Here is a 288,358-nt window from a genome sequence, read left to right as displayed (position 1 = left end):
CACTTTATATTTGTTTTTCATTAAATCGTGCACAGCTGTAATTTCTATTTCATATTCTGACGCGAGATGAACCACAGTTTCTCTTTTTCCAAACCATTCAATTACTTGTACTATATGTACTTTTTTTTCGTAGCACAACAGTTTTCTTTTGACACCTGTAGAAGACATTTTGCATAGAAGTTAGACAGTACGGCCTCTTTAAGAGTAGACCATACTGTATAAGGGTAAAGGTTTGTAAAGAAAACACTCTGTAGAAAAAAATTCGTACTAATGTAATATACGGTACTTCATATTTTTTTCTACATAAAAAAAGAGCGAGAGAGAAAGACAGTCGGTTAATCCACCAATCGGTTAATAGAGTGACGGAAAATCGGGATTCTACTGTAGGACAAGAGAAACACAGTGAGGAAAAGGGAGACACAAGGAGGGCAAGGAGAACAAAGTAAATACACGGAGAAGAAGGAATTCAAGAAGAAGAGGAACCCAAGGAGAACAATGGAGGGGATTATATTTTTATGTGATGGTCAATTTCCAAGTTACCCCCATCCATATCTAGTGAGGAGGAATGTAGGTGTACGTCCAAAGTGAGAGACGTTAAGTTAGAATGTGTTTATTGCTACAAAAACAAGGAACATGGCTACACGGAAACGTAGATAGTTTAGAAGGTTGCGGGCGGCGCCACGGGTAGATGCGCGCCCTCGGGGCGGAAGCCGTACTCGTCGGCCACGTAGGTGAGCTTGATGGGGTTGCCCTCAGGGCTGGTGAAGGAGAAGGAGCCCTGCTTGACCAGCACGTGGTCGCTGCCGTCAGCCGTGGGCTTCAGCGCGCCCTGCTCGCTGAACGTCGTGCCGTCCCCGGACAGGTAGCTGCGAACATCCACTTATGGGGTTACCTGACATTCGCTTTACAATTGGAGACAACTTCAAAAAATATCTAAACCAAGTAATCAATAGAAGCGGGATTCAAACCAATGAATTTCGGTGCAAGAGTCCCGATCGCTAATCCCCGACCAGGGAATAGTTCCTCGCAGAAAACTCGTTTATTGAACAATTATAACAGTAGAAAAGACAAATTTTTGTGTTTTATTTCTCAATCATGGCGACTCCAATGAGGGGAAAATATGCTTATGGCATCAGTTACAGTTGCTAGACATTGGAACTCGCTTTCCAGTGATGTAAGGGATCGTTGGACAATAACTTCAATTAGGTTAAAATTACATAAATTATTGCTTAACAGATTCATTACTGATTAATATTTGTTACTTATATTGAAACTAACATCTGTCCATTCTTATTGTTACCATTAATTTCTCTAAATAGAATACAAAATCTCTAATGGTAAAATTTCGTTACATTAATATTCTCATTATATCAATATATTTCAGATTTATATTTTGGTCCCTATAACATAGTTCTAGTAAACTTATGTTAAGGGGAGGCAGAGGTGAAATTTTCGAACAAAACTGAAGAAAAAATGAAAATTTGGTTTTTTCCATTTTTATTATCTTTATTTTGATATTCCGATGTTAGGTTTTGATTTTGTGCCCTTAAAAGTATGAAATTAAAACCAAGATAACTGTATTACTATATTATTCCCATAATAAACTAATACATATCATTATTTATATACCTTCTCCGAACATATAAATAAAAAGAAATATTGAACATTTCTTGCAATATGGTGCATGGAGCATTTTATATCAAACGATATATAGTTTTATAAAATTATTAATATTTACAGAACTATTGTACTTAGAAAGTTGAAACTTGGTATGTCCATTACTAATAACATACTTAGTATCCATGATCAGTTTCAAACAAATCGGATAAATTTTGTGGATTTTGAAATATTCACCTCTGCCTCCCCTTAAATTAATTCTCATCATTTTAACCAACTAGCTATCTCAACTTATTTATAATTCTTTACATATTGCATATAGATTGAATTGAATTACATTAGCTCATAAATAATTAAGTTATTACTTTTTCTTATAGTTTTATTTCAATTAAAAAAAAAAAGAATCATGTACTAGTCGTTAAAACTTAACTCAAGAATATTGCTGGAGAATTTTTAAGTGTATTTTAAATATTCATAATTTAAATATGTATGTAACTATTGTATTGATAAAGGCTGGTTGAGTGGAAGAGAAGGCTTTATGGCCTTAACTCTGCCAGCGAAAATAAAACATTCTCTTCTGAAACATTCTATCATCAATGTAAAACAGCAAAGATGTTTTATGCAACTCTCAAACACTGTCAAGTTATTGGCACCGGAAGTTGCAGTCGTCCACCTTTTTAATTAAGACGTTGAGATACTCGAATTTCTAAAATCCACAATTTTTTAGCTAAAGAGTTTAAATTTTTTCTGAATATGAGTATCAATATCATAATCACACATTTTTAAATTTCAATCTTTTTTCATAAACACGTTAAAAAAATTAAGCATATTTTAGTGAAAATCCTATTTATAAAAATAAATATTTTAATTTAATTGTTTATGGAATGGATCATTAGTAATGCCCTAGGTACTCTAATTTGTTCATTTGTAAAAAAATATATATAATTTCGTCCATGTTCAAACATTAATTTAAAAACGATAATAGACCCCTACTGTTTTACATATAGTTCTCAAACGCTCCATTTCACAACAGAGACTTCAATGAATAAGTATGCCAAGATTCATCACTGCAGCTTTAACCACTAAGAAATAAAATGAATTCTTGTCGTTGAAAACGTAGAAATATATTTGGATAATTAAATTTAAAGTTTTGCTTACACGTAACTCGTGAATTAACACAACTTCTACCAAATTCATTTTTAGATTTAATACACTGATATTATGTTATAAAATTTTCACGAAAATACTCCTCATGAAACCGTACTTTTTAGCGGGAAAATAAAAAAATGATTAAATGTTCAAAATACGACTATTTTCAGTAGTACATCGCTTGAAGGCAAATGCAAACAAGACGAAAACAATGGTTATCGGAAGGAAAATAAAGAAAGTAAACGTGTGAGTTCGAAATGAGGCAGTAGAACAAATGGACATCTTCAAATACTTGGGGTGTACTACAAGCAGTAACATGAGCTGCTGCCGGGAAGTCAGAAGGAGAATAGCAATGGTAAAGGAAGATTTTATTAGAAAAAAGGAGCATCTTCTGCGGATCTCTGGAAAATGGTGTGTTAAAAATTATAGCTCTCTATTAGAAACATCGCCAAGGAAAGCTTTTAGTGTGTGATGAGAAGAGAATTGTACTAAACGTGTTTTATAAGTTCACCAAGAAATACCTGAAGCCATCATTGACGGTATTACGGGAATTATAGGTGAATTTACTGGTGTTTCCATTCCGTTTGTTTGCACCGTTATGCATTTTGTACTGTACGAAGCATTTAATAAACAACGGTAAGGGTCAATTTCACCATGTTGCTAAAGTTCCTTGAACCAAAGATAATTTAAGTTGAGAGAGAAGTTAAAGTCTATTAAGTTTGTGTGCATTTCTCCATTGTAAAACTAAATTACCTAAATTTTCTGTAAGATTTTACAATCTTCTTGTTCCATAATAATATATATTTCAGAAGGCCATGATGTTTGTTTAAGAACTGATCTTCATTTGTCATCAAGTTTTGCCAAGTCATTACTGCATTTATAGCCTTGTAATGGATAGCATTTAAATTGGCTAAAATACGTTAACCATTAAATAATTTACAAGCTAAGATTTCAGTATAGAGTGAAAACTTGTTTTTAAAAGGAAACCAGTTCTTTATGAGTAGTGTTATAACCTATAAAAGCAAACTGCAAGCTTTATCAGATTAAAAATGTATCGTTTACAAAATTAGATTTGCTACCAGATTGTGAGGTAAAATGATTTTTTGTCTAGACCTTTAAACATAATATATAAAATAAAAGTGTTTCTCACTTAATATATCAATTAGTGTCACACTTACTTATCAGATGGAAATTTCAAATCATCTTCAGTTTTTAGTAACATATCGAGTGCTAATTTTTTTTTTTAATAATCTAAATCTAATTAGGAAATCTTTGTCATCCATTGCGTCGAAAAATTCTGTTCTGTCTGGAACTATTGTCCGATGTCTTGGAATTAAATCATCACACTCTTTAAAAATAATGTTCAACAGTCTTTCTGTCGTATTGAGTTCCTAATCTTAAAACAGCTTTAAAAATTTAAATGACAAACTATTAATCAATTAAGATAAATATAGCTTAAAGAGTTAAAGAACAAATGATGTCGGTGAAATGCTTTGACTCTTTATCTAGTAGGTACTTGAAGTATAGTGAATACATTTTATCTTTCCACCCTCGCGGATGTAGAGAGGACGCGGTAGTACACAGCGAAGCTGCATATATGTGGGCGTGGATAGATAAAATGTATGCATTGTACTTTTAAAGTATTTTTTAAGGTAAATGAGTTTGGTGAAATCGGACCTAAGTCCTTTAAAAGACTCAAATATCAATGTCATTCAAGTGTTCTGCTACGATTCTGTGATACGAAATACAGAATAGTCCTCGAATGTAGCGGCCAATAGAAAGTGGCAACTTATACAGCTACATTAGATATCACGCGATTTTGTTTACCTGTACTTTTTAATAAGAGCGGCAGAAGAATACATTTTTCAGGAAATCGCGGCAACTCAGCGCTTAAACGAAAGGCTGGTAATAAAGAGGTTTCGAGTTACAAATTCGTTTATTTTTCATCCTAAACCTTTTAAGCTTATAACGCTGTGTAATTATGATGATGATGATGATAATAATAGTAATAATAATAATAATAATAATACTAATAATAATAATAATAATTCACTTAACATTAAGATCCATGCATTGGATTTTTTGGTCCTCATGAACCATCTCAGCTACCGGGACTGCAACGTGTCACAGTTCAAGCAATATAAGAGAATGGGCCCACGTTCAGTCTCTGTAGTAGAAAAATAAATCTCCATATCCATGCCGGGAGTCGAACCCGGGCTTACTGAAATTGTACCACTTGCGGCACAGTGCAATATTGCCAGAGTTTTGACAAAATTACTTTTAGATTTGTGTACCTGCTGGTGCCATCATCAAACCAGTCACAATGAAAGCAAAAAATTTCATAAAACTAATATTTATGGCGTGTTACCATAACAACCAATCTGCAAAATTGTACCTAAGGGGAGGGAATAGTGAAATTTTTTGGTAATTTATACATAATTTTCTTTTATTGTAAATACGATTTCTGCAACAACTTAAACTCGAGATTAGTTTTTCTTTTATAAATATTGGGGCCCAAATATAAGAAAACTAAGATAGATATATTTCAGTCATTTTTTTAAATAATTTCAAAATTTCTCGAATATTTTACTCCTAAAAGCACGTTATTTAAAATTTCTGGGACACAAGTTTGATGTTGGCTTTCAAACTTTTAAGATAAACAATTATTACATTTTAAGCATTAAATTTTAGAAGCGCTTTTATAGAACTATGGAGGCATATTTTTAAAAAATGTAACAAAATGACGAATTTCTATTACAGAGGAGAGTTTCGTAAAAGCCTACCAAATATCATGCTCATAACAGTAATAGTTCTCAAGATAGTAGGCCTATATAACCATTTGTATGAAATAAAGCAAATCATTAAAGTTACTGGAAATTTTAATCAAACTTCAGTATTATTTTAAAATCCTGTGCAGCAGGAATTTAAAAATGGCGTCACAGCATCTGACAAGAACATAAACACGCTTTGATTTTATGTAATGTATTTTTCGCATATCAAAGATTATTTTAAACTTTTTTTTTATTAACTAGTTTTTCGCCATATTTAACTACCTCCTCCCCTTAATGGAGAAGTGATATTTAATTCTGTGTTGTAGAACTAACATCTTAGCATTCCTTTTAACAAAAAAATATTTTTGCATGCCGTTTGTATGTTCAGCTCGCATATCTAGCCTGGAGCTCAAACTATAGGCATCCATCCATCTTGGAGACGGAGCGAGTTTGCAGAATCTGTCTGCGTATTTCACCCGTTGACCATAATCAAGGTGACACCGCGATCCGACCGATTTGTTATGCATCTCAAACAGCCGGGGGCGCCGTAATCTGGCGGCGGCGGCGGATTGAGGAGTTCCCGCCCCTCCCCAAGGATAGCAGCGATTATGATAATGAGTGACATCAGAATTTGCAGCAGAACATTTACCTCCGTGATGTAGAGCACGGTGGACGGACCCGCAGGGACGAAGAGTTCAATTCAGACAGACAGTAATTTATGGCTTCTTATCATATCTGCATTGTTAATTACAACCGCTCTTCAGAGTCAGTCTTGTTATGTGGAGTTAACACAATCTATGTTAACTGTACGCGGCTGCTAGCATACGAAATTGTGATAACTGATATAAGGAAATCGCTTTTAAGTTCATTTTATGTGCATTATTAATTACAATTGAACCTTAGAGTCGGTCTTATTATGTGGTGTTAACACACTCTATGTTAACTATATGCGGTTACTAGGATACGAAATTATGATAATACTAAAACTGACATAAGAAAATCACTATTAAGTTCATTTTATGTGCATTATGAATTACAATTGAACCTTAGAGTCGGTCTTATTATGTGGCGTTAACATATGCGGTTGCTAGGATACGAAATTGTGATAATACTAAAACTGACATAAGGAAATCACTATTAAGTTCATTTTATGTGCATTATTAATTACAATTGAACCTTAGAGTCGGTCTTATTATGTGGCGTTAACACACTCTATGTTAACTATATGCGGTTGCTAGGATACAAAATTGTGATAATACTAAAACTGACATAAGAAAATCACTATTAAGTTCATTTTATGTGCATTATTAATTACAATTGAACCTTAGAGTCAGTCTTGTTATGTGGCTTTATATTTTAAATACATGCGGTTGCTAGGATACGAAATTGTGATAATACTAAAATTGACATAAGAAAATCGCTGTTAAGTTCATTTTATGTGCGTAACCTTAGAGTCAGTCTTGTTATGTGACTGGGATGTAAATAGTAAAAATTTTGGTAGGCTTATATTTTCTGTACAAAATGCACCCTTTCTCAATTTCTACCAGTCAGAAATATTTCAGACTTTCAGAGAACAATCATTATAATTAGTCCAATGTATGATTTAACATAGACATATTATAAAATTTAAATTAAAAAAAGGAGTTAACCTTAAAAGTGAAGCAAAAATAATATTCAAAATTTCATTATATGAAAAAGTCCATAACTTGGAGACCAAATTATATGTTCGTTTTTTAAATCCTGTTAAATTGACGCTAGAAGTGTCAGGAAAAATTTCATCACTGTACTCCCAATAGTTTTCTGAGAAAAGGTGCATTAAAAGCCATTAGTTCAAAAAAGGTTAAGATAAGAAGGTCCGGGTTCCCTTATAGTTAGCACAATCTTTGTTAATTATGTACTCGTATATGTGGTTGCTAGGCTACGAAATTGTGATAATACTAAAAGTGACGAAATGAAATGATTGTTAAGTTCATTTTACGTACTATCACAATCTAATATATGCTGTCATGAAGCTTGAGTTGTGAGGGTGCTAGGAACAATAGACTGTGCCGGTACTATTTCGTATTGACTGTAATGAGGCGATATTAGTGTTCCTAGTGGTTAGCAACTATCTATGGATGCATATTTACTACGTATTGGGCTTAGTGACTGTATAAACTAGACTGTGCCTTAGAATCAAATGTTTTGTGGTGGTGTACTATCCAGATTCCGGTGGTGTTTTATGCGTTAAAAACGAATTTCGGCGTCAGATGTCTGAAGTCTAAGGATATTAACGACTAGACGGCATTACGTGCAATCTAATTTGTTTTGTTTGTTTGTTGTCCAAAGTAATTAAATTTTACAGCCCCGGTAGAGAGGCGAATGTTGTAATATTTGCAATTTTATACTGCCACAATTTGAATAAGTTAGAATAACTAAACGCGGCAATGAAATCCAAGCTTCAAAATTGTTTGATGTTCCCACAAGAGGCAGCCAAGTTCCTCAAGGCACAAGTCATAAAACATGCAAATCAATAAGAGATTGCGATCTCTGGTATGTTGATAATTTGCCTGTCCACTCGTTTAAATTAAATTGCTCATCATATTGAATTGCAAAGTGCGGAGGGATCCATGAGGAAAACTCGTTGGAGCGAAAGACCTCGCAGCCCTCTATTTTGTTGTGGGCGACGATAAATCTGAAGGGTCATGCTAGCGGTGGTGGTGGTGCACCCGTGTTACCTGAGAGAGAACTGTCCCACGTCGTCCCTGACCTCTGTGCGCTGTAGTACTGGGATCACACCCTGTCGCACTTCCTGTGGGAACGGCGACGCCACTGCAACGGCCACGAGCATAAGGAGGGCTGCAACCTGCAACATAAGTATGAAATGGCATACCATGAAATACTCCAAATGCGATTGGAGTTAAGAGAATTACTGAAAATATCTCAGACATGATCACAAGAGATGGTTTGGACAGTTGAAGCCTGAACAAATTTTACAGTAGAGTTCAATGCTAGCAGAAAAAGAAGAAAAATAAAAAAAAGATGATTGTGATAGTGGTGATTATGATGACTAGAACCCGGATGTTTAGGCATTTATAACGGTTAAAATAGGCAGGCAAAAAAAAAAAGACTATAAAAACGTAAAAAAAAAGACACAATAATCTTTGAAAAAAACATTATAAATTTTAAAAAGGCATAACATATTTCAGCAATCAATTTAAATTATATCACATAACTCACATATTTACTTCGTAAGTGACACATGTTGACTTATAAAATATTTTCTTTTTCGTGATTAACTGTCTTTTCACAAATCTTACATAACAAAACTCTTCCATCGGTTGAAAACACATGGGCACCAAATTCACTAAAGTAAGCATGAAGTTTACTTCGCAATGGTTTACTGAATTTAGGCATTCTAGCTAACCGATCTTACACCTTCTGTCACACGACAATAACTGACTGTTCCTCACTCAAATTTCTTTCTGCTACAATAATAAACACGTGTAGCACAAAATTGTAACAGTAAGATTTGAAAATATGAAAGCAAACAATAATTGGAAATGCTACGTAAGAACTTATATGAGAACGGGCTTAATATTTAAAATTATAAAGCCGATTGTTGGTATCGTGAAGACGTAACAATATTATATTTGTAATTATGGATTGTCGATCATTATGAATATTACACCAATAGTATTAAAGCACGATTATTAGCAGATGAAGTACCGAAATAAATTATTTTTATTTACTATTGTTAGTAAAGTCCTAGATCATATATACCCAGATTGCTCGGCGTTATAGACTTTGACGGTAACAACATTTGTCAGGTTTACTATACTGCCATCTAGTTGTTACATAAGGAGTCACGTCGTAACTCACATTTGAATTGCATTAGCGACTGTACTGCCATCTCGTGTTCGTTTACGGCGGACGGGTGGCGATCCTGGCGGTTGTTCTCTTCAAAGTGTAACCGAGTTTAACATAGGAATGAGCAATCTATATGTGAGCTGGGGTAAAGTCAATCATTGTGTCAAATATTTAAATTTCATTATATATTACGATAGTTAATTAGAAAATTGCAAATAAACAAGAAATATTGCTTTAAAATGACAAAAAAAACATTAAATAAATTTTGTTAGTAAGAAACACCTTAAAAAGGCAAAATAAAAATTGGCCCTATCACTTTTACTCCAAATCACATTTATATCTATGCAAGTAATGATTTACTTCCACCCAGTAAAAAAGGCATTTTGCCAAACACCCGGGCTCTAATGTTGATGATGACTGTGATGATGATAATGATGAATACCAAACTTCAAATTCGTCGGTGGTTGCAGATTTAAAAACTAGACAATAGCCTGATACTCACTGTCTGCATGGTTGTCCTGGATGTGCCAGCGAAGGAATGTCAGTCTGTAAGTATTCACCCCTTATATATATTGCGCACAAGGGGGAAATATTTTGACCTCGAGCGAAGTTGTGGCAAACAGTTGCAACACAAACCAAGTGGGTAGAAAGTTTCACTACACGTTTGCTTTGCATGATCATTTAACAACTGTTTACCAATTTGTACATTTTTAACCCCTGCGTCCTGAGAGCTAAATTATCGTTAGAGATCAATTTTAGACTATGTCACTTTCCTCTTAATAATTAATATTAAACCACAAATGCTAATTTTATTACGGTTATTTACGAAATAAATCAGAGAAAATATTATTGTATCTCATTGTGGAGGGACACAACTTTCAGGGTGATAGTTTCAAACGCAGTAAAAGTGAAAATATTAAGAAATATTTAGAAATAGAAAAAGCTGAGAACTTTATTTAGATAACAGAACAAACCATAATTAAAAACAGGCCTAAATCCTTAAATTGCAATGTATAAATAAACACTATAAGAAAAAGTAATAATACGCACACACATTAAAAATAAAACCATAAAACCAAATTATTTTAACTCCTGCTATACTGATACAATAATAATAATAATAATAATAATAATAATAATAATAATAATAATAATAATAATAATAATAATAACAACAATACTTACTTACTTACTTACAAATGGCTTTTAAGGAACCCGAAGGTTCATTGCCGCCCTCACATAAGCCCGCCAGCGGTCCCTATCCTGTGCTAGATTAATCCAGTCTCTATCATCATACCCCACCTCCCTCAAATCCATTTTAATATTATCCTCCCATCTACGTCTCGGCCTCCCTAAAGGTCTTTTTCCCTCCGGTCTCCCAACTAACACTCTATATGCATTTCTGGATTCGCCCATACGTGCTACATGCCCTGCCCATCTCAAACGTCTGGATTTAATGTTCCTAATTATGTCAGGTGAAGAATACAATGCGTGCAGTTCTGTGTTGTGGAACTTTCTCCATTCTCCTGTAACTTCATCCCGCTTAGCCCCAAATATTTTCCTTAGCACCTTATTCTCAAACACCCTGAACCTATGAATAATAATAATAATAATAATAATTTATTTTAGCTGGCAGAGTTAAGGCCGTAAGGCCTTCTCTTCCACTCAGCCAGCAGAAAGTGTATATACATATGTATGAACTTACAAAGAATTCAACAATTTGATTTAGATGAGAGTTACATGTATACAAGAGTTATTTACGAATTAAACAACAAAATACTATGAACTATTAATTAAACACTGAAATAAACTGTGTAGCAGAATGAAGCTAAAATACATAGAATGTTAATATATTTCAAATAATATTAGATAATAGAAATAGATTATTATGAGACACTTTTGAAAATACAGCACTATCAGGATGATGTCTAAAGAAAGAAGTAACAATGTAGTCAGTGATAGTTTAAATCAGTATGATTGGAGTGAAATGCTAATAAGGTTATCTTTTAAGCTGTTTTTAAAGGTGTTTGTTGTCTTGCAGCCCTTAATACTTTGTGACAAGGAATTCCATTGACGCGAGGTGGATACTGTAAAAGATGATGAATAACAAGATGTTCTATGAAGAGGTATACTTAGCGTGCCACAGATAAGTGATCTGGTATTTACGTCGTGGTTAGAGTATAGATAAGAGAAACGAGACGAAAGGTAATGGAAACGATTAGAGCTTAACTTGGCGATTCCTACGTGTGGGTTGCCGTTGACAAGACAATCGATGACAGCAGAAAATTTGGAAAAATATTGAATTTTTAATTGCGCCTCCAAACAATAATTAAATGAGGTTGAATCACATGAGTACCTGTAATTTTTTTATCACTGTGCAAAAATACATTTAATAAAGCTTAGATTTTAAGTTACATATTTTTTTATTTCCTACATATTTTTTATTTCATATTACATAAAATCCGGTGTCTAATTTTATTATTACTTAAGAATTTACATGTAATATGGGTCTGTCTTGTTGCTCAGCTTCTCTTTTTTTATTTCTAGATTATTCCTTAAGAATTCATTTGTTATGTGATTCTGTCGTTTTACTCAGCTGCAATAATTCTTAATATGGTTCTGTCTTGATACTCGGCTACAATTTTCAGCTTCTCTTTTTTTCCTAGATTATTTCTTAGGACTTCATATATAATATGGATCTGTCACGTTATTCAATTATGATTCTCAGGTCATCTTTATTCCTAGATTATTCATTAAGGCAGTGGTTCCCAACCTTTTTTGACTGACGACACACTTACTGAACGCCCACGATATCGCGACACACTTATTTGTTTTTGTTAATAATATTATAATAACAACAACCAATGCTTTTCTTCTGGAGAAAAATGTGGTGGAACTCTGTGTAGAATATTTTACAGCGGACGGGGAGATGTTTACTGTTCATTGTACGAGAATTTTGTCGTTTTTAACCTTCCTTTCGTCTAAGACTTACAAGGTCTAAGCGGAATTCAAAGAAAATTTATATTAAAAACATAGTTAACCACACATATTTCGGTTTCATGATGAAAATGCAAGAAAAAGGTGCTGAAACGCCGTTCAACACTGGTAACAACTTCTTTGTATAGTCAGACATCCAATGTTGTAGATAGGTTGATGTTGACACGCAATCGAAAATTCTAAATATATACAGGGTGTTTAAAAAATACGGGGCATAATTTCAGGTATGTATTTCCCACATGTAGACAATCAAAATAGTTCATTACAACATGTGTCCGGAAATGCTTCATTTCCGAGTTATGGCCTTCACAACAATGAAATACACTGGAAAGTTTTTCTTTCCGCAGGTCGTTGCCGTCAAAGGAGACATTAAGAGGGCACTCTGACAGTTCATTCCGAGGCGAAGGTTACAGTCAGTGTTGTGTAGGCGTTAGACTGTGCGACATGTATTCAAATCAAGAGCTGGCAGAAATACACTTCACGTACGGTAAGGCGGACGGCAATGCTGCGTTGGCTCGTCGTTTGTACCAGGAGAGGTACCCACAGCGACAATGTCCAGATCGGAAGACATTTGTACGTCTCCATTACCGTCTGTACGAGTATGGAAAATTTGACTCTCCTGGTTTGGGAAGGGGACGAACAAGATCTACAACTCCAGAATTACAGGAGGAGATTCTGGAGGCTGTGAACATGACTCCTTCTATCAGCACACGAAGGGTAGCGTTGCAAGTCAATTTCTACTTGTGGGGCCATTTAAAATCATTGGTTTATTCGTCTCCGGTGCCTGATTTGGTATCCCTTCGGAATCGAATTGTGGCATGTTCTGAGGACATACGCAATACTCCTGGAGTTTGGGATCGTGTTCGCAGGTCAATGAGACATCGATGTGAGGTCTGTATTCAAGCAGGAGGTGGATATTTTGAACATCTTCTGTAATGACAACGACCTGCGGAAAGAAAAACGTTCCGGTGAATTTCAATGTTGTGAAGGCCATAACTCGGAAATGAAGCATTTCCGGACACATGTTGTAATGAACTATTTTGATTGTCTACATGTGGGAAATACGTACCTGAAATTATGCCCCGTATTTTTGAAACACCCTGTATATATATGTCGTTTTTAACCTTCCTTTCGTCTAAGATTTACAAGGTCTAAGCGGAATTCAAAGAAAATTTATATTAAAAACATAGTTAACCACACATATTTCGGTTTCATGATGAAAATGCAAGAAAAAGGTTCTGAAACGCCGTTCAACACTGGTAACAACTTCTTTGTATAGTCAGACATCCAATGTTGTAGATAGGTTGATGTTGACACGCAATAAGCAGCAACTTGAGTGGCATTAGAAAAAACCAAAGGTATGTGTCAAAAACCCCAACCTATCTATGCTGGATGTTCAATAAAAGCTTTTTATTGTCGTTTTTGAAACCGCACCTATTTAAATTTAAGTGAAGTCTGCGCTTGGTGGGTTGCACAGAGTTTCTCTATATGTGGCCTTATGGTTGACAGACGAACACATAAATCATCTTCAAGATGCAGTAGTCTGTTTCTTTGTTTAGATTTCACTATTTTCATGTTAGAAAATGCAGATTCACACAATTGTGACGTTGAGAACGACAGTTATAAACACTTTTTTTAATTTATTCGGCACCATCGACTGATTTCACAAAACATTCCGCATATAAGGCACTCGGGATTTTGTTTATATTTATCGCCACGCCACGTAAAACCATATTGCAAGTATTCATCACTATATTTACGAATCGCAGTAATTTTTTGTGAACCCTGAAGGGAAGTTTCACTCACATTATTTGAATTATAGTCGCGACGCTGTTATTCCCGGCGTGACTCCTCCTCTTTGCTTACGTCTTAGGAAGTGAAGGCTCTATAAAGTCTAGGTAGGTAGTATCGTTCGCCATTTTTGTTCTTTCATTGCCGAGCTACCAGACGAGGAATCTATTTGCCACACCGTTAAACATTATCATGTCGTAGCTCCTATGATAATAAATCAAACGCACTGTAATTCAGCAAATAACGTCTTCGTGTGCTTTCTGCGAACGCCAACGAAAGAGCCAAAATGGCGGGCGATTATACTGAGTATTTATCGAGCCTTAAGAAATGAATAACGTCTTCCTTAGCGAATCACAAGACGCACACGTTTAAATGTAGCCGACCTGTAACGCGATTGGCTGCCGGAAATTAGAGCGACGGGACTATAGCATTGCTGTCATTTAACAGAATTTGATTCAGATTGTCTTTTTCGAATTAAAAATTTGCCCACGATAAAATATAAATAAAGCACTTTTGATAAAATAGTCGCACTGTCACCTGCTCACACGTAGGCCTAAGTTATTGAAATTGACCAATATGTTCTGACGATCCTAAATTCTGTTTATTACTAAGTGGGAAGAGTAAACGAATTACTACGCATTGTTGCAGGTGTTCAAATTTCATTGGTAAAGTCTGTCTCGAAATAAAATGTACCAAATCAAAGACTTCTTTGTAAATTAAAAAATACGTTGCAAAGAGACTTTCTAGATAGCGTAAAATGTATTTTTCAAATTCAACATTTCACGACACACTCCATGGGGCTCCGCGACACACCGGTTGCGAACCACTGCATTAAGGTTTCATTTGTAATGTGGTGCTAGATTTTTGCTCCGTTTGGGTAAGTGAAGGTATTAACGCCATGCAGGTTTTAACGTCATCTAATATTTTATAATTATGGACTAGAAATGATTTGGGACAAGTTATCAATCAGCGATATGGAAAGAATCGAAAACGTCAAGGCCAGATTTTTGAAGAGAGCACTTGGAGCAGGAAAATTAGCACCGAACAGATAAGTTATATGTACTTACTTGCTAGAGAAACCTTAGGATCTAGGGATGAAAATGGCCTTACCATCCAACGAATCCTACAACGAAGTTATCGCACGAAGGACGACAAAGCAGAGAGGGGTTGATAGTAATTTCTTCTGCACAGATGCCATGATATACAGGGATTGGACCAAACCGAACCAACCGCAAAGATATGCCATCGTTGGACTCGCAATACACGGATACCACCACAAAATGTGTCAAAACTCAAGATTCCACTAACCTGATGAGAAATGCGTGTGTAAATTCTGTGTAAAAAAGTGTGAATTCTATCACTTCTCAGAGTGCAGAAATAGAATAGGATCGCTGACTGACCTCATCAAAGACGAAATATAAACAGTGCAGTGTGCCAAACTTTAATGCTCCTTCGAGCGCATCTTTCTCTTATTATTATTATTATTATTATTATTATTATTATTATTATTATTATTATTATTATTATTACATTTTATAATTAATTACCGTACGTGAAAATCTGCGTTGGCAGCCATAGACAGAGAAGTGTGGTGTTTAGATGAACCTTTCTTAGACATCTGTATCAACAATGAAACGGATTTCTGTCTTTAGTGCGAGTTCAACAACCTCTAAGTGAAGAAGTTCGCGCTTGAGCTGATCTTCGAGTGACGTGAATATTGTATTCTGCATAAAGTAAATACAGATAATTGAGTTTAAAATATAATAAATGATAAAATACTATGAGAAATTCGTTTATTTGCGTTCTTAAGTTTAGTAGAGTGTTACTGTCTAAAAATGTATAATATTATATTATAGTAATTATCCATTTAAAATAGAATTTACTACTGCAGGTAATAACGCCATCTTGCTGCGAGAATAAACTTCGATTCAGTATGTAATAATAGCAGTTAGTTTAATAATTTTAGGTGCAGTACAAAAGAATTCATTTCAGAATGTCAGCGTAATGAACTGGGCATTTTAAACTTTCGACTGACACCATAAATCAATCAAACAAACAAATCAGCATCAAACAACAAACAAACCAATGAAACTGAGAACCAGGCAATCTCAAAAGCAGTTAAGAAACAAATCAATCAAGAAAGAGATACTCAATCAAATAGAAAAAAAACGCTCAGCTTAAATCATTTCGCGTCATTTGATCGATGGGCCAGCTTGCTGTGAAGAAGAATAAGACTATGCAAATCCGCTTCTCCTGGCGAGGTCAGGCCTCAGTTTCAGCAGCTAGTGCATGCCTTGGTATATCAGTACGTCATTAAGCTAACAAGAAAACACTCTCGTGGGAGAAGATAAAAATTTAATTTTTTTCTTCCAGAATGTTAATAATGTTAAAACAAGTGCTTATACAAATTTTGGCCACTTGAGCGCAATTACGAGGGCCGTAAAAATAAGTTTCCCTGCGCCGTTTACAGAAAGAAAACACAATTTCATTGGAAAAATTTATTGGAACAGATACAGCAATTGTTGAGTTCGTTTTCAACATATTCCCCACCGGAATTGAGACATTTGTCATACCGTTGGATCAACAGAGAGGTGCAGACGGCTGTCACACACTGGTTTTGATCCCAGGCGGCTGACTTTTACGACACAAGGACAAATGTCTCATTCCCGGTGGGGAATAGGTTGAAAAATAGCTCAATAATTGTTGTATCTCTTTTGATAAATCTTTCCGTAAAATTGTGTTTTTTCTGTAAACGGCCCCAGGGAAACGTATTTCTCCGGCCCTTGTAATTGCGCTCGAGTGGCCAAAATTTGTATATTCACTTGTTTTGAGATTATTAACATGGTGGGAGAAAAAAAATTTCTATCTGCCTCCATGAGAATATATTTTGCTTATGAGTTATGTAAATTATATTTTTCACAGTCTGTTCTAATATGCAATCAGTACAGTAAAGTAAGTATACGGTTGACATTCGGTTGTTCACACGAATTTGGACCATTCACATCAAGATGCTGATAGATAAAAAATCAACCTAAGAAGGCACAAAGACGGTTTTCTGGAAATTTCCAATATTGTCGTGTGAAGTTATACATATATGTGAAGTTTTAATATGAAGGCATTTCCATATAGTGTTCTGTTGTGTTCTTTGACCCTGCTGACCCTCTATAGAGCTTTAATTTAATTTGTATTATTTTGTCACTGTTGTATTTTTTGTATTTCTATGTACTATTTGATAGGATGGAAGAGAAAAAATTATGGCCTTAATCCTGTCATATTAAATAAATAAATATAGCAATTCGTCTGCAGCTGGAAATGCAGCCCAAATCTAAAGTTCTAAATTTTACAAACTTGTTCAGACTTATATTTACAATGGTTGCCACGGCGTAGCTCAGGCTGCAGGCTCATTTTCCTGTCATTCTGGAGTCCCTCTCTGCAGTGAGTCTCATTTTCGTTCGGACTTATTACTGTTTGTTTTTTCCGAGGTTTTTCCTTCTATTTCCCTTGTTCTTCTTCAGTTACTCTTATTATCCTTGCTTATACTCGTTCCCCTTATCTCTTATCGTTTTCTATGTATTCTCCTCGTTTTCCTTGTATTGTCCTGTTCTTCATGTATTCCTCTTGTTCTCCTTGTGTTCCACTTATTCTCCTTGTATTCCCCCTATTCTCCTTGCCTTCCATTCGTACTCCTTGTATTACCCTTATTCTCCTTGTCTTCCATTTGTTTTCCCTTGTTTTCCCCTTATTCTCCTTGACTTCCATTTGTTCTCCTTGTATTCCCCTTATTCTCCTTGTATACCATTCGTACTCTTGGTATTCCCCTTATTCTCCTTGTCTTCCATTTGTTCTCCTTGTATTCCCCTTATTCTCCTTGTATACCATTCGTACTCTTGGTATTCCCCTTATTCTCCTTGTCTTCCATTTGTTCTCCTTGTATTCCCCTTATTCTCCTTGTATACCATTCGTACTCTTGGTATTCCCCTTATTCTCCTTGTCTTCCATTTGTTCTCATTGTATTCCCCTTATTCTCCTTGTATACCATTCGTACTCTTGGTATTCCCCTTATTCTCCTTGTCTTCCATTTGTTCTCCTTGTATTCCCCTTATTCTCCTTGTCTACCATTCGTTCTATTGGTATTCCCCTTATTCTCCTTGTCTTCCATTTGTTCTCCTTATATTCCCCTTATTCTCCTTGTCTACCACTCGTTCTCTTGGTATTCCCTTTGTTCTCCTTATGTTCAACTTGTTCTCCTGGTATCCTCTTTATTCTATTAGTCTTTCCATGTTCTTCTTATTCCCCTTATTTCGCTTCTCTTCCCATTTTTCTCTTTGTATTTCCCTAGTTCTAATTATCTTTCCCTTGTTGTTTTTGTATTCCCCTTGTTCTCCTTGTATTTCCTTTGTAGCGATGAGAGGATATTGCATTTCTTGGTGACGGTCAATTCTCAAGGAGAAAGACGTACCTAGTTCTTTGTCAAAAAAATTAAATGAAACAAAATCAAATAAAACATCTGAAGTGCAACAATTGAGACAACCAGCGGGGGCTATACAATGTATGCTGACCAGCGAAACCAATATATGGGCAGAGCAACCAACTAAACATCTAAGATGTGACTGACTATAACCAGTGTTCCAAATCGATTATTTCACTCCACAAGACCTAAACATTCGCAAAGGTGATGTGTATGTTGTCAAAACTTTGGATTCTATTTCTTGTGCTGCCGGATACTTTCTCTTTCTCTTGATGATGAAACAATAAAGAATTTCCAACCCGGTGCAATGTGCGATCGCAATCGACCTTCACTCCGACGTGAACCAACACTAATTTGCGCTTTAAGTTTAAAATCCGGTACATGCGTCCTTACAACAGGTGACGTCATGCCATGAGGGAAGATCCGACGTTTTTGTGACGTTAGTAGCAAGGTCGTTGGCAGTCTGTTACTAGATCAGGAATATTTTCACCAGTAGCATAATAATACTTACTTATTTACCTACTTACTTACTAACTTACTTATTGCTTTTAAGGAACCCGGAGGTTCATTGCCGCTCTCACATAAGCCCGCCATCGATCCCTATCCTGTGCAAGATTAATCCAGTCTCTATCATCATATCCCACCTCCCTCAAATCCCTTTTAATATTATCTTCCCATCTACGTCTCGGCCTCCCTAAAGGTCTTTTTCCCTCCGGTCTCCCAACTAACACTCTATTTGCATTTCTGGATTCCCCTTACGTGCTACATGCCCTGCCCATCTCAAACGTCTGGGTTTAATGTTCCTAATTATGTCCTAAGAATACAATGCGTGCAGTTCTGCGTTATATAACTTTCTCCATTCTCCTGTAACTTCATCCCTCTTAGCCCCAAATATTTTCCTAAGCACCTTATTCTCAAACATCCGTAACCTACATACCTCTCTCAAAGTGAGAGTCAAAGTTTCACAACCATAAAGAACAACCGGTAATATAACTGTTTTAATTCTAACTTTCAGATTTTTTGACAGCATACTGGATGATAAAACCTTCTCAACCGAATAATAACAGGCATTTCCCATATTTATTGTATGTTTAATTTCCTCCCGAGTATCATTTATATTTGTTACTGTTACTCCCAGGTATTCGAATTTTTCCACCTCTTCAAAGGATAAATTTCCAATTTTTATATTTCCATTTCGTACAATATTGTGGTCACGAGACATAATCATATACTTTGTCTTTTCGGGATTTACTTCCTTCAAGTAAAATTCCCGTGTTTTCCCTAATCGTTTGTGGATTTTCTCCTAACATATTCACGTCATCCTCATAGACAAGCAGCTGATGTAACCCGTTCAATTCCAAACCCTCTCTGTTATCCAGGACTTTCCTAATGGCATACTCTAGAGCAAAGTTAAAAAGTAAAGGTGATAGTGCATCTCCCTGCTTTAGCCCACAGTGAATTGGAAACGCATCTGACAGAAACTGACCTATACGGACTTTGCTGTACGTTTCACTGAGACACATTTTAATTAATCGAACTAGTTTCTTGGGAATAGCAAATTCAATAAGCTAAAGTTTTTCTGTATATTTTATATTTTATGTTGCAATTATTAGCAAAATAATAAATAAATAAATAAATAAATAAGAATATCATATAAAACTTCTCTCTTTACCGAATATGACTGCTACAGCTTCATAAACTCGCAGCTGTTAGGCTATATGTTAAAAGTAGGGCATTCTTATTGGAAGACCTTTTAGATTCCTGAAGTAGAAATCAGAGAAGGGAGGGAATTCGGGCAGTGGGAACGTTGGGATTACGATAAATAAGAATCTCTAAGAATACATTCCTGGATAATTTGACAAACCTTTTCTTAGTATAGTGTTTATAATAATTGCTGCGTAACACGCATAAGGAGAGAGTGTGCGCCGTTTAATGACAACCATTTCTTCCTCCAGTCACGATACGAACACAACATCGTGAAATGTGGAGGACTGAAGATGATAGGAAAAGCTCCCTGAAATTAAGACGGGTTCATTACCGAGCCAAACTCCAGGATTGATACGGAAGTGATTCAGTCTCGGGATGGGAGACCAAGGCCCTCTACCGTTAAGAGCACGCTGATTTCATGGACGCGCTGTTTGTCAGGAATGTGAAAGCCACCGCTTCTTTACAAGCAATGTGCACCCCCGGGTTATTTCTGACGCCTGCCTTGCACTTTCACAGACAATACCGGACCGAAAATAATTAAGAGTTCACAAATACACGCACCGAGACGGTTGTTATCGCGATCAACTCATGGTACTCGGTCCTGCAGTGGTTAGAATGACCGCCATTGTATCCGAGGATCGCGGATTTAAGCCTAACCGAGGGCGAAAGTTCATGCCTTTCTATTTTCCCGCATCACAGTATTATAATCAACACTACTATCGTTGTAATCGATAGCATCGTACAACCATAGCCGTCCATCACTGTGGAGTAACGGTTAGCATAAATGATCGTGAAATGAGCGGTTCCGGGTTGAAATCCTGGTTGGGACATGTTACCTGGTTGATGTTTTTCCGGGGTTTTCCCTGAACTCGTTAACAGCAAATGCTGGGTAACTTTCGGCGCTAGACCCTGGACTCATTTCGCTGCCATTATCACCTTCACCTCATTCAGACTGTAGATAACCATAGCAGTTGATAAAACGTCGTAAAATAGCCAATCAAAAAACCACCACAGCTTCCACAACAAACACCTGTTATTGCAATACTGTCATTATCTGCATTGCAATTGTTTTAATTCTCTTTGTAGGTTCGATTTTCAGACATTGCTATAGCCTAAACTTGGTCTGGCTGTCATTACACACTCCCTTATACGGAAATGTTATAAATTGAAGAAAGCTTAATTAAGTTTGAAAATATTGTCATAATCTGCTTACAAAAAAGAAATAAAAAAGGAGTTATTTATGGAAATTAAGTATGCGGTAGGCCTAACTGTTGGCTAAAATCTGTGTCAGTATAGCATGACCAGATTCACATCGATTAAAAAAAGAGGAAACAAAGCTTAAAAAACGAGGATATTGTTCGAAAAAAAGAGGACAGAAAATATGTACTTAGATTTAGGCTTAGGCCTGTATTATACTTTAAATTACGTCAATATCTATTTTATTAAAAATTATTTACAGTACAGATTTAGGCTTATATCATATTAAAAGTATCTTCATATCTATTTCATTACAAAATAATTATGAAAAAAAAAATAATGGTTTTACAGTTAACTACATATTATGAAAGTCATGGGAACTATAATGAAATTATTAAAGAGAACAGAAAATATCTATTTAGATTTACCGCAGTCTAGTATATACAGTCGCGAAGCTCAATACGTAATAAATATGCAAACATTAAATAGTTCCTCACCACTAGGATCGCTAATATCGCCTCATTACAGGCAATGCAAAATAGTACCGTCACAGTCTATTGTTTCTAGCACCCTCAAAACTCAAGCTTCGTGACTGTATATAGTAGACTTCGATATACTTGCTACCTCTGAGCAACGACCCTAACAAGGAGGGGCAAAGGGAGTTGTGTTCGTTGGCAAAGAGTATATTCCGTCGATGCTGCTGCCACCTACAGGCAAATTACTTGAAAAGGCGTCAAAGCGGATAATTTCAAAAATCAGGCATACAAGTTACGAAAAGGAGGACATTTCTTGATTTTTTTTAATCCTCCCGGATCCCGGACAAAGGCCTAAAAAGGAGGACATGTCCGGACAAAATAGGACGTCTGGTCACCCTATGTCAGTAAAGAGAATCAACGTATGGTTATAAAAACTGACGAAATTTTATTCTGAGTCTGATAACAGTACAAATCAATTTCAGTTTACAAATTTAAAGCACTCCACTGTTCCCCACTGGCTTTACTTTTGTCCTGAGATTGATCAAATTAATTATTGCACGAATAATAATAATAATAATAATAATAATAATAATAATAATAATAATAATAATAATAGTAATAATAATATCAGTTTACAAATTTAAAGCGCTCCACTGTTCCCCACTGGCTTTACTTTTGTCCTAAGATTGATCAAATTAATTATTGCACGAATAATAATAATAATAATAATAATAATAATAATAATAATAATAATAATAATAATATCAGTTTACAAATTTAAAGCGCTCCACTGTTCCCCACTGGCTTTACTTTTGTCCTGAGATTGATCAAATTAATTATTGCACGAATAATAATAATAATAATAATAATAATAATAATAATAATAATAATAATAATAATAAATACTACTACCAGTTCTTTATTTACAAATATATAAGGTTTTAGCCTTTCATTGTACTACTGTTGCAATAAATTCTAAATCTCAACCCAAAGTTTCTGGACTTATACATTCCAAAGTCTTTTACTACTACACCAGGCTTGAAATTTTTCATAATGGGTTAATCAGATTAACACACAAATTATTTGTAACACGTTTAGAAGCACAATGTTTCAATTTTAATGTGGGTCTATACTTCCACCCATCAATAATAAAATTCTCAATTATACTAACCTATATTCCAAGATTATCACTTATGGACTCATTTGTATTATGTTACTGTTTTGTTACTCGCCTACAATAATTCTCAGCCAATTCTGTTCATTGTTCGACATAGCTGTATTAGAGATTGAAAAAATAGACAAATATCTTTCAACTTAATACTAATATTTATTACGTTCCCACACTCCATATGGTTTTCTTATTTAGGGTAATAATTGATGACTTCATGGTACTCACATAGCTGCAATAGGGAATTTACTATTGCATAGAAATTCCTGTCTTCATACTTGGATGTATATATCTCTGCCATTAATTTGTTTTCCACTTTCAGATAGTTATGACTTTACATTAATATTTAAACGGCTGCAATACCGATCTAAGTGTTGCAAAAGTATTTTCCAATTTTACACTAAAATTTAATACTTTCCCATGCTTCTTGTGGTCTTGTTGTATTCATGAATGATATGTGACTGCATACTGATACATAAGCAACAGCAATAGCGAATGTAATGTTTGGAAATTGATAGCTGAATTTAAGCAAATACAAAGCTGCAATACCGATTTAACTGTGAGAAAAATATTTTTCTAATTCACACTAAAAAACATTAATTTCCAATGCTTATTGTGGTCTTGTTGTCTTCAACAATGATAGGTGACTGCATACCGATACATAAACAACTGAAACAGGGACCATAAGGTATAGAAATTGCTAATTGAATTTAAGCAAATACACAGCTGTAATACCTACCTAACTGTGGGAAAAATATTTTTCAAATTTGCACTAAAATGTATTACTTTCCATGCTTGTTGTGGTCTTGTTGTCTTTAACAAAGATAGGTGACTGTATACTGATACATAAACAACTGCAACAAGGTCTGTAATGTATACAAATTGCTACCTGAATTTAAGCAAATACACAGCTGCAATACCGACCTAACTGGGGGAAAAATATTTTTCAAATTTACACTAAAATATATTACTTTCCCATGCTTGTTGTGGTCTTGTTGCCTTCAACAAAGATAGGTAACTGTATACTGATACATAAACAACTGAAACAGGGACTGTAATGTATAGAAATTGCTACCTGAATTTAAGCAAATACAGAGCTGTAATACCGACCTAACTGTGGGAAAAATATTTTTCTAATTTACATTAAAATGTATTACTTACCAATGCTTGTTGTGGTCTTGTTGCCTTCAACAAAGATAGGTGACTGTATACTGATACATAAACAACTGAAACAGGGACTGTAATGTATAGAAATTGCTACCTGAATTTAAGCAAATACACAGCTGTAATACCGACCAAACTGTGGGAAAAATATTTTTCTAATTTACATTAAAATGTATTACTTACCAATGCTTGTCGTGGTCTTGTTGTCTTCAACAAAGATAGGTGACTGTATACTGATAATTAAACAACTGTAACAGGGACTGTAATGTATAGAAATTGCTACCTGAACTTAACCAATACACAGCTGTAATACCGACCAAACTGTGGGAAAAATATTTTTCTAATTTACACTAAAATGTATTACTTTCCCATGCTTGTTGTGGTCTTGTTGTCTTCAACAAAGATAGGTGACTGTATACTGATACATAAACAACTGAAACAGAGAATGTAATGTACAGAAATTGCTACCTGAATTTAAGCAAATACACAGCTGTAATACCGACCAAACTGTGGGAAAAATATTTTTCTAATTTACACTAAAATGTATTACTTTCCATGCTTGTTGTGGTCTTGTTGTCTTTAACAAAGATAGGTGACTGTATACTGATACATAAACAACTGAAACAGAGACTGTAATGTATAGAAATTTCTACCTGAATTTAAGCAAATACACAGCTGTTATACCGACCAAACTGTGGGAAAAATATTTTTCTAATTTACATTAAAATGTATTACTTACCAATGCTTGTTGTGGTCTTGTTGTCTTCAACAAAGATAGGTGACTGTATACTGATAATTAAACAACTGTAACAGGGACTGTAATGTATAGAAATTGCTACCTGAACTTAACCAATACACGGCTGTAATACCGACCAAACTGTGGGAAAAATATTTTTCTAATTTGCACTAAAATGTATTACTTACCAATGCTTGTTGTGGTCTTGTTGTCTTCAACAAAGATAGTTGACTGTATACTGATACATAAAAAACTGCAACAGGGACTTTAATGTATAGAAATTGCTACCTGAATTTAAGCAAATACACAGCTGCAATACCGACCTAACTGTGGTTAAATATTTTTCAAATTTACACCAAAAATTTATAACATTCTCATCCTTCTTGTGGTCTTATTGTCTTCAACAAGGGCAGGTGACTATATAATGCAACATAAACAAATGCAATACAGACTGTAGTGTATAGAAATTGCTAACTGAATTTAAGCAAATACACACCTCACTATTGGGAAAATATCTTTCAAATATAGACTGAAATTTATTACTTTCCCATGCTTCTAGTGGTCTTGCTATCTTCAGTAATGATGGACGACTGCATACACATACATACACAACTGCAATAGGGACTTTAATGTAAAGAAATTGCTACCTGAGTTTAAGCAAATACACAGCTGAAATACCGACAAAAGTGGTGGAAATATATTCCTCAAAATTTTACTAAAATTTATTACTTTCTCATGATTGTTGTGGTCTTGTTGTCTTCAACAATGATAGGTGAATGCATGCTGACACATAAACAACTGCAATAGTTACTGTAGTATACAGAAATTGCTACCTGAATTTAAGCACATACATAGCTGCAATACCGACCTAACTCCTGGAAATTTTTTTCAAATTTACACTAAAATTTGTAACTTTCACATGACTCTTTCGGTCTTGTTGTCTTCAACAAGAAGAGGTGAGTACATAATGCTACATAAACAACTGCAATAGAGACTGTAATGTATAGAAATTGCTAACTGAATTAAAGCAAATACACAGCTGCAATACCGACCTAACCCTTGGAAATTTTTTTTTCATATTTACACTAAATTTATTACTTTCTCATGCTTCTTGTGTTCTTGTTGTCTTCAACACGGGCAGATGACTACATAATGTTACATGGACAACTGCAATAGGGACTGTAATTTATAGAAATTGCTAACTGAATTAAAGCAAATACACAGCTGCAATACCGACCTAACCCTTGGAAATTTTTTTTTTCATATTTACACTAAATTTATTACTTTCTCATGCTTCTTGTGTTCTTGTTGTCTTCAACACGGGCAGATGACTACATAATGCTACATGGACAACTGCAATAGGGACTGTAATTTATAGACATTGCTAACTGAATTTAAGCAAATACACACCCAAATGTTGGAAAAATATTTTTCAAATTAGCACTAAAATTTATTACTTTCTCATGATTCTTGTGGTCTTGTTGTCTTCAACAACGAAAGTTGACACCATACTTATACATAAACAACTATAATAGGGACTGGAATGAGTAGAAATTGCTAACTGAATTTAAGTAAATACACAGCTGCTTTACCGACCTACTGTTGGAAAAATATTTTTCAAATTTACATTAAAGTTCATTACTCTCTAATGCTTCTAGTGATCTTGTTGTCTTCAACAAGGGCAGGTGACTACATAATGCTACATAAACAACTGCAATACAGACTTTAGTGTATAGAAATTGTTAACTTAATTTAAGCTAATACACGCCTAACTGTTGGTAAAATATTTTTCAAATTTACACTAAAATTTATTACTTTCTCATTCTTCTTGTGGTCTTGTTGTATTCAACAATGAAAGCCGGCACCATCCTTATAAATAAACAACTGTAACAGGGACTGTAATGTACATAAATTGCTGAGTTTAAGCAAATACAGAACTGCAATACCGACCGAACTCTTGAAATTTTTTTTTCAAATTTTCACAAAAATTTATAACTTTCTCATTCTTCTTGTGGTCTTGGTGTCTTCAACAATGATAGATGACTGCACACTGACACATAAACAACTACAATAGGAACTGGAATATATAGAAATTTCTAACTGAATTTAAGCAAATACACACCTAACTCTTGGGAAAATATTTTTCAAATTTACACTAAAATTTATAATTTCCTCATTCTTCTTGTGATCTTGTTGTCTTCAACAATGAAAGCTGGCATCATACTTATACATAAACAACTCTAATAGGGACTGTAAAGTATATAAATTGCTAACTGATTTTAAGCAAATACACAGCTGCAATACCGACCTAACTCTTGAATTTTTTTTTTTTTTTTTTTTTTCAAATTTTCACTAAAATTTATAACTTTCTCATTCTTCTTGTGGTCTTGTTGTCTTCAACAATGATAGATGACTGCACACTGACACGTAAACAACTGCAATACGAACTGGAATATATAGAAATTGCTAACTTAATTTAGTCAAATACATACCTAAATGTTGGGAAAATATTTTCAAATTTACTCTAAAATTTATTACTTTCTCATTCTTCTTGTGGTCTTGTTGTCTTCAACAATGAAAGCCGGCACCATACTTATACATAAACAACTCTAATAGGGACTGTAATGTATATAAATTGCTAACTGAGTTTAAGCAAATACAGAGCTGCAATACCGACCGAACTCTTCAAAATTTCTTTTTTCAAATTTTCACTAAAATTTATAACTTTCTCATTCTTCTTGTGGTCTTGTTGTCTACAACATTGATAGATGACTGCACACTGACACATAAACAACTGCAATAGGAACTGGAATATATAGAAATTACTAACTGAATTTAAGCAAATACATACCTAACTCTTGGGAAAATATTTTTCAAATTTACACTAAAATTTATTACTTTCTCATTCTTGTGGTCTTGTTGTCTTCAACAATTATAGGTGACTGCACACTGACACATAAATAACTGCAATAGGCACTCTAATATATAGAAATTGCTAACTGAATCTAAGCACATATATAGCTGCAATACCGACCTAACTCTTGAATTTTTTTTTTTTTTTTACATTAAAATTAATCACCTTCTCATGCTTCTTGTGGTCTTGTTGTCTTAAACTAGGGTAGATGACTACACAATGCTACATAAACAACTGCAATAGGGACTGTAATGTATAGAAATTGCTGACTGAATTTAAGCAAATACACATCTAAATGTTGGAGAAATATTTTTCAAATTAACACTAAAATTTATTATTTTCTCATGCTTCTTGTGGTCTTGTTGTCTTCAACAAGGGCAGATGACTACATAATGCTACATAAACAACTGCAATAGGGACTGTAATGTATAGAAATTGCTAACTGAATTAAGGAAATACACACCTAACTGTTGGAAAAATATTTTTCAAATTAACACTAAAATTTATTACTTTCTCATGCTTCTTGTGGTCTTGTTGTCTTCAGTAATGATGGACGACTGCATACACATATATAAACAACTGCAATAGGGACTTTAATGTATAGAAATTGGTAACTGAATTTAAGCAAATACACAGCTGCAATACCGACCAGTGTTGGAAAAATATTTTTCAAATTAACAATGAAATTTATTACCTTCCTATGCTTCTTGTGGTGTTGTTTTCTTCAATAATGATAGGTGACTTCATAGTGATACTTATAAATTGCAATAGGGACTGTACTGTATAGAACTTGCTAACTGAACTTAAGCATATACACAGCTTCAATACCGACCATGTTGTTGGTAAAATATTTTTAAAATTTGTACTAAAATTTAATACTTTCCCATGCTTTCTGTGGTCTTGTTGTCTTCAATAATGGCAGGCGACTTCATTCTGATACTTAAAGAACTGCAATATTGACTGTAATATATAGAAATTGATAACCGAATTTAAACATTTGCACAGCTGCAATACCGACCAAGTTATTGGAAAAATATTCTTCAGATTTGCACTAAAATTTATTACTTCCCCATACTTCTTGTGGTTTTGTTGGCTTCAATAATGATAGGCAACATCATACTGATACTTAACTGCAATATTGACTGTAATATGTAGAAATTGCTAACTGAATTTAAGCAAATAGACTGCTGCAATACTGATCAAAATGTTTGGAAAAAGGTTCTCAAATTTACACTAAAATTTATTACTTTCCAATGCTTCATGTGGTCTTGTTGTCTTCATTTGTGATATGCGACTTCATACTAATACTTAATCAACTGCAGTATGGTTGTATTGATGTTTGTAAATTGCTAACTGAATATAAACATATACACCACTGTAATTCCAACTGTTCTGTTGGATAATTATTTGCCCAATTTGTACGAAGATATATTACTTTCCCATGTTTCTTGTAGTATTCTTGTGTCAGATAATATTTGACGACTACATAGTTATACCTAGACTGGTGCATCATTGGCTCTAGTGTTTTATAGAGATAGCCTAATTAATGGCAGGTTTTATACATCTGCTGCAGTGCTCTTGTTTTCTGCTTTAGCATATTAATTGATTGCAGACTAATAGTGATGAGTCTATACATCTGCAATACAGATTGGTCTGTTGGAAAAGTATTTTTCAAATTCATCCTAAGATAGATTGAAGAGTGTGATCACAAAAGTTGGTCTGTCCATTTGGCTATTTGTATGACTTCTACACATTTATTAATTTTCTTTAAAGACCTCTATCATATTTTAAGCTTATTTTCTCTTAATTGTTCTTTACACGTTTTTAACACTAATACAAGTCTGATTAACTTTACAACTTCTATACTTCAGGAAATTACCTGGCTGTTTCCTTAAACAATAACAGCTCTTGTCTAAAAGTTTGTGTTATTGTGCATGTCCGTTGAAAATTCCCTCAGTCCCTAGACCTGTGCATAAAAAAACTAGCAGAGTCATTTCATAAGAACGGACTGAACATGTTTTGGTGATCCCACTCTTCAGTTACATTCGTATCCTTCATGTGTGCTACTGTTGAATACTATTTGACGACTTCATAGTGTTTGTTATTAATAGACAGTTGCTGTAGGAAGTGTAGTGTTGCATAGAGATTTCTAACTTAGTTTTAAGACTTATACATGTCTCACAATAGTCTTGTTTTTTACTTTTAAATGTTTATTGACTTTAAACTATTATTTATACAGCTACATTACGGACATAAGTGTTACAAAAATATTTTTCAAATTCGTAACTTTGTTTTCTACATTCCTATTCTTCTTGTGGTCTTCTTGCTATGAATAATAACTTAAGACTTCATAGTAATCTTTGGATGGTTGCAATAGAGAAGGGATTCTTGCACTGAATTTGGGAACTTCATGCCAGGACTTGTACAATTTAGACAGTGGTTTTTCGTTGAGCTTTTACTCAATAATTGACTTTACACCACCGGAGGAGTAATAGTAGGAGGAAGAAGAATAAATTACATAATTTCAATTCAATTTATTTGGCCATTAGACATACAGTTTTATGCTTCGTCAGAATACATTGAAAAAACATATAAATACATTTTAAAAAACACTAATAATAGAAACAGTAAATTTAAGTAATACAATGAAAACATGAAATAATTTGAAACTTTTAAATTGAAGAAAACTAACTAAATTGCAATTAAACTTATTTATTAAAATATAATTTCATACAAATTTGTGTTGAAAAACTCAGCAACAGAATAATAATTGTAACTAATCTAAATAACTTTATTTATTAAAAAACAATTTCGTGTGAATTTATGTTAGCAGATATGGCGTTGTTAGCAGAAGAGGAAATGATACTAAAGGATATGCTACTGGAGCTAAATGACAGCTGTAAGAAGTATAAGATGAAGATAAATGCAAATAAGACGAAGAGCATGGTCATAGGAAGAAAAATATAGAAGATAAACTTGCGAATTATAAATGAGGCAGTAGAGCAAGTGGACAGCTTCAAATACTTGGGGTGTACTATAAGCAGTAACATGAGCTGTTGCCAGGAAGTCAAAAGGAGGATAGCAATGGCAAAGGAAGCTTTTAGTAGAAAAAAGGAAACCTTCTGTGAACCTCAAAAAAAGAAGTAAGGAAGAGACTAGTGAAGTACTTTGTATGGAGTGTGACATTATATGGGGCAGAAACATGGACATTATGGTGAAGCGAAGAGAAGCGAATAGACGCATTTGAAATGTGGATATGGAGAAGAATGGAACGTGTGAAGTGGACAGACAGAATAAGAGAGTGGGTGAAGAAAAAATTATGCTGAAACTGATCAGGAAGATAAAAAGGAATTGGCTACTGCCTACAGATGGATGCACTGGAATGAATGGTGAATGGGGGAAGAGTTCAGGGCAGAAGACATTAGATGATAGACAACATTAAGATATATGGATCATGAGGAAGGCAGAAAATAGGAAAGATTAGAGAAAGCTGGGTTTGCAGTGAAAGACCTGTCCTTGGGCAGAACAGTAAATGAAAAATGAAACGTAGTAACGCTGTACGTCTAGTAAACAATTATCCTAATAAAATAGCTATTCGTATTGTTCAATTTTTTTTGTCACCAAAGTATCATAGTACAAGTGAACTTCGAGACAAAATTAATATTCTTAACCAGCATGTGGCTTTATTAGGAAAGTCTATTGATTTTATTCCTTCCCGGAATACAGAGTTTGAACCATCTGTATCTAATAGTGAGGTTAATGGACTTCATAGTACGAATGTAAACACATGTGCTTCAGTTAGTCTGACCAGTGTCGCCAATCCAACAGTTTTCCCGCTAAGTTTGTCTTTTTTCTTTATTAGTTTAACGGACAAAATTTATGAAATTTATATTGTTGATATAGTTTTACCGGGTATTTTTAGCACTTTCAGTGGCAAAATAATTTCGTTTTACATTGACAATACTGTCGTTTAGCGGTTTCTAGACTCTGTCATAGCGGATTTTTAGAAATCTGGTTGGCAGCACTGCTCAAACTGTTCCACAACATGTGTATACACGAATTCCAGGAACGAAAACTGAGAATTTAATTAATTTTTTTTGAAACCTAGTTTTTCCTTGGTTTCTATTGAGAAATTATCATCTAGACATCGCACACCCTATTCGTCGCTCAAAGTTGATTTGTACGCAGAACATGTGGAAGCAGCTGTGGTCTAAGAACGTCTAGGTTACTTAGGCGTTTTTTCCATGCACCTGTTCGGCAAGAAATCTCAAGAATGTCAGTGTAACAGGTAATACTTTTAATATCTTAAGTTCAAATGTTCAGTCGCTATGTAATAAACTGGTAATTTGCTAGGAAACGTCGTTACATATAGACCACTTTTACACTAAACCTAAAATTTGTTTTTTGCAAGATATACTAAAAACCTAAACTAACCTAACCTAACCGTTTCCTTAATCTGTGACAGATTACGTTAGGTTAGGTTAGTGTTTTAGTGTACGTTGTATACACTAAGGTAAGGTTTAGTGTAAAAGTGGTCTAAATGCAACGACGTCTCCTAGCAAATTACCAATAAACTTAATGAACTATAGGTCATTCTTCATGATAAACTATGTAGCATTTTGTGTAGGTAACATAGCATCACATTGGTTAACTGACATCAACTATGTTCGTTGCATAATGTCTGAACAGGCAACGTAAATATTACCAGCAGAGTAGGAGAGAAGTATAATTGCTATTCAAACAATGACAATTATCTCTCTCTCTCTCTCTCTCTCTCTCTCTGTGTAGGCAATGTTTACATCACCTGTCAGGCATTTTGGAACACAGAATAGTGGAAATTGGATGGTTACGTGTGCCTTCCATTTAGTGTAGAATTGCAAAATTGAGATAAATAATATGAAATAAAATAAACAAAAAATAAAACTTCAAGAAAAATGATGTAAATAAAATGGAAATGAAAAAATAAGTCCAAATAACATTAAAAATAAAATGAAATATAAATAATATGAAAAGTAAAATAACAAATATAACTGAAATAAAATAAAATTTAAAAATTGAAATAAATGAAAAATAGAATAATAACATAAAATGAAAATAAAAAATTAATAATAAAAATAGAGTTAAAAATATAAGTAGTATATAAAATAAGAAATGAAGTAGGCCTAAAAATGAAATGAAAATGAGATAAAATTACAAAAAATTGAAATAACGTAAAAATAAAAAATAATGTGTGAAATAATATAAAATAAAAATAAATTCATATTGAGATAAAATGAAAGAAAATAAAAATGAAATAAAATAAATTAAAATGAAATAAAGCAAAAAATATATTTAAATGTCATGTAACAAATGCAGTATAAAATAGAATATAAAATAAAAGAAAGATACAATGAAATTAATATAAAATAAAATTAATTAAAATAAAAAGAAAAGAAAATTAACTAAAATATACTATAAAATTGCAAATAATAATTCAATTGAAATTAATTTAAAAAAATAAAATAAGTGAAAACTGAAGAATATAAGTAAAAGGAAATGAAATAAAATAAGATGAAATAAGAATAGAATTAAAACTAAAATAAAAATGCAATAAAAATAACACGAAAAGTATATAAAAAATTAGAAATAGAATAAAAATGAAATGCAATGAAAATGAAATAGAAATTAAATAAAATGTAAATTAAAACAGATAGAAATAAAATAAATTAAGAACAAAATGAAATAAATTAATTTAATTAAAATGAAATATAAATGATGTAAAATAAGAATAAAACACAATAAAATAGATATAAAATAAGATAAATTGAATAAAAATAAAATAAATATAATAGAATATAATCCAAATTATAATAAAATTAAACTAATATGAAATAATGAATGAGATAAAATGAATTAAAATCAAGAAATTGAAATATAATATAGCCTAATTAATATAACTAAAAATGAAATAACAATAAAATATTGTAAACGTAAACTAAAACGGAATGAAAAAATAATATGAAAAAAAGAAATAAAATAGAGATAATAGAAAAATGATAATTGAACCAATGAAATAAAATAATGTAAAAAAATTAATAAAATAAATGATAACGGAAAGAAATAAAAATGACTAAGGAAATATTATAAAATAATAATAAATTACAATTAAAATAAAATAAAAATTTAAAAAATAAAATTAAAAAAAAAAGTGAAAATGAAATAAAAGAAAAAGGTAAAATGAAATAAGTGAAAATAAAATGGAATAGAAATCGTATAAAATTGAAATAAAATTAATACTAAAATTGAGAAAAGGTAAAAATAAAAATAAATGAAATAAATATAAGTGAATAAATTGAAACGAAAATGAATAAAAAATATAATATTGTAAAATAAAAATAAATAAATTGAAATAGAATAGAAATAAAATGAAAATAAAAATGAATAAAATAAAAGAAAACAAAACAGATGAAAGTGGAATATAAATATAGCATGTCGTTAGGTGTATCATCAGGAAAAGATAGGCTATAACTTCTTTGACAGCACTTGTAATTACTTTACCTAGATTTTTAAAGAAACTATTAGGAAGCTGATCAAGTGGAGCGCATTGCAAAGGATAGATGAGCCCATAGTCATTCACAACCTTAAATTTGTTATCAGGCTTCAGTAATGGAGTTTGTTAAGATCACGTGTTAAATTTTGTCGCGAAAATCAACTTCCAGATATCTACAGGAATTGTTTCAGATTTATCATCAGTACTGTGTATAGTTCATCCATGAAGTGAAATGAGACCTACAAGTCGCGCTCAAACCTCCCCAGGTGTGTCGGCGATAGCTAATTGCGGCAGTGCTGCGTTGCAACATCGGGCACACAGACTCGCCGATTAGAGTCTCAAGATCAAATAACAAGTGCGCTCGGAAAATTGGTATATTGTAGGGACCCTGAATGTATATATGATGAATGTTTAATGTTTTCTGAACACACAGAAAGAAAAATCACATTTCTACCCCCAGTGGTTCCAATTTTATGGGTTAATACAGTAAAACTCCGACAAGACGCTGTTCAAGGGACCGTTTGTAAACCGCGTATTAACCGGGACCGCATATTAGGCGAGTATACTAATTTTGAATTATATACAATATATATATATTAGCACTTTTCTTTATTGAAATACATGATTCATGAAAGGTAATACCGTATTACTCTATAATGTAATTAATGTACTGTACGTCAAAGATATATTTTCAATATGTTCTATACTTAATACTCATTTATAGTTGTTTGCCGTGTGTGTGTTCTCCAAGACCTCATGTTTAGCACACTTCGCTTTCCTGCGCTTACATCCTCCTGACGTCGCAGCTGCAGTGATTGGGTCGCGATTTTTTATTATCGTCCTTAATGTCGATGATGGGATTTATAATGAAACAGACAGTTGTTTCTGATTAAGAGTATAGTTTTCATCGTGCTTTGGTAAGATTTCCAAGGCGCTTTTCGTATAACACTCATTGTAATCACGCTCACAGGTACTTCAATGCATTAAAAGACAACAAACTGACCGGAAAAAATGGCCAAAATGTTTCATTGCTGTTACAGTACATTGCTGAAAATTATATCGAAAATATTCCACAAAAAACAGCGTATTATGCGGGACTTGAGCGCATCAAACGGGGTGTTTTATAAAGGAGTTATGTATGAAATGTGCAGGCATATAATAGCCGTTATTGTTGCAAGAATCTGCTTTGACAACATGGACATAATACTATTTACAGCCATGTGACTTCATTTGTACAGAAAATTAGTATTTCAAATTAAGCCTATCATTCAATTAATTTTATCACACTGCGCCTTTGTGTTATTCGACAACTTTATTAACCCCAATAAAAGTGAAACTATTACAAAACTTATATAAACTCAGCGAGCATGATTATTTACGTCTGACTCAACAAATTTTTCTATATTTTATGACTTTTAATTTTATTCGCTGTAATCTGATCATAATATTTATACTTATTACTATTATTATTATTATTATTATTATTATTATTATTATTATTATTATTATTATTAAGAAGCCTTCTGCATCTCCCTATCAAACCAATTTCGGTTAAAGGGTCGCGCTCCACAGTTTTAAAACTACTGCCCCTGAGAGACAGAGACGGAGAATGTACTTGTGTACTGTAGTTCATCTAATTTACTTTCAGCCAAATCAGTGAGAGCTCTTGCTGACTTTTAATTTTTTCCAACGAGAGCCAAATCATCAGCAAATGCGAAAGCAGTTAGGCTTTGAAGATCGTTGGAAAGTGTAAAACCATATTGTTTCCTAATTTCATGATCTGTTAAATTTTCTATAATGCAATTCAGTGTCAAATTGAAAGTTATTATTATTATTATTATTATTATTATTATTATTATTATTGTAGACAATTGAGCAACGCCTCGTTTTACGCTTATTGGTTTTTATGTGGTTAGTTTCTATTTGAATTGTATTATTAATATCAAGCTTCTAACATGGGTTCGCCTGAAGGAACGAAGAATTTTCTGGATACATTGATAATAATTGTACCCATATTTAAACTCTTGCATACCTCTACTCCTACTTAAACACGTAGCAACACGTTTTCAGTTTCTCATAACAGCATGGAATCAGAATCAAGCATTTCTTTTTATCCTTCATCACAGAACGTCATTATATTCATCCTCCTATACAGTATAATTACTTCGTCTTTGGAATTTTCTACCCAGTGACATTAGGGACTGCCGGACGGTACCGAAATTCAAAATGAAGTTAGGAACTCACTTTTTGTCTAACGAAATTTATTGTTAATAAATTACTAGATGTGTTGATTACAACCTTTGTATAATTACTTATTATTGTATTTCTCGTTTAGTTATTTAGATTAATAATATTAATATAGACCTTAAGCTTTGTTTAATAATATACAGATTTAAAATTTTTAATGTTTCTGCGTTATATTTTTTTTTTGTATTGTGTTACTGTCGTTGTAAACATTGTTTTGTTTGAACGTTTGTTTTTTTTTTTCGCTGTATGTGTACATATTTCAGGCGGCGTAGAAGAGAAGGCCTGATGACCTTAACACCACTAGAATAAATACATTTATTATTATTATTATTATTATTATGCTATTAATTTTACCGAGCAAGTAAAGAATAGAATACTGTTCTAAATAGGCTGTTCTTCAAATATCGTGTTGTAACAGCGTTTGGCTTTTTAAGTGCCTTGTGCCGATACGCTTCACTGGCTCCCACCTCTTTCCACTGGCTAAAACGTCAGTGAACGAACAGTACGATCTTTATGCTAGGTAAGCAACTCTGACAGTGGGCGTAACTTGAATCTGACCAGCTGTTCAACGATAAATCTATCGGGTCGCTACGTCACGCAGTTTTCATAGGAGCTGAATTAAATATTAATGACAACCAAAGACAATGCTTGATGGAATTATGGAATTTCTTTACTTCCTAAATTTCGTGTACTCAACAAAAATGAAATGAGGCGTCTAATATGCGCAGTATTCGAAATAAAAGCTGCTACACACTTTAGGTACCGGAATATAGTAAATCTCTGATGTAATGTTTAATTTAATTTATTTAACTACCTAGTGAGTACAAATTAAAATTAGAAAACAAAAATGTTTCTAGCCACTACCGTAAGAGCCAGGCTCGTGTACGGTGTGGTCTTAGCCAATAATAATAACATAAAACTTACAAGGACAGTCTACTAAATACAGTAAGTAACTTAATTAAAACCAATAAATAACATACAAGAGCAGAAGAAAAAGAAGAAAGAAAAAAAAAGAGAGAAAAACACATTTAATATAAATTGACAATCAGGCAGAAGCCAGTGATATTCAATTAAAAACATGAATATAGTTGACAGAAATAAAAGGTAAAAAAATACATTTGTTTATGACGTTTAGGCTCAGTTAATGGGAAAGTAGACTTCTGTCTTCGAGTACGATATTCATGTCGATTAGATTTATGTTTTATTTGATTTCTGTGGTAGTAAGTTAGTAAACTATATAAATTTCTTCAATAGTTAATACTTTAAAATCTGTGTTAGTTAAATACATATGAACTTTAGTCTCGTTTTCGATATTAAAATGTTTGAAGTATACGTCTGCATTTACGTTATTGAAATACAATTTCTCGTCCTGGTATAAATAGTGAGGTTCACTATTAATTCTTTTGAAAATATTAGCAGATTTTTTAAAATTAGATGCTGTACACGAAATGTCTTATCTGGGCCTATATGTATAGGAATAATTACTTTCCCTTACAGTTTACTACCAAAATAATGAATGACACTCTTCACAATACAATATTAGTTGGGCATTGAAACACATTTTATACACAATTACAACATGAGATTATTGAACAGAAAGTCTCCTCAAAGAACGACAAGTAGTATCGGAAATAAAGTAAAACCAACAAGTGCATAATATAGAAATTATACAAAATTCATATTTATATGCATACGCACTAGTAAATGCTGCAAATGTGAACATGGGGGAAAATGACGCTAAAATCCCGAATTGAATTTATGAACAGCTAGAGGAAGTCTGATTTAATTCATTATCGAGAAGGTTAAACGGGAATTTTTGCGAAGATAGCATCAAATCTTAACGGAAGTACCTTGGAGAGATCGCTTCGGATCCCTTTTTTGAGTACAGGTGCCATTTTTGTTGTTTCGCGCTTCTAACAACATTTATGTCGTGGTCGGTTCCAGTTATATTATGATCCCATTTCGGAAAACTATTTGTGTTGTGCAAAGTTCAGTTGTTTTACTTTCACTTATATCGGATGGTCCACACCTGTGGAGTAACGGCTAGCGCGTCTGGCCGCGAAACCAGGTGGCCCGGGTTCGATTCCCGGTCGGGGCAAGTTACCTCGTTGAGGTTTTTTCCGGGGTTTTCCCTCAACTCAATATGAGCAAATGCTGGGTAACTTTCGGTGCTGGACCCCGGACTCATTTCACCGGCATTATCACCTTCATCTCATTCAGACGCTAAATAACCAAAGATGTTGATAAAGCGTCGTAAAATAACCTACTAAAATAAAAATATATATCGGATGGGTCGTAGAACGGTTGGCTACTGCGTTCGACTCCCACCAGTGACCATACTCTAACTTATAACGATTTCTGTCACTGTCGTAACGATGTATAATGACTAACTTCACTTTGTTTCTTTTATCTTAATATTTTACTTGTTTAGCTTATTCCACTCAGCATACTAACATAGCTGCTAGTTTGCTTATTTTGCTAGTTTTACTCTTACTTGTCTTACTTATTAGTAGTGCTATTAAGGATGCATAGGAAAACTTCTTAATTTCAGATAATTTAAGATTGATGACTAGCTATTTATTTTAAGTTAATTAGAAACCAAAGTGTACCTGATTTATTGAATTTGCAAATATGATAGATTACTTACATAAAATAGATGTTACTTTCGTTCCTGTGTCCGCCAACTTTTTAGAAATAGGCCTATCTTCTTCAATCCGTCTCTGGTTTTAGTTGACGAAGGAAGGGAAAGCTTAATACTGGTCTTAATCATGCAATAATGACGGTGAACTTGAAACAGTTTTTTTTCTTTTATGTATTCTCAACAAACGCAACTCACCTTCAGGCGGCAAAATATTCTTGAGAAGTTTATGCCTTAAGAAAACCCTTAGTGTCATCATAATTAAGACGGAATTCAAATTAGCAAATCGAAATATGTTTAACAACAATAACGTCATAAGTGAAATAGTAATGTTAACAGTCAGGCATTAACAGCCAATTAGAATTAAACACGACCATACGCGTCCATCTTACTTTGTTGTGGAATGAATGAATTAATTCATTTATTGAAGAACATTATATATGCCCAAGTTGGCGTCAACGTCTGGTGGTGTCTGATAAGAATCCATAGCTGTATCAGTTGTAACATATTATTCATAACTGGCATTGCAATACATAACAGTGACTTTGTCTGAATTGTCTGTTGTGAAACATTGTCACCTTAGAACTATTTTATAAGCGGAAGAAGATATTTGCAATGGCACTGAAGTAATGGTTGCATATTTAAATCCAGCAACATTTGCTATGATATATTTTTTTTAGGGAAAAGTACATCCTCCCCATTCATCAATTCGTACAGCCAGCTCAAATGCTCAGCAAAAGGAGTCTTTTTTAAAGAATTTCTTCATTCAACAACCGAACTACGTATTAAAAAAAAAAAACTCACCGCACATTATTCAAAACTTTCCTTTTCACTACTACACGAAAACATTAAAAACACATAATTCACAAAATAGAAATATGCATTTTTGCTGTCTAAAACCTTAAAATGGGTCATAATGGGCAAAACAGACATTTGCGGCACAGTAAAGCCCCTTCCAAAGGTACATATTTTATATAAAACGTGAAGATGTTTTAACTAGTTTTCAGTTTATCCATATAGAGGGGAAAAAATAGGTATTTAGCTTAAAATCCGAGGTTTAATAACAATAGGCTTACTTGCTTACTTATAAATTGCTTTTAAGGAACCCAGAGGTTCATTGCCACCTTCACATAAGCCCGCCATCAGTCCCTATCCTGAGTAAGATTAATCCAGTCCCTACCATTTTATCCCACTTCGCGTAAGTCGATTTTAATATTTTCCTGCCATCTACGTCTCGCCTTCCCCAAAGGTCTTTTTCCCTCCGGCCTCCCAACTAACACTATATGCATTTCTGGATTCGTGCTACATGCCCTGCCCATCTCACACATCTGGATTTAATATTCCTAATTATGTCAGGTGAAGTATACAATGCGTGCAGTTCTACGTTGTGTAAATTTCTCTATTCTCCTGTAACTTCATCCCTCTTAGTCCGAAATATTTTTCTAAGCACCATATTCTCAAACACCCATAGCCTCTGTCCCTCTCTCAAAAGAGTCCAAGTTTGACAACCATACAGAACAACCGGTAATATAACTGTTTCATAAATTCTATCTTTCAGTTTTTTTGAGAGCAGGCTGGATGACAAAATCCTCTTAACCGGATAATAACACGCATTTCCCAAATTTTCTCTGCGTTTAATTTCCTCCCGAATGTCATTTATATTTGTTATTGTTGCTCCAAATATTTGAATTTTTCAATCTTTTCAAACAATAAATTTCCAATGTTCTCGTCACGAGACATAATCATATACTTTGTCTTTTCGGGATTTACTTCCAAACCTATCGCTTTACTTGCTTCAAGTAAAATTGCCGTGTTTTCCCTAATCGTTTGTGGATTTTCTCCTAACATATTCACGTCATCCGCATAGACAAGCAGCTGATGTAACCCGTTCAATTCCAAACCCTCTCTGTTATCCTGGACTTTCCTAATGGCATATACTAGAGCAAAGTTAAAAAGTAAAGGTGATAGTGCATCTCCTTGCTTTAGCCCGCAGTGAATTGGAAAAGCATCAGACAGAAGCTGGCCTATATGGAATAACAATAGGCTAGGCTACAAGCGATATTTCATATGGTGTCCTACGAGACCATATGAAATGTTCACTTCCTTTTTCGAATTAAATTATGAATAATAATTACTCTGGGGATTTATTCCATAATCCTTCTTAACTGACTTACGTAATACCTTCATATTAACTGGTGTCAATGTGCATTTTAATTTAGTGCACTTGGGATATAATGTTGTTTAAAAAACTGCATCAGAAATATGTTTTTTTTTTATTTTATCGGTGCTTGGAATAGAGTTGATATTTACATCATATATGGTCCAGTAATTTTTTATTTCAACATGTAAGGAAAATCAGCAGAACACAAACAAGCTGCATTCCGAACAATGATACACTACTCAACATACCAATGAACCAACATGATTACAAAGAAGAGCTAAACACAATTAAATACAGTACATAGCACAAGAAAACGGATACAACCCCAACATAATAGACAACATAATACGAAAGACAAAACATAAAAATACAACACAAACACAAGGACACAAAAAATACATCACACTAACATACGAAAACAAAAACACACATAAGATTGCAACCTCATTCAAGAAATTAAATTACAACATCGCATACAGAACAAATAATACTCTACAAAAACATCTCAACACACAAACAAAGAAATACAATCACACAGGTGTATACAAACTCAAATGTAACACTTGCAACAACTTCTACATAGGACAGACAGGCAGATCATTTCAAACACGTTACAAAGAACACATCACAGCCATAACAACACATCCACATATGCAGAACACGTCACAAATGCTAACCACACCTACAGAGACATCAACAAAGACATGGAAATTCTACACATCCAACCAGAAAGCCAGAAACTAAACACACTACAACAATACGAAATATACAGACACACAAAAACACATCCAAATGAAATTCTCAACACACAACTCAATTTCAAAACACACACACTCTTTGACTCCACATTACACTACACAAACACACTCCCACAGGAAACACAAACAAAAGGCGCCAAGACCAGCAACATCCAGTTTTGAAGAAGACCCATAACAGGCGAAACATGTTAACCAGGTACGATAGAATTTAACACGAGAAAGTCATAGGGGAGAGTTGCCTTATTTGTACCATTTTACACATTTTATTTTTTCTAATTTTAACTGACAAATTTTGAATCATTTCAATAGCGACATCTTAATTCCTGGTATGTTGGGACGATTTTCCTAAAAAGAAAAGTTTACTTCAAGTTAACATAAAGTCATTACGTTCAGTTCTCTAAATATCTGCAATGAGTACAAATTAGGCAACTGGTTTCCTAAATTGTTCCACATACATCAGGGCATCAACGTTCTTGCTGTGGTTGGTGTGTCCATGAAGCAACAGCAATACTGGGCTTTCTTTGGTAAGATGGACGGAGGAAATGAAATGTTGCATCCATTTGACGAACAATTCAGAGTTGATGTAGCCAGTTTCTGAAACTGTAATATAATGAACGGTGAGCAGCAACAGACAGATCATAATCATGGTAGGAACATATTGACCAGATGCACTGGCACATCGTTGTATTCACTCCTTTTTCTCCGCTCGATATCACACCCACTTCTTTATTGCCTTTCCTTGCTACGATTTTCTGTGTCTTCTTCTGTACTGTGGGAAGCCACTTTCGTCCACATTGAACATTCTCGTGGATTCCAATTTGTAACTTTCACTAATGTTTTCCAGAAGATCGAAGAATTCATAGACACGTTCCTTGTTGAACCCTTTCGCTCGAGCCATGGATGTTTCCTCTGTCTGCCTATACAATTTGGGATGCCTCTTCAGATAGGCTGTGCATAATACCATTTCTTCAATGCTTGGTCCTTTTCACGATTGGAATTAAGTGGCAGTCCATTTCTCTGAGCTATATCAAAAGCAAGTTTCCTAACATCTGTTGGAATTAATCCAAACATCATTTATTCAAACTTTAGAATGTGATTTTCAAGTTCATTTTCAATTTCTGCCGAAAATACTGTGGTTCTTCCAAACGATTTCACATCTCCATTAGCAATTACGTTTTTGTTTTTCGCATGTTCTAGTACTGTAGGCTTAGGCACATTGTACATTCGGGCACATTCATTTATTCCATGATCGCCATTCATATATGCAGCAACAGCAAGATTTTTGCCATTCTGGAATTAATGTAAAATGCAATTATAATTTGTTACAAAGGAAGAAACTTAAAAAACGCCAGAATATGAAATGTGAAAATTATTCGATTAAATTCTAAATGCATAATTTATTGTGTTTATGCTATTTTTTCACAGTAATTTTTATTATTTGTAATGAACGCCTGACATGGCTATTTAAATTCAGAACTGAATGTGTTTTATTTCCTAAAAATAAAAATTACAGTATTATATTCATATTGAAATGATTAGAAGTTAATAAATTATAATTGCTGATTTAAATTATGTATGTTTTTCTTCATACGTCACTATAATTTCAAACATATATAATGAAAGTTCCCTATATGGTACCGGAAACTGAAGCCGGTACAAAATATGCAACCTCGCCATGTTTTCTTTGTTAAATTCTTGCTGCTTAACGGTTTCTAACAGAAATCTGTAACTTAATGACAATTACAATATATAAATGTAGTTTTAAATAATATATAGCATTGTGGACTTCCACTTACCTTTCGGAAGTAATTGTTGCAGCCAGGTAGCGCAAAAACTAGATTGAAACTACCTGAAACAAGTTTTTTCACTTCACGTCTGCACAACACAACCCACAGGCTTCGTCTCTCATAAAATGGTATATTTGTAGATGTAGTTCACAATGTTTGACGTAGAAGACAACACTTATCAAGGAACTAATTTTCAAGACTGTGGTACCATTTAGGCAACGGTACAAATTACGCAACCGTCCCCTATAATACATATTCCGAAAATTGTTTTGATTAACTGGATATGTAACCTGATAACGTAAATAATTTGCAACACATTAAGGTCAAATTTCCATTCTGTGCAACTGGAAATATGAACAGTACTTAAAGAGTGCATTTCAGGTTACTCATTTGCACACGAGAAAAATGTACGATCTTTATGCTATGTAGCACGTCGTACTCTATTAGTAGAGTACGCCGTGTACGTAGGCAACTCTGACAGCAACTTGAATCTGACCAGCTGTTCAGCGCCAGCGGTAACGTCTGTCGAGTCGCTACGTTTGGAGGTTTCCATACGAGCTCAACTAAATAGTAATGACGATCAAATACTATGTTTAGTTGAATATCTTACATTCTAAGTCGACCTGGTTGGCGAGTTGGTATAGCGCTGGCCTTATATGCCCAAGGTTGCGGGTTCGATCCCGGGCCAGGTCGATGGCATTTAAGTGTGCTTAAATGCGACAGGCTCATGTCAGTAGATTTACTGGCATGTAAAAGAACTCCTGCGGGACAAAATTCCGGCACATCCGGCGACGCTGATATAACCTCTGCAGTTGCGAGCGTCGTTAAATAAAACATTAACATTACATTCTAAATTTTATGTATTCAACAAAATTGAAACGAGACTTGTAATATGCGCACTATTGGAAATTGTATCTGCTACACACTTTATATAGTTCATCTGTGATGTAATATTAGTTAAATATGAACTTTAGTCTCGTTTTCACTATAAAAAATGTTAGAAGTAAACGTCTGCATTTATATTATTGAAATACGACTTCTCGACCTAGTGTAAAAAGTCTTTTTTTATTTTTATTAAAATATTAGCAGAACTTTTATTAATGCGTTACTTTAAGTTTAAACGAAATCAGTTAACATTTGAACAGTATACGAATAATCATTTGCTCTGAAATGATTTATTTTACAATTTATTACGCCAAAATTAATCATACTCTTCACAATATTATATTAATTAGACACTGGAAAATACTTTATACACAATTATCACAACACAAGATTATTGAACAGAAAGTAGGCCTATTCTGAAAGAAAGACGAGTATCGGAAATAATGTAAGATCAACAGGTGCATAATGTACAAATTCTACAAGATAAATATTTACAGGAATGTATGGGGGAAAATAACTCTAAAAATCCGAAATTGAATTTAGGAACACCTAGAGAAAATCTCGCCTAATTCATTAACCCTTAAATTCACAAAGTATCCTATAGCATACAACAGATTAATAGGCTATATGCTATAGTTTTAATAGTATAATAGAAAAAAATTGGTAGGAAAATTAAAATTTCACAGTACTATAATATTGTATGGCATAATATAAAATATGCACATTGCGATAGTTGTTTTCTTCACAGTCCGACACGGTTTAATAAACTAGTATGAGAAATGAAGTTTTGCCAAGTTAAGGGTTAACTGGAAGATTAAACGGGCGTGTCTGTGAGAATATACAGAGTGATTTATATAGAACTGACACATTTCTTTCATTAATTGTTTCAAAACGAATTGTGCTAGCGACAACTTATTATACTTAAAATGTAGAGGAATTTTGGGAGATTATTTACCTCTATAGCAAATGTTGAAAATGTCCTCCATCCTGCATAAGGCACAACTCAACACGTCATTCCATGTTACTGGCCACTCGTTGGAGGACTCTGTTGTCAATAGCTTGAATCTCCTGTGTGATGTTGTGCTTCAGCTCGTCCAATGTCTGGGGACGTGTGGCGTAAACCCTGTCTTTTAAGTAACCCCATAGAAAGAAGTCCGGCGTTGTCAAATCCGGAGATCTCGGTGGCCACAGGTTCCTGGAAATTATTCGGTCGTCAAAGAAACTTGGCTTTAGGCCTGCACTTTTCGCAGCTCTCTGACACATTGAGTAGGTGTACCCTGTCTCCTGCGACAAACGTCTTAATGATTTTTTGGGTGACTACTCCAGTCGTGCTCTTACGTCAACAACAACCGTGGGAAGCCTAGATAAACGATGCTTGGCCTTTTCACTCACCAGAGATCCAGTTGTTTCCAATTTGTTTACCAGTCCCAGTATTGTGTTTCTTTTGGGAGGATTGCGAACACCAAATTCTCTCTGGTATGCCCTTTGAGTAGCTGTAATTGAATTCATAATCCAGTATTGCTTCACAAGGAAGAGTCGTTGATTTAATGTGTACTGCATTTTCACGTTGACACAAAATGTCGAAAACAGCAGCCAACAATAGGAATAAAACATGAACATCTGCGCATCTAGTGCTGCCAGCAATAGGAATAAAACATAAACATCTGCGCATCTAGTGCTGCCAGCAGTAGGAATAAAACATAAACATCTGCGCATCTAATGATAAGGAATCGAAACTCCAGAACATTCTGCTTAATTTGGTGCTAAAATTGGGTCAGTGGTGCCAACAATAGGAATAAAACATAAACATCTGCGCATCTAGTGACAAGGAATCGAAACTCCAATACATTCTGGTTAATTTGGTGCTAAAATTGGGTCATTGAATGAATTTCCAACGAAATAATTAAAGAAAGAAATGTGTCAGTTCTATATAAATCACTCTGTATAATAGCATCAAATCTTAACGGGAGTACGTTGGAAAGATCACTTCGAATGCCTTTTGTGAGAACCATTTTTGTTGTGTCGCACTTGTGACACCGTTTTTTTCGTGACCGTGTGTAGGGAACAGCAGTTAGGCCTATGTTATGACCCCATTTCTGAAAAAACCATTTGTGTTGTGCACAAGTTGAGTTAAGTTTTAGTTTAACTTACTGTTTGTCGTATGGGTTGTAGAACGGTTGGATACTGCGTTCGAATCCCACCAATGACCATACTCAAACTTATCAGGAGGATTTCTGACACGATCCTTATAATGACTAATAATGAGAACGATTGACTTTACTTTGTTTCACATCTTAAAATGTCACTTGTTTGGTTAATTTCACTCATCACACTAATTTAGCTATTATTTGTTTTACTTATTTTGCTAGTTTTACTCATATTTGTCACATTACTAGACCTCGGATTTTTAGTCACTAAACTAACTTTTAGGCATCTAAAAAGGCACTGAATTTATCAAAATAGGCATATTATTTAGGCGCCTAAAATACAATTGCAAGCAGCTAGAAATACTATTTCTTCTTCTTCTTCTTCTTCTTCCATCCCTTATGCCGTCAAGCGTCGGGGTAACCTCGGTCTATCCATCTCTGCCACTCCTGTCTATTACTACTCAGTCTCTTCATTTCTCCCACTTTCTTCCCACGTTTGTGTTCAATTCTCTTAATTCTATCCTCCCATGTTATACGTGGTCTTCCTCTTCCATATCTTCCTTCTACTCGCATTTCAAAAACCTGTTTTGCTTCCCTTTCCTCTCCCATTCTTTTAACATGGCCATACCACTTCAATTGGCGTTCCTCCACTACCATGCTCATAGCTTTTCTCTGTCCAGCCTCTTCTCCCATTCTTTCATTTCTGATTCTATCTCTTCTGGTTTTTCCTACTACTCTCCTTACAAATTTCATTTCCGTAGCAGTAATCTTACTCATGTGTTTGTCTTGTAATGCAAGGGTCTGAATACCATATAACGTAATCGGAGGCATTATCAAGTTGTAAATCTGCATTTTTGTTTTGTTGCTGATCTCTGACTTTCCTATGATAGTGTTATTCATTTGGTAGTAGGCTGAAACTGCTTTCAGAAATACTATTTTATGCAACTAAAATGTAATTTGTATCCACACAAACTACAGTAACTATAAAAATGCAATCAATTAGTGAGTACGCCTATTAAACATTACGGTATACAGTGACAAAAACCGTAAAAAAAAATATTGCTGTTAGAAACTTCATTTATGTTAAGTCTTAAATTATCAATATCTGGTTTTTAATGAATTCATCGGCCTCATTGCTATAAGACTGCTAATACATAAGTGCTCATATTTCAAATAAATAAATTTATTTATTGATTTAACAATTAATTTATAATTACCACATTATTCGTAATTGACATTGCAATACCTAACGTTTTTCTCTAATTTTATATTGTGAAACTTTACTTTTTCTTAGGCAGAATCATTTTCTAAGCGAAACAATTTATTCCCAATGATACCGAAGCAACTGATGCATATTTAAATATAGCAATATTTGCCATGCTGATTTCTTTAGTGAGAACTACATCCTGCAGATTCATCACATTCCTACTGTCTGCTCAACAAAACCAGGCACCTTCCAGGAATTTTGTTTATTCCTATAACCAAACTATTATAGGATATTTGAACCATATCTACCCCATGACATTCAAAACTTTCTCTTTCACTGCTACTCGAAAATTGAAAAATATATATGTAACTAATAGAAATAAGCAATTTTAGACTGTCAAACCTTAAAAATATGTTGCAGTGGGCAAAATAGACATTTTTAGACATCATAAAACCGCCTTCAAACTTTCATATTTTATATAAAAAGTGAAGATACTTAACTAGTTTGAGTTTATCCCTACAGAAAAAAATAGGCATTTAACCCAAATTTCGAGGTACTCTTCAGGATGGGAAGGAAATGTACTTAGTTTGTTGATTTCAGGAAATGTAACTTTGAAGACTATTAAAATTAATCTCAAAGAAAACTACACTTGATTTATTGAATTTACAAAATATGATAGAATATGGAATACATATATTTCAATTTTAGCGCACATTTCAATAGTTTTTACTGCATAAAATTCCGTGGTCTATTCATGAGCGCAAGGATCAGAACTGGATTTGAATTGAAGCGATTCCTGTTTCTTTTGATTGAAATTAGTGCGGAGAAACTCTGTCCACACAAATACGTTCACGGGAATGGTAGGTGTGAAATGGCAGCATCACTGTGAAGAAATCCAAAAGTCACAGATTGACATGTTTTCGAATTTTATTTTCACTGAACTGTCAATGTAAATTTTCAGCAAGATTTCTTTTAAATTTAAGTTAAGTTCAGGCGAATTTAAGGTCACTGTGTAAAAAGGTAAAGGAGCATCTTCTGCGGACCTCTGGAAAAAGAACTAAGGAAGAGACTAGCGAAGTGCTTTGTATGGAGTGTGGCATTGTATGGGCAGAAACATGGACATTACGACGAAGTGAATAGAAGCGAATAAAAGCATTTGAAATGTGGATATGGAGAAGAATGGAACGTGTGAAGTGGAAAGACAGAATAAGAAATGAAGCTGTGTTGGAAAGAGTGGGTGAAGAAAGAATAATGCTGAAACTGATCAGGAAGAGGGAAAGGAATTGGTTGGATCATTGGCTGAGAAGAAACTGCCTACTGAAGGATGCACTGGAAGGAATGGTGAACGAGAGAAGAGTTCGGGGTAGAAGAAGTTATCAGATGATAGACGACATTAAGGGGTTAGGTACAGCTTATAGCAGTAAATATTATGGAAATATTCAACATTTTTTTCCTCCATTACTGTATCTTGTACAATAATGAAAATTGGTATGTGTAAAACACTGTCCTTCTGCTATATGAAAAAAATATTTTTACGAAAAAAAAAAATGTAATATGTATATTTTTTCAAAATAAAAAAACGGTGGCAATTCACTGTGCAGTGATGAAGCTTTTCCCTCGTAACTCATAAACTTGTTAACTTTTTCATGTTCTCTCTTTTATTTTGTAGCTGAAACTCATTTTTACAATACCATGCTCTTTCAACTACATTCCTTAATAAATAATTTTTTTTGTGTTGAAAGAAAATACTGATATTTGACCATTTTTTAAATTAATTAATTTTTTATCAGACAGTCTATCAAAGGTAGAGAAGTGATCTTGCATCATATTGTAGATATGGCATGCATAAATACACACAAAAAATTTCATCACAGAATGTTGGATAGTTTTTGAGTTATGAGGGAGAGGCTTCATCACTGGACAGTGAACTGCCACCAGTTTTTAAATGTGAAAAAAGTAAAAATAGTTTTTATGCTATTATTATTATTATTATTATTTTTATTATTTTATTTAACCCTGTTTTATGCTGATGTGTGACTTCGCCCTAGCTGACGTGAAAAGGTAATAAATTGTAAAGTCTCGTGCTTGTATTGAAAAGTAGTATCACCGTCTACACATTTGAAATGTTCTGTTTCCACCACAGTGACAGCACACTTCAAATCCAGAGCTGTGAACCAGAGTGGCGTGGCAGAAGGACTGGTGTTGGTCTGCGAGGCACAGGGTGACTTACCACTGCACATGGCATGATCGGCGTCTCACCGATTCCTCAACCACAGCTAGACGCAGATCATGGAGAGACAGACACCGCACCTTGAGTCTTTAACACGTGGGGACGCTGGACCCTACCGCTGCTCAGCATCCAACGACTTCGGGCAGGACGAGATGATCGTCTACCTCTCAGCGAAAAGTGAGTCTCATGCGTGATTTACCATTGTCTACCGAAAATAACTGCTGTTCTTGATGTAGGAGTAGGCTGAACAGATGCAAATATTACAGTTAATCATGACAAGTTGTCGGCTCTATCGTTTTTGTTAGATGGGTGGAAGGAAGCAGTTCCACTAACAGCTGCAGTATTTCAGTTTTAAAGTTTAATCATTGTTATGTAATAAATGAATACAAATAGAAATCCTCTATATTGTTATGCAACAGAAAGATGTCAGTGCATCAAATAGGTTAGATTAGATTGGATTAGATCAGATCAGATTAGATTAGATTTTATTAAAGTCGTGAGTATTTTACAAATACTATGGCCATAGTCGTAATAAAACAAAACAGAATAAGATGATATTAGAAAAATAAGTTATTAACAGAGGACTCAAAGTATTCATTAATACTATAAAAGGGATTATTAATAATCCAGCGTTTTAAAACATTCTTAAATGTGTTATAGTTAACAGTGTGTGCAGATTTATGTAATCTATTAAACATAGATACTGCCATGGACATAAATTGTTTTTTAGTTGTTTCCAGCCTAACATTAGATTCAGTCAAGTGAAAATTGTGTCTTGTATTATAATTATGATGATCAGATCTGTGATAATAATTTGCTAAATTTTTCTTTACCTTCAGCAAAGAGGTGAAGATGTAAAGCTTAATAACAGTCAGAATAGCCACATTTATGAATAATGGCTTACAGTGCGCATCATAAGCAGAACCAGTTAAAATACGTAAGGATTTTTTTTTGTAAAAGGAGAACATTAGATACACTAGAACTATTTCCCCACACATAAATACCATAGGTTATTATACTATTGAAGAAGGCAAAATAAGCACTTCTTACATATGTTTTAGGCACCAGTGATTTCAGTTTTCTTGATTAATAGATAGATAGATAGATAGATGGATGGATGGATGGATGGATGGATGGATGGATGGATGGATGGATGGATGGATGGATGGATGGATGGATGGATGGATGGATGGACGGACGGACGGACGGACGGACGGACGGACGGATGGACGGACGGACAGACAGATGAGAGTTTAGTACAAACATAATCAATATGTGGGGCCCAAAATAATTTGGGATCCAGTTCAATTCCTTAAAGTTTAGCAGATGGCTGAGAGTTGTAAATTGTGGAATAATAATAATAATAATAATAATAATAATATCATTATCTTTATAGATAATATTGGTTTTATTATAATATGCAAAATAGTAATGACTTTGAAACTGCATGAGTATCTGGTTTAAAAGAAATAAACTGCCATTCAGCATACACTGCCCCTCAGAAGTTTTCGGACTGATTACTTCTAATTTATATTAAAATACAGAGCAAAGAAATAGGAAAGAAATGTGAAATGCTTCTGGTGATTATATAGACGAACCCTGTTGTAATCCAAAGCTTTCAACGTTGTAAGGTATCATCCATCCTCGACCGTAGTTCTCTCCAGTCCATGTCAGTGGTTGAAAGCTAACCTTTCAAGAGTGAACAAGGCATCCATAAGGCGTCCATATAGCTACAAGTTTTTTTCACTAACTCCCATTATTCACAGATTGTAAATGTTGTGATTGATGTAGTATCTTCGAGCGATAAGTGTTGCAGAAGTGTTACAAATAAATGCATACAGTATGTTGCTTTGTAAAATGACACAATTTATACTTTGTCTTGGAAACGGAAATTTTAAAATTATTTTATCATATAATCAAATTTGAGTCACTAGTAACCCGAATATGAAGATCTTTATATAAATAAAATTAAGATATGTACCAGTACTGTTCCTTTTTCTTACGTGTTCTCGTAAATTCATATTTTGCACGGTATTCTTAGACTAGACACTAAAGTTAAAAAAAAAAAAATCCACTTTGTACGACGGTTGAAACTTACCAGACCACACAGACACAGTAGTCGTGGACCTAGGTGCACTTTGAAAGCAGAGGACCTGACCATAGTTATCAGAAGCAAGAAGTATTTGCAATCTAATGTAAGTCATAACAAGAATATCTCTATGTCAGTACACTTAAGTGAAGCTTAAGGTCAATTAGGGATGGAGGATATAATTTAAATACCGATATTTCAATATATTGCAAATTATATATATATTTCAATGAATATATCCATGCAACCAAACGATTATCAATATAAATATCGCTGTGTTGCCAAGTCTATTTTTTTTAGAAGCAGATCTCATTATTTTTTTACATTTCTACTTTTGGCTAATAACTAATATACAAATATACTAAATCTCCTTCATTCCCCCCTCTCTCTTTTTTTTTTTACAAGTAAAAATTTCGTCGATTGAGGCTATATAAATGGTAATTTGAATCATTGTTACGTCAAGAATAATGAAGTAAGAATTCGTCGATTTACTTTATTGTGTACGTATATGAGTTCAGGCTACTGCATAATAGATAAATGGAAAATGCTATTCAACGGGTAATAGGGAACAGAAGGTTCCCAAGTCAGGGTTGCACTTTGAAAGCAGAGGACCTGACCATAGTTATCAGAACAAGAAGTATTTGCAATCTAATGTAAGTCATAACAAGAATATCTCTATGTCAGTACACTTAAGTGACGCTTAAGATCAATTAGGGATGGAGGAAATAATTTAAATACGGATATTTCAATATATATTGTAAATTATATATATTCCAGTAAATATATCCATGTAACCAAACGATTATCAATATAAATATTGCTATGTTGCCAAGTCTACTTTTTTTTTAGACGCAGATCTCATTATTTTTTTACATTTCTACTTTTGGCTAATAACTAAATCTCCTTCATCCCTCCCTCCCCTTTTTTTTATGGGTAAAAATTTTGTCGATTGAGGCTATATACAGTAAATGGTAATTTGAATCATTGTTACGTCAAGAGTAATGAAGTAAGAATTCGTCGATTGACCTTATTGTGTACGTATATGAGTTCAGTAAAGGGTAGGCTACTGCATTATGGATAAATGGAAAATGCTATTCGACGGTAATAGGGAACAGAAGGTTCCCAAGTCAGGGTTGCACTTTGAAAGCAGAGGACCTGACCATAGTTATCAGAACAAGAAGTATTTGCAATCTAATGTAAGTCATAACAAGAATATTTCTATGTCAGTACACTTAAGTGAAGCTTAAGGTCAATTAGGGATGAAGGATATGATTTAAATACCGATATATTATATTTCAATATATTACAAATTATATATTCCAGTAAATATATCCATGTAACCAAACGATTATCAATTTAAATATCGCTATGTTGCCAAGTGTACTTTTTTTTAGAAGCAGATCTCATAATTTTTTACAGTTCTACTTTTGGCTAATATACAAATATACTGAATTTTCTTTCATTCTCCCCCTTTTTTACAAGTAAATTTTTTGTCGATTGAGGCTATATAAATGGTAATTTGAATCATTGTTACGTCAAGAGTAATGAAGTAAGAATTCGTCGATTCACGTTCTTGTATACGTATATAAGTTCAGTAAAGGGTAGGCTACTGCAGTTAATAGATAAATACAAAATGCTATTCAACGGGTAATAGAGAACAGAAGGTTCCCAAGTCAGGGTTTTTCTTCTCCCCCCCCCCTTTCCGCGTGATTATAAACGTGTGAGAATTGTTGGAAAAGGTAATGTGTAAATATATTTGTATTATCATTCTTAAATTTGAAAAGTGCAAAATAGGCCCCGTCGTGTTATTCCTTCCACTTCCTGTACACTCCGGACTGCTGAGGCTTGATTGCTTCAACCTGTCGTCGGGCTGCTGGTGCTTTATCAGCGCCTGCTGCCTTCGGACTGCTGGTGCAACATTGCTCCTGCTGTCTTTCATTGTGTACTAGGGTTAGAAGGCGAAAGGGGTGAAATATGCCCGGGACCAAATATCGATACGTGGAATATAGGCCAACCACATGCATACAATATCTGTATTTCACGAGGGGTGGGGGTTCTGCAGCCGTATATATACGGCAGTATTGCGTCACGGGTGCGCTTGCGGGTAGTTAGGAATATATTATCATAAGAAATTATCATAACTCTATATTATATTTTCAATGACTTATTATGATTTCTTATTATTATATCTATCAAATGATACTTAAATAGGTTCATAATTACAAATTTCGGAACAGGTCCAGTTATCCAAGGTATGTACTTGCACCGTTTTAGCACAAATATCGGTACGAAGCAAGCATGGCTTGAGTATGACGTACCGGTAGTTGAGAATAATTGTCTTTGTCGTTTACGCATCATCACGCAAAAAAAAACTTACGTGAGTACCGTCGATCACTATAGCTAAACTCAAATGAAATGTCTAATAGATTTTAATTAATATACCTAAACTTATCGTTATTCGGGAAACTCGGAGAGAATCGTGTTACATTTCTAATGTCGAAATATTTTACTTTCTAACAGAGTACGGTCGTATGTATTTAGTAGGTTATTTTACGACACTGTATCAATATCTCAAGTTATTTACCGTCTGCAGTCTTATATGAAAAGAGTGATTTTTTAGTGGTTTGTATCAACATCTCAGATTATTTAGCGTCCGTGGTGGGAATATAATGGTGTAGCAGACGGTCGACTCAAACTCGTTTTCTACTGCGCATGTCGTCACTTGGGAAGCAGCAGCGGCGCGCTAATTCGCGCCGCAGTGCTCGAGGAACAAAACAAACAGCTGTTGTGTGTACGTGCACGGTGTTAATTCTTTGTTTATATATATATATATATATATATATATAATATTTAATGTTATTCTTGTAGCAGTAATGCTATTAATGTGACACATGCTATTAGTATGCCTGGATGTGCAGTATCTGGTTGTTTGAGTTACAATCGAAAAACAAAAGGAACTGACGTAAAATATTATAGGTTTCCGAAGAATGAAGACTTGGCATGACAATGGTTGCATGCTTGTAGAAGGGAGGATGAAGTCAATTTACAGCACGGTGAGTTTTCTCGCATGTTACTAAATTTTATTTGCTTCGCAACTCATTTGCAAAATATATTTTCATGTTAAACTTATTGTCTGACTTATTCCATTGATTGCTTTGAGGGAAAAGAAAGGGGATAAAAATCTTAAGACTTAATATTGTTTCAGCTCGAATATGTTCACTTCATTTTGAGGAGTCAAATTACGAAGTATCTTTAAAGCAGAAACTCCTAAATTATAAACCAAAAAAACAGTCGTAATCTGAAAGTAGACGCTGTACCCACAAAAGCTCTGGCGCAGTCTTGCTTGGAACGAAAATCAAGAGATAATCTGAGATTGGACAGATGTGAAAAACGGAGAAGGAGAAAAGAAATTCATGACATCATTGCCAATAGTTCATGTACTGTTCAGGCCACTTCAAAACCAATTCAGACGAACATGTATCAGAGGATAGTGCATTAGGCCTAAATAACGAAACGTGAGTAATTACAGCAATTACATAATTATAACTATTAACTGGTATGTTCCTGTGTATCATATTGTTAAAATTTTTCACATATATGAGTTGCTCCGCAGAAGGGAATAATTTTCTCATAATTCTTGGAAACTTTCTAAGCTAAAAGGACTTAATTACATGTCTTATAAAGTGTTAAAGCTGTGGTACCTTTTGACAAATTTCAGACAGAAAAGGCTTCAGTAAATGGAAGGATTCGATTGTCTCGAATGTCAATAGAGGAGCAAGAAAGGCGTCAATCAATGGGCATAAAATAATTATTTTCTCGCTTAACCCTAGCATTATCACGGTTGGGAAAAAATTACCCACCCTTTTTATTTTCTAAATTTTTTTGAATTAATGAAATCTGACAGCTTTCACCTTTACTCTATTTGTCTCTAACATGATAAAGTATACACACATGTGTTCTGTTTTAGATTTCAAACAGCAGACTAATAATTTGAAGTATTTGTTAGTGGACAGATTTTACCCACCCTTGGCATTTCATATGACCTACACTTTTAAACATTTTCAAGTTTGAATTCTGTAATTTTTGTCCATTGTTGTAACTGTTGATAATGTCGTTAAGGTCGTTTACTGTTTCAATTCTCCACTTTACCATTTACTTGCAGTGTAGAAACTTGAGTTGGTAAATTTGTTCTTTCTTTATTGGTGTTTATTCAAATCTAGTTGTATTCAGGGATACAGAACATAGACATGAGTTGTTTTGTGGATAATACAGCCTTAATGTTTTGGGTGAAGTGATATTATAGTGCTATTGGAAATTGATTTACCGGCGGAGTTGAAGAAAGAAAGTGATAGTGAGGAAGATAATACAGAAGTGGTTAGTGGGGGTGAATCAAGGTCTATTTCAAGTACTAGCTGCCAACAAGAAAGCCGTTCACATTACGAAAATTAATGTCAGATGTGGAAATTGTGGACTTAATTTGTGTAAAAAATATTCAGATATTAAAATTGTGTGCAGCAGCATTTTACTAAAAGGAATATGCAGAATCACTGGAATGAAAAACTGATGTGTTTTTTTTTTTAAGTATGAAACTTTATTGAACGTATTTTAAGTAATATACATAATTTAATTTGGTGGGAAATTTTTGCTAACTCTTGGTAATCCACGTCAGAAAAAAATTCTTGATAATGTTAGGGTTAATACTTATTGTAAAATATTTATTTTACCATACAGTAAATTATTTCGAAGATGATAATCACTCAATATTGATCTTAGACACAATTTTTTTCTAAACTCTATTTTTCTTTTAGCTGCATGGAGCGATTCATAGTAGTGTATATAATACATATAGCTAATTCTAAAACAATGTTTTTTTCAGCAATTCTCAAACGAACGAAGCGCTATGTCTAGATGAAATTGATATCTTAAGAAAAAAAATTGTGGCTTTAGAGGAAGAAAATGAAAATTGGAAAGTAAAGTATGAAGAGTTATCTAAGAAATACGAAATCATGTTGGAAGACATTAATAAAGAAAATAAAAAAAAATGGAAATCGTAAATAATAATTTGACAGACAACTTCACACCGGGGCAAATGAAGATAATAAATTCCGAAGAAAGAAGGAAAGTACAGTGGTCTTCGGAAGATATTGCCACTGCAATATCTTTAAAAAGTGTCAGCCCCAAGACATAGCGCTATGTGAGAAGAAACAATTTTCCTTTGCCAGCACATTCTACGTTAAGGAGCTGGGCATCAAATTTTAATTTAGATCAAGGTTTATTGTCTGTCATATTTTTAATGGAAGTCAAATCTAAACATTTGTCAGACTTGAAACGTTGAACAGTTCTAACTTTCGATGAAATTTATATTTCCAACAAGATATGTATTGACGGGAAGAATCAAGAAAGGTTGGGACCTCATAGGTGTTGTCAGACTGTAATGGCCCGTGGTTTAGTTGGCCGTTGGAAACAACCTGTTTATTATGATTTTGACCAAGTAATGAAGCCCAGAATTATTAATGACATTGTCTCTAGTCTGTACAATGCAGGATATATTGTTGTCGCTATGACATGTGATATGGGTTCCGGTAATATGAGGTTCTGGTCAGATTTAAATATTGGATATGACAAGAACTGTTTTATGAAGCACCCTTATGATGATTCTTTGAAAATATTCGTGTTTGCGGATGCTCCCCATCTCCTAAAACTAGCAAGAAACCATTTTGTGGATCACGGATTCCATATCAATGGTAAATCCATAGACAAATCATCACTCGAAATGTTATTAACTACTTCGAACACAGAACTTACCATTGCCCATAAACTCACAAGGTATCATTTAGACTTGAAAGGAAGTGAAAGGCAAAGAGTTTTGCCTGCTGCTCAACTGTTTTCTAATACAGTTTCTAAAGCCATCGAATATCGTGGAGAAAAGGATTACTATAAAGATGAGGCAATGACTGGAAAAAATGTTCTGAAATAATCAAGTTGTTCAATGACTGGTTTGATTTATTTAATGCGAAATCAAAGTACGGTTGCCATTCAGGTTGTAATGCTTTTGGTGTAGACAAAGAAAACCAAATTGCTTTGTTAAATAATATTTTCTTATATTCATGGAATGGGGGGGGGGGGCAAATGACCACCCTTCTCTTTTGGATTTTAAGCACAGATTCAAATGGTATGTCATGGGTAAACATTCCTCAGCTATATTTACAGCGAATCAAACACACAAAGGAAAACACCGAATCGTGCTTAGTAAATCCTATAAAGGAATGCGATGAAAATGAAAGAAATGATGATTCTTGTCTCTCGAAACATTTTCTGGCACATACAAACAAGATAGTTAATAGCATTAAAGATGTATGTGTAAATGTAGCAGAAGAAATTGCCTCTGATTCGTTTGTTAATCCGCAATATGATTCCAATCAACTTGAAATGGTAGAGTTGACAGATTTGCCAGAAATATCGTCTTTCGGAGACCACATTAATCAAGAAGGCTTGAAATACATAGCTGGTTATGTTACTCACAGATTCCGCGACAAATATTCCAATGTAGGTAGTACGACAGGAAACGTAACGGGAAAGAGGCCAGATTGGTTGAGTTTCATATCCAAAGGAAACCTACTGTGTCCAAGTGAAGAGTTGTTGCAGGCTACTGTAATTGTAAATAAAGAATTTGAAGAAATTCTTGGAAATTTTATTGCCGAGGGCAAATTAATCTTTGACAGTCTAGCGGAGCAAGCTTCCCAAAACAATTACCATCCCACATGAAGTTATCCTGTGTCTAGCTCGAACAAGGATATATATAAGATTGAGAGATGTAAATCGAAAACTAAGTTTCGAAAACTCCAAAAGGAAGTTATTTCGAAAAATGTCAAAATTAATTAACGTTAAGAAGTGAAATTTATGGAATAATAATTGCACTTTTAAATCGATGATGTGCTTGGAATAACTCACATCGCACAGTGACATTTGAGCATTATCACAGTAAATTTACCAAAACTACGTCTTTGCCAATAAAGTGAATTGAAAATAACTGAGAATAACCAATTATTGCTTATATAATCCTTTCAATACAATTTTAAATATTTATTTTAAACTACTTTTGCGATATGAACTATTAATAAAACTGGGGTACGAGATATTGCAATATTGCAATCACATCATCGATATTCCTTCTTAGTGTCAACATAAAATCAATTTAAATATTATTTTTCATAAACTGTATGTGTAATGTAAAATCAATTTGAATATTATTTGTCATAAACTGCATGTGTAATGTAAAATCAATTTGAATATTATTTGACATAAACTGCATGTGTAATGTAAAATCAATTTGAATATTATTTGTCATAAACTGCATGTGTAGTGTAAAATCAATTTGAATATTATTTGTCATAAACTGCATGTGTAATGTAAAATCAATTTGAATATTATTTGTCATAAACTGCATGTGTAATGTAAAATCAATTTGAATATTATTTGTCATAAACTGCATGTGTAATGTAAAATCAATTAGAATATTATTTGTCATAAACTACATGTGTCATGTAAAATCAATTTGAATATTATTTGTCATAAACTGCATGTGTAATGTAAAATAAATTTGAATGTCATTTGTCATAAACTGCATGTGTAATGTAAAATTAATTTTAGTAGGTTGCTTTATAGTTATTTTTATCTCACAAATTATAATGCTGTTTCAATAATTTAACTATTTACTGTTAAATATAACATGTAGGGCTATTGTAGACGAACTGAAGAATTGTTACATCTAAATTTTGGTGAACTTGTTCATTATTTTTTTAAATTTAGATTCAGATTTTTTCGACGCGTGTTGTTATTTTAAATTCATAATGTGATGACGCTATTCACCTCTTGTAGGCTACTTAAAATTGTTTTATGTTTTAAACATACAGAATTAATAAAAGTTAGTGTATTTAATTAATAACAAGTAATATTAAATGTCATTTTTGATTCTGGTTTCTTGGTATTCATAATCAATTAACCTACCCCACCTCCAAAACCATACGTAGCTGAGCTGAGCTAAGCTAGCAAGCTGCGAGAGAGTCTGTAATGCTTCCCGCGTGACGTCATCACGTAGTAGGAGAACAGGCGAGACTGCGCACTGCTTCACCATTATATTCCCACCACGTTAGCGTCTGAATGAAATTAAGGTGATAATGCCGGTGAAATGAGTCCCGCTATAGTTACTCAGCATTTGCTCATATTAGGTTGAGTGAAAACCCCGAAAAAAACCTCAACCAGATAACTTGCCCTGACCGGGATTCGAACCCGGGTCACCTGGTTTCGCGGTCATCAAAAGAGTGATACAAGACGCACTGTTAACAAGTTAACTACAAAACAATACTGCAAGGCTGTTATTGTATGTTCGGTTTAAACATACGATATTCTTCTCCTGTACATGTGATGATGTATTTGTTGCAATATTTATTAATTGTTATCAATTTTATTGTATCACTTTTTTAAAAATTCCCGCACTTAACTCGCACGAGCAAGGAAAGGCTTACCAACAACATTCAGATTATTTATGGAATATGCAATGGAGTTTGGTTTGTAACAGTCAGTGCTCATTTGTTAATAAGTTATGTTTCTTAAACGAAGGAGGCTTTATTGTAAGAAAGCATAACATCATTCAGGAATGATGAGATGAGCATAAGCGGATTTACAAGCCATGCAGTTTCACTCGACGTATTTTTCCTTCTGTCTGTCATTCTCACACACAAAACAATACCCATTACAATATTCCAAATTCTACTTTTTTTTTTGTCCCTTTTTTGGGTTCTCATCTACTTCTTTTGCTCCAATAAGGTTGGCAACACTGATATCACTATTTCGTAAGTAAAATAATAAACATCGTGCTAATGTAATTTGCACGTGTACATTTTTTTTTTACAATAAACTTACTTAAATTCTGATCTTCCGTATTGGTATTGACATTAACATCATAACAGTGAAAAGCATAAACGTAAAATTGGAATGGTAAACAATATCTATATTTTAAATGCCATAATATTATGTAGTTCCTAACCAAAATGATTAAATGCCATAATATTATGTAGTTCCTAACCAAAATGATTAAATGCCATAATATTATGATGTAGTCTCTAACCAAAATGATTAAATGCCATAATATTATGTAGTTCCTAACCAAAATGATTAAATGCCATAATATTATGATGGTAGTTCCTAACCAAAATGATTAAATGCCATAATATTATGATGTACGTAGTTCCTAATCAAAATGATTAAATGCCATAATATTGTGATGTAGTTCCTAACCAAAATGAAAGTTATAGTGGAGGTAAAGTGAACTTAAATGATGCTATAGGAAAGAGTGAATTGGAGCTAAGCGCTCTGGTACTATTTCATTTACAAGTACACCGCTGCAGTGAGTGTCTTCTACCTAACAACGTAATCATTTTTAAATGTAAGCAAACAATACTTGGAATAATTTCACAAGGATTGAAGCGAGATTTGCATAGTACTTAGAATGTTACACAATTGATGTGATACAATCATTTTACATTAAGTTCCCATTGCAAGTTATTCGAACATTCCAAACATCAACGGTGATGGTGATAGGAATAGAATTTTTATGCACTGAAAGATATAATAAGAAAACAGAATGTCAGTACTAGGTTGTGCATAGAAGTCCTATCCATAAACAAATGTCATAGCAGAATGTTTCTCTTTCCATTTCAGAACATAGAAATGAAGTTTTGATGGCCATTTTGAGGTCAGACAAAATTCCTTTGAGAGTGGCAGTTTCTCCTGCCTTGGAGAAGAAACGTTCCGAAGGCTCTGATGATGCTTCATTGCCAGCTGACACAGGTGAAGGTAGGTACACTTGATTTCATCCCATAGGTTGATAGGGTACAGCTTCAAATTCGCTAAAGCAGTTGACATGAAATAATGAAGTTGATCTTCCATTCCATCCTTCAGTGTTTTTTCCTCTTACATCCAGTATGCAGGAGATTTTTGTGGTGCTGCCAAAGGGTCAAATTCTTCATTTGCATTATTAATATCATCCGAGGATTGTGAACCCTCAATAGCATTGGTACTTGATAGTAGGCATTTCATTTCTTAGCTGTCGCATTACAGTTGACAATGCTACAGGATCTAATCTAGGTTCCAAAGGTGTGGAGGCCAACAAAAAGCACTGTTCTATTTGCCGAAACCTTCTTTTGAATTCAAACAGCAGTTGCTCTTTCAATGTTTTCCCAGGTCCATATGTTGGCTCTAGTTTATTTAATTGCTAACAACAACACTGTACCAGTGGAATCCCTGTACTGATTATGGCACAAGTTACTTTTGAGAAGTAAGATGCTTTGTCATGGCATCCAGTGGTCTTAGAAGATTTATGATGTCTTGCCCTTATTATTTCTGAACTGAAGTCAACATACTGGAGCATGTACATATTTGAAAACGACTTGTCCTACAAAACCTGTCACTTAAAAAAATCTCTCCAAAATGTAGAATATAGAGTTGTATCTTGTTTTTACATCTAGTACGAGTTTCAAGAACTTCCCCTCAGATATTCCTGAATTTCGTTGCAGTTTCCTGAGATCATCACTTGCATTTTACAGTACATTTAAACCAAGAAAGAAAATTCCTACATTTTGAAATCATCTCTTTGACACCTTCTGCATTTTTAAGGAGTTCTCGCACATTAAATTCAAGGTAACCTATATGCAAAACATGGTAAGTACCCGTATATGACGATTTTTCCCAAATGTATCAACTACAACTTTAACCATATTTGCAACATTTGCAACCACTTTCTCTTTCGGAAGTCCAAATTGCACTAATCTTCTGCCTACATATTCTGCTATTTGTGACTGACTCAATTCATGTACCGCAATATTTACTGAATTTAATTCATGCTCCTTTGTGAAGCGTCACTCCTAAAAAACTTTTAATCTGAATATCTGTTCATATATCTGTTATTAATGCAACATGATGTAAAGATGTTACTTCAGTCTTAAGTTAAGTGTGTAGTTTATTTAATGATGCTCGCAACTTCCTAGTTTATATCAGCGTCACCGGTGTGCCAGAATTTTGTCCTGCAGGAGTTATTTTACATGCCAGTAAATCTACAGATATGAGCCTCTTGCATTTAAGCACACTTAAATGCCATTGACCTGGGCCGGGATCAAACCAGGCACCTCGGGTACATGAGACCAGCAGTCTACCGACTGCACCACCTAGGCTTACTACTACTACTACTACTACTACTACTGCTACTGCAACTGTTACTGCTACTGCTATAGTTTTAAACTTGACTTGGATACATTGAGTTCGTAATTTTTATGTATTAGGTCTTTAATTTTATATCTTGAAGTTTATGAGGGGCAATAACTTATTATTATTATTATTATTATTATTATTATTATTATTATTATTATTATTATTAAGCAGTAAAAATTGTAGCTTCTTAGCATGAAATTTGTGGGACCCTATAAAATTTCAGTCTGAGTAAATGCAGGAAAATAAAGGTGTGAAAATATGACTTTAAAGTGTCGATTTTCCGCCACGAAATACTATTTGTGATTATGAAATATAAATAATACATGAGTTCTGAGAACGATGATGTTGATAAAATTTGGTCAATGTATAAATGAAAGATCTCTGATTATATTTATTTCCAAAAAAAGAAAATTCTTGTTATAATGGGCATTTGTTTTGCATGTATGTAGAATCTTATTAGATGGTTCATTATTAACCTGAACATTACATTAAATTGAAATCAGTTGGATACACAGTATGTCAATATGTCATATTGTCTACTTTCCCTTATATTTTGTCCGCTATTTTCCCATCTGTTTTCCCTTATATTGTGTTCTGTATTTTCCAGTGTATTTTTTGCTCTATTTTGTCTACATTTCTGATTTATTTTTCCCCATTTTCTCCTGTTTTGTCCTCTAATGTCTCTCTATTTTCAACTTTGTTTTCCCTATGTTATCTCGTCTATTTTTCTTATATTTCTTCTCCATCTTCTCCTCTAGTATAGCCTCTATTTGCCCTTCTGCTTTCTCCTGTATTGTCTCCTCCATTTTCACTCAATTATGTGCTGTACTTTGTCCGGTATTTTCACCTCTTTTTTTTAATCGTCTTCTATTTTCACCTTTAATGTCATATTTTATTTCCCCCCTCTTTTCCTTTCTATTTTTCCTCTATTGACTCTTTAATTTTTCCAAGTATTTTCTGTTCTGTTGTCTATCAATTTTCTCCTGCATTTTCCTATTTTATATTTTATAGTCTGTTTTGTGCTCTATTTACTCTCCATTTCCTCCTATATTTTTTCATTCATTCCGTACAATTTCTTCTGTAATTTGTCCTCTATTTTGCCGATTAGTTTCTCCTCTATTTTTCATTTTATTTCTCCTGCATTATTCCGTCTATTTCCCCTTCTATTCTCACTTCTACTTTCTCCTCCATTTTCCACTATATTTTTTTCCTTTATTTTTCCCTTTAATTTCTGCTCTATATTCCCCCTATTTTCCCCTCTGTTATGTTCATCATTTTCCCACATTTTGTCTTCTATTTTACAGTCTGTTTTCCCCTCTTTTATGTGCAATTTCTCCTCTATTTTTCGCTATATTTTGTTTGCTAGCTTCACTTATAATTTTTTCTGTATTTTATCCTCTATTTTCCCCTCTCTTTTATCGTCTATTGTCCCGTCTATTTTGTTTTTTATTAGTCCTTCCTTTTCCGGTTTTTTCTCCCTATTAACCGTCTATTTTCGCGTTTATTTTATCTGTTTCGTTCTCTATTTTACCTCTATTTTTCTCTGTATATTTTTCTCTATTTCGTTCTCTAATTCTTGTGTATTTTAACCTCTATTTTCTCTCTATTATCGCTATATTTTCTGCTCTATTATTATATATATTTTTTGCTAAAATTACTATCTAATTTAGTTTATTTTCCATCTATTTTCTCATGTTTTTTCTTCTCTATTTTCCTCTGTATTGTGTGCTGTATTCTACCATGTATTTTCTCCTCTGTTTTGCGTTTACATATATTCTGCTATATTTTCTCGATTATTTTCCCCTCTATTTTTTCCACTAGTTTCCGGTCTCTATTTTCTCCATTACCTTGTCTATTTTCCATCTATGTTCGCTCAATTTTCTCCTTTATTATCACCTCTATTTTCCGTCTGTTTTCTTCACTATTTTGTCCTCTATTTCGTTTCCTATTTCCCCCCGTATTTTATCCTATATTTTGTCCCTAATTTGAGGTCTGTTTTTTCTCTCATCTCCTTTTTTATCCTAAAATTTGTCCCCTATTTACTACTATTTTGCAATATATTTTCTGCTCTATTTTCCCTCTATTTTGTCCTGTATTTTCCCGTAAGATTTCACCTCTATCTGTGTGTATCTTCTCCTCTATTTTTCCATCTATTTTGTTTGCTGTATTTTCGTATGATTAATTCGGCATTTTTCTATGTTTTCCGTTAAATTTTTTCTCTCTATTATCCTGTGTACTTTGTTCTGTAGTATCCACTCTTTTTCTTTCTTTTCTCTGGATAACCCCTCTATTTTCTCGTTTATTTTGTTCTGTTTGTTTTCTCCTGTATTACTCCCTTTATTTTGCCTGTATTATAGCTCTATTTTGTTCGCTATTATTCCTTTATTTTCTCCTGAAATTTATATATGTACTCTATCTCCATTTTACGTCTAATTTCTCGTGAACTTTGTCCCCTATTTTCCCATGCATTTTCTCCTGTATTTACTGCTATAGTTTCCCGACATTTTCTCCTGTATTGTATCCTCAATTTTCTCCTATATTATCCTCTATTTTCACCTCTATTCTGTTCTCTATTTTGTCTCTGTTCTCGTCAAGTTTTTCCCCTAATTTCCTTTCATTTTTCCTCTGTTTTCTGTGATTTTCTCGTCTATTAATACTATTTTCGCCTTAATTTTCTCAACTATTTTGCGCTCTAATTATTTCGTCTATTTTATCGTTTATTTCCTCCTATTTTCCTCTATTTCCTTCTCTATTTTACTTCTTTCATCTCTTTTATTTTCTCCTCTATCTTCTGTACGTATTCCTATTTTTCCTCCTGTTATTTTCTCTCTCTCTTTTGTCCTCTATTTTACCTATATTTTATATTCTATTTTCTCCTATGTTGTGCAGTCTATTTTCTCTTCTATTTTCTATCTGATTTCTCCTTTATGATCCCTTCAGTTTTCCTTTTTATTTGCTTCTCTACTTTCTCTTCTATTTCCTTCTGTATTTTTTGTGTAATTTCTGTTTTTTCTCGTCTATATCCCCTTTATTTACTCCTCTATTTTCAATCTACTTTATGATCTGTTTTTCCTCTATTATCTTCCATATTTTCCCCTGTATTCTATGCTCTATTATCTCCTCTATTTTCTTTTTTTAATGTCTTCTTTTTCGTCCCTCTATTTTAGCTCTATAAACTCTCTATGGTCTGTGTTTTCTCGTCTATTTTGTTACTTATTTTCCGCTATTTTTCCCTTCATTTTCTCCTCTATATTGAATTATTTTCTCCATTATTTTGTTCTCTTTTACCCGTCTTTTGCCTGTATTGTCACTCTATTTTCTGCTTTATTATCCCGTCTATTTTCTCCACTATTTTCTTCTCTGTTTTCTCCTGTATTGTATCCTCTTTTTTCCCTGTATTTTATGCTTTATTTTCCGTATACAGTATGTTCTCCTCTAGGTTCTGGTCTATTTTCTGTCTACTACCTCGTCTATTTTCCATGTATTTTCGGTTTATTATCTTCTCTATTTTCCTCTCTGTTTTGTTTCTAATTCGTCCTTTAATTTTCCTCTAATTTCTCCTTTTATTGTCTTCGATGTTTTCTTTCTATATTCCTTCTATTTACTCGTATATTTTCGCAACTATTTTGTGCTGTGTTGTCCCCATATTTTGTCGTGTATTTTCCCCTCTATTTTCTCCCCAATTTTCCCCGTCTGTTTTCGTCTCTATTTTCTGTGCATTTACTCCTCTATATTTCCATACATTTTGCCCTGTATTTTACCGAATAATTTGTTGTGTATTTTCTGCTCAATTTGGCCACTAGTTTTTCCTTTATTTCCGTCTCTATTTTGTCGTGTATTTTTCCCTCTATTTTCCTTCAGTTATTATTTATTTTTCTCTTTATTTGTTCCTCTATTACCTCTCAATTTTGAACTTTATTTTATGTACTTGATCGCCTGTAGTTCCTATATTTGGTCCTTTAATTTGTGCTGTATTTTCCTTTCTATTTTCTCCTATAATTTATCTTCTATTTTGTGTTGATTTTTCTATTTTCCCCTATATTTCCTCGTGTATTATCTATTTTCTCCTCTATTATGTCGTCTGTTTTTCCTTATATTTTCTGTATTTTATCCCCTACTTTCCCTGTATTATCCCCTCCATTTTGCCTTTATTAGCTATATTTTGCCGACTATTATTCCATTATTTTATTGTCTATTTTCCGCTCTGATTTCTCTTCCATTTTCTCCCTATTTCTCGTGTATTTTCTCACCTACTTTGTGCGATATGTTCCCGAGTATTTTGCCTCTTTAGTCCTCTAGTTCCCCGTCTATTTATCCTCTATTTTGCAGTCTATTTTTTCTGCATTTTCTCTCTATTTGTCCTCTTTATATTAAACTATATTTTCCTTTGTTATCTCCTCTATGTTCCATTTATTTCTTCTGTAATACCTTCTTTATGTGCCGTCTATTTTTCCTTCAATTGCTGCTTTATTTTGTTCTTAATTTTCCCTGAAATGTCCCATATATTTTCTCTTGTATCTCCTTTATTGTCCCCTCTAGTTTCCCTTCTATTTCCTTCTCTATTTTTGCTCTTTTGCCAGTATTTTGTCCTCTATTTTCCATGTAATTTTGGATTATTTTACCTGTAATTTGTGATTTTTTCCTCTCTATTTACTCCTGTATTTTCGCACCTATTTTCTGTCCTATTTCCTCCTTTACTTTCCCCCTCATTTTTCCCTAATATTTTCGTCTTTATTTTCTCTACATTTTCTTCTGTATTTTTTCATATATTTTCCAATCTGTTTTCTTCGCTATTTTGTTTTATAATATCTTGTGTATACTCTGCTTGATTTTCTCATCTCTTTTCCCTTTATTTCGTCTTTTTTCATGTACATTTTCTGTTTATTAACCCTTTACTTTCTTATCTATTTTCTTGTTTATTTTCTTCTTCATTTTGTCTTCTATTTCCATTCTATTTTACCCTGTATATACTCCTCTGTTACTCCATCTATTTCCTTCTCTTTTCTCTCCATTATCGCTCTATTTTGTGCTTTATTATCCTGTCTATTTTGTCCTTAAATTTCTATCTACTTTCTATTTTTCTTCTTCTTCTTCTTCTTCCATTTTCCGTCTATTTTCTCCTGTATTTTCCCTCTATTTTCTCAACTATTATATTCTCTGTTATCTGTCTGTTATCTCTCACTAGAGGACATAGAAGGAAAAAAGATGGCAAAGTACAGAGAAAAACAGAGGGGAAAATGGAGAGGAAATTAAAGGGTAAATAGAGGCGGAGATAGAAAGAAAAGGCAAAATACACTGGAACATAGAGGATGTAGAGGGAAAATACAGAGAGAACGTAGAGGAACAAATAAAGAGAAACTATAGAGGAAGTAAAGGAAAAAATAGGGGAAAATAGAGAGGAGATGAGATGAGAAGAAGGAATAGAAAAATAGAGGGAAATATAGGGGAAAATAGAGGGAATGATAGAGGAGTGAAGTGAAGTGGGATAACAGACGGAAAATGGGGGATAGTAAAGGAGAAAGTGGAGGAGGAAATAGAGGGGAAAATAGAGTAGAAAAATGAGAGAATGGAGGGAAAATTGAGGGGAATATAAAGGGATAATAGAGTGAACAAAACAGAGGAGGAAATAGAAGGCAAATTAGAGGGAGTAATAGAGAGTAAAATAGAGGATGAAATAAAGGACAATATAGAGATGGAAAAGAGAGAAAAAATAGGTGGATACTAAGAGAAAATAAATGGAAAATAGAGGTGAAAATACAAGGAAATATAGAGGAGAAAATGGATATGAAAATATATGGATAATAAAGGGAATATAAAAGCGAAAATGAGATAATAGTGAAGAAATTAGACGGCACAATAGAGGAATATGCAGGAGAAAATAAAGCGCAATAGAGGAAGAAATGGAAAGAAAATTGGAAGGGTAATAGAGGAGAAAAAAGAAGGAAATTGATAATATAGAGGGGAAAATGGAGAAGAATAGATAGAAGAAAATAGATCGAAATAGAGAGAAAAGAGAGGGACAATAGACGAGAAAAGACGGGGGAAAATGTAGGAGAAAATAGAGTGAAAAATATATGGGATAATAGAAGTGCAAAGAGAGGGAAAGTAGAGAAAAATGGAGCAGAAAATAGAGGGAAATGTAGTATAAAATAGATGGGATAATAAGGAGAATATGGAAGGGACGTTAGGGAGGATAATGGAGGAGAATGTAGATGGGAAAATTGACAGAATACAGAGGACAAAGTAGAGGAGAGAATAGATGGGGAAATACAGGGGAAAATAGAGGACAAATAGATCGATATGGAGAAAAAGTGGAAGGGAACATACAGGGGCACTGAGGGAGAATATAGTAAGGCAAATAGACGAGAAAATAGAAAAGGAATTATGAGTGAGAAAATAGAGGAATAATAGGTGGAAAACAAAGGAGGAAACAGAGGAGACAATGAAGTAGGTAATAGAGGAAAAATAGAGGTAGAGGATAAAATCGGGAGAAAACTGAGGAGAAACTATAGGGGGTAAATAGAGGACATAGTAGAGGAGAAAATAGAAGAGAATTTAGAGGGGATAATGGAGAGGAAAACAGAGGAGAAAATAGACATAATAGAGGGGGTAATAGAGGAGAAAATAGGAGGGATATACAGAAGAGAATATAGAGAGAAAAGTAGAGGTATAATAGAGGAGAAAATAAAGAATGTAATAGAGTTGCAAATATAGGGGAGGTATGATAGAGAAGAAAATGGAGAGGATAGTAGAGTTGGAAAGAAAGGTGAAAATAGAGGGGATAATAGGGGGAATATAAGTGTTAATGAGATAATAGAGAAGAAATTAGAGGGTATAATAGAGAGAATATGCAGGAGAAAATAGAAGGGGAAATAGAGTGTATAATAGAGGGAAAAAACGGAGGAGAAAATAGAGGGGATAATGGAAGAGTATATGGAGGGAAAGTAGGGGGAAAATTAGAGGGATGATAGATTGAAAATTGAGAGGATAACAGAGAAGAAATAGAGGGGAAATATAGGGACAATGGAGGGGAAAGTAGAGGGATAATAGAAAAAAAAATGAAAAAAAATAGAAGGAAAAAGACGAGAAAAAGGTGAGAAAACAGAGGGGATAGTAGAGGAGAAAATGGAGGGGATTGTTGTGCAAAAAATAGAGAGAAAACATAGAAAAAAAGAGAATATAGAGGATAAGATGGAGGTAAGATATAGGCGGAAATAGAGGGAAAAATACTGGAAAATGGAGAAAATAGAGAGGAAGATAGATGTGAAGTTAGAGGAGATAATAGAAGGAAAATAGAGGAGATATTATTATTATTATTATTATTATTATTATTATTATTATTATTATTATTGGAACTCCATTTATTAAGGAAATGCAATTTTATAAAAGTATGGTTGGCTTAAAGTTAGGAACACGGTAAAAAAAAAAATCTGTCTTGCACAGCACTTGTGAATTAAAATGTTCTGTGGTCCTTGTTGCCAATGTTTTACCAGTAAAAACTGGGCAGTGAAAGAAAATATGTTTTATTGATGGACCACTTTCTTCACACATAGATTTTCATCAATGATGCTGATATTAAATGTCTCAAAGCAGTTGCCGAATTTACCATGTCCTGAGAAAGAAATGTGTGAGAACATGGTTTGTTGATAAGGTTGTGCACTTGAGACGGTTCTGAACTTTATTAAAATAGAGATGCTTGTTAAGGCGCATATTGTGCTGTTTATCTATCTTCATTAAAGATAGGAAAGAGATGACAGAGACAGGATGGAGAGGACAGATGATAGAGAGTGCAATAAGAAGAGAGTGGACGGGGGGGGGGTGACAGAGAGAGAACAGAAAAGATAGAGAGAACAGTGAGGAGACGTGGGACAAGAGGGCTTAGAAATATAACAGAGGGGTTCATCCCTATTCTTTTCCTGTTAACCGCTGCTAAAGTCTTTTACCCAACACTATGAGCGCTACCATCGTTTCTTACCAACATTCCGCCACTGAATTCAGACTCCAAGAAATGGAAAATGAGCATGCGTGCTTTTGGTTTAAGTTGTCAGTCCCGACAAGCAAGGCGAAGAGGGAAGAGGGAAGACATTTTGAATTTGTTTGATATGTTGTGCTACGAGTAAAAATGCCATCACATGTTAAATGCGAATATTTCGAGTGCAAGAATTGGAAGGACAGCTACCCGAAGAAATTGCCAACGTTTCTTCAAAATACTGGGAGATAGTGAAAGGTGAGTTTTCATTTACAATGTATTAATATCATCATTTAAACTAATTTGATGTATTGTAGATTTTCCTAGCGACGTGCATCATGATGAATTGCATGAATTGCCGGATATTAATGTTTAAGTTACATATATATCCTCACACTTTATTATTTAAATGTATTATATATATTTCATTTATGTAATATGTATTCGTCTAAATTAACAATAACTTACCCGATGAACGGATGCAGTAAGCCATGGTAGTACACGGTTTTACTACAAATTTTCGGCATATGAAAGGGCTAACAATATTAATTTTTTATTAGGCCTATATTTAAATTTGTTTGATTCACATCGTATTTTTACAAATGAATAGCTAAGCGGGAAAATGTTGCAAACAACATTATTTCTGTTCCTCTAAATTATAATTTGGAGCTTGCAAGTTTTTCCGCTTTGCTATTAAAATATTATCGTAAATTATGAGTGTTTTTCTCCAAAAATGCGTTACAAATGGAGTAATAATTAGTATTTTACCTTTAAGGTCATTGGAACAGTTTCTTTTCATTTTCTAGCTTATCCGAGTGATTTTACAAAGTACCATGAAATGGTGTCGCTGTGCTCATCATTTATATTTATATTTTATTCTCTTTTTTGATTTCATATGCAAGGCATGGCTAGAAGCAATTGGCAGAGAAGACCTAATTGTGAATGTGCCCAAGAAATTGTACAACAACTTTCGGGTGTGTGCGGACCATTTTGAAGATAAGTATTTCACAAGTACCCTCCGGACACATCTGAATAGAGAAGTCGTACTTTGCAAAGTTCAGGCTATCTCCATCAAGTCAAAGTAACTTATTTAATTGTATACTTTTTAGGTATCATCGGCTTACTTCTAAAACCAAGTCCAAATTTTCCGGAATGTTGAAATCTTTGTATAACTATTTTTAAAATGCTTCTGCTGATAACATCTCGTTAGTATGAAAATGCTTCTACATTTTGTGTATAACAAATGCATAACAATTGTTAGCTGGGGTATAAAAATAATAAATTCTTTTGTGCAATTTCCTGAAATGCAGTTACGAGATTTTTTAAGTAAGCCAACGATATGCAATTTCAATGCTTCGGAACTATACTCATAAATTCTGTCATAATTGGAGATTGTGTAATTGTTATTATAGGAAAAAATATGTAGTCCCATATTGGGCTTAGTAGACCCCATAACTGCAACCTCTATTCATGGTGTTATAGGCCTGCTTACTCTTACTGTTAGTTTATAATTATATATTTTCTGTTGTTTTGTTTTATACAGATTCTTCAGGGCCAAGTCACATGGAGTGGGAAGAAGCTGCTCAACTCACTGCAAGCTCCGGAGACCATGAGGAGATTGATAGTAACACCAAAGAGGAGAAAGATTCGCAGTCTTTGAGTACAATTGCATCGTCTGAGAGGAAGAGTTCTCAAGACTTTGCAGAAAGAACCGAAGATACACACTGCCCTTGCATGTATAAAGATTAAGGTTCCTGGGCCATTATGTGAACTGGTAAGAAATTGCATCTCTTCAGATGCACGGTGTGTACAGAGGAAATCAGTGGCCACCGGAAATGAAAACAAAGGCTCTTAACATTTATTTACAGAGCCCAAGTTCCTATAGGATGATTAGGAAGTTATTAAATTTCCCTTCAAAGTCTACATTGCTTAGAGTATTGCAAAAGTATATCACTGATGTTGGTTTTAGTGATAAACTATTAGACATACTAAGGAATGCCTGTAGTAAGATGACTGAGACTGACAAACTGTGTTGCCTTATGTGGGATGAAATGTCTTTAAAAGCAAACTTGTGCTGCAATAGTAATGAAGACATCGTAGATGGCTTCGAGAGATATTGTAACAATTATTCATCAGATAAAATTGCCAACCAAGGTGTTGTGTTTATAGTTAGAGTATTTGCAGTAATTACGAACAAGTTCTGGACTATTTCTTAACACATTCAAGCACCCCTGGTAATGCATTAGTTGAACTCATTGGCAAAGCAATAGAGAAGCTGAGTAGCATTGTTTTAAAAGTAGTAGCTACTGTTTTTGATCAGAGCTCTAACAATCAAAAAGCGTATCATTTATTGGGAGTTACTACAGATGAGCCCTCCTTTACAGTAAATGACAGGGAAATTGTGGCATTTTTTGACACTCCACACTTGATTAAAAGTACATGAAACATGTTCAAAAAGTATTGTGCGAATTTACTTAAATGTGTTGAAGATATGACACATACAGTAAGTTTGATAATAACTTTGGAAACCTGATTTCTAAGCCTGATGTAGTACAGAGATTTACTAGCCTCAGTCAGGATGAAGTTTGTTTTGATTTCCTTGCATCTACTTGTAATTCTGATTGTAAAAGATACTTGGTTTCATTGTTCACAAGAGTGCTGATTCATGCAAGATTACGGAGAATGAATGAAAAACTGTGAAGTGGTGACAACAGAAAGAAAGAAAAGAAAATGAAAGAAGTTCTGCGTCAATAAACTGGAGTCTTATATAATATAATTTCATATTATATTTATGCTATTTTATGTTAGCAGTTTATTGGTGCAGATGGTCTTTGTTTTCTTTTTTTTTTTTTTTTTTTACATCAGAGGACATATGTTCATTCAGTTTTCTGAGTCTTGCATTGATTTAACATTATAGTGAGAAAAAAATAATTTTTGCAGTCATACTTACAGTATGAAAGAAAATCAAAATTAACACTATTATGAATGAAGCTCATTAAATTGCTTTCTTACATCATTCTGTGACAGCAGATTTTGTAAGCCATTATGAAACATTTTGGTCATCAATGTTACATATTCTAATAAATGCATTTTTTAATTGTTTTCGGACCTATATGGTCACCTGTTATGATAGGCGGATGTATAAATAAATGGCAACTGAGGATCTTCGGTTACTTTTTCATATTCCTTGAACATAAATGTTATGTTGTCTGCAAGAATTGCACGACAATTAACACACTGTTTAGCATCACATGTCTTCTTAGCAATATAACCAGCAATATATTATTATAATGCATTTGCATTCACGATCTCATTATCAACATCAGAGAAATTAAAAGATTCCCTCATCAGCTATTAACCTCTTTCACAATTTGATTTGTTACTAGAACATAACATTATTTTGAGCAGCAATACCTGATTACTACACTGAATATCATTGCGGGAAGAGTTATCTGGCTTGTTCTACCATCCTTATTTCTAATTATGCAAAAGTAAATCTCTAAATTATTTTAATTAATACTTCAAATTAAGAGCAAATGCATATCAGTGTACATTTTTAACGACTTCCTACAAATCATACCATAAAGGAAGTAAATTCAGTTGTAGATGCTAGATGTAAGGTGGGATGAATTCTTTAATCAGTGCACTTTATTAAATATGTTCAATAACATACTGCGTAAAATTTAATGATGTTAACTAATGCTGAGTTTTTTTCATTCAATAAACCCATTAACTCTCTTGCTGTCCAATCTTCCCATACACAGTCTAGAATTTAATGTAGAAAATTACGAACAAATTGGCATAATGCTATTAAGTGTTAATCTTAAAAAAAAAAAAAATATATATATGTGCCTTCAATGTTATTACAAGGCTTAACACATTGTAATCGCTTATTTGAAACATCAATATTTGAGGCGTTCAGAGCTAAAGTGGATTGTCACAAATTTTCATATATTGAGTTTAATTCATTTTATGATTGTCTGAAGTTGGATCTTTTCCGAGCAGTAATAGATCAAGTCTTAATTTCCAAGCAATCGCCGGTAGGTGACATTAGTCACTTATGGTTCAGATTATTTGTTGACGATGTTCTGAACCATAGTGGATCAAGTCACCAAAGTGTTGCGTCAATTAAGATCGCAATTGTTTATATTTTATAAATCTAGAATTTAAGAATGGAGCAATAAAATGATTGCTAGTGAAATTAGATAATCCACTAGAGCAGGTTAACTTTAAGTCCTATTACCTCAAAACTACGGCTCATGGACTTCATCCACTTTAGCTCCGAACGCCTCATTTATTTGTACAAGACAATAAGAATAGAGCATTGCAAACTTAGATTTCTACTGAGGATGATTTGAAATTATTTTCTTCATAACAGAATAATAACTCTAATGATAAATGTAGACATTTAAGAAAATGAAATAAACTGACTTTAAATATTTTTTCATGAAATAATCTCTGATTTCCAACAGACTTAAATATACATATGATTTTTTTTTACACTTTCCTGTGATGTCAATTATATTAATTATATTATTGTACTAATAGTGAACTTAGGATTATGAAATCTTTTCTGTATTGCAATAAAACAGTGGAAGTTAATTGTAACAAAATATCTTGTATGTTTATAAAAAAAAAATATTGTTACCTAAATAAATTTAATGCATTGTAACCACAACAGATTTGGTTGGTCATGTCTAATTCATTTCATATTTCACAGCCCTTTTCCTACCTTCACTTCCTGGCATATCACGTTCTGAAAATCCTGATGACGTTGGCTCAAGATCTTTATTCCAAAAAAATAAATAATTTTAATAGAGATGGTTACATTTCAAACATTGATATAAATAGTAATATAACGGAGAGAATTTGTAAATAATTCACGTGGAGGTGTAAGTAATTATTGGCGGAAGTCTTGAAATTGTAAATAATAACACAATTTTTTGCTTGCTTGTGGCGCTCCTCTGGTAGATACGAGAAGCTTCTTGACAGATTACAATTAATCCGGCTTATGAACCTCTCATATATATATTCTAAGCCCTCTTGACGTGGGAGGACAGGGTGGCGTTTTAGAGGGTTTTTCCTTATTTATTATGTTTATTTCGACTTTGTTTTATAGTAAAAAAACAAAAAGGAATGGGAATGTGGATAATTCAATGAAACATGAAATGTACTGAATGTTTTCTCTGTCGAAAATGTTGGAGACTTGTTTAAATTCTTTGATATGCATACCAGGACTATGAATAGATAAATCGCATAATGATTGCGTATATTTAGAAGCGTACGTAAACGTTGATTTGTAATATTAAGTTGAAAATGAATATATTATAACTCCTCAGATTTTTATAGAGAGATTGTAGGCTGTATTACTTTGAAGTGGAAGGCATTAGCCCTCCATGTCTCCCTTCGTCGTATGACAGTAATAATGGAGAAATAATACTGATATGTTTTTTTTTTTTTAGTTTAAATTTTATTAGTTTTATATATATATATATATATATATATATATGGTTAAGAGAGAAGTTTTATACGATATTCTCATTAAATTTGGTATTCCCAAGACACTAGTTCGATTAATTAAAATGTGTCTCAGTGAAACGTACAGCAGAGTTCGTATAGGTCAGTTTCTGTCAGATGCGTTTCCAATTCACTGTGGGCTAAAGCAAGGAGATGCACTATCACCATTACTTTTTAACTTTGCTCTACAGTATGCCATTAGGAAAGTCCAGGATAACAGAGAGGGTTTGGAATTGAACGGGTTACATCAGCTGCTTGTCTATGTGGATGACGTGAATATGTTAGGAGAAAATCGACAAACGATTAGGGAAAACACGGGAATTTTACTGGAAGCAAGTAAAGAGATAGGTTTGTAAGTAAATCCCGAAAAGACAAAGTATGTGATTATATCTCGTGACGAGAATATTGTACGAAATGTAAATATAAAAATTGGAAATTTATCTTTTGAAGCGGTGGAGAAGTTCAAATATCTTGGAGCAACAGTAACAAATATAAATGATATTTGGGAGGAAATTAAACACAGAATAAATATGGGAAATGCCTGTTATTATTCGGTTGAGAAACTTTTATCATCCAGTCTGCTGTCGAAAAATCTGAAAGTTAGAATTTATAAAACAGTTATATTACTGGTTGTTCTGTATGGTTGTGAAACTTGGACTCTCACTTTGAGAGAGGAACATAGGTTAAGGGTGTTTGAGAATAAGGTGCTTAGGACAATATTTGGGGCTAAGAGGGATGAAGTTACAGGAGAATGGAGAAAGTTACACAACGCAGAACTGCACGCATTGTATTCTTCACCTGACATAATTAGGAACATTAAATCCAGACGTTTGAGATGGGCAGGTCACGTACCACATATGGGCGAATCCAGAAATGCATATAGAGTGTTAGTTGGGAGGCCAGAGGAAAAAAGACCTTTAGGGAGGCCGAGACGTAGATGGGAAGATAATATTGAAATGGATTTGAGGGAGGTGGGATATGATGATAGAGAATGGATTAATCTTGCTCAGGATAGGGACCAATGGCGGGCTTATGTGAGGGTGGCAATGAACCTCCGGGTTCTTTAAAAGCCAGTAAGTAAGTAAGTATGTGTATATATATGTATATATATATATATATATATATATATATTTTAGTTTTAAGATGTTTTTATTAAAAGTACCAGGTCTCTTGGACCCTTGCCTTTTACAAAAATATGATTTTATAAATTGAAATGTAAATAGGTTTTGTCAAAGACGGAAGTATTTGTTTGAATTTATGTTATGTCTCTTAGTAAAGGGTTGGCATGATGAAGTAGCTTATTCCTGTATGTAATCTGTAGATCTTGAATATGAGCAACCAGGAAGGGTATATGAAGTTCATTGTAGAGTTTGACATTGTTCGTGAGGTAGTGTGCACCAGTGATTGTTCTGCAGACAGCTCTTTGAATTCCTTCCAGACTCTTCAGGTGGCGAGGATGAGCTTGGCCCCATACCTCACAGAAGTAGTGGATGTATGATCTGATGACTGATGTATACAGCAGGACTTTTGCTTTCCTTGAAGTCAGATGTTTGAAAAGTGGATAGAGTGCCATGTATCTTTGAAATGCTTTGTCTTATGTTTTGAATGTGATGCCTGTAAGATAAACGTTTGTCTAGAAGTACTCCAAGATATTTAACTGATGTGGTAAAAGGTATTATTTGGTTTTGAATACTCAGTTGGTCTGTAATCCTGGGAAAACGTGTAAAGACCATCAATTGAGATTTTTCGCCGTTTACTTTTAACCTCCATTTGGTTGACCATTGTGTTAATATATTTAAGGCATTTTGCAAGTTGACACAAGCTGCATGAATATTAAAATGTCTGGTAAATATGACAGTGTTATCAGCATAGAGACTATGTAGGCAGTCCTGCAGTTTTATATAGTGCGCCATGGAATCTGTTGGTTCGTTTCTTCGCGAGATGGCGTTTCGGAGAGTGGTAGCAATGTTGCCAATTGAGCTATTTTGTTAAATGTTACGATTGAAAACTGTTTTTTATTTGCGAACAACTTGTTTTCTCTTTTATATTGCTGAAATAGGGGTTTAGGAACTTTTTACACAGCCGGAAGCGAAAAAATAATGGTTTCTATATTGATAATAAGTAATCTGACGACTTTTTAAGTATTGTTTAGGAATTTTTGCTGATCGAGTGTTGGCAATAACGAAATGCTGTGCATAGAGTGCAAAATGAATATGGCTGACTTATGTGAGGTGCGTAATTTTATTGTGGTGTATTTTTTGGAATAGAAAGTGGATATAAATATAACAGGTAAGAATAGTTTTAGAACTGTGAGAGTTATAAAACAATTAGAGGTACTTGAGAAACTGTGTTTAGTGTAAGAATAGAGTTAAGCGTATGAATGTAGATGCGTAGAAGCTATAGGCGTAGACTACATAGGTAATTTGTATCGAGGTTTGTGGAGCAATGGATTTTAATGTAATAGCTACGGTGATATTGATGAATGTAATTTCGCGGGTTATTTTAGAGTAAGGAACAGACGGTAACGTAGAGAGGGTTTGGAATTGAACGGATTACATCAGCTGCTTGTCTGTGCGGATGACGTGAATATGTCAGAAGAAAATCCACAAACGATTAGGGAAAGCACGGGAATTTTACTGGAAGTAAGTAAAGAGATAGGTAACGAGTACCGGGTACTAGGAAACTACCAATATGGGAAATGCCTGGTATTATTCGGTTGAGAAGCTTTAATCATCCATATTAATCTGAGACGATTCTAACCGGCGTCGGGGTTGTATCCGGCGTGGCTTAGTGGATAAAGCATCAGCACGTAGAGCTGAAAACCCGGGTTCAAATCCCGGCGCCGGAGAGAATTTTTCTCCGTTCCATCACTCTTTCATCATATGATGACGCAGAATATCTGCATGGAAATATCATATGTACTTCGGTACATCAAAATATATATGATATGCGTAATAAATCACTTTGTGATTTAAGACGGCGCCTATACCGTCGGATCCCGGCCAACCAGTCACTCATTCGAGTGCACCTCAACACATGTATGGACTTCGGTCCTGCGTTCATAGACATCTATGACGTAGTGCAGAGGGCGGCCACTAGAGGGAACCCAAGAGATGGAGCTTAATCTGAGACGATTCTAACCGGCGTCGGGGTTGTATCCGGCGTGGCTTAGTGGATAAAGCATCAGCACGTAGAGCTGAAAACCCGGGTTCAAATCCCGGCGCCGGAGAGAATTTTTCTCCGTTCCATCACTCTTTCATCATTTAATCATCCAGTCTGCTGTCAAAAAATCTGAAAGTCAGAATTTATAAAACAGTTATATTACCGGTTGTTCTTTATGGTTGTGAAACTTGGACTCTCACTTTGAGAGAGGAACATAGGTTAAGGGTGTTTGAGAATAAGATGCTTAGGAAAATATTTCGTGCTAAGAGGGATGAAGTTACAGGAGAATGGAGAGTTACACGACACAGAACTGCACGCATTGTATTCTTCACCTGACATCATTAGGAACATTAAATCCAGACGCTTGAGATGGACAGGGCATGTAGCACGTATGGGCGAATCCAGAAATGCATATAGAGTGTTAGTTGGGAGGTCGGAGGGAAAAAGACTGGGATTCTTTTATTATAGGATATCCCCTAATTTTCGTCAAGTTTGACATAAACCAACACGACGAGTAAATAAAACTCACTGAGATATCACCTCAACTAACCCACTAACCTTCTCGCATACGTCGACCACATGACATCACCCCATTCTCCAATCTAGCCAACATATATTCTCATAAACACACTACCAATATCCTATAGTCATATAGACCGAAAAGACTTTTAGGGAGGCCGAGACGTAGATGGGAAGATAATATTAAAATGGATTTGAGAGAGGTGGGATATGATGATAGAGAATGGATTAATCTTGCTCAGGATAGGGACCAATGGCGGGCTTATGTGAGGGCGGCAATGAACCTCCGGGTTCCTTAAAAGCCAGTAAGTAAGTGTATATTTAGTTGGTGATCTTGTCCGTTTTGAATGACTAGACCTAGTGATAACGGTTCGAGAAGATTTTTCGGCTGGAAAAGTAGTTAAAAGGGGGGGGGGGTCAATGTTGGAATCGTTTTCATTTTGGTGTGATTGTGATTTGAATTTGGTACTTGGCAAGATTTTCGTAATGAGTAATGTTGGGTTAATATGAGGAGGAAGTAAAAAGGTTCTGTTTGGAATATCGTCCCCCTATCTTCTTAGAACTGTTAGAATATCATATTAAGTGTTTCCATGAAACGAAACAGGCTACATGCGTGGAGCACTTCCTTAAGAATCCACAGACCTTTGGCGATAGACGAGACTTGTGTCTCTCGTCGAAAATTTGGCGAAGGCCGAGTTTTAAGACAAAATGAATGGGTGTTTGGCAGTGTTGAAAGAGGATCAGCTGCCTGCTTCTTAGCTAAGGTTGAATGATGCGATGCTGACACTTTGTAGACCCTAACACTGGTGCACACACTGAAACTATTGTATTGAGTCAACGTGGCAGAAATTAAAACATAATATGATATGATACGATATATATTTCTCAATGTACTCGGTCTTAAAACATAATATGAAGAAGTGCTATGGCCTCGGTGGTGTCAGTGGCCCACGTTTCGATGACCATCTGCAAGAATTCATGTCGTGGAAAGCATTTTCAGATCGGACTTAGTTTATTTATTTTGCAATTGAGTTCAGGACTTGTGCTTTTGTCAAAATGAAAACTTTGTAATATTGTAAAACGTTAATCAGCATTACCAGTTGCAGTAGTTGTAACAAGATGGGGGATATTTCGAAATAGTACCAGTATAGAATGTACATTGCAGTTAAGATTGAAATGATATGTTAGAATTTGTTTACAGATTGTACATGGACTTGTGGAGGATGACTGCTCCCCGTTTTCCCCGAGACCGATGAGGACTGGTATGAAGATTTGAAAGACTTTGACAGGAAGGTTGTATGCTTAAGGTAGGATTATGAACTATTGGAATGAAATAGATGTATATAGGCCTAAATGATTATTTTGAGGCTTATATTTAGAATTTGTTAGGAAGGAAATGAGTGGGAGGAGTTTTGCTCGGTTTGGTTTTGACTTTGCTAGGTGATGACACTGTAATATTTTAACAATAGGTACCAAATAATTGCGGTAGCTAAACATAGACTACAAATCGGGGGTTTAGAGTAATAACAGCGTATCTACAAAATTGGCCATTTTGACATATCTACATCATTACTGACTTGGGGAACCAATCTATTTAATGACAAAACAACGGAACGTCTATCTTTAACTGTTACGGAAATAGTGTGCTGCATATCTACAAATGCACGTGATTATTTATTGTCAGAACAACGAATCACCTTACACGTTAATTTGGCTCCATATTTTATGCTATGGTGTTGAATGTCAGAACAGCGTATGTGTAGATCCGTTGTTTTGTCTCTAAATGCGTATCATTTGTTTTTAGATACGAAATCATAATACAGAGTATCTGCATCCTTATATTCACTCACTGTTGGCGTAATCCTTGAAATAAAAGATTTTAAAAATGATTGTTATCCCTAGTGCACTCCAATTATACATATTACCGGTACTGTCAGTCATGCAAAGATATCGTTCAGTGAACTTGTGCTGAGCAATCAACGTGTTTCTTAGAGGAATAAAAATTCCTGATCTCCTGAAAAAAATGAAAAATGTGTTACTGAAGAGACTTCAGATTCATTTAATTTCTGCAATGTCTTTTCAACATCAAGGATCAATACTGAAACCTGCAATAGTAAGATTATATACTGGTAATGTTGTTTCATTACTCGTCATTAATATTCAATTTTAGAATTTTGATGGAATCAACAGATGTCATGTGCGTTATAATATTGCTTATAAACCATTTTACTTAAAAATTAGTTACTACGTAAATACTTCAAGTCAAAACTATCCCATTATGCACATTCAGAAAATTACGACCATATTCCAATCAATTGCTGGATGGTCAGTTAAACCGAAAGATTGCTCAAAATGTGTAAGGAAATGCAATTTCAAATTTACTCAGGCTGAGTGCCTAGCAATTCATGAAGAATTTTGGAATTTAAATGACACAGATAAGCAGCTTTTAACCAAAGATAAATGGTGAAAAATGGCAAGTTTGTCAGGCCTTGTTCCTTGCAACACTCGATTTGCCTGAATCGTTCATAAGTGAAATGCTGTATGTATAAAAGGAATGAACATAATATAATATTTCGAAAGATCAAAGAGGACAGCACAAACCAGCTTCGCTAAGTCAGGTGTTGTAATGGAAAGAATTACATTTCATATTAATGGTTTTCCAAAAATAATATCACATCGAAATATATTGTAACTTTATTTCAAATCAACAACAATGTAAATTTATTATCTCAACAATAATTCCTTTCTACAATTCACCTTAAACGCTCTCGTCAACAATAGGATTTTCACTCAACACAGTATTCGTTATAGCACTCCACTGACGACAATGACAATTTACTTGGACTATTACGAACAACAATGAACTGTTAATTTTAACTAATGTTCATAAAGCACTATTTACACATCAGAACTGTCAGTTCTCAGTTCACAGTTCTTCTAGCTCAGTCACTAGAGTTCACAGTATCTCGAACCACAGACCTTCAGAGACAGTCCACTGTACTCGAACTCAGGCCTTCGGATGCTGACACAGTTGCGGACGCACACTCGAGTCGAACTCCGGTACACAAGACTGGCTTGCTTGCTCTGGCTTACTCACTGAATGGCTGAATAAACTGAAAACTCAAACTGCTAAAGTTCGCTCGCGTTTCTTCTTTTATAACCACAGCGACGTAACCTAGAAAGTTCCGAGTTCGCGATATTTCGACGCGTGTGTCCTTTCTCGAATCATCTCGCACGCTGCTGCTCCCCTCCTTCACCGCGCATAGCCATGCCCCAGGAGGCAGATGCGCACGCACCCGCCAAAAACACAGCCGACTTAGCCTCTCCTCCATCGGTCGTGAGATCGAATCTCACGTGGGCGTCACAATATTCACAACATAGAATTTAACTTGCCCTTCTATTTGCCTAAAATGATTTGTGCGATACATGCTACAGTTTTTCTCATATGAATACCACAGACAAAGAAATTCACTGTCAAGATCAGGATGCTCACAATGAACAGAAATGTTTAGTGAGGGCTAGAAAAGAGAACATTGAGGCGGAAGCTGCAACTGAAAAAATCCATTTAGCTGACTTTGATCTGGAGACTGTCTGCTACTGTCCCAAAACAGATGCTAAAGCATTATTTTATGGGCGAAGATTGACTGTGTACAACTCAACTGTATACAATACAACTTCTATAGAGAATTGCATGTTATGTGGAGTGAAAGAACTGCCAAACGTGGATCTGCAGAAGTTGATTCATGTCTTTTAGTTCCGTACAAAAAATGCAGATGGTAAGGAATGGAATTCCTTTTTCAGCGGTGGACAAACCAGAAATGTAAAATATGTCTGTTATGTTTCTGCATGCTGTTGAGCATCTTGACACCCTGTAATCAATGATATGTCCTTTGAGTCAGGTTCACTCACAAATAGAGTGTGACTCTGATCATGTCTCAGTAGAGAAAAGTACAAAATTATTTCACATCGGGATGATTCACTACTGTCACAATGACAAACAAAAAATACCATGTAATTGAAATTCAGCATGTATCGAATTTTTCAGAACTGAGGTGCCACATGATAAAGGACAGAAAAGTTTTCAGTGATGTAAATAATGTCAATTGGCTCAAAATGGTCTGGTTTCAGTACAGGAAAGAAGACTTAGAACACATTTATTTTAAATACAGCAACAGGACTTCTCAAGAATTTGGACTTAGAAGAATACTAATCCGCAGAAGTAAAACAAGAATGCGAGATTCTTTCACAATTCAGCCTTTGTTTTCTTCTCCAGTTCCTATTGAGAAACAAACACTTAAAAATCTTCTGGATGTACGCAATATGGGGATTATTCCTGAGCAGTACCATCACAATGCTATAAAGTCATTAATAAATGATGTTACAGACGGGAAAGAAGCAAAAGTTAATGTAGGTGATTATGATGATGATGATAATGTTGATGATAATCAGCATTGTGATGCACTTGGAGAGCTATGATAAGTAGAGAAATCCGGTTAAGAAAGCCAGCTACAACGCCTAGTAGGTGGACAATCGTGCTAATCACACGATACCTCTATTCTAGTTAGATTTCACCTCTGCTTAGACATCTGTGCCTGAGGCCAGCAGCTGGCTGGTCGGTCTGGACCCTTAAAGTGCTGTAGCCCTACGAATTATATTATTATTATTATTATTATTATTATTATTATTATTACTGAGGACCATTCCTTTTTCAATATAATAGTTTTTGTTTCAGTGATACAGGTTTTTGTAAAATTCATTTCGGTTAGTTCGGTAAATTATGGTATATTGCCATCAGTTTAGTATTTTAAACATTTTGGCATATTATCCAGCATCTTGCTAATCAATATCAGAAGAAAGACTTATAAAACTGTTTGTTTCACAATAATTAGATGTAATTAAACAATAATATATAAATACTTCAGTGCATTATTTCTATTGTCATTAATATTAAAATCAAGTGTAACTTGCAAAAAGAACAATTTATTTAAAGTCAAAACAACGTATCTACAACACAATCTTTTTTTTTTTTCTTACGTAACACTTAGCTTAAACACAAAAAAAATTGTTGAGCAGATGTAAACATACTCTAATAACAACGAGTTATAACATATGTCGCACACAATAACATAGGCCATAACAGTGATAGTGTTTCAGTTGTTGCAAAACTTCTTTTGCATTTATCTCAAAACATGAATTTTGTAGATATGTCGTTATGACTCTGAACCCCCGAAAAATTACAATGTATAAAAAATTGCAAAGACAATATTAAAGAAATAAAGACTAAAGCATTGCGGATTAATATTCTTGAAGATATAGTGCATTTAGTAGTAGCAATGCAGTTTCCATATCTTTGTGTTTCATAGGTTACTTAAACGACTTTTGAAATGTGTCTTGTTTCAGGACATTTTGTGGCAGTTTGGGAGTAGGTGTTTGATTCTGTGGAGTGACACAGAAGATGGTAGTGAAGGGCAGTGTTAGAGGAGATGGGAGGCAACTGTGGAGGAAATTGCAGTCACGATACATGCATAAACTGGTAAACATGGATTACTAACTAATGTCGATATCTGAAGTCAGTAAATTAGCAGTAATAAGATGTGCTTGTTCTGTTATCAGTGCATATCTTGCTGTTTGATAGGTTGCAGAAAATGTAAGGTGCTTGTAAAGAAATGTGATGGTGAGGTGTCCTGTTGCAGGATATCATGGGGCAGTTGCGGACTGAAGACGACTCTGGGACAGGAGATGGGAGACAACTGTAAATGAAATAGCAGTCAGGAATCATGCATAAACTGGTAAACGTGGATTAGTAACTAATGTCGATATTTAAAGATGGTAAATTAGCAGTAAGAATATGTTCACGTTGTATTAGTCCATATGTTGCTGTTTCATAGGTTGTGAAAAATGTAAAATGTGATTGTCATGTGTCTTGTTGCAGGATATTTTGGGGCAGCTGTGGACTGGAGACGGGTCTGGGACAGGAGATGGGAAAGAGCTGTGGATCAAATACCAGTCAGGAAACATGGATAAACTGGTAAACATGGATTACTAAGTAATGCCAATATTTAGACACAGTAAATTAGCAGTAGTAATAATACAGTTATAGAATGTAGTTAAGAATTAAAATTTTGTGTATTTAGGTTTTTGAAATGTGGATATTCTGTTATCAGTGGAGTTTGCTTATGTTGCGGGAAATGTAAGCCACTTGTAAAGAAGTGTGATTGCTATGTTTGTTGTTTCAGGGTATTTTGGGACAGTTTGGGGGACTCTGGGGGAGGTAATGAGGCGGCTCTGTGTCAGGAGATGTCATGGACTTGTGCGTGCATGAATTGGTAAATATGGATTGCTAACTAATGTCAGTGTTTAGGACCAGTGGTTAGGTGAGATGAGCAGAATATTAGATTAAATAAATAAAACTAGCTTCAGTGCATTCACTTGATTGTCGATTGAGATACAATTAATGAAAGTTGAATTGAAACAAAGTAAAAGATTGAGCATTCTCTTGATTATGTTGAGATAGAATGAATTAAACTTTAATTGAAATGGATGAATGTGTTCACTTGATTATATTGAGAAGAATTAATGGAAGTTTAATGGAAACATTATAAAAGCTTTAGTGCATTGGCTTGATTATATCGAGACAGAAGGGATGAAAGAAAGTGAAATTGAAATAATATAGAAGCTTGAGTGTGTTCACTTGATTATAATCGGAATTAATGAAAATTTAATTGAAATAACATGAAAGGGTCCACACCTGTGGGGTAACGGTAAGTGTGTCTGGCCGTGAAACCAGGTGGCCCGGGTTCGAATCCTGGTCGGGGCAAGTTACCTGGTTGAGGTTTTTCCGGGGTTTTCCCTCTACCCAATACGAGCAAATGCTAGGTAACTTTCGGTGCTGGACCCCAGATTCATTTCACCGGCATTATCACCTTCATTTCATTCAGACGCTAAATAACATAGATGTTGATACAGCGTCGTAAAATAACCCAATAAAAACATGAAAGGTAGAGTGCATTTACTTGATTATATTGAGATACAATGAATGAAATAAACTTTAATTGAAATGGATGAGTGCGTTCATTTGATTATATTGAGATAGAATGGTAATAGTAGAATAACCAGAGTTTCCAAAGGGAAAAGTGGGACAATTTTACTTAAACTTGACTTAAGTATGTACTATTCATTTGCTGTCTATTGCTATAGCGTTTTAAGATTAGTTTATTGGTATTCTGGAAATTTTTTCCACCTGAGTGCAGTCCTGTTAGGTGAAATAGTAATTCGCGTCTCTAGTAAAATTCGGGAAATGCAAGTGTCCTGAAGTTTTTGTTGGGACAGTGGGACAATTGTGTGAAAACTGGGATGTCTGTTTAGCCTAAATTAATAGTAGGCCTACAAGAAATGAGGAAATGGAAAAAGGAATTGTAAGATGAAGTGATATTTTGGATAACACTGAGCTGACATCATTATGAATTTCTCCTCCAGATATTTCGTCTGCCAGTCAGGGGACGACCACAGCTTTTCCTGAGACCGATGAGCAAGATTGTTAAGAAGAAGTGAAGAATTTAAAGAGGACATGGGAAGGAGTGAAGGATTTCAAGAGGACATCAGGAGTGAAGGATTTCAAGAGGACATCAGAAGGCATGAAGAATTTCAAGAGGACATCAGTCAAGGGAACATCAGAAGGAGTGAATGATTTGAAGAGGAATGCCCCCAGCTTAAGGTTGGAAAGAATGATAATGCTCAGTACATTAGAATAGATTATATACAGGTTGAACCGAAAGTAATGTCAGTAATTCTGGTGGGATATTCCTTGAGTAAAGAGGAACAAAAAAAGTGAAATAGAATTTTGCTACCATTTTGAATAGTTGTGCAGAAAAACGTGTGTTTTAAAATACATAAATTATGACAACGTGACGCTGCACCCTACAACCAACTGGGAGTAACACATTAAGTTGTGTTGCTCTGAACAAACCAATAAGGCACGCTTCTTTCAAACTAAATAGATAAGATTAAGAAATATGTCTATATTGTAGAGATCGTGAACAATAATGATGCATATTTGACTTTATGAAAACAAAATTTTAAAACATTTAGGAGGAGGGGAGGGGGAATATGGTATGCTTATTTGACGTTGAAGTAAGGAACAAAATTGAAATACGGTGTGATGAAATATTTTGGGCCTTGAATGACGTCATTGCTAGTTAGTGAGCCTTGTCTTGAAGGGGCGGCAGTGTGGGATAGAGAGAGAGTGAAGTACTTTGTGACCAGACAGGTAGTTGAAGAACTAACAAGACCAATATTGCCAGTCACTTTGTCCATTGCCAATGAGCATTTTCATGGTTGGAGCTTACTTCCAATGTGGAAGGATAATACAGGGAGAATATCATTACGATGTGGAATGCCATATGAATGAATTTTGCCTCTCTTATCCAGAATTTCAGCAGGTACCCAGAGAAAATGTAACAAGGGCAGTTAAGAAGTTAGTTGGATGTGTTGTAATCAGTTTGTAATTGTCACAGTAATATAAATGTTTTTCTTCATAATGATTTTGTTTATTGGCCTTTTGAGTGATCTGTTAATGATCAAATTTCTCTGTTTCATACGGTTTTAGCCTTTCCTTTACTCATTTACCGATTGGATAGGTAAATATTATGTACGGTATTTATCTGGGCATTCCTATAGTTTGAATACGATACCATAATTTTGCTTGTCATAGATATGTCACCCTCGTTTGCATTTGAGTACTACGGTATGGGAGTTAAGTTTGCAGTTTAACAAGTCTTGCAAATAGAGTTGATGCCCCAATAGTTGACTATTTCGTGAAAGTATATAGTACAGTATTATTTTAATTCTTTTTTTGCATCTTTAATAGTTAGATTTAATTGAGAAATTAAATAAGAAAAGTAGTGAATAATTTAGAGGGAAAAATTGTTCCGGGGCCGGGTATCGAACCCGGGACCTTGGTTAAACATACCAACGCTCTACCAGCTGAGCTACCTGGGAACTCTACCTGACACCGATCCAACATTTTCCCTCTATATCCACAGACCTCAAAGTGGGCTGACAACCGTCAGGCAACCAACATTGAGTGCACACTAACTCTGTGTGACTTAAATTGTGTGTTTTCTGTTAACGAACAGTGATGTGTATTATGCAAATCAAGCTTTCAGGTATAACTCCCTTTGAAGTTGATATGAATAATTTTGAGGGAAAAATTGTTCCGGGGCCGGGTATTGAACCTGTTGAAAAGCGGTGTTGCGAATGTTATTGTAAGATTCCCTTAAGCTGGTGAGGTTGAAATGAAAAATGAACTTGTGGTAATTGTTAGTTATTATGGCAGGTCCCATTGAGTCGGCATAAAATCCTAGGGTTTTTATGGGCTGGGTATGGATAGAGCCATATCTGAGGATGAACCTGGAATTGTAAGGATTCTTGTTTTAGATTTTATGTCCCGGAAGTTTCTTACATTTATTTCACCATTTTTAATTCCACAGGTTTTTTGATTTCTTGTTTGGGGATCTAATACATAGACAGTTTCATTAATCTGGTATGTATGATCAAAAGTAGAAGTGTTGGGTTTAGAGTGATGCTCTGTTAGAATTCTCAACCGATTACCTTGTCTTTGGATATACTCATTGATTTTCGGAGAGGACAAGAAGACGTGGTCCAATGCGTGGTAGTAGGGACCATAATTATAGAACATTAAATGGAAGTTGTTTAGTCGTGGAATGAATGGAGAAGTTGTATTTCGTAATTATAGCAGTTACAAGCTCTGAGAGGGTGGTGAATTTATCGTGGTCTGTTGAAATACATAGTTTTTCAAGAAGAATGGAATTTAATTGTTGTACAGTTGAATTAGACAAAGAATTGAAAGGAGTGGTAGTGTGGTATTTAATGTTTGTGGTTTTATATAACTCTGAAATTTAGAGGGTTTTATCGTGTTGAAAAAAAAAAAAATAGGAAATTGGACATTGTCTTATTCAATTGTTGGATACAGAATGGTTCCTAGTAGAGGAAATGTGGATTCATAATACTGGTGACAGACTACAATCACTAATAGCGATTATCGACCCATTTGCGATCGGGTTTGTAGTGTGTCACCATCCCGATTGTGATCAGGAGCTAAATCCTGTTTCCAGAACAAGATAATCGTGTTGAGGCACGGCCCAGTGGAAGAAAGTAACATTTTAGTAATCTTTGGTTTCGAATCACCTTGATTTATGTTATTTAGGAAGTTGTGATAACTTCTGCTGTGGAATTTTGTTACCCCTTCCATTGTATTATATAAAATAGAAACGAAAATGAATGGCTAGAAAATGAATTTGGCTACTATTATACGTAGTGGAGAAATTTAATGCAGATGTGAGAGAAGTAAAAAGAGAAATATATTAACAAATGACAGACGAATTATTCATATTTCATATATATAGAGAGCAATAGAAGGCTGCTGAAAGGTTTTTCATTTCAATGGATTGCAAACTGGAACTGGTTTGTTTTTCAGATTTTCAATTTCAGTCTCCATTATGACGCTATCGTTGAGGTTAGGGTTGATTTTAAAAATATGTTTTATTACAAAATAATATAAATTTTTGGCATGATGATAAAAATTTTGTAGGTTATAAAATCTCTTTTGAAAATAATATAAATTCTATCAGTTTACATTGTAAAGCATATAGCAATTTTAGAAATAAATTCCCATTGCTGACCAGACAGGACCTAGTGTGTCACCACATTTTCGGTAATCGCGATTTGACTTGATTGCGATTGGTACTGTAGTCTGTCATGAGTATAACTGAATTACAAGTGCTACTATTAATCAAAATTTTTTGTTGGAATAAGTTGACAAACTGTAATTAGGATGTATGATTTGAGGCTTTCTCGGCGTTGGTTCGCTAATATGTTTTCGCGGGATATCAGCCGAGTTAAGATTTTTTCCAAAATCTTAACTCGGCTGATATCCCGCGAAAACATATTAGCGAGTGTAATTAGGATTATTATTAATATTATTTTGATGGCTGGGTTATACGAAAAATCTCTTGATGTTGATTTTCATCTTGACACTTATTGGTACAGTAGGGAGAATTAACCTGAGTGTCATACTCGTTTGAGAATTGAGGTGAATCGGTCTGAGGATCATACTGATGTTCTGGTTGAAACATTTATCCTAAAGAATATGTCTTGAAATGGTTCTGCATGTGAATTTCATTTCCTCTTACGGTTGAAATAGGTTGTGGGAAACTTTGGTTTGGTCAGTTAACACGAATGAAGTGTCTACCAATATTATTTGGGTAGGGTAAGGAGCTGTGATTTGAAAGGTTGTTGGTTCGTAGGCTGTGAAGGTTTAAAATTCTGTTGAGTTGGATTAGGAGTTGAAAATTGTCGGTTCTGAGGAACGAATTGATTGTTTGGTTTTCCTTGTGTAGCAAAAATTGGATATGTGAATGGATTATGTCTCGGGGTCGACCTGATTGGCAGGTTGGTATAGCGCTGGCACTCAGTTTTATTGAATTCTTCCAGACTTGGGTCACTTGTCAATTCTGTCATAGCCCTGTGATAGTGTGTCATCCTACATTGAGTCCAGCTAATGTGCACTGTGGTCCCGCACCGTGGCATTGTGGTCTAAGGCATCTGCCTAGGACTCACGTTATGGAATGCGCGCTGGTTCGAGTCCTCATGGGGGAAGAAATGTTCTCATGAAATTTCGGTCAGTGTATGGGACTGGTGCCCACCCAGCATCGTGATGCACTTGGGGAACTACGATAGGTAGTGAAATCTGGTTGCGAATGCCAGCTATAACGGCTGGGGGGGGGATCATTGTGCTAACCACATGATACCTCCATTCTGGTTGGATGATCGTCCACCTCTGCTTCGGCATGTGGGCGTGAGGCCAGCAGCCGGCTGGTCGGTCTAGGCCCTTCATGGGCTGTAGTGCCATGGATTATTATTAATGTACACTGTGACTCTTATCCTTGTGAGGTAATAAGAGGGATGACTTGAAGTGAGGAGTTATTTTCTTAGTGATAATTGTTAGATTGTATGACTGGTTACCAAGTCGAACCAAACAGATTTTTGCCGTGTATTATAATATTATAATAATATAAATAATTAGATCCTTAGGTTTTGGGGCATTGGGGCTGGGATATGTAACTCGTGTACCACCCTATACCACTCGTAGCTCCAAGTTATCCATCAACAAGGTGTCAAGGCCTTAGTGTGTAGAAACTCGCACTGCATTAGTGATATTAATTGAAATCGACAGGCGGGAAAGGCCGAAAATATTTCATCACATGGTAGTAATGTTATGAAACAAGTGTATAAAGTAATAATTGTATAACATTGAAATAAAAATGAGTTTCATATGTGTGTGTGTGTGTGTGTGTATTTTTTAGGACAGTTTTCTAGAAGAACATCACATTTGTAAGATATATAATTCATCATGGTTGTTGGGGAGGGGAGGGGGGGGGGAAGGTTGCTATGAGAAATGTGTTATATTAGAAATTGTAGCAGTGGAAAATGGTTTCATAATGTTAACTTTTTTATACAAGTTACACATTCTTAATAGAATTCATGGCATATTAGGCATGATTTTCACCAACAATGAAGACTGTTTGTAATGCTGATGTAGGAAGAATTATATTTTCAAACTCTTTGAGTCAATTTGAATTACATATTCGGTGAAGACAGACAATAAGAAATACTTATTTTACATCATAAAAATGTAATTACTGATATAAAAAAAATCTCCTTTTGTTGTAGTACAAGAATTTTCTTGAGCCAGTTAGAAATAGTTGATTTCCACTTCAATTTTTTGAGTAGTATTGGGTAAACTTACATAGAAGAAATGAAATTTCTCGAGCCATTTTTAAAAGCAATTGTGTTACGTCCCTTTTTTTCGTTGCATACGTGAGCTGATTCTGTCCAGGCAGGTTTACAGTGTTGTCACAGTGGAACAAAAGTTTTCATTGGTTTGGATTACATTTGTGCACATTTCATCTATCATCATAATATACTCCTCTGTTAAACTGAGTGAGCATATTGGGAATTAATTGAATAGCTTTCCCAAAATATGCTATGAGGTGTTTCATATGAAATAATTTTTTTCTCAAAAAGGAAGCAGAAAGGAGCAAAATTGTATTAAAGTTTTTTGTTTGAAACAAGTGAAATTAATGACATTACTTATGGTTCAACCTGTAGATGTAAGAGCACCTATAGTCGACAAGACATCTGTAGTTGACACCAATTTTTAAAATGAATTTGTGTTTTCTCTAAGGTTGACAGCTATGTCGTCAAGTTTAGATTGTGAAGTTGAAATTTTATAACTAGTTTAAACATGCTTCTCACAGTGTGCATGAATATCTTTTTAGAACCTATAGTTGACAGGAGCTGTCAACCTTAAGTACCCAATGTTTCAGCTTTAGGAAACAATATTTCAACAATGAACAGGTAAAGCACGTCTGTTGGAGAAGCATGTAGTCTGGTTTGATGGACAAATTGAAAACTTTCGAGGAAAATGCTCCACAAAGGATTCTGTGGAAGAAAGTAAAGACCCTGTGGCTACAACAAAACATAGCAACAGATATGAATGTATTAGAGCTACAACCTCAAACAGAAGCACCTAGGCCCACGACACCACAGTCAGTTGAAGCAGAAGCACCTATGCCAACCAGTTGAACTATTAGAAGTTCCTTCACTGTCAGAAAACAAAGCAGCTGAAATGGTGTCCACAAGCAAGGGTTTTGTGTCTTTACCGTTCAAAAGGATTTTTGAAAGGAAAGCTCCAAGAAGAAATAGAAAGAATTCATGCTATAATTGCGTCACTGTAAGCATTAGGTTAAAAAAAAAAAAAAAAAAGGAAGGTAATAACAAGGAACTAGAGAAAGAGAAGAATGGAAGATGTGAGAATCGGAAAGTTGAGATGAAAGTGCAGTTTCAATGATGAATACTAGAGGCTGTGAATGGTGTGAGGAGGATTCTGATGAGATGACGATAGAAAGTCTTGAGCAAGAGAATGTTAAAGAAGGGAATTTCATAATTTGTGAATTTTTTGAAGGAAGGGGGGGGGGGGAAGAGAAATACATCAAAATTTACTTACGTCTGTATTGTTGAAATAAAAGTAATGGATCTGAAAAGTGTTAATGCAAGTAAAACAGTGTTTGAAGCTGATGATGAAAATGACATCTCTTGCATATATTTCAATCAAATAATTTGGTATGCGGAGACTTCAGAGTGGACTGTAAGGCTGGGGGGGGGGGGACAGGGGAAGGGGTAAGATATGTGTTCAAAAAGTGACTGAATGTCGAGGACAAATAAATGAAAGTGATGTTTTAAAGTGTTTGCATGAAATTAAAGTTGTTGTAAAATAATAATAAAAATATAATTAAAGCTTAAAGTGATCTGAGGTGTTTTATTGTGTATCCCAGTGATAATTTTTTGAGGGTATAAAGAAATGTGTCAACTATAGGTGCATGTCAAGAGGTTATTGTGAAATTAATTTTTTGAATATGAATATATTAACACATACATAGGTTAAAGTAGGAATTTAAAATTCTTTGTCATGATAAAGTTGTTGTTGTTTTCTAATGCCAGGCATTTGACAATAAAGTCATGATAAAGTAGAGTGGGAGGATTGAAAAAAAAAAAATAGTACATGTTGACTACTGGTGCTCTTACCTTATAGGTTGAATAGTTGAATAGGAAAGTGTAGATACATATTGAGATAGATGGATTTTTCTACTTATGCCAGCTGATTGTGGTGAGGTTTGCTGTAACTGTAGATTTTAATATTTGTGTGTTTGAACGAGGGGAAAATTGAGATGTAAATTTCCTGACAGGCCAGTAGTATCCTGTAGAAAAAAAATAATATTAAGGTTATTTTTTATTAAATTGAATAGAACAGGTTTTGTGAATGACAGAAAAAGATGAGGAAAGGGGTATTCCATCATGTCATGAATTAGTCCCAAGATTAGAATCACAGCTTAATTTTTGTAATGAGGTGTTAGAAGAAGTTAATAATGAAGTATTTGATCCCTGAGCGGTTTCGTGATTTGATGTACATGGCCATGTGGCATGACAGAATGACAGATATTGTTATGAAGCTCCATTGTAAGTTTTAACAAGTTAAGGTGTGCGAGTGGGAGAATTGTGGCCTAGCAATGGGCAAGTGGGCATGATGGTTAAGATACAGTGTAGTTATTCTGTACACAGGATTGTGCTTTAATGTTGAGGTGCTGCTTCATAATTAAAAAAAAAAAAAATTATAAATCTTCTCACCATTCGTGAGCTGCCACAAGGGACAAAGAGTACTTAACCACAGAAATTTTTACAAGTTCATTGAACCATTGATTTTGTTTTAACAATGAAATTCCTACAAGTACATACCATATTTGCTCGTGTATTTTGCGCACTTTTTTAATTAACTTTGGCCACTGAAAAATTGGGGTGCGTAAAATATGCGGATTTTTCAAATAAGAGGTCCTGTTCTGAAATACAAGTATTTACGGTAGGGCTAATTTTCTATACCGGTAACTTGTCTTTATCAAGGACAAGCATTGTTAAAGTAGCGGGACTTTGGGGTTTCTTTCTGAAGCAGGTACTTTAGTTGCTGGTGAATGACCTACGATGGACTGTAGGGAAGGAAAATCCTTACTACACTGAAAAAAATATGGACGTAAAATGTGTGTGCAAAATACACAGAGCAAAAATAAAGTTGAAAATAATCCCTTAAAAATTAGGGTGCACAAAATACGTGGGGGTGCAAATTACGCGAGCAAATATGGTAGCTATGCAGATGGTGGGAAATGTGGATGCTAGGTATATACATGCATTTGTGGAGGCTGTTCCATTCTGGGGTATGGATTTCATAGTTGGGACATTTGTCATATTTTTCAGCTCTTAAGTGATCATGCAATGGGAGTGGGAGTAGGAAGCTTGTCTCAGAGCTGCTTTTCTGCAGAATGTAACTGTGTGTGTAGTTGGAAATATCAGCTGGCATAGTGTAGAAAATGAAATGGTTTGTGTGAGAGACACATGAAATGAATTGTATTGTGTGCATAAGAAATATGAGTTTGATGGATCGAGTGTGTGAGACAGTGAATTTTGTGATACATTTAGAGTATAATCTTGGTGTGTCTTTGTGATTATAAGTAATTATTAGCAGTGTGATTTGTTGGTATCAATGATATATGCGAAATGTGTTGAAAATTTAATTCAATGCATGGAAATTCGAAAATTGAGATAGTTCGGGAGGACATTAAATGCAGAATCAATAATAGAAATGCCTATTATTCAGTTGAGAAGCTTCTGTGATCTAGTCAGCTGTAAAGAATGTGTAAGTTAGACTTTATAAAACAGTTATATTAGTGGTTGTTGTATACGGTTGTGAAATTTGGACTCTTGCTTTCAGAGAGGGACAGAGGTTAAGGATATCGGAGAATAAGGTGCTTAGGGAAATATTTGGGGCTAAGAGGGATGAAGTTACAGGAGAATGTAGAAAATTACACAATGCAGAAGTGCATGCATTCTATTCTTCATGTGATTAAGGAATGTAGCACGTATTGGAGAAATCAGAAGTGCATATAGAGTGTTAGTTGGGAGGCTGGAGGGAAAAAGATCTTCTGGGAGGACGAGATGTAGATTGGTAGGCTTATGTGAATGTCCGGGTTCCTTAAAAGCTGTTTGTAAGTAAATTACGATATTTTGAAGGAAACATTGGTTTGATAGATACTTGTGATTAAAAATTACTTTGTTCCAAATGAAAAGTGGAAATGTTTATTTTACATTAGTACATATTTCATAGTTGAGGATCGCCTGTGTCTGACAATGATGTATGCGTAATTTGTGGGTGTAATGGAAGCAGCGAATGAGAATTTGTCTTTCCTACTGAAGTAGAAGGCAATGATGGGAAGAATGCACTGTTAGATAGAATAATTATTGAAAGAAATATTATAAAATTATTAGTTAATTTGGGTTAGGATGTGAAGTATGCACGAAATTGCTTGTTTTTGTTGTAGAAAATATTTATGATCGTGAAATGATTATAATAAAATGACACTGCTAATGATTATTTTTGATATTGATGTATACACTGTATCAGAATTCATACATTACCATATATACTCATGTAATAGACGCCAGTGCATAATGTATGCGGCCCAATGTTTGACGGTAGTATGTAAGGGGGAAGGCAAATGCATGCATAATGTGTGCATTACATTTCCAGGGCTACATGTAGTATTGTTGAATGCACTTGTCATGTGGAAATAGTGAAAGAAAAATGTTATTTTTTAATGATAGGGTAGTTTTGAAAGTATATTTATTTATTTATTTTTATTTATTGAAAGCAGAAATAATATAATAATAATAATAATAATAAGAAAGATGGTTTATTTTATCTGGCAGAGTTAAGGGCATTTGGTCTTCTCTTCCACTCAACCAGAATGATACAAAATTACTGCATTGCTATACAATATAATGCACTATAATACAATGACAATTCTTTTTATCTTTACAACACACGAATAAAATAATGTAATAATAGTAGTAGTAGTAATAACAATAATAATAATAATGACAGTCATACCTAAATGAAATAAAATGATTAAACTGGGTCATAATTGTAACTTCAATTTGACTGTGCCTGTAAGAAATCGTTTAGCTTTTTGTTGAAAGTAGTTATTGTCTGGCAGCCCCTAATCTTGTGAGGTAGAGAATTCCATTCATGGGATACTCAGACAGTAAAAGAGGATGAATAGTGGGATGTTCTGCGAGCAGGAATTGGTAGGATTTGGCTCTCCTGTGACCTAGATTGTGATTGGAGGATAAGTAGTTAAACTGGGAATGAAGATAATTTGGAATGGAATTGTGGAGAACTGGAAACAAAAGAGACAGTGAATGAAGTGTTGTACGGTTATTAAGTTGTAGCCAGGATAAATACAATATATATACATGAAGAAAGATTTTACAATATTATGGAATACTTGTATATGAACATTCTTACAATTGGAAATTGCTTTTGAGTCTCAGACTGAAATACGCATTACAAATTATTGTATAAATAAATATAACTGGGTCACAATAGAAAAAGCAAGGTACTTGAGGTTGGCTGTGGCGAATAATGACAATGGATAGAAAAAGAAATAATAATAATCATCGGAAATGTGATTAAACTGTTAACTGTAATTACACATAAAAATAAAAGGAAGAAGCGAACAATTGCTTTGTGATTATCCCCGATAAATGTAAATGTACAAATTTTCTTGCCAGATTGCAAGGTGAAAGTAGTTACATTTAGAGAAGTTGCAGAATCAATGATTTTGAATATTACTTGAATGTGTGATGTGGAAATAAGGTGTGATTATTGCCTGGGATATCTCGTAGTTATAATTTTTTTCTTGGAAACATTTTGGTTGTGTGTAATACGCATTCTGGATTCCAAAGATTATGGGGAAAAGTGCGTCTATAATGTGAGTAAATGTGGTAATTTGTTATTGTGTTAAGCTAGATACACACACAACAATAAATTGTAACAATTAGGTACCTACAATTATATGTAATGTGCGCTTACTATGTGTATTGCATATCTATTGTTGTGGTCTTTCCTCATTGACATTGATGAAGATAGGACTTTGAGGTGTAATTGGTCGCTCTTGTTGGGTTGTCGTGTTGATTCTAGAAATGTGGATGAAAGTGGGACAATGTGGATTGTTATGTCTTTTACTCTGCTGCTGGTGCTGCTACTGCTGATTAATTAGGTTTTTGTTGGGGTTGGAGCATATGTCTCATGTCTTGCTGGCCCTTCTTTTTGAGATGAATTAGTTTTCTGTGGGCTTTTGTCGATGAGTCAATTTTTTTTTCAATGAATGTCTTTTCTGTTGTGTATATCTTGTGTGTTTATGTGCCAAGTTTGTAATATGAATTCGTTGTACTCAGTTATTGCTGGCATTAGTGGATGGGTTAGTAATTTTGAATCAACATCTTTTCTGTTCTGGTTGGGATCTTTATATAGTGCGTTAATTCCCCAAGTTTTTTTAGATTAATTGGACTTGGTCAGTTTTGTGTTGGCTTTTGTTGATGAGTTTATATGTTTGAATCAGCATCATTTCTGTTGTGATTGGGGTGTGTATTTGTGTCCCTACATTGTTAGATAAATTCGTTTCAGCCACTTTTGTCTTTGCTTTTGTGGATGGGTTTATATTTTTCAATTTCTGTTGTTATCAGGGTGTATGTCTACAGTGAGGCCATGAAGTCCAATTGCCTGTATTATAAAGAAACAAAATGAATGGCAGTTGTTTATAGTAGTTTGTCACTTGTCCTTTACATCACCTGTGGAGAAGAGTTTGTGTTCCCATCTGAAATGTGTTTGTTTTGGAGGAGGATCCTGTTGAAATAGTCTTCTGTGTTTGATTTCTTTCATGGATAGAGCAACTTGGAATGACATGTTGCTCAATGATGTAATTAGACGTATCAGCGAACGTGTTCATGAGGTCTGAAACAGAAATAAATTAACATATGGTTTAATGGGATTTTGTCGTCTCACTGTACTGTGTTAGATTAATTTGTTTTAGTCAGTTTTGTATTTGCTTTTTTTTTTGATGGGTTTATATTTTTCAGTGACAATAGAAGAAAAAGCACAGATTCAATATGAAAAACTTATCAGATTACCAGGAAAGAATTGGCATTCATACAGTCCTCTCCGTAGATTGAAAACTCAAAAAAGTTTCATATCCATTGTTCAAGAATTAAAACAGAAAATCAATATCCCGAATTTAAAAGAAAACTTACAAATTAAACCAAACCCTTTAACTCTATGAAATATAGAATATAAGCTAAATTTAACAGAAGAAATACTGAAATCAGAAGTAAACACTGAAATACTGAAACAATGTTTTTAGAGACAATTAATATTAGGTACCCTCCACAAAACTGGCTTCATTTATACACGGACGGATCCTTGATCTCCAGAGAACAAGGTGCAGGTGCAGGTGTTATGTGCTGTCTCTTGTCACTTTATAGATCTCTTGGATATGGAACAACAAGTTTTGATGGTGAAATCATTGCAATAAGGGAAAGTCTCAGGAATCTTCTATGCCACATCAATAAATTTAGGAATGCAGTTATATTGTCAGACTCCAAAGCAGCTATTCTATCAATAGTCTCTAAACACACACTTTCGTCTCAAACAGCAGAAATAACTAAAATGCTCTCTCAATTAATATCATTCAATAAAAGAATCGTATTCCAATGGATACCATCCCATTGTGGAATCCTGGGAAACGAGAATGTGGATGCGTTAGCAAAGAAGGGCAGCACTGCTACTTACAGACCTGTTACTAAATCTATGTATTACTCTGAAAAGATTTATTAAATCTACATACTTAGGCTTCAACAAACAAAATTTGATAACACAATCCCAAGGGAAAAAAATGGAACTCTCTGCATCATAATCCACAGTTAATTCCCGATTTACCACGAAAATCGTCTGTAGCTGCATTTAGATTGGCAATGGGCCATGATTGTTTGGCCAAACACCTGCATAGAATTGGAATATATCAGTCCCCTAACAGTCCATTGTGCAACTCAAACCAAGAAATGGATTCGGAACACCTCAAAATCTGTGCTTCAGTGGCTGGCCATGATAATATCTTTGAAAAATATTGAAGTGCAAGAGGTCAAATGACTTTATTGTCAAACGCCTGGCGTTAGAAAATAACAAACAACAACATATTTTTCAGTTTATATTGTTTCTGTTTTGATCAGGGTGTATATCTAGTGTACTTGTGGCCCTACGTTTGAGAATAATTTGTTTTACTCAGTAATTTTTTTTTTTTCTTGGCTTTTGTTGATGAGAATATTTTTCATTTGAGCATCTTTTCTGTTGATGGGAGAGAGTATGTATATAGTGTATTTCTGTGTCCGGTTTGTTAGATGAATTCAGTTTAGTAAGTTTTCTGTTTGCTTTTGTTGATGGGTTTATATTTTTGAGTTGATATCGTTTCTATTGTGATCATGGTGTGCCCCCTACTTTGTGAGGTTAATTCATTTTACTTAGTTTACTGCTCGTTTTTGTTGATGTGTATTTGAATCAGCTTCTTTTATGTTGTGGTCAGGGTGTATGTCTCGTGTATTTGTGCCTCTACTTTTTGAGTATCGTTTGTTTTATTGAGTTTTTTTTTGGTCGGCTTCTGTTGATGAGGTTATATTTTCCAATTGAAGTTTCTGGCGCTGCTTTTTGAGATGAATTGCTTTTAGTTACTTTTGTTTCTGTACATGGGTTTGTATTTCTGAATGAACATGTTTTGTGTTGTGACTGGGGTGTATATCTTTTGTATTTGTGGCTCTGGTTTTTTGAGAAGAATTAGTTGTACTTAGTTTTTTTGTTGGCTTTTCTTGATGAGGCTATGTTTTCCTGTTAATGTTTCTGTTGTCATTGGGGGTTATTGTGTTTCTGATCCTGTTTTCTGAGATTAATTGGTTTTATTCAGTTTTCTGTTGGCTGTTTTCAGTGGATCGATATTTTAGAATTAGTGTAGTTAGAGATGTGGTTAGGGTGTATAATTTTGTGTATTTGTGCTGCTATATTTTGAGACAAATTCGTTTTACTGAATTTTCTTTTTGCTTTTGTCCATGGGTTGATATTTTTCAATTGATGTCGTTTCTGTTATGTATTTCTGTCCCTATTCTTTTATATTAATTCCTTTTACTCAAGTGTCTTGTTTGCTTTGTCTATGGGTTTGTATTTCTGAACCAATGTCTTTTGTGTTGTGATTGAGGTATATATTCATTTTGAGGCATTTCCTTTCACTGTTTATTGTGAACCAGCCTGTACTGAGTTTACTGCCTGTTTTCGTTGATGGGTTGATGTTTGAGATTAATTTGTCTTTTTGTCGATGAGGATTTATTTTTCAATCAACGTTTTTCCTGTTGTGGTCAGGGTGTAGGCCTTGTGTATTTGTGGCAGTACTTTTTAAGATTAATTCGTTTTACTCAGTTTTCTTGTTGCTTTTGTCCATGGGTTTGTATATGCTTGTAGTTTTTGAGATTAATTCATTTTACTTAGGTTTCTGTTGGCTTTTGTCGATGGGTTTGTGCCTACTTTGTTAGAGTTCACTCAGTTTAGTGATGAATTTGTTTTAGTTTTCTTTGTGCTTTTGTCTATGGGTTTATAATTGTGAATGAACATGTTTCATGTTGTGGTCAGGGTGTATATTATGTGGTCCAACTTTATGGGATGAATTCGTTTTATTGTGATTTCTTGAGTTTATATTTTTCATTGAGTGTCTTTTCTATTGTGATTGGTGTGGATATCTTGTGCATTTCTGTGCGTACTTTTGTAGATAAATTTGGTTTAGTCAGCTTTCTCTTTGCTTTGTATGTTTTGAAATTGACATAGTTTGTGTTGAGATTAGGCTGTATATCTAGTGTACTTGTGCCCCTACTTTATGAGATTATTTTTGAATCAACGTCTTTTATGTTGTGGTCGGGGTGTATGTCTCGTGCCTCTACTTTTTGAGTATGATTTGTTTGACTCAGTTTTTTTTTTTTTTTTTTTTTTTTTTTTTTTTTTTTTTTTTTTTTTTTTTTTTGTGGGCTTGTTTTAATGAGGTTATATTTTCCAATTGACGTTTATGTTAAGGTTAGGGTGTATGTGTTTCTGGCAGTGTTCTGTTTTTGTACATGGGTTTGTATTTGTGGCTCTGGTTTTTGAGAGTAATTAGTTTTAGTCAGTTTTTTTTTTGCTTGATGAGGCTATGTTTTCCAATTGATGTTTCTATTGTCATATTGTGTTTCTGATCCTGCTTTCTGAGATTAATTGGTGTTATTCAGTTTTTTGTTGGCTTTTTTTGGTGGATCTATATTTTAGAATCAATGTGTTTAGAGATGTGGTCAGGTGTGTATTTGTGCTGCTATATTTTGAGATAAATTGGTTTTACTGAATTTTGTTTTTGCTTTTGTCCATGGGTTTGTATTTCTGAATCAACGTCTTTTGTGTTATGATGGGTTATTAGGTTTGAATAGACATGTTTGCAGTTATGGTGAGATTAATTGGTTTTAGTCGGTTTTGTTTTTGCTTTTGTCTATGGGTTTGTATTTGTGAATTGACATCTTATCTGTTGTGATTGGTTTCTGTTTCGTCAGCTTTGTTGGGTTTATATTTTTCAATGGATGTCGTTTCTGTTGTTATGTAGTGTATTTCTGGGCCTACTTTGTGACATTAATTCGTTTACTCTGTTTACTGTTCATTTTTGTCGATGGGTTGATATTTGTTAAAGTCTTTCTTTTGTGATTGGGGTGCATATATTGTGTATTTATACCTCTAGTTTCAGTTTTATCCTTGCTTTGACGTTGTGTCTGTATACCTAAAGTATTGGAGTCTGTACTTTGTTAGATATTTTTCATTTGATGTCGTTTCTGTTGTGTATTTCTTTTATTTTAGTTCCTTTTACTCAAGTTTCTTGTCTGTTTTGTATATTCAGTTGTACTTTTCGAGATTAATTCTTTTTTAAGGCCGGTTCACAATGGAAACGAGTATGAAATGTGAGCAGATTGAAATACATTTATTTTAAGAATATTTGTGGTCTTGTTATCGTCATTTCCTTTCACTGTTTATTGTGAATCAGCCTGTACTGAGTTTACTCAGTTCTTTTGTCGATGAGGATTTATTTTTCAGTGAATGTTTTACCTGTTGTGTATTTGTGGCAGTACTTTTTAAGATTAATTCGTTTTAGTCAGTTTTCTTGTTGCTTTTGTCCATGGGTTTGTATGTGCTTGTAGTTTTTGAGATTAATTCGTTTTACTTAGGGTTCTATTGGCTTTTCTCGATGGGTTTATATTTTTCAATCAGTGTCGTTTCTGTTGTGATGAGGATGTATTTCTAGTGCTTTTGTCTATGGGTTGAATTCGTTTTATTGTGATCTCTGTTGGCTTTTCGTGATGAGTTAATATTTTTCATTAAGCGTCTTTTCTGTTGTGATTAGGGCGGATTTCTGTGTCTACTTTGCTAGATAAATTCGGTTTAGTCAGTTTTCTCTTTGCTTTTCTTGATGGGTTATGTTTTGAAATCGACGACGTTTGTGTTGAGGTTAGGGTGCATATCTAGTGTACTTGTGCCCCTACTTTGTGAGATCAATTCGTTTCATTGAGCTGTCTGTTGGCTTTTCAAGCATTGTATTTTCTGTTATGATGATCATATTTCGATTGAGTTTGGTAGAAAATGAGTTCTTTTCTGTAGCTTTGAATGAATGCTTTGAAATGTTAGTGATATTTGCGTTGCTAACATTCATTGTTTAGGAGGAAAGCGTACATTGTTGTGTGTAACTATGTTTTGTGTGAAATGAGAGCTGCAATAGCAGTTATTACGAGAATTGTAAGCATATTACTCACGTAATAGACGCTGTCAGGTAGTGTATGCACCCCAATTGTAATATGCAGAGCAAAAGAATCGTTGCGTAATGTATACATTGCTGTTTCATTGTTTAAAACAAACGGTTAATTGCTTCTTTTCGTTAGTTTGAACAGTTTTAACGTGCTATGATGAGGATTAATTGTTGTTTGCTGCATTTATTGTCTATATTTACAATAATTACAAAGTAAATAATTAAATTTGTAGAAATGGACGGAAATTGGGTCGTCAATTGCCAGTTTTGTGAATGTTTGATGAGTAAATGGGCAATAGAAATATATCTTCAATAGTACTTGTCGCAATTATGATTGTCATTTGTGTTGTGCAAAATAGATTGTGGGCTCGTAGTAACCATTGTAGACGTTGAATCGAGAAATAATGGCGTAAATTGCGTCTATTACGTGAGTGAGTGAAAATACACGCAAAATAAAGGTATATGTTTTCTTTTTCAGCTTAGTTTTATGTACAAATTAGTGTATGTTCATGTATCAATTGTTGGTGTAATAAAAATGTTATTTGTGTATGTTTTCTTTATTGCTTCCCTGTTTTTTTTTTTTCTATGTGTAGAGAGTGTAAGTACCTTTATTTTGCGTGTGTTGTATTTTTGTTTCTAAGTTGTTTGATGTGTTATTTCTTGTATATATTGTTTGTATTTATTGTTGTATAAGTTCTTTGTATTGTGTATATTTATTTCTTGAATAAATCATATATGTTGCACCCTCTATGTCTTGTTTTTTCTACTAAAAAAAATTTGAATTTGCCTTCTTCCTGTTACCTGGTTTCATTCAAAACTTTTTCCCGCCAAAATACTTAATATATAAGCGAGTTGTCCAGCTTTTATACCTCCTTTTATACTTTATATAAGTCCTAGCGCTTGTGCTGTACTGATGACGTCAGATATCTAGGCCCCGTTTATATAGGCAGAGGTGGCGACCCCCAAATGGAGAGAAAAGGAACTAAAAAAGTTCCTTTTCTCTCCACTTGAGGTCGCCACTTGTGCCCATACAAACGAGACCTAGATATCTGACGTCATCAGTACAGCACAAGCGCCAGAAACTTTTGAAAAAAAAATTTCCCTCGCCAAATGATTAGACGCACGTTTATTTTGCAACATAACACACGTATTATTGAAATAGCGCAAGTTAAAACATTTTGAAAGCAAGATAAAGCTAATATTTGTTAAAAATATTGAAAAAAATAATTATTTTGAAAGGATATTTTGAAAACAACATGAATATTTTTGAAACAACATGTTTCAAATGAGGTTTTTAAAATAATAGTTATGAAAAAGTCGTTTTAAAGCTAGAGAAATATTTTTAAATAATATTTTGAAAATAATTGTTTAGAAGTGATAGTTTTTGAAATAACATACATATTTTTGAAATGATATTTAAAAAAAATTGTTTTTAAAAATAATTTTCATTAAATAATATTTTTAAAGCGTAGAAAAATATTTCAAACAATAATTTGTATGAGAAAATTATTTTAAACTTTGAAAAATATTTAAAAAATAGTTTTCAAAGTTTAAAAATATGTTTTCATACAAATTATTTTCAAAAATATTTCTCTACACTTTAAAAATATTATTTGACAAAAATTATTTAAACATTTTTTTTTTTTTTAAATATCATTTCAAAAATATGTATGTTATTTCAAAAACTATCACTTCTAAACAATTATTTTCAAAATATTTTGTCAAAAATATTATTTTAAAATATTTCTCAAGCTTTAAAACGATTTTTTCATAACTATTATTTTAAAAACATCATTTTAAACATGTTATTTCAAAAATATTCATGTTGTTTTCAAAGTATCCTTTCAAAATAATTATTTTTTCAATATTTTTAACAAATATTAGCTTTATCTTGCTTTCAAAATGTTTTTACTTGTGCTATTTCAATAACATGTGTGTTATGTTGCAAAATAAACGTGCGTCTAATCATTTGACAAGGGAAATTTTCTGTATATACAGAATATTTCAGCAAAAATAGTAAATATTTTAGAAGGTGATAGTATGCACTGCTCTGAGTAAAAAAGTTGATATAAACATGTGTCCAATTTTGATTGGATGCAGAGATACAGCTGTTAAAATGTAACCCAAGAAGATGTTAAGCAAAGGAAAATGATGACGTTCAATGCACTTTCATTTCGTGTGTTGCTACTCCAGCTGCTATGGACTTATTTATCAATTATCATTTTTGTTTCAAAGGCCAAGTTATGAAGTAATGCTTTAATTTACATAATTCAACATTTTCAACCGTGATTGTGATTGCTTCGACAATTCTAAACTATCGTTTAAGCATGACACACTATTTACAAATTATGAGTATACCGATATGGAATATATTGTGTAATGGATACCCATACACAAAATATACCATACCAGCATAAACAGCATTTGTAAATACATGTGGTATGCCTAAACAATACAGTAAAATTGACCAGCAATCACAGTCATAGTTAAAAATTTTAAATTATGTAAATTAAAGCATTACTTCATAACTCGGGCTTCGAAACAACAATTATAATTCATAAATAAGTCCATAGCAGCTAGAGTAGCAACACACGAAAAGAAAGTGCATTGAACGTCATCATTTTCCTTTACTTAACACCTTCTTGGATTACATTCGAACAGCTGTACCTCTGTACCCAATCAAAATTGAACACATGTTTATATCAACGTTTTTACTCAGAGCAGTCCATACTGTCACCCCCAAAAATATTTACTATTCCTCCTCAAACACTCTGTATATACATGCACAGATGTAGACAACAGCAGAGAACACTGATGGACTGTACACAAACTTCCGGATAGTCCGCATACAACCCACCATAGCTCTCCACTGTTGCCTACATCCTGCAAACATGGGAAGGAAGATGTAGACAACAGCAGAAAACCCTGGTGGACTGTACGTGGACTTCCGGATAGTCCACATACAGCCCACCAGGGTTCTCCACTGTTGCCTACACCAGGAAAACGGAAAAAAAAATTTTTAAAGTCCAACACGTATAGACAACAGCTGAGAACCCCCATGGATTGCGCACGGACTGTCCCATAGTCCAAGTACAATCCACCAGAGCTCTCTGCTGCCGCCTATACCTGCAGGACTTTAAAAATTTTTCAAGGGCTCAGATACAGCTTACAGCAGTAAAATTTTCGAAATATTCAACACTTTTCCCCTCCATTCCTGCATCTTGCACAATAATAATGAAAATTATAAAGTGTAAAACACTGTAATTCTGCTTCATGAACAACATTTTCTTTTTTTAATCCTTATTTTTATTTTAAAACTTCGGATATTACTAAAACATTTGACAAATTGTTTAAAAACTTGAGAAATTATTTAAAAACCTTGAGAAATTATTTACAAATTTGACAAATAATTTAAAACCTTGAAAAATTATTTTTTTACTTGAGAAAATTATGTTAAAGCTTGAGAAATTATTTCAAAGCTTCAGAAATTATTTCAAAGCTTGAGAAATTATTTAAACTTTTAAGAAATTATTTACAAACTTGACAAATTATTTAAAACCTTCAGACATTACTTAAAAGCTTCAGAAATTGTTTAAAACCTTGAAAAATTAGTTACAAGCTTGAGAAGTTATTTTGAAGCTTGAAAAATTATTTACAACCTTGAGAAATTATTTCAAACCTTCAGAACAATTTAAAAGCTTCACAAATTATTTTAAAACTTCATAAATTATTTAAAAACACTGAGAAATTATTTAAAAGCTGGAGAAGTTATTTAAAAGCTTGAGAAATTATTTACAAACTTGAGAAATTATTTCAAAACCTGACAAAGTATTTAAAAGCTTGAGAAATTATTTAAAACCCTGATGAATTATTTAAAAGCTTCAGAAATTAATTATTAAAACTTTGAGAAATTATTTTAAAAATTCTGAAATTATTTAAAAGCTTCACAAATTATTTAAAAGTCTGAGAAATTATTTCAAACATTGAGAAATTATTTAAAACACTGAGAAATTATTTAAAAGCCTGAGAAAGTATTTAAAAGCTTGAGAAATTATTTAAAACCCTGACAAATTATTTAAAAGCTTCACAAATTATTTAAAAACCTGAGAAAGTATTTAAAAGCTTGAGAAATTATTTCAAAGCTTCACAAATTATTTAAAAGCTTGAGAAATTATTTTAAACCCTGACAAATTATTTAAAAGCTTCAGAAATTATTTTAAAAACTGAGACAGTATTTAAAAGATTGAGAAATTATTTAAAACTTTGAGAAATTATTTAAAACCGTGACAAATTATTTAAAAACTTCACAAATTATTTAAAAGCTTGAGAAATTATTTTAAACCCTGACAAATTATTTAAAAGCTTGAGAAATTATTTAAAAACCTGAGAAAGTATTTATAAGCTTAAGAAATTATTTAAAACCCTGATGAATTATTTAAAAGCTTAAGAAATTAATTATTAAAACTTTGAGGAATTATTTTAAAAATTCAGAAATTATTTAAAAGCTTGACAAATTATTTCAAAGCCTGAGGAATTATTTCAAACCTTGAGAAATTATTTAAAACCGTGAGAAATTATTTAAAACCCTCATGAATTATTTCAAAGCTTAAGAAATTAATTATTAAAACTTTGAGAAATTATTTTACAAATTCATAAATTATTTAAAAGCTTGACAAATTATTTAAAAGTCTGAGCAATTATTTACAACCTTGAGAAATTATTTAAAACACTGACAAATTATTTAAAAGATCGAGAAATTATATAAAAGCTTCACGAATTATTTAAAACCCTGACAAATTATTTAAAACCTTGAGAAATTATTCATAACCCTGACAAATTATTTAAAAGCTTGAGAAATTTTTTAAAACCTTCAGAAATTATTTAAAAGCGTGAGAAATTATTTCAAAGCTTCAGAAGTTATTTAAAACAATGAGAAATTATTTTAAAACTTGAGAAATTATTTTAAACCCTGAAATATTATCTAAAAGCTTGAGAAATTATTTTAAGGCTTGAGAAATTATTTACAAACTTGACAAATCATTTAAAACGTTGAGAAATTATTTAAAAGCTTCAGAAATTATTTCAAAGCTTGAGAAATTATTTTTAAATTTAAGAAATTATTTACAAACTTCACAAATTATTTCAAAACTTTACAAATTATTTAAAAGCTTAACAAATTTTTTCAAAGCTTGAGAAATTATTTCAAACCTTGAAGAATTATTTAAAGTCTTCACAAATTATTTCAAAGCTTCAGAAATTATTTAAAAACTTGAGAAATTATTTCAAAGCTTTGAAAAATTTTTTTAAACACTGAAAAATTATTTTAAAGCTTCAGAAATTATTTTTAACACTGAGAAATTATTTCAATGCTTCAAAATTATTTTTAACCCTGACAAATTACTTAAAAGCTTGAGAAGTTATTTAAAAAATTCATCAATTATTTAAAAATTAGAGAAAATTATTTAAAAGCTTCAGAAATTATTTTTTACATTGAGAAATGATTTAAAACCTTGAGAAATTATTTAAAAGCTTGAGAAATTATTTAAAACCCTAAGAAATTATTTAAAACCCTGAGAAGCTATTTTAAACCTTGAGAAATTATTTAAAACCTTGCGAAAATATTTCAAAGCTTGAGAAAATATTTAAAACATTGAAAAACTATTTTAAACCTTGAGAAATTATTTTAAACCCTGAGAAATTATTTCAAACCTTGAGATATTATTTAAAAGCTTCAGATATTATTTAAAAACTTAATAAATTATTTTAAACCCTGAGAAATTACTTAAAACGTTGAGAAATTATTTAAAAGCTGGACAAATTATTTCAAAGCCTGAGAAATTATTTCAAAGCTTGAGAAATTATTTTAAACCCTGAGAATTCATTTAACACCTTGAGAAATTATTAAAAAAAACCTGAGAAATTATTTAAAAGCTTCAGAAATTTTTTTAAACCCTGAGAAATTATTTAAAAGCTTGAAACATTATTTAAAACTCTGAGAAATTATTTTAAAGCTTAAGAAATTACTTGAAACACTGAGAAATTATTTAAAAGCTTCAGAAATTATTTAAAACCCTGAGAAATTATTTAACACCTTTAGAAATTATTAAAAAAAAAAAAAACCTGAGAAATTATTTAAAAGCTTGAGAAATTATTTCAAACCCTGACTAATTATTTTAAAGCTTAAGATATTATTTAAAACACTGAGTAATTATTTCAAAGCTTGAGATATTATTTAAAACCCTGATAAATTGTTTAACACCTTGAGAAATTATTAAAAAAAACCTCAGATATTATTTTAGAGCTTGAGAAATTATTTAAAAGCTTCAGAAATTATTTTAAACTCTGTGAAATTATATAAAAGCTTAAGAAATTATTTAAAACCCTGAGAAACTATTTAAGAGCTTCAGAAATTATTTTTAAACACTGAGAAATTATTTTAAACCTTGAGAAATTATTTCAAACCATGAGATATTACTTTAAAAGTTGAGAAATTTTTTAAAACCCTGACAAATGATTTAGAAGCTTGAGAAATGAATTCAAAGCCACAGAAATTATTTTAAAGCTTGAGAAATTATTTTAAACCCTGAGAAATTATTTAAAACCTTGAGAAATTATTTAAAGCACTGAGAAATTTTTTTTATGCTTGAGAAATTATTTAAAAGCCTGAGAAATTATTTAAAAGCCTGAGAAATTATTTAAAACCTTCAGAAATTATTTTAAACCTTGATAAATTATTTTAAACCCTGAGAAATTACCGAAAAACTTGAGAAAAGATTTGAAACCCTGAGAAATTATTTAAAAGCTTGAGAAATTATTTCAAAGCTTGAGGGATTATTAAAAACCCTGACAAATTATTTCAAAGCTTGAGAAAAAATTTAAAAACTTGAGAAATTATTTACAAACTTCACAAATTATTTTAAACCATGAGAAATTATTTTAAAACTTTAGAACATTATTTAAAAGCTTCAGAAATTATTTCAAACCTTGAGAAATTATTTTTAACCTTGAGAAGTTATTTAGAAACTTGAGAAATTATTTTCAAACTTGAGAAATTATTTCCAAACTTGAGAAATTATTTCAAACCCTGATGAATTATTTAAAAACTTTAGAAGTTATTTAAAACACTGAGAAATTATTTTTAACCCTGAGAAATTATCTAAAAGCTTGAGAAATTATTTAAAAACCAGAGAAATTATTTAAAAGCTTGAGAAATTATTTAAAACCTTCAGAACCTTCAGAAATTATTTCAAACCCTGCAGAATTATACAAGAGCTTGAGAATTTTTTTTTTTTATCCCTGAGAAATTGTTTTAAAGCTTGAGAAATTATTTAAAAACTTCAGAAATTATTTAAAAGCTTCAGACATTATTTCAAACCCTGACAAATTATTTAAAAGCTTGAGAAATTATTTAAAAACTTGAGAAACTATTTTAAAACTTGACTAATTATTTCAAAATCTTAGAAACTATTTAAAAACTTCAGAAATTATTTCAAAACCTGAGAAATTATCTAAAAGCTTCAGAAATTATTACAAAACCTGAGAATTTATTTAAAAGCTTGAGAAATTATTTAAAACCTCCAGAAATTATTTAAAACCTTCAGAAATCATATCAAACCTTCAGAAATTATTTCTAAACTTCAGAAATTATTTAAAACCTTCAGAAATTATTTAAAACCCTGAAGAATTATATAAGAACTTGAGAATTTTTTTTTTAACCCTGAGATATTATTTAAAAGCTTGAGAAATTATCTAAAAGCTTCAGAAATTATTTCAAAACCTGAGAATTTATTTAAAAGCTTGAGAAATTATTTCAAAGCTTGAGAAATTATTTCAAAGCTTGAGAAATTATTTCAAAGCTTGAGAAATTATTTAAAACCTTCAGAAATTATTTCAAACCTTCAGAAATTATTTCAAAACTTCATAAATTATTTAAAACCTTCAGAAATTATTTAAAACCCTGAAGAATTATATAAGAACTTGAGAAATTTTTTTTTTTTTTAACCCTGAGATATTATTTAAAAGCTTGAGAAATTATTTAAAAACTTTTGAAATTATTTAAAAGCTTCAGACATTATTTAAAACCCTGACAAATTATTTAAACGCTTGAGAAATAATTTTAAAACTTGAGAAATTATTTTTAAATTTGAGAAATTATTTTAAAATCTCAGAAACTATTTAAAAACTTCAGAAATTATTTAAAAACTTGTGAAATTATTTTAAAACCTGAGAAATTATCTAAAAGCTTGAGAAATTATTTTAAAACCTGAGAAATTATTTCAAAGCTTGAGAAATTATTTCAAAGCTTGAGAAATTATTTAAAAGCTTAAGAAATTATTTAAAAACTTCAGAAATTATTTAAAACCTTCAGAAATTATTTAAAACCTTCAGAAATTATTTTAAAGCTTCAGAAATTATTTAAAACCTTGAGAAATTATTTAAAATCTTGAGAAATTATTTTAAACCCTGAAGAATTATATAAGAGCTTCAGAATTTTTTTTTAAACCCTGAGAAACTATTTAAAAGCTTGAGAAATTATTTCAAAACTTGAGAAATTATTTAAAAGCTTGAGAAATTATTTAAAAGCTTGAGAAATTATTTAAAAGCTTGAGACATTATTTTAAACCCTGACAAATTATTTAAAAGCTTGAGAAATTATTTTTAAACTTGACAAATCATTTTTTTTTTTTTTAGAAACTATTTAAACACTTTAGAAATTACTTAAAAACTTTACCACTTATTTAAAAGCTAGAGAATTTATTTTAAAGCTTGAGACATTATTTAAAAACTTATTTCTAGAAATTATTTCAAAATGTAGGAAATTATTTCTAAACTTCTTTCATTATTTAATAACTTCTGCAGTCATTTAAATATTTCTGTAGTTATTTCAATATTTCTTCCATTATTTCAATATGTCTCCTATTTTTTTAATATATCTCCAATTATTTCAATATTTCTCCAAGTATTTAAATATTTCTGCAATTATTTAAAAATTTGTCCAATTATATCAATATTTCTTCAATTATTCCAATATCTCTTCAATTATGTAACTATTTCTGAAATTATTTAAGTATTTCTTCAATTATTTAAGTATTTCTTCAATTATTTAAATACTTCTTCAATTACTTAAGTATGTCTTCAATTATTTCAGTATTTCTGCAATTATTTAAGTATTTCTTCAATTATTTACATACTTCTTAAATTATTTCATTATTTCTTACTTATTTCAATATTTCTGCAATTATTTAAATATTTTCGCAATTATTTTTACATGTCTTCTATTATTTCAATATTTTTTTCCAATTACTTTAATATATCTTCATTCATTCATTTATGTCTTCATTCTTTAATTTTTTTATGTTCTTTATTTCATTTGTGATAAATAACTTTTTTTTTTTTTTTTTTTTTTTTTTTTTTAATTGTCTAAATATTTCTTTCACATAGCAGAAGAACAGTGTTTACACATACAAATTTTCATTCATTATTGTACAACATACAGTAATCAAGGAAACACATGTTCAACATTTCAAAAATTTTCATCCTGTAAGCTGTACCTAACCCCTTAAGTCCCACAGATATACACTACAATAGAGAACTCTAATGGATCCCACATGGACTTCCGGATAGTCCATGCAGAATCCACCACAGCTCTCCACTGCAGCCCACATCCACAGAACATAAGGAATAGAATCAAAGTCCCACTGATATAGAAAACAGTGGAGAACTCTGATCAATTCCACACGGACTTCCGCATAGTCCATCTAGAATCCACCAAAGCTCTCCGCTGCCGCCTATACCGGCAGGACTTAGACTCTGGACAAAGCAGGTAAGGTGGGAAAGAGCAGGCCTACACTAATCTACAAACACATGCAACTACAATCATGCTGTTATTTTCTTAAAAAACTACATACATCATGCAAATGCAAAGTCACTACACTTCAACGAAGCACAATTCTAACACTATTCAAACCAAATAAATACCCTATAATGAAGCCGCTGAATGGGATTGGCAAACTGCAGCAATAGAAAGCAATGCCATAGCATCGTTACTGTTTTTCTATGTATCCTACAACTGTCATATCACATATCACATGAAATGGCATCCTATTTCACGATACAACAATACCAATAAACGCAGAAATATCGTCAAAACCAGCAACACCACAGAAATAAAATACAAGACTGAAAAATATCAAATTCACACCAAAATTATACCCTCAATCAACCTCTACAAACAACACCAAGTGAAAATTCACGCATAAACTGCATAACAGACGAATGTCGAGAATACAATTCCAAATTTATACCACTTACAACAAGTAATTGATAAATATCACATCAATAAAACATCCTATGCCACCAAACAACTCAAATCGATACAAGACCATAAACTCAATTCTGCAACCTGCACTCCTAACAGCAATAATGCAACTGAAATCCATCCATCCATTCCATCCATCCATCCATCCATCCATCCATCCATCCATCCATCCATCAAGTAATGATTACTGATAACATCAATAAAACACCAAAATTCTAAGACAAAGTGCAACTAGCAAAACAATGACAAGTAATACACTAAATGTATCACTTAAACCAACAGATAGACAAATCGACACCAAATTTCATCAATTCAAAACCATTGCAGAAATAATTATTCAACAACAACAGAAAACCATTATCAAAAGTGGACATCGCATATGCAAGCCAGCTGATCAGTGTCACAAATTACAATCCTGACACCAAAAACCAATATTTCAGGTCCACCATTGCACCCAAAAGATATTAAAATCATCAATCGCCTTCTAACAAATGCTTATGAAGAAATAAATACCACAGAGAACAACAGCAATACCAATAAATGAATGAACAAATATGGTCAAAAACCATTTATACCACAAGCATAAAACACATTATTGTCAGTAGAAGACTCAAATAGACAAACACACTTGGTATTCAAGTGAATAAATATCTCATTCACACCAAAGACCAAACATACACATTCAATAATCACGAATCATCACCTAAGTAATAACAATCTTTCTCAAATGAACCTTTACAAACAATACCAAGTCAAAATATACATACAAACAGCAATAAACTGCATAACAGAGCAACACCGACAAGACAATTCCAAATTTACGCCATTTACAACAAGTTAATCATCAATATTATGCCACCAAAAAATTCATCTCAATAGAAGACAACAAACGCTATTATGCAACCTGTATGTACTCTTAACAGCAATAATGCTACTAAAAGCCATCTATCAAGTAATCAATACTGATAAATTTAACAAAATACCAAAATTCAAAGATAAAGTCCAACTAGTCAACAAAACACAAGTAATACATAAAATGTATCACTTAAAACAATCCATTATTTTAATTACAGAAACAAAGGCTACGTTCAGCTATTCAAAACCAATTATAGAAATAATAATAATAATAATTCAAGAAGAACACAAAACCATGTACAAGGGGCTAATACTTGCATTACACAGCAAGCAAACACATGTACACTATAATAATCAGATATTAAACAGTAGACACCTAGATATGATACAATAATTACAAACTCTGTACTCCAACCAACGTTATCAATGTAACAAATTACAATCCTGACATCAAAAACCAACATTTCAGGTGCACCATTGCACTCACAATGTATTAAGAAATGCTCATGATCAAATACCATAGAGGACAACGACAATACCAATCAACGCTGAAATATGCTCAAAATCAACACATGAAGCACATTACTCTCAATAGAAGACTCAAATAGACAACCACACTTGGAATTCCACTGAAAAATATCCAATTCACACCAAAGACCAAACCTATAGACACAATACTTACCAATTACTTATTACAAAGTATACTTTGTAGACTTTCATTTCAGATACAAAGTGAAAATAGACGTTTAAACTGCATAAGTTAACAGAGGACTGTCGAGAACATAATTCTACATTTATACCATATACAAGTAAATGATATAGATTGATCTTATGCCATCAAACAATTCCAATCAATTCAAGACAAACACAAATGAGAAACCTATACTCCTAACAGCAATAATGCAACTAAAAGCCATCTATCAACAAATCAATACTGATAACTTCAATAAAACACCAAAATTCAATGACATCAACCTTTACAAACAATACTACAGTGACAATACACGTACAAACGGCAATAAACTGCATAACAGAGACCAGTGTTTCCATTACAAAACCCCCTACACTAAATATACCATATCAGCACTATCACCATTTCTAAATACGTGCCCCATGCCTAAATGATACAGTAAACTTCCCAATCACAGTTCAAAAATTTTATTATCTCAACTAAAGCACGACTTCCTAACTTCACCTTCAAAACAAAAATGACAATCACTAAATAAACCTCTATCTCTGTACCCAGTCGAAATAGGACACGTGTTTATACCAACTATTTACTCACAACAGTTAATACTATCACACCAAAAATATTTACTATTCCTCCTCAAATACTCTCTACATACATCCACCAACATACACAACAGGGGAAAACCCTGGTCGAGGTTGCATGGGTTCCGGATAGTCCATGCATCCTCCACCAGGATTCTCCCCTGTCGCCTATGCCAGTAGAACACAAGGAAAGATATACACAACAGCAGAGAACTCTGATGGATTGTATATGAACTTCCGGACAGTTCGTACACAACCCACCAGAGCTCTCCACTGTTGCCTACATCAGGAAAAAAACACGGGAATATGTACACAACAGCAGAGAACTGTACTGGATTGCATATAACCATATACAACCCACCACAGGTCTCCACTGCCGCCTACACCACAGGAAGGCATAACAAATTTTCCAAGTCCCACAGGTAAACAACAGCAAACAACTCTAGTGCATTGCACAGCAACTGTCCCATAATCCAAGTACAGCCGCCTATACCTCCACAACTTTAAAATTTTTCAAGTCTCACAGTAGAGAACTGTGACGGATCCCACATGCACTTCCAGATAGTCCATGCAGGCTCCGCCACACCTCTCCCCTGCCGCCTATACCTCCACAACTTTCTACATTTTTAAGTCTCACAGTAGAGAACTGTGACGGATCCCACATGCACTTCCGGATAGTCCATGCAGGCTCCACCACACCTCTCCTCTGCCGCCTATACCTCCACAACTTTCTAAATTTTTAAGTCTCACAGTAGAGAACAGTGACGGATCCCACATGCACTTCCGGATAGTCCATGCAGGCTCCACCACACCTCTCCCCTGCCGCCTATACCTCCACAACTTTCTAAATTTTTAAGTCTCACAGTAGAGAACTGTGACGGATCCCACATGCACTTCCGGATAGTCCATGCAGGCTCCACCACACCTCTCCCCTGCCACCTATACCTCCACAACTTTCTAAATTTTTAAGTCTCACAGTAGAAAACTGTGACGGATCCCACATGCACTTCCGGATAGTCCATGCAGGCTCCGCCACACCTCTCCCCTGCCGCCTATACCTCCACAACTTTCTAAATTTTTAAGTCTCACAGTAGAGAACTGTGACGGATCCCACATGCACTTCCGGATAGTCCATGCAGGCTCCACCACACCTCTCCCCTGCCGCCTATACCTCCACAACTTTCTAAATTTTTAAGTCTCACAGTAGAGAACTGTGACGGATCCCACATGCACTTCCGGATAGTCCATGCAGGCTCCACCACACCTCTCCCCTGCCACCTATACCTCCACAACTTTCTAAATTTTTAAGTCTCACAGTAGAAAACTGTGATGGATCCCACATGCACTTCCGGATAGTCCATGCAGGCTCCACCACACCTCTCCACTGCCGCCTATACCTCCACAACTTTCTAAATTTTTAAGTCTCACAGTAGAGAACTGTGACAGATCCCACATGCACTTCCGGACAGTCCATGCAGGCTCCACCACACCTCTCCCCTGCCGCCTATACCTCCACAACTTTCTAAATTTTTAAGTCTCACAGTAGAGAACTGTGACGGATCCCACATGCACTTCCGGATAGTCCATGCAGGCTCCACCACACCTCTCCCCTGCCGCCTATACCTCCACAACTTTCTAAATTTTTAAGTCTCACAGTAGAGAACTGTGACGGATCCCACATGCACTTCTGGATAGTCCATGCAGGCTCCGCCACAGCTCTCCACTGCAGCCTACATCACCAAACACAAGGAATAGAATCAAAGTCCCACTGATATATGATTTACCACTTCTTGCACATTAATATTTCCTAATACATCTTACTAATGGAAATATATCAACGTTTTCGCCTATACAGCATCATCAGATATTAAAATTTTATAAGTCCAATATAGTTATGTAATGACTACACAGAAGAGCCACAACAAGAACACATCACCACTCACTTCAACACACATACACATCATATAATGTTTTCACACTTTTCATACCTTCACATAAGTTCACCGCATGTACACACTCGTAATAAGCAAATTAAAATGGACAATTATACACATTATACAACGATATAGCTTTCTCAACTTTCATACAGATCAGGAGACTGCAACAGGCAAGACATATAGTCAGGATGGAGAAGGCAACAAAAACAAGGAGAACTTTAGAGGATAAATATGTTGCAACACCATCGAATAGATGGAAGGATATGGTTCAAGAAGATACTACCAGTTTCCTGCGATTGTGGAACTGGAGGGTGGCAGTAAGGGATAGACAAGAATGAATTGAGAGGAAGAATTGAGAAGGCCATGCCACGAAAATGGACCGAAGATCCACCATACATACATACATACATACATACATACATACATACATACATACATACATACATACATGTACATACTCATTACAAATCCAAAACAACCAACATACTTTAAAACGTATCAATATGAATCAACACTGCACTCATCTCACACATACATAATGCAAATCAACAATCATCTGATAAATAATCATACATACGTATATTATTACAACATTGTAACTATTCATTACATCAGCAATACTTTCATAAAATTCTCGTCAATTGTATCACATACACGTAAGTACAAACTTCTTTTATTTCATCTATTTTATATATTCATTATACAAATCACTCTTACAACAATATTACACTCTCAGTTATTGTAATTTATTCTTATGTTTATCACACTCAACTATATTGGACTTATATTTTAGATATTGTTATAACAGTTCAATATCTGATGCTGCCCTATACACAAAAACGTTCATATCACTGACAAATTTTTTTATTCATTTATAAACAGCGCACTACTTTGATGAGTTCCACACAGACTTCCACTTAGTCCATGTAGAATCCACCTAAGCTCTCTGCTGCCACCTATACCAGCAGGACTTAGACTCAGGACAAGGTAGGTAACATAGTAAACATGATGGAACAACTACAATGTCTTGTACAACACAACATTCCACATATCGAAATCTTCTGTCATACTAAATACTGCACTAATCTACAAACACATACAACAACAACAATCAAACTATGTTAGTAGATACATCATCCAAATGCAAAGTCACTACACGTCAACAAAGTCTAAATGTCCAATGTCCATTCATATAAAAAAAATCCTATCTGTTTGGCAAACTGCAAAATGTCGTCGTTACTGCTTTTCTATGCCACCCATACACATCCTACAACTCTCACATTGCACATCCCATGCAATGCCATCCGTCCTATTCCTGTTCAATATGCATCATCAATCAATTTCAACCACCAATTGTCGTCTAAGAAATGCTTATGAACAAACAAATACCGCAGAACAACAGCAATACCAATAAATGCAGAAACATCGTCAAAACCAGCAACACCAAATCAATAAAACACATTTCTGCCAAGACAAGACTCAAATAGACAAAACCACTTGGTATTCACACCAAAGACCAAACCTACAGACTCGATAATCACCAATTATAGCCTACATAACAACAATGTACTATCTCAAATGAATCTCTACAAACAACACTAAGTGAAAATAGACCTACAAACAACAATAAACTGCATAATAGAGGAACATCGACAAGACAATTAACAAATTTTTTACCATTTTCAACAACTTAATCATTAATATTACGTCAAGAAACGATCCTATGCCACCAAACAATTCAAATCAATATAAGACAATAAAGCAACGCAATTCTGCAACCTGTACTCCTAACAACAATTATGGAACTAATAAATACTGATAACTTCAAATATTAAGTGCAACTTGCAAACGAATAACAAGTAACACACAAAATGTATCACTTAAAGCAATTAATTATTCTAATTACACAAATTAAGGATACTTCCAGCGACTCAAAAACAATTATACACTAAATAATTACTAAATTGCACATAGCATCTACAAGCCAACTATCAATCTAACAAATTACAATCCTCAAACCAAAAACGAAAATTTCACGACCACCATTGCACCCAAAATGTATTACAATCATCAATTGCCTTGTAAGAAATGCTTATCAAGAAACAAATATCACAGACGACGACAACAACAATACCAATAAACACTAAAATATTACAATACTAATGGATTAAAACAGATTACTGTCAATGCAAGACTGAAATAGACAAACACACTTGCTATTCAAGCCAAAAATATGCAATTCACACTCAAGACAAAATCTACAGACAGACAGACAGACAGACAGACACACACACACACACACACACACACACACACACACACACACACACACAGACACGTAATTCAATAATCAGCAATTACAGCCTAAATGACAATAGTGTACCTCAAACAAACTTCTGTGCTACCAATACCGGTATGTACTGCAAATTACAAACACATACAATTCCAAATTTATACCGCTCATAACAACTACCGGTAAATGATAAATATTACGTCAATAAAAGATCCTATGTCACCAAACAATTCAAATAAATACAACACCATAAACAGCAATAATGAAACTAAAAGCCATCTATAAAATAATCAACACTGATGACTTCAATAATAAACGAAAATTCAATGATAAAGTGGAATTACCAAAGAATAACAAGTAACACACAAAATATAGCACTTAAACCAATAAATTATTTCCATTAGACAAATAACTAGTAGTGCATTTAAAAAAAAAAAAAAAAAAAAAAAAAAAAAAAAAAAAAAAAAGGAACAGAAAACCGCCATCAGGATTGCACATCACTTTTTACAAGAGATGATTACTAGCATTACACACCAAGCAAACACATGTACAAATGTCCAATGACTATACAAATCAAACAATATACATCACATACCTACACAACATGAAATCATTACAAACTTCGTACTCCAACCAACTAACAAAGTAATAAATCACAATCCTGGCACCAAAAACCAATATCTCAGGTCCACCATTGCATTCCAAAACATTTATCCACAAAAATAAACCCTATAATACCATATCAATCACTTTGCCACACTTTACTGCAACATTTATAAGCTCAGTCGGTAATGCAGCTCTCTGAATATTATGTCACTTAGTATCGAAACCCACGAAATTTCTAGAACTCCTACAACAAATCTGACAACTTTTCAGCACTGGTACGACGCTATTGCACTTGCCCAAGTTCCACTATAGCATAGTTAACTATCATTCCACACTACAAAAAGCACGACAATCTACTAAATGTTACCAACCAACTCCTGCCATCAATTTCATTATCATTATTCAACACCAAACACCCTATCACACCTGTCCAACTATCACAATAAAGTCATCAATTACTATTTCAATCAACAACACTCCACAAAACAAATTCACTGCAACAATTCAAACTTTTCCCAATTTCTTAACATTCATACCATGCTCAGTTTGTAATGCAGCTCCATAAATACTAAATTAACTCAATCATTATGTCAAAATGGAAAACGACCAAACTATGACATGTTCACAAATTTTATCATCAATTTCACAATTACTATTCAACAATACACTCCGCAATACAATACTAATTTCACATTATTCAACACTACAACACTTAAACTAATCTTCTTATAAAATCCAATAACAGTTCACCTACACATCAGTCCCTACATCTGCTCCATAACTATTCATGTAAACTCTATTAATGTCCAAAACAAAAGTACTGTATAACTCCTCGCATCAATTTTCCAAACATTATCAAAGACTACAGTCCCTATTCCAGCTCTCCAAATATCACAATAAGTCGCCAAAGCCTATTCCAAACAACACCAAAAGAACTATGTCTATATAATTAATCTTCCTACAGACTTGGAAAATACTTATCCATCACTTCAGCCCCATATAAACCTCAATTTCAACTCTTTTACTGTCTAAAACCAATAAACAACAGTACTGCCACAATTTCTCTAATTCCTACCACATTTTTATCAATTATTATACAACACTAGTCCCTATTCCACATGCCCAAGTACTTGACTCAAGTCTTCAACTGTTATTCAAAACAACAACAACACCGCTAGAAACATGAATCTGCTCAAATTCTATTTCTTTCTCAATTTCTACACATTAACACACCAGCTCTGTCTGTAATGCACCCCTACCAGTACTATAATAAGACAATTATTATGTAAAACCACAAAAATAAAGCTACTCCGACAATTCAAATCCTCACACGTATTTCACAATAATTACCCAACAGTACAGATCCCATTACAGCTGCCCAATCATCACCATTATTCAACATCACACAACCATGGCAACCTCCTAAAACTTATTAACAATTTACAACATATTTATCCAAAACTTCAGTCCTCATTAACCACCACTCTACACCCAATCAAAACGTAAAACCATTACATAATAATATCATAATTCTTCAACATCCAGCATCAATCTTCCAACACATTTTCAGCACTACACTCCCTATTCCATTTTTCCATTTATCTCTATCTAGTCTTCAATCATTATTCAACACCACTTAACTTGAGTAACCACACCAACATAATAATTCTTCAAATTCATTCCGAAAAACATTAACCTACATTTCACTTGTCATTCCCACCCCATACCTATAACTGTAAAGTAATTCATTATTTAAAAAAAAATAAATAAAAAAAAAACTCCTAAAGCACTGCCACTCTTCTACAAGTCCTCACAATCATTTTGTAACCAATATGCAACAGACTACACTCCCTATTATTAACACTCACTACGCCTACACAAACATCAAAATATAACAAATCTCTCATGCAATTTGCAAAATATTTATGCCACACTTCAGTCGTCATTCGTGCACTATAACTATGATTTCAAAATAATTTACTATATAAAAAGCACTGTCAATGTTGTACAACTCCTGACATCAATTTAACCAAGTATCACAATCAACTGGTCAATTACTATTCAAATCAACAAAACCCGGGGGGGGGGGGGGACAAGCAACTACAACAATTCTAATTCTTTTACTTATAAAGAATTCATGCAACATCCACTCAGTACTAAATTTATTCAATTCTCATCTTAAAACAACAATACCGTCCTCAATGCAGCTATCCAAGTAACAGTACCAACCGGTCAAACATTACTCAAAACTACTACATCTAAACAACCATGTGGTGAATGCACTAAATCTTCTTATAAAATTCCAAATTTATTTACCTACACATCACTCCCTATATCTTCTCCATAACTATAACTGCAAACTCAATTAATCTTCAAAAACACAAAACAAGAGTAGGCCTATTACCAACTTCTGACATTTATTTAGTAACTGTTATGCAACACCACAGTCCATATTGTACCTGTATTCCAAACAACAAGTATGCCATTATAATAAATCTTCCTACAAACTTGCAAAATATTTATCCAACACTTCGGTCATTACAACTGTCCTATAAATATCTATATAGAACTGCCCCACAGTTGTCACTCCTACCATCATTTTATCAATCATTATGCAACACTACAGTTCCTATTGCACATGTCCAAAAACCTCAGTAAATTCTTCAGCTATTATTCAAAACAACAAGGTGCTCAAATTCTATTTCTTTCCCAACTTCTAGACAATAACCCAAGACCTAACTCGGTAATAAAACTACAACAATTACTGGTACCCAACAGTACAATCCCTATTCCACTTGTCCAACCATTAATCAACACTACAACACTAAAAAAAAACATTGGAATGTCATAAACCTTGCTATTAATTTCCAAAATATTTATCCAACAGATCTGTCCACACTAAACCCATTCAAAATATCAAACCATTTAACAAAGTACTCGCAGTATTGTATAATCCACATTATGCAACACCACACTTCCCATTTCAGCAGTCCAACCATTAGTATCAAGTCCTCAAACATTATTTCATCCTAATCAAGCATAGAAATATCGTTAATCCTCCTATTAACTTGCAACTCACACATAATCAAATAATTACAAACTGCCTACTCCAACCAGTATCAACATAATAAATTACAATCCTAACACCAAAAACGAATATGTCAGGTCCACCATTCCATCCAAAATGTATCAATAACCTTGTAAGGAATGCTTATGAACAAACAAATTCTATACAGGACAACACCACCAATAAACGCACAAATATCATCAAAAACCAGTAATATCAAACAACTAAAACACACTTCGTATTCAATTCAAAAAATTTGCCAATTCACACTCAATACCAAACACACAGACAGAAAACTAATTCAATAATCAGCAATTATATTCTAAATAACAACAGTGTACCTGAAATCATCTTCTACAAGCAATACTCAGTCAAAACTACAAAAATAAGTGTACAAACACCAATCAACTCCATAACACAGTAACATCAACAAGACAATTCCAAATTTATACCTATGCCACCAAACAATTCAGATTAATACAAGACAACAAATAACAACAATAACGAAACTAAAACCCATCTATCAAGTAATCAAGACTGATATAAAGTGCAACTACCACAGAATAACAATACACAAAATATATCACTTAAACCAATAAATTACTCAAATTACAGACATAAAGATTAGGTACTTTCATCCGTTGGAAAACAATAACACGAATAATAATTCCACAAGAAAAGAATAATGGTACCATTCTAAGAATTGCACATCACATGCACAAGGGGCTAATACTAACATTGCATAGCAAGCAAACACATGTACAAATGTACAATGACAATAAAAATCAAACAATACACACCAATACCTGCACCGGATCAAATAATTACAACCTGCTTACTCCAACCAACTATCAACTTCATAAATTACAATCCTCACACCTGAGGTCCAACATTGCATCCAGAAAAATTTCTCCACCAAAATAAACCCTATAATATCGTATCAGGTATCTACAAAACTTCACTCCAAATTTCTAAGCTCAGTCGGTAATGCAGCTCTCTGAATATTACGTAAACTCACTTAATATCAAAACCCACGAAACAAAACCACTCTGACATTTTTACAACTCCTACAACGAATCTAACAACTTTTCAGCAGCAGTATGACCCTATTGCAGTTGCCCAAGTGTCACTGTAGCACAGTCAACTATTATTCAACACTACAACACCACAAACACAATGACAATGTACTAAATCTCACTAAGGAACCTCCAAAATATTCTCAAAGTCCTGCCATCAATTTCATAACCATTATTCAACATCAAACACCCTATTACACCTGTCCAGGTAATAGTGTAGCCAAACATTTCGATCCTACATAACATTGCAACATCATATGCTGTAAATATGCACCTTAATACAGGAAAAGAAAAGTCAACAGTAGAAAACAATCACGGTTTCCAAGTCGTGTTAGATTTTACAAACTCACTCACATCACAACCGGCAACTTTTTTACCAGTGTTTCCTTGCTTCAACAGCTCTTGAAGCTTTTCCTGCTTCAAGACCTTCTGAAACGTGGAAAATTCAACGGAATTGTCAAACACCACTCTCCTTGGTCGTTTCTCTCCTGAGACGCACAGTCAAGGTGAATCAGGTAGAAGGTTAGTTCTCTACTTCGAAGGATCAACACAGTACACTGTGCGACTTACTGACTTCGATAACAAGATCCTGGCAACAGAGGATCAACACAGCGTACTATGCGACTTACCGAATTCAAGAGCACGGAAAATGATGACCTCTATCACTGGCAGATCAAACAGAGAGAACTCGCGAAATATCGATTGTAGAGGAGGGGGGGGTGAAGAGATGGTGTTTTTTTTCTTTCTTTCTTCCTTTTTTTTTTTTTTTAAGCATTCATTTACATCATGTTCCATTACAATTAAAGTAATACTACATGACTGGTTCATTAGTACAAAAATTTATGTGTACAATTATTTTATATAACATAGCTTCCTCTATATCCATAAGAGATTTGATATATTATAATTTTTTTTTTCCCCTCTAAAGCATTTATTTACTTCATGTTCCATTACAATTGAAGTAATACTACATGACTGCTTCATTAGTACAAAAATTTATGCATACAATTATTTTATATAACATAGCTTCCTCTATATTCATAAGAGATTTGATATATTATAATTTTTTTTTTCCCCCTCTAAAGCATTTATTTACTTCATGTTCCATTACAATTAAAGTAATACTACATGACTGCTTCATTAGTACAAAAATTTATGCATACAATTATTTTATATAACATAGCTTCCTCTATATTCATAAGAGATTTGATATATTATAATTTTTTTTTTTCCCCTCTAAAGCATTTATTTACTTCATGTTCCATTACAATTAAAAATAATACTACATGACTGCTTCATTAGTACAAAAATTTATGCATACAATTATTTTATATAACATAGCTTCCTCTATATTCATAAGAGATTTGATATATTATAATTTTTTTTTTTCCCCTCTAAAGCATTTATTTACTTCATGTTCCATTACAATTAAAGTAATACTACATGACTGCTTCATTAGTACAAAAATTTATGCATACAATTATTTTATATAACATAGCTTCCTCTATATCCATAAGAGATTTGATATATTACAATTTTTTTTTTCTCCCCTCTAAAGCATTTATTTACATCATGTTCCATTACAATTAAAGTAATACTACATGACTGGTTGATTAGTAAACAATTTATGTGTATAATTTTTTTATATAACATAGCTTCCTCTGTATCTATAAGAGATTTGATATATTATAATAAATATGCTAACTTATCCTATTCTACATTACTTCTTACTTTATTCCAGTTCTATTCTTAATATTGTTCTAATTGTAGTTATATTTATATCACTCATATAGTATACCTTCTAATTACAACATACATATTTGTTACAATTTTTACAATGATTCAAAATCTACTGAATTTAGAAATTGCATGAATTCTTTACAGTACAATTTTATTATGCCTATTTTATTAACTGGCCATTTCCCTTTCTTTCTTGAAATTTTGTTCCTGAATATTGCTCGTTGCGAGTTCAGTTTAGGGCAGTCATATATTACATGTTCTATTGTCTATTCATTTAGGTTGCAGGAACACATTGGTGATTACATATTTTTGAAGCCGTGAAAATAGGATCTTAGTTTACCACGTCCTGTTACAAATGTGGTGAAATTGGGTGTTACATATACATGTACATGTGTACATGAGGAGATGGTTGTGTTTTATCAAACATGCCGGGATAAGTGCATAGAGTCCAAGTCATGAAGGTGAGAGATAAGGGTCATCAGGAGACAGAAATAGGTGGTTTGGAGGTTGTGATGAGGCCTGTAGCAATACGAGAATAAAATAATTTTGAGTACATATGAAGTGAGGAAGGAGCGGGGAAAATGATCACCTCTATCATCGACAGATCAAACAGAGCAAACCGGCGAAATATCGATTGTAGAGGGGGGGGGGGGCTGAGGGGATGGTTGTGTTTTATCAAACATGCCGGGATAAGTGCAGAGAGTCCAAGTCATGAAGGTGAGAGATAAGGGTCATCAGGGGACAGAAATGGGTGGTTTGGAGGTTGTGATGAGGCCTGTAGCAATACGAGAATAAAATAATTTTGGTTATGCAAGAACTGAGGAAGGAGCGGGGAAAATGATCACCTCTATCATCGACAGAGCAAACTGGCGAAATATCGATTGTACAGGAGGGGGGGGGGGCTGAGGAGATGGTTGTGTTTTATCAAACATGCCGGGATAAGTGCAGAGAGTCCAAGTCATGAACGTGAGAAATAAGGGTCATCAGAGGAGAGAAATGGGTGGTTTTGAGGTCGTGATAAGGCCTGTAAAAGACGAAATAAAATAATTTTGAGTACATATGAAGTGAGGAAGGAGCGGGGAAAATAATCACCTCTATCATCGACAGATCAAACAGAGCGAACTCGCGAAATATCGATTGTAGAGGGGGGGGGGGATGAGAAGATGGTGTTTTTTCTTCTTTTTCTTTTTTTTTTTTTTTCCTCCATCATGTTCCATTACAATTAAACTAAGACTACATGACTTGTTCATTAGTACAAAAATTTATGTGTACAATTATTTTATATAACAAACTTCCTCTATATCCATAACAGATTTGATATATTATAATAATAATTTTTTTTTTTAAGCATTCATTTACATCATGTTCCATTACAATTAAAGTAATACTACATGACTCGTTGATTAGTACAAAAATTTATGCGTACAATTATTTTATATAACATAACTTCCTCTATATCCATAACAGAGTTGATATATTATAATAAATATGCTAATTTATCTTAGTCTACATTACTTCTTACTTTATACCAGTTCTATTCTTAATATTGTTCTAGTTGTAGTTATATTTATATTACTTATATAGTCTACCTTTTAATTACTACATACATATTTGTTACAATTTTTACAATGGTTCAAAATCTACTAAATTTACAAATTGCATGAATTCTTTCCAGTACAATTTTATTATGTCTATTTTATTAACTGGCCATTACCCTTTCTTTCTTGAAATTTTGTTCCTCAATATTGCTCGTTGCAAGTTCTGTTTAGGGTACTCAATATATTACATGTTCTATTGTCTGTTCATTTACATTGCAGGAACACATTGGTAATTCCATAACTTTGAAGCAGTAAAAATAGGATCTTAGTTTACCATGTCCAGTTACAAATGTGGTGAAATTGGGTGTTACATGTACACGTGTACATGAGGACATGGTTTTCTTTTACGAAAATGCCGGGATAAGTGCAGAGAGTCCAAGTCATGAAGGCGAGACATAAGGGTCATCAGGGGAGAGAAATGGGTGGTTTGGAGGTCGTGATGAGGCCTGTAGCAATACGATAATAAAATAAGTTTAGGATACGTAACAAGTGAGGAAGATTCCGTGGGTGTAGAAAGCAATACAGGACACAGGGGCACGGCTAGGCTCCCTGTTCCCAGAGTGGTGGCCGTGTGTAGACAGCTCCGAGCAAAAGTACTTCTCTGCGTCATAGCAAGAAGGTGAGCACTGGATGAGGAGAGCGCGGCTGCATCTCCTCATCGAACGCACTGACTCATTCTATATCGAAAATTTGTCGCCGTATATAGACTCTCTCGTAGGTTTCACATTACGTCACTCATAAGCTTGTGTAATTGCCACTGCCGGCGTGGCACACAACACTTGCTTTCTCCCTCACGAGAGACAAAAGCCAGTCAACCTCCTTTCTGAGAGAGAGAACAAATAGCGATTCATGTCTCCGCGGGTAGATTTAAAATGTTTGCTAAGTAGCACACACGGACACAAAAAGATATATACACAATAAAATCAGGCCATCAAATCACAACCAACAATATTTTACCAGTGTTTCTATAACCATCATTGTAAAGCCTTGTAAAATTTTAAACTGTTAGACAAAACTTCCATCAGAGATCAATAAAGTCCAACAAGAATCTGTAATGACTCCTCAATTATTAATCGAAACAATATCACGCCAAGAACTATGGCAGTCCCACCATTCCAATTTTTTCAATTTCTTTATATTTTCATGCAAGAAGACAGTCGATAATTCACCTCTATGTATATTTCTTTAACTCAATCATTATGTAAAATCCCAATACAAAAGTCCTGCCATGAATTTGACTGTGATTCTTCAACAGTACAGTCCCCAGAGCAACTATACAGGTGTCAGTATAAAGTATGGGTCAACTTTATCTTATCTTACAAGTACCTTATCTTATAAGTATCTTATTTTATCTTACGAGTATCTTATCTTATATGTATATTATCTTATCTTATGAGTATTTTATCTTATCTTATATGTTACGAGTACATTATCCTATCTATTCAACACTGCAACAAACATTTCAATTTCATTATACTTCCTATTAATTTTTAGAATATTTAGCAACACTTCACATGTCATTATTACACTTTGACAGCCACATTAAACCCAATTATTAGGTATGTAAAATAATTCAAACAATAATTACTGACACACTTGCACTGATCTCAGCATTAATTTAACAACCAGTATCCAACACCAGAGTCTGTATCAGTATTGCAACAGTCCAAGTGTTTGAGTAAAACCATCAAATATTCTTAAAAAACAAAAAGACCTCAACGTGTATGGTAATATAATTAATCTTCTTATCAACCTGCAAATTATTTATGTAAAATTTTCAGTCCTCATTACTATCAAACTAAAATCACTTCTTATGTAAAACAACTAAACAAATCATTGTCATACTTGTATAAGACATACCATCACTTCAGCAAATCATTAAGAAAGACTCCACTCCCTATTACATCTGTATCAAGTTTTCAAGCATTATTCAAAACACCACCTCAAAAAGCATGGCCGTCCCACAATTCCAGATTTTCCAATTTGTAAACATTTCTGTTACAGCTCTGTCGGTAATTCACGTATACGTCTCTTCATTTTTGTTCATTCTCAGTCAGTAAAGCAGCTCCTCTTGTGCTACTTTAAGTCAAAAGCAAAAGACTAAATTACTCTGCGACTTCCACAACTCCTCCCATAATTATTCAACAGTACAGTATCTATTCCAGTTGTCTAAGTGCAGTATCATGCACTCAAAAATTATTCAAACAACAACACACCAAATAATACGGCAGTGCTATGATTCTAAACTTCTCAATTTCTAAACATTTATGCAAAACCTCAATCGCTAATGCAGCTCTATATCTACAATTTTCAGTCAATTTATTATATAAAATCACAATACAAAGGTCCTCTAAGCCTTGCAAAACTCCTGCCATTAATTTGGCAATAATTATTCAACACTACAATTCCAACTGCAGCTGTCCAACTCCCTATAACAAGTCGTCAACAATAATTCAAAATAACAACACCCCAAAAATCATTTCATTGCTACAATTCTAATTTCTCCAAATTGTAAACTTTTCTCTTACAGTTCTGTGACTAATGAAATTCCACGTTTTATAACTTTCCTTCGTTTTCCTGTAAGCCCCAAGGAAAACGTACTCTGACACTGCAATAACTCCTGGTATCATATCAACAGAACACACCGTATTCCAGCTGTCCAATTGCCAGTACAAATTACTCAAATATTATTACAACTTATAAATAAGCATGGCAACATAATAAACCTTGCTATGAATATTGGAACAATTTATCCAACAGTTAGATGGCATTACTGCCCTATAAGCATCAGAGTAAACTAAATTATAATGTATACTGATTAAAAAAATGCACTGTCACAGTTGTACAAGCCCCAGCATCACTTTAGCAATGATTATACAACACCAGCCTCAATATTGCAGCCCTCCAGCTCTCACAATCAAGTCATCAATTAGTATTAAAATCAACAACTCAAGAACCGTGAGAATCTAACAATTTTCCCTATGAATTTGGAAAATATTTATCCAATACTTACTGCCCTATAATTACAAAATTTAAGTTATTATGTAAAACCACTATGAAAACCACTGTAACATGACATCAGTTTAGAAAATCATTCTACAAACCTACAGCCCCTATCGCAACTGCCCAAGCCTCTCTATCAAATCTTAACAATTTATTCAAAACAACAAAATCCCAAAAATAATCACAGTACTACAATCCTCATGTTTCCTATTTCTCTTACAGATCGGTCGTTAATTAAGCTCTACGTATTTCAATTTCTTGTCAACTTTGAAGTAAAGTGCAAGACAAAGGTACTCCGAGACTACCAGGAAATACCAATAATTATGCATCCTGATTAAGCAACTTTTAATATTATATCACTTCGGAAAACCTATTATGTGTCTTTCACGTGTTAAATTTTACATTATGCACAACACGTCAAAAATGCTAACCACACCTACACAGACATCAACACAGACATGGAAATTCTACACACCCAACCAAAAAGCCAGAAACTAAACACACTAGAAATACGAAATATACAGACACACAGAAACACATCCAAAAAAAAAAAAATCTCAAGACACAACTTAATTTCAGAACACATACACTCTTTGACTCAACATTACACTATACAAACATACCGCCACAGGAAACAAAACAAAAGGTGCCAAGACCAGCAAAAACCACTTTTCAAGATGGCCAATAGCAGACCGAAACATGTTAACAAGGTAACATAAAATTTAACACGTCAAAGACACATGACACGTTTACCAATAATTCTTCAACAGTACTTTCCCTATTCCATGTACCCAAGTATCAATATTCATTGCTCAAGCATTATTCAAAACTAAAACTCATAGGCAGGCATAGAAATGTAATACTTCTTGGAAATATTTATCCAATAATTCAGACGTAATTACTGCCATATAACCATCACTGTAAAGCAAATTATAAAGTACATGTTTGCCTTAGTTGTACAAATTCTAACATCAAATTAGCAATCTTTCAACACCATAATTCCTATTCCAATCCTCAATTAGATTCTCAAGTTTCTTGTGGTCTTGTTTTCAATACTAACAATTCTCCCTATGAATTTGAAAAACATTTATTCAAAACTTCAGTCGTAATGACGACCTTGCAATTACCACATTCAAGACTAGACAAGTCACTGTCACAATTCTATAATCTGATCTGGAATCAATTTACAACTTCATTATGCATAACTACACTCCCAACTCTCAATGTCAAGTAGTCAACTGCAAGTATTCAAAGTCACAACACCCCAAAAAACATGGCATTCCTACAATTCTAAGTTTCCAATTTCTAAACTTTTCGTTTACAGCTCAGTCAGTAATGCAGTTCCACGTCTTATAATTTTCCTTCATTTTCAACTAAAGCACAAGAAAAACATACTCTGACACTGCCATAACTCTAGGGATTAAATCTAAATAGATAATTATTCAACAGTACAGATCCTATTCCAGCTGTAGTATTGCCACTAACACGTACTCAAACATTATTCAACACTACAACTCACAATCAAGCAGTCAATATAATAACTCTTGCCAAGTATTAAGGAAACATTTATCCAACAGTCTAGACGCTATTACTGCCTATATCCATCAACACAGTCCAAATTATACACAACACTCTTTAAACAAAAGTACTGACAGAGATGAACAAGTCCCAACTTGAATCTTCCAAAAATGGTGCAAGACCAGAAACCTACTGCACCTCTCCAAGAATTAGAACGAAGTCGACAATTACTATTCAAAACAACAACAAAGCAAAACACCATGGAGAATGTAGTAACCAACTTTCAAAATATTCATCTAACAATTAAGTCACAATTACTGTACTATAAGTAACACAGTAAAGTCATTCACTATGTGAAAGCACTAAAAAAAATACCACTCTCACAGTTATGCAAGTCTCGACATATATTTTGAAAACCATTATGCAACACTACAATCCTTATTGCACCACCCTAGTATGTGCATCATGTTGTCAACTGTTATCCATAACAACACCCCAAAAAGGATGGTAATGCTAAAATTATAAATTTTCCAATGTCTAAATATTTCTGTAATAACTCAGTCGGTAATGTACCTTTAAGCTTGTCATTTAAGTCAATTATTACGTAAAACTAAAAGATAAAGATACTACTAAACTTCCATAGGTCTACCGTCAAATTTATCAATCATTATTCAACAATAGATATCTATTGCAGTGCCTAGTGCTCACTATGAAGTAATCAATGATTATTCAACACTGCAGCAGGTAGAGAATGCATGCGAATGTAATAAATCTTGTTATAAATATCGAACATTTTTATCCAACTTTTGCCCTATAATCATCATTATATAGAGTAAAACACTTAAAAAAAACTGTCAATTGTACAAGTCCGCCAAGAATTTACTAATCATCCTGCAAGACAACAGCCCGATTACAGCTCTCCACGTATCACAATCAAGTCGACAATTACTTTTCAGAGTAACAACACCACAATGACCACAGGAATACAGAAACTCTAGCTGCGAATTTGAAAATATTTATCTCGCAGTTCAGCCCTCATTATTGCACTATAAGAAACATACTAAAGTAATTTATTATGTAAAACAACTTATCAAAAGCACTTTTACAAAATCATATCTTTATCCACAAATTCAAAAAATCCACTAAGCAAAACTAAAATCCCTATTGCAACTGATCAAATATCTGTATTATTTCACCAAATATTATTCAAAACAACAACTCCCCAAAAAGCACGAAAGTGCTACAATTCTAAATATTTCTGCAAATGCTCACTGAGCAATGTAATGTAATGCAATGTCTTCTAATTTACATACATCAATTATTATGTAAAACTACAAGACAAACACACTCTAAGACTTGCATAATGCCCGGCATTCATTTCGCAATGTTTATTCAACAGTAGAGACTCTAATGAAGCTGTCACTATGAAGTAGTCCATCATTATTCAACACTACAACATTTAAGAAATGTATGTAGGCATATATACAGTATATTTGCTAAATAATTCTCCAACAGTTCAGTCGTCATTACTGCACTATAACCATCTCTGTAAACCTATTTAAAATTTAAAACCATTAAACAAATCTTCTCTCACATATCAATAAAGCCCAACAATAATATAACAAACATTATGCAAGATCACAATCCCATTGCAATTATCCAACTATCAGAATCAAGTTGACAACTTTATTCAAAATAAGGCCACAACAAGATTGGAAATACAGTAAATATTGCTACGAATATGGAATATATATATATATATATATATATATATATATATATATATATATATATATACACAACAGTTCACGCGTCATTACTGCTACGATAACAGCATAAAGTCATTAATTATGTAAAAAGAAGGACTCTCACAGTGGTATAAGACCTGACATGTGTTAAAACAAATAATTTCCAATACTAGAATCTCTATTGCTGCTGTTCATATGTTAGAGTGAAATCATCAATGACTGTTAAAAACAAAAAGACCTCAACGCATATGGTAATATAATTGAAGCGTCGGCTGGAACAACGTTATAAGTTACATTTGGTAAAATTTACAGCTTACACAACACAGAACTGCACGCATTGTATTCTTCACCTGACATAATTAGGAACATTAAATCCAGACGTTTGAGATGGGCAGGACATGTAGCACGTATGGGCGAATCCAGAAATGCATATAGAGTGTTAGTTGGGAGGCCGGAGGGAAAAAGACCTTTGGGAAGGCCGAGACGTAGATGGGAGGATAATATTAAAATGGATTTGAGGGAGGTGGGATATGATGATAGAGACTGGATTAATCTTGCTCAGGATAGGGACCAATGGCGGGCTTATGTGAGGGCGGCAATGAACCTCCAGGTTCCTTAAAAGCCAGTAAGTAAGTAAGTAAAATTTACAGGAGCTGCAAAAATGTGTACACGCACAACGTTGTTCTTAGGGTACCAAACTTTTGAGGGGTTAAATTTCACGTACTGCATTGATGGACAGTTGCAAGTCAAAGAGTATAGCAAGGTAACATGACATACAACATTATTACACGGAAACACTCCGAATGAAAATTTTGTGACTTACAACGTTGTTCCAGCCAACACTTCAATTAATGATGTTATGATTCTGCAAATTATTTATGTAACATTTTCACTCCTCCTTACTGCCTTATAACTATCAGGCTCAAGTCAATTCTTATGTCAAACAACTAAACAAATTATTGTCACACTTGTATGAGACATAGCATCATTTTAGCAAATCATTATGCAAGACTGCAATTCCTATTGCATCTGTCCAAATATCGGTATCAAGTTTTCAAGCATTGTTCAAAACAACACCACTTCAACAAGCATTGGCGTCCTACAATTCCAAATTTACCAATTTGTAAACATTTCTGTTAGAGCCCTGTCGGTAATTCACATATACATCTTTTCATTTTTGTTCATTCTCATGTAAAGCGCAACACAAACATACAAAGATACTCTGAAACTGCAACAAGTCTTGTCAATGAATTTACGAAGAAATTATCCAACAGCTGTGACGTCATAACTGCCCTATGACCATCAGTGTAAACCAAACTGTAATGTAATTCTTTAAAAAAAAAAAAAAAAAAAAAAAAACTGTCAAAGTTCTACAAGACCCAGCATCAATTTACCAATCATTATGCAACACCAGAAAGAATCATGGCAATATAGCTACATTTTGCTATCACATTTATCCTGTAATAGCCTACTGCCGTGTAATTATCAAGTTAGAGTCATGCAGCATGTATAGGTTTAAGATCTCACATCAATTAAAGAAAATCATTATGCAACGCTACAGCCCCTATGGAAGCTGTTCAAACCTCTCCATCAACTCTTCACAGTTTATTCAAAACAACAAAACCCCCAAAAATCATCTTTGTGCTACAATTCAAATTTTTCCAATTTGTCAACATTTGTCCTACATTTCACTCTGTAATTAAGCTCTACGTCTATTAATTCTTGTCAATTTTCATGTAAAGCGGAAGACAAAGTTATTCACAGAGTAGCTATTCCAGCTCTCCAAGTGTCAGTATCAATTACTCAAACATTATACAACACTACATATCATAAACAAGCACAGGAATATTATAATTCTTCCTATTAATTGTCAAAACATTTGTCCAACAGTTGACACATCATTACCGCCACATAACCACAAGTGTAAACCACATTATAATGGTAAATTCTTCAAACAAAAGTATTGTCACAGATGTATAAGTCCCAACTTGGATCTAGCAATAACTATGCAAGACCTGAGCCCTATTGCAGCTGTCCAAGACTTAGGATCAACTCGACAATTACTCTTCAAAACAACGAGACAACAAAGGGCATTGGAATGCAGTAAATCTTGCTACGAATTCAGAAAATATTCACCCAACAGTTCAGTCACCATCATTGTTCTATAAGAGAGTAAAGTTATTCACTATCAATGTCAAAGCACTAACAAAAAGAAAGACCAATCTCAAAGTTGTACAAGTCCTGGCATGAACTTAGAAAATCATTATGCAACACTACAATCCCTTTTCCAGCAGCCCAAGTATCTATATCAAGTTGCCAACTATTATTCAAAATAATAATAACCCATAATGCATGGGAGGGTAACAATTATTAATTTTCTAACGTGTAAAAATTTCTACAATAGATCAATCTGTAATGCAGCTGTATGCTTGCAATTTAAGTCAATTATTATGTAAAAGCATCAGACAAAAACACTCTGAGATCTCCATACGTCTGCCATCAAATTGACAATGATTTTTCAACAGGAGATATTCATTACACATCTTCATTACACAACTTTTAACACTATATCACTTTGCAATACGTATTATATATCTTTCACGTCTTAAATTTTATGTTTCCTTGTTAACATGTTTCGGCCTGCTATCAGCCATCATCAGAACTGGTCGTTGCTGGTCTTGGCACCTTTTGTTTTGTTTCCTAATACTCTACAAAAACATCTCAACACACATACAACACAAACAAATACAACCACGCAGGCATATACAAACTCAAATGTACCACCTGGAACAACTTCAACATAGGAAGGACTGACAGACAGGCAGATCATTTCAAACACTTTACAAAGAACATATCAAAGCCATAACTAAATTACAAAACACTTCCACATATGCAGAACACATCACAAACCCTAACCACACATAGAGAGACATCAACACAGACATGGAAATTCTACACATCCAGCCAAAAAACCAGAAACTAAACACACTACAACAATCCGAAATATACAAACGAACAAAAACACATCCAAATGAAATTCTCAACACACACACTCTTTGACTCCACATTACACTACAAAAACACACACCCCCACAGGAAACAAAACAAAAGTCGCCAAGACCAGCAACGACCAGTTCTGATGATGGCTGATACCAGGCCGAAACATGTTAACAATGTAACATAAAATTTAACACATGAAAGATACATAATACGTTTTGCAAAGTAGATATTCTATTGGAACTGTCCAGGTATCAATATGTAGTAGTCAATCATTATTGAACACTACAATACTTGAATGCAGGGAATGTAAACAATCTTGTAATAGATATCCAAAATTGTTATCCAACAGCTTAGTCGACATACCTGCCATATAACCATCACTATAAAGTAAAACTGTGAAACAAAAATGCCATCAGAGTTGTGTAAGTCCGACCAAAAATTTAGCAATCATTATGCAAGACCAGAGTGCTATTTGAACACTCCAATTATTAGAATGAAGTAGACAATTGCTATTCAAAGCAGCAGCAGCAGTGGCACCAATAACAACAGCAGCAGCAGCAGCAACAACAACAACAACAACAAAACAAGCACGGCAAAGCAGTAAATATAGCTACGAATCTCAGCTATACAAGTGCTACCACTATTCAAGCAATCATAATTCCAGACTACAATCCCTATTGCACTTGTCCAAGTATCACAATACAGCCATCAACAATTATTTAAAACAACACCTCAAAAAGCATAGGTGAGCCACAATTCCAGTAAGTTATCTTTTTCCAATTTCTTCAGACCAATGGAAGAGCCCAGTCGCTATTGCAGCTCTATGACCACAATATTAACTCAATTATTATATTGTGAAACCACAAAGCAAAAGTACTCTTACACTTCCATTACACCCGCCATAAATTATCCAATCACTCTAGAACACTACACTCTGTATTGAAGCTACTCAAGTGTCAGTATAACATTCTCAAACATTAGTCAACACGGCAACACATAAACAAGCATGGCAACGTAATAAACCTTGCAATAAAGTCGGAAAATAACTATCCTACAATCAAGTCCTCATAATTCCTCTATAACTATAACAGCTGTAAGCTCTATTATTATTCCAAACCACAAAACAAAACTCCTGCCACACTTCTACAAACCCTGGCACCAATTTACCTATTGTCAAACAACACCAGAGTCCCTATTGCTGCTGTCCAATTTTCCCAATTAAGTCGACAAATAAAATTCAAAACAACTACACCACCACCACCACCAACACCACCACGAGAAGCATGTGAATGTAATAAATTTTCCTATGATTTTGAGAAATATTTTTCAATCAGTTCACACATCCATACTGCCATATTAATGAACCTAACTCTAAAGTCATTTATCATGTAAAACCCATCAACAACAGTACTGCCAGAATTCTATAAATTCCAACACGAATTTACAAATCATTTTACAAGACTAGAATCCCCATTCTAGTATCGGAATTAATTCGTCAACTACTCAAAACAGCACATCAAGGAGCATGAGAATTCTATAATTCCAATTCCCCCAAACTGTAAACATTTTTGCAAGAATTAAGTCAGTAATGCAGCTCCTTCTTTGCTCCCTTAAGTCAATTATGATGCAAAAGCAAAAGACTAAATTACTCAGAGACTTGCACAACTCCTGCCATGCATTTCTCCATAATTGTTCAACAGTAGAGAATCTATTCCAGTTATCCAAGTGCAGTATCATGTACTCAAAAATTATTCAAACAACAACACTCCAAGTAATATGGCAGTTCTAAGATTCTAAACTCAATTAAAAAAAAAAAAAAAAAAAAATTCCAGAAAGCTCAGTCGGTAATGCAGCTCTCTGCGTATAATTTTCAGTCAATTACCATGTAAACTCACACTATAAAGGTCTTCTAAGCCTTGCACAAGTTCTGCCATTAATTTCGCAATAATTATTGAACACCACAATCCCTACTGCAGCTGTCCAACTCTCTATAACAAGTTGTCAACAATAATTGAAAACAACAACACCTCAAAAAGCACGAGATTGCTACAATTCGAATTTCTCCCAATTGTAAATTTTTTCTCTTACACCTCTGTCAGTAATGGAATTCCACGTTTATAACTTTCCTTCAGTTTCATGGAAGCAACAAGAAAAACGTACTCTTAGACTCCAATAACTCTTCGTATTATATCAACAGAACACACCCTATTCCAGCTGTCCAATTGTCAGTACAAAGTACTCAAATATTATTCAAAATTACAACTCATAAATAAGCACGGCAACGTAATACACCTTGCTATGAATATGGGAAACATTTATCCAACAGTCGACACATCATTACTGCCCTATAACCGTCAGGGTAAACTAAATAATGATATTTTTTTTTTTAAATTGCACTGTCACAGTTGTACAAGACCCAGCATCAATTTAGCAATGATTATACAACACCAGCCTCCTTATTGCAGCCCTCCAGCTCTCACAATCACATCATCAATTAGTATTAAAATCAACAACTCAAGAACCATGAGAATCTAACAATTTTTCCAATCAATTTGGAAAATATTTATCCAATAGTTACTGGCCTCTAATTACAAAACTAAAGTTATTATGTAAAACCACTATGAAAACCACTGTAACATTACAATAACTTAGAAAATCATTCTGCAAGCCTACAGTCCCTATAGCAGCTGCCCAAGCCTCTCTATTAAATCTTAACAATTTATTCAAAACAACAAAACCCCAAAAATCATCACAGTACCGGTATTACATTTCTCTTACAGATTGATCGGTAGTTAAGCTCTACGTATTTCAATTTCTTGCCAAGTTTCATGTAAAGCACAAGACAAAGGTACTCCGAGACTACCAGGAAATACCAATAATTATGCATCCTGATTACACAACTTTCAATACTATATCACTTCGGAAAACCTATTATGTGTCTTTCACGTGTTACATTTTATATTATGCAGAACACATCACAAACGCTAACAGAGACATCAACACAGACATGGAAATTCTACACACCCAACCAAACAGCCAGAAACTAAACACATTGAAACAATACGAAACATACAAACACAGAGAAACACATCCAAAAAAAATGTCAACACACAACTCAATTTCAGAACAAACATACACTCTTTGACTCCACATTACACTACACAAACACACCGCCACAGGAAACAGAACAAAAGGCGCAAAGACCACCAACAACCACTTTTGAAGATGGCCAATAGTAGGCCGAAACATGTTAAAAAGATAATATAAAATTTAACACGTGAAAGACACTTAATATGTTTACCAATAATTCTGCAACAGAACAGTTTCTATTCCATGTACCCAAGTATCAATATTAATTGCTCAAACATTATTCAAAACTAGAACTCATAAATAAGCAAGCATTGAAATGTAATAATTCTTGCAACGAATTTTGGAAAAATTTATCCAAGAATTCAAACGTAATTACCGCCATATAACCATCACTCTAAAACAAATTATAGTGTACATTCTTTAAAAAGTCATTCACTATGTGAAAGCACTAACAAAAAAGACCACTCTCAGAGTTATGCAAGTCTGACATATATTGTGAAAATTATTATGCAACACTACAATCCTTATTGCACCACCCTAGTATGTGCATCATGTTGTCAACTGTTATTCAAAACAACAACACCCCAAAAAGCATGATAATGCTACAACATAAATTTTCCCATGTCTAAATAATTCTGTAATACCTCAGTCGGTAATACAGATTTATGCTTGTCATTTAAGTCAATTATTATGTAAAAGTAGAAGATGAAGATACTATTAAACTTCCGTAGGTTTACTGTCAAATTTGGCAATCATTATTCAACAATAGATACCTATTGCAGTGCCTAGTGCTCACTATGAAGTAATCAATGATTATTCAACACTGCAGCAGTTAGAGAATGCATGGGAATGTAATAAATCTTATTATAAATATCGAAAAAATTTTTCCAGCTTCTCACTCGACATTTCTGCCCTATAATCATCACTATAAAGTGTAAAACACTTAAAAAAATACTGTCAATTGTACAACTTCATCAAGAATTGATTAATCATTAAGCAAGACAAGAGCCCAATTGCAGCTCTCCACGTATCTGAATGAAGTCAACAATTACTTTTCAAAACGATAACAACACAGTCACGGGAATGCAGAAAAACCAGCTACGAATTTGAAATATTTATCCCGGAGTTCAGCCCTCATTATTGCTCTATAAGACGCAGTCTAAACTAATTTCTTATGTAAAACCACTTATCAAAACCACTTTTACCAAATTATATGTCTACCCACGAATTCAAAATTCACTAAGCAAAACTAAAGTCCCTATTACAACTGACCAAGTATCTGTATGATTTCACCAAATATTATTCAAAACAACAAAGCCCCAAAAAGCACGAAAGTGCTACAATTCGAAAGATTTCTCCAAATGCTCAGTCGGTAATGCAACTCTATGTGTTCTAAATTACATATATCAATTATGTAAAACTAGAACACAAACATACTCTAAGAACTTGCTTAATGCCCGGCATTCATTTGGCAATGTTTATTCCACAGTAGAGACTCTATTGAACCTGTCAGTATGAAGTAGTCCATCATTATTCTACACTACAACATTTAAAAAATGTATGGCAATATAATATATCCTGTTATATATAATAAATTTCCAACAGTTCAGTCGCCATTACTGCATTATAACCATCTCTGTAAACCCTTTTAAAATTTAAAATCAACAAACAAAACTTCTGTCACACATCAATAAAACCCACCAATAATTTAGCAAACATTATGCTAGATCACAATCTCATTCCAGTTACCCAAGTATCAGAATCAAGTTGACAACTTTATTCAAAATGAGGCCACAATAAGCTTGGAAATACAGTAAATATTGCTACGAATATGGAAAATATTTAAACAACAGTTCACTCGCCATTACTGCTATGTAAGAACAGGTAACAGCAAAAGTAATTAATTACGTAAAAAAAGGACTCTCGCAGTGGTATAAGACCTGACATGTATTAAAAACAAATAATTTCCAATCCTCTATTGCAGCTGTTCAAGTGTTTCATTGATGATTTTCATCAATTACTGTTAAAAACAAAAAGACCTCAACGCGTATGGTAATATAATTAATGATGTTATGAATCTGCAAATTATTTATGTAACATTTTCAGTCCTCCTTACTGCCCTATAACTATCAGGCTCAAGTCAATTCTTATGTAAAACAACAAAACAAATCATTGTCACACTTGTATGAGACATAGCATCATTTTAGCAAATCATTATGCAAGACTGCAATCCCTATTACATCTGTCCAAATATTGGTATCAAGTTTTCAAGCATTAATCAAAACAACACCACCACCACCTCAACAAGCAATGACATCCTACAATTCCAAATTTTCCAATTTGTAAATACTTCTGTTGCAGCTCTGTCGGTAATTCACATACACGTCTTTTCATTTTTCTTAATTCTCATGTATAGCACAACACAAAGATATTCTGAAACTGCAATAAGTCCTGTCATGAAATAGCAATTATCATTCTACAGTACAGTACAGTACAGTACAGTACAGTACAGTACAGACCATATTCCAGCTGTCCAAGAGTCTGTATCAAGTAGTCAAACAGTCAAACATTATTCGATACTACAATCCATTATCAAGCATAAGAATTGCAATAAATCTTGCAATGAATTTACGAAGAAATCATCCAACAGCTGAGACGTCGCAACTGCCCTATAACCATCAGTGTAAACCAAACTCTAATGTAAAAAAAAAAAAAAAAAAAAAAATTACTGCTGCCACAGTTCTACAAGTCCCAGCATCAATTTTCCAATCATTATGCAACACCAGAAAGAATCATGTGAATTTAACAAAATTTTGCTATCACAGTTATCCTGTAATACAGTTAAAGTCATGCAGCATGTATAGGTTTAAGAACTCACATTAATTTAGAAAATAATAATGCAAGGGTAGAGCCCCTATTGAAGCTGTTCAAACCCCTATATCAAGTCTTCACAGTTTATTCAAAATAACAAAACCCGAAAAATCATCTCAGTGCTACAATTCTAATTTTTCCAATTTGTCAACATTTCCCTTACATCTCAGTCAGTAATTAAGCTCTACGTCTTTTAATTCTTGGCAATTTTCATGTAAAGCGCAACACAAAATTATTCACAGACTTTCATAAATCCTGGCATGAAATAGCAATAATTATCCCACAGTACAGTCCCTATGCCAGCTGTCCAAGTATCGGTATTAATTAATCAAATATTATTCAACACTACAACTCATAAGCAAGCACAGGAATATCATAATTCTTGCTATTAATTTTCAAAACATTTGTACACAGTTGACACATCATTACTGCCACATAACCACAAGTGAAACCAAATTATAATGGTAAATTCTTCAAACAAAAGTACTGTCAGAGATGTACAAGTCCCAACTTGAATCTAGCAATAATTATGCAAGACCTGAGCACTATTGCAGCTGTCCAGGAATCAAGATGAAATCGACAATTACTATTCCAAACAACGAGACAACAAAAGGCATTGGAATACAGTAAATCTTGCTACGAATTTGGAAAATATTCACCCACCAGTTCAGTAACCTTTATTGTTCTATGAGAGAGTAAAGTTATTCACTATCAATGTCAAAGCACTAACAAAAAGAAAGACCCTATTTCAAAGTTGTACAAGTCCTGGCATGAATTTAGAAAATCATTATGCAACACTACAACCCCTATTCCAGCAGCCCAAGTATCTGTATCAAGTTGCCCACTATTATTCAAAATAAGAACAACCCATAATGTATGGGAGGGTTACGATTATACATTTTATAATGTGTAAAAGTTTCTACAATAGATCAATCTGTAATGCAGCTGTATGCTTCCAATTCAAGTCAATTATAATGTGAAAGCATCAGACAAAAATACTCTGAGATCTCCATAGGTCAGGCATCAAATTGACAATGATTTTTCGACTGTAGATATTCATTATTCATCTTGATTACACAACTTTTAACACTATATCACTTTGCAAACGTATCATATATCTTTCATGTGTTAAATTTTATGTTATCTTATTAACATGTTTCGGCCTGCTATTGGCATCATCAGAACTGGTCGTTGCTGGTTTTGGCACCTTTTGTTTTGTTTCCTAATAGTCTACAAAAACATCTCAACAAACATACAACACAAACAAATGCAATTGCACAGGCGTATACAAACTCAAATGTAACACCTCCAACAACTTCTACATAGGACAGATAGGCACATCATTTCAAACACGTTACAAAGAACACATCACAGCCATAGCCATAACAAAATTGCAATATACTTCCACATATGCATAACACATTACAAATGCTAACTACACATACAGAGACATCAACACAGACATGGAAATTCTACACATCCAGCCAAAAAGCCAGAAACTAAACACACTACAGCAATACGAAATATACAAACACATAAAAACAAATCCAAATGAAATTCTCGACACACAACTCAATTTCAGAACACACACACTCTTTGACTCCAAAAATTACATAACATTACACAAACACACACCCCTACAGGAAACAAAACAAAAGGCGCCAAGACCAGCAATGACCAGTTCAGATGATGGCCAATAGCAGGCCGAACATGTTAACAAAGTAGCATAAAATTTAACAAGTGAAATATATATAATACGTTTATAAAACAGATATTCTATTGCAACTGTCCAGGTATCAATATGAAGTAGTCAATCATTATTGAACACTGCAACACTTGAGTGCAGGGAATGTAATCAATCTTCTTATAAATTTGGAAATTTTTTATCCAACAGCTTACTCAACATATCTGCCATATAACCATCACTATAAAGACATTTTAAAAGTAAAGCCATTAAACAAAAATGCCATCAGAGTTCTGCAAGTCCGACCAAAAATTTAACAATCATTCTGCAAGACCAGAGTCCTATTGCAGCACTCCAATTATCAGAATGAGGTACACAATTAATATTCAAAGCAGCAGCAGTAGCAGCAGCAACAACAACAGCAGCAGCAATAAGAACAACTACACAACAAGTACGGCAATGCAGTAAATCTAGATACGACTTTGGAAAATATTTATCCAACATTTCAGCCCTATAAGTAACAGATCAAAGTCATTTATTATGTAAAAGCACTTATCAAAAGCACCCTTATAATGGTATAGGTCTAGGCATGAATTCAGAAAATCACTAAGCAAGACTAGAGTCTGTATGCCGACTGTCCAAGTACAGTATCTGTATGATTCCACCAAATATTTTTCAAAACTACAACAGCCAAAAAAGCACGACAGTGCTATGATTCTAAATTTTCCAACTGCAAATATTTCTGCAACAATTCAGTCGGTAATGCAGCTCTGTCTTGTAATTTAAGTCAATTATTTATTATAAAATAGTACAAGACAAACACACTCAGAGACTTGCACAAGTCCTGCCATGAATTTCGCCACAATTTTTCAACAGTACAGTATCTATTCCAGTTGTCCAAGTGCAGTATCAAATACTCAAAAATTATTCAAACAACAACACTCCAAGTAATATGGCAGTTCTAAGATTCTAAACTCCTCAATTAAAAAAAAAAAAAAAATTCCAAAAGCTCAGTCGGTAATGCAGCTCTCTGCGTAGTATTTTCAGTCAATTACCATGTAAAATCACACCATAAAGGTCTTATAAGCCTTGCATAAGTTCTGCCATTAATTTCGCAATAATTATTGAACACCACAATCCCTACTGCAGCTGTCCAACTCTCTATAACAAGTCGTCAACAATAATTGAAAATAACAACACCTCAAAAAGCACGAGATTGCTACAATTCGAATTTCTCCCAATTGTAAATTTTTTCTCTTACACCTCTGTCAGTAATGGAATTCCACGTTTATAACTTTCCTTAATTTTCATGGAAGCAACAAGAAAAACGTACTCTTAGACTCCAATAACTCTTCGTATTATATCAACAGAACACACCCTATTCCAGCTGTCCAATTGTCAGTACAAAGTACTCAAATATTATTCAAAATTACAAGTCATAAATAAGCATGGCAAAGTAATAAATCTGGCTATGAACCTTGAAAACATTTATCAAACAGTTGAGACATCATCACTGCCCTATAACCATCAGCGATAACTATATTATAATGTAATTATTTTAAAAAATGCACTGTCATAGTTGTACAAGCCCCAGCATCAATTTATCAATGATTATACAACACTAGCCTCCCTATTGCAGCCCTCCAGCTCTCTCAATCAAGTCATCAATTAGTATTAAAATCAACAACTCAAGACCCATAAGAATCTAATAATTTTCCCTATCAAATTGGAAAATATTTATCTAATAGTTACTGTCCTCTATTTACAAAATTAAAGTTGTTATGTAAAACGCAATGAAAACCACTGTAACATTACAGGTATTATCCTGACATCAATTTACAAAATCATTCTGCAAGCCTATAGCCCCTATCGCAATTGCCCAAGCCTGTCTATTAAATCTTAACAAAATATTCAAAACAAGAAACTCCAAAAATCATCACAGTACCGGTAACAGTATTACAATTCTAATTTTTCCTACTTCTCAACATTTCTCTTACAGATCGATCGGTAATTCACCTCTATGTATTTCAATTTCTTGCCAACTTTCACGTAAAGTGCAAGACAAAGGTACTCCGAGACTATCAGGAAATACCAATAATTATGCATCCTGATTACGCGACTTTTAATACTATATCACTTCGGAAAACCTATTATGTGTCTTACATGTGTTACATTTTATATTATGCAGAACACATCACAAATGCTAACCACACCTACACAGACATCAACACAAACATGGAAATTCTACACACCCAACCAAAGAGTCAGAAACAAAAAACATTGCAACAATACGAAGTATACAAACACAGAGAAACACATCCAAAACAAATTCTCAACACACAACTCAATTTCACAACAAACATACACACACTCATGACTCCACATTACACTACACAAACACACCACCATAGGAAACAAAACAAAAGGCGCCAAGTCCAGCAACAACCACTTTTGAAGATGTCTAATAGTAGGCCGAAACATGTAAAAACATAATAAAAAATTTAACACGTGGAAGACACATAATATGTTTACCAATAGTTCTGCAACAAAACAGTCCGTATTCCATGTACCCAAGTATCAATATTAATTGCTCAAACATTATTCAAAACTAGAACTCATTCGCAAGCATTGAAATGTAATACTTCTTGCTACGAAATTTGGAAAAATTTATCCAACAATTCAAACGTAATTACTGCCATATAACCATCACTCTAAAGCAAATTATAGTGTACACTGATTCACTAAAAATTAAAATAAAAAACAATATGATACTGTCACATTTGTACAAATCCTAATATCAAATTAGCAATCAATTGAGATCCCAATCCCTATTCGAGCTGTCCACTTATCTCAATCATGTCCTCAATTAGATTCTCAAGTTCCTTGTGATCTTTCTGTTTTCAATACTAATAATTCTTCGTATGAATTTGGAAAATATTTATTCAAAACTTGAGTCGTCATCACAGCCCTGCAATTAGTACGTTCCGCACTAGAAGAATCACTGTCACTCCCACAATTCTATAAGTTCTGGAATCAATTTACAACATCATTATGCATAACTACACTCCCAACTCTCATTGTCAAGTAGTCAACTGTAATTATTTAAAGTCACAACACCCCAAAAAAACATGGCATTCCTACAATTTTAAGCTTCAATTTTCTAAACATTTCTTTCACAGCTCAGTTAGTAATGAAGTTCCACATCTTATAATTTTCATTCATTTTCACTTCATTTTCAACTGAAGCTCAAGAAAAACTACCTCTGACATTACTATAACTCCTGGGATTAAATCAAAATAATTATTCAACAGTACAGACCCTATTCCAGCTGTACTATTGCCACTAACAAGCACTCAAACATTATTCAACACTACAACTCACAATCAAGCAGTGAATATAATAAATCTTTCCAAGTATTAAGGAAAAATTTATCCAACAGTTTAGACGTTTTTACGGCCTATATCCATCAACGCAGACCAAATTATACATAAGATTCTTTAAACTAAAGTATTGTCAGAGTTGAACAAGTCCCAACTTGAATCTACCAAAAATGATGCAAGACCAGAACTCTACTGCAGCTGTCCAAGAATTAAGACAAACTCGACAATTACTATTCAAAACAGCAACACAACAAAGACCATAGAGAATGTAGTAAACCTTCCTACCAAATTTCAAAATATTCATCTAACAGTTTAGTCACATTTACTGCACTATAAGTAACAGAGTAAAGTCATTCACTATGTGAAAGTAATAGAAAAAGAACACTCTGAGTTATGCAAGTATCGACATATATTTCCAAAATCATTATGCAACACTACAATCCTTATTGCACAACCCTAGTATGTGCATCATGTCAACTGTTATTCAAAACAACAACACCCCAAAAAGCATGGTAATGCTACAATATAAATTTTCGAACTATAAACCTAACACACACACAAACACACAGCTGCAAACTCTATTATTACTTCAAACCGCAAAACGAAACTACTGCCAACTTGTATAAGCCTTGGCACCATTTTAGCTATTGTTAAGCAACACCAGAGTCCATATTGCTGCTGTCCAATTTTCGCAATCAAGTCGACAAATACTATTCAAAGCAACAACACCACGAGAAGCATGTGAATGTAATAAATTTTGCTATGATTTTGGGAAATATTTTTCAAACACTCCACACATCCTTACTTCCATATTAATGTACCTAAATCTAAAGTCATTTATTATGTAAAACCAATCAACAACAGTACTCTCAAAGTTCTATAAATCCCAACACGATTTTACAAATCATTATACAAGACTAGAATCCCTATTGTACCCGTCCAAATATCAGCATCAATTCGTCAACTATTCAAAACAACACTCGAAGCAGAATGGGAATTCTGTAATTCCATTTCCCCCAAATTGTAAACATTTATGCAAGAATTCAGTCAGTAATGCAGCTCCTTGTGTACTACTTTAAGTCAATCATGATGTAAAACCAAAAGAAATATTACTCAGGCACTTCCACAACTCCTGCCATGAATTTCGCCTTAATTTTTCAACAGTACAGTATCTATTCCAGTTGTCCAACTGCAGTATCAAGTACTCAAAACTTATTCAAACAACAACACTCCAAGTAATATGGCAGTTCTAAGATTCTAAAATCCTCGATTTAAAAAAATAAAATTTTCCATAAAGCTCAGTCGGTAATGCAGCTCTCTGAGTAGTATTTTCAGTCAATTACCATGTAAAATCACACCATAAAGGTCTTCTCAGCCTTGCATAAGTTCTGCCATTAATTTCGCAATAATTATTGAACACTACAATCCCTACTGCAGCTGTCCAACTCTCTGTACAAGTCGTCAACAATAATTGAAAATAACATCTGAAAAAGCACGAGATTTCTATAATTCGAATTTCACCCAATTGTAAATTTTTTCTCTTACATCTTTGTCAATAACGGAATTCCACGTTTTATAATTTTCCTTCATTTTCATGTAAGCCACATGAAAAACGTACTCTCAGACTCCAATAACTCTTCGTGTTATATCAACAGAACACACTGCTATGAATTTTGAAAACATTTATCAGACAGTTGAGACATCATAACCATCAGGGATAACTAAATTTTAAAAAATGCACTGTCGCAGTTGTACAAGCCCCAGCATCAATATAGCAATGATTATACAACACCAGCCTCCCTATTGCAGCCCTCCGGCTCTCACAATTAAGTCATCAATTAGTATTAAAATCAAAAACTCAAGACCCATAAGAATCTAATAATTTTCTCTATCAATTTGGAAAATACTTATCCAATAGTTACTGTCCTCTATTTACAAAATTAAAATTATTATGTAAATCATTATGAAAACCACAGTAACATTACAGGTATAATCCTGACATCAATTTACAAAATCAATCTGCAAGCCTAGAGCCCCTATCGCAGTTGCCCGAGCCTCTCTATCAAATATTAACAATTCATTCAAAACAAGAAACTCCAAAAATCATCACAGTACCGGTACCAGTATTACAATTCTAATTTTTTCTATTTCTCCACATTTCTCTTACAGATTGATCGGTAATTAACCTCTATGTATTTCAATTTCTTGCCAACATTCACGTAAAGTGTAAGACAAAGGTACTCCGAGACTACCAGGAAATACCAATAATTATGCATCCTGATTACGCAACTTTTCATATCACTTCGGAAAACCTGTTATGTGTCTTTCACGTGTTAAATTTTATATTATGCAGAACACATCACAAATGCTAACCACACATACACAGACATCAACACAGACATGGAAATTCTACACACCCAACAAACAGCCAGAAACTAAAAACATTGGAGCAATACGAAATATACAAACACACAGAAACACATCCAAAACAAATTCTCAACACACAACTCAATTTCAGAACAAACATACACACCCTCTTGACTCCACATTACACTACACAAACACACCACCACAGGAAACAAAACAAAAGGCGCAAGACTAGCAACAACCACTTTTGAAGATGGCGAATAGTAGGCCGAAACATATAAAAACATAATAAAAAATTTAACACGTGAGAGACACTTAATACGTTTGCCAATAATTCTGCAACAAAACAGTCCGTATTCCATGTACCCAAGTATCAATATTAATTACTCAAACATTATTCAAAACTATAACTCATAGGCAAGCATTGAAATGTAATACTTCTTGGTACAAAATTTGGAAAATTTATCCAACAATTCAAACGTAATTACTGCCATATAACCATCACTCTAAAGCAAATTATAGTGTACACTGTTTCACTAAAAATAAAAATGAAAAACAATATGATACTGTCATATTTGTACAAATCCTAATATCAAATTAGCAATCATTCGAGATCCCAATTCCTATTCCAGCTATCCACTTATCTCAATCAAATACTCAATTAGATTCTCAAGTTCCTTGTGGTCTTGTTTTCAATACTAACAATTCTTCCTATGAATTTGGAAAATATTTATTCAAAACTTCAGTTGATCATCACGGCCCTGCAATTAACATGTTCAACCACTAGAAAAGTCGCTGTCACTGTCACAATTCTATAAGTTTAGGAATCAACTTACAACATCATTATGCATAACTACACTCCCAACTCTCAATGTCAAGTAGACAACTGTAATTATTCAAAGTCACAAAACCCCAAAAAAACATGGCATTCCTACAATTCCAAGTTTCAATTTTCTACACATTTCTTTTACAGCTCAGTGAGTAATGAAGTTCCACATCTTATAATTTTCCTTCATTTTCAACTAAAGCACAAAAAAAACTTACTCTCACATTACTATAACTCCTGGGATTAAATCAAAATAATTACTCGTATTCAACAGTACAGATCCTATTCCAGCTGTACTATTGCCACTAACAAGTACTCAATCATTATTCAAAACTACAATTCACAATCAAGCAGTGAATATAATAAATCTTGCCTGGTAGTAAGGAAATATTTATCCTACAGTTCATACGTTATCACTGCCTATATCCATCAACGTAGACCAAATTATACACAACATTCTTTAAACAAAAGTACTGTCAGAGATGAACAAGTCCCAACTTGAACCTACCAAAAATTATGCAACTCCAGATCCCTAATGCAGTTGCCAAAGAATGAGGAAGAACTCAATAATTACTATTTAAAACAACACAACAAAGACCATAACGAATATAGTAAACCTTCCTACCAAATTTCAAAATATTCATCTAACAGTTTAATCACATTTACTGCACTATAAGTAACAAACTGAAGTCATTCACTAAGTGAAAGTACAAGAAAAAGAACACTCTCAGAGTTATGCAAATCCCGACATATATTTTCAAAATCATTATGCAACACTACAATCCTTATTGCCCAACCCTAGTATGTGCATCATGTCAACTGTTATTCAAAACAACAACGCCCTAAAAAGCATGGTAATGCTACAATATAAATTTTCCGACTATTAACCTAACAATACCGCCACAAAAACTATGGCAGTGTTACAATCCTACAATCAATTCTGCATAAATCCTCTATAACTATAGCAGCTGTAAACTCTATTATTATTCCAAAGCACAAAACGAAACTACTGCCACACTTGTATAAGCTTTGGCACCAATTTAGCTATTGTTAAGCAACACCAGAGTCCATATTGCTGCTGTCCAATTTTCGCAATCAAGTCGACAAATACTATTCAAAGCAACAACACCACGAGAAGCATGTGAATGTAATAAATTTTGCTATGATTTTGGGAAATATTTTTCAAACACTCCACACATCCTTACTTCCATATTAATGTACCTAAATCTAAAGTCATTTATTATGTAAAACCAATCAACAACAGTAATCTCAGAGTTCTATAAATCCCAACACGATTTTACAAATCATTATACAAGACTAGAATCTCTACTCTACCCGTCCAAATATCAGCATCAATTTGTCAACTATTCAAAACAACACTAGATGTAGAATGGGAATTCTGTAATTCCAATTCCTCCAAATTGTAAATATTTATGCAAGAATTCAGTCAGTAATGCAGCTCCTTGTGTACAATTTAAGTCAATCATGATGTAAAAGGAAAAGAAATATTACTCAGGCACTTCCACAACTCCTGCCATGAATTTCACCATGATGTTTCAACAGTACAGTATCTATTCCAGTTGTCCTAGTGCAGTATCAAGTACTCAAAAATTATTCAAACAACAACACTCCAATTAATATGGCTATTCTAAGATTCTAAACTCAATTAAAAAAAAAAAAAAGCTCAGTCGGTAATGCAGCTCTCTGCGTAGTATTTTCACTCAATTACCATGTAAAATCACACCATAAGGGTCTTCTAAGCCTTGCATAAGTTCTGACATTAATTTCGCAATAATCATTGAACAGTACAATCCCTACTGCAGCTGTCCAACTCTCTATAACAAGTCGTCAACAATAATTGAAAATAATAACACCTCAAAAAGGACGAGATTGCTACAATTCGAATTTCTCCAAATTGTAAACTTTTCTCTTACAGCTCTGTTTATAATTTTCCTTCATTTTCATGTAAGCCACAAGAAAAACGTACTCAGACTCCAATAACTCTTCGTATTATATCAACAGAACACACCCTATTCCAGCTGTCCAATTGTCAGTACAAAGTACTCAAATATTATTCCAAATTACAACTCATAAATAAGCATGGCAACGTAATAAATCTTGCTTTGAACTTTGAAAACATTTATCAGACAGTTGAAACATCATCACTGCCCTATAACCATCAAGGATAACTAAATTATAATGTAATTGTTTTAAAAAATGCACTGTTCACAGTCGTACAAGCCCCAGCATCAATTTAGCAATCATTATACAACACTAGCCTCCCCATTGCAGCCCTCCAGCTCTCTCAATCAAGTCATCAATTAGTATTAAAATCAACAACTCAAGACCCATAAGAATCTAATAATTTTCCCTATGAATTTGGGAAATACTTATCCAATAGTTACTGTCCTCTATTTACAAAATTAAAATTATTATGTAAAACATTATGAAAACCACAGTAACATTACAGGTATAATCCTGACATCAATTTACAAAATCATTCTGCAAGCCTAGAGCCCCTATCGCAGTTGCCCAAGCCTCTCTATCAAATCTTAACAATTTATTCAAAACAAGAATCTCCAAAAATCATCAGAGTACCGGTACCAGTATTACAATTCTAATTTTTTCTACTTCTCAACATTTCTCTTACAGATTGATCGGTAATTAACCTCTACGTATTTCAATTTCTTGCCAACTTTGAAGTAAAGTGCAAGACAAAGGTACTCCGAGACTACCAGGAAATACCAATAATTATGCATCCTATTACGCAACTTTCAATACTATATCACTTCGGATGACCTATTATGTGTCTTTCACGTGTTACATTTTATATTATGCAGGACACATCACAAATGCTAACCACACATACACAGATATCAACACAGACATGGAAATTCTACACACACAACCAAAAAGTCACAAACAAAAAACATTGGAACAATACGGAGTATACAAACACAGAGAAACACATCCAAAACAAATTCTCAACACACAACTCAATTTCACAACAAACATACACACGCTCTTGACTCCACATTACACTCCACAAACACACCACCACAGGAAACAAAACAAAAGGCGCCAAGTCCAGCAACAACCACTTTTGAAGATGTCTAATTGTAGGCCAAAACGTGTAAAAACATAATAAAAAATTTAACACGTGAAAGACACATAATACGTTTACCAATAATTCTGCAACAAAACAGTCCGTATTCCATGTACCCAAGTATCAATATTAATTGCTCAAACATTATTCAAAACTAGAACTCATTGGCAAGCATTGTAATGTAATACTTCTTGCTACGAAATTTGGAAAAATTTATGCAACAATTCAAACGTAATTACTGCCATATAATCATCACTCTAAAGCAAATTATAGTGTACATTGATTCACTAAAAATAAAAATGAAAAACAATATGATACTGTCATATTTGTACAAGCCTAATATCAAATTAGCAATCATTCGAGATCCCAATTACTATTCCAGCCATCCACTTATCTTAATCAAGTCCTCAATTAAATTCTCAAGTTCCTTGTGGTCTTGCTGTTTTCAATATTAACAATTCTTCCTATAAATTTGGAAAATATTTATTGAAAAACTTGAGTCGTCATCACGGCCCTGCAATTAGTACGTTCAGCACTAGAAAAGTCACTGTCACTCCCACAATTCTATAAGTTCTGGAATCAATTTACAACATCATTATGCATAACTACACTCCCAACTCTCATTGTCAAGTAGTCAACTGTAATTATTTAAAGTCACAACACCCCAAAAAAACATGGCATTCCTACAATTCTACGTTTCAATTTTCTAAACATTTCTTTTACAGCTCAGTGAGTAATGAAGTTCCACATCTTATAATTTTCCTTCATTTTCACTTCATTTTCAACTATGGCTCAAGAAAAACTTACTCTCACATTACTATAACTCCTGGGATTAAATCAAAATAATTATTCAACAGTACAGACCCTATTCCAGCTGTACTATTGCCAGTAACAAGCACTCAAACATTATTCAACACTACAACTTACAATCAAGCAGTGAATATAATAAATCTTCCCAAGTATTAAGGAAATATTTATCCTACAGTTCAGACGTTATCACTGCCTATATCCATCAACGTAGACAAAATTATACACAATATTCTTTAAATTAAAGTATTGTCAGAGATGAACAAGTCCCAACTTCAATCTACCAAAAATTGTGCAAGACCAGAACTCTACTGCAGCTGTCCAAGAATTAAGATAAAGTCGACAATTATTATTCAAAACAAAAACACAATAAAGACCATGGAGAATGTAGTAAACCTTCCTACCAAATTTCAAAATATTCATCTAACAGTTTAGTCACATTTACTGCAATATAAGTAACACAGTAAAGTCATTCACTATGTGAAAGTACTAGAAAAAGAACAGTCTCAGAGATATGCAAGTTTCGACATATATTTTCAAAATCATTATGCAAAACTACAATCCTCATTGCACAACCCTAGTATGTGTATCAAGTCAACTGTTATTCAAAACAACACCCCAAAAAGCATGGTAATGCTACAATATAAATTTTCTAACTATTAACCTAACAATACCGCCACAAAAACTATGGCAGTGCTACTACCCTACAATCAAGTCAGCATAAATCCTCCATAACTATAACAGCTGTAGACTCTATTATTATTCCAAAGCACAAAACGAAACTACTGCCAACTTGTATAAGCCTTCGCACCAATTTAGCTATTGTTAAGCAACACCAGAGTCCATATCGCTGCTGTCCAATTTTCGCAATCAAGTCGACAAATACTATTCAAAGCAACAACACCACGAGAAGCATGTGACTGTAATAAATTTTGCTATGATTTTGTCTATTATTTTTCAAACACTCCACACATCCTTACTTCCATATTAATGTACCTAAATCTAAAGTCATTTATTATGTAAAACCAATCAACAACAGTACTGTCAGAGCTCTATAAATCCCACCACGATTTTACAAATCATTATACAAGACTGGAATCCCTATTGTACCGGTCCAAATATCAGCATCAATTCGTCAACTATTCAATGGGAATTCTGTAATTCCAATTCCCCCAAATTGTAAAATTTATGCAAGAATTCAGCCAGTAATGCAGCTCCTTTTGTACTACTTTAAATCAATCATGATGTAAAAGCAAAAGAAATATTACTCAGGCACTTGCACAACTCCTGCCATGAATTTCGCCATGATTTTTCAACAGTACAGTATCTATTCCAGTTGTCCAAGCGCAGTATCAAGCACTCAAAAATTATTCAAACAACAACACTCCAATTAATATGGCTGTTCTAAGATTCTAAACTCCTCAATTTAAAAAAAAAAAAAAAAAATCCAAAACCACAGTTGGTAATGCAGCTCTCTGCATAGAATTTTCAGTCAATTACCATGTAAAATCACACCATAAAGGTCTTATAAGCCTTGCATAAGTTCTGCCATTAATTTCGCAATAATCATTGAACACTACAATCCCTACTGCAGCTGACCAACTCTCTATAACAAGTCGTCAACAATAATTGAAAATAACAACACCTCAAAAAGCACGAGATAGCTACAATTCGAATTTCTCCTAATTGTAATTTTTTTCTCTTACAGCTCTGTTAGTAATGGAATTCCACGTTTTATAATTTTCCTTCATTTTCATGTAAGCCACAAAAAAACGTACTCTCAGACTCCAATAAGTCTTCGTATTATATCAACAGAACACACCCTATTCCAGCTGTCCAATTGTCAGTACAAAGTACTCAAATATTATTCAAAATTACAACTCATAAATAAGCATGGCAACGTAATAAATCTGGCTATGAACCTTGAAAACATTTATCAAACAGATGAGACATCATCACTGCCCTATAACCATCAGCGATATCTATATTATAATGTATTTGTTTTAAAAAATGCACTGTCACAGTTGTACAAGCCCCAGCATCAATTTAGCAATGATTATACAACACTAGCCTCCCTATTCCAGCCCTCCAGCTCTCTCAATGAAGTCATCAATTAGTATTAAAATCAAAAACTCAAGACCCATAAGAATCTAAAAATTTTCCCTATCAATTTGGAAAATATTTATCCAATAGTTACTGTCCTCTATTTACAAAATTAATGTTGTTATGTAAATCATTATGAAAACCACAGTAACATTACAGGTTTAATCCTGACATCAATTTACAAAATCACTCTCCAAGCCTAGAGCCCCTATCGCAGTTGCCCAAGCCTCTCTATCAAATATTAACAATTTATTCAAAACAACAAAACTCCAAAAATCATCACAGTACCGGTAACAGTATTACAATTCTAATTTTTTCTATTTCCCAACATTTCTCTTACAGATTGATCGGTAATTAAGCTCTATGTATTTCAATTTCTTGCCAACTTCCACGTAAAGCCCAAGACAAAGGTACTCCGAGACTACCAGGAAATACCAATAATTATGCATCCTGATTACACAACTTTTAGTACTATATCACTTCGGAAAACCTATTATGTGTCTTTCACATGTTAAATTTTATATTATGCAGAACACATCACAAATGCTAACCACACATACACAGACAACACAGACATGGAAATTCTACACACCCAACAAAACAGCCAGAAACAAAAAACACTGGAACAATACGAAGTATACAAACACAGAGAAACACATCCAAAACAAATTCTCAACACACAACTCAATTTCAGAACAAACATTACACACACTCTTGACTCCACATTACACTACACAAACACACCACCAAAGGAAACAAAACAAAAGGCGCAAAGACTAGGAACAACCACTTTTGAAGATGGCCAATAGTAGGACGAAACATGTAAATACATAATAAAAAATTTAACATGTGAAAGACATATAATACGTTTGCCAATAATTCTGCAACAAAACAGTCCGTATTCCACGTACCCAAGTATCAATATTAATTACTCAAACATTATTCAAAACTAGATCTCATAGGCAAGCATTGAAATGTAATATTTCTTGCTACGAAATTTGGAAAAATTTATCCAACAATTCAGACATAATTACTGCCATATAACCACCACTCTAAAGAAAATTATAGTGTACATTGATTCACTAAAAATAAAAACGAAAAACAATATGATACTGTCACATTGGTACAAATCCTAATATCAAATTAGCAATCATTCGAGATCCCAATTCCTATTCCGGCTGTCAACTTATCTCAATCAAGTCCTCAATTAGATACTCAAGTTCCTTGTGGCTTGTTGTTTTCAATATTAACAATTCTTCCTATGAATTTGGAAAATATTTATTCAAAACTTCAGTTGATCATCACGGCCCTGCAATTAACATGTTCAAACATTAGAAAAGTCGCTGTCACTGTCACAATTCTACAAGTTCTGGAATCAATTTACAACATCATTATGCATAACTACACTCCCAATTCTCAATGTCAAGTAGACAACTGTAATTATTCAAAGTCACAAAACCCCAAAAAAACATGGCATTCCTACAATTCCAAGTTTCAATTTTCTAAACATTTCTTTTACAGCTCAGTGAGTAATGAAGTTCCACATCTTATAATTTTCCTTCATTTTCAACTAAAGCACAAAAAAAACTTACTCTCACATTACTATAACTCCTGGGATTAAATCAAAATAATTACTTGTATTCAACAGTACAGATCCTATTCCAGCTGTACTATCGCCACTAACAAGTACTCAATCATTATTCAAAACTACAATTCACAATCAAGCAGTGAATATAATAAATCTTGCCTGGTATTAAGGAAATATTTATCCTACAGTTCATACGTTATCACTGCCTATATCCATAAACGTAGACCAAATTATACACAACATTCTTTAAATAAAAGTACTGTAAGAGATGAACAAGTCCCAATTTGAACCTACCAAAAATTATGCAACACCAGATCCCTAATGCAGTTGCCCAAAAATCAGGAAGAACTCGATAATTACTATTCTAAACAACAACACAATAAAGGCCATAACGAATATAGTAAACCTTCCTACCAAATTTCAAAATATTCATCTAACAGTTTAATCACATTTACTGCACTATAAGTAACAAACTGAAGTCATTCACTAAGTGAAAGTACAAGAAAAAGAACACTCTCACAGTTATGAAAGTCTCGACATATATTTTCAAAATCATTATGCAAAACTACAATCCTTATTGCCCAACCCTAGTATGTGCATCATGTCAACTGTTATTCAAAACAACAACGCCCTAAAAAGCATGGTAATGCTACAATATAAATTTTCCGACTATTAACCTAACAATACCGTCACAAAAACTATGGCAGTGCTACAATTAAGTCAGCATAAATCTTCTATATAACAGCTGTAAACTCTATTATTATTCTAAAGCACAAAACGAAACTACTGCCACACTTGTATAAGCCTTGTCACCAATTTAGCTATTGTTAAGCAACACCAGAGTCCATATTGCTGCTGTCCAATTTTCGCAATCAAGTCGACAAATACTATTCAAAGCAACAACACCACGAGAAGCATGTGAATGTAATAAATTTTGCTATGATTTTGGGAAATATTTTTCAAACACTCCACACATCCTTACTTCCATATTAATGTACCTAAATCTAAAGTCATTTATTATGTAAAACCAATCAACAACAGTAATCTCAGAGTTCTATAAATCCCAACACGATTTTACAAATCATTATACAAGACTAGAATCTCTACTCTACCCGTCCAAATATCAGCATCAATTTGTCAACTATTCAAAACAACACTAGATGTAGAATGGGAATTCTGTAATTCCAATTCCTCCAAATTGTAAATATTTATGCAAGAATTCAGTCAGTAATGCAGCTCCTTGTGTACAATTTAAGTCAATCATGATGTAAAAGGAAAAGAAATATTACTCAGGCACTTCCACAACTCCTGCCATGAATTTCACCATGATGTTTCAACAGTACAGTATCTATTCCAGTTGTCCTAGTGCAGTATCAAGTACTCAAAAATTATTCAAACAACAACACTCCAATTAATATGGCTATTCTAAGATTCTAAACTCAATTAAAAAAAAAAAAAAAGCTCAGTCGGTAATGCAGCTCTCTGCGTAGTATTTTCACTCAATTACCATGTAAAATCACACCATAAGGGTCTTCTAAGCCTTGCATAAGTTCTGACATTAATTTCGCAATAATCATTGAACAGTACAATCCCTACTGCAGCTGTCCAACTCTCTATAACAAGTCGTCAACAATAATTGAAAATAATAACACCTCAAAAAGGACGAGATTGCTACAATTCGAATTTCTCCAAATTGTAAACTTTTCTCTTACAGCTCTGTTTATAATTTTCCTTCATTTTCATGTAAGCCACAAGAAAAACGTACTCAGACTCCAATAACTCTTCGTATTATATCAACAGAACACACCCTATTCCAGCTGTCCAATTGTCAGTACAAAGTACTCAAATATTATTCCAAATTACAACTCATAAATAAGCATGGCAACGTAATAAATCTTGCTTTGAACTTTGAAAACATTTATCAGACAGTTGAAACATCATCACTGCCCTATAACCATCAAGGATAACTAAATTATAATGTAATTGTTTTAAAAAATGCACTGTTCACAGTCGTACAAGCCCCAGCATCAATTTAGCAATCATTATACAACACTAGCCTCCCCATTGCAGCCCTCCAGCTCTCTCAATCAAGTCATCAATTAGTATTAAAATCAACAACTCAAGACCCATAAGAATCTAATAATTTTCCCTATGAATTTGGGAAATACTTATCCAATAGTTACTGTCCTCTATTTACAAAATTAAAATTATTATGTAAAACATTATGAAAACCACAGTAACATTACAGGTATAATCCTGACATCAATTTACAAAATCATTCTGCAAGCCTAGAGCCCCTATCGCAGTTGCCCAAGCCTCTCTATCAAATCTTAACAATTTATTCAAAACAAGAATCTCCAAAAATCATCAGAGTACCGGTACCAGTATTACAATTCTAATTTTTTCTACTTCTCAACATTTCTCTTACAGATTGATCGGTAATTAACCTCTACGTATTTCAATTTCTTGCCAACTTTGAAGTAAAGTGCAAGACAAAGGTACTCCGAGACTACCAGGAAATACCAATAATTATGCATCCTATTACGCAACTTTCAATACTATATCACTTCGGATGACCTATTATGTGTCTTTCACGTGTTACATTTTATATTATGCAGGACACATCACAAATGCTAACCACACATACACAGATATCAACACAGACATGGAAATTCTACACACACAACCAAAAAGTCACAAACAAAAAACATTGGAACAATACGGAGTATACAAACACAGAGAAACACATCCAAAACAAATTCTCAACACACAACTCAATTTCACAACAAACATACACACGCTCTTGACTCCACATTACACTCCACAAACACACCACCACAGGAAACAAAACAAAAGGCGCCAAGTCCAGCAACAACCACTTTTGAAGATGTCTAATTGTAGGCCAAAACGTGTAAAAACATAATAAAAAATTTAACACGTGAAAGACACATAATACGTTTACCAATAATTCTGCAACAAAACAGTCCGTATTCCATGTACCCAAGTATCAATATTAATTGCTCAAACATTATTCAAAACTAGAACTCATTGGCAAGCATTGTAATGTAATACTTCTTGCTACGAAATTTGGAAAAATTTATGCAACAATTCAAACGTAATTACTGCCATATAATCATCACTCTAAAGCAAATTATAGTGTACATTGATTCACTAAAAATAAAAATGAAAAACAATATGATACTGTCATATTTGTACAAGCCTAATATCAAATTAGCAATCATTCGAGATCCCAATTACTATTCCAGCCATCCACTTATCTTAATCAAGTCCTCAATTAAATTCTCAAGTTCCTTGTGGTCTTGCTGTTTTCAATATTAACAATTCTTCCTATAAATTTGGAAAATATTTATTGAAAAACTTGAGTCGTCATCACGGCCCTGCAATTAGTACGTTCAGCACTAGAAAAGTCACTGTCACTCCCACAATTCTATAAGTTCTGGAATCAATTTACAACATCATTATGCATAACTACACTCCCAACTCTCATTGTCAAGTAGTCAACTGTAATTATTTAAAGTCACAACACCCCAAAAAAACATGGCATTCCTACAATTCTACGTTTCAATTTTCTAAACATTTCTTTTACAGCTCAGTGAGTAATGAAGTTCCACATCTTATAATTTTCCTTCATTTTCACTTCATTTTCAACTATGGCTCAAGAAAAACTTACTCTCACATTACTATAACTCCTGGGATTAAATCAAAATAATTATTCAACAGTACAGACCCTATTCCAGCTGTACTATTGCCAGTAACAAGCACTCAAACATTATTCAACACTACAACTTACAATCAAGCAGTGAATATAATAAATCTTCCCAAGTATTAAGGAAATATTTATCCTACAGTTCAGACGTTATCACTGCCTATATCCATCAACGTAGACAAAATTATACACAATATTCTTTAAATTAAAGTATTGTCAGAGATGAACAAGTCCCAACTTCAATCTACCAAAAATTGTGCAAGACCAGAACTCTACTGCAGCTGTCCAAGAATTAAGATAAAGTCGACAATTATTATTCAAAACAAAAACACAATAAAGACCATGGAGAATGTAGTAAACCTTCCTACCAAATTTCAAAATATTCATCTAACAGTTTAGTCACATTTACTGCAATATAAGTAACACAGTAAAGTCATTCACTATGTGAAAGTACTAGAAAAAGAACAGTCTCAGAGATATGCAAGTTTCGACATATATTTTCAAAATCATTATGCAAAACTACAATCCTCATTGCACAACCCTAGTATGTGTATCAAGTCAACTGTTATTCAAAACAACACCCCAAAAAGCATGGTAATGCTACAATATAAATTTTCTAACTATTAACCTAACAATACCGCCACAAAAACTATGGCAGTGCTACTACCCTACAATCAAGTCAGCATAAATCCTCCATAACTATAACAGCTGTAGACTCTATTATTATTCCAAAGCACAAAACGAAACTACTGCCAACTTGTATAAGCCTTCGCACCAATTTAGCTATTGTTAAGCAACACCAGAGTCCATATCGCTGCTGTCCAATTTTCGCAATCAAGTCGACAAATACTATTCAAAGCAACAACACCACGAGAAGCATGTGACTGTAATAAATTTTGCTATGATTTTGTCTATTATTTTTCAAACACTCCACACATCCTTACTTCCATATTAATGTACCTAAATCTAAAGTCATTTATTATGTAAAACCAATCAACAACAGTACTGTCAGAGCTCTATAAATCCCACCACGATTTTACAAATCATTATACAAGACTGGAATCCCTATTGTACCGGTCCAAATATCAGCATCAATTCGTCAACTATTCAATGGGAATTCTGTAATTCCAATTCCCCCAAATTGTAAAATTTATGCAAGAATTCAGCCAGTAATGCAGCTCCTTTTGTACTACTTTAAATCAATCATGATGTAAAAGCAAAAGAAATATTACTCAGGCACTTGCACAACTCCTGCCATGAATTTCGCCATGATTTTTCAACAGTACAGTATCTATTCCAGTTGTCCAAGCGCAGTATCAAGCACTCAAAAATTATTCAAACAACAACACTCCAATTAATATGGCTGTTCTAAGATTCTAAACTCCTCAATTTAAAAAAAAAAAAAAAAAATCCAAAACCACAGTTGGTAATGCAGCTCTCTGCATAGAATTTTCAGTCAATTACCATGTAAAATCACACCATAAAGGTCTTATAAGCCTTGCATAAGTTCTGCCATTAATTTCGCAATAATCATTGAACACTACAATCCCTACTGCAGCTGACCAACTCTCTATAACAAGTCGTCAACAATAATTGAAAATAACAACACCTCAAAAAGCACGAGATAGCTACAATTCGAATTTCTCCTAATTGTAATTTTTTTCTCTTACAGCTCTGTTAGTAATGGAATTCCACGTTTTATAATTTTCCTTCATTTTCATGTAAGCCACAAAAAAACGTACTCTCAGACTCCAATAAGTCTTCGTATTATATCAACAGAACACACCCTATTCCAGCTGTCCAATTGTCAGTACAAAGTACTCAAATATTATTCAAAATTACAACTCATAAATAAGCATGGCAACGTAATAAATCTGGCTATGAACCTTGAAAACATTTATCAAACAGATGAGACATCATCACTGCCCTATAACCATCAGCGATATCTATATTATAATGTATTTGTTTTAAAAAATGCACTGTCACAGTTGTACAAGCCCCAGCATCAATTTAGCAATGATTATACAACACTAGCCTCCCTATTCCAGCCCTCCAGCTCTCTCAATGAAGTCATCAATTAGTATTAAAATCAAAAACTCAAGACCCATAAGAATCTAAAAATTTTCCCTATCAATTTGGAAAATATTTATCCAATAGTTACTGTCCTCTATTTACAAAATTAATGTTGTTATGTAAATCATTATGAAAACCACAGTAACATTACAGGTTTAATCCTGACATCAATTTACAAAATCACTCTCCAAGCCTAGAGCCCCTATCGCAGTTGCCCAAGCCTCTCTATCAAATATTAACAATTTATTCAAAACAACAAAACTCCAAAAATCATCACAGTACCGGTAACAGTATTACAATTCTAATTTTTTCTATTTCCCAACATTTCTCTTACAGATTGATCGGTAATTAAGCTCTATGTATTTCAATTTCTTGCCAACTTCCACGTAAAGCCCAAGACAAAGGTACTCCGAGACTACCAGGAAATACCAATAATTATGCATCCTGATTACACAACTTTTAGTACTATATCACTTCGGAAAACCTATTATGTGTCTTTCACATGTTAAATTTTATATTATGCAGAACACATCACAAATGCTAACCACACATACACAGACAACACAGACATGGAAATTCTACACACCCAACAAAACAGCCAGAAACAAAAAACACTGGAACAATACGAAGTATACAAACACAGAGAAACACATCCAAAACAAATTCTCAACACACAACTCAATTTCAGAACAAACATTACACACACTCTTGACTCCACATTACACTACACAAACACACCACCAAAGGAAACAAAACAAAAGGCGCAAAGACTAGGAACAACCACTTTTGAAGATGGCCAATAGTAGGACGAAACATGTAAATACATAATAAAAAATTTAACATGTGAAAGACATATAATACGTTTGCCAATAATTCTGCAACAAAACAGTCCGTATTCCACGTACCCAAGTATCAATATTAATTACTCAAACATTATTCAAAACTAGATCTCATAGGCAAGCATTGAAATGTAATATTTCTTGCTACGAAATTTGGAAAAATTTATCCAACAATTCAGACATAATTACTGCCATATAACCACCACTCTAAAGAAAATTATAGTGTACATTGATTCACTAAAAATAAAAACGAAAAACAATATGATACTGTCACATTGGTACAAATCCTAATATCAAATTAGCAATCATTAGAGATCCCAATTCCTATTCCGGCTGTCAACTTATCTCAATCAAGTCCTCAATTAGATACTCAAGTTCCTTGTGGCTTGTTGTTTTCAATATTAACAATTCTTCCTATGAATTTGGAAAATATTTATTCAAAACTTCAGTTGATCATCACGGCCCTGCAATTAACATGTTCAAACATTAGAAAAGTCGCTGTCACTGTCACAATTCTACAAGTTCTGGAATCAATTTACAACATCATTATGCATAACTACACTCCCAATTCTCAATGTCAAGTAGACAACTGTAATTATTCAAAGTCACAAAACCCCAAAAAAACATGGCATTCCTACAATTCCAAGTTTCAATTTTCTAAACATTTCTTTTACAGCTCAGTGAGTAATGAAGTTCCACATCTTATAATTTTCCTTCATTTTCAACTAAAGCACAAAAAAAACTTACTCTCACATTACTATAACTCCTGGGATTAAATCAAAATAATTACTTGTATTCAACAGTACAGATCCTATTCCAGCTGTACTATCGCCACTAACAAGTACTCAATCATTATTCAAAACTACAATTCACAATCAAGCAGTGAATATAATAAATCTTGCCTGGTATTAAGGAAATATTTATCCTACAGTTCATACGTTATCACTGCCTATATCCATAAACGTAGACCAAATTATACACAACATTCTTTAAATAAAAGTACTGTAAGAGATGAACAAGTCCCAATTTGAACCTACCAAAAATTATGCAACACCAGATCCCTAATGCAGTTGCCCAAAAATCAGGAAGAACTCGATAATTACTATTCTAAACAACAACACAATAAAGGCCATAACGAATATAGTAAACCTTCCTACCAAATTTCAAAATATTCATCTAACAGTTTAATCACATTTACTGCACTATAAGTAACAAACTGAAGTCATTCACTAAGTGAAAGTACAAGAAAAAGAACACTCTCACAGTTATGAAAGTCTCGACATATATTTTCAAAATCATTATGCAAAACTACAATCCTTATTGCCCAACCCTAGTATGTGCATCATGTCAACTGTTATTCAAAACAACAACGCCCTAAAAAGCATGGTAATGCTACAATATAAATTTTCCGACTATTAACCTAACAATACCGTCACAAAAACTATGGCAGTGCTACAATTAAGTCAGCATAAATCTTCTATATAACAGCTGTAAACTCTATTATTATTCTAAAGCACAAAACGAAACTACTGCCACACTTGTATAAGCCTTGTCACCAATTTAGCTATTGTTAAGCAACACCAGAGTCCATATTGCTGCTGTCCAATTTTCGCAATCAAGTCGACAAATACTATTCAAAGCAACAACACCACGAGAAGCATGTGAATGTAATAAATTTTGCTATGATTTTGGGAAATATTTTTCAAACACTCCACACATCCTTACTTCCATATTAATGTACCTAAATCTAAAGTCATTTATTATGTAAAACCAATCAACAACAGTAATCTCAGAGTTCTATAAATCCCAACACGATTTTACAAATCATTATACAAGACTAGAATCTCTACTCTACCCGTCCAAATATCAGCATCAATTTGTCAACTATTCAAAACAACACTAGATGTAGAATGGGAATTCTGTAATTCCAATTCCTCCAAATTGTAAATATTTATGCAAGAATTCAGTCAGTAATGCAGCTCCTTGTGTACAATTTAAGTCAATCATGATGTAAAAGGAAAAGAAATATTACTCAGGCACTTCCACAACTCCTGCCATGAATTTCACCATGATGTTTCAACAGTACAGTATCTATTCCAGTTGTCCTAGTGCAGTATCAAGTACTCAAAAATTATTCAAACAACAACACTCCAATTAATATGGCTATTCTAAGATTCTAAACTCAATTAAAAAAAAAAAAAAAAGCTCAGTCGGTAATGCAGCTCTCTGCGTAGTATTTTCACTCAATTACCATGTAAAATCACACCATAAGGGTCTTCTAAGCCTTGCATAAGTTCTGACATTAATTTCGCAATAATCATTGAACAGTACAATCCCTACTGCAGCTGTCCAACTCTCTATAACAAGTCGTCAACAATAATTGAAAATAATAACACCTCAAAAAGGACGAGATTGCTACAATTCGAATTTCTCCAAATTGTAAACTTTTCTCTTACAGCTCTGTTTATAATTTTCCTTCATTTTCATGTAAGCCACAAGAAAAACGTACTCAGACTCCAATAACTCTTCGTATTATATCAACAGAACACACCCTATTCCAGCTGTCCAATTGTCAGTACAAAGTACTCAAATATTATTCCAAATTACAACTCATAAATAAGCATGGCAACGTAATAAATCTTGCTTTGAACTTTGAAAACATTTATCAGACAGTTGAAACATCATCACTGCCCTATAACCATCAAGGATAACTAAATTATAATGTAATTGTTTTAAAAAATGCACTGTTCACAGTCGTACAAGCCCCAGCATCAATTTAGCAATCATTATACAACACTAGCCTCCCCATTGCAGCCCTCCAGCTCTCTCAATCAAGTCATCAATTAGTATTAAAATCAACAACTCAAGACCCATAAGAATCTAATAATTTTCCCTATGAATTTGGGAAATACTTATCCAATAGTTACTGTCCTCTATTTACAAAATTAAAATTATTATGTAAAACATTATGAAAACCACAGTAACATTACAGGTATAATCCTGACATCAATTTACAAAATCATTCTGCAAGCCTAGAGCCCCTATCGCAGTTGCCCAAGCCTCTCTATCAAATCTTAACAATTTATTCAAAACAAGAATCTCCAAAAATCATCAGAGTACCGGTACCAGTATTACAATTCTAATTTTTTCTACTTCTCAACATTTCTCTTACAGATTGATCGGTAATTAACCTCTACGTATTTCAATTTCTTGCCAACTTTGAAGTAAAGTGCAAGACAAAGGTACTCCGAGACTACCAGGAAATACCAATAATTATGCATCCTATTACGCAACTTTCAATACTATATCACTTCGGATGACCTATTATGTGTCTTTCACGTGTTACATTTTATATTATGCAGGACACATCACAAATGCTAACCACACATACACAGATATCAACACAGACATGGAAATTCTACACACACAACCAAAAAGTCACAAACAAAAAACATTGGAACAATACGGAGTATACAAACACAGAGAAACACATCCAAAACAAATTCTCAACACACAACTCAATTTCACAACAAACATACACACGCTCTTGACTCCACATTACACTCCACAAACACACCACCACAGGAAACAAAACAAAAGGCGCCAAGTCCAGCAACAACCACTTTTGAAGATGTCTAATTGTAGGCCAAAACGTGTAAAAACATAATAAAAAATTTAACACGTGAAAGACACATAATACGTTTACCAATAATTCTGCAACAAAACAGTCCGTATTCCATGTACCCAAGTATCAATATTAATTGCTCAAACATTATTCAAAACTAGAACTCATTGGCAAGCATTGTAATGTAATACTTCTTGCTACGAAATTTGGAAAAATTTATGCAACAATTCAAACGTAATTACTGCCATATAATCATCACTCTAAAGCAAATTATAGTGTACATTGATTCACTAAAAATAAAAATGAAAAACAATATGATACTGTCATATTTGTACAATCCTAATATCAAATTAGCAATCATTCGAGATCCCAATTACTATTCCAGCCATCCACTTATCTTAATCAAGTCCTCAATTAAATTCTCAAGTTCCTTGTGGTCTTGCTGTTTTCAATATTAACAATTCTTCCTATAAATTTGGAAAATATTTATTGAAAAACTTGAGTCGTCATCACGGCCCTGCAATTAGTACGTTCAGCACTAGAAAAGTCACTGTCACTCCCACAATTCTATAAGTTCTGGAATCAATTTACAACATCATTATGCATAACTACACTCCCAACTCTCATTGTCAAGTAGTCAACTGTAATTATTTAAAGTCACAACACCCCAAAAAAACATGGCATTCCTACAATTCTACGTTTCAATTTTCTAAACATTTCTTTTACAGCTCAGTGAGTAATGAAGTTCCACATCTTATAATTTTCCTTCATTTTCACTTCATTTTCAACTATGGCTCAAGAAAAACTTACTCTCACATTACTATAACTCCTGGGATTAAATCAAAATAATTATTCAACAGTACAGACCCTATTCCAGCTGTACTATTGCCAGTAACAAGCACTCAAACATTATTCAACACTACAACTTACAATCAAGCAGTGAATATAATAAATCTTCCCAAGTATTAAGGAAATATTTATCCTACAGTTCAGACGTTATCACTGCCTATATCCATCAACGTAGACAAAATTATACACAATATTCTTTAAATTAAAGTATTGTCAGAGATGAACAAGTCCCAACTTCAATCTACCAAAAATTGTGCAAGACCAGAACTCTACTGCAGCTGTCCAAGAATTAAGATAAAGTCGACAATTATTATTCAAAACAAAAACACAATAAAGACCATGGAGAATGTAGTAAACCTTCCTACCAAATTTCAAAATATTCATCTAACAGTTTAGTCACATTTACTGCAATATAAGTAACACAGTAAAGTCATTCACTATGTGAAAGTACTAGAAAAAGAACAGTCTCAGAGATATGCAAGTTTCGACATATATTTTCAAAATCATTATGCAAAACTACAATCCTCATTGCACAACCCTAGTATGTGTATCAAGTCAACTGTTATTCAAAACAACACCCCAAAAAGCATGGTAATGCTACAATATAAATTTTCTAACTATTAACCTAACAATACCGCCACAAAAACTATGGCAGTGCTACTACCCTACAATCAAGTCAGCATAAATCCTCCATAACTATAACAGCTGTAGACTCTATTATTATTCCAAAGCACAAAACGAAACTACTGCCAACTTGTATAAGCCTTCGCACCAATTTAGCTATTGTTAAGCAACACCAGAGTCCATATCGCTGCTGTCCAATTTTCGCAATCAAGTCGACAAATACTATTCAAAGCAACAACACCACGAGAAGCATGTGACTGTAATAAATTTTGCTATGATTTTGTCTATTATTTTTCAAACACTCCACACATCCTTACTTCCATATTAATGTACCTAAATCTAAAGTCATTTATTATGTAAAACCAATCAACAACAGTACTGTCAGAGCTCTATAAATCCCACCACGATTTTACAAATCATTATACAAGACTGGAATCCCTATTGTACCGGTCCAAATATCAGCATCAATTCGTCAACTATTCAATGGGAATTCTGTAATTCCAATTCCCCCAAATTGTAAAATTTATGCAAGAATTCAGCCAGTAATGCAGCTCCTTTTGTACTACTTTAAATCAATCATGATGTAAAAGCAAAAGAAATATTACTCAGGCACTTGCACAACTCCTGCCATGAATTTCGCCATGATTTTTCAACAGTACAGTATCTATTCCAGTTGTCCAAGCGCAGTATCAAGCACTCAAAAATTATTCAAACAACAACACTCCAATTAATATGGCTGTTCTAAGATTCTAAACTCCTCAATTTAAAAAAAAAAAAAAAAATCCAAAACCACAGTTGGTAATGCAGCTCTCTGCATAGAATTTTCAGTCAATTACCATGTAAAATCACACCATAAAGGTCTTATAAGCCTTGCATAAGTTCTGCCATTAATTTCGCAATAATCATTGAACACTACAATCCCTACTGCAGCTGACCAACTCTCTATAACAAGTCGTCAACAATAATTGAAAATAACAACACCTCAAAAAGCACGAGATAGCTACAATTCGAATTTCTCCTAATTGTAATTTTTTTCTCTTACAGCTCTGTTAGTAATGGAATTCCACGTTTTATAATTTTCCTTCATTTTCATGTAAGCCACAAAAAAACGTACTCTCAGACTCCAATAAGTCTTCGTATTATATCAACAGAACACACCCTATTCCAGCTGTCCAATTGTCAGTACAAAGTACTCAAATATTATTCAAAATTACAACTCATAAATAAGCATGGCAACGTAATAAATCTGGCTATGAACCTTGAAAACATTTATCAAACAGATGAGACATCATCACTGCCCTATAACCATCAGCGATATCTATATTATAATGTATTTGTTTTAAAAAATGCACTGTCACAGTTGTACAAGCCCCAGCATCAATTTAGCAATGATTATACAACACTAGCCTCCCTATTCCAGCCCTCCAGCTCTCTCAATGAAGTCATCAATTAGTATTAAAATCAAAAACTCAAGACCCATAAGAATCTAAAAATTTTCCCTATCAATTTGGAAAATATTTATCCAATAGTTACTGTCCTCTATTTACAAAATTAATGTTGTTATGTAAATCATTATGAAAACCACAGTAACATTACAGGCTTAATCCTGACATCAATTTACAAAATCACTCTCCAAGCCTAGAGCCCCTATCGCAGTTGCCCAAGCCTCTCTATCAAATATTAACAATTTATTCAAAACAACAAAACTCCAAAAATCATCACAGTACCGGTAACAGTATTACAATTCTAATTTTTTCTATTTCCCAACATTTCTCTTACAGATTGATCGGTAATTAAGCTCTATGTATTTCAATTTCTTGCCAACTTCCACGTAAAGCCCAAGACAAAGGTACTCCGAGACTACCAGGAAATACCAATAATTATGCATCCTGATTACACAACTTTTAGTACTATATCACTTCGGAAAACCTATTATGTGTCTTTCACATGTTAAATTTTATATTATGCAGAACACATCACAAATGCTAACCACACATACACAGACAACACAGACATGGAAATTCTACACACCCAACAAAACAGCCAGAAACAAAAAACACTGGAACAATACGAAGTATACAAACACAGAGAAACACATCCAAAACAAATTCTCAACACACAACTCAATTTCAGAACAAACATTACACACACTCTTGACTCCACATTACACTACACAAACACACCACCAAAGGAAACAAAACAAAAGGCGCAAAGACTAGGAACAACCACTTTTGAAGATGGCCAATAGTAGGACGAAACATGTAAATACATAATAAAAAATTTAACATGTGAAAGACATATAATACGTTTGCCAATAATTCTGCAACAAAACAGTCCGTATTCCACGTACCCAAGTATCAATATTAATTACTCAAACATTATTCAAAACTAGATCTCATAGGCAAGCATTGAAATGTAATATTTCTTGCTACGAAATTTGGAAAAATTTATCCAACAATTCAGACATAATTACTGCCATATAACCACCACTCTAAAGAAAATTATAGTGTACATTGATTCACTAAAAATAAAAACGAAAAACAATATGATACTGTCACATTGGTACAAATCCTAATATCAAATTAGCAATCATTAGAGATCCCAATTCCTATTCCGGCTGTCAACTTATCTCAATCAAGTCCTCAATTAGATACTCAAGTTCCTTGTGGCTTGTTGTTTTCAATATTAACAATTCTTCCTATGAATTTGGAAAATATTTATTCAAAACTTCAGTTGATCATCACGGCCCTGCAATTAACATGTTCAAACATTAGAAAAGTCGCTGTCACTGTCACAATTCTACAAGTTCTGGAATCAATTTACAACATCATTATGCATAACTACACTCCCAATTCTCAATGTCAAGTAGACAACTGTAATTATTCAAAGTCACAAAACCCCAAAAAAACATGGCATTCCTACAATTCCAAGTTTCAATTTTCTAAACATTTCTTTTACAGCTCAGTGAGCAATGAAGTTCCACATCTTATAATTTTCCTTCATTTTCAACTAAAGCACAAAAAAAACTTACTCTCACATTACTATAACTCCTGGGATTAAATCAAAATAATTACTTGTATTCAACAGTACAGATCCTATTCCAGCTGTACTATCGCCACTAACAAGTACTCAATCATTATTCAAAACTACAATTCACAATCAAGCAGTGAATATAATAAATCTTGCCTGGTATTAAGGAAATATTTATCCTACAGTTCATACGTTATCACTGCCTATATCCATAAACGTAGACCAAATTATACACAACATTCTTTAAATAAAAGTACTGTCAGAGATGAACAAGTCCCAATTTGAACCTACCAAAAATTATGCAACACCAGATCCCTAATGCAGTTGCCCAAAAATCAGGAAGAACTCGATAATTACTATTCTAAACAACAACACAATAAAGGCCATAACGAATATAGTAAACCTTCCTACCAAATTTCAAAACATTCATCTAACAGTTTAGTCACATTTACTGCACTATGAGTAACAGAGTAAATTCATTCACTATGTGAAAGTACTAGAAAAAGAACACTCTCACAGTTATGAAAGTCTCGACATATATTTTCAAAATCATTATGCAAAACTACAATCCTTATTGCCCAACCCTAGTATGTGCATCATGTCAACTGTTATTCAAAACAACAACGCCCTAAAAAGCATGGTAATGCTACAATATAAATTTTCCGACTATTAACCTAACAATACCGTCACAAAAACTATGGCAGTGCTACAATTAAGTCAGCATAAATCTTCTATATAACAGCTGTAAACTCTATTATTATTCTAAAGGACAAAACGAAACTACTGCCACACTTGTATAAGCCTTGTCACCAATTTAGCTATTGTTAAGCAACACCAGAGTCCATATTGCTGCTGTCCAATTTTCGCAATCAAGTCGACAAATACTATTCAAAGCAACAACACCACGAGAAGCATGTGAATGTAACAAATTTTGCTATGATTTTGGGAAATACCTTTCAAACGGTCCACACATCCTTACTTCCATATTAATGTACCTACATCTAAAGTCATTTATTATGTAAAACGAATCAGCAACAGTACTGTCACAGTTCTATAAATCCCAACACAAATTTACAAATCATTTTACAAGACTAGAATCCCTATTCTAGTATCGGAAATAATTCGTCAACTATTCAAAACAGCACTACGAGTTGAATGGGTATTCTATAATTCCAATTCTCCCAAATTCTAAACATTTGAGCAAGAATTCATTCGGTAATGGAGCTCCTTCTGTGCTTCTTTAAGTCAATTATGATGCAAAAGCAAAAGACTAAATTACTCAGAGACTTGCACAACTTCTGCCATGCATTTGCTCATAATTGTTCAACAGTACAGTATCTATTCCAGTTGTCCAAGTGCAGTATCATGTACTCAAAAATTATTCAAGCAACAACACTTCAAGTAATATGGCAGTACTATGATTCTAAATTTCCTAATTTCTAAATATTTATGAAAAAGCTCAGTCGGTAATGCACCTCTATGTGTACTATTTTCACTCAATTATTATGTAAAATCACAACACAAATGTCCTCTAAGCCTTTCATAAGTTCTCCCATTAATTTCGTAACAATAATTATTTTTTTTATTTTTTATTTTATTGGGTTATTTTACGATGCTGTATCAACATCTAGGTTATTTAGCGTCTGAATGAAATGAAGGTGATAATGCCGATAAAATGAGTCCGGGGTCCAGCACCAAAAGATATCCAGCATTTGCTCGTATTGGGTTGAGGGAAAACCCCGGAAAAAAACCTCAATCAGGTAACTTGCCCCGACCGGGATTCGAACCCGGACCACCTGGTTTCGCGGCCAGACGCGCTGACTGTTACTCCACTGGTGTGGACGCAATAATTATTCAACACTACAATCCATACTGCAGCTGTCTAACTCCCTATAATATGTCGTCAACAATAATTCAAAATAACACCCCCAAAAATCATTCGATTGCTCCAATTCTAATTTCTCCAATTGTAAACTTTTCTCTTATAGTTCTGTGAGAAATGGAATTCCACGTTTTATAATTTTACTTCATTTTCATGTAAGGCACAACAAAAACGTAGTCTGAGACTACAATAACTCCTCCTATTATATCAACAGAACACACCCTATTCCAGCTGTCCAATTGTCAGTACAAAGTACTCAAATATTATTCAAAATTACAATTCATAAATAAGCATGGCAACGTAATAAACCTAGCTACGAATATTAGAAACATTTATCCAACAGTTGAGACGTCATTGCTGCCCTATAACCATCAGGGTAAACTAAATTATAATGTAAATTCATTAAAAAAATGAACTGTCACAGTTGTACAAGCCCCAGCATCACTAGCCTCCCTATTGCAGCCCTCCAGCTCTCACAATCAAGTCATCAATTAGTATTAAAGTCAACAACTCAAGAACCATGAGAATCTAACAATTTTCCCTATCAATTTGGAAAATATTTATCCAATATTTACTGCCCTCTAATTACAAAATTAAAGTTATTATGTAAAACCACCATGAAAACCACTGTAACATTACAGCTATAATCCTGACATTAATTTAAAAAATCATTCTGCAAGCCTTAGACCCTATCGCAGCTCCCCAAGCCTCTCTTTCAAATGTTAACAATATATACAAGACAACAAAACCTCAAAAATCGTCACAGTACCGCTATTACAATTCCAATTTCTTGCCAACTTTCATGTAAAGCGCAAGACAAAGGTACACCAAGATTAACAGGAAATACCAATAATTATACATCCTGATTACGCAACTTTTAATACTATATCACTTCGGAAAACCTATTATGTGTCTTTCACGTGTTACATTTTATATTATGCAGAACACATCACAAATGCTAACCACACATACACAGACATCAACACAGACATGGAAATTCTACACATCCCACCAAACAGCCAGAAACTAAACACATTGGAACAATACGAAATATACAAACATAGAAAAACACATCCAAAAGAAATTCTCAATACACAACTCAATTTCAGAACAAACATACACACACTCTTGACTCCACATTACACTACACAAACACACCACCACAGGAAACAAAACAAAAGGCGCCAAAACCACAACAACCAGTTCTGAACATGGCCAATAGCAGGCCGAAACATTTAAAGAAATAATATAAAATTTAACACGTGAAAGACACTTAATATGTTTACCAATAATTCTGCAACAGTACAGTCTCTATTCCATGTATCAAAGTATCAATATTAATTGCTCAAACATTATTCAAAACTAGAACTCATAGGAAAACATTGGAATGTAATACTTTTTGCTACGAATTTTGGAAAAATTTATCCAGCAATTCAGACGTAATTACTGCCATATAACCATCACTTTAAAGCAAATTATAATGTACATTCTTTCAAAAAAAAAAAAAAAAACAAAACAAGTATGATACTGTCACATTTGTACAATTCCTAACATCAAATTAGCAATCATTCAAGATCCCAATTCCTATTCTAGCTGTCCACCTATCTCAATCAAGTCCTCAATAATTACATTCTCAAGTTTCTTGTGGTCTTGTTGTTTTCAATACTACAATTGTTCCTATGAATTTGGAAAAATTTATTAAAAACCTCATTCGTCATCACGGCCCGGCAATTAGCACGTTCAAGCACTAGAAGAGTCACTGTCACAATTCTATAAGTTCTGGAATTAATTTACAACATCATTATTCATAACTATTCTCCCAATTCTCACTGTTAAGTAGTCAATTGTAATTATTCAAAGTCACAACACCCTAAAAAAACATGGTATTGCTACAATATTCTAAGTTTCCAATTTCTAAACTTTCCTTTCACAGCTCTGTGAGTAATGGAGTTCCACATCTTATAATTTTCCTTCATTTTCAACTAAAGCACAAGAAAAACATACTCTGACACTACTATAACTCCTAGAATTAAATCAAAATAATTATTCCACAGTACAGACCCTATTCCAGCTGTACAATTGCCACTAACAGGTACTCAAACATTATTCAATACTACAACTTACAATCAAGCAGTGAATATAATAAATCTTGCCGAGTATTAAGGAAATATTTATCCAACAGTTCAGACGTTATCACTGCCAATATCCATCAACGTAGACCAAATTATACAAAACATTCTTTAAACAAAAGTACTATCAAAGTTGAACAAGTCCCAACTTGAATCTACCAAATTTGTGCAACACCAGAACCCTACTGCAGCTGTCCAAGAATCGGGACAAACTCGATAATTACTATTCAAAACAACAACACAACAAAACACCATGGAGAATGTAGTAAACCTTCCTACCAAATTTCAAAATATTCATCTAACAGTTCAGTCACATTTACTGTACTATAAGTAACAAAGTAAAGTCATTCACTATGTGTAAGTACTAACAAAAAGGACCACTCTCAGAGTTATGCAAGTCCCGACATATATTTTGAAAATTATTATGCAACACTACAATCTTTATTGCACTAACCTAGTATCTCCATCAAGTTGTCAACTATTATTCAAAACAACAACACCCCACAATGTATGGTAATGTTACAATTATAAATTTTCGAATGTCTAAATATTTCTGTAATACCTCAGTCGGTAATGCAGGTTTATGCTTGTCATTGAAGTCAATTATCATGTGAAACTGAAAGACAAAAGATACTACGAAAGTTCTGTAGATCTTCCGTTAAATTTTGAAATCATTATGCAACAATAGATACCTATTGCAGTGCCTAGTACTCGCTATGAAGTAATCAATGATTATTCAACACTGCAGCAGTTAGAGAATGCATGCAAATGTAATAAATCTTGTTATAAATATAAACAAATTTTATCCAACATCTCAGTCAACATTTCTGCCCTATAATCATCATTATAAAGAGTAAAACCCTTAAAAAAAAATACTGTCAATTGTACAAGTCCATCAAGAATTGACTGATCATTATGCAAGACAACAGCCCAATTGCAGCTCTCCACGTATCGCAATGAAATCGACAATTACTTTTCAAAACAACAACAACAACACAACAAGCTTTGGAATGCAGAAAATCTAGTTACGAATTTGAAAATATTTATCCCGTAGTTCAGCCCTCAAAACTGCCCTATAAGAAACAGGCTAAAGTAATTTATTACGAAAAACAACTTATCAAAAGCACCTTTACGAAGTTATATGTCTATACACGAATTCAGAAAATGACTAAGCAAGACTAAAGTCCCTATTGCAACCTACCAAGTATCTGTATGATTTCACCAAATACTATTCAAAACAACAACGCCCCAAAAAGCACGAAAGTGCTACAATTCTAAATTTTTCTGTAAAAGCTCAGTCGGTAATGCAGCTCTGTCTTCTAATTTATATCAATTATTATGTAAAAATACAAGATAAACATGCTCCTAGACTTGCATAACGCCCGGCATTAGTTTGGCAATGATTATTCAACAGTAGAGACTCTATTGAAGCTGTCAGAATGAAGTAGTCTATCATTATTCAACAACTCAATGCTTAAGAAATGTATGGCAATGTAATATGTATATCTTGTTATATATTTCCTAAAGAATTTTCCAACAGTTCAGTCGTCATTACTGCACTATAACCATGTCTGTAAACCCTTTTAAAATTTAAAACCATTAAACAAAACTTCTGTAACAGATCAATAAAGCCCAACAATAATTTAGCAAACATTCTGCAAGATCACAATCCCTTGGAATTATGCAAGTATCAGAATAAAGTTGACAACTTTATTCAAAATAAGACCTCAACAAGCTTGGAAATACAGTAAATATTGGTACGAATTTGGAAAATATTTATACAACAGTTCACTCATCATTACTGCTATGTAATTACTGGTAACAGTGTAAAGTCATTAATTGTACAAAAAAGAAAGACTGTCACAGTGGTATAAGACCTGACATGTGTTAAAAAAAATTATATCCAATACTAGAATCTCTATTGCATCTGTTCAATTATCTGTATCAAGTCGTAATCCATTAATCTGAACAACACCACCCCAAAAACTATGACAGTGCTACAATTCCAATTTTCGAAATATTCAATATTTTTTTTAAATCCCTGTGTTCAAGTAATCAAAAAGGTGCATAATATTATATAATACAACTCATACTTTTCCCAAGATTGTAGTCCTAACAGTTGGGCCACCGAGAAGGAGGGGGGCAAAGGGGGGCGAGTGCATATGGGCTATGAGCAATAAGGACTCATCAGATTAAGTGAGTCGGATTACTTTTTACTATCATGAATAATTATGCTATAAAATTTTGTAAGAACATTTGTTATATGAATTTGACATATTAACTCAACAATAGTAGAATTAATACAAATTACCACTTCATATGTAAATATTTGACTTTTATATAATAGAATATCGGTTTCCAGCATTAAAGTTCACTGACACGACAATTGAGGGCCCCAGCATTTGCCTGAACTATGTTCCTGTCGCTCTACTGAACACATTCGAATATTTATTGGCTTGTACTTTTCAACTACCAAACCACCTCTGGCCCACCACAATATGCTAGTGGACTCTCCCAAACCGAAGTCGCAGAATACGTTTCTTTTTCAGTACATTGTATGTTCCGTCTCAAAACTTTCGTCTTTTCGTTGTCGCTTGTCTAGTAAATTCTGTTCATTAGTGTTACCGGTTATAGTTTAACTGCACAAAGAGCAAGTACAGGCATAAGTCGGGAGCTGAGAAGCACAAGGAGAGACAGAAAAAATTAGAAGATATTAATATGGGTGCTAGACTGCGTCAAAAATATTATCAAGATATTAACAAAGAGGTCAGTGATGAGCCGAAATATTTAAAATCAATTCATGCCTCTAATTTAGGGCCAACCCCACTGAAATCTATGAATCGCCTAAATAGTCTGAGGGAATTAAAACTGTATACTTTATTTCCAAATATTTGTATAACCATTAGAATATTCTATACAATTCCTGTGACAAATGCTGATGCTGAAAGATCCTTCAGCAAAATGAAGAAAATAAAAAATGTATTCAGATAAACAATGTGTCAAGAACGACTGAGTAACCTTGGCTCCTTAGTCTGGAGAGCGAACTTGCTAGGTCTTTAAATTTTGATGACATAATTGATGATTTTGCATCACTGAAGTCAAGGGGAGTTGTTTGTTGATGTTGGACTGCAAGTTATAAATTACAGGTGTTTAAAAATAATGTTTTATGAATATAATACATTGTGCTAATGTGAAGTTTTGCTAAAAGTTTTCAAAGTAATAAAAGTGTATATTTTTAAGTTCGTATCTGTGTATGAGGTTATCTTTTATTTATTTTGCACATAATTATTATGGTCAGAATAACTAGTAACTTGTAATTGTTACTGTACTTTTTTCAACAGGGGTCCGAGTACAGTATTGCATAGGGGCCCATAATTTCTGTTGGCAGCCTTGCCTAACAGTCTCTCAGAAAAACAAAATTATATGTAGACATGCGTTTTTAACATTGGTAAGATTGGACTTTTCCAGACACCCTTAAGTCAATTATTATGTAAAAGCAAAAGACAAAATTACCTAGACACTTGCATAAGTCCTGGCATGAATTTGGACATAAATATTCAATAGTAGAGTCTCTATTCCAGCTGTCCAAGTGCAGTATCAGGTACTCAAAAATTATTCAAAACAACAAAACCCCTAGAAGCATCAGAGTGCTAAGATTTTAAATTTTCCAATTTGTAAAAATTTATACAAAAAGCACAGTCAGTAATACAGCTCTACGTCAACTAGTTTCAATCAATTCTTATGTAAAATCACAACACAAAGTTCCTCTAAGCCTTGCACAAGTTCTGCCATGAATTTCTTCTTCTTCTACATCATGGAATTAGGCCTTAGGCCTGTTTCCACATCAAGAGATCGAGCCATCTTCGCAACTAAAAAGGGGAGGAGAATCAAACTTCACTACTAATAAATTGCCAGTTCCAGAATGGTGAGTCAAAGATTAACATAGGCCTACTTGTATTGATTTTAATTCTGTTCTGATCTCTTCGTTATATTTCTTGTCTAATAATGTATAGCCTGCTACTGAACGTAAGAACTTCATTTCAGCGCCTCTATTCTTCTTTTATTTGATCTGTTAAGTGTCCAATTTTCGCAGGTGTATGTCAGCATTGGTACTGCCATTGTTTTATAAAATTTTAGCTGTGTGGATTTTAGTGTTTTATTTTTCAACGTTCTTCTTATTGTTCCGCACATGTTATAAAATCTATTTAATTTTATGTTTATATCGTTCTTTTGATAGTAAGATACATTGAATCCTAGATAATTGAAGTTATTTACCTGCTCTATTAATTTGTTATTAATCATTATTTTGCATCTTTTATGATTTGTACCTTCGAAAGCCACTGCTTTGGTTTTCTTCTCAGAAATACTCATATTATATTCACTTGCGAGTTCATTCAGTTTATGAGCAGCAACTTGTAATTCGTCCTCAGTGTTACTAAAAATTACTTCATCGTCTGCGAACAGTATAGTGTTCAAGACTTCGTCATCAATTTTAAAATGAGTATTTAGTTGTTCTTGCCATTGTCTAATGACATTGTCAATATATATACTAAACAGCGCAGGGGACAGTGGACAGCCCTGTTTAACTCCTTGGTTAGTTTTTATTTGTTTATTACTGGTGTACTCTGTTCTTATTTTTATCTGTGTTCCAAAGTATAGACTCTGAATTACTTTTATTAGGTGGTCTGGAAATCCTCTTTTATACATTATTTCCCATAATTTTTTTAGTGACACTTTATCAAAAGCTTTCTCGTAGTCGATGAAAAGCATATACGTTGGAAGATTAAATTCTCGTCTTTTTTTAATAATTTGTTCGAATATGAATATGTTATCCGAGCATGAGCGACCTTTCCAAAATCCATTTTGTTGTTCTGTCAGCACATATTCATTTATTATGTTTAGGCGGTGAATTATTATTTTAGCGAATATTTTATATGCTGCTTTTAGTAAGCAAATGCCTCTGTAGTTCTGGCAATCGCTTCTCTTACCTTTTTTAAAGATTGGACATACTATTCCTCTTTTCCATTCGTCTGGGATTGTACAAGTCTTCCAACAGATATTAATTAATTCTAAAAATCTCATTTTTACTCCTTCAGGCATGTATTTTAGCAATTCAGTGTTTATACCATCTGCTCCTGGAGATTTTTTTATTCTTAGACGTATTAAGTGCATTACCTAATTCGTTCATTTCAATGGGGTCAATTTCTGCTAACGTAGTTAATGTTCTTCTTCATCCATCTTCGTCCATAGGCTGCGATAAAATGTAATCCAGTTTTCCTCTTTAATATTATTTATTTTTGCTGTGTTTCTTTCTGTTGAGTTCAAGTGTGTCATTATTTTGTATGCTACATCTTGCGTTCCATGACAATCATGCTCGATAGTGCTTATATAGTTGTCCCAGCTTTTGCATTTCAACTTTCTTATTTCCCTTTTCACTATAGCACTTCTGTGTTTGTATTCTATTTTATCCTCATTAGAATTTGTCTGAAAGTACTTTAAATATGCCTGCTTCTTACAGTTTATAATTTGTTTTATTTCTTCATTCCAGTATTGTAATCCTCTCCTCTTTCTTTTTATGGATCTCGTCCCTAACACCTCTCCTGCTACTTTCAAAATTAATTCTTTAAAATCTTGCCATTCTTCATTTATATTCGTACTTATGGCTCTATGGTCCATGTACATGTTTAATCGTGAGCAGTATAATCTCCTTATACTCTCCTGTTCTAGCAGGTGTACTTTATAATTTGTTTTACTCTCTGGAGTTTTACTTTTCTTCTTAAATATCCATTTCTTTGGAATGTTTAATTTAGAAAGTACAATAAAGTGGTCAGAGCTAATATCGCAGCCTCTATACACTCTTGTGTCATTCACATATGGAGATAACTTCATGTTGATAAGAATATAATCTATTATTGATCTTCTTCCTCTTGCTGTCCATTTGTATTTATGCACATCTTTATGTCGAAAAAGGGTATTAGTGATTTTAAATTCGTTATAATTTACAAAGTTCCTCAACGTTTTACCATTCTCATTGCCATGAATTTGACAGTACATATTCAACAGTACAGTCCTCACTTCAGCTGTCCAAATGTCAGTAACAAGAAGTCGAAAATTATTCAACACTACTGCACATAAACAAGAATAATACAATAAGTTTTCCTTTTAATTTTGAAAACATTTATCCAAAACTTCACACGTCATTACTGCACTTTAACAGTAACAATAAAGCCATTATTATTATTATTATTATTATTATTATTATTATTATTATTATTATTATTATTATTATTATTATTATTATTATTATTAGGTACGTAAAATCATTATAACAATTATTGTCACACTAGTACTGGTCCCTGCACCAATTTAGCAGTCATTATGCAACACCAGAGTCCCTATTGCAGCAGTTCAAGTGTCTGAATAAAATCATCAATTACTATTGAAAACAAAAAGACCTCAAGAAGCATGACAATATAATTTTTTTCATCTTTCTACGAATTTGGAAAATATCTATGTCAAAATTTCATTCCTCATTACTGCCCTATAACTATCATGGTAAACTCATTTATTATGTAAAAGAACTAAACAAATCATTCTCACACTTGTATAAGATCTAGGGTAGTATCACTTTAGCAAATCGTTATGCAAGAAATGATAGTAACTTAACTACCTCCAAGCAGCCGACAAGATGGCGTGGCTATACATTGGGAGACTGAAGAAAAGTACAACTCCAGAAATAGTGGCTAAATACCTGGAAAGAAATCATGTCCAACGAAGTATCACATATGAAGAATTGCATAACTTAGGATACAAGAAAGCCTTCAAAGTAGGCTTCCCTTTTAACTACATCGAGGGGACAGAGAGGCCAGACTACTGCCCACAAGGAGTGATAGTCAGATGATTCCGCTTTCCAAAAAACAACCAAGATGAAGAGGTTGAACTCATCTAGACACATAAAGATATTGCTTTAATACATCGAAGGCCTATGCAACGCAATGTCACTCATACCACTAGAATCAATAGTGGCATACGATGCTATCATTCTTACAGAAATCTTCCTAACAGAAGAATACAACATTGAAGACACTACGGAATATACACTTTCGCCTAACCCACAGCAGGAAGGTCAGCCAGCGGAGTATCAATCTTCCTCAAGCCAAAATTAGGAAAAATCTTTAAAAACTGATAACACAGTCTTGGTAAAAACCGAAGATGTGACCACCACACCACCATAATCATCATCATCATCATCATCATCATCATCATCATCATCATCATCATAGCCCGTTATGAGCCCTAGCCTCCCTCAGTAGGCATTGCCGTCTGTCTCTGTCCTGTGCAACAGTCCTCCAGTTCCTGTATCCTAATCTCACAAGATCCTCCTCCACTCCGTCAATCCATCACAGATGTGGACGTCCTCGTCTCCTTTGACCTCCGGAGTTAGTGAGAATAATTATTTTACAAGGTTCTAATGCAACCATTCTCATTACATGTCCCACTCACCTCAATCTATTGGTTTTCATTATATTTATTTAAACATGTTATATAATTCCCCATTATATCTTTTCCTCCATAATCCATTTTCAAAAACTGGACCATATATTCTTCAAAGAATCTTTCTTTCAAAAATTTCAAGTCTTCTCTCGTCATTATTAGAAATGGTCCATGTTTCTGAAGCATATATCAGGATTGATCTCACAAGTGTTTTGTATAAGGTAGTTTTTGTTTTCTGTGTATGGACATGTGATTTAAAATATTTCTTTAGTCCGAAATAAGCTCTATTCCCACATACTAACCTATTTGAGATTTCCTTAGACATGTTATTGTCGTTTGTAACCAAGGATCCGAGTTATTTAAATTCGTCGAGCCTTTCGAATTTATAATTCTCTATCTGTATATTGTCTGCTTTACCACCTGAATTTCCACTAGTTGCCACCATGTACTTGGTCTTTTCCTCCTTGATAACCATTCCTATGTCTTTACCTGATTTTTCAAGAGCAAAAAATGCTTCTTCCACATATTTTAAGCATCTACCAATCTACTGATGCTATTATCTAGGTTAATTTGTGAAAAAAATATTACTTCTGACTTGTACTCCAGACTTTCGAATCATATTTTCTAAAGCAATATTAAAAACAGGACATGTCAATCCATCCATCAACGTTATTCTCTGTGTTTTCAGTCATTAACTTTACCATGTTGATCAGTTTTGATGGAATATTTAATTCTTCCATTGAACAATATAATTTCTTTCTATTGATATTGTCGTATGCACATTTAAAATCTATAAAAAGTAAATGAGTCATAACATTAAATTCTCTCATTTTTTTTTCTAAAATTTTCCATAGGGTAAAAATATGGTTAATAGTTGACTTTCCTGGACGAAATCCGGAATGATAATCTCCAAGCTGTTTTTCTACATGTGGGCGAAGTCTATGATATATAAGACGTTGGAGAGAAGTTTGTTAGCAGCATTTAGCAGTCTTAATCCTCGATAATTGGAACATTCCAACCAATCTCCTCTTTTATGTAATGGGAGATAATTCCCATGTGCCACTGCTTGGGATTACTTCCTTTTCCCATATTTGGGAAAGGAGGTTCTTCAGGCATACTAAGAGTTTACCACCTCCATTCTTTAATAATTCGGATGGGATGTTATCTGAGCCAGATGCTTAGTTGTTTTTGAGCTTTTCCACCGCCATGATTACTTCCTCCAAGTTGAATGGGGAGGATTCCAAAGTATTATTCCTTATATCCGAGATTAGCTGGCCCATATCTGTTTAAGGTGTTCTTCCACTGTTATTCCCGTTCAACAGGTCATTAAAATGTCTTCGCCATCTCTCCAATATATCTTCCTCATTGCCAATCATAAATCCGTCCTCATGTCTACATAGCATTGTTCTTGGTTTGAACTGCTTTCTACCCTTGTCGATGTCCTTATAAAATCTTCTGAAATTCTTTTGACTCTTCAGAAGTTCTAGTTTATCTAACTCCGTATTAATCCATTCTTTCTTCTTTCTCTTGTGGTCGGACTTTTCAGCTCTTCTTTCCTCCTTATATTCCTTCACCAATTTCCGTGTTCCATAGTTTTGTTGCATTTTCTTGTAGGCCATGTTGAAGATGTGACCATAATAGGCCTATATATCAACCCACAATCAATCGCTGAAGACGCAGTAGAAAGGATAACAGAGGCAATCACACAAACAATAGAAAATGAGAGAATCATACTCGCAGGAGATCTAAACTATAGGATAGATAAGTGAAACATCAAATCCAAAATAGTTCTAGGCACACTAACAAAAGAAGGGTTTATAATAATCCGTGGCGCTACAGCCCGTGAAGGGCCTAGACTGACCAGCCGGCTGCTGGCGTCACGCCCACATGTCGAAGCAGAGGTGGACGATCATCCAACCAGAATTGAGGTATCGTATGGTTAGCACGATGATCTCCCCAGTTGTTATAGCTGGCATTCAGAACCGGATTTCGCTACCTATCGTAGCTCCCCAAGTGCATCACGATGCTGGGTGGGCACTGGTCCCATACACTGGCCGAAATTTCATGAGAAAATGTCTTTCCCCATGAGGACCCGAACCAGGGCACATTCTGTAAAGCAAGTCCTAGGTAGGATGCCTTAGACCGCGACACCACAGCGTGGGACAAAGAAGGGTTTACCCTCATAAACAAGCCAGAACTGAAGACTTATATAGCACCAAACAGAACCAGTGCTATAGACCTTTTACTCCACAAAGGAGAACAAGTTCAAACAATAAAACAAGATGGACTTTGGTCAACAGAAATGGCTCTTATAAAAAAGCACATACCAATCGAAACTAAAAACAGAATTCAGCAGTCTCAACAAATCTCGATTCTAAAAGTATACAGAGCCTCCAGGGAACTAAAGAAAATGCAGGACAAAATCACAACAGCATCACAAGGCTAGCCAAGCAGAACGAACTAGGGGAATGCTGCTAAACTACATAGGGTACAACAATTCTCCAAGAGTGCAGCATCTCAACAAAAGAAAGAAGAGCCCAACCCTAGTTTGACAAAGAGTGTTTCAATAAGCATCAGGAAATGTTGACAGCACTCCACCAAGCAAGAACCGTAAATCAAAAGATATACTATCGCAATATGCTACACAGAGAAAACAGTACAAACAACTAATAAAAACGAGAAAAGCACAGAACTTAGAGGAACAAACAAGAAAACTAGCTGTGAAAGCCAACCAAAACCCCTACAACTGCCATAACATCTGGCATCATCATAATCATCATCATCTACATCAAAATAGGCCCTGTTTCGTCTCAGAAGTCATCCTCCCATCACCGGTGAGGTCTTCCTATGTCTCTTGATCCTATGGGTTTATATTGCATTGCCTGTTTTGCCGGTCTATTATTCATCATTCTAAGTATATGGTCATGCCAATTTTGTTCATTATTCATGATTTTGTCGTTTAAATTATATATATTCAGCTGATCTCGTATTTCTTCACTTCTCATATGGTCTGTGAGAGAGTATCCAGCCACGTACCTTAGAAACTTCATTTCTGCTGTTTCTATAATTCTTCTATCCTTTCTATTCATTGCCCAGTTCTTCGAGCCATAAGTCAAAATTGGTACTGCCATAGTTTTGTAGAATTTTAGCATTGTTTCTTTCTGAGTTTTATTTTTTAAGGTTCTCTTGATAGTTCCACATATATTTTGGAATTTATTAACTTTGTTTTTCAGGTCTTCTTCGTAATTGAATGTAACTTCGCAGCCTAAATAATTAAAATGTTGTACCTATTCTACAATTTTATCATCAATCAATATTTTAGACCTTCTCAGGTATCTTCCCTGTGATGCCATAACTTTCGTTTTAGTTGCCAAGATTGTTAAATTACATGCTTTCATTGTTTTTTTCCAGCTGAAATGTGGTTAGTTGTAAACTTCTCATTTTCTGCAAAAACAACCTGATCGCTGGCGAACATTATTGTATTTAAAGTTATTGCATTGATTTTAAAATTATATCTTAGCTGATTTTGCCATTCGTCAATTGCTGCGTCCATATAGATATTAAAAAGTATTGGCGACATAGGGCAGCCCTGTCTTACTCCTAAATTAACTAATTCAATTTTATTGTTTTTTGTGTATCCTTTATCAATGCTGATGGATGTTCTTTCATACATGTTTTAATCATTGAAATAAGATGTCTGTGGTATCCTTGTATTAACATTATATTCCATAGTTTTCTACGATTTAATCTATCAAAAGCTTTTATATAATCAACAAGAAGAACGTGTGTTTCCAAGTTAAACTCTCTTCTTTTTTGGATAATTTGTCGCACTGTGAAAACACAATCTGAACATGATCTACCACTCTTAAATCGGTGTTCTTCATTCTCCATTAATGTTTCAGCGATTTTATTAAGGCGTCTAGCTAAAATTTTGGCATATATTTTATAGCCTGCATTTAAAAGGCTTATACCTCTATAGTTATTAAAATCATTTCTATCTCCTTTTTTAAATATAGGTTTTACTACTGCTCTTTTCCATTCCTCTGGAATTTCTAGCATCATCCAGCATATATTAATGAAGTCTAAAAATCTTTCTTTGGTCTTAAAAGAAGCATATTTAATTAATTCCATATTTATTTCATCGCATCCTGGAGTTTTCTTGTTTTTAAAAGTTTCTAAAATTGTGTTCAGTTCCTCATTAGTACATCTACCATCAAATCAAAATAATTATTCAACAGTACAGACCCTATTCCAGGTGTCCAATTGTCAGTATCAAGTACTCGCACATTATTCAACAGTACAACTGAGAAGCAAGCATGACAATGTAATAAATCCTGCCATGAATTTAGAAAACATTTACAAAGACTTCAGATGACATAACTACCCTATAACCATCAGTGTAAAGCAAATTATAATGTAAATTCTGTACACAAAAGTACTGTCAGAGATGTCTAAGTCCCAGCTAGAATCTAGCAATAATTATGCAAGAGCCGACCCCCATTGCAACTGTCCAAGAATCAGGATCAAGTCCACAATTACTATTCAAAACAAAACAACAAAGATCACGAGAATGCAGCAAATCTTGCTATGAGTTTGCAAAATATTTATCCAACAGTTCAGTCATTTTTACAGCTTTATAACTAACAATCTAAAGTTATTCACTAAGTAGAAAAATAAATAAATAAATAAATAAAGACCACTGTCACAGTTGTCCAAGTCATCGCATGAATATACACAATCATTATGCATTACTGCAATCCCTATTGCGGCAGCCCAAGTTCTCAGCTATTATTCTAAACAACAACACCACAAAAAGCATGGGAGTGCTACAATTATAAATTTTCCAAAATGTTAACATTTTCTCAAGTCATCGAAAACTGTGAAGTAATGGTTAGTGCATCTGACCACGACAACAAGTGGCCCAGTTCCAATCCCGGTCAGGGCAAAATTGTCCATGTTTTTTTCGGGATTCCCCCCCCCCCCCCAACGCAAAATGAGCAAATGCTGGGTAACTATCAGTGCTGGACTGCGGACTCATTTCACCGGCATTATTATCTTAATTTCATTCATACGCTAAATAAACTGAGATATGGTACAGTATCGTAAAATAACCCACTTAAAAAAAAAGTCCTCAGTACGTCAGTCGGTCATGCAGCTGTGTGTCTTGTATTTTATATCAATTATTATGTAAAACTACAACACAGAGATACTCTGAAACTTCCATAGGTTTAGCATTAATTTGGCAATGATTACGCAACAGCAGTTACCATAATCAATCATTATTCACACTACAACACTTAAAGAATGCGTAGGAATGTAATCGAGCTTGTTACAAATTTCGAAAATTTTTATCCAATAGCTCAGTCGAAATATCTGCCCTATAACCATCACTGTAAAGGGTAAAAAGGTAAAAGGTAAAGGTATCCCCGTAACATGCCATGAAGGCACTTGGGGGGCATGGAGGTAGAGCCCCATGCTTTCCATGACCTCGGCACTAGAATGAAGTGGTGTGGTCAGCACCACGCTCTGACCGCCTTTTACCCCCGGGAAAGACCCGGTACTCAATTTTATAGGAGGCTGAGTGAACCTCGGGGCCGTTCTGAAAGTTTGGCAACGAGAAAAAATCCTGTCACCACCTGGGATCGAACCCCGGACCTTCCAGTCCATAGCCAGCTGCTCTACCAACTGAGCTACCCGGCCGCCTAACCATATTTTCAAAAGTAAAACTATTAAACGAAAATACTGTCAGACTTGTCTAAGTCCCACCAAGAATTTAGCAATCATTATACAAGACCAGAGCCTTATTCCAGCTGTCCAAGTAACAGAATGAAGTCGATAATTACTGTTCAAAACAACAACACCACAACAAGCACGATAATGCACTAAATCTTTCTACGAATTTCAAAAATATTTATCGAGATGTTCAGTCCCCATTAATGCCCTACAACTAACACAGTAAACTCATTTCTTATGTTAAAGCACTTATCAAATATACTCTTAAAATGGTAAGGTTCCAGGCATGAATTTAGAAAATCACTATGCAAGATTAGACTTCCTATTCCAACTATCCAAGTATCTGTACGATTTCGCCAAACATCACCACCCAAAAGCATAAGACTTCTGTATTTCTAAATTTTCAAACTCTAAACATTTCTGCAAGATGTCAGTCAGTAAGGCAGCTCTTGTAATTTAAGTCAATTATTATGTAAGAGAACAAGACAAACATCCTCTGAGACTTCCATAACCCCCCGCCATGAATTTGGCAATGATCATTCAACAGTAGAGACTCTATTGAATCTACCTAGCTACCACTATGAAGTAGTCTATCATTATTGAATAAGTACTACAACACTTAATCAATGCATGTGAATGTAATAAATTTTGTTATAAATTTGCAAAATAATTTTCCAACACTTCAGTCCTCATTACTCCACTATAACCATCACTGTGAAGCCTTTTAAAATTTAGAACCATTAAACAAAAGTTCTCCGACAAATCAATAAAGAACGGCAACAACTTAGCAAACAAATCGACAACTATTAATCTAAATAATACTTACTTACTTACAAATGACTTTTAAGGAACCCGGAGGATCATTGCCGCCCTCACATAAGCCCGCCATTGGTCCCTATCCTGTGCAAGATTAATCCAGTCTCTATCATCATATCCCACCTCCCTGAAATCCATTTTAATATTATCCTCCCATCTACGTCTCGGCCTCCCCAAAGGTTTTTTCCCCTCCGGTCTCCCAACTAACACTCTATAATATACATTTCTGGATTCGCCCATACGTGCTACATGCCTTGCCCATCTCAAATGTCTGGATTTAATGTTCCTAATTATATCAGGTAAAGAATACAATGCATGTAGTTCTGCGTTGTGTAACTTTCTCCATTCTTCTGTAATTTCATCCCTCTTAGCCCCAGATATTTTCCTAAGCACCTTATTCTCAAACAACCTTAATCTCTGTTCCTCTCTCAAAGTGAGAGTCCAAGTTTCACAACCATAAAGAACAACCGGTAATATAACTGTTTTATAAATTCTAGCTTTCAGATTTCTGGACAGCTGACTAAATGACAAAAGCTTCTCAACCGAATAATAACACGCATTTTCTATATTTATTCTGCTTTTAATTTCCTCCCGAGTGTCATTTATATTTGTTACTGTTGCCCGAAGATACTTGCATTTTTCCACCTCTTCGAAGGATAAATCTCCAATTTTTATATTTCCATTTCGTACAATATTCTGGTCACGAGACATAATCATATACTTTGTCTTTTTGGGATTTACTTCCAAACCGATCACTTTACTTGCTTCAAGTAAAATTTCCGTGTTTTCCCTAATCATCTGTGAATTTTCTCCTAACATATTCACGTCATCCGCATAGACAAGAAGCTGATGTAACCCGTTCAATTCCAAACCCTGTCTGTTATCATGAACTTTCGTAATGGCATATTCTAAAGCCTTGTTAAAAAGTAAAGGAGATAGTGCATCTCCTTGTTTCAGCCCATAGTGAATTGGAAAAGCATCAGGTAGAAACTGGCCTATACGGACTCTTCTGTACGTTTCACTGAGACACATTTTAATTAATCGAACTAGTTTCTTGGGAATACCAAATTCAATAAGAATATCATATAATACTTCAACCTTACCTAACCTAATCTAAATAATACTATGCAAATCTAGTCTTTCAGGTAAAACTCCCTGTGAAGCAGATTTGAATAATACTGTCCCAAAAACTATGGCACTGCTACAATTCCAATTTTTCCAATTTCTAAACATTTATGCAAGAACACAACCGGTAATGCAGCTCTATGTATAGTTCTTTAAGTCAATCCTTATGTAAAATCACAACACAAAAGTCCTATAAGCCTGTATAAGATCTAGCATGAATTTGGTAGTAATTATTCAACAGTACAGCCCTTAATGCAGCTGTCCAAATGTCAGTATAAAGAACTACCCCATCTTATATAATCTTATCACTATCGCATTTATCTAAGCTTAAGGCTATCTCATCGTATGTAATCTTACGACTACCCCAGCTTATATAATCTTACAACTATTGCATTTATCTAAGCTTAAGGCTATCGCATCTTATGTAATCTTACGACTACCCCATCTTATATAATCTTACAACTATCACATTCATCTAAGCTTAAGGCTATCGCATCTTATGTAATCGTACAACTATCCCATCTTATATAATCTTACAACTATCGCATTCATCTAATCTTAAGGCTATCGCATCTTATGTAATCTTACGACTACCCCATCTTATATAATCTTACAACTATCGCATTCATCTAATCTTAAGGCTATCGCATCTTATGTAATCATACGACTACCCCATCTTATACAATCTTACAACTATCGCATTCATCTAATTTTAAGACTATCGCATCTTATGTAATCTTACGACTACCCCATCTTATATAATCTTACAACTATCACGTTCATCTAATCTTAAGGCTATCGCATCTTATGTAATCTTACGACTACCCCATCTTATATAATCTTACAACTATCGCGTTCATCTAATCTTAAGGCTATCGCATCTTATGTAATCTTACGACTACCCCATCTTATATAAACGCATTTATCTAATCTTAAGGCTATCGCATCTTATGTAATCTTACGACTACCCATCTTATATAATCACATTTATCTAATCTTAAGGCTATCGCATCTTATGTAATCTTACAACTACCCCATCTTATTTAATCGCATCTTATGTAATCTTAAGGCTATCGCATCTTATGTAATCTTATGACTACCCCATCTTATATAATCTTACGACTATCGCATTCATCTAATCTTAAGGCTATCGCATCTTATGTAATCTTACGACTACCCCATCTTATATAATCTTACGACTATCGCATTCATCTAATCTTAAGGCTATCGCATCTTATGTAATCTTACGACTACCCCATCTTATATAATCTTACGACTATCGCATTCATCTAATCTTAAGGCTATCGCATCTTATGTAATCTTACAACTACTCCATCTTATATAATCTTACGACTATCGCATCATGTCATTCAGCAAATATACAGTCCATAGACAACGTCAAAATACAAATATATAATACATGGCCTACAATAATATGGATAGATACTGAAATAAAATCAAAATAAATATACAATTACCAGACAATTACAAAGACAGATTAAAAGTGTTAAAAACAATGGTATAAAATCAGGTTAAAATGTACAAATGTGTCATTTACACGAGGTTAAAACAACAGTACCTAAAACATAATATTACTAAACTCAATGACATTGTAGATTCATCAATGCCTTTCTCACTAACATTCTGAAAGTAAAATATGACATTTCTTATATTCATGGGAAAAAAATGTTACCAGTACCTTATGTAATCATACGAGTATCTTATTCAATATTACGAACATCTTCTCTTATCTATTCAACACTGCAACGAGCATAGGAATTCCTATAAATGTCCAGAATATTTAGCAAGAATTCACGCGTCATTACTGCACTTTAGCAGTCACATTAAAGCCAAAGCTATGTAAAATAATTCAAATAATAGTTACTGTCAGACTGTAATTGTCAGACTTCTATAAGACCTACCATTACATTAGCAAATCACTATGCAAGATTGCAATCCCTATTACATCTGTTCAAAAATAGATATTAAGTCTTGAAGCATTAATCGAAACAACAACACCTCAACAAGCATGGAAGTGCTACAATTCCAGTTTTTCCAATTTCTAAACATTTCTGTTACAGCTCAGTCGGTAAGTCACATGTACGTCTTTTCATGTCTGTTAGTTTACATGCAAAGCACAACAAAAAGATACTCTCACACTGCCACATATCTTGTCATGAAATGGCAATTATCATTCAACAATACAGTCCCTATTCCATCTGTCCAATACTCTACATCAAGTAGTCAAACCATATTCCACACTACAATCTATTAGGCCTGCCAATCAGGGAAATTGGAATAAATCTTGCTATGAATTTATGAAACATTTATCCCACAGGTGACACATTGTAACTGCCCTATAATCATCAGTGTAAACCAAATTGCAATATAAATTATAAAAAAATAAAAAAGTACTCACACTCACCAATGTAGAGGTCCCAGCATCAATTTCCTCCTCTAAGGCTTCCTCCATATGTCCTGCCATGGATTTGGCAGTAATTATTCAACAGTAGAATTTCTACTGCAGCCGTTGAAACATTATTCAACACTACTACTACTACTACAACAATGCACAACACTACAATAACTACACTTCCGGTATGCAAAATAACGTCCCTACGAATTTTCTAATCATTTATCTAACTTTTCAGACATCATTACTGCCATATAACCATCGCCTTAAAGAGATTTATATTATAAAATTTAAAAAAACAAAGGACTGTCACACTTGTATAAATCGCACAATAAATTTACAATCATTATGCAAGATCAGAGTCCCTACCTACTGGAGCTACCAAAGCATCACAATGAAGTCTTCAGTTACTATTCAAAACAACACGATCACAAGAAACATTGTGGTCTAATTAATTTTATTATGAGCATGGAAAATAAAAATTCAAGACTTCTGTTCTGTTGCTATTACTGCATTAAGTTATTACTGTAAAGTCTATGAATCTGTAAAATGCAAAATAATAACAACAAAGAGTTGTACAAGTCCGGACTTGAATTTAACAATTATCAAGTATGTAAAACAATTTAGTAAATAAGTCCTGAAAATTTGAGCCTTGTGTGTCCCACGGTTACAGAAAAAAAGATACCTTTCTGACAAATAATAAAAAATGATGAAAAATTAAGAAAAGTAGTTTTTTGTGCTTTTATGTTTATATTTATATTTGAACCCTTTACTTTCATATACTCGATATTCTAATAGAGAAAAAAGAAGTTGCAAAATATTACCAAACACTCCCCTTGGCTATACAGACGAACTCTGTCCTAATCCAGACCCTTCTCTGTTTCAAGATACTGTCCCATTTCAACCGTAATTCGCTCCAGAAGCAGCTAGCCAGCTTACGTGCAATGGGGGGATTCAAACCCACTCCATTTCACTAGTAAGAAGCTAACCCTTCAAGAGCGAACTACAGCCAACTCAAGCATGTCTACCTAAGCCACAAGTAATCCACTGAGGTCTATTGTAATCTGATAAACTAGGTACCGTCCCATTTCAACCGTAGTTCACTCCAGAAGCAGCTAGCCAGCTTACGTTCAATGGGGGGATTCAAACCCACTCCATGTCACTAGTAAGAAGCTAACCCTTCAAGAGTGAACTACAGCCAACGCAGGCACATCTACCTAAGCCACAAGTAATCTACCGAGGTCTATTGTAATCTGATAAACTAGATATGAATTTGGGAAAGAATTTAACTTACATTTCAGTTGTCATTCCTTCGCAATAAGATTGAGTGTAAAGTAATTTCTCAAGTAAAATGACTTAAAAAAATCACTCTGAGTCTTGTATAAAACCTGGCTTAATTTTTAAATTTGTATGCAACATTAGAGTCGTTACTGCAGCTGTTCAAGTATCAGTGTCAAGTCGTGAATTATTTGTCAAAGCAACACCTAAAGAAAGTACTGTAAGCCTACAATTCTATATTGATCTTACTTACTTACAAATGGCTTTTAAGGAACCCGAAGGTTCATTGCCGCCCTCACATAAGCCCGCCATCGGTCCCTATCCTGTGCAAGATTAATCCAGTCTCTATCATCATATCCCACCTCCCTCAAATCCATTTTAATATTATCCTCCCATCTACGTCTCGGCCTCCCCAAAGGTCTTTTTCCCTCGGGTCTCCCAACTAACACTCTATATGCATTTCTGGATTCGCCCATACGTGCTACATGCCCTGCCCATCTCAAACGTCTGGATTTAATGTTCCTAATTATGTCAGGTAAAGAATACAATGCGTGCTGTTCTGCGTTGTGTAACTTTCTCCATTCTCCTGTAACTTCATCCCGCTTAGCCCCAAATATTTTCCTAAGCACCTTATTCTCAAACACCCTTAACCTATGTTCCTCTCTCAGAGTGAGAGTCCAAGTTTCACAACCATACAGAACAACCGGTAATATAACTGTTTTATAAATTCTAACTTTCAGATTTTTTGACAGCAGACTAGATGATAAAAGCTTCTCAACCGAATAATAACAGGCATTTCCATATTTATTCTGTGTTTAATTTCCTCCCGAGTGTCATTTATATTTGTTACTGTTGCTCTAAGATATTTGAATTTTTCCACCCCTTCGAAGGATCATCATCATCATCATCATCATCATCATCATCATCATCATCATCATCATCATCATCATCATCATCAGGGATTAGGCCTTTCGACCTGTTCTGTCCTCTCTAAGAAATTGATCTCTCCATCTGTTCGTAGGTCTTCCTCTGTCTCTCTTGCCTTTGGGTTTGTACTCTAGAATCTTTTTAGGAATACAGTATTCTGGCATTCTTTGTACATGTTCATAATGTCATTTATATTTGTTACTGTTGCTCCAAGATGTTTGAATTTTTCCACCCCTTCGAAGGATAAATTTCCAATTTTTATATTTCCATTTCGTACAATATTCTGGTCATGAGACATAATCATATACTTTGTCTTTTCGGGATTTACTTCCAAACCGATCGCTTTACTTGCTTCAAGTAAAATTTCCGTGTTTTCCCTAATCGTTACTTATTGTAGGGATTCGTAACAAGCTGTTTTTTACGGTGATGGGTTGATCTAATTATTAATATTTATACACGAGCTCAGTTGGTAATATATCTTTATAACTTAAAGATTAAGTTACTTTTTATGTGAATTCAGCAAAAAGAAATCACTGCAGTGTTGTACAAGCCCTGGCATGAATTTAGCAACAACTATGGAGAACTAGAGTCCCTATTACAACTCTCCATGTGTCAGTATGAACTCGTCATAGATTATTCAACACCGCTACACCAATACAAACATGAGAAGATAACATGTCAGGCATGGAATTAGGACTTTATTTATATTAAAATTAAGTCCCCATTCCTGCCCTGAAATTATGGGGGTAAAGTAAGTTTTCATACAAGACCACTAACCTAAATGACTATATGTGTTGTGTGTGTCCTGGCATGAATATATAAATTATTATGCAAGACAAGGGACCCCATTGCACCTCTTCAATTATTTCTAGGCAGTCGTCAAGCACTATTGTACACCAGTACACTGAAACAAATATTGGTACCCATCTAAGAAATCTTGTAAAATATTTGAATAATAATTTTATCCTACACTACATCTCTTTTCCCTGCTTTCTATGTATTGGTGCAAGAAATTTTTTATGAAAGACCACCAGGCAGAGCACTATCAGTCTTGTATACATCTTTTTATTAATTTAGAATCCATTATACGAAAAGAGAAACCCAGTTCCAGCTGTCCAATTCTCTATGTGAAGTCGTCAAACATTACTGAACATCAGTAAGCATAAGCAAGCACACAAATCTAATAGTTTCAGTTGTCATACCTGCCCTATAGGAAGAGTGGAAATTCATTTCTCATGTAAATCTCCTTTAAAAGGCAATGTCAATGTTGTATAATGCTTGGCTTTATTAGTTCCACATTAATACAACACTAGAGTTCTAATTGCAGTCAGGCCAGACAAATTGTCAATTACTTTCAAAAGCAAAAACACCCAACAAAGTACTTCTGACCTATAATCTATTTCTTTTTCCCAGTTGCAAAATATTATTAATGAGAGCAGTTGGTGAGTAATGCAGTTTATTAGTTGTAGTTCAAGTCATTTTTATGTACAATCAACAGAAAAGAGCAGTGTCAGTGTAATGAGTCCTCACAACAATTCAACAATCACTATACAGAACTAGAATCCCTATTCCAGCTATCCATGCGTCACTAAGAAATCGTCAAAGATTTTTCAACACCAATACACCTATATATATAAGGGAAAAAATGGAACTCTCTGCATCAAAATCCACAGTTAATTCCCGATTTACCACGAATATCGTCTGTAGCTGCATTTAGATTCGTAACAGGCCATGATTGTTTGGCCAAACACCGAAAAAAAATCGAAAAATCGAAAGAGAATTGGGAGGACAAATTTAAAAGGTACGCAAAACGCGTCCTTGCAAGGGGTTGGGGACTGTACAAAACTAAATATGTGAGCTCCAAGCCTGTTGGCCACTAGTCTCACTCCGGGTTAAGCTGTTCCACTGATGGAGCTCTAGAAAATTTTGAAGGGGAAGCCGAAATTGGACGTAACCTCTTAGGTACCACATATGCGAGGGGAACGGAGATTTGATCAAATGATCACGGAATGGGGCGAGGAGGAGATGGCTGGTGTTTGCCGTTAAGATGGCAAGACACTGTCATCTGTTGTTCGATGACAAGGCATGTGAAGGCCGTCGGAAGAAGCGCAGTGAAATCTAAATCTACAATTTGGGAGGTCCCTGTCCTTTCAAATTGCGACTAATTGAGTGACCTCGTACATTTAATAGACAATTTATAGGTTCTGAACTAGGGCATACGTCGTTTACAAGAAAAGGGGAATATATATGGGGAAGGGCATGTAGGTCCGTGGCCCATTTCTTACAGGGCTCATCCCGACATTTGTCTTACGCCTTAGGAGAACCACGGAATACCTTAGGCAGGATGAGTTGTCTCATATATAAGAGACTAGCCAATTTGGCTATTATGTAGGAGGTGATTGTTGTCATGAGCCTTGTTGAATCATCTCAATTTAGAGACCAGCCATTTGGCTTTATGGTGACTCAATTACGAAGAGAGGGGAGAGATGTAATTATTAATTAATTTAGAGTAATTAGGGGGATTCATGGGGATATGAGTGCAGGTCCGTGGCCCATTTCTTTTAGGGCTCATCCCGACATTTGTCTTAGCGCCTTAGGAAAACCACGGAAAAACCTTACGCCAAACACCTGCATAGAATTGGAATATATCAGTCCCCTAACTGCCAATTGTGCAACTCAAACCAAGAAATGGATTCGGAACACCTCAAAATCTGTGCTTCAGTGGCTGGTCATGATAATATCTTTGAAAAATGTTGGAGTGCAAGAGGTCAAATGACTTTATTGTCAAACGCCTAGCATTAGAAAACAACAACATATATATTATTATTATTATTATTATTATTATTATTATTATTATTATTATTATTATTTAGACTTAAAAATATAATAAAAAATATTTCATAAAAATTGGAGAATATTTATACTATACTCAAGTAATCATTCCTGCCCAGTATGTAGGAGTGTAAAGCAAGTCATTATCAAAAATGAATAACCTAAAATCTGTCTCTGCTCTACAAGTCCTGGCATGAATTTAGCAATCATACTGCAGGACAAGATCCTCAACTATTGCAGTTTACCAAGTGTCAGTACAATGTCGTCAAATGTTATTCAACTTCAGCTGAGAGATCAAGCATGGGAATTTAATAGATTTTGCTATGAAATTGGAAAAAATTATTCTACATTTCAGTTGCCATTCCTGCCCTATAGCAAGAAGTGTAAATCCTTTTCTCATGTATAGCTCTTTAAAAAGCACTGTCGATGTTGTATAAAACCCAGCTTAGTTTTTTCCATTTTAATTCATCACTACTGTCCTTGTTGCAGCTCTGCAAATGTGAGAATAAAGTCCTCAATTGTTTTCCAAAACAGAAACACCTTACAAAGCATTACCAACTATAATTATATACTTTTTTTTCAATTGCAAAATTTACGAAGGAGATCAGTCGGTAATGCAGCTTGATGAGTTGTAGATCACATCATTTTCTACATAAAATCAGCAGAAAAAGGCACTGTCAATGTTGGGTATGTCTTGGCGTGAATTTAGCATTTACTATAAAGAACTAAAAGCCCTAATGCAGCTGTCCATGTGTCACCATGATGTCGATACACACAAAAGATAGCAAATCTCACCCTGTAAGTGTGATCGTAAATTAAGTTTGTGTGAAAAATCACTAAGTTAAATAACTCTCAGTGTTGTGTAAGTCCTGCCATGAGTTTATCAAACATTATGCAATAATAGACCCCTATTGCAATTTATCCATTGCCATTATCAAGTCGTCGAATATTGCTCAAAACCTCATAACGCAACAATCTTTGCGACATGTTTAGCTCTACTTTCAATTTGGAGAAAATTATCCTTATCCTCAGATGTAATTCCTGCCCTATAAAAAAAACTATAATGTAATTTATTATGAAAAACAATTACCAAAAGCACCATCAGTCTTGTATCAGACATGGCATGAATTTAGCAATTCTTATGAATCCCTATTATTATTTAACACCAGTACACTGAGGTAAACATGGGAATCTAATAAAACCTGTAACGAATTTGAAGAACAATTTTCTCCATCAGTTCAAGTAATTTTCCTGCCCTCTAAGTATTAGAATAAGTAATTCATTAAAAACGCCATTTAGCAAAGCACTATCAGTCTTCGATGCATCATGGTATTAATCTAGGAATCATTCTATTCATATAAATAGAATCCCTGTTCCAGCTGTCCAAGTCACTGCATGAAGTTCCTAAATATTATTCACCACCAGTAAATGTAAGCAAGCATGGGAATCTAATAGATCTTTCTATGAATTTCAAACAAATTAATCTACACTTCAGTTGTCATTCCAGCCCTATTAGTATGACTGTACAGTCATTTCTTATGTAAAACTATTAAAATAAAATCAGTGCTATACGAACTCTGCCTTAAATTTTGAAAATTTTTACAACACTAGAGCCCTTATTGCAGCTGTCCAACTATTAGAATAAAGTCGTCAATTACTTTTCAAGGAAAAAACACCTAGGAAAGCATGAGAGAACTACAATCTAAATTCTTCCCACTTGTAAATATTTATGCACGAGATCAGTAGGTAATGTAGCTTCATGAATTGTAGAATCTGTGATTTTGTGTGTAAAATGAGCAAACAAAACAATTGTCAGTGTTGTATAAGTCCTGGCAAGAAATTAGCAATAACTATTCAGAACTAGAATCCCTATTGTAGATGTCCATGTATCACTATGATGTCGTCAAATATTTTTCAACACCACTGCACCTATACACACATGAGAATGTAATAAATCTAGCATGTAAGTTGTCATTCCTGCCCTGTAAATATGAGCTTAATATAAGTTATTATGAAAACCAATAAGCTAAATAACTGTGGACATCTTGGCATGAATTTAGCAATCATTATGCAATCAAACAATCAACCTTTTTAAGGTATCCAGCCGTTTTCTGACAACATAAGGTCTACTGTAGTCTTTTCAGTTCTCTTTTTTCATGAGAAATGAGGGGTATTTTGATTGGTGTTCATTATAGATGCCTGCTGCTAGTAGCCAGAGTTGGGGTGTAGTCAATATATACTGCAGGGCTGTGTCTTCTGCAACTGGTACTGATGATTTTAATTCTCTTCTTTTGTGGTATATGGATGGGCAGTATAGAAGAATGTGTTCCAGATCTTCATCATGATTATTACACCACAGACAAGTAGGAGTATCAGAAATGTGAAATCATTGTAAATACACTTGTGCGCCAATGTGACCTGTTCTGGCTCTTGTAAAAATGTTTGAACATGTCTGGGCAAGTTTTTCTACACATTCAGGTCATTTGGTTTCTTTTGTACAGACTGTAAAATTTTTCCGTTGTCAGAAGAGAGCCAATTATTGATATATACGTTTGTAAAATGAGAGTTTACTGAAGCAAAGGCATTGGACAGAGATATCACTTGAAATGGTCTTGGTTGCAAACATGTTGTCTATTTTGCAATGTTATCGGCTTTCTTCTTTCCAGGTAAACCACAGTGACTATGTATCCATTGAAATGTTATTTCCTTTTGGAGTTTTTTTTTTTTAGTTTTCTTAGTTGTTTCTGAAATGGGAATAATTCTGTGTGCATACAAGTTTGGTACATATTTTATTATATTAAAAACAGTCCCCTTGGAGTCAGTATGTATACAAATGGATTTTTCAGAAATTTGAGTAACACACTGAAGAGCACCATCAATAGTCAGCAATTCAGCGTCAAGACTGGAAGAGGATGAACATGATACGAAGTAGTTTTCCTGATATTTTGGAATATAATACCCTGCTCCTAATGTCCTATCATCAGGGTATAGAGATCCATCTGCATAAATTTGAAGGTGCGTTTTTATATGTGCTGCAGATTAGATCCATGGCATCTAACTTAAGAATGTATGGAGGATCATTTTTTGAAAGATTTCTTGGAATTTGTATACTATGTTCTGGAATCACCCATCTCTATGGAGGAATTTCGTTCACAACTGGAATTTTAGCAATGGGTGTGTCAGTAATATGTTGTTGTTGTTTACTAATGCCAGGCATTTGACAATAAAGTCATTTGACCTCTTGCACTTCAATATTTTTCAAAGATATTATCATGGCCAGCCACTGAAGCACATATTTTGAGGTGTTCCGAATCCATTTCTTGGTTTGAGTTGCACAATGGGCAGTTAGGAGACTGACATATTCCAATTCTATGCAGGTGTTTGGCCAAACAATCATGGCCTGTTGCCAATCTAAATGATTTTCGTGGTAAATCGGGAATTAACTGTGTCAGTGATATAGATTGTTATTTCTTCTCTGCTTATTTTATAGAAAGTGCACAGGATATTATCTGACAGTCTGAAGAACATACGAGATCTGAATGAGACTTGCCAACATTATGCAAGACTAGACACCTTTCGCAGTTTACCAAGTGTCACTATGAAGTCGTCAAAAATTGCTCAACACTACTTAACCTAACAAGCATTGCAATGTGATTACCTCTGCTTTCAATTTTGAAAAAAATTATCCTACTCCTCAGATGTAATCCCTACGACATAAACAGATCTGTAATATAATTTATTATGAAAAACAATTAGCAAAAGCACCGTCAGTTTTGCATCAGACCTAGCATGAATTTAGCAATTCATATGTAAGTCTAGAATCCCTATAGCAGCTTTCTAATTATCTATATGAAGTCGTCAAACATAATTCAACACCAGTACACTTAAGCAAGCATGGGAATCTAATAAATCATTTTTAAAAAATTTGGATAATAAGTTTATCCTACACTACATGTCTTTTTCCTGTCTTCCATGTATGAGTACAAGAAATCTGTTATGAAAGACCACTAAGCAGAGCACTATCAGTCTTGTATACATCCTGTTATTAATTTAGAATCCATTATACAAAAACAGAAACCAAGTTCCAGCTGTCCAATTCTCTGTATGAAGCAGTCAAACTTTATTGAACACCAGTAAATGTAAGCAAGCATCCCAATCGAATAGATTTTGCTATGAAATTGTAAAAAAATATTCTACATTTCACTTGTCATTCCCGCCCTATAAGGAGTGGAAATTCATTTATGATTTAAGCTCTTTAAAAAAAAGCACTCTCAATCTTGTATAAAGTCCAGGTTAAATTACTCCACATTAATGCAACACTAAAGTCCTTATTGCAGCTGCTGTGCAAGTGTGAGAATAAAGTCGTCAATTACTTTCAAAAGCAAAAACACCTAACAAAGCACTTATGAAGTACAATTCTAATTTTTTTCAATTGTAAATTTTTAAGAATGGGCTCAGTCGGTAATGCAGCTTTATGAGTTGACGATCAAGTCATTTTTTATGTAAAATCAACACAAAAAGGCACTGTCAGTGTTGTATAATTCCTGGCAAGAATTTAGCAATCACTATTCAGAACTACAATCTCTATTCAGCTGTCCATGTTCACTAACATGTCAAAAATTTTGAACACCACTTTACCTATACAGACATGAAAATGCAATAAGTCCTACATCAAATTTGAAAAATATTTATATATTACACTCAAGTAGTCATTCCTGCCCTGTAAGTAGGAGCGTAAAGTAAGTTATTATAAAAAATCAACAAGTTAAACCTGTCAGTATCGTACTGTTCAAGTATGAGAATAAAGTCGTCAATTACTTTCCAAAAGAAATTAAAAAACAAGCTGTGGCGAACTTGGTCAAGATGGAAGTCTCACAAAGAACAAGTGTGGTCTAATGAACGGTTGAAAACTCAAATAACACCAATAAATAAAATCAGTAATATCTTGAAAACACTAAATGTTCGAAATGAAATAGAAACCATTGCTAAACCTTTAAAACCACTACATTTCATTCCAATCAATATCAATCTGTTACAGATAATTTTAGAAAGAGTGACTCAAATTTAACAATGTTCAAATGCTATACTCTTACAATGCTGAATGAAAAATATCTGGAAGATCAATGGTTAACAGTATTCACTTACAGCAGTAGCGGCCCACAGTTACAAAGGTTGGCAGTTCTGCATGAAAAATAGTGTATTAGCAAACGCATGCTGCTTATTGCATCTAAATCGGATAACACGTGTAATTACAGTGCCTTCTCAAAGTTGGGTTCTGCACCCGAAATTGTACTCCGACCACCCGCGAGCTCTACCCACCCCGTGCGCTACACCTCTCCCACCCGGCACAATTACATGAAGTGGAGACATGCTCCACATGTTGATATCGAAATGAACAATCATCAGGAACTTTCTAGTGTTCGAACACTTTTAACTCCTACCGAATTTCGTTATGCCAACTTTTCTAGCCTACACCTGTACCGGCAGTTGGAATTATAAGACATTGAGCTGGGAGTCTCTGTGCAATTTCCCTTTTAATTTAGAAAAGGGTTGGTTGTTTAGGTTTTCATTTCATTCAACTTAAAATAAAATATTTCCTTAGACACACTGACTAATCACATCACACCACCCACAGTACTTAACACACTGGAACTGTAATGATATACAGTAAATCCAGAAGCCTGTGTGTTCTCCTGACGCAGATCATAAAGAGATGAGGGTGTTGACGGTTCTTTTGTATAGTCAGACAGAGCTGCTTCGGTTGCAGCTCTGATGCAGTCTTTTGGGAGGGTGAAGGAAACAAGTTTTCTGCTACCGACTACCCTACATTAAGCTCCAGGAACTGTCGATCACAGATCCGAAAAGTACACTACAGCTAAAATTCTCGAGCAGTTCAAGGCTCCTACAGACAGTAAAATCTCGAATCGAAGGAGAATGAATTGGAAATACAAATGAAACAATGAACTAGATTACATAAAAGCATGTTTTACATTTTACAGGTCCATGTAAATGGTGGTTCTGCAGCTCTCCCGTTCTTATTGTACAACCGCCCCTGACTTACAGATCTAAAATAGAAGACATGGGTGTAGGTGCTGGAATATTTTGCAGACGTTTCTCACACTACACTTCAGTGGGTAGATAACACAGCAATTATGATGGAGAAATAGAAACCATTTATATAGCTCTACAAATCTTAATTTACAGATCACATAAATTCGAAAAAGCAGTTATATTTGTAGACTCAAAGACTGCCATTCAGGCAATATCCTCAAACAGTAAATCCCACTCTACTAGAATAAGGATATTGAAAATAATTTACAATATCTAGAAGGATTAAAGAAAATTACTGTATTCCAGTAGATTCCTGTCAATGTCGGGATTGAAGACAAGGCAAAGGCAGATCAGTTAGCTAAAAGAGGCACTAAGGTCTGCATAGGAACTGAACCGTTGACAATCAATTCAGTCAGAAAATTCATCACCAGCGAAACCCTCAAAACTTGAGGACAAGAGAAGAATTGGGAGAAAATAACAGAAATATGGGAAAAAATAAAAATAAACCAAGGAAGGAAGCAGTGGTAGCCTTTAGACTAGCTATCGGACACGAGTGCCTAACTGCACATCTTGCTAAATAAAAATATATGAGATAGAAGAATGCACCATCTGTAAGCAGTAATGGACTAGGAACACCTCCTTCATTGTGTAGGGCTCGACACAGTCTAGCAAAAACCAGGAAATTTATCTGCTATTTACTCTACTACCAGGAGCAAATCGAATTAATTTTTCACTTAATTCTTATGGTTCATATTCCAATTTGATGATCTGTATCTTATCAATGTTTCATTTTGTGTTTCTGTTTACTTTACCATATTTTAATATTCATTATGAAATGAGATGCCATTTGTAATAGATTAAATTCCATATAAAGAACCATACCTATGTTACAACAAAAACAACAACGACAACAATTTTCCAAAGCAAAAACACCTAACAAAGCATTTCTCACCTAAAATTTCAATTTTTTTTCCAAATGCAAACTTTTAAGAATGAGCTCAGTCGGTAATGCAGCTTTATGAGATAGATATTAAGTCATTTTTATGTAAAATCAGCAGAAAAAGGCACTGTCAGAGTAATATAAGTCCTGGCAAGAATTTAGCAATCACTATACAGAACTAGAATCCCTATTGCAGATGTACATGTGTCACTAACATGTCGTCAAAGATTTTAAAAACATTATTTCACCTATACAGACATAAGATTGCAATAAGTCTTGTATCAGATTTGGAGAATATTTCGCGGGTGCTCGTGTAAAGGGGGTTAAGTTGATTTGGCTCAACTGGAATAAGTACAGATTTGAACTATCCACAATTACTTTTCTCTTGTGTTAAAGAGGTTAAGTAATTCTTCCATCTATGATGCAGTTACAGTGCTCCATATTTTGTGACAAAGGGGTTTTGTTCAGTACCGAAGGAGAGAAGTTTACAAACCTTGCAATTTGACTTAACCCCCTTTACACGAGCACCCGCGATTTATACTACACTCAAGTTGTCATTCCTGCCCTGTAAGTAGCAGCGTAGAGTAAGTTATTATCAAAAATCAATAAATCAAAAACTGTCAGTGCTGTACAAGTCCTGGCACGGATTTGTCTATCATTATACAAGACAAGATCCTAACTATTACAGTTTACCAAGTACCAGTATCAATATTAAGTCTTCAAACATTACTGAACACCAGTAAAGGTAAGCAAGCATGAAAATCTAATGATTTTGCTATGAAATTGGAAAACATTATTCTACATTTCAGTTGTCATTCCTGCCCTAAAAGAAGAAGTTTACATTAATTTCTCATGTATAGCCCTTTAACAAAGTCAATGTTAGATCAAACCCGGATTAATTTTTTCCACTTTAATGCAACACTAGAGTCCTTACTGAAGCTGTACAAATGTCAGAATGAAGTCTATCAATTAATTTCCGAAGCAAAAGCAACTAACAAAGCATTTCAGGCCTACAGTTCTAACTTTTCTTCCCAATTCTAACCATTTATGAAATAGTTCAGACGGTAAAGCAGTTTTATGGGTTGCAGATTAACTTAAGTCATATTTTATGTAAAATCACTAAATAAATGCATTGTCAGTGTTGTGTAAGTTCTGGGAAGAAATTAGCAATCACTATTCAGAACTGGAAGCCCTATTGCATCTGTCCATGTGTCACTGTGATATCGTCAAAGATTTTTCAACACAACACCACTACACCTATACACACATAAGAATGAATAAATCTTGATGCAATTTGGAGAATATTTATACTACAAAGAATTTGTCATTCCTGCCCTGTAAATATGAGCCTAAAATAAGTTATTATGAAAGACCAATCAGCTAAATAACTGTCAGTGTTGTGCAAGTCCTGGCATGAATTTAACAATCCTTATAAAAGACTAGACTCCTTTTGCAGTTTACCAAGTGTCAGTATCAAGTCGTCAAAAATTGCTCAACAACACTTAACCTAACGAGCATTCCAATGTTATTAGCAGGGACGACACTTTGTCCCAGCATGGACGGATGTTAAGTTGGTTGTTGCTTGTCTATATTGACGTCACGGAGGCCATGGGTTCGAAGGTACTGGACTGTGAAAGGAAAGGGCAACCTGTGTGTGCTGCACCAGAGCACAAACGTACGTATGTTTGATTTGTTTAGGATTCGAACCCATGCTGCTCTCTGCCGCTACCTGCTTGTTTTTCATTGTAGTGGCTTACCTACAGTTCCTACAGTACTACTGGTGCCGTTGTCACTTAATGGCAAGGTGCTTGTGATCGTGACTCTGTGTGCATTAGTGTAAACATAATACAATGTAGTCAGACAAGAGCTCTGAACTGAATGCAATTGCAACTGCGTTTGGAAGTGAGTATATTAGTGTGGAGGACGATAATTTAATCTGTAAAGTGTGCAACATAGAACTAAAGGTAAACGTTCGTAAAGATTTGCAAAAGCATTGTCAAACGAAAAAGCATAGTGAACGTTTGCCGTTATTTCTCTCATCTGCTCGGTTTACGAACTTTGAGTTTTATAATGATCGAAGATCTTCGAGCAGCAGAGAAAAGGGCCTGGCTGTATGTAGGGAGGCTGAGACCAGAGACAACAGGCGAGACAATAAAGAGATTCCTGGAGAAGAGAGAAATTAAGGACAACGTTACCTGCGAAGAATTGACAACCAAATACGACACCAAGTCATTCAAAGTAGGCATCCCATTCCATAAGCTAGAAGAGACTAAAACAGAAGGATTCTGGCCAGAAGGAATAATCGTCAGAAGGTTTATGTTTCGCAAATTTTTTCGCGGAAATGAGGGAGTCACACTCGAGTAATGAAAAAAACTTAAACCCGAATAACAGTAAGAAGAAAGAAAAAACGGAAAATCTCAAAATCATGCTATGGAACATAGAAGGCCTTAAGAATGCAATGAATCTAACGCCACAAGAATTCTTCCATGGATACGACATAGCAATATTAACAGAAACTTTTCTAACTGAAAACTGGGAACACCCTGATTTCTACAGTACACACCTCAAAGCAACACACGGAGAAAGAGGAAGACCGAAAGGGGGAATATCTATTCTCACAAGACCAGAACATACTCCGATAAAGGCAACAAGACTACTGGAACACACTATTCTAATGGAAATAAAAACGTGTACAATAATAGCAGCATACTTCCAACCAAACAAAATGGCTATTAACATAATGGATGAAATAGGACAAATGATCACACAGAGTAATCAAAACAAACCAATAATCATCGCAGGCGACCTCAACTGTAGACTGAATATACAAACACACAAATCTGCTGCTGAATTAGCCGTGAAGAAGAAAGTCAATAAATATGCTCATCTTTTAGACAATTATATCTTTGTCCCATTTGCTGTGGAGACCTTCGGTCCTTGGAGTCATGACGCTAAAGTTTTGGTATCTCAAATCGGCCAAATTTTGATCTCCATTACTGGTGATCGTCGTTGCACTACTTATTTGCGTCAACGCTTAAGTATTGCTATTCAACGCGGAAATGCAATGAGCGTTTTGGGTACTCTTCCAGAGTCCAGCCCTTTGGACGAACTTTTTCTCCTGTAAAATTTTTTATCTCTATGTAAATGTTTATATTTAGTGTTTATATATAAATAATCATAGAAAAGCTACAAGAAGACGCTTTCACTCTACTAAATGACCCAATGGAACCGACGTATTTCTCGCATAACAGAAAAAGTACAATAGATATTGCGCTAATAAGAGGAACAATACGGGGCAGTATAACACCGTCATGGACAGCAAGTCATGCCCCAATAAGAAAACACATCCCCATGGAAATAACCATAAAAGTGGAATGGAGTGGAACACGAAAAAAAGAAACAGAAAACCTCTCACGCGTCATCAATGTTAGACAAGTGGAAGAACAAGCAAACATGATACGAGAAATAGAAATGCACATACAAAACGAAGACTTGGAAAAAGCAACACAAGCCATAGAAGACATGCTAAGACAGGCCGCGGAACCAAAGAAAAACAGAAGGGCTGAAAAATGGTTCGATAAGGAGTGCTATATGTTACGGAAGGACCTATTGGAAACATTACAGCACCTAAAAAGAAGCGCAGGCGAGACAATCCTCAGAACATACTCTCAAAAACGAAAACAATACAAGAAGCTAATCAAGGAGAAGAAAAGCCACTATTGGGAAGCTGAAGGTAGAAGATTCGCGGAAGAAGCAAAGACAGACCCATACATCGCACTGAGACCAAGGAAACAAACCCCAACCCAATACATATCCATGGAACAATGGGAGACACACTTCTGTAACATACTAAACAAGAAAATGATAACAAATAAACCAGATCATAATCCCAAGGAAACCCAGCAAGACACGGAAGCATGGACACCATTAAAAATAGAAGAGGTCCAAAATGCAATATTTAACACCAAAAATAAAAAATCCGCAGGCCCTGACAGGCTCTACAATGAGTACATCAAAGACACAGCCCAAATAATGACACCAGTATGGACAAAACTTTACAACAAATGTCTAGAAACAGCATCCATACCTGAACAATGGAGACAATCGACAATAAAAGTAATGTTCAAAGGGTCAGGAGACCACAATGACTCAGGTAAATACAGAGGAATAGCGCTAGAAAACACCCCCTTCAAAATATTTACAAGAATAATAACATACAACATAACTGAAATAATAGAAGAACAGCTACCCGAAAACCAACTAGGCTTCAGAAAAGGGAAATCAACATTAACAGCAATAGAAGCACTACTAAAGAACATATGGGATGCCTTGGACGAAAGGGAGAAGTTCTATGTGGTGTTCATAGACTTCACAAAAGCGTTCGACTACACTGACAGGGAACTCGTAAAGAAGAAACTAGACGAAACGCTAGGAAAAGACAACGTCTGGACATAGTCCATAAAATCAATATTAAGATGGAATGAAATAAAAATTTCAGACAATCGCTCGACATCAGAACCGATATTGCAAACGAACGGGATTCTGCAAGGGGACCCACTAAGCCCTCTACTGTTCATCCTGGCAGCAGAAGAACTAATAAGAATAACGCAGAGAGAGGAAATAAGCTCATACGCATATGCAGACGACATAGTAGTGGGGTCAAAAGATCTTACGAAATTACAGGAAACTATGAACGCCATGGTGGAATGGTGCACTAAGCACAAATTTGAGATAAATGTGGAAAAATCTGAAATGATGATATTCAGAAATGGCGAAAGAACACCGGAAGCAGAAGAAATATCCATTCAAAACAGGAAACTAAAGATAGTGTCAGACTACGGATATCTAGGCATGACATTACAAACCAGTGCGAAATGCTACACAAAGCACATAACAGAAAGAGCCACACAAGCAATAACAGCGATGCGTGACGTAAAAAATATCAAATCTCTGAGCCTAGAAACAGCAATGGCACTGTTTAAAACCAAAATGTTGCCAATACTAACATACGGCATTGAAATAATTGGAGAGCATCTAACAATGGCTAACCTAGAAACATTAGAAGGAGTAAGGGCAACCTACTTAAAGAAGGCGATGGGAGTCTCCAAGTACACACGCTCGAGATTTGTATATTTACTCACAAGGGAGACCTTCCTTACTGAAGACCTAAGGACAAACATGATGCTGCCCAAGACGAACGCTTCGGAACGACTATTGTCAACACTAAGAGAGAAAAGAGAAGCCACCCCAATAGAATTCTACACCACAGGAGCCATGATAGACCAAGAATGGACGAAGGAAAACTTTGAACTCAGGCATGTAATAACAAGACTGGCAGTCCACGGATTCCATCACCTTATCTGCAAGACAAGAACATACCACGACCCGAGTGACTCATGCGTGTGTACATTGTGCAGCAAGAAATGTGAACGCTATCATAGTGAACTATGCGACAAAAGAGCAAAATCAATAAGCGAGTACGCAAAAACAAAAGTAAATTAAATGCAATCTAAATGGCCATTTGGCTGCAATAAATATATTATTAATATTTATGCATGATCTCAGTCGGTAATGCAGCTTTATGAATTCTAGATTAAGTCACTTTTTATCTGAAATAAGCTAACACAAGCACTATCAGTGTAGTACAAGTTCTGTCATGAATTTAGCACTTCCTATGCAACAATACAGCCCCATTGCAGATGCTCAAGTGTCAGTATGAAGTTACCAAAGATTATTCAATACCACTACACCTATATAAACCTGGTAATATGAGAAATCAGGCACGGAATTTGGAAAATATTTATACTACATTCCATACATTATTCGAGCTATGGAAGTATGAGCACACGGAATTTCTTACGGAAAATCATTGATCAAAATCTCTCTCAGTGTTGTATACATCCTGGCATAAATTTAGCAATCATTATGCACGACTAGAAACTTTATTGCAGCTATGCAATTATGTGTAGGAAGTCGTCAAGCACTATTAAAAAAAAGTACACTCACGGAAAATTTGGAATATAATAAATCTTGCTATGAATTTGGGAAATAATTTATCCTACACTTCATTCGTCATTTCTTCCCTATAACATTGAATGCAAAGTCGTTTCTCTTGTAAAATGACTTAAATAATCAATGTCAGTATTGTATAAGCCCTGATTAAAATTTCCAAATCCATGCAACACTGGAGTGCTTATTGCAGCTCTCCAAGTATGAGTAAGAAGTCGGGGAATACTTTTTTAAGCAACACAACAAAAAATTGCTGAGGAATACAATTCCAAATTTTTCTACTTGTAGATATATATACATGACTTCAGTCGGTAATGCAGCTTTATGGATTGCAGATGAAGTCTCTTTTTATGTGAAATGAGCAAACAAAAGCACTGTCAGTGCAGTGTAACCTGTCATGAACTTAGCAAACCCTATCCAGGACAGAATACCTACTGAAGATGTCCATGCATCAATATGAAGTCACCAAAGATTATTCATCACCACTACACCTATATAAACCCCGCAACATGAGAAATCATGCATGAAATATATTTATACCACATTTCATACATCATTCATGCTCTGGAAGTATGAGCACACGGAATTTATTATAGAAAATCATTGATCAAAATCTCTGTCAGTGTTGTGTATGTCCTGCTATGAATTTAGCAATCATTATGCAACACTACAAACCCTATTGCAGTTGATAAAATTTCTGTACAATGTCGTCAAACACTGCTGCATGCTATTAAACTTAACAAACAATAGAATCTAATAAATCTTGCTACCAATTTGGGAAAAATTTATTCTACACTTCACTTCTCTTTGTCACCCATAGGACTGAGTATAAAGTCATTTCTCTGGCTGGTAAAATTGCAAAAAAAAAATCGCTATCAGTCTTGTATAATACCTGGCGTAAATTTTGTAAATTTATGCAACACTACTCTGTATTTCAGTTGTCCAAGTGTCAGTATCAAGTCGTGAATAACTTTCCTACTCAACAACACCAAAAATAAAAGAAAAAGGACCATACGAAAACAGTTCTACATTTTTCTACCTGTAAATACTTATGCATTAGCTCAGTTGTTAATGCACCTTTGAGACTTATAGATTAAGCCACTTCTTACGTGAAATCAGCAAACAAAAATATTGTCGGTGCTGTATAAGCCTTGGCATTAATTAAGTAATAACAATGGAGGTATACAGCACCTATTGCTGTTGTCTATTTGTCAGTATGAAGTCGTCGAAAATTATTCTACACCACTACAAATTTACAAAGATGAGAATGGAATAAACCTTGCACGGAATTTGGAAAATATTTATACTGGTACTGTGCTTAAGTCGTAACCCCTGCCCTCTAAGCATGAGCGACAAATAAGTTATTACTAAAAATTCATAACCTAAATGACTGTCAGTGTTGTATAATTCCTGGTATGGATTTAGGAACTGTTATGCAAGACAAAAGACACTATTAATCTCTTCAGATGTCTGTAGCAAGTCGTGAAGCACTATTGAACAACTATACACTTAAAGAAACATTGGAATCTAACAAATCTTGTTATGAATGTGGGAAAAATTTATTCTACACTTCAATTCTCTTTCCTGCTCCGTAAGATTGAGTGTAAAGTCATTTCTCTCGTAAAACTGCTTAAAAAAATCGCATTCAGTCTTGTATAAACCGTGGCTTAAATTTCGCAAATTTATGCAACACTAAATTTCTTATTTCAGCTGTCCAAGTATGAGTACAAACTCATGAATTACATTTCAAAGCTAAAATACCACAAATATGACGGGAGTCTGCAATTCTAAATTCTTCCACTTGTAAATGTTTATGCATAACCTCAGTCGATAATGCACTTCATGAATTATAGAATAAGTCTGTTTTTACGTGAAATATGCAAACAGAAGCACTGTTAGGGTAGTATAAGTCCTGTCATGAATTTAGCAATCCCTTCCAAAACTAGAGTCCCTATTGCAGCTGCCCATGTGTCAGTATCAAGTCACCAAAGATTATTCAACACTACTACACCTATATAAACAGGACAATATAAGAAAACTTCCATGATTTTAGAACATATTTATATACTACATTCCATACAACATTCCTGTACTATAAGCATGAACATAAGGTAATTTATTATAGAAAATCATTGATCAAAATCTGTCAGTGTTGTATAAATTCTGGGATGAATTTAACAATCATTATGCAAACTAGAATCCCTATTTCAGCTGTCAAAATTTCTGTATGATGTCGTGAAACATGCTGCACACTAATAAACTTAACAAACACTGGTATGGGTATCTAATAAATCTTGCTATGAATTTGGAAAAAAAATTATTCTACTCTTCACTTCTTTTTTCTGCTCTATAGTATCGAGTATAAAGTCATTTCTCTGGTAAAATTACTTTCAAAAAACTGCTGTCAGTCTTGTATCAACCGTGGCTTAAATTTTGCAAATTTATGAAACACTAAACTCCTTATTTCAGTTGTCCATGTATGACTATCAAGTCGTGAATTATTTTTGAAAGTAACAACTCTCCACCCCCTCCCAAATAAAGCATTGTAGGCCAACAAATCTACATTTTTCTACCTGTAAATATTTATGCATAAGCTCATTTGGTAATGCACCTTTCAAACTTGCAGATTAAGCCACTTCTTATGTTAAATCAGAAACAAAAGTATTGTCAGTGTTGTATAAACCCTGGCTTGAATTAGCAACAACAATCCAGATATAGAGCCCCTATTGCAGCTGTCCATGTGTCACTATGAAGTCGTCAAAGATTAAAGACCACTACACCTTTACAAACATGAGAATGTTCTAAATCTTACATGGACTTTGCAAAATATTTATACTACACTTAAGCAGTCATTCCTGCCCTGTAATTATGAGTGCCAAGTACCGCTGACTTGGTATTAAAAGTTAATATCCTAAGTGACTGTCAGTGTTGTATAATCCCTGGCATGAATTTAGCAACTATTATGCAAGACTAGAGACACTATTCAACTCCTCAATTATCTGTAGGAACTCGTGAAGCAATACTGAATACCAATACAGTTAAGAAAACATAGAATCTAATTAATCTCTTATGAATTTGGGAGAAAATTCATTCTACATTTCAGTCGTCATTCCTGCTCTATAGGATTGAGTATAAGGTCAGTGCTCATGTCAAACCAGGTACTTTAAGAATCACAGTCAGTATTGTATCGATTCTGGCATTAATTTTCCAAATTTAAGGAACACCAGAATCCTTATTTCTGCTGTCCAAGTATGAGTAGGAACTCGTGAATTAATTTTCAAGGCAACAATATAACAAAAATTACGGAGGGCCTGTAATTCTAAATTCTTCCACTTGTAAATATTTATGCATGACCTCAGTCGGTAATGCAGCTTTAGGAATTTTAGATTAAGTCAATTTTTATGTGAAATAAGGAAACAGAAGCACTATCACTGTAGTATAAGTTCTGTCATGAATTTAGAAATCCTTATGCAAGACTAAATTCCCTATTGCAGCTGCCCATATCTCAGTATGAAGTCACTAATGATTATTCAACACCACTACACCTATGTAAACAAGACAATATAAGAAATCTTGCATGGTTTCTATGAAATATTTTTACTACACTCCATACATCATTCCTGCTCTGTAAGTAAGAGCATAAGGTAATATATTAAGGAAAATCAGTGAACAAAACCTCTGTCAGTGTTTTAAACTTCATGACATGAATTTAGTAATCATTATGCAAGACCAGAAACCTTAATGCAGATGTCCAATTATTTGTAGGAAGTTGTCGAGCACTATTGAATAACTGTACACATAAGGAAACATTGGAATCTAACATATCTTGCTATGATATTGGGAAAAAAAATTTATTTCATACTTCAGTTGTCATTGCAATCCTATAAGATTTAGTGTAAAGTCAGGTACTTAAAGAATCACAGGCACTGTTATATAAACTGTAGCTTAAGTTCTGTAAATTTGTGCAACACTAAAATTCTTTGTGGACCTGACCATGTATGATTATGAGTGATGAATTACGTTTCAGAGGGGGGGAAAAAAAAAAAAAAAAAAAAAAAAAAAAAAAAAAAAAAAAAAAAAAAAAAAAAAAAAAATGGGACACATTCCAGTCTAAATTCTTTACTATTGTAGAAATGTATGAATGACCTCACTCAGTTATGGAGCTTTATGAGATGTAGATTATGTTATTTTTATGCAACATCAGTCAACAAAATACTGTCAGTGTTGTATAAGACCTGGTATAATATTAACAACCACTATGCAGAATATCAGTCCTTACTACAGTGGCTGATGTGTCAGTTAAAGTTGTCAAACATCATTCAACATCACTACACCTGTGGAAACATGGCAATGTAAGAAATCTTGCATGGATTTTTTAAAATATTAATACTGAATTCCTGACATCATTCCTGTCCTATAAGTATGAGAATAAGGTAATTCATTATGGTAAAATATTCATCAAAATCTCTGTCAGTGTTTATGTCCTGACCACAATTTAGCAATCATTATAGAAGACTACAAGCCCTATTGCAGCTGTTCAACTATCTATATGATGTCGTGAAACACCATCGAACGCCAGTCCATTTTAGTACACATTGGAATCTAATAAATCTTGCTTTGAATTTGGGAAAAAATTATTCTACACTTAAAAAGCACAGGACACCTAGAATTCTACATTATTCTAACTATAACTATTTATCTATGAGCTCAGTTGGTAAAGCGGCTTTCAGACTTGTAAAGCAAGATCTTTCTTATGTGAAATCAGCATACAAAATTATTGTCGGTGCTTTACAAGCCCTGGCTTGAATTTAGCAACATCAATGCAGGTCTAGAACCCCTATTGCAGTTGTCTATGTGTCACTATCAAGTCGTCAAAGATTATTCAAGACAACTAACCTTTAAAAACATGAGAATGTACTAAACCTTATATAGTATTTACAAAATATGTATATTACACTTAAAATGTCACTCCTGCCATGAAAGTATGAAACTATCATGCAAGACAAGGGACACTATTCAACTCTTCAATCATCTGTAGGAAGTCGTGAAGCAATACTGAACACCAGCACACTTAAGAAAACATAGGAATCCAATAAATATTGTTAGGAATTTGGAAAAAATTTACTCTACACTTCAGTTGTCGTTATTGCCCTATAGCATTTAGAGTAAAGACAGTGCTCATGTAAAACCAGGTACTTGGAGAATCACAGACAGAGTTATATGAACCCTGGCCTAAATTTTGCAAATTTATGCAACACCAGAAGCCTATGTGAACCTGACCAAGTATGACTATGAAGTAGTGAATTACATTTCACAGTAAAAACACCAAAAAAATAAAGCATTGGAGACATATAATTCTAAATTCTGTCCTATTGTAGAAATTTATGTATTAGCTGAGTACGTAATCCAGCTTAATTAGTTATAGATTAAATTATTTTTATGTCAAATCAGCAATCAAAACCCTCTCGGTGTAGTATAAGACCTGACAAGAATTTAGCAACCATTATGCAGGATTTCAGTCCTTATCAGAGCTTTCCATGTGTCAGTATGAAGTCGTCAAAGATTATTCAACACCACTACAAATTTACAAACATGAGAATGTAAATAAATCTTGCATGGACTTTCGAAAATATTAATACAACACTTAACTCGTCATTTCTGCCCTGTAAGTATCAGAAGCCAACCAAGTTATTCTTAAAAATTAGAAACCAAATCACCATCAGTGTTCTATAACTCCTGCCATGAATTTAGTAACTATTTTGTGAGAAAAAGAACACTATTCGATTCTTGAATTATATGTGGGAGGTCGTGAAGCACTACTGAACACCAGTACATGTAAGGAAGCATTGGAATCTAATAAATCTTCTTATCAATTTGAAAAAAAATTATTCCACACTTCACTTCTCTTTCCCGCTCCATAGGACTGACAATAAAGTCATTTCTCTGGCTGTTAAAATTGCTTAAAAAATCGCAGTCAGTCTTGTACAAACCCCAGCTTAAATTTTGCAAATCTATTCAAAAACTAGAGTCCTTATTTTCAGCTGTCCAAGTATCAGCATGAAGCTGTAAATTATTTTCCAAAGCAACAACACCCACAAAAATCACAGCGAGTCTCCAATTCTACATTCTTTCAATTGTAAATATTTATGCATGAATTCAGTCGGTAATATAGATTTATGAATACAGTGAAACTTCTCATTTACGGACATCGAAGGGACCTAACAATCTGTCCGCATCTGGGAGGTGTCCTTTATTGGGAGGGATGCTCCCCAATCTAACAGTAAATTTATATATGCGTTATGTATCCCTTCATGCTTTAAATGAAATGTATTACTGTAGTTTAATTCTAAATACAGTATACTACAATAAATTCTTTGCAACTTTGAACTGGAGTAAATAAGACCGAAAAAGGAAAATACAGTACTGTGCCATGCAGTTTTATTCTAGGTCTACAGTTATGCAGTACTGTAATTTACAGTTTTCAACTTAACCTTTACGTTCAGGTGCCATATCTCTCGAAACAGAACAACTGATTGAAGTGAAGAGAATAATCCTACGAACCCTATCATGTGTCGAATACAATTTCACGATCGCGGAAACCTTGAACCCATCAGACAGGTCAAATTTTATGACTTTGTTTATCCAACCGCTACCAGCTAACAAGGGGCAACCGGCTGGGCTAGTGGTAGTCTACGAGACCCTTATTGTCTTCTTTCATGTTAAGGAATTTCTGTACAGTTCTCAACACTAAATTTTCCATTTTTGTAAAACATTAGGTCTTGAAATCCAAGTTCTGTCCGCAGTCAGGAGGTAAAGCAAGCTTTAGGACTGTGAAACAGCTGTCCTTGTCTGTGTCTGAGAGTGTCCGTAAACGAGAGTTAAATTTATCATTATTTCTATATTATTTCAGTTGGGACATAAAAATCTGTCCTTATATGAGGAGTGTCGGTATCTTGGGGGTGTCCGTAAGGAGAGGTTTCACTGTAATAGATTAAGTCACGTTTTATGTGAAATATGCAAACAGAAGCACTGTCAGTGTACTACAAGTCCTGCGATGAACTTAGAAATCCCTATGCAAGACTAGAGTCTCTTTTCAAGCTGCCCATGTGTCAGTATGAAGTCACCAAAGATTATTCAACACCACTACACCTATATTAATCTGGCAATATAAGAAATCTTGCACGGATTTTAGAAAATATATATATTACATTCCACACATCAGTCCTGGTCTATAAGTATGAACATAAGATAATTCATTATAGAAAATCATTGACCAAATATCTGTCAGTGTTGTACATGTACTGGCATGAATTTAGCAATTATTGTGCAACACTAGAAACCCTATGGCAGCTGCGCAATTATGTTAGGAATTCGTCAAGCAATACTGAGAACAGTAAACTTAAGGAAACATTGGAATCTAACAAATCTTGCTATGAATTTGGAAAAAAAATTATATTATCCTTCAGTTGCTATTCTTGCCCTATAGGATTTAGTGTAAAGTCAGTGCTCATGTAAAACTACAGGCAGTGTTGCAAAAACTCTGGCTTAAGTTTTGCAAATTTGTGGAACACTGGAATTCTTTGTGACTTGACCAAGTATGAGTATGACGTGATGAATTATGTTTCCAAGCAACAACACAAAAAAGAAAAGAAAGGGAATGCGAAACAAAAAATTCTAAATTCTTGTCTATTGTAGAAATTTATTACTAACCTCAGTCGGTAATGCAGCTTTATAAGTTGTAGATTAAGTTATTTTTTATGTAAGATCAGTAAACAAGTCACTGCCAATGTTGTACAAGACCCAGTATGAATTTAGCAACCACTATGCAGGATTTCAGTCCTTGCTACAGCTGTCTATGAGTCAACATGAAGTTGTCAATCATTATTCAAGAGCACTACACCTATATAAACATGGTAGTGTAAGAAATTTAGCATGAATCTTGGAAAATATTTATGCTAAATTTCATACATCATTCCTCTTCTCTAAGTATGAGTATAAGGTGATTCATTATGGAAAATAATTGACCAAAATCTCTGTCAGTGCTGTGTATGTCCTGGCATGAATCTAGCAATCATCATATAAGACTAGAACCCCTACTGCAACTGTTCAAATATCTGTATGATGTCGTGAAACACTATTGAATGCCAGTCCACATCAGCAAACATTGAAATCTAATAAATTTTGCTTTGAATTTTTGGAAAAAATTTATTCTACACTTCACTTCCCTTTCCTGCTCTAAAGGATTGAGTGTACATTCATTTCACTGGTAAAACTATTTAAAAAAAAATTGCTACCACTCTTCCATAACCCTGCCTCAAATTTTGGAAATTAATACAAAACTTAAGTCCATATTTCAACTGTCCAAGTACGAGTATCTTAGCATGAATTACTTTTCAAGGCAACAACACTTAAAAAAGCACGGGAAGACTACAACAATTCTACATTTTTCTACCTATAAATATTTATGCATGAACTCTATTGGTTATACAGCTTTGAGACTTGTAGAGTATGTCACTTCTAATGTCATATCAGCAAACAAAAGTATTGTCATTGTTGTATAAGCCCTGGAATGAATTTAGCAAGAACAATGGAGGTAACAGCAACTATTTCAGCTGTTCATGTGTCAGTATGACGTCGTCAAAGATTATTCAACGCCACTACACCTTTACAAACATGAGAATATAATAATATTTGCATGGAATTTGGAAAATATTTATACTGCACATAAGTCGTCACTTCTGTCCTCTACGTACGAGTGTCAAATAAGTTGTTACTAAAAATGAATAACCTAAATAACTGTCAGAGCTGTATAATTTCCTGGCATACGTTTAGGAAATATTATGCAAGACTAGAGACAATATTCAACTCTTCCATTATCTGTAGCAAGTCGTGAAGCATTATTGAACAAAAGTACACTTAAGAAAATATTGGAGTCTAATAAATCTTACTATGAATTTGGGAAAAAAAATTTATTCTATACTTCATTCTTTCTCTATAACATAAGCGTACAGTCATATCTCAATGTAATCAATGTCTGTCTTGTACAAACACTGGCTTAAATTTTGCAAAATTATGCAACAGTAGAGTGTTTATTGCCATTGTCCAAGTATGAATATGAAGTAAGAAATTACTTTACAAGGCAACAACACCAAAAAAATTGCGGGAAGCCAACAATTATTAGTTTTTCTACTAGTAATTGTTTATGCTGGACCTCAGTCTGTAATGAAGCTCTGTTAATTCTATATTAAGAAACATTTTATGTGAAATAAGCATACAAGAGCACTGTCTGTGTACTATAATTCCTGTCATCAATTTAGCAACCACTATGCAGGACTAGAGACTTTATTGCAGATCCCCATGTGTCAGTATTAAGCCACCAAAGATTATTAAACACCAGTACACCTATATAAACTTGGCAATATAAGATATCATACATAAATTTGGAAAGCATTTACACTATATGCCATACATCAATCCTGGTCTCTAAGTATGATCACAAAGTAATCAAGATCTCTGTCAGTGTTGTATATGTCCTGGGATGAATTTAGCAATCATTATGCAACACTAGAAACCCTATCGCAGGTGTCAAAATTACTGTATGATGTCGTGAAACACTGCTGTACACTAGTAAGCTTAACATTCGAATCTAATAAATCTTGTCATGAATTTGGGAAAAAATTGATTCTACACTTCAGTTGTCATTCCTTCCCTATAACATTAAGCGTACAGTCTTCTCAAGTAAGACGACTCAAATAATCAATGTCAGTCTTGTATAAACCCTGGCTTAAATTTTGAAAATTTATGCTACACTAGAGTCCTTATTTAAGCTGTCCAAGTTTAAGTATTAAACCGTGAATTAATTTTCAACTCAACAACACAAAAGAAAACCCCATAGTTCAACAATTCTACATTTTTCTACCTGTAAATATTTATGCATGGGCTCAGTTGGTAATGCAACTTTGAGCCTTGTAGATTAAACCACTTTTTATGTGACGTCAGCAAACAAAAGTATTGTCAGTGCTGTATAAGCCCTAGCATGAATTTAGCTACTACAATGCAGGTCTGGAGCCCCTATTGCTGTCGCCCATGTGTCACAAAGTCGTCAAAGATTATTTAAGACCACTACACCTTTACAAACATGAGAATGTACTAAATCTTACATTTAATTTGGAAAATATTTATACTACACTTATGTTATCATTCCTGCAACTATGAGCGTTAAGTACCCGTAAGTTGCAAATCAAGCTTTCAGGTATAACTCCCTGTAAAGTTAATTTGAATAATTTCGAGGGAAAAATTGTTCCAGGGCCAGGTATCGAACCCGTGACCTTTGGTTAAATGTACCAACGCTCTCCCAACTGAGCTACCCAGGGAACTCTACCCGACATCGATCCACCGCTCAGCGAGGACAGAAACCTCGCGTGGAGCAAAAGCTGGCTTGATCCCAATGTTCATTACGCATAGGGACTGCGAAAGCACGCCCTATCGATCCTTTTGGCTTGGAGAGTTTCCAGCAAGAGGTGTCAGGTGTTATTATTAAAAGATAATAACCTAAATTACTGTCAGTGTTGTATAATACCTGGCATGAATTTACCAACTACCATTGCAAGACAAGAGACACTATTCAACTCTTCAATTATCTGTAGGAAGTCATGAAGCAATACTGAACATCAGTACACTTAAGGAAAAATAGTATGGTAATCTAATAAATCTCGTTATGAATTTGGAAAAAAATCCATTCTACACTGCAGTTATCATTATTACCCTATAGGGCTTAGTGTAAACTTAGTGGTTATGTGAAACCAGGTACTAAAAGAATCACAGGCAATGTTGTGTCAACTCTGACCTATAGTTCAACAAATTTATGCAACACTAGACTCCTTTATGCATCTGACCAAGTAAGACTATGAAGTGGTGAATTATATTTCACAGAAAGAACACCAAAAAAACAAAGCATGGGACACATACAATTATAAATTCTTTCTATTGTAGAAATTTATGCACGAGCTCAGTTAGTTGTAGATTAAGTTATTTTTATGTAAAATCAACAAACAAAAAGATACTCAGTGTAGTATAAGTCCTGGCATGAATTTAGCAACTCTGCAGGATTTTAGTCTTATCACAGTTGTCCATATGTCAGTATGATGTCGTCAAACATTATTTAACACCACTACACATTTACAAACATGAGACTGTAATCAATCTTGCATGCAGTTTGGAAAATATCTATACTACACTTAACTCGTTATTCCTGTCCTGTAAGTATGAGAGCCAAATAAGTTATTATTAAAAAAAGAGAAACTAAATGACTGTCAGTGTTGTATAATTCCTGGCATGAATTAAGCAACAATTATGCAAAAAGAAACACTATATGACTCTGAAATTATCTGTATGAGGTCGTGAAGCAGTATTGAACACCAGTACACTTAGGGAAATATTGGAATCCAATAAATCTTGCTATGAATTTGGGAAAAATTCATTCTACTCTTCACCTCTCTTTTCCGGGCCATAGGATTGAATGGAAAATAATTTCTCTGGTAAAATTCCTTAAACAATCACACCCAGTCACGTATAAACCCTAGCTTAAATCTGCAAATTTATGCAACACTAGAGTCTTTATTTCAACTGTCCAAGTATGAGTACGAAGTCTTCAATTACTTTTCAAAGTAACAATGCCACTAAAATCTAAATTTTTCCACTTGTTAATATTTATGCATGTCCTCAGTCGGTAATACAGCTTTATGAATTGTAGTATAAGTCCATTTCTACGTGAAATAAGCAAACAGGAGCACTGTCAGTGTAATAGAAGTTCCGTCATGAATTTAACAATCCCTATGCAAGACTAAAGTCGATATTCCAGCTGCACATGTGTCAATATGAAGTCACGAAATATTATTCAATAGCACTACACCTATATAAACATGGCAATATAAGAAATATTGCATGAATTTTAGAAAATATTTATACTACATTCCATATATCATTCCTGCTTTGTAAGTATGGACATAAGGTTATTTATTACGGAAAATCACTCATCAAAATCTCTGTCAGTCCTGTATACGTCCTGGCATGAATTTAGCAATCGTTATGCAAAACTAGAAACTCCATTGCAGCTGTGCAATTATCTGTATTAAGTCGTCAAGCACTATTGAACAACAGTACACTTAAGGAAACATAGGGACCTAATAAATCTGTCTATGAAATTGGAAAAAAATTTATTCTACACTTCATTTGTCACTACTGCCCCATAGGATTTAGTATAAAGTCAGTGCTCATATAAAGCTAAGTACTTAAAGAATCACAGGCCGTGTTGTAGAAACACTGCATTAGGTTTTCCAAATTTGTGCTACACTAGAATTCTTTGTGCACCTGACCAACTTTGAGTATGAAATGATGAAATATGTTTCAGACTAAAGAAAAAAGCATGGGAGAAATACAATTCTACATTTTCTGGCTTTGAAGTTGGAAAAAAAATTATTCTATACTTCATTTGTCATTACTGCCCCATAGGATTTAGTATAACATCAGTGTTCATATAAAACTAAGTACCGGTACCTAAAGAATCACAGGTAGTGTTGTAGAAACATGGCATTAGGTATTGCAAACTTGTGCTACACTAGAATTCTTTGTGCACCTGACCAATTAGGAGTATGAACTGATGAAATATGTTTCAGACTAAAAAAAAAAACATGGGAGAAATACAATTCTATATTTTTCCTATTGTAGAAATTTGTGCATGAAATGAGTCGGTAATGCAGCATTATACGTTGTACATTAAGTTATTTTTTTATGTAAGATCAGCAAAGAAAACACTGTCAGTGTTGTATAAGACCTGGTATGAATTTAACAACCAGTATGCAGGAATTCAGTCCTTACTACAGCTTCATGTGTATATATGAAGTTGTAAAACATTATTCAACAGCACTACACCTATACAAACAAGGCAATGTAACAAATCTGGCATGGATTTTATAAAATATTTACTGCACATTCCTGACATCATTCCTGTTCTATAATATAAGCATAAGTTAATTCATTATGGAAAATCATTGATCAAAATCTCTGTCAGTGCTGTGTAAGTCCTGGCATGAATTTAGCAATCATTATGCAAGACTAGAAACCCTATTGCAGCTGTCCAAGTATCTGTATGATGTCGTGAAAACTTTTGAACGTCATTCCACTAAAGCAAACATTGGAATCTAATAAATTCTGCTTTGAATTTGGGAAAAAAGTAAAGTCATTTTCCTGGTAAAATTATTTAAAACAAACGCTGTCAGACATCTACAATCCTGCCTTTAATTTTACAAGTTAATGCAACACTTGAGTCCATATTTCAGCTGTGCAAGTACGAGTAACATGTCATGAATTACTTTTCAAGGCAATAGCACTAAAAAAAAAAAAAAAAAAAAAAAGCACAGGTGGCCTACAATTCTACATTTTTCTACATGTAAATATTTATGCTTTAGCCCTGCTGGTAATACAGTTTTCAGACTTTGAAGATTTAGTAACTTCTAATATCATGTCACCAAAAAAAATATAGTCATTCCTGTATAAGCCCTGGTATTAATTTACCATCAACAATTGAGGTAAACTGCATCTATTGTAGCTGTCCCATGTGTCAGTATGAAGTCGTCAAACAATATTCAACACCATTAAACATTTACAAACATGAGAATATAATAAATCTTACATGGAATTTGGAAAATATTTTTACTACACTTAACTCGTCATTCCTGCCTTCTAAGTAGGACAGCCAGGTAAGTAATTATTAAAGATTAATAAACTAAATGACTGTCAGCTGTACAATCCCTGGCATGAATTTAGCTACTCTTATGCAAGAAAAGACACTATTCGACTCATCAGTTATCTCTAGAAGGTCGTGAATAACATTTGAACACCAGTACACTTGAGGAAGAGTTAAAATGTAATTAATCTTGCTAAGAATTTGGAAAAAATTTATTGTACACTTCACTTCACTTTTCTGCTCCATAGGATTGTGTGCAAAGTCATTTCTCTGGCTGACAAAATTGCTTAAAAAATCACATTAAGTCTGACTTAAATTTCGCAAATTTATTCAACACTAGAGTCCTATTTAAGCTGTCAAAATATGAGTACTATGTCGTGAATTACTTTTCAAAGCAGCAACACTACAAAAATCACGGGAGACATACCATTCTAAATTTTTCCACTTGTAAACATTTATACATGATCTCAGTCGGTAATGCAGCTTTATGAATTGTAGATTGACTCATTTTTTATGTGAAATAAGCAAACAGAAGCACTGTCAGTGTAGTATGTCCTGTCATGAATTTGGCAATCCCTATGTAAGACTAGAGTCCCTATTGCAGCTGCCCATGTGTCAGTATGAAGTCACCAAACATTATTCATCACTACTACACCTACATAAACCTGGTAATATAAGAAATCATGCCTGGTTTTTGGAAAATATTTAAACTAAACTCTATACCAGTACATTATTCCTGCTCTTTAAGTATGAGCACAAGGTAATTCATTATGAAAAATCATCGATCAAAATCTCTGTCAGTGTTGTATACATCCCGGGATGAATATAGCTATCGTTATGCAACACTAGAAACACTATTACAACTGTCAAAACTTCTGTATGATGTCGTGAACACTGCTGCACGCTAGTAAATTCATTATGGAAAATCACCAATCAAACTTTCTGTCAGTGTTGTACAAATCCTGGCATCACTTTAGCAATCTCTATGCGAGACTAGGATCCTATTGCAGGTGTCAAATTATCTGTACAGGGTCGTGAAACACTATTGAACATCAGTACACTTAAACAAATACTGGAATCTAATAAATCTTGCTATGAATTTCTGAAAAAATTTATTCCATAATTCAGTTGCCATTCCTGCACTATAGAATTGAGTATATAGACATTTCTCTGATAAAATCATTTAAAAATTACTGTCAGTCTTGTATAAGCCCTGGCTTAAATTTTCTGAATTTATGCAACACTAGAGTCATTATTTTAGCTGTCCAAGGATGAGTATGAAGTTGTGAATTACTTTTCAAGGCAACACCAAAAATAAATAAATAAATAAATAAATAAATAAACATGGGACGACACAACTCTAAACTCTTCTAATTGTAGATATTTATGCATGGACTCAGTTGGTAAGGCAATTTGGAAACTTGAGGAATAAGTCACTTTTTATGTGAAACCAGCAAACAAATGTGCTGTCAGTGTTGTATAATTCCGGTAAGAATTTACCAACCAGTGTAGGACTGGAGTTCCTATTGCAGCTGTCCATGTGTCAGTATGAAGTCGTCAAAAATTGTTCTACACCAGTACACCTATACAAACATGAGAATGTAAGAAATCTGGAAATTTAGAAAATATTTATACTACACTCCATACATCATTCTTGCTCTGTAAGTATGAGCATAAAGTAATTCGTTATGGAGCATCATAAATCAAAATCTCAGTCAGTGTTGTGTAAGTCCTGGCATGAATTTAGCAATCATTATGAAAGACATAAGAAGCCTATTGCAGTTCTTCAATTATCTGTAGGAAGTCGTCAACCACTGCTGATCATCAGTACACTTAAGAAAATATTAGAATCTAATAAATCTTGATATGAATTTGTAAAAAAATTATTCTAAACTTAAGTTGTCATTTCTTCTCTATAGAATGTATACCTACTTCTCATGTAAAATTACTTTTCAAAGCAACAACACCAAAGAAATCACGTCAGGCCTACAATTCTAAATGTTTAACTTATAAATATTTATGCATGAACTTAGTTGGTAATACTGTTTTATTGCTTGTAGATTCAGACAATTTTCATGTGAAATCAGCAAAAAAAAGCAGTATCAGTGTTGTGTAAGTCCTGTCGTGAATTTATCAACCACCATGCACGGCTAGAGTACCTCTTGCAGCTGCCCATGGGTCACTGTCAAGTTAAGAAAGATTATTCAACATCACTACACCCATACAAGTTTGGGAACCTAATAGGCTAAATCTTGCATGGAATTTTGAAAAAAAATACACTACACTCAAGTCGTCATTCTTGCCCTCTAATTAGGAGTGTAAAGTAGGAAATCATGAAAAGTCACTAACCTAAATGAATGGCAATGTTGTATACGTCTTGTTATGTATTTAGTCGTTAATATACAGGGACATCATTTTATTTTTACTTCAATTTTTATTGTACCTGAGTTTTTTAATGTACTTCACTCCCACCCCTTCTACTGATGAAGTTCAACCGTCCTCCACCACAGATCCAAGATCGCATATAGCCTACAGTCATAGTAGCATAACAGTCATAGTAAACAGTACGTTCCAAAAATATGTTCGCGTTTTCCAGTGAGCTTTCAATATTGCATCATTTTCGCACAGGTACTGTCGTCCATTTGCCTACATCGCATTCCGGTTTTCCCCACCTGCTTCTATTCGCCTCTCTGTAAAGGCTAGTGGCTGGGCTGTCTTAGCTCTTTTCTGAGAACATTAATTTCTGTTAGGAATTGGATGTCTACGTAATATTATACCCATACAACTGTTTAAAATAACTTAAATAAAAGGGTCTTGTTAAGTAATTAACTGTCACGTGATTTCCCCCCTTTCTACGATCCTGCGACATAACCACTTGGATGGACAGTAAATAGCATGTCTGAGTAATTTTATCTTTTCGGATCGAGCAGAAGTGAAGACTGAATTTACAGTACGTAAGGTACTCTTTTACAGAGTAGGTACATAATTATTTCAACATGAGTTACTAGTACGAAAGACGAAACTGGTAATTGGAATTACACACATTAGAACTGAAGCCTGTATCAAAATGAATGGCCACCATTTTGAATAATGTGTTTAAATATCCATATTATTATTATTTTTCAATTTAACTTCATTCTATATATTGTATGCTAATGTGCTGTAGACAGTATAATATACACTGCATAATGAATACGTCTGCATGGACAGCTCAGTTCGTGAGTAAAAACACTCATTGTTAATACTGTACTGTATTTTGATTAAACAAAAACCTAATGAAAATTATCAAACTCAAAAGCGTGATTATTTCCTAGTTTACATAAATGGATAACTAATTTTCATCCCTCCTATACCTGGTAAAGTGATTTGTTTGTATATTACGCCTGAACTCCAGTCGTGGAAGGGGGTAGCAACCGTTGATCCAAAGGTATAGCCAGGTTAATATTAGAAATGTTAGTAAAAATAAAATGATGTCCCTGTACAAGACAAGAGATCCTAAATCACCTCTTCAATTATCTGTTAACAGCTGTCAGAATTAGTTATCACCGTTACACTTAAGTAACCATTAGAATCTATAGATTTGGAAAAGAAAAATATTCTACACTTCTGTAGCCATTCCTGATCCCATGTCAAAAAAAGCACTCTCAGTATTGTACAAAATCTGTCTTAATTTTTCCAAATGAGTGCAATACTTGAATACTTTTCAAAGCAACAACACAAAAGAAGCATGGGAGACCTACAATTCTAAATTTTTCTACTTGTAAATATTTAAGCATGAGCTCTATTGGTAATGCAGCTTTATGAGTTGTAAATTAAGTCAATTTTTAAATAATATCAGCAATCAAAACTCTTTCAGTGTAGTAAATGTTATGCAGGTAGGGTTATGAAGTGGTAAACTACGTTTCATGCCAACAACACAAAAAAAAAAGCATGTGAGACATAGTGGAACATTTCTAAATTTTCTCCTATTGTAGTAATTTATGCATGAGCTCAGTCAGTAGACCAGGTTTATGACTTGAACATCAAATCCCTTTTTATGTGGGGGGGGGGGGAAACGTCAGTGTTGTGTAAGTCCTGGCATTAATTTAGCAACCACTATGCAGTACTAGAGTCCATATTGCAGCTATCCATTTGTCAGTATGAAGTCGTGGAACATTATCCAACACCACTACTCCTACACAAACATAGGAATCTATACTAATAATAAATCTGTAGCCGAAATTTTTCTGGTAATTTTCGATTTTCCAAAAATAATTGGTCCTAACATATATAATTAATCGCCCTGAAACCGAAAATCGCTTTTTTGAAATTTTTGTATGTCTGTCTGTCTGTCTGTCTGGATGTTTGTTACCTTTTCACGCGATAATGGCTGAACCGATTTATATAAAAATTAGAATATAAATTAAGTTCGTTGTAACTTAGAATTTAGGCTATATGGCATTCAAAATATTTTATTTAAAAGGGGGCTTACAAGGGGCTTGAATTAAATAAATCGAAATATCTCCCTTATTATTAATTTTCACGAAAAATATTACATAACAAAAGTTTCTTTAAAAATAATTTCCGATAAGTTTTATTCTATGCAAAATTTTGATAGGACTAATATTTAATGAGATAAATGAGTTTCAAAATTACAATAACAACGCCATCTAAGGTGGTGTAATGAAATAAAAAACAAATAACTTCATCTATATGGGGCCTTGATCAACAATAATCGAAAGCTATGAAACATAGCCTACAGATAATGTTTCTGTGTTTGTATGAAGTAATATCGGAAGCTAAATTAACTGATTTGTATAATTAATTATTAATTCACCATTGGAAAGTGTAGTTTCTCTAGATGGACATAATGCTATAATGTTATTACAGTAACTTCTGAGTAAATCGAGGACAGGTAAGATTAAAATATCTTCTTATGCACAGAAAACTTGATAGGCTATTCTGTACATTCGTTTCCTGTATTTCCTAATATAATTTTTATGACCGAATGAGTGGTCTCTGGATCAAAATGATCGCATTTTAATTTTTTTAATACAATTTAAATTAAGTAACATAATAAACGATTTATCCTTCTATCAAACACGAATGTTCCCTGGATCAAATGTCCTATTTTAATTATGTAATTACTTTATATTTATTTCTAACGGGTGCAGCGGAGAGCACGGGTACGGCTAGTATAAATAATATATCTTGCATGGAATTTGGAAAATATTTATACTACACTTAAGTCGTCATTCCTGCCCTGTACACATCAGTGTACAGTAAGTTATTATCAAAAATCACTAACCTAAATGACTGTCAGTGTTGTATAAATCTTGGCATTAACTTAGAAATTATTATACAAGACAAAGTACTGCAAAAATTCAAATATATGTAGGAAGTCGTGAAGCACTATTGAAAATCTGTACACTTAAGGAAACATTGTAATCTAATAAATCTTACTATGTTTAGGCATGTTATATGCATGCTATTATCTTTCCTGTACTTAATTTTCCCTTTTGTTCGTTCCCCTCCTTACTCTTTTGTGGCCTGTTTTTTTTTTTTTAATTGCTTTGTCCAATGAGGCAGTCCCGTCATTGGGAAAGCTGAAAGAGTGTCTTTCAATGTGTATAGAAAAAAATTTATTCTACACTTCATTTGTCATTCCTATTCTACAGGAATGAGTGTAAAGTCATTTCTCATGTAAAATACTTAAAAAATCAATGTCAGTCTTGTATAAACCCTGACTTACATTTCGAAAATTTATGCAGCACTAGATCCCTTATTGCAGCTGTCCAAGTTTGAGTATGATATTTATTGTGAATTACTTTTCAAAGCAACAACCCTATACTACAATTCTAAATTTTTCTATTTGTAAATATTTATGCATGACCTTAGCCGGTAATGCAACTTTATGAATTGTACATTAAGTCGCCTTTCATATGAAATCAGAAAAGCACTGTCAATGTTGTTTAAGACCTGGAATGAATTTAGAAACCCCTCTTCAAGTCTAGAGTCCAAATTGCAGCTGCCCATGTGTTTGTATGAAGTTACCTTAATATTATTCAACACCATTACTACACTTATATAAACTTGGCAATGTAAGAAAGCTTGCATGGAATTTGGAAAATATTTATACTACATTCCATACATCATTCTTGCTTTATAAGTATAGGCATAAGGTAATTCAAAATGGGAAATCACTAATCAAAGTCTCTGTCAGTGTTGTGTAAGTCTCGGAATGAATTTAGCAATTATTATGCAAGACTGGAATCCATATAGCAGCAGTCCAGTTATCTGTATCAATTCGTGAAACACTACTGAACACCAGTACACTTAAGAAAACATTGTCATCTAATGAATCTTGCTATGAATTTGGGAAAAAAAATTATTTTACACTCTAGTTGTCATTCCTGCCCTATAGGATTGAGTGTAAAGTCATTTATGATGTAAAATTATTCGACAAATCAATTAAGTCTTGTATAAACCCTGGCTTAAGATTTGCAAATTCATGCAACACTAGATTCCTTATTGCAACTGTCCAAGTATTAGTATGAATTCGTGAATTACTTTTCAAAGCACCAACACCAAACCAAGTACAGGAGGCTTACCATTCTAAATTTTTCTACTTTTAAATACTTATGCATAAGCTCAGTTGCTAATACGGCTTTATGGTTGGTAGATTAAGACACTTTTTATGTGAAATCAGCAAACAAAGCACTGCCAGTTTTGCATAAGACATGTCATGAATTTAGCAACCATTATGCAGGACTGGAGTCCCTATTGCAGCTATTTATGTGTCACTATGATTCGTCAAAGATTATTCAACATCACTATGCTTATACACGAGAATGTAATGAATCTTGTGTGGAGTTTGGAAAATATTTACACGTAAGTCGACATTCCTTACATGTAGGTATGAGCGTAAAGTAAGTTATTGTGAAAAATCACTAGCTTAAATGACTGTCAATGTTGTGTAAGTCCTGGCATGAATTTAGCAATCATTATGAGAGACAAGAGAGCTTATTGCACCTCTTCAATTATCTGCAGTGAGTCGTCAAACATTGATGAACACCAAGACACTTAACCAAACATGGGAATGTAATAAAATTGCAATGAATTTGAGTAAAATTGATCCTACTTTTCAGATGTCATATAGCAGTGAGTGTAAGGTCATTTTTCATGTAAAACCACATAACAAAAGCACTGCCTGTGTTGTATAAAGCCTGACTTAAAATTTTCAATCTTTATACAATATTTGAATCTTTACAGCTGGTCTCCAAGCATCAGTATGAAGTCAGTTTCCATTCAAAGCAACAACACCACCATAGAAAGCACGAGAGTCCTACAATTCTAATTTTTTCCAATTATTAATATTTATGCATGATATGAGACAATAATGCAGCACTATGTGTTATATATTGTCACTTTTATGTAAAATCAGTAATCAAAGCACAATCAGTGTAGTATAAGCCCTAGCATGAATTTAGAAAACATTATGCAACACTAGTGTCCCTATAGCAGCCGTCCAATTATCTGCATGATGTTGCCAAAAATTATTGTACACCAGTAAACGTAAACAAGGTTGTGGATCTAATAAATTCTGCAATGAATTTGGAAAAAAATTATCCTACACTTCAGTTGTCATCTCTGCACTAAGTATAAGTAAAGTAAAAGTAAATCCATGGCGCTACAGCCCTGAAGGGCCAAGTCCGACCAGCCGGCTGCTGGCCTCACGTTCACTTGCCAAAGCAGAGGTGGACGATCATCAACCAGAATGGAGGTATCGTGTGGTTAGCACAATGATCCCCCCAGCCATTACAGCTGGTTTGCTAAACCAGATTTTCGCTACCTATCGTAGCCCCCCCAAATGCATCACGATGCTGGGTGGGCACTGGTCCCATACACTGACCGAAATTTCATGAGAAAATTTCTTCCCTCGTGAGGACTAAGTGTAAAGTAATTTATTATGTAAAATCATTAGCAAAAACACTGTAAATTTGTATAAATTATTTCATGAATTTAACAATCATCATGCAGGACTAGACACCCTATTGCATTTTACCAAGAATAAGTAAGAAGTCATCAAACACTATTCAACATCACTTATCCTAACAAACATTGCAATGTAATAATTCTTACTTTATATTTGCAAAAAATTTATTCTACTCTTCAGTTTCATTCCTCCCGTCTAAGTATGAATGTAAAGTAGTTTGTCATGAAAAATCATTATCCAAAACATTGTCAGTCCTCTGTAACTCTGGGCATCTGTTGCATCTTTCCAATCATTTGTATGAAGTCGTGAAACATTGTTGAACACCAGTACACTTAAGTAAGCATTGAAATCGAATAAATCTTGCTATGACATTGGACAAAAAAATTTATTCTACACTTCGCTTGCCATTCCTGCCCTAAAGGATATTATGGTGTAAAGTCAGTGCTGTTGTAGATCTACTTAAAAAAAAAGTCTCAGTCTTGTATAAACACTGGCTTAAATTTTGCAAAATTTATGGAACACTAGAACCCTTATTGGTGCTGTCCAACTACGAGTATGAAGTAATGAATTAATTTTCAAAAAGCATGGGAGACATAGAATTTTGAATTCTTTCCTATTGTAGAAATTTACGGAAGAGCTCAGTCGGTAATACAGCTTTATGAGTTGTAGAGCAAGTAATTTTTTTATGTAAAATCAGCAAACAAAACACTGTCAGTAATGTGTAACTACTACCATGAATTTAGGAACACTATACAGGACTTGAGTCCATATTACAGCTGCTCAGATGTCAATACATTGGAATCTAATAAATCTTACTATGAATTTGGGAAAATAATTATTCTACACTTCACTTTTCTTTCCTGCTCTATAGAATTGCGTGTAAATTCATTTCTCTGGTAAATTTATTTAAAAATTATCTGCCAGTCTTGCATAAACACTGGCTTACATTTTGCAAATTCATGCAACATTAATAGTCCTTATTTCAGCTGTCCAAGTACTGCCTGTGTCTCACGTCCTGAACCGAGAGCTCCCTAGTGCTTATAATCACGCCTCTTAGGTCTGCTCCGACCAGCACGTCAGTTGCAGCGTGTGGCACGGCAGCATATTACATGTGCAGAAAACATTATCCTATGCCATTTTAGGGATCTTATACTGTTTATAATACTGGATACTCTAATCGTGGTTACCACTATCGCTATTATCTCTGATGGCTATGGCGATGTAAGTACACACTAGGCCACTCTTCGTTCAGTCTGGACAATTATTGCTGAATTGCCATAGAGCAGCATTTCTCAAAGTATGTTCCGGGGTTCCGTGAGCCCTATATGATTTAAAATTTTATTTTATACTTTCTTTTACTTGGTTATTTAACGACATTGTATCAACTACTATGTTATTTTGCATCGATGGGATTGATGGTAGCGAAATGGTATTTGGCGAGATGAGGTCGGGGATTCGCCAAAGATTACATGACATTCGCCTTACGGTTGGAGAAAACCTCGAGAAAAAAATCTAACCAGGTAATCAGCCCAAGAGGCAATCGAACCCGCGCCCGAGAGCAACTCTGGATCAATAGGCAAGCGCCTTAGCCGACTGGGCTGCTATTTTATACTTAGTGGATACTATAAAAATATATAAATGTAACGAAAATATGAATCAATGATAACATGAAACAACTGATGATGATAATAATAATAATAATAATAATAATAATAATACAAGAATATGAGTAATAATAATATTACAATAATATGCGTAATAAACGTCTGAAACGGAAAATACCCATAATACTTATCGCTTTCATCACTGCATTCTCTGCGTATGTGTCCACAAAAACAAAATACCGAAAAGACAAAATGCAGAAGTATAGCATAAATGAGACTACAACTTTCCGCCATAAAACCAGATTGCAGGCTTAAAAAACAAATACATTCGTCCCACTGAACAGAATTATTGAGATACTAGGTCTCACTTGTCTGTTAACTATTAAATACTAATAAAATATTACAAGGATTCCGCAATTACTCTTTAGATTAAAAGGGGTTTCGTGGTGGAAAAACGTTTGAGAAACACTGCCACAGAGGAAAGAGTTTACGGATGTGTACACGTGACAACCGTAATCGCGATTAGGTCGATAATCTCAAGTAGAGACTGTAGTCTACCACTGGTATTAGTGTTTAGTTACAGGAATTGATGAGAAGGACATAATTTGTTTTGTGAGGGAATAGCCTATACATTCGCTTGTCCATGGCTGATATTGCTCCATAGCTGACGAAAGGAATCCTGAAAAGGCCGATGTGTTGAACGTAGGGTAGTAGGCACATGCGGTACCCAGGACCACCCACCCACCCCCCTCTGCGTCTCACTCCGCAAAGAAACAGCTCAGGAAGTGAGGCACTGGCAGTATGAGTATCAAGTCGTGAATATTTTTTCAAGGCAACAACAACACAAAAATCACAGGAGACCTACAATTCTACATTTTTCTTCTTGAAATTATTTATGCATGACCTCAGTCGGTAATGCAGCTTTATGAATTCTAGATTAAGTCACTTTCTATGTGAAATAAACAAACAAAAGCACTGTGAGTGCAGTATAATGCTGCCATGAATTTAGCAACCCCTATGCAAGACTAGAGTCCCTACTGCAGCTGCCCATGTGTTACAATGAAGTCATCAAAAGTTATTCAACACCACTACACGTATATATATAAACTTAGTACCAGTAATATAAGAAATCTTGCATGAATTTTGGAAAATATTTATATTACACATAAGTCGTCACTCCTGCCCTATAAGTATGAGCGCCAAATATGCTATTATTAAAATTAGGGTAATTACCTAAATGAATGTCAATGTTGTATAATTCCTGGCATGATTTTAGTAACTATAATGCAAAACAAGACACACTTTCAACTCTTCATTTATCTCTAGCAAGTCGTGAAGAACTTTTGAATACCAGTACACTTAAGGAAACATTGAAATCCAATAAATTTTGCTATGAATTTGACAAAAAAATTTATTCTACACTTCAGTTGTCATTCCTCATCTATAAGATTGAGTATAAAGTCCTTTCTCATGTAAAAATTAATTAAATAATGAATGTCAGTCTTGTATAAATCATGGCTTAAATTTTGCAGATTCATGCAACAATAGAGTGCTTATTGCAGCTGTCCAAGTATGAGTATGAAGTCAGGATTTACTTTTCAAGGACAACAACACAAAAATTACGGCAGGCATACAATTCTAAATGTTTCTACTTGTAAATATTCATGAATGTCCTCAGTCAGTAATACAACTTTATGAATTCTAGATTAAGTCAGAATTATGTGAAATAAGCAAACAAAAGCACTATCAGTGTAGTATAAGACCTGACATGAATTTAGCAAACCCTATGCAAGACTAAGAGTCCCTATTGCAGCTCCTCCAAGAGTCGGTATGAAGTCAGCAAAGATTATTCAAGACCACTACAACTATATAAACCTGGCAATATAAGAAATCTTGCAGGGATTTTAGAAAATATTTATACATTACATTCCTACATCAGTCCTACTCTTTAATTCCATGTATAAAATTATTGATCACTGTTCTATACATCCTGGGATGAATTTAGCAATCATTATGCAACACTAGAAATCCTATTGCAGCTGCCCAAATACGTGTATGATGTCGTCAAACACTACAGCACGCTTGTACACTTAAGCAAACATTTGAATCTAATAAATATTGCTATGAATTTGAGAATTTCACTTTTCTTTCCTGCTCTGTAGGATTGAGTGAAAGTCATTTCCGTGGTAAAATTACATTAAAAGAATTGCTGTTGGTCTTGTATTAATACCGGCTTAAATTCTGCAAATTTATACAACACTAAAGTCCTTACTTCAGTTGTTCAAGTATGAGTATCAAGTCGTGAATTATTTTTCAACTCAACGGTAGGGCAACAATTCCACATTTTTCTACCTGTAAATATTTATGCATGAGCTCAGTTGGTAATGCAGCTTTGAGACTTTTAGATTAAGCCACTTTTTATGTGAAATAGCAAACAAAGTTATCACTGTGCTCTATAAGCCCTGTCATGAATTTAGCAACCACAATGCAGATATAGAGACTCTATTGCAGCCGTCCATGTGTCAGTATGAAGTCATCAAAGATATTCAACACCCCTGCATCTTTACAAACATGAGAATGTAATAAATCTTGCATGGAATTTGGAAGATATATCTATACTACACTTAAGTCGTCATTCCTGCTCAGTAAGTATGAGTGTAAAGTTATTATGAAAAATCACTAACCTAAATGACTGTGTTGTATAATTCCTGACATGAATTGAGTTATTATTATGCAAGACAGGAGATCCTATTGCAACTCTTCAATTATTTATAGGAAGTCATAAAGCAATACTGAACACCAGTACACTTAAGCAAATATTGTAATCTAATAAATCTTGCTATGAATTTGGGGAAAAAAAAAATATATTCTACACTTCAGTTGATATTCTTGCACTATAGGATTGAGTGTAAAGTCATTTCTGATGTAAAATTACTTAAAAAATCACCGTCAGTCTTGTATAAATCCTGGCTAAAATTTCGCAAAGTTATGCAACACTAGAGTCCTCATTACAGCTGTCCAAGTATGAGCATAAAGTCTTCAATAATTACTTTTCAAATCAACAACACCAAAAAAAAAAAAAAAAATGGGAGACATACAATTCTATATTCTTTCCTATTGTAAAAACGTATTAATGAGCTCAGTCGATAATGCAGCTTGATGAGTTTAGATTGTCATTTTTATATAAAATCTGCAAACAAAAACATTGTCAGTGTTATATAGTTCCTAGCAACCCCTATGCAGGAGTAGAATTCCTATTGCAGCAGTCCATGTGTCAGTATGAAGTCGTCAAAGATTATTCAACACCACTACACCTTTACAAACATGACATTGTAATAAATCTTGCATGGAATTTGGAAAATATTTATACTAAGCAGCTGTCTAAGTATCAGCATCAAGCAGCGATGCAGTCATGTCAGGGCAAGCCAGGGTGACTCCCTGGTACTTTTTTCTGTAACCTGACAGCACCCTGCTTCTTTATTTTTACTTTTTAAAATAGTAATTATCTTATTGGCACCTTATTTAACTTTATATTTGAAAGTATGGATTATTAGTAATAATACACTTTTCGCGAGCTGCCATGTTATGATGTTGCTTATGACTCCACCACTGGTATCAAGCAGTCAACTTTTTTTCAACAAATAAAAGCACAAATCTTAGTATGAATTTTAAAAAAAGTTTAACAACGCACAACAATTCAGTTGGTAATACATCTGTTTAACTACTAGTGTCACATCATTTATCATGTAAAACTGAAAACAAAAGTAGTGCCTACTGACGAGAAGTCAGCAATTTATATCATTATTGTAATTCTTGTCGTCACTCTTATCATTGTCCTTTTTGTGATTATTGTGATTCTTGTTGACCTTGTCATTGTGCTTATCTCACATAAACCCGCCATCGGTCCCTATTCTGAGCAAGATTAATCTAGTCTCTATCATCATATCCCACCTACCTTAAATCCATTTTAATATTATCTTCCCATCTATGTTTCGGCCTCCCCAAAGATCTTTTTCCCTCCGGTCTCCCAACTAACACTCTACGTGCATTTCTGGATTCGTCCATATGTGCTACATGCCCTGCCCATCTCAAACGTCTGGATTTAATGTTCCTAATTATGTCAATACAATGCATGCAGTTCTGCGTTTTGTAACTTTCTCCATTCTCCTGTAACTTCATCCCTTTTAGCCCCAAATATTTTCCTAAGCACCTTATTCTCAAACACCCTTAACCTATGTTCCTCTCTCAGAGTGAGAGTCCAAGTTTCACAACCATACAGAACAACCAGTAATATAACTGTTTCATGAATTCCAACTTTCAGACTTTTTGACAGCAGACTAGATGACAAAAACTACTCAACCGAATAATAACAGGCATTTCTCATATTTAATCTGCGTTTAATTTCCTCCCGAGTGTCATTTATATTTGTTACCATTGCTACAAGATATTTGAATTTTTCCACCTCTTAGAAAGATAAATTTCCAATTTGTATATTTTCATTTCATAAAATATTCTGATCACGAGACATAATCATACACTTCGTCTTTTCGGGGTTTACTTCCAAACCTATCTCTTTACTTGCTTCAAGTAAAATTTCCGTGTTTTCTCTAATAGTCTGTGGATTTTCTCCTAATATATTCACGTAATTCGCATAGACAAGAAGCTGATGCAACCAGTTCAATTCCAAACCCTCTCTGCTATCCTGAACTTTCCTAATGGCATATTCTAGAGCTAAGTTAAAAAGCAAAGGTGATAGTGCATCTCCTTGCTTTAGCCCTCAGTGAATTGGAAAAGCATCAGACAGAAGCTGGCCTATACGGACTCTGCTGTAAGTTTCACTGAGACACATTTTAATTAATCGAACTAGTTTCTTGGGAATACCAAATTCAATAAGAATGTTAAATAAAACTTCTCTCTTAACCAAGTCAAATGCCTTTTTGAAATCTATGAATGATGTACTCTAGGTACCCTTATACTCCCATTTTTCCTCCATTATCTGTCGAATACAAAAAATCTTAGCAATAGTCGATCTATTACACCAAAAACCACGTTGATGATCCCCAATAATTTCATCTATATACAGAGTTAATCTTCTCAAAAGAATACTGGACAAAATTTTGTATGACGTCAACAAAAATGATATTACTTGAAAGTTACTACAATTAGTCTCGTCCCCCTTCTTAAAAATAGGTGCAATTATGGACTGCTTCCATTGTTCTGGTACAATTTCCTTTTTCCAAATAGCAAGTAGGCCTACGAGCTTATAAATTTCGCTAGATAATGAGTTTCCACCATCTTATATTAATTCTGCTGGAATTGATTGATACCAGAAGACTTGTACTTTTTCAGATTTTCTATCTCAATTTCGACTTCTGAAAGTGTGGATTCGGGTATAAATGGCTCAGCAGTTTGTATTTGAATTTCGTCCCGATCATTTCTATTTGGCCTATGTATATTTAGTAGTTGCCCAAAATAGTTTTTCCATCTGTTCAGGATTGAATGAGAGTCTGCAAGTAAGTCACCATTCTCATCCTTGATCACGTTTACCCTTGCCTGATATCTATTCTTAAATTCCTCTATACTCTTATATAAATCTCGAATGTTTTTATTCTTACAGTACTATTTGATTCTATCTCATTCAGTTTTTCCTTCAAGTAATCTCTCTTTTTATTCCGAAGTGTACGACTTGCTTCCTGTCTTTCATTGAAATAATTATCTCTATTCACCACAACTGCATCCTGTAAGAATTTCAGTTTTGCACGTTTCCTTCTTTCTACTACCATGCAACATTCTTCATCAAACCATGGTTTCTTTTTCTTAGTTTCATAATAACCTATGCGCTGCTCAACTGAAATTTTGATATTATCTCTGATATTTTCCCACATGCTATTAACATCTAACTCTTTCTCAACTTCGTCGGAGCTTTCTAAAGTGGCAAAACCTATTTGAAATTTCGACCTGATGTTGCTTAGCTTCCTACTAATTCAACGGTTCATAGCGTAAATACTCGTCAAAAAATGTTTTTCATACTCCATCGGCTAGTCTATCGTGCTATCAAAAAGGAGCTAGTTATATGGCAGTAATAATGTTTATACCCTTTAGTATATTGTAGGGCACTTCTGTATATCGGACGATTCACGACTAATCACCCACACTTCAGGAGTCAGTTCTATGGGCCACTTTGAGCATAAAATGTCATATGAACATTGTAACCAGTAAGAAGTTACCTACAGTTGATTGAATCCTACGAATGTAACAGTAGTTTTGAGTAGAACCAAGAGTTATGATACGATATTTATGATACCGGTATGATATATTTATTCATCTATCATAAACCTGTAAGAGAGACCTGTTACATAAAACAAGAGTTATGCACTTGAAATACACAGAAATATTACTTCAAAATACTGTACTACAGAACTCATAAAACAAAAATACCTTCAGCAGATTTTTCTTCCTTCCATTTCGATGCAATTGGCCACACACGTGTGAGTGGCATGTATGTAGCATTCCATGCCTTGGCACGGTTGTACCTGAAAAGCGCAGCTGAAAATCACCTGACCTATTTTCCCCTTTTCCTACCGTACTTAATGTCAATGTGCAACCCTCCATTTAATTTACTTTCCAATGTTTCTATTATGACGCAACTCCAAAGCCTGATTCACATTATGACATTCGGATTTTTACAAATAATTTTCAAACTAATAATAATCGAACACATGTCCATATGACATTTCATGCTGAATATGGCCTATAGAACCAATTCCTAATGCGTGGATATATTTCAACTATATTGCGACTATGAATTAAGCTTTTGTAGTACCGGTACTTTTACGATTTGTTTGACGCGTTCCATAATCTAGCTGTGAAGCGATGTACGCATACCACTGAATGTCAATAAATACAATACAACAATACTAATATTTCAAAGAGTAACACTTACATTGCTGCTACCCAGGCACAGACATCATCTTCCTCTGCCTGCAAAAATAAACATTTCCCATTACACTAGAGTCAGAGCAATGTACTATTACAACACCACATTCAACTATAAAAGTCACAGATACAGTATGTTAGAAGATACAAACAATAAGGGACTGATACTACAAAAGAGAAGATGGAAGAGATATGAGACATGCAAAATACATGTTTCGACATTCTTTGTCAAGTCCACATATGTGGAGTAACGGTTAGCGTGTCTGGCTGCGAAACCAGGTGGCCCGGGTTCGATTCCCAGTCGGGACAAGTTATCTGATTGAGGTTTTTTCCGGGGTTTTCCCTCAACCCAATATGAGCAAATGCTGGGTAACTTTCGGTGTTGGACCCCGGACTCATTTCACCAGCATTATCACCTTCATCTCATTCAGACGCTAAATAACCTAAGATGTTGATAAAGCGTCGTAAAATAACCAATTAAAATTCTTTGTCAATTTGATTCCTAATATCCACAGCACTTCATATCCTGTTAATAATGTTATTGTTGTTGTTTTCTAATGCCAGGCGTTTGACAATAAAGTCATTTGACCTCTTGCACTCCAATATTTTTCAAAGATATTATCATGGTCAGCCAATGAAGCATAGATTTTGAGGTGTTCCGAATCCATTTCTTGGTTTGAGTTGCACAATGGGCAGTTAGGGGACTGATATATTCCAATTCTATGCAGGTGTTTGGCCAAACAATCATGGCCTGTTGCCAATCTAAATGCAGCTACAGACTATTTTCGTGGTAAATCGGGAGAGTTCCATTTTTTCCCTTGAGATTGTGTTATCAAATTTTGTTTGTTGAAGTCTAAGTATGTAGATTTAATAAATCTTTTCACAGAGTAATACGTAGATTTAGTAACAGGTCTGTAAGTAGCAATGCTGTCCTGTTAATAATGTGGAATATGGGACCAAAAACACGTGCACTAAGGCCACTGATATGGATGCGCCCATTGTGCAAACTCAAAGTTTCGACATAGGCGATAAATGACCAGAAAATTTTGGAGTCCTCTCCTTTAGACACAGTGCTTACACGCACTCTAGTCTACGACAAGGAACCCTGCAGCTCCCATCTTTTCTTGGTTTATTCGGATACTATTCTCATACACTCCTTACTTTGCTACATCATATATTTAAATGATCTTACAAAGAAAGATAACCCATTTGGTTGTAATGAACTCCAACAAACTGTATCCAATTTGAGACATTGACAAGCTCTTTTTAATGACTTTTTCTAAAGTACCCAGATTTTAAGCGACCATACTAGCAAGGGATGCATCATAGACATCACTAGGTGCTATCCCTTGTTACAAAAATAATAGGTTATTATCACCCCATGCCATACACATCCAGAGATCTTCCAGAGTACAACCATATTCTAACTATATTTCGAGTGACTTCACTGTTAAATTATTCAAAAAATAAGTGCTTGAACTGTTTCTAAAATTATAATCATGTAAATTCTTATTCTTTATTTTTTTTTCTGTCACTTTAACAATGTTGTATTCTTAACTTAATATGTTTATGTATAGGCTATGGTACCGTTTTGTTTGTTTGTTTTTGTTTTTTTTTTTCTTATTCTTTTTAAACTTTATGTGTAATTACATTCAACAGTTTTAATCATATTATTATTATTATTATTATTATTATTATTACTTTTTTTTTTTTCCTATCCAGTTTTCATTTCACCCGACCTCAAGCATCTTGCTTTTTCAGGTATGACCCAGTTACCTTGTATTTATACAATAATTTGTAATATGTAGACTATTTGACTATGAGATTTGTAATCAATTTCGAATTTTGAAGAATATTCATATACGAGTATTACAATAGTATTGTAAAATCTTTGTTATTGTATGTAATTTTTGCTTGCAATAAAAATCTTGTAAATTTTGTAAAAAAAAATATATATACATATATATATATATATATATATATATATATATATATAATGTAAAAATAGCTTGAATGTTTTGTGGTGTCTATTACTTTATATATACACAGTATAGCGGACAGATACACTAATTTATCTACACAACAGATAAGCCTAAGTATCGATAGAAAACTTTAAGTACCAGTATTGTTAAAATGCACAAAGGTCCTCACATCTCCTTAATGATACAAATTCTAGTCTTTGTAGAAATATTCAGTAATTTATTTTGCACAAAAATCGAAAGTTACATTTTCTTAATGTGAAATAACAATGAATTTATGCTTTTTGTGCGAGATAACACCACAACTTTTAAATGAAATTTAACATTTTTTGTTCACCGTGAAACAGAATCCCTATGCATGCCAAAAGTCAGGGAGTTTACGAGTGAAAGTATTTACATATCCGATAGGCTGCAAATATATTGATGTGCAATATGACAGTACATTGGGAGAAATGTAGCGCCCAAACATTTTTGAAACATAAAAAACCCATGCACTTCTATGGACACCTCAAAAATCATTTCTTTAGATCAGCGTTTCTCAAACTATGGTCCGCGGACCACCTGTGATCCTCGAGATCTGCTCTTGTGGTCCTTCAAAAAAGACAGAAGAAAAATTAAAATTCAAACGAATTGCGTATCACACTATAGCTGAAAATCTCAGAGTTTGGAAATGACACATGGCAATCGCCTTTCACTTTTTCTCCCAGTACTGACATTTTATGAAATTTATTACCCTACTCGTCTACCGAATTCTCACTCTGCTCTCAGCAACAAAAGAGGAATTTAAAACACTATGAACATGGTGTTTTTCACCATCTTTTTCCTGCACATCCCGCGTCTGCAACCCAGCCAGGGACCACCCGAATTCATAACAGAGGACCATGAAATCCTTCTTATGTGGTACACGCTAGTAGTTCTCTAGGTCTCTGTTAAATAGTGCCCACTATACATAATGGAAAACTGGCTTCGATCTGGATCTTTGAAAGGAAAGGAACGTGATTATATGCTTCATTTAGATAGTGCTAATAGTTCAGAAGCTGTGTGTGAAGATATTAATATCAGCGATTCTAGTGCCATTAAAGAAATATCTAGTCCTGTTCAAAGAAAAAATACTTTCGTAAATATTACAAGAGTTATATGGAACTTAGATTTACTTGGTGTGGCAATGAGAGTGAACCAAAACCTCAGTGTGTTGTTTGTTACGAAGTGCTTTCAAACGAGTGTATGAAACTTGCGAAATTAAAACGGCACTTAGAGACGAAACACGCAAGTGTAAAAAGTAAACCTGTAGAATTATTAATGTTAATACCAATATTTATTTATTTTGTTAATTAATAAGTTAAAGATTAACCAAACTCTAACAGCCTTCAATTATTAAAAAAACGAAAATAAATTTCCTTCTATGAACATTAACTTAATTTTCTTATTTTTTTATTTTAGTAGGTTATTTTACGACGCTTTATCAACATCTTAGGTTATTTAGCGTCTGAATGAGATGAAGGTGATAATGCCAGTGAAATGAGTCCAGGGTCCAGCACCGAAAGTTACCCAGCATTTGCTGATATTGGGTTGAGGGAAAACCCAGGAAAAAACCTCAACCAGGTAATTTGCCCCGACCGGGAATCGAACCCGGGCCACCTGGTTTCGCGGCCAGACGCGCTAACCATTACTCCACAGGTGTGGACCTTAACTTAATTAGTTAATACTAATATAAAATTAATTTTAATTTATTAATTCTATTTTATAATATAGGTATACTGGAATTAAAATATGCTACATAAATGATAAATTTGCTTTCGAAGGGAACAAGAGTAAGGTGGTCTGCGGAACTGTTCTGACTTAAAAAGGTGGTCCCCACTTCCAAAAAGTTTGAGAAACGCTGCTTTAGATCACCAATATTTTCTCCCTACAATCACAACAATGATTAGGTATAATATGAATGCACAAAGACCTCCGACACTCACCTATGGATCCTCGTCAAGAGGCGCGGCACCAGCAGCAACCTTTTAATGTCTCATCATCGAGACAAGCATTGATGCAAACTCCACCACGGCACTTGAAATGCGAAGGACTGGTTCTCAGTGTCCTTGTATAGCTGTGGCGGGAAGATCTTCTAGAGCAAGCTTGCATCTCTTTGTGTTCTATATCAAGTCCGTGAATGCAGGTGCTTCCCTTGTAGGCTTGTAATGTTTAAACTGTAATCAATAGAGAAAACATTCCTTAATATAACCACAGGCTTACAAATTAGGATCAAAAATACCAGCAAGTATGCTCTGATAATAGATAAATATGATCCTACAAACGCAAAATATGGCAGACTTTTTAACGATAAAAATATTTACTGAAACTTAAAAAAACCTAATATAATAGTTCAACACACATTACATGCATGTTCCTATACAGCTATTACACGCTCAATATACATAGACATTTTCTTCAGTTATTTTTTATATCAGCAGGTAACGTACTATTGTAAGAGATATATTAGTATGTGAAAGCACATTTAATATAGCCTATACCAGTACTGTATGTTATGAGTAGGCTCGAAGTTTATAAAATATCATCATTTTTCTGAGGCATCACAGACAATGCAGGGTGCAATACAAACTCATTTCACTTCAACACGAACTACTATAGCCTACTTTTATTGTCTATTGGTCATTTCTTAGGAAATGTTCTACTTTTCGTTGCATTTTTGCCCTTTTCTGCTTACGAACGCACATTTTTTTTACAGTGTAGTCGTAATCTATATTCGAGAACCTACTGCATATTGCTTACGCAATTCGATTTCGTCTTAAAGAATTTTCCTTTGCATCACCCTTGACTCCTGATCACGTGTGTTACGTGCTTCCCACCATTCAATGCAACAGAACAAATACTCCGAATGCAGTGCCGCAGTCAGCATATTGTATCACACAAGTGATGACGTAAAAATGTCGAAAGAAAAATAAAGCAAAGAAAGTTTTTTTGTGACAGTTAGTGACTGAGTTTGGTGCGAATGCATTTTCCACAGATGAAATTATACTATTATTTTGTTAGAATTTTACTATTAACAATTGTAGTATTGGGCACAATCGTGCATTGAGAGTAGTTTATTCTTTGCTGTTGTCCAGTAGTGACTTTATGTGGTTCTGACACTCAGTGATGTGATTCCTATGGCACAGTCTATTGCACAACGAACATACACATTCATTTCGAGGTTCATGATATTTCGTGTTCTTGCATATCTTGTAGTGGAAACCGTGGATAGCTAGTCCAGAGAATTTTACTATTAAGATCATGATCATTTTTTCTTAATGTCATATTCTCAGAAATTTAAGGTCATTTTATAGGTCATTTTTCTGTCATTTTTAGAACATCAACTTCCAAGTCCTAGTTAACTTATGAGCATGCAAGCAGGTTTAATATCTTCTGTTTGGAGAGTGAATAAATCAATCTCTAATGCCCTCACTTGTGACATACTGTGTTCTTTTATTTTTTTTAGTGTCGCTACAGCCCGTGAAGTGCCTAGGCCGACCAGCTGTCTGCTGGCCTCACGCCCACAAGCTGAAGCAGAGGTGGACGATCATCCAACCAGAATGGAGGTATCGTGTAGTTAGCACAATGATCCCCCCAGCCATTATAGCTGGTATTCGCAACCGGAGTTCACTACCTATCGTAGCTCCCCAAGTGCATCACGATGCTGGGTGGGCACCGGTCCCATACACTGTCGAAATTTCATGAGAAAATTTCTTCCCCCATTAGGACTCGAACCAGCGCGCATTCCGTAACGCGAGACCTAGGCAAGATGCCTTAGACCACGACACCACGGCGCAGGACCATACTGTGTTCACTTGCACATAATACTCCATCACATACAAGCCCCACTCCTCCCTAATTTTATGAACAGTAAAAAAATAAGACGCTTATTTTCCCTTATATATTGCACAATATTTTACCATAACTCCGTGAGAGTAACTTAAACAATTTTATGTTACAAGAAGCTACATTTCTTATATCTGCTTGAAGACTGAATGCTAGCCAGTAACGGTCACACTCCCCTGTTCCTAAGATACCCATCCTAGCCAGAAGTCTGTCTTTTTGCTATTGGTGACATGGTCTATAATTGTTTTCTTGTGTCTCTAAAGTCATGGTGGGATTTCAGAGGATTATAATAACATTTTTGAATGAATTTTTATTTTTTTATTTTATTGGGTTATTTTACGACACTGTATCAACATCTAGGTTATTTAGCGTCTGAATGAAATGAAGGTGATAATGCCGGTGAAATGAGTCGGGGTCCAGCACCGAAAGTTATCCAGCATTTGCTCGTATTGGGTTGAGGGAAAACCCCGGAAAAAACCTCAACCAGGTAACTTGCCCCGACTGGGATTCGAACCCGGGCCACCTGGTTTCACGGCCAGACGCACTGATCGTTACTCCACAGGTGTGGACTTTTGAATGAATGGAGGTAGGATTGTAATATTGGTGCCAGATGAAAATAAAACTCTCAAAGTTTTTAGCCTGTAAGTCTGAGGCAGTGAAGGAAACAAAAGACAGTAACAATCGAACAAATGGAATAATTTTCATTGTTAGAATTAATTATATAAAATGGATGTCCAACAAAAGAGCAATGTGTTTTGTGGCTGGCAAAATTTGAATGTGTGATTTGTGATTGACGTGAATTTCGTCGCGTATTTAATGAAGAACAACCTCACGAGAATAACATTCGCTGTTGGGATAGACAGTTAAAAGAGACTGGAAACCTATTGGAGAAAATGCGTATTGGAAGACCTTTGTTGTCAATTTCAATAAGCACATCCACAGCAAACTCATATCTTTTGTGATGATCATCTGGATGAACTGCATGTAAGGAGTCGGATGAAGAAGTTTCTTTAAAGCTCTCTGAATGAACTGTTGTTTTCGAAAATCCTAATTGTCGAACACATTTACGAACTGATTTCCTTGAACTCTGAACAAATGCTCTGTGTAGCTCTACTGATGAATTGTATATAGACCTACTGTAAATTTCATCTCACTACATCTCGCCAAAATGTAAAAAAAAAAAAAAATTGTACAACATTGTAAAAATTGTAGAAAATTACTAAATTGTAAAACTATAAAAATTTGTAAAAATTGTAATTGTAATATTGTAAAATGTTGACATGTTCCACATCTTAAAGCTTCATTGCTCATGTAAGATCTATGGAATAAAATAAATGAATGAAATGAAATGAATGAATCAGATGGCTTCTACCATTTCACAGATTAAAATTTATTTAGCATTGTTATTATTATTATTTAATTATTTGTAATTATTATTATCATTATTATTGTTTATATTAGTAAATATTATTTTGCATTTAATTTCTTTTGATTCGTGTAAATGTTTCATTGACTTTTAATTTTGTGTTTATATTTGTACCGTATTCTATTTGTATATGAATCTCTGAATTTGTGGAAGAGGAGAACTGACAGCCATAACTCCATCCACAAAAATAAATAGGCCTACAGTATGTTTGTGTGTATATATATATATATATATATATATATATATATATACTTACTTACAAATGGCTTTTAAGGAACCCGAAGGTTCATTGCCACCCTCACATAAGCCCGCCATCGGTCCCTATCCTGTGCAAGATTAATCCAGTCTCTATCATCATACCCCACCTTCCTCAAATCCATTTTAATATTATCCTCCCATCTACGTCTCGGCCTCCCTAAAGGTCTTTTTCCCTCCGGTCTCCCAACTAACACTCTATATGCATTTCTGGATTCGCCCATACGTGCTACATGCCCTGCCCATCTCAAACGTCTGGATTTTAAGTTCCTAATTATATCAGGTGAAGAATACAATGCGTGCAGTTCTGTGTTGTGTAACTTTCTCCATTCTCCTGTAACTTCATCCCGCTTAGCCCCAGATATTTTCCTAAGCACCTTATTCTCAAACACCCTTAACCTATGTTCCTCTCTCAGAGTGAGAGTCCAAGTTTCACAACCATACAGAAGAACCAGTAATATAACTGTTTTATAAATTCTAACTTTCAGATTTTTGGACAGCAGACTGGATGATAAGAGCTTCTCAACCGAACAATAACACGTAAGAAATAGCATTCCAGATTTTCAGAGCAAATAGCTTAAGTATGTAACAAAAAAAAAAACTATAATATCAGATTGGTGGAAAGTTATTAGTTTTTTTCAGAAAAAAAAATTGTTTCTTTCTCAAATGTTTAACAACCTCTCATTTGGTAACTATTATTTACGAGTAGGATCGTGAGTTTTGTCCGTAATGATAGGAAATCTAATAAAAAAACAATTTATCCCTCTGGCGTATTTCAATAGTGTGTATGGTTTTCGTGTAAATTTAATTTTAAAAACCTCAAGTTCAAGCCACTACACGATGTAAGCTGGTTGCAACATCATCGCGAAAGAGAACAGCTCATCTAACAAGAACACCGAGTTTGTTGACCTCTTACATCTGTGTCAATAGAAGCATGTGTTAGCGGCGATGTTACCAGACTCCTCAAACTTCAAACTTGATTTTCTAATTAACTGTGCATTTAATCACAAAACTTAATATAGGTTTTCTATTCATTTACTTGTACTCTATCGCCCCTTTCAATTTGCAATGTTCTTTCACTTCCACCCTGTATATATGCCACATATCAGACTTGATTTGAAATATTTAATGTACCTAATTGCATGCCACATTAGTTTTGCACACTCCTAGGCAGAAGAAAATCCAAGTTCAACTATTTAGCCGTTAATATACAGAAATTTTGTGGAGGAAATTCGATTATCTTTACCTCTACATCCATCCCTAGTTCAGTCCATATTACATACCGGTATAAGCATAGAAGAAACGGAACCTATGCGTTACAAAATTATGTCCTGAGCATTTAGATCTCTTTCACCTATTGGGAGACACCTTAGGGGCCACTACCACAGCAAAGCATTACATCCCTACACCACCCAAATCTCTCGAGAGATCAGTACTCGCAGAATGGGGTGAACTGATATAGTTTCAAACTTAAGTTACTTGCATCTTTGGCAAATGTGTGTTTATTTTTATGTTTCATGCAACAAAAACATGGATTTGTATTCTAATTTCTTACTGCATACCAAAATATTGTGACTGAATAGCTATTTTTTATTTCTTTTAAAATATATTGGTGTTTCACTCCACCCCTTGGTTTGGGATGAAGTGATACATTAATTATTTTTCATTAAGTATGACTATACTGAGTGAAAAGTTATAATTAAACCGACAAACTTCGGGTGGTTGTATGGGACATGAAAACAAACAGTTTTCTCTAATATCATATTTTCTTCAGAGGCTTTATTAAACAAACAGAGGGCATATGTGTTAAGTTCATGATTACTCTACTAATTCACATTTTGTCGTACGTCGTAACCCAGTGCAGTGCTTTATTAAATCAGCAGAGGGCATATGTGTTCTTCAGTTCATGACTAATCCACAAATTCACATTGTGTGCGTGATTATTTCAACAATTCCCAGGGAAGTGGATTGGCAGAGGCAGTTCTATATCTTGGCCTCCTCGATTTCCTGATTTGACCCTTGATTTTTTTTTTTTTTTTTTTTTTTTTTTTTTTTTTTTTTTTTTTTTTTGTGTAAGGACAGATGTGTAATCTTGTTTATGCAACCCCAATTGAATCAGAAGATAATCTGGTGACCCGGATATTTGCTGCAGCATGGGAAATAAACGATAATCCTGAAGTCTTTCACCGCATTAGATAATCCATGTCCCGCCAATGTAATCTTTGTGTACAGGTCAATGGAAGTATTTTTTTTTACATCTTTTGTAGTGATTTTGGTGTGTAAATGTTTTGAACATCTTTTGCAGTATTTTCGTGTGTAAAAGTTTTACAAGAGACTCAAGCAATAAAGCATGGCAATTGTCTGTGTTACTGTACATTAAGATCTGCTGTCCTCGCGAAATAGTGCCTCACAGCACAATATAACATTAAAGAAAACTGTTTTGTCGGTTTAATTACTTTTCACTCTATATCAATTTCCTAGGCGTTTCTGATAATTTAGTACTCCAATATTCAAATTTGATTAAAGGAAAAAAAAATATTTAATATAGTCCACAATTCTTGAAGAATTCGAGAAGCATGGATTTAATCTGAGAAAATGCACACCTAGTAATACTTATTAGAAAAGTTTTAGCTCAAAATAAACTTAAATAACCAACATAAACGAGATACTTGAAATACAAACCAAAACGAGACATGTAGGCCTACAATTAGTTTAAACTGGAAAACATATATCAAAGGGCATTTAAAAATGACAGCATTATGACAATTTAAAAATCACAATAATAAAGCAAAATGCACATCCGTAATTATTACAAACGTTTCAGCTGAAAATAAACGTAAATACATAAACGTGACACATGGTCGTGTTCCCGGCGTTAGTTTGTAATTTGACGGCATTTGCTTGTCGCCTGGCGTCACTACTACTTCACCCCAGACAATGCCCGTTGACGAAATATAGCAATTTAGTATATTTATAATGTATATCACATTATATATCTCATATATTTGTAAAGAGTGATATATACCCTACCTCAAAATAACAAACTCTCGCTTTTTATGTAACTCACACTGTATAAAACCAATAGACAATTGGAGCGTTTGTTTTTACCGCGATTTCAATCACTTCCCACGTTTCCAGAGCACTATGTCAACCAAAGAGTATAGCTTTCCCCCAGTACAATATACTGGCAACAGATGGCAGTAGAAGTTTTCAAACAAATTCATTTACTTTTTAATCCATGACACTTTCGTTACATAGATGTTCCCACGTATCACTCCATCCTCCTTGGATCATTTCACCCCGTTCTATACACGTTAATCCGTATCAGATTCCTGAAGTCCACAAGAAGTAAAGAAACAGATTTCCAAGATCTTGTAACACAATATCGCACTCCCAGTAAAATAGTGACATAACTCGAAAATTGTGATTCACAAAGATATGCTATTTCCTAGTAAAATACTGCTGTAAAATTATTTTAATAAATAGGTACCAAAACCTTTGATAATTTATTATTTTATTATTACAATTTCATACCTCCAACTAGTAAAACAGCGTTGCAAATAACTTACGAAAGTAATAAATATGTGATTATCAACATATGACAGTATGTTACTGGGGGTGCGATATACATGAAACTTAGTTCGACACCCGGAGACCAAATTTGAATCTTTCGACAAAAATGAAGAAAAAAGGGCATATTATGTGGCTAGATCATTTAAATCAGTCTCATTTGAAAGAGAAAAATATGAGTTAGCGAGCAGACTAAAATAAATTACTGTATATATGACAAAAAAATTCAACACTTGTATAACTTTATCGCTTGCGTATATTACGCCTAGTTTTGAATATGGTAACAGTAAATACTCCATATACGAAATCTTCTTAAAAAAATATCCATGGAAATCTCCTACATTCCTCCATTTTTACAAGTAAAAATTTTGGCGATTTATATAAATAGCAATTTAAATCATTGTTACGTCAAGAGTAATGAAATAAGAATTCGTCCATTCAGCTTACTGTGATACTGCTTGTATGTATACCAGTAGGCTACTACAGTTAGTAGGTAAATACAAAAAACCAGGGAACAAAAGGTTTCAAAGTCAGTTTTTTCGCGTGATTATAAAAATGTGTGAATTGTTGAAAATGAAAATGAATGTATTATTATTGTCAAGCATTAATTGTTTTTGAATTTGAAAAGTGCAAAAGGGCCCCTTCGTAACTCCAACTTCCGACCTGCAGATGAGGGAATTACTTCTGCAGTCTTTCAGTAGTGCAATGGCGAAAGTAGAAGGATGAAGAGGGTGAGATATGCCCGAGATCAGAATCACGAAGGCTAACCGACAATTCAGGTTCCCCAAGAAACCGTAATTCACGAGAAGTCACGGTTCCGCAGTTGTATATACAGGGTGATTCACGAGGATTTACCGTCACTTATGGAGCTTATTTCTGAAGACATTCTGAGCAAGAAATGGCATATAAACATGTGTCCTAATCTTAATATTTTCAGAGTTACACTAATTTGAATTTGTTAGTAAAATACCTTTTTTCTTTAGTTTTAAGAGTAAAAAAGTACTACAAATAGAGAATGAACTATTCAGAAGTATCATTCTTTAATTAGCTAATGTTCTGAAGCTAAAAACATGTTGTTAATTGCTTTGTACAGATTTTGTTTTGTAATTCTTAACTAAAAATTACATTATTCTTACGCATTCATCACAAAAATTGTCACAAATCATACGACTTTAGGAACTTGATTCTTTACAGTTTAATTATGCATCCTAATATACAGTATTGAAGAATTTACAAGAGTGGCGTGATTTATAATAATTGTTTGATAATAATGCGTAAGAAAATGTAATGCTGAAGTTAAAAGTCGGACAAAAAAAATTCTGTACGAAGCAGCTATGGAATTCTCAATACATTTTTAGCTTCAGAATGCTAGCTAATTAAAGAAGTGATACTCCTGAATAGTTCCTTCTTTATCTGTAACATTCTTATGTGACGTCATTGAATATAACCCGCTAAACACAGGAAGCGTCAAAAAGAAAATGGGGGCATTTATCTATCAAGGTGGTGTACAAAAATGTAGTATTCCTCAGATTTTACTAAACTGTTTACATTTTACATAATCTGAGTATTTACGTTTAAAATTTATTATTCTTCCATTTTATCTTAATTTTTATTGTCGCAAACATAGGCCTATAGTGTACGTAATTATAACAATGGGATATTATTCCTCCATTACCAAGTAGCTAAGTTTTCGTCTGTTTAAGGAGGATCTTTATCATTATTATTAGACTATTATTATTATTATTATTATTATTATTATTATTATTACACAATTTTAAGTTTAAAAGATGTTCCCAAATGCAAACACAACAGCTATCTTGGCTGCAAATAAAGAAAAGGGATCCAGAAGTATTATTTTAAATAACTATTAACCTAACGATTCCATTGTCTTTTCAAATGTGTCAGTCTGTAAATCCGCTTCTTCCATATAAGTGACTAATTCATTCCTTAACAAGTGAACAGGTTCAAACATTTCCCGGTGAAATGCGAGAATAATCGTGTGATGACGGTCGCTACTCTCTACATTCTATGCTGCCCTACGGTTTTAACTTTCAACATTTGCAAGATTAAAGAAAATAATTAATAACAGTGAAAAATCTCAGTTTGAGAATATTCCCAAAAACATCTGCAAAATTCTCAAATCTCTTCCCTCAAGATTATACCCATGTCTCAACAATATGTGCAGATTAATTTTATCATTTGTGTTTCTTTTTAATTGGTGTCGACGGAGATTGTTGGAGATTGATTTGTACTCGTGGCGGAGATTAATGGAAATTTTGGAAAATACAATTATTTCGGAATTGGACTATTAACTCAGTATGAATATTACTTTCCAAATAATTAACATTAAAGGTTCGTTGGATTCTGGTAAAAATGTGATATGGCCAATAGACAATATTAGTTGGATTGAGACTGTATTTAACACACATTCATTAAAAACGAAAAAAACTTGCAGCCCTCAAATTAATACTTTCATATTATTAGTAAAATGTTCAATTCTCCGTCTTTTCAGTTCACTAATGTAAACAAGGCACCTGGAATACCATGTAATGCAGCCTACTTGGATAGCCTATATATAACAAATTCAAGTGGAAAGAAAATCCGAAAAAAAAAGAAGAAACTTTCAATATGAAATTCGCTATAAAACGACGCAATAGTAATAATTCGCGAATATGTTCATATTTTACTATTATAACTCTATTTCGCGATTTGTCCCGATTGTTTTATATGCATATTATTAATCAGAATCACTTAATTCGTACAGATTAGTGAAAATCTATTGCATATCCATTATGTCGTGATTTTTGCGATCTCCATAAATACCCGGCCCTGACTATGGGACTCGCAGAGTGGAGGTTTAGTCAGTTACAACAAATATTTCAATAATACACAGAAGTAACATTTTAGTAAGACATCGTAATACTCACAGCCCTGCATGCTGTGGTGTAAATTCCACCAGTCACAGTCACAGCTCTGGGTCCACGTAGCGCACTTTACACTGCGTTGGACAGGCAGTCTAATTCTTGTACGGACCATATGGGACACGGCAAGCTGATGTCCAGGTTGTACAACAAGTCTTTCTGTGATTCTACCTGAGAGGTAACGAAACAATACGGATGCGTTATATTTGGACAGCTAGAACAAATATTCCAATAGTACACAGAAGTAACATTCTGACAAGACACTGTACTACTCACAGCACTATCCTCTCTGATGCAGAAGTCCATCGGTTACAGGCATTATTCTGCATTCACCAGGTATTTGTGCGGAGCATTTAGGACACGGCTGATGTTCAGGATTGTATACCAGCTGATTCTACAATTCTATCAGAGATTCTACAACAAAACAAAACAGGTGAACTGTAGTTGCTCAGATATTACAAATATACCAAGAGTACACGGAAATAACACTCTGGTAAGACATTGCAATACTCACAGAATTGTGCGCTACGATACAGGTACTCTTCTGCGGAGATATTCTTTTGCAGAGGTATTCTTCTTTCTTCTGCGGAGATCTTCTTTCTTCTGCGGAGATATTCTTCTGTGGACCACCTGGGGCACGGCAGCCTGACGTCCAGGTGGTACACCAGTTGACTCTGCAGTTCTTCCTTAGAGGCAACAAAACAAAACGGGTGAAACGTAGTTGAATAGTTACAAGAAGGACTTCAGTAGTACATAGAAGTAACATTCTGGTAAGACACTGCAATACTCACAGCTTTGTTAGTTATGATGCAGAACTCTTTCTGCGGTGATATTCTTCTTTCTTCTGCGGAGATCTTCTTTCTTATGCGGAGATATTCTTCTTTCTTCTGCGGAGATATTCTTCTGTGGACCACCTGGGGCACGGCAGCCTGACGTCCAGGTGGTACACCAGTTGACTCTGCAGTTCTTCCTTAGAGGCAACAAAACAAAACGGGTGAAACGTAGTTGAATAGTTACAAGAAGGACTTCAGTAGTACATAGAAGTAACATTCTGGTAAGACACTGCAATACTCACAGCTTTGTTAGTTATGATGCAGAACTCTTTCTGCGGTGATATTCTTCTTTCTTCTGCGGAGATCTTCTTTCTTCTGCGGAGATATTCTTCTGTGGACCACCTGGGGCACGGCAGCCTGACGTCCAGGTGGTACACCAGTTGACTCTGCAGTTCTTCCTTAGAGGCAACAAAACAAAACGGGTGAAACGTAGTTGAATAGTTACAAGAAGGACTTCAGTAGTACATAGAAGTAACATTCTGGTAAGACACTGCAATACTCACAGCTTTGTTAGTTATGATGCAGAACTCTTTCTGCGGTGATATTCTTCTTTCTTCTGCGGAGATCTTCTTTCTTATGCGGAGATATTCTTCTTTCTTCTGCGGAGATATTCTTCTGTGGACCACCTGGGGCACGGCAGCCTGACGTCCAGGTGGTACACCAGTTGACTCTGCAGTTCTTCCTTAGAGGCAACAAAACAAAACGGGTGAAATGTAGTTGAATAGTTACAAGAAGGACTTCAGTAGTACACAGAAGTAACATTCTGGTAAGACACTGCAATGCTCACAGCTTTGTTAGTTATGATACAGAACTCTTTCTGCGGTGATATTCTTCTTTCTTCTGCGGTGATATTCTTCTTTCTTCTGCGGTGATATTCTTCTTTCTTCTGCGCAGATATTCTTCTTTCTTCTGCGGAGATATTCTTCCGTGGACCACCTGGGGCACGGCAGCCTGACGTCCAGGTGATACACCAGTTGACTCTGCAGTTCTTCCTTAAAGGCAACAAACAAAACGGGTGAAATGAAGTTGAACAGTTACAAGGACTTCAGTAGTACACAGAAGTAACATTCTGGTATGACAATGCAATACTCACAGCTTTGTTAGTTACGATGCAGAACTCAACATTGGCTCGACGTGACGCTTCTGCACAGCGCTGGGTAGGTATTCTTCTGCGGAGATATTCTTCTCCGGAGGTATTCTTCTTTCTTCTGCGGTGATATTCTTCTTTCTTCTGCGGTGATATTCTTCTTTCTTCTGCGCAGATATTCTTCTTTCTTCTGCGGAGATATTTTTCCGTGGACCACCTGGGGCACGGCAGCCTGACGTCCAGTTGATACACCAGTTGACTCTGCAGTTCTTCCTTAGAGGCAACAAAACAAAACGGGTGAAATGTAGTTGAACAGTTACAAGGACTTCAGTAGTACACAGAAGTAACATTCTAACATTCTGGTAAGACAATGCAATACTCACAGCTTTGTTAGTTACGATGCAGAACTCAACATTGGCTCGACGTGACGCATCTGCACAGCGCTGGGTAGGTATTCTTCTGCGGAGATATTCTTCTCCGGAAGTATTCTTCTCCGGAGGTATTCTTCTCCGGAGATATTCTTCTTTCTTCTGCGGAGATATTCTTCTTTCTTCTGCGGAGGTATTCTTTTTTCTTCTGCGGAGATATTTTTCTTTCTTATGCAGAGGTATTCTTCTGCGGAGATATTCTTCTGCGCAGGTATTCTTCTGCGGAGCGTCTGGGGCATGGCAGCCTGAGTTCAGGTGATACAGCAGTTGATTTTGCAGTTCCCCCTTAGAGGCAACAAAACAAAACGGATGCAATGTAGTTGACCAGTTACATCAAGAATTTCAGTAGTACACAGAAGTAAATTCTGGTAAGACACTGCAATACTCACAGCTTTGTTAGTTACGATGCAGCACTTCACCAATCACAGCCACAGCTCTGGGTCAATGTGACACATCCGCACAGCGTTGGGCAAGGCAGTCAAATTCTTGCATGGGCATCTGGGGCACGGCAGGCTGACGTTCAGGGGCTTTTCTATAGCACTCAACACTGGAACTTCCAACGTACATTTGTGAGAGGTTATTTTAGGCTTTAAGTCTGTATGTATTTATTTACACTGCAAATGACCAAATACCGACTGGCAGTAGTAACTTCATTATAATTAATGACAGTTAAATAACCTAATTTTCCATTACAACCTGCATATATGACACACACATTGTTAATGAGGGGCGCGTGGTAGTGTCGCGGTTAGGGTGTAATGCTACAAAGCCGGAAGGTCGCGGGTTCGATAGGACACGACTGCCTGGCAGAATATTTATATAAACTGGGTGTCATTTGTAATGAGAAAAATTATATTACGAATTGAGAACATTTAAATGTTTGTAAAAAAACTTGCAAATTTTAAATCTTCTATTGGGGACTTTGACCTGTTCTGCCAGAAACCAAATGATGTTGAATCAATCTGATTGAGCATTAAATACATACATATTACGGTATATTTATTAATATTATACTATGTTCTAATAGAACATATTCATGAATACTTTTATAAAATCTTTGAAACGTATATTTTTTTGCAGCCATCCAATTTTTAACAAATTTTAACTCGTTTAATTTTTCTATAATAAATTTTTTGAATCATTATTACTCTTATATAATAATCAGTCTGACCTCGATTTCTCCAATCGCAACGGGACCAAAAAAATAGTTCGACTTACAGAAATTTTGAGTCATTGAAATTTCATTCGAAATTTACAAAATAACGTACTGTGTGTCCTTCAAAGATTACCTGTACACACGGGATTATGTTTTACAAGGTATGTACTGGCAATCTGCTGGTAGTGCAACCATCGGGAGTGGTTAGCTCTTCTTCATCTTCTTCACCTCCGACAATGCAATATCTTCCCCGGACATCAGGGCGGGGGTGGTTAGCTCCTCTTCATCCTCTTCACCTCCAACACTGCAACATCTTCCCCGGACATCAGGGCGGGGGTGGTTAGCTCCTCTTCATCCTCTTCACCTCCAACACTACAACATATTCCCCGGACATCAGGGCGGGGGTGGTTAGCTCCTCTTCATCCTCTTCACCTCCGACACTGCAACATCTTCCCCGGACATCAGGGCGGGGTGGTTAGCTCCTCTTCATCCTCTTCACCTCCGACACTGCAACATCTTCCCCGGACATCATTGCGGGGATGGTTAGCTCCTCTTCATCCTCTTCACCTCCGACACTGCAACATCTTCCCCGGACATCAGGGCGGGGATGGTTAGCTCCTCTTCATCCTCTTCACCTCAGACACTGCAGCACCTTCCCCGGACGTAACTTTCTGCACAATTCCGTTTCTAGTCATCCTGAACCATCTTGAAAAGTTTCGCAACCGAATTCGTGGGCGAAGTAGCCCAGCAGTAATTGGAACACTTCACCCACAGAACACAGGACAGTACTTATCATTCAGCAAGACACATCAGTACTGAAAACTAAACTACTACCGTGAAAACGAATATCTGTTCATCTCAGGCGCTATAGAATTCAAGATATTGGGATCAAAATTTTGCTTCTAGATATAGAATTTACCTACGTCAGTTCGAATTTTCTAAGTCACGACCAAATTATACGTACTTCACGTGTTAATAATCATCGATAAGTCGAAATCCGTTCTTTGTTTCCTACATTTGATTTTAAAATCATGATTGTTTCCCACATTTGATTTTAAAATCATGATTGTTCCTACCATTATTATTAATTGTCATTATTGAGTGTAATTATTTACCACTGCCACCGGGTATTTACTCATTTGCAGTGTGCATAAACATACATACATACATACATACATACATACATACATACGACACATACCATACCATACAATACATACCATACATACATACATACATACATACATACATACATACATACATACATACATACATACATACATACATACATACATACATACATACATACATACATACATAGTCTTATATGACATAACAACATAAAAACATTCTTCTAATAGAGACTATGTGACCTGCCAGGCCGAATTACTTGCCTGAAGCTTCGAGGAATGGATGAAATCAAATGTCGATACTGTATGCCAGGCTACTTGAATTTGAGCCACAAAACTTCTTTTGTTCTGCGTTGATTTGCAGGCCACTTCGACATCATTTCTATCTTCACTTCTGGTCATAAAATTTCAATGGGATTGGAATCGGGTGAGCAGGGAGACAGTTTCCACACATTCTTCGAAAAACTCTTCGCTGTTGCGTGCTATAGAAAGCACCGTCCAGGCTATTGTACCTAAATGGTAAAAAACAAATCTGGTGCATTGGCCGGTTATGAGAAATATTCCAATACTACAAAGAAGTAATATTCCAGTCAGACAATGCAATACTCACGGCATTGTTAGCTAAGATGCAGAACTCCACCAGTTACAGACACAGCCCTGGGTCCACGCATAGGCGGAGAGAGAACGGTTTCGGCCACGTTTGGGAGGACAGTGCCCCATGCTCCCCCATAACTCCGCTTATGGGTCCACGTGATGCACTGATACAGTGTTGGACATCTGTGGCACGGCATGCTGACGTACACGGGCTTTTCTACAGGACACGACACTGAAACTTCCAACTTGGATTTTTCTTAGTTCTTATGTATGGAAATTTGTGACAAGGTAGGTGAGGTTAGTTTAGGCTTTTGATGTGTTCATCTTACTTCCGTTTTTATTTAACAAAATACCTTCAGCACGCCGGTTATTTTAACATTCAAATCATTGAAGTTGTGGAATTGATATCAAACACAGAAACGAAATATAAGCTTTTTTTTCATCTAATACTAATAAAAATAAATAATGATGGTACAAATCCAAACAAAAATAAATGGTCTTATATGAAAAAACAACAACAACAAACATTCTTCTAATAGAGAGTATGTGACCTGCTAGGTCGAATTACTTGCCTGAATCTTCGAGGCATGGATGAAGTCAAAGGAGGATACTTTATGCCAGGCTACTTGAATTTGAGCCAAAAGGCGTCCTTCGTTCTGCGTTGATTTGCAGGCCACTTCGACATCATTTCTTTCTTCATCTCTGGTCGTACATTTTCAATGAGATTGGAGTCGGGTGAGAAGGGAGACAGTTTCCACATTTTCGTCAATAAAGGATTCGCTGTTTCGTGCTATAGAAAGCACCGTCCAGGCGGTACACCAGTTGATTCTGCTGTTCTACCTAAGGGGTAACAATACAAATCCGATGCATTGGCAAATTATGAAAAATATCCCAATACTACAAAGAAGTAATATTCCGGTCAGACAAAGCAATACTCACAGCATTGTTAGCTATGATGCACAACTCCACCAGTTACAGACACAGCCCTGGGTCCACGCATAGGCGGAGAGAGAACGGTTTCGGCCACGTTTGGGAGGACAGTGCCTCCCATGCTCCCCATAACTCCGCCTATGGGTCCACGTGATGCACTGATACAGTGTTGGACATCTGTGGCACTGCATGCTGACGTACACGGGCTTTTCTACAGGACACGACACTGAAACTTCCAACTTGCATTTTTATTAGTTCTGGTGTATGGAAATTTGTGAGAAATTAGGTGAGGTTAGTTTAGGCTTTTGGTGTCTCCATCTTATTTCTATTTTATTTAACAAAACACCTTTACCATGCCGATTACTGTACTTTTTAAAAATTTCAATCATTGAAGTTGTGGCATTGATATGCACACACAAAAAAGAAAGATAAACTTTTTTTCATCTAATATTAATTCAAATATAAAGCGAAAGAAAAAAATCCAACAAAATAAATAGTCGTATATGAAAAAACAACAAAAAAACCTTCTTCTAATAGATACTATGTGACCTGCCAGGCAGAATTACTTGCCTGAAGCTTCGAGGCATGGATGAAATAAAATGTCGATAATGTATGCCAGGCTACTTGAATTTGAACCACAAGACGTCCTTTGTCCTGCGTTGATTTGCAGGCCACTTCGACATTTCTTTCTTCACCTCTGGTCGTACATTTTCAATGGGATTGGAATCGTGTGAGAAGAGAGACAGTTTCCACATTTTCGTCAAAAAAGGATTTGCTGTTGCGTGCTATAGAAAGCACTGTCCAGGTGGTACACCAGTTGATTCTGCTGTTCTATCTAAGTGGTAACAAAACAAATCTGGTGCATTGGCCGGTTATGACAAATGTCCCAATACTACAAAGAAGTAATATTCCGGTCAGACAATGCAATACTCACCATAGACAAATAAATAGAGATACTCACAGCATCGTTAGCTATGATGCAGAACTCCGCCAGTTACAGCCACAGGCCTGGGTCCACGCATAGGCGGAGAGAGGACAGTTTCGGCCACGTTTAGGAGGACAGTGCCTCCCATGCTCTCCATAACTCCGCTTATGGGTCCACGTGATGCACTGATACAGTGTTAGACATCTGTGCCACGGCATGCTGACGTACACGGGCTTTTCTACAGGACACAACACTGAAACTTCCAACTTGCATTTTTATTAGTTCTGGTGTATGAAAATTTATGAGAAGTTAGATGAGGTTAGTTTAGGCTTTTGTTGTCTCCATCTTATTTCTGTTTTTATTTTACCTTCAGCATGCTGGTTATTTTTAACATTTAAATCATTGAAGTTGTGACACTGATGTGCACACACAAAATCTAAAGATATTTTTTTTTTCATCTAATACTAATGAAAATAAATAATGAAGGAACAAATCCAAACAAAAATAAATAGTCTTGTATGAAAAAAAAATCATCTAATACAGAGTATGTGACCTGCCAGGTCGAATTACTTGCCTCAATCTTCGAGGCAAGGATGAATCAAATGTCGATACTGCAGCCCAGGCTTCTTGAATTTGAGCCACAAGGCGTCCTTTGTCCTATGCCGATTTGCAGGCCACTTCGACATCATTTCTTTCTTCACCTCTGGCCTTACATTTTCAATGGGATTGAAATCGGGTGAGCAGGGAGACAGTTTCGACACTTTCGTCAAGAAAAAGGCTTCGCTGTTGCGTGCTATAGAAAACACCGTCCAGGCAGTACACCAGTTGATTCTTCTGTACTATCTACTGGGTAATAAAACAGACCAAGTCCACTGGCCGGTTATGACAAATATTCCAATACTACAAAGAAGTAATATTCCGGTCACACAATGCAATACTCACAGCATTGTCAGCTATCATGCAGAACTCCACCAATTACAGCCACAGGCCTGGGTCCACGCATAGGTGAAGAGAGAACTGTTTCGGCCACGTTTGGGAGGACAGTGCCTATGCTCTCCCATAACTCCGCCTGTGGGTCCACGAGATGCACTGATACAGTGTTCGATATCTGTGGCACGGCATGCTGACGTACACGGACTTTTCTACAGGACACAACACTGAAACTTCCAACTTGCATTTTTATTAGTTCTGATGTATGAAAATTTGTGAGAAATCAGGTGAGGTTAGTTTAGGCTTTTGGTGTCTCCATCTTATTTCTATTTTTATTTAACAAAACACCTTTAGCATGCCGGTTACTGTACTTTTTAAAAATTTCAAACATTGAAGTTGTGGCATTGATATGCACACACAAAAAAAAAAAGAAAAACTTTTTTCATCTGATACTAATTCAAATATAAAATGAAAGAAAAAATCCAACAAAATAAATAGTCGTATATGAAAAAACAACAAAAAACCTTCTTCTAATAGAGACTATGTGACCTGCCAGGTCGAATTACTTGCCTGAAGCTTCGAGGCATGGATGAAATCAAATGTCGATACTGTATGCCAGGCTACTTGAATTTGAGCCACAAAACTTCCTTTGTCCTGTGTTGATTTGCAGGTCACTTCGACATCATTTCTTTCTTCACCTCTGGTCGTACATTTTCAATGAGTTTGGAATCGGGTGAGCAAGGAGACAGTTTGCACATTTTCGTCAAAAAAGGATTTCCTGTTGCGTGCTATAGAGAGCACTGTCCAGGTGGTACACCAGTTGATTCTGCTGTTCTACCTAAGGGTAACAATACAAATCCGATGCATTGGCCAATTATGACAAATATCCCAATACTACAAAGAAGTAATATTCCGGTCACACAATGCAATACTCACAGCATTGTCAGCTATCATGCAGAACTCCACCAATTACAGCCACAGGCCTGGGTCCACGCATAGGTGAAGAGAGAACCGTTTCAGCCACGTTTGGGGGGACAGTGCCCCCATGCTTCCCCATAACTCCGCTTATGGGTCCACGAGATGCACTGATACAGTGTTCGACATCTGTGGCACGGCATGCTGACGTACACGGACTTTTCTACAGGACACGACACTGAAACTTCCAACTTGCATTTTTATTAGTTCTGATGTATGAAAATTTGTGAGAAGTTTGGTGAGGTTAGTTTAGGCTTTTGGTGTCTCCATCTTATTTCTATTTTTATTTAACAAAACACCTTTAGCATGCCGGTTACTGTACTTTTTATTTTTAATTTCAATCATTGAAGTTGTGGCATTGATATGCACACACAAAAACGAAAGATAAGCTTTTTTTCATCTAATACTAATGAAAATAAATAATGAAGGAACAAATCCCAACAAACATAAATAGTCTTGTATGAAAAAAAAGTATTCATCTAATACAGATAATGTAACCTGCCAGGCCGAATTACTTGCCTGAAACTTTGAGGCATGGATGAAATCAAATGTCGATACTGTATCCCAGGCTTCTTGAATTTGAGCCACAAGAGTCTTTTTCCTGCGTTGATTTGCAGACCACTTCGACATCATTTCTGTCTTCACCTCTGTCTGGCCTTACATTATCAATGGGATTGGAATCGGGTGAGCAAGGAGACAGTTTTCGACAAAAATGGCTTCGCTGTTGCGTGCTATAGAAAGCGGTACATCAGTTGATTCTGCTGTTCTATCTAAGGGGTAACAAAACAAATCTGGTGAAGTGGCCGGTTATGACAAATATTCCAACACTACAAAGAAGTAATATTCTGGTCGTACAAAGCAATACTCACAGAATTGTTAGCTATGATGCAGGACTCCACCAGTTACAGCCACAGGCCTGAGTCCACACATAGGTGGAGAGAGAACCATTTCGGCCAAGTTTGGGAGGACAATGCCCCCCCCCCATGTCCTCCCATAAAAATCCGCCTGTGGGTCCACGTGATGCACTGGTACAGTGTTGGGCATCTGTGGCACGGCATGCTGACGTACACGGGCTTTTCTACAGGAGGGGACACTGAAACTTCCAACGTGCAGTTTTATTAGTTCTGGTGTATGGAAATTTGTGAGAACGTAGGTAAGCTTACTTTAGGCTTACTTCTATTTTTTTGTTTAACAAAATACCTTTAGCATGCCGGTTATTGTATTTTTTTTTTAACATTTAAATCATTGAAGTTGTGGCATTGATGTGCACTAGGGTGTATCGAAATCGGTGGTTAAATTTTTTTTAAGAGATTAGAAAAATTGGGGGTCTAAGAGTTGTCTTATGAGTTAATTATTGTCTCTAACAAATTTTGTGCTCATACGAAAATTTTTAGCCCGGGCGCTTTACCTTTAAAGTTTAAGAATTTTATCTAAATCTTTATTTAAATAACTTCACATTTTTTTGCTTGTTACAGACTGTAATATTAATACATATTTTTTTAATTTTCTGTTACGTACTTTAGAAATGTTAGTATTACTTAAGTACCCAGATAACTGAACAGAACTCTTAACAATGTTTACAGGCTGTAACAACCAAAAACTCACCACGGGATAGTGGCTGCTATCGAGTTCCTTCTTTCCGTAGAAATAAATACCCAGGGGAAATCTTGTTTCTTCTAATTCGTTCTTAAGGCAGCACTACAATTTTTCTTTACCTCTCGCTGAATTTTCCTTTTATGTATTAAATTGCTTTCGTCCTCTTTAGATACTATTTTAAGATCTTCTAGCACTACAGAGGCAATTGACGCTACTTTTATTACTGATAACCCGTTTTATCGGTAATTTTAAAAACTTTTGGCAGAGGAATTCTCAACTGCAAAGTGCATTTTCAATTTGCAGGTCTTGATATAGATTTAAGTGGATATTTCCAATTGAAATCCGAAGAATTATTTTCTCCCGATGAGCTGCTCTGTTGTAGGGCACACTCTGGAGAAATAGATGGCAGCTCTTCTTTTCTTTACATTTCAGTGATCTGTTTTCCTCTTGTTGTTGCGGGCTTTTTTGTTACATTGTCCAGACTTCCAATCGTCATTTTTCTACATGTCTGTTTGACCAGGAAATTCCTTTCTTTTTTTTCTGGTATTTTTTCGTATTTCCAGTTCGCAAAGTCAAGGCATTTGCATGTTGCAACATCAATTAATCTTAGGCTGTTACGTCTAATACAGTCCAGTTTAGATTCATTAGATTTCCTGCTTTTTCTTGTTTTTAATAAATTCTTCACTTTATTATGATAATAATTTAATATCACATCTGATATTGTTTTCATGGAAATGAATAACAGGGATCGAGGCGTGTTTCCATGTACTCACTACTTTATCTGCAACTTTTTCTGCAACTGCACTCACTGCAGGTTCTTTACTTCCTTCACCTTTTAATTCTATGCGCGTGAAGAGATAATACCTTATTACATCTCGCTAAGTCGGGAGTGTTTTGTTATCCAATTATTTTGGGGCACCAAAAGTATCCTCCGCTCTGACAGATTCTTCTTTCTTGTTCTCACTGGTGAAGATTTCACCATTAGAAGTAATACGCAACACTCAAAACACACATGCAATGCACTACAAGCAAAGGCTCAAGAGAAACTGACGAACAGAAAGCAGGGAAATTGTGACAGAAAGCAGAAAAGATAACTACCCCTTATTTTTACACGCTCCCTACATCTACACAATACGCACCCTGATTTGAAGTATATTGCGTTGCCAGTTTGGAAGTGTCTATTCAGTCATCTATACAAACATTTGTAATATCTGAACGTCCTTACAGAATGTATTCAGTATTACAGAATGTATTTTTTTTTTCAAGTTTTTGGTGAGTACTATAACACTTAGAAGGCTCTGCGCCTCGGTAAAAATTTAATCTAGAGCTCTAATTTTTTATGCACAATTGTTACATATAATGACAACTTTTCCGTACTAGATCTTTTTCAAACTCGTAATTTAATTTTTTCGATACACCTTAATGTGCACACACAAAAACGAAAGATAAACTTTTCCTTTTTTTCCATCTAATACTAATGAAAATAAATAATGAAGGAACAAATCCCAACAAAAATAGTCTTATATGAAAAACAACAAAAACATTCTTCTAATTGAGAGTATGTGACCTGCCAGGCCGAATTACTTGCCTGAAGCTTCGAGGCATGGATGAAATCAAATGTCGATACTGTATGACGGGCTTCTTGAATTTGAGCCACAAGGCGTCCTTTGTCTAGCGTTGATTTGCAGGCCACTTCGACATCATTTCTTTCTTTACCTCTGGTCGTACATTTTCAATGGAATTGGAATCGGGTGAGCAGAGAGACAGTTTCCACATTTTCGTCATAAAAAGGCTTCACTGTTGCGTGCTGTAGAAAGCCCCTTGCAGGTGGTTCACCAGTTGATTCTGCTGTTCTACCCAAGGGGAAATAAAACAAATCGGGGTCATTGTACCTGGCCGGTTATAACAAATAGGGCAAACTTGTCTAATTTCGTGACATGGCTAATTTCGTGATATTTCTTTTTAAATTTATCACAAAATTATACCAGCGGCAACTGTAACTTCGATGGTATAGTATAAATGACAGCAGATGTACTATCCCCTCCCCCAAGTTAAATTTGCGTCTCTTGACTGCAAGAGATGAGCGCTAGTAGTTCTAATTGCTCTAGTTGTTAGTATACAACCTACTGTTTCGTCTACGAGTGAGGTCATGTTACAAAAATAATGCAATGAGTGAAGGAATATATATGAATAGCTATTTGTTAAAAGGGCCTGAGTCACATTTTTTTCGCATATCACTTTCTTACCTTATAATGTTCTTTGAGCATTAAGACGTTGATTTATGTTAGAAGGACCAACAAATTTCCACTGTAAATGGCAAACTAGAGGCATTCAATATCGCGATTTTTGTTTTTTTTAGTAGGTTATTTTACCACGCTTTATCAACATCTTAGGTTATTTAGCGTCTGAATGAGATCAAGGTGATAATGCCGGTGAAATGAGTTCGGAGTCCAGCACCGAAAGTGACCCAGCTTGAGCGATTTTGTTGAAAGGGCAGAAATGTAGGACATGTGCCCTTTTAATAAACAAGAGAATGCACTTGGAAACTTAGATGTTGGCTAAACTTCATCAATTAAGTCATTTTAATTGAAGCTAATAATGAAGCTCGTGGTCATTGTTGCATACATGTGCTCCAGTCAACACATAGCTTTATAAGATGTGTACATGCTGTTGTGTTTAATATTTCATTGCAGTGAATTCTGACAGTGAAGTAGACGCTGTAGGTAATACTAATATTAAAAAAGGTAAGGGGCTTGCAAATCCAGGCATATACACACCTAAATTATGCTTCCAAAAGTGCAGCAGCTACAGAACTAGCTATTCGTGTCACGAAGTGACAAATCTTATGCAAAATCTATCAGAGGCCACAGTTTGAGCCTTGTGAAAGATTTTGCGAATATCAAACGAGCTCTACAAAAAGCATGATCGAATTTACAGCATATGGCAACTGATATACTTACTTACTTACTGGCTTTTAAGGAACCCGAAGGTTCATTGCCGCCCTCACATAAGCCCCCATAGGTCCCTATCATGCGCAAGATCAATCAATTCTCTATCATCATATCCCACCTCCCTCAAATCCATTTTAATATTATCTTCCCATCTACGTCTCGGCCTCCCTAAAGGTCTTTTTCCCTCCGGCCTCCCAACTAACACTCTATATGCATTTCTGGATTCGCTCATACGTGCTACATGTCCTGCCCATCTCAAACGTCTGGATTTAATGTTCCTAATTATGTCAGGTGAAGAATACAATGTGTGCAGTTCTGTGTTGTGTAACTTTCTCCATTCTCCTGTAACTTCATCCCTTTTAGCCCAAATATTTTCCTAAGCACTTTATTCTGAAACACCCTTACCCTATGTTCCTCTCTCAAAGTGAGAGTCCAAGTTTCACAACCTTAAAGAACAACCGATAATAGCTATAACTATTTTATAAATTCCAACTTTCATATTTTTTGACAGCAGACTGGATGATAAAAGCTTCTCAACCGAATAATAACAGGCATTTCCCATATTTATTCTGCGTTAAATTTCCTCCCGAGTATCATTTATATTTGTTACTGTTGCTCCCAGGTATTTGAATTTTTCCACCTCTTCAAAAGATAAATTTCCAATTTTTATATTTCCATTTCGTACAATATTCTCGTCACGAGACATAATCATATACTTTGTCTTTTCGGAATTTACTTCCAAACCTATCTCTTTACTTGCTTCAAGTAAAATTCCAGTATTTTCCCTAATCGTTTGTGGATTTTCTCTTAACTTATTCACGTCATCCGCATAGACAAGAAGCTGATGTAACCCGTTCTATTCCAGACCCTCTCTGTTATTCTGGACTTTCCTAATGGCATACTCTAGAGCAAAGTTAAAAAGTAAAGGTGATAGTGCATCTCCTTGCTTTAGCCCACAGTGAATTGGAAACGTATCTGACAGAAACTGACCTAAGTTATATGGACTCTGCTGTACGTTTCACTGAGACACATTTTAATTAATCGAACTAGTTTCTTGGGAATACCAAATTCAATAAGAATATCATATAAAACTTCTCTCTTAACCGAGTCATATGCGTTTTTGAAATCTATGAATAATTGATGCACTTTTGTTGATGTCGTACAAATTTTTGTCCAATAATCTTTTGAGAAGATTAACTAAATATGTAGATGAAATTATTGGGGATCATCAGTGTGGTTTTAGGCGTAATAGATCAACTATTGATCAGATATTTTGTATTCGACAGATAATGGAGAAAAAAATGGGAGTATGCAATTTTGTGTCTTAAACAAATTAAAACTTCGCAGAGGAAGCTCGTCTTTTTCTTGGCAAGTTCGACGAGAACCAGAAAGGACCAAAACAGCAGTCAATGAGAACGACATTTCCAGCTTCTCACGTGAGCTAAAGGGGTAGACAACGAAACAGCAAAGAAGATCTGTGCTTACAGGAAAGCCGAATGATTGCCTAATGATTTGTGCGGACGGCAAGCATGGAGGAAGATGAATTCAGTGCGTCAGTTATGAATAAGGAGCGGATTTCTATGTAATTAAATATTTTTCTTGCGTGTGATAAAACACAATTAACAAAGTTAAAAATTCCGAATGTCAAGTTTCAAGTTTAAAACCTGAATTTTATTTCACATAAAAACACATATTTTCACAAAAAATGTATATAAATACATATTTTCAGGAAATCTATTATAAACACATAAATCTTGGAGGTTTTTTACTTAAATAATTTTTTACAAGAACTTTTAAATATTTTCAAACTAAATCAATTATATCACTCAGAAGTACGTTATCTTTTTTAAGAATTCTTAGTTCTTTTAAGAATCCTTGGTTACTTCGTGTTTCTATGGGCTGTGTGGTGTATCCGTGATGCATTTTTGTAATAGTATCGCCTCAAGTTCTGAGGACTGCTAGGCAGCATATCAATGTTAATATATGAGAATAAATTAACATGGACAAGAAGGAGAGATCTTGCAACACATAATTAGGAATGTTTATTGTTGCTGAAGATGACTTCATTCTGCGCTTTGTTTGTGAAACACAAAGGATAAGGGCTCTGTTATAAACATTATTTAATTTAAACAAATCTCTCGCCTCTCGCTCATGCCTATATCTTGTTGTGATTCCCCGTTATCGGGCCATAAGCATAATCTGCGTATTGAACATGTGGTGGTGTCGCTATAGGAAGCTTTTCTCCGACATTGTCAGTCAGTAGCTGGAAACATTATTTACGATAAGACATGTGTATATTAGCCTCTTAAGATGCCGATAATCAAATCGAGTTTAAGATTGCGTCTTGAGCAATATGTAGGTGAATTTAAAAGCATTTTTACTTCCGACAGAAAAGTGTTATTTTGCCAACCATGTGGTAAATCAGTAAGTGCAGATCAGAGCTCTCAGGTAACCCAACATTTGTCTCGAAACAAGCACATTGCCGCTGCTTCACGTGTCCATTCATGGCAAAACAGTGGATATAAAAAATGTGTAAAGTTGCTCAAGTATTAGAGAGTGTGCCTGTAGGTGAAATTGATGGTGTAGGTGTTTGTGATATTCCTCTCTTTAAATATGCATGTCTAACGTCCTGTGTTGTGGAAAGATCGTTTTCACAGTATGTCGTTGTTCAGAGATAATCAGCATGCATTTGTGAAGGAGAATTTGGAAATGACCTTTGTTGTTCACTGCAATTCTCGAACAGCTACTAGCAACTGATACTCAAGTGTGATTGATGAGTACCTAGTAACATTTTTTTTTTCCAAGCTAAGTAAGGTATTTTTGTCATATTTTAAAAAAAAAATATTTTTTTTTTTCCATTTTTAGCAAATATTTTCGAACTTTTTAGCACATCTATACTAATAATAAATCTGTAAGCGAAATTTTTCTGGTAATTTTCGCTTTTCCAAAAATAATTGGTGTTAACATGTATAATTAATCATCCTGAAACCGAAAATCGCTTTTTTGACATTTTTGTTTGTATGTATGTCTGTCTGTCTGTCTGTCTCGATGTTTGTTACCTTTTCACGCGATAATGGATGAACGGATTTCGATGAAGATTGGAACACAAATTAAGTTCGTTGTAACCTAGATTTTAGACTATATGGCATTCAAAATACTTTATTTAAAAGCGGTGTTATAAGGGGGCCTGAATTAAATAAACCGAAATATCTCGCTTATTATTGATTTTTGTGAAAAATGTTACATAACAAAAATTTCTTTAAAAATGATTTCCGATAAGTTTCATTCCAGGCAAAATTTTGATAGGACTGATATTTAAGTCTGTCTGTCTGTCTGGATGTTTGTTACCTTTTCACGCGATAATGGCTGAACGGATTTCGATGAAAATTTGAATATAAATTAAGTTCGTTCTAACGTAGATTTTAGGCTATACAACATTAAAAATACTTTATTTAAAAGGGGGGTTATAAGGGGGCCTGAATTAAATAAACCGAAATATCTCGCTTATTATTGATTTTTGTGAAAAATGTTACATAACAAAAGTTTCTTTAAAAATCATTTCCGATAAGTTTTATTCCAGATAAAAGTTTGATAGGACTGATATTTAAGGATATACAAGAGTTTTAAAATAACAATACAATACATTTCCACCGCTCCCTCAGATTATAGTGCCGTTCCGTAACTGCTATGTGCAAAATATTAAATTTTTTAGTAGGAAGAAAAACAAATTTATTCATTCTATGGCAGTAGTGCATAGGAGATCGTGAATATTTACATTTTTACACAACCAACTCTATTAATTTGGAGTACCGGTAATTTATTAAAGGATGCATTCAAGACTAATTTAGAAAAATGTTAAACGAATTATATTTGCACCAAATAAGTGGTCTCTGGACCAAAATGATGGCATTTTAATTATTTAAATACAATTTAAATTAAGTAGCACATTGAACGATTTATTCTTCTATCAAACACGAATGTTCCCTGGACCCAATGTTCTATTTTAATTATGTAATTAATTTATATTTATTTGTAATAAGTGCAGCGGAGCGCACGGGTACAGCTAGTAAAAAATAAATATATTTACATTTTTTAGCACATAAAAATCCGCTCCCTAGTTATGAAACATGTCAAGGGCTCTCAAAATACTGTCCTTACACGTTGCACGTTTCGCGAGGTCGCTCGTGTGCGATAGTGTTCGCCGTTCCTGAACCAGACTCACACAGACCACTTGTGTTCTGTCCGAAATTGAAACCGTTTTGCCGTCATGTTATTAGAAACAGCAGCGGTAAACACGATAGTTGTTTGTTGCTTTTATAGTTTATTTAACGACGCTCGCAACTGCCGAGGTTATACCAGCGTCGCCGGTGTGCTGGAATTTTCTCCCGCAGGAATTCTTTTATGTGCCAGTAAATATACTTAAATGCCATCGAAACACGACAGTGTCATGCTTGTGTCTTTGTTTCGTCTCGGGTGTGTTTTATGAATACTGTGATATGTTAACTGTAAACCTCCGTTAATACGAACTCTGTTAAGACGAACATCTCTTTAATACGAACAATTTTCCCGGTCCCGGTTCAAATACAGTGATTGTAATGCATTTTTAAATGTCATATATAAAGTTTCCGTTAGCACTGTTACGTAGTTTATTGATGTATATGTACGAGAGAGAAAAAGAGAGAAAGATTGTTTTAAATTATGCCCTATTATAATTTGTAGTAGACCTACAGTTCAAGCCCTGTGCAATTCTGTCCGAAACATCGAGGATATGGATGTAACACTGTAACAAACATGCCTCCCGAAAATACCGGTACCTTTATTAATACTTGATTAAATGGCGATCTTACTCGTGTTAATTGTGTAAGCATGTGCGCCTTACAGCTGTTTCGGTGCTACTTGACACCATCATCAGAGACTTCTGTGTCTCGGCGCCATCTTAACTTCGCTGCCTGTTGTGTGGGTGCGTTCATATGATGAAGTGTTGTGTCAAATAGTGTGTGTGTTATGAAATTGATCTGTGTGTTGAGAATTTGATTAGGGTGTGTTTTAGTGTGTCTGTATATTTCATATTGTTCTAGTGTGTTGAGTTTTTGGTTTTTGGGTTGTATGTGTAGGATTTCCATGTCTGTATTTATGTTATTGTATGTGTGGTTAGCATTAGTTATGTGTTCGGCATATGTAGATGTATTGTGTCCTCTGGTTATTGCTTTAATGTGTTCTTTGTATCGAGTTTGGAATGATCTGCCTGTTGTCTAATGTAGAAACTGTCGCAACTATTGAATGTCAGTTTGTATACGCCTATGTGGTTGTATTTATTTGTTTGTGTTGTTTGTGTGTTGAGATGTCTTTGTAGTGTGTTTTCTGTTCTGTATGCTATGTTGTATTTCTGTTTTCTGAATGAGGATGCGATCTTGTGTGTGTTTTTGTTTTCGTATGTTAGTGTGATGTATTTCTTGTGTTCTTGTGTTTGTGTTGAGGATGGTGTCAAGTAGCACCGAAAAAGCTGTAAACCGCACATGCTTACACAATTAACACAAGTAAGAGCGCCATTTAATCAATTATTTATATTCAAGTGTTAAAAGTAGTGTACGAAAGATTCAACATGGACCTTTATTAAATGATCATATTCCGATATACTGCACCACGGTCAAGCTATAATGGAAGAGGAGGAGGACGTAAACGATGTCCACCATAACCCTGTTATATGGAGATTCTACGCTTTTGCTTTGCCCCCCCCCCCGCCACAAGAAAACTGTTCTCTCTGCCTATGAGTATTCCCCTGCGTTAACAAAAGAAAAAGTGGAAATCTAAAATGTAGCACAGTATTCACTTTTATGCAGCTTTCATTTCATCCCTAAATTATGAACCAAATTGATTTATACATGTAAATACTAGTATTAGGCATTCACATTACTTTAAGTTTAATTTGGTCAATATGAAAAACAATTATTATCACGAAAAAGCCTCCGCTGTACTCGCGGCAGCGAAACACGAACGCAGCGGGCTTCAGAGCAGGCTGAGATGACGTCACACGGCATCGAGTTGGCGACCACTGCTGTATACGGGCTATTCCATCTCAAATCGACCGAAATATAGAGAAAATTGACCTTGCAATTTTTAAATACAATGAAACTTTTTCTGTCCGTTGAAAACTGTGATACAATGCTTTGTGCAAAGTTTGAGGCATCAGAACTTCATAGTGTTTAAATTTAAAATATTTCAATTTATCGTATTTTCATAAAATTAGCAACTTTAAACTGTTGTGGCTCCGAAACCCTTTCACCCAATGATCAAAATCATGGTTTATTTTGATGCTGAAAAGTTAAAGTTTATATTGACAATTAAACATTTTTCTTACTTTTTATGGAAATGGAGAAATTTAGATTTTTCTTCATTAAGAGGCCTTTGCCCACGAAAAAAATATTTTTAAAATATATGATTAGATTCCGCATTGAAAGTACAAATAAACACATATTTTTTACTGGTGCAACGTTGATAAGAAAGTATTGAAAATATCAAATAAAGAAAATAAATAGTACGCGCGTGAACTAACCAGCTGACTGTGAGGCGGGAGATAGCCGAGGGAAGCAAGGCCAGTAGACATAAACACGTGACGTTTCGTCTAGTAGCGCATAGCTGGGCTAGCTTTATCACAGGTTTTCAAAACACAGGAGTAAAATGAAGCCCAACGCTCTCTTATCTTCATCTCTCGGCCAGTGCGTGCGGTACTGAGCCGTTCAAGTCCAGGCGTGTGAAAATAATTTATTTAATATCCTCGAAACTTATTGCCGTGACACTTAGCAAACAATGCCGAATCCCTCTTAATAATGCAAGGTTTTTTCTCAATATTTTTTTACATTTTTACAAATGGGCAAAAAGCCTAAAAGTAAGTAAAATCAGATTATCTGTCTCTCTCTGTGTACAATAAAAACAAGGATTACTTCTTATCATAACCTACCAAATGTCAGCTTCAAAATGAGCTCTCGTTCAATGTTCTGCAGTAAATTGTTCCAGAGTTCTGAGCGCTAAAAGAGGCGTTTTTTTTTATAAAATACGCTAAATTTGTCGCTCAACAATACGAAAACCGTTTGACTTTCGATAGTATATTTTTTGCATATGCACTCTCCTCAGCACCTTGTATAAATAGGGAAAAAATTAGAGTATAAAAAATACGAGGTTTTTTACTGATCGATTTCATATGGAATAGCCCATACGCATACTAGATGGCGGTGCTGGTAGCTGATAATATTTAAAATTATATTTTTATAGCTTTCAGATTTGTTTAAAAAATTTTCCTCAAAAATAGCCTAGCAATATTTCAAGTAGCGCAAAATGTCGCGAATAGCCAACTGTAAAAATCAGAGCCAAATAAAATTGCAAGCACCCTAAATCGATATTTTTCCCCCTAATCTGTTAAGCACGAACCAACACGATTCTCTTCTCTCGATGGCGATAACAGCTGCAACATCCACACGTATGGTACGCTTTTTCACTTCCTCTTTCCCCGACCACACGGTTTCTCTTCATAGCAACATCGAGGAGGATATTATTAATAATGTACATCAGTGCAAATTAATTTTAAAAAATATAAAAATATTTTAAAAAGGGAAAATATAAATAACAGTAACAGAAACAGTGAATGGGCTTCGCCAACATCCCAGTGTGCTAGGCTAGGTAGTGGTAATGAAAATTTCTTGTAACTTCGAAAACGTACGTAGAGTTAGGTGACAAAAATCTACATCCCTCGTCATCTGTTGCAGGTCAAGTAGGGCTATTATAATACAAGAAATCAATCTTTTCCTGTAATGTTTCTCTCAAGGCATATACAAATTTGAAAAAAATAAATAAATAAATCTATACTAATAATAAATCTGTAGCCGAAATTTTTCTGGTAATTTTCGATTTTCCAAAAATAATTGGTCCTAACATATATAATTAACCACCCTGAAACCGAAAATCGCTTTTTTGAAATTTTTGTTTGTATGTCTGTCTGTCTGTCTGTCTGTCTGTATGTTTGTTACCTTTTCACGCGATAATGGCTGAACAGATTTCGATGAAAATTGGAATATAAATTAAGTTAGTTGTAACTTAGATTTTAGGCTTTGTGCCATTCAAAATACTTTATTTGAAATGGGGGTTGTAAGGGGGCCTGAATTAAATAAATCGAAATATCTCGCTTATTATTGATTTTTGTAAAAGATGTTACATAACAAAGGTTTCTTTAAAAATGATATCCGATAAGTTTTATTCTTTGAAAAATTTTGATAGAACTGATATTTAATGAGATAAATGAGTTTTAAAATTAAAATAATGCCATCTAAGGCGGTGCAATGAAATAAGAAAAAATGACTTCGTCTATAAGGAGCCTTGGACAACAACAATCGAAAGATATTAAACATAGCCTAAAGAGAATGTTTCTGTGTTTGTATGAAATAATATCGGATGCTAAATTAACCGATTTGTATAATTAATTATTATTTCACCATTGGAAAGTGTAGTTCCTCTCTAGACGGACATAATGCTATAATGTTATTACAGTAACGTCTGAGTGAATTGAGGACAGGTAAGATTAAAATAGCTTCTTATGCACAGAAAATTTAATAGGCTATTTTGTACATTCATTAAACTATGGTTGCACGTAATAAAAAAATAAGAAACATGTTAAAGGAATTGTCATTGCACCAAATGAGTGGTCTCTAGACCAAAATTATGCATTTTAATTATTTACATACAATTTAAATTAAGTAACATATTAAACGATTTATCCTTCTTTAAAACCCGGATGTTCCCTGGATCTAACGTCCTATTTTAATTATGTAATTATATTTATTTCTAACTGGTGCAGCGGAGCGCAAGGGTACGGCTAATAAATAAATAAATAAATAAATAAATAAATAAATAAATAAATAAATAAATAAATAAATAAATAAATAAATAAATAAATAAATAAATAAATAAATAAATAAATAAATAAATAAATAAATAAATAAATAAATAAATAAATAAATAAATAAATAAATAAATAAATAAATAAATAAGTCATGTACTACTTTAGACATATATGAAGGATCTGGAGTTAAATATTTTTATTTGTAATAATACTAATAATAAAAGCCTTCTGTGTGAGCTATTGTGATACACCTACAGGCTATTCTGATAGAGAGTTTTAAATATGGCCGTAATATACGGAGCAATGAAGTAAGGGCATTGTAATAGTACATCCAACAACAACAACAACAACAATAACCAAATTTCCTGTCTTATAAATGGATAATACGTTAAATTGGAAAAATAATATTAAAGAAATTACCCCCAGACTAAATTCAGCTTGTCTTGCTATTAGATCTATGCAAGAGATAGTAAATATCAGAAGCAATATACTTTGCATACTTCCACTCGGTAGTGAGTTTTGGAATAATATTCTGAGGAAATTCCACAGATAGTAACAGTATATTCCTACTACAAAAAACAGTAATTAGAATAATAGTAGGTGCCAAATCTAGGGAATCGTGTAGGACTATTTAAAAAAAACTACAAATAATGCTCATGGCTTGACAGTATACTTTTTCACTAATAATCTTCCTCCTATGTAATCGTGAAAACTTTGTAGCTAATTCAACAGTTCATAGCATAAATACGCGTAAAAATTATTTATTTAGTTAATTTATTTCTTTAAATTGAAATATACAGAATAATATAATTACAAACAAACAAGAGAAATAGAAATAAAATAATACAAACAATATAAAAAAGGAGATACAGTAGTATTAACAAAATTTGAGACCGAATGAGCGGCGCTCGTGTTCGGTCGTAGTTCAGATATAATATTAATAGGCCTATAAGAGAATATAAAATAAAATAAAATAAAATAGGAAATAGAATTAAAATTACAGTTACAGAAAGTATATAATACAATATTAATATAAGAGAAATATAGAAAATAAAAAATAATAAAAATAAATAAGTAAAATAAAATAGGAACTAAAATTTAAATTACAGCGGCAATGGAATTATATAATATAATATTAACACTAGAGAAGAATAATATCGCACGTGAAAAGTGGGACTATATATTTCAAAATTATAGAATATAAATATAATATAGGTTGATTAAATCATACACATAGGCTATAAATTTATTTAATCAAATTTAAGATATTAACACGTTTCTAATTTTCTTGTTATATGTTAGTGGGTTACATGTTAGAAGTTCTGGGTGTAATTTAGTTAAAGCAATGATTTTCATATTCCATCGAGAAGTCTATCGTGCTATCAAAAAGGAATGCTTTCATTTTGTTGTGTGCCCATAAGCTGCTATTATGAACTATGACCCAACAAAATTGTTTAGTTCAAAAAGGTATGCGTTATATGGTAGCAAAAATTTTTAATAGCCCCCCTCTGGTTATAAAAAATGAAACTCAAAACATAAGATTATTTAGGGCCAAATTAAAGAAGTGCCTAATTTCTCACGCCATCCATTCTGTAAGTGAATTCATGACATTCAACAACGCTTCATGAATATTTCTGCATTGTATTAAGTATACACTAAAAGTTCGTGTTGGAATAGTAGATATATTGTAAAACTCTTCTGTATAGCCTATATTTCAACTAGACTGTGATTATAATTAAGACTTTATATTAATATTAAGATATTTTCTTTTCGTTTGACATGTTCCATATTCTAGCTGTGAAGCACTGTACGAATACAATGGAATGTAAATGAATACAATACAATACAGTACACGTATGCTTAATATAATCCGTAAGGTTTCGTTGAAATCACATTGAAATTAACTAACAAGGAGACAGCCCCACTTTAATGTCAAGATTCGGATCGGGAAAATTTTGGGTGAAAATATGGCCAAATTCATAAGACACGTGTCTCGGATTTTTTCCATATAGGCCTGGGATCAAGAGAAAAAAAATTGGAAAGTTACGGGTCAAACGACTGTAGCGTAACTGTTCATTGCTACAACTGGAAATGTTATGTCAGCGTGGCTCAGGCAGTAGCGCGTTGGATACGAGCAACCGTAGTATAGCAGCGCATAGAGTTCGAATCTCTTATAATCCTAAAATTTTTAAAATTTTTTTTTTAATACACACATTTGTAGATTCCTAATGTTATATCATTTTGCAATGCTAACAAAATTTAATGGCTTGTAGAATAAACTTCCATCTTATGTTGCGTCGTATTACATTGCATTGACACAAAGAATTCCTTCAAATTATTCACATTAATACATATCAGTGATTAATTGTAAACATGGTGTATTGGCACTATAATGTTCACAGTGGTTTAACTTGTAATTTTTTTATTATTTTTCTCTATTGAACCCAGGCATATATGGAAAAAAAGCCGAGACGCGTGTCTTATGAATTTGGCCATACTTTCACCCAAAATTTTCCCGACCTCAATTTTGACATCAAAGTGGGTCGGTCTCCTTGTAAGATTTAGCAACTTTTGTAAAGAACTTTTTTCCCATAAAATTTATACATTTTACTGAAACTTTAACATTTACTGCAAATGCTGGGGAATTGCTATATGTCCAAATAATTTTTTGTGTGTAAGGAAATAGATTTAAAAACTTGTGATACAGTTTGTATCGCTAAATTAAGTTAAAACACTTTTTAAATCAATCATTACTGTATTTTCCAAAGTTGTGTTACATTTTAATAGCAAGAAGAATGACTATTAAGCTAAAATTGTTTGGTAAATAAGTAAAAATAAATATATAATTATGTGTAAAGTTTTTAACTTACATTGTATTGTAGGTCCAGCGCCATGCCAACATGTCAATTGAAACATCCCTCCAAGAGCTGAGAAAAGGTAATACATAACTGTATTTTAGAAAATTGATCAACTTGGCCAAATTATTTCATTGTAAACTACACCAACAAGTGCCAATATTATTATAGTTAATGCCATGCTGTGACTATATATATATATATATATATATATATATATATATATATATATATATATATATATAATTTGAACTGGTAATGGAAGTTACGGGAAAACGGCTGAACGGATTTTAATAAATGACCCCTCATTTTGAAGCTTGGAACCGAAAGTTTTTCGGAAAAATAGTAGTTTTCAGTGAAATGTCAATTTTCCCACATCATTTTCCTTTTTTCCAAAATCCATCTGTCGTCACTAACTAATTGCATTTCAGAATAAAACAAAACATATCTACAGTAAACAATATTACACGAAGGCCATAATCTGCAAGAATGCTGACATATTTAGAGCTCAAATTAAATTGATTATTAAAAACTTCAAGACTTACTAAAAATAATTTACAGGTCTGATTCTGTGGTGTGTAATTTTCTGAGTACAGCTATGTATTGGATATTAAAATCTGCAAAACTTGAGGTGGTTTGATGACATTATTACCATTAGAAATGAAATATTATTATAGTTAATGCCATGCTGTGACTATTTTTCAGTAATTATACATATTAATGCTACGTATATTGATGATATGAAAGTGAAACTTTTTGGGGTTATATAAGTAGATGTAGAGAATATCTTAAATTAGATCTTGATTTCTATAATTTACTGAGTGGCGGCTATATAGTATATGTTACAGAAAACTATAAAACTTACGTAAGATCATAATATTGTTATTAAAATTCAAATATTTTTATAGTTATTAATCAAGTGGGGTTGGGTCTTTTTCATATATTTAATGGCGGTGTGGTGTAGATATTTATATGCGTCATTCTCTTCAGTATTGGCTCGAGAGAGCGCAAAAATTACAGTTCCTAAGGAAAGACCAAAAGGTATTACTGATAAAATAAGAGGCCTACAAGATTTTGTAGTTTCCCGATCATTTCAGCAAGATCTCTTAGCAGGATAAAATGATTTTACCCTCTACATTCCAAGCTAGTTTACGAAACATGCAGCAGCTATACCAAGATGTTATGTCTATTGTTCGAAAGCATAGCAAACCTGAAATTTTTTTTAACTTTCACCTACAATCCGCAATGACCTGAAATAGCTACTGCTTTACTCCTACATGAAAAACTGACTGATAGTCCTGACATTGTTACTTGCGTTTTCGCGTTCAAACTAAAAAACTGAAGGTGTATAGGTTCAAGAAAAAGTATTTGGTACAAAAAAACCATTCAGAGGGAGTATGATTCATTATTGTGGAAGCAAATAACTTTCAGAATGTCTGGTATTCTTCATTGAAAATAAATCTGAAAAATGTTTATTTGAACGTCTAATGAACTTAGTTTGTAGCATTTGCTGCACAAGCCACCAGTAATATTATAATAGCCCTTCTAGAGTATCATAATAGCCCCTCTCGTTCACACACTAAATACTGCTAGACAGTTCAACAATCACAGCTTTCCTTTAGAGAACATGAAGCGGACACGATTTCTGATTAAAAGGAAATTTTTAAAATTATTCTATCTCTATTCATACAAGAGCAATAATAAAAGTAACAAAGTATCACAGCAAAGTTTTTTCAAGAAACAAAACTGAGTTTTCTTTTATAAAATTTACTAGCCGTACCCGTGCGCTCCGCTGCATCCGTTAGAAATAAATATAAAGTAATTACATAATTAAAATAGGACATTTGATCCAAGGAACATTCGTGTTTGATAGAAGGATAAATCGTTTATTACTTAATTTAAATTGTATTAAAAAATTAAAATGCGATCATTTTGATCCGGAGACCACTCATTTGGTCATAAAAATTATTTTAGGAAATACAGGAAACTAATGCCTATCAAGTTTTCTGTGCATAAGAAGCTATTTTAATCTTACCTGTCCTCGATTCAGTCAGAAGTTACTGTAATAACATTATAGCATTATGTCCATCTAGAGAAACTACACTTTCCAATGGCGAATTAATAATTAATTATACAAATCGGTTAATTTAGCTTCCGATATTACTTCGTACAAACATAGAAACATTCTCTGTAGGCTACCGTATGTTTCATAGCTTTCGATTGTTGTTGTCCAAGGCCCCTTATAGACGAAGTCATTTGTTTTTTATTTCATTACACCGCCTTAGATGGCGTTATTGTAATTTTGAAACTCAGTTATCTCATTAAATATCATTTCTATCAAAATTTTGCATGGAATAAAACGTATCGTAAATTGTTTTTAAAGAAATTTTTGTTATGTAATATTTTTCATGAAAATTAATAATAAGGGAGATATTTCGATTTATTTAATTCCAGCCCCCGTATAACCCCCCTTTTAAATAAAATATTTTGAATTCCATATAGCCTAAATTCTAAGTTACAACGAACTTAATTTATATTCCAATTTTCATATAAATCGGTTCAGCCATTATCGCGTGAAAAGGTAACAAACATCCAGACAGAGAGACAGACAGACATACATACAGTACATACAAACAAAAATTCCAAAAAAGCGATTTTCGGTTTCAGGGCGGTTAATTATATATGTTAGGACCAATTATTTTTGTAAAATCGAAAATTACCGGAAAAATTTCGGCTACAGATTTATTATTAGTATATATGAGGCTGATAATTACTTTTTAAACTTAGTTCAATATTGATCCTTAAAGAGCGTAAAATGTACTGCTATAATCGCAGCTTTGAACATTTTCAAACTGAGCATTTGAGTATCAAATTAGCCCGACTTTTTTATTGAATCATATTAGCCCCACTTGACCTTGATGCTACGTGACTAGCTAAGGACTGCAGATCCGTAGTTTTTTAACAACCAAAACGAACACTCCCCGTTTTTGTAAATGTTGGTATTTGTTTGATAGTCACTCAAAACAAGCAATTTGTGGGGGGAAATGTGAATTGGAAAAGGAGAGATAAATTTAAT

General features: G+C 34.3%; 1 protein-coding gene and 4 long non-coding RNA genes across 6 annotated transcripts; 2 read left to right on the top strand and 3 right to left on the bottom strand.

Moving 5' to 3' along the window:
- Positions 1-594: 594 nt before the first annotated feature.
- Positions 595-9,939, bottom strand: LOC138702915 (endocuticle structural glycoprotein SgAbd-2-like). Its single transcript, XM_069830309.1, has 3 exons — positions 9,889-9,939; positions 8,255-8,382; positions 595-866 (listed from the first exon to the last, which is right to left on the bottom strand). Exons 1-3 carry the CDS (start codon positions 9,895-9,897, stop codon positions 659-661), a joined length of 345 nt encoding a protein of 114 aa, XP_069686410.1. The 5' UTR covers positions 9,898-9,939; the 3' UTR covers positions 595-658.
- A 21,535-nt stretch (positions 9,940-31,474) lies between these two features.
- LOC138702675 (uncharacterized) lies at positions 31,475-62,838 on the top strand. The gene is made up of 3 exons (XR_011332854.1): positions 31,475-32,292; positions 50,507-50,770; positions 62,403-62,838. It is a non-coding gene; the product is annotated as an uncharacterized lncRNA (long non-coding RNA).
- Positions 62,839-79,634: 16,796 nt separating this feature from the next.
- LOC138702913 (uncharacterized) lies at positions 79,635-91,072 on the top strand. Its single transcript, XR_011332919.1, has 7 exons — positions 79,635-79,722; positions 82,316-82,421; positions 86,515-86,647; positions 86,808-86,903; positions 87,047-87,142; positions 87,351-87,440; positions 88,591-91,072. It is a non-coding gene; the product is annotated as an uncharacterized lncRNA (long non-coding RNA).
- Positions 91,073-99,913: 8,841 nt separating this feature from the next.
- LOC138702914 (uncharacterized) lies at positions 99,914-260,966 on the bottom strand. Of its 2 annotated transcripts, XR_011332920.1 has the most exons (7): positions 260,794-260,966; positions 260,517-260,688; positions 260,279-260,416; positions 260,009-260,173; positions 249,931-250,161; positions 245,995-246,032; positions 99,914-100,591 (listed from the first exon to the last, which is right to left on the bottom strand). It is a non-coding gene; the product is annotated as an uncharacterized lncRNA (long non-coding RNA). The 2 variants fall into 2 exon arrangements; XR_011332921.1 differs by lacking the exons at positions 260,009-260,173; positions 260,279-260,416; positions 260,517-260,688; positions 260,794-260,966 and adding an exon at positions 256,542-256,648.
- A 377-nt stretch (positions 260,967-261,343) lies between these two features.
- Positions 261,344-264,662, bottom strand: LOC138702674 (uncharacterized). The gene is made up of 5 exons (XR_011332853.1): positions 262,740-264,662; positions 262,306-262,635; positions 261,929-262,195; positions 261,623-261,827; positions 261,344-261,517 (listed from the first exon to the last, which is right to left on the bottom strand). It is a non-coding gene; the product is annotated as an uncharacterized lncRNA (long non-coding RNA).
- Between the last annotated feature and the right edge of the window lie 23,696 nt (positions 264,663-288,358).

This window comes from Periplaneta americana, chromosome 7 (assembly GCF_040183065.1).
Source record: "Periplaneta americana isolate PAMFEO1 chromosome 7, P.americana_PAMFEO1_priV1, whole genome shotgun sequence".
NCBI lineage: Eukaryota > Metazoa > Arthropoda > Insecta > Blattodea > Blattidae > Periplaneta > Periplaneta americana.
Note: the sequence above shows the minus strand (reverse complement) of the source record. Positions and strands in the feature narration are given on the sequence as shown.

Coding starts and splice junctions, on each gene's coding strand:
- LOC138702915 (XM_069830309.1), bottom strand. Junction 867..8,254: donor GTGGGACAGTTCTCTCTCAG/GTAACACGGGTG, acceptor GGATGTTCGCAG/CTACCTGTCCGGGGACGGCA.